Consider the following 288,358-nt stretch of genomic DNA (forward strand, 5'->3'; position numbering starts at 1 on the left):
GAATACTCCATCTATTTCCCTTCTTTCATTCATAAACATATCATTTTCATGGTCTAGGAAATATTGTTCTAAAGGATCATTAGGAGGCACGACAATAGAAGCAAGAGCAATAATTTCATCCTTACTAGGAAATTATTTATCATGGGGTTGCCTACGAAATTTAGAAAAATTAAAATCGTGAGACATATCCCCGAAACCAACAGTAACAATATCCTTTTCGCAGTCTATCTTAGCATTACCCGTATTCAAGAAGGGTCTACAAAATATAATGGGACAAAAGTTATCTTGTGGGGAACCAAGAACAATAAAATTAGTAGGGTATTTTATTTTCCCACACAAGACTTCAACATCTCTAACAATCCCAACTGGTGAAATAGTATCTCTGTTCGCAAGCTTAATAGTAACATCAATATCTTCTATCTCAGCAGGTGCAATATAATTCATAATTTCTTTATATAAGGTATAAGGTATTGCACTCACACTAGCACCCATATCACATAAGCCAGGATAACAATGATCTCCTATTTTAACAGAAACAACATGCATGCCAACAACAAGTCTATGTTTATCTCTAGTATTGGGTTTAGCAATCCTAGCAGGTTCATCACAGAAATAAATAACATGCCCATCAATATTATCGACCAAGAGATCTTTAACCATAGCAATACTAGGTTCAACTTTAATTTGCTCACGGGGTGTAGGTGTTCTATTATAACTTTTACGAACCATAGTTTAAGCTTTAGCATGATCCTTTATTCTAACAGGAAAAGGGGGTTTCTCAATATAAGCAGTAGGACGAATAGGATCAACATTATAAGTAATAATTTCTTCTTCAACTTTAATAGGTTCTACTACTTTAACTTCAATGGGAGCATGATATTTAAACCACTTCTCCTTAGGGAGATCAACATGAGTAGAAAATGATTCACAGAAAGAAGCTACTATCTCAGAGTCAAGTCCATATTTAGTGCTAGAATCACGAAAAGCATCAGTATCCATAAAAGATATTACACAATCAAACTTAAGGTTTATACCTGACTCCTTACCTTCGTCAAGTTCCCAATCTTCAGAGTTGCATTTAATTCTTTCCAATAAGTACCATTTGAATTCAATAGTCTTCATCATAAAAGAACCAGTACAAGAAGTATCGAGCATGGATCGATAATTATGAGAAAGCCGAGCATACATTTTTTGAATAATAATTTCTCTTGAGAGCTTATGATTGGGGCATGAATATAACATTGACTTAGGCCTCCCCAAGGTTGAGCGATACTTTCTCCTTCACGAGGCCAAAAATTATATTTATAATTCCGATTACGACGAACCAGATGTATAGGATAAAACTTCTGATGAAATTCCAATTTCAATCGGTTGTAGTTCCATCATCCAATATCATCACATAGCCTATACCATGTCAATGCCTTTCCCTTCAAAGATAAAGGGAATACCTTCTTCTTGAAAACATCTTCGGGCATACCTGCAAGCTTAAATAATCCACAAACTTCATCCACATGGATTAGGTGCATATCAGGGTGTAATGTTCCATTTCCCGTGTAAGGATTAGCTAGCAGTTTCGCTATCATACCCGAAGGAATTTCAAACTAAATATTTTCAGTAGGTGAAGTAGGTTGAGGAGCAACTCTTTGCTCTTCCGTTCAAGGTTAAGATACACCGAACAAGCCCCTCAAAAGATTATTTTCCATAGTAACAAGTGACAGTAAATTTCAGCACACTATATAAATGTTTTCTTACCAAATTCAACTTAACAAAGGCGCTTCACTCCCCGGCAACAACGCCATAAAAGAGTATTGATGACCCACAAGTATAGGGGATCTATCTTAGTCCTTTCGATAAGTAAGAGTGTCGAACCCAACAAGGAGTAGAAGGAAATGACAAGCGGTTTTCAGCAAGGTATTCTCTGCAAGCACTGAAATTATTGGTAATAGATAGTTGTGTGATAAGATAATACATAACAGGTAACAAGTAACAAAAGTAAAAAAGGTGGAGCAAGGTGGCCCAATCCTTTTTGTAGCAAAGGGCAAGCCTAGACAAACACTTATATAAAGCAAAGCACTCCCAAGGACACATCAGAATTATTGTCAAGCTAGTTTTCATCATGCTCATATGATTCCCGTTCGTTACTTTGATAATTTGATATGTGGGTGGACCTGTGCTTGGGTGCTGCCCTTCCTTGGACAAGCCTCCCATTTATGATTAACCCCTCTCGCAAGCATCCGCAACTACGAAAGAAGAATTAAGGTAAACCGAACCATAGCATGAAACATATGGATCCAAATTAGCCCCTTATGAAGCAACGCATAAACTAGGGTTTAAGCTTCTATCACTCTAGCAACCCATCATCTACTTATTACTTCCCAATGGCTTCCCCTAGGCCCAAATCATGGTGAAGTGTCATCTAGTCGATGTTCACATAACACCACTAGAGGAGAGACAACATACATCTCATCAAAATATCAAACGAATACCAAATTCACATGACTACTTATAACAAGACTTCTCCCATGTCCTCAGGAACAAACGTAACTACTCACAAAGCATATTCATGTTCATAATCAGAGGAGTATTAATTATCATTAAGGATCTGAATATATGATCTTCCACCGAATAAATCAACTGGCATCAACTACATGGAGTAATCAACACTACTAGCAACCCACAGGTACAAATCTGAGGTTTTGAGACAGAGATCGGATACAAGAGATGAACTAGGGTTTGAGAGGAGATGGTGTGGGTGAAGATGTTGATGGAGATTGACCCCCTCTCGATGAGAGGATCGATGGTGATGATGATGGCTTCGATTTCTCCCTCTCAGAGGTATGTTTCCCCAGTAGAACAGCTCCTTCAGAGCCCTAGATTGGTTCTGCCCAGGTTCCACCTCGAGATGGGGCGCTTCGTCCCGAAAGCTTTTCTCCTATTTTTTCCAGGGCAAAAGACACCATATAGCAGAAGTTGGGCGTCGGGGGCCTGCTAGGTGGCCCACAAGGTAGGGGGCGCGCCCAGGGGGTAGGGCGCGCCCTCCACCCATGTGGCTGGCTGGTGGACCCCCTCTGGTGATTTCTTCACCCAATATTTAATATATATTCCTAAACAGATCTCTGTGAAGTTTCAAGACTTTTGGATTGCAGAATAGGTCTCTAATATTTGCTCCTTTTCCAGCCCAAAATTCCACCTGCTAGCATTCTCCCTCTACATGTAAACCTTATAAAATAAGAGAGAAAAGACATAAGTATTGTGATATAACGTGTAATAACAGCCCATAATGCAATAAATAATGATATAAAATCATGATGCAAAATGGACGTATCAGCCGCCACCTCCAATCGTATGTTGCACTGAGTGACTTGGACAATTAGGTCTTTTCTGACCCAGCTCTGATGATTTCCTTGGTTTATACACTAGTGCAGCCCGACCCAAGATCATCTAGCTGGACGACTGACCCGCCCAATCCAGATGCCATCAAAGAGAGCTTCGAGTGCTGACGTGCCCATGCCGGACGCCTCCCCTCGCCGAGTGGTTTGCGTTTCTCTGGCGAAAGCCTCCGCAAGGGCTGCGGGGCTGAGTCCTCTGGCTCAAGGTGGCCTGGCGCCTTCGACCGTGGTGGTCCCGCCCACAGGGTCTGCCCAGGCTCCTCCGAATGGATCGGCGGTGGTTCCGGCCCCGAGGCCTGTATCCGCGTCTCCATCGGCCCCAGCTACTTCCTTCCCCCTGTACCACGTCCTTGAAGATCAGGTGGGGGTGAGCAAGGAGGCTCTGATCCAGGTGGGTTGATGTGCAACCGGCTGAAGGAGGCCTACGACGCCAGCGCGACACTGTAGACCAACGCCTGCGTAAGTACCATTGTGAGTATGGATTCCAGTCAAACTTTTCTCTTTTCTGCTTGGTAGGATTTCTGTCAGTGGGTTTGCGTAGGGCACACCCATTGGCTGTTCACAATCCAGTGGGGGCACGCCGAGTGCACCCACTGGGTGTAGTCCCCGAGGCTCCTGTCGATTAGAATCAGTCGATAGGAGTCTTTATAGCTTTTCTATGTGTTTATTTATGTCCACTTGGAGTCTAGCTAGAGCGTATCCGAGTGGACATGATCCTGTGGGGGAACGTTGATTGCACCCACTGGGTGTAGTCCCCGAGGCTACCATTGACTGGAGCAGTCGATGGTAGTCTGAAACTTATGGTCATTTTGTCCTGAGGCCATCTGCAGTTTTTTTAGCTCATCGATGCGCCACTTTCCACTGAGGGCACGCAGAGTGCACCCACCGGGTGTAGTCTCTGAGACCGCGGTCGATCGCCGGCAATCAGTGGCGGTCTTTAGAACTGTCGCTTGGCGTTCAGGATCTCGGCAACACTCGTGCGATGGTTAGATAATAGGTCAGCCGAACAAAGTAGGTCGTCTTGTGTTGTTATCCTCTATCTTCTTCATCGTCGACTCAAGAGCTGGCCAAGTGAGGGTAGATCATAGGGTACTTCAGGATCTGGTACTGATCGAGCTTGCTTCTCCTGGGGGTGCTTGACCGACCCAGTAACCAGAGTGTACTTGATCAAATTTGGTACTGGTCAAGCTTGTCCCTCTTGGGGGATACGACCGAGTGGGTAGCTCAAGGGTACTTCAGGATCTGGTATTGGTCTAGCTTGTTCCACTCTGTAGCATGTGGCCGACTCGGTAGTCAGAGGGTACTTCAGGATTTGGTACTAATTGGGCTTGGGTACGACCGATTGGGTAGCCCAAGGGTACTTCAGGATCTGGTACTGATCGGGCTTGGGTAGAACCGAGTGGGTGGCCCAAGGGTACTTCAGGATTTGGTGCTGGTCTAACTTGTTCCACTCGACAGTGTACGACCGGATGTTCTCGAGTTAATGCTTTAGTTTCTATTTTTTTGTCTCCCGACTGATTGTTTCTTGTGTGTTGAAGAGGACTTGTAAGATGGGTTCCCACTACACTGCGATGGAGAATGAGGTGACATCCCTCAATTTGAACTGGGGGCTGAGAAGCTCAAGAGCGCCCGACTGGAGAAAGAAAAGAAGTCCCTGGGAGGTAACTCATTTCCCCTATTCGGTAGTGCCATATTATTTTTCCCTTTTGATCCGAGTCATTCCGCACCGACAGATGTTCCTAGCGAGAACTCCCAACTCGTAACGAGTCTCATGACTTCTATTTCTTTAGAATCCATGAAGCTGGCTCAAGAGAACAAGGACAAGGATCTAGCATTGGCCCAGAAGGAAGCCAAGACCAAGACCAAGACCAAGCTTGCCGACAAGAAGTTGGCTTCAGTCGGCGAGTTGGAGGTCACATAGCTGACTGAAAAGAAAAATACCCTGGAAGCACATATTGAGGAGGTTTGCGAGGAGTTTACCGAGAAGCTGGCTAGTAAGCTCTTCCTCGACCGAGTGAAATCCATATGCCACCAAATCTTCCTCGATCATTCGCTCATGGACTGTCTTCTTCCAACGAGAGTATTGCTACAACAAAGAGTTGGAACTAGAGAGGCTTGAGTGGAATATGGATCCTTCCAGGTCACTCATTACCGATAAGACACCCCTTGCCATCCTTCGACTGGAAGACTGTTTGGAGAATGCATTGGGATATATCACCCGGACCCGAGGTGCCTTGGGTTGGATCGACAAGAAACTACAACCGGGCAAGGAGACTCAGATGGACCTGGAGTTGGTCATGACGAGGCTGAAAGAAGTCCCCACCCGGGTGAAAGCTTGGAAGAAGTCGGCCGCTCGGAGTGGTGCTGACGTGGCGTTGTCTCTCATCCGTGTTCATTGTAGGAACATGGACAAGGAGAAGCTGAAGGGTCTCCGAGTGATGAACAAGAAGAACCTCAAGTTTGAGGATTCCATGGAGACCTTCGCCGAAGCCGCCACATGCATCGCCGATGGGATCTACCTGGAGACATTTGTCGAGCCAGCCAGCCCTCCACCTGAGGCTTAAAACATTCGGTTTAAATTTGCCCCAGAATGCCGGGCGGATGATGTCATAGAATACTTTGTCGAGCCTTGGGCTCGTTTTGCTTTTGAAACATTAGGACGGATTGAGTCTTTGGTTTGAGAACTTTTGAGTCTCTATCTGCTTCTTGTGTTTTGTTTGGCTTAGGCGAAAGCTGGTTCGTGGTTAAGCCTCCGAGTGTGGAGCAGATCCCCACTCGGATTGTTTTATTAACTTAGGCGAAAGCTGGTTCGCGGCTAAGCCCCCGAGTGTGGAGCAGATCCTCACTCGAATTGTTTTTAACTTAGGCGAAAGCTGGTTCACAGCTAAGCCCCCGAGTGTGGAACAGATCCTCACTCAATTTTTTTTAAAACTTAGGCGAAAGATGGTTCACAGCTAAGCCCCCGAGTGTGGATCATATCCCACTCTGATTGTTTTTTATCTTAGGAAAAAGCTGGTTCGCAGCTAAGCCCCCGAGTGTGGATCAGATCCCACTCAAATAGTTTTTTAACTTAGGCGAAAGCTGGTTCGCAACAAAGCCCCCGATTGTGAATCAGATCCCACTCGGATTGTATTTTTGACTTACACGAAAGCTGGTTCGTGGCTAAGCCCCTGTGTGTTGAGCAGATCCTCACTCGGGCTGTTTTTAAAAACTTAGGCGAAAGCTGGTTCACAGCTAAGTCCTCTCCTCTCTTCACCCACTCGAGGTGTGTTAGTTTCTGAATGCAATTAGTCACCTGAGTGAAATATGACCGTAGGTCGAACTAGACGATTTATGGGGAAAAGCAAGACTTTTATTCGTCCAGGTTCATTCTGACTAACTATTACACAGGGGAAATTTATTTTAAGTGTAAAACTTGCGGAGCATATCCGCGTTCCAAGATCTGGGCTCTTCTGATTCTTTGGCAAAGTTGTAGAGTCTATATGCTTTGTTGTGTAGGAACTTAGATATGGCGCATGGCCCCTCCCAAGGGGGTGCCATCTTGTGAGGCTTATACTGATCCACTCAGAGGACCAGGTCTCCTTCCTAGAAGGCACGCCCTCTAACGTGCCTGTCGTGGTAGCGACACAAATCTTGTTGGTACAGCGTTGATCTTATAAGCGCTAGCTCACGCTCCTCCTCCAAAAGGTTGAGGCCATCCGCCTCACCTCTTTAGCATTGGCCTTCGAATAAAGATCCACTCAAGGAGAATTATGGAGCAAGTCACTTGGTAAAACTGCTTCTGACCCATGCGCCATAAAATGGGGTGCGATTGGTGGATCGATTCGGGGTCGTCCATAGGCTGCAGAGGACTGACGGTAGCTCAGTCACCCAGGCCCCTACTGCGTGAGTTAGGTCAGGCATAAGGCGAGGTTCCAATCCGTGGAGGATGAGCCGATTCGCTCGCGACTTGCCCATTCGACTACGGGTGCACCACAGAGGGGTAATCGACCCGAGTATGTTGGGTGTAGCAAAACTCCCAGAATTCGTCTGAGTCGAAGTTAGACCTGTTGACGGTGATGATGCTATGAGGGACTCTGAATCTGAAGATTATCTCTTTGATGAACTAAATGGCAGTGGTCGAGTCCAGCTTCTTTATTGGCTTAGCCTCGATCCACTTGATGAACTTGTCCACTACCACCAACAGGTGTGTGAAACCACTCGTCCCGGTCCAAAGAGGGCCAACCATGTCGAGTCCCCAGACGACGAGCGACCAAGTGAGGGGAATAGTCTTCAGAGCGGATGCTGGCTTGTGCGACTGATTCGCCTTCAACTGGCACTAGACGCATTGATCCACTATATCTCGGGCAACCTCATTGGCTCGGGGCCAATAGAACCCGGCTCTGAACGCTTTGGCGACCAGGGTCCGAGAGGATGCATGGTGTCCACATGTTACCAAGTGATCTCTTGCAAATTTGTTGCCCTTCCTCTGGTGATACGCATCATGGAGTGACTCCGGTCGTGCTTTTCTTGTACAACTGAACCCCCATGATGGTGAAGGCCTTAGATCGACGAACGATCTGACAAGCTTCATCTTCATCTTCTGGGAGCTCCTTCCGGAGCAGGTATGCTAGGTATGGCTCAGTCCACTTGGGGGTGATAACAAGAATCTCTTGGACCAGGTCGATTACCTCAGGGATGTCTACTTCAGTCGGATTGGAAGGTCTTACTGGTTGCGGAGGCTCTTCCATAAAGGGATCTTCCTTAATTGTGGGCAAGTGCAGGTGTTCCAGGAACACATTCTTGGGTACTGTCTTCCGGGTTGAACCCATCTTGGCCAAATCATGAGCTACTTGGTTTTTGAGGCGTGGCACATGATGGAGTTCCAGCCCTTCAAAGTGCTTCTCCAGTTTTCTGACGGTGTTGCAGTAGCCAGTCATCACCGAACTGCGGATATCCCACTCTTTCATGACATGTTGACCACCAGATCCGAGTCGCCATAGACCATCAGCCGGCGAAATCCCATAGAAATGGCCATTCACAGCCCATATGGGGAGCTTCATATTCGGCTTCATTGTTGGAGGAGTCAAAGTGAATCTGAAGGACATAGCACAGTTGGTCACATTTAGGAGACACCAAGACCACTCCGGACTCGGAGCCGTGGAGCATCTTGGAGCCGTCAAAGAACATCGTCCAGTGTTCAAGGACACTCGAGACGGGTTGCTCTTGCTCAATTCATTCGTCAAGGAAATCTACTAGGACTTATGACTTTATGGCTTTCTTGGCTTCAAACTTGATGTCCAGCGGAGGGAGCTCGATGGCCCACTTAGCCACTCGGCCCATGGCATCTCAGTTGTTCATGATCTTAGACAGAGGGGCATCACTTATCATTGTGACTGAGTGTTCTTGGAAGTAGTGTGCCACCTTCTTTGCAGTTAGGTAGATTCCATATACTAGCATCTAATAATGCGGATACCTTTGCTTGGAAGGGGTCAAGACTTCAGAGATGTAGTAGACTGGTCATTGGAGCTTGAAGGTTTTGCCTTGTTCTCCCCGTTCCATAGTGAGAACCGTGCTAACAACTAGGCCTGTGGCCACAATGTATAAGAGCAAAGGCTCTTTGCTGCTCGGAGCAACTAGCACCGGCTAGGTGGAAAGCTGGGCTTTAAGTTCCTAGAACGTAGCCTGCGCTTCAGGAGTCCACTTGAACCTATCAGACTTCTTCATCAATCGGTACAGTGGCAGGGCCTTTTCACCGACTCTTGAGATTAATCTGTTCAAGGCTGCCAGACAGCCTGTATGCCATGGAGACACCCTGGTTGCTTCATTTGGATGATGGCCCTGATCTTCTCAGGATTAGCATTGATCCCACGCTCGGAAATGAGGAATCCGAGTAACCTGCCTGCGGGTACGCCGTACACTTAGCTGGGTTGAGCTTGATTCCAAAAGTGCGAAAATTCACGAAGGTTTCGATGAGGTCAGTGAGGAGATCAGAACCTTTCCTGGACTTGACGATGATGTCATCCATGTAAGGCTCTACGTTCCGACTGATCTGTTTCCGTGGGCACTTTTGAATCATACGCTGAAACATGGGCTGATGGCTCATGTCCGCGTCAGTATTTCCCCGAAGAGGAAGGGATCATGGAGCATAGCTACGGTAGGTATTTCCCTCAGTTATGAAACCAAGGTTAACGAACCAGTAGTACAGCCAAGCAACACTATGTAAACGTACCTGCACACAAAGAACAAATATTTGCAACCGAGCGCGTAAGAGGGATTGTCAATCCCTCTCGGGCAAAAGATTGGTAAAGATATAAATTGGTAGATACAAATAAAATAATGGCAAATAAAATTCAGCAAGATATTTTTGGGTTTTTGATAATATAGATCTGAAAATAAAAGATGCAAATAAAGGAAAAGGCAAATAGCAATATAGATATGAGAATATATGACGAGAAAATAGACCCTGGGGCCATAGATTTCACCAGTGGCTTATCTCAAGAAAATAGCGGTGGGTAAACAAATTACAGTTGGGCAATTGATAGAACCTCAAATAATTATGACGATATCCAGGTAATGATCATTATATAGGCATCGCATCCAAGGTTAGTAGACTGACTCCTGCCTACATCTACTACTATTACTCCACACATCAATCGCTATCCAGCATGCATCTAGTGTATTAAGTTCATGGAGGAACGGGGTAATGCAATAAGAATGATGACATGATGTAGACAAGATCTATTCATGTAGGAATAGACCACATCTTGTTATCGTTAATAGCAACGAGCAATACATGTCTTGCTGCCCCTTCTGTCACTGGGAAAGAACAATGCATGGTTGAACCCATCACAAAGCACGTCTTCCCATGGCAAGAAAAATCTATCTAGTCGGCCTAACTAACCAAATGATTGGAATAAGAAATACGCGGCTATAAGTAATCATGCATATAAGAAATCAAAACTCAAATAGCTTTCATGGATAAAATAGATCTGATCATAAACAAAGTTCATCGGATCCCAACAAACACACCACAAAAGAGTTACATCAAATAGATCTCCACAAGACCGTTGTGTTGAGAATCAAAAAGAGAGAACAAGCCATCTAGGTACTGCCTACGGACCCGTAGTTCTACAATGGAATACTCACGGATCATCGGTGGCACCAATGAGGATGATGAACCCCTCTTTGATGGTGTCTAGATTGGATCTCGTGGTTCTGGAACTTGCGACGGCTAGAATTGTGTTTCGTCGACCCCCCTAGGGTTTCTGGATTTTTGGGGTATTTATAGAGAAAATAGGCGGTGCAGGAGGCCACCAAGGTGGGCACAACCCACAAGGGCGTGCCTGGGCCCCCAGGCGCGCCCAGGTGGGTGTGCCCCCCTCGGGGCACCGCTCTGGTACTTCTTTCGCCCATCTTGTGTCTTCTGGTCCAGAAAAAATCTCCAAAAAGTTTTGCTCCATTTTGACTCCGTTTGGTATCGATTTTCTAGGAAGTAAAAAACAAGCAAAAAACAACAACTGGCACTGGGCACACTGTCAATAGGTTAGTCCCAAAAAATGATATAAAGTTGCTATAAAATGACCCAAGAATGACAATATAATAGCATGGAATAGTCAAAAGTTATAGATACGTTGGAGACGTATCAACATGCCCAAGCTTGATTCCTAGTCGTCCTCGAGTAGGTAAATGTTAAAAACAGAATTTTTGATGTGGAATGTTGCCTAACATGTTCATCACGTATTCTTTTCTTTCGTAGCATGGACATATGGACTTTATATGGTTCAAAGCAATAGTCTAGTTTTGACATGAAGATTTCAATACTCAAGCATATCAACAAGCAACCATGTCTTTCAAAATATTTTTTTTGAGCAAAATGTCTTTCAAAATATCAACACTAAAGAAAGTTATCCCTATCCCATCATGCTCAATCATTAATCCATTCATGAAATACACTCACATATTAGCTACATCCAATGCTCAAGTACAATCATAGTGCTCCTTAGTTGGTGCTTTATAAGAGACGATGGAGACTCAAATAAAAAATAAAAATTGCATAAAGTAAATAGAAAGGTCCTTCACAGAGGGAAGTAGGGATTTGTAGAGGTGCCAGGGCTCAAAGAAAAAAATGAGAGATAAAATTTTTGGGTGGCATAGCTTTCCCGTCAACGAAAACGACCGAGTAATTCCCAACACTTTCCATGCTAGATATCATAGGCGGTTCCCAAACAGAAATTAAAGTTTATTCCTTTTTCCACCATTCTTTCCTTTTCCATGGCATTGGCCACCCACTGTCGCTTCATGAGCGGTACGAGCACACAAAAAGGAAATTTATTTTGAGAATTAGAGATGGCATATACAAATTTGCTTTGAACGGCACGGAAATACCGCATATAGGCAGGTATGATGGATTCATGTGGCAAAACTGGTTTAAGGGATTTTGGATGCACAAGTAGTATTTCTACTAAGTACAACTGGAGGCTAGCAAAAGATTGAGAAGCAACCAACCAAGAAATGAAAAATCACATAAGCGAGCATTAAGCAATACTAACACCAAATGATGCACCACAAGTAGGATGTAATTTCATTGCATAACTATTTACTTTTATGCTTGCATAGGGAATCACAAACCTTAACACTAATATTGTTACTAAAGCATAATTACTCACCAATATGACTCACATATCACTATCATCATAGCTCAAAACTTTACAAAGAATCAAGTTTATTTTGTCCAATGATGTTCATGAAAGTTTTAATTATATCCCTCTTGAATATCTATCACCTTCGGTCTAATTTCATATGTTGCTTTTGATAAAGTCAAACAAATCTAAGTGAAGAACATGAGCATAAAATTTTCTTCTCTCAAAATAATACAAGTGAAGCATGAGAGGATTTCTCCAAAATTTTACTAACTCTCAAATAAATCTAAGTGAAGCATGCAAGAATTTCTTCAAATTTGAACTAAACCCACGACGAGTAATTTGGAATGGAGGGAGTATAAATAAAGCACTAGAGCAATTCAATAGCTCAAAACATTTAAGTGAAGCATACAGTGCAGTTCTAACAAATCATAGCATAATTTTGGCTCTCTCAAATAGGTGTGTACATCAAGGATAGATGACGCAAATTAAAAAGTAAAACAAGCAAAGACTCATATAATACAAGACACTCCAAGCAAAACTCATGATATGTGACGAATAAAAATATAGGTCCAAGTAAAATACGGATGGTCGTTACAAGAAAGAGGATGCCACTCGGGGCATCCTCAAGCTTAGTTTCTTGTTCCTCTTTGGATAATAACTTGGGGTGCCATGGGGCATCCCCAAGATTAGGCTCTGCTTACTACTTATTTCTTCATGCATCGTGATCTCACCCAAAATTTGATAACTTCAATCACACAAAACTTAACAAAACCTTCGTGAGATCCGTGAGTATAAGAAAGCAAATCACCACTCTAAGTACTATTGCAAACCCATTCATATTTTATTTTTTCATTATATCTACTGTATTTTAACTTTACCATGGCTTATACCCCCCCCAGATACAAACCATAGATTCATCAAAATAAGCACACAACGCAAAGAAAACAGAATCTATCAAAAACAGAATAGTTTGTAGTAATCTGAAAACTTTGTATACTTCTGTAACTCCAAAAGTCTAAAAAATTAGGAAAACGTTGGCAATTTGTATACCCATATAAAGATCATTTCCTTCACGAGTCTGTTCCCCTACTCCACCGAATACGGATACGCCCCCATGAGCTTTAGCAATGTTATTGATTAATTCCATGATCAGTACTCTTTTACCTACTCCAGCCCCCCCAAATAGTCCTATTTTTCCTCCACGTCGATAAGGAGATAAAAGATCGACGACCTTAATACCTGTTTCAAAGATGGATAATTTCGTATCTAACTCGATAAAGGCAGGCGCAGATCTATGAATAGGGAACGTTGCACTACTATCTATAGGACCCAAATTGTCAACAGGCTCCCCAAGAACGTTGAAAATTCGTCCAAGAGTAGCTCCACCGACCAGAACACATCTTATGTAAAAAATTCAGAATTATAACACGCTTCTGTGATTTTAACCAATTCTGCTACTGGCGCACAAAGATTTTGTTTTTCAGCAAGATCAAATCAACTATCACCCAACATGATCCCAAAGGCTTTACTTGGCACAACCACTAATTAAAACAGGAAAAACACAACCATAACGGTAGCATAATTGTGTAAAAACTCAAGAACAGAAAGAAAAAGGAAAAAATAAATTTTATTCATTGGGTTGCCTCCCAACAAGCGCTATTGTTTTATGCTTGTAGCTAGGCATAATGCATAGATTCAAGTGTTGTCATCTTTGGTTTTCAACTCCTCAATGAAACACCTAGGATTCTATAAGGATTTAGCATACATATTTTCCATAATAATACTCCTAGGAACAAGATTGAAGAATTCACTCTTGCAATTAGGGTCTTTTATCACTTCAATAAAATTGGGATGAATACAAATCATTTTAAGACCCCCCTTGTTGCTATTAGAAGTGACACCTTATTTTTAGTTACTTGTGTAGTCTTGGAAATTGTTACGAGAGTTTTTCAATAGTTTTAATAGAAGAAAAGGTCGTGCTTAAGTTACAAAAAATTTCTTCCAACTTATCAATCCGAAAGGACTTTCTTAAATTCTTTCATTAATTACGGTTTCCTTTTCCTTTAGTAGCTTAAAAACCTCTCCCGCTTTCGACCCAAATTTATTAGCAGGATTATGCATTCTTTTATCCAAATTTTCAATTTGTTCCTCGGTAATCATCTTCTTTTCAATAGTAACTAATCTTTTCATAACATGCTCGAGAGTCAAATTTGTTTCATTAATAATGATAGGTGGTGAACCCACTTGATTTCCCATAGCATTAAAACCTTCCAAAGATGGACACATCAAGAAATTTCCACTGGTAATCGTATCAAGGACGAATTTATACCAAGTGATAATGCCCACATCAAAACTGCGAAGAAGAACAATGGTAGATTGCTTATGAATAGATCTATTGTGAGCACTGCAAATTCTATACCAAGCATCTTTTAAATTCTCCCCTCCCCTTTGTTTAAAATTAAGAACCTCATTCTTGGGAGTACACGCAATAGAGGAAGAACTAGCCATAACGATAAAGCAAGCAAGACTATGGACAAAACAAATCTGATGAGAAAACGGCAAACGAAAAAGAGGGCGAATAAAACATAAATTTTTTATGAAGTGGGGGAGATGAAAACAAGAGGCAAATGGCAATAATGTAAATTGCAAGGAGATGAGATTTGTGATTAGGAACCTGATAGATGTTGATGATGTCTTCCCGACATGATCGCTATCCAGAACGATGGATAGTAGTCGGTCTACTATTACTCCACACATTGACCGCTATCCAGCATGCATCTAGTGTATTAAGTTCATGGAGAAACGGAGTAATGCAATAAGAATGATGACTTGATGTAGACGAGATCTATTCATGTAGGAATAGCCCCCATCTTGTTATCCTTAATACCAATGATACATGCATGTCTTGCTGCCCCTTCTGTCACTGGGAAAGAACACCACACGAAAGAACCCATCACAAAGCACCTCTTCCCATGGCAAGAAAAATCGATCTAGTTGGCCTAAATAAACCAAAGATTCGAAGAAGAAATACGAGGCTATAAATAATCATGCATATAAGAGATCAAAAGAAGACCCAAATAATATTCATGGATATAGATCTGATAATAAACTCAAAGTTCATCGGATCACAACAAACACACCGCAAAAAAAAGAGTTACATCAAATAGATATCCAAGAGGCCATTGTATTGAGAATCAAAAGAGAGAGAGGAAGCCATCTAGCTACTGACTATGGACCCGTAGGTCTATGATGAACTACTCACGCATCATCGGAGAGGCACCGATGAGGATGATGAACCCCTCCATGATGGTGTCTAGATTGGATCTCATGGTTCTCGAACTTGCGGCGGCTAGAATTGTGTTTCGTCGACTCCCCTAGGGTTTCTAGAATATTTGGGTATTTATAGGGTGAAGAGGCGGTGTAGGAGGCCACCGAGGTGGGCACAACCCATCTGGGCGCGCCTGGGCCTCCAGGCGCGCCCTGGTGGATTGTGCCTTCCTCGGGGTTCCCCTCTGGTAATTCTTTGCGCCACTCGATGTCTTCTGGTCAAAAAAAAAATCTCCAAAAAGTTTCACTGCGTTTGGACTCAGTTTGGTATTGATTTTCTGCAAAGTAAAAAACAAGAAAAAAACAACAACTGGCACTGGGTACTATGTCAATAGGTTAGTCCCAGAAAATGATAAAGTTGCTATAAAATGATTGTAGAACATCCGAGAATGATAATATAATAGCATGGAACAATAAAAAATTATCAATATGTTGGAGACGTATCATACCCTGCGAACCTTCTCCGGTACCTTCTCAGAGGCTACGGACTCCTTATCGAAGTCTGAATTGTCGTCAGGTATGACCAACTTCCCCCTGCTCCTCTTCAGAGGCAGGGGAGTATGCCCTTCTTTGGCCTCGATGGAGGCCCCTGTTTTTCTGGTGTGGGGAGAGTCACTTTCCTCTTCCCCTCTTCGTCATGTCCCCCCTCGTATGTGGAGGGGGCATGGGTGTCCCCAGACTTAGTGTCCGAAGGGATCCGTGGGAGGAGACCCTCCGGGGACTCCCTCGTGTGGTTCTTCATTTTCTTGTGTTCCTTTTTCTCTGGAGCCTTATAAGGCGCCGCGGCTAGCATCTCTTCCAGCTAAGCCAACCGAGGGTCTTCGGGCAGTGGGGCAGTGCTGTTCGTCTTCTCGGCCTTCTCGAGCCAACCCTACAGGAATAGTAGAGTGAAGAATCAATCTACTACAATATGAATGTCCGACTTTAGAACAGATAAAAATGTTGTTAACTTCTTGGAGGGTGTTAGGTGTCGAGGCCGGTGTCCTCCTCATCTTCTGTTAGCCAATCCTCTTTTTGGGGTTTGAATAGGGCCCTCCACAGCTTGTCATAGCTAGTGTCAAGGAAGTGGCGCATGGTGGTGGGCTCTTTAGACTTGTATGCCCACATTGGGGTGTCCCACTGCTGGCAAGGGAGGCCGATTGAGCATTACTTAGATCACGCTGGTTAGCTTGACACCAGCCTTCTTCACGCCGAGGATGCACTTTTGCGGCAGTTCCACTTCTTCGGGAGACTCCTAGTCGGGGCTATTCTTGCTCCACGAGGTCAGCCTCATGGGTGGTCCATATCTGAACTCTGGGGTTGCCGCCCCGGCAGCGTCATGTGGTTCTGTGATATAAAACCACTCTCTCTGCCAAACCTTGACCGTGTTGCCCATCGGCCACTCTACATGAGTAAGCTTGCTAACCATGGCTCCCCCGCAGTCCACTTGTTGGCCGTCCACAATCTTCGGCTTCACATTGAATACCTTCAGCCATAAGCTGAAGTGCAAATGGATGCGGAGGAAAGCCTCACAAATGATGATGAAGGATGAAAGGTGGAGGATGGAGTTTGGGGCTAGATCGTGAAATTCTATCCCATAAAAGTACATCAACCCTTGAACAAAGGGGTGGAACAAGAAGCAAAGCCCTCGAACAAAGTGGGGGGGACAAACATCACCCTCTCACCAGGCCGCGGTGTGGGAATGGCCTGGCCTACTTCTGGGGCCCGGTAAACAACGGCGGTTGGGAGGTAGCCCGCGCGCTTCAAGTCCTGGATATCCTTATTAATGATGGTTGAGGCCTCCCACTTGCCCCCCCACGCCGGATCTAGCCATGGCCAAGAACAGGGAGCAGAGCCATGGCGGATAAATGGGTTGGAGCGCTCAAGCATTGTAGATTGGGAAGGGTTGTGGCGAGTTGAAGAAGAAGGCGTATGGGGACAATCGTGGCTACTCCCTTTTATAATTAGTCGTAATACCAAGAGTGCTATAAATGCGCCGCTCACCTTGCCTATTCCCAATAAACTCATGGCGTTATGCGCGAGTGGGATGCTATGAAATCATAGATCGAATCTCTTAAAAAATGGGACACGGTCTCTGATGTCTACTACACAACCTTCTTCTTGTAGACGTTGTTGGGCCTGCAAGTGCACAGGTTTGTAGGACAGTAGCAAATTTTCCTCAAGTGGATGACCTAAGGTTTATCAATCCGTGGGAGGTGTAGGATGAAGATGGTCTCTCTCAAGCAACCCTGCAACCAAATAACAAAGAGTCTCTTGTGTCCCCAACACACCCAATACAATGGTAAATTGTATAGGTGCACTAGTTCAGCGAAGAGATGGTGATACAAGTGCAATATGGATGGTAGATATAGGTTTTTGTAATCTGAAAATATAAAAACAGCAAGGTAACTAATGATAAAAGTGAGCGTAAACGGTATTGCAATGGTAGGAAACAAGGCATAGCATTCATACTTTCACTAGTGCAAGTTCTCTCAACAATAATAACATAACTGGATCATATAACTATCCCTCAACATGCAACAAAGAGTCACTCCAAAGCCACTAATAGCAGAGAACAAACGAAGAGATTATGGTAGGGCACGAAACCACCTCAAAGTTATCCTTTCTGTTATATCTATTCAAGAATCCGTAGTAAAATAACATGAAGCCATTCTTTCCGTTCAATCTATCATAGAGTTCATACTAGAATAACACCTTAAGACACAAATCAACCAAAACCCTAATGTCACCTAGATACTCCATTGTCACCTCAAGTATCCGTGGGCATGATTATACGATATGCATCACACAATCTCAGATTCATCTATTCAACTAACACAAAGTACTTCAAAGAGTGCCCCAAAGTTTCTACCGGAGAGTCAAGACTAAAACGTGTGCCAACCCTTATGCATAGGTTCATGGGTGGAACCCACAAGTTGATCACCAAAACATACATCAAGTGGATCACGTGATATCCCATTGTCACCAGAGATAAGCACGGCAAGACATACATCAAGTGTTCTCAAATCCTTAAAGACTCAATCCGACAAGATAACTTCAAAGGGAAAAATCAATCCATTACAAGAGAGTAGAGGGGGAGAAACATCATAAGATCCAACTATAATAGCAAACCTCGCGATACATCAAGATCGTGTCATAGAGAGAACACGAGAGAGAGAGAGATCAAACACATAGCTACTGGTACATACCCTCAGCCCCGAGGGTGAACTACTCCCTCCTCGTCATGGAGAGCGCCGAGATGATGAAGATGGCCACCGGTGAGGGATCCCCCCTCCGGCAGGGTGCCGGAACGGGCTCCCGAGAGGTTTTTGGTGGCTACAGAGGCTTGCGGCGACGGAACTCCCGATCTCTTGTGTGCTTCGATGGTTTTAGGGTATATGGGAATATATAGGTGAAAGAAGTTAGTCGGGGGAGTCTCGAGGGGCCCACAAGACAGGGGGCGGGCCCAGGGGGGTGGGCGCGCCCCCACCCTCGTGGCCACCTCGAAGCTTCCTTTACTTCAACTCCAAGTCTCCCGGATCACGTTCGTTCCAAAATCACGCTCCCGAAGGTTTCATTCCGTTTGGACTCCGTTTGATATTCCTTTTCTTCGAAATACTGAAATAGGCAATAAAACAGCAATATGGGCTGGTCCTCCGGTTAATAGGTTAGTGCCCAAAAGTAATATAAAAGTGTATAATAAATCCCATAAACATTCAAAACAGGTAATAATATATCATGAATGCTTCATAAATTATAGATACGTTGGAGACGTATCAGTCTCCACCTCGAAGAGACGTGCCTATGAAGGGGTGGCCTCAAGCTGCGTATCGAGTCTTCATGTTTATGACCAGGCGCGACCCTTCGCCAAAAGTTGTCAGTCAAAGATACTGTTCACAATCAAACGATTGGCCTTCGGGGCTAAGTAAAACATATACTTTGGACTCCAGACACGGCTCGGCATCTAGCTGAATTGGATCAAGCATCATTTGAAGTCTTCTTTGGGGGAGGATCATTCCGAATACTTGGAAGACAAGGGAACTCGCCTTCAAGACGGAGTCTGCATTCATGGGGTTATAGGAAGCCGGCATTGAAGGCTAGTTCGTGGGCTACTGAGGGAGTCCTGCACTAAGGCGGTCCTCGGGGTGCAGGCTCATCTTACGTGGGCTGGATTGTTGGGCTGCACCGTATCCGGACAAAAGACACTTGTGCCTTGGTGTGTACCCAAGTCAAGATGGAAGATCCGACGTTTCCTTGATGTAACCGACTATTTGTAAACCCTAGTACCCCTGGTGTCTATATAAACCAGGGGGTTTAGTCTGTAGAGGTTAGGAAAACAATCGCCATCCTACTAGTTAGGGTTTATATCCTCTGGTCACGAGGTAGATCAACTCTGTCCACATACTTTCCCACTGTACGACCTCCTTGCTAAACTCATCCACATACTGTCCCACTGTACGACCTCCTTGGCGCAAGTTGCGAAACTCACGCTAAAGGAAATATGCCCTAGAGGTAGTAATAAAGTTACTATTTATTTCCTTAATTCATGATAAATGTTTATTATTCGTGCTAGAATTGTATTAATCGGAAACTTAGTGCATGTGTGAATACATAGACAAAAACTATAGTCCCTAGTATGCCTCTACTTGACTAGCTCGTTAATCAAAGATGGTTATGTTTCCTAACCATAGACATGTGTTGTCATTTAATGAACGGGATCACATGATTAGGAGAATGATGTGATGGACATGACCCATCCGTTACCTTAGCATTATGATCGTGTTAGTTTCATTGCTACTGCTTTCTTCATGACTTATACAAGTTCCTCAGACTATGAGATTATGCAACCCCCGAATACCGGAGGAACACTTTGTGTGCTACCAAACATCACAATGTAAAAGGGTGATTATAAAGGTGCTCTACAGGTGTCTCCGAAGGTGTTTGTTGGCTTGGCATAGATCGATATTGGGATTTGTCACGCCGTGTTTTAGAGAGGTATCTCTGGGCCCTCTCGGTAATACTCATCACTATAAGCCTTGCAAGCATTGTGACTAATGAGTTAGTTGTGGGATGAAGTATTACAGAATGAGTAAAGATACTTGCCGGTAACAAGATTGAACTAGGTATTGAGATACCGACGATCGAATCTCGGGCAAGTAACATACCGATGACAAAGGGAACAACGTATGTTGTTATGTGGTTTGACCGATAAAGATCTTCGTAGAATATGTAGGAACCAATATGAGCATCCATGTTCCGCTATTGGTTATTGACCGGAGATGTGTCTTGGTCATGTCTATATAGTTCTCGAACCTGTAGGGTCCGCACGCTTAACGTTCGATGATGATTGGTATTGTGAGCTTATGAGTTTTGATGTACTCAAGGTAATTCAGAGTCCCGGATGTGATCACGGACATGACGAGGAGTCTGGAAATGGTCGAGACATGAAGATTGATATATTGGAAGCCTATGTTTGGACATCGGAATGGTTCCAGGTGAGTTCGGGCATATACCGGAGTACTAGGAGGTTACCGGAACCCCTCGAGAAGTATATGGGCCTTATTGGGCCATAGTGGGAGAGAGGAGGAGGCGGCCAGGTGGAGGGCGCCCCACCAAGCCCAATCCAAATTGGGTGGGGGGCCGGCCCCCCTTACCTTCCTCCCTCTCTCCCCCTTCCTTCTCTCCTAATCCAACTAGGGAGGGGGGGATCCTACTCCCGGTGGAAGTAGGACTCCTCCAGGGCGCGCCATAGAGGGCCGTGTTGGGGAACGTAGCAGAAATTCAAAAAATTTCTACGCATCACCAAGATCAATCTACGGAGATACTAGCAACGAGAGAGAGGGGAGTGCATCTTCATACCCTTGAAGATCGCGATGCGGAAGCGTTGCAAGAACGCGGATGAAGGAGTCGTACTCGTAGCGATTCAGATCGCGGTTGATTTCGATCTAAGCGCCGAACAACGGCGCCTCCGCGTTCAACACACGTGCAGCCCGGTGACGTCTCCCATGCCTTGATCCAGCATGGAGAGAGGGAGAGGTTGGGGAATACTCCGTCCAGCAGTAGCACGATGGCGTGGTGGTGGTGGAGGAGCGCGGTACTCCAGCAGGGCTTTGCCAAGCACTACGAGAGACGAGGAGGGAGAGAGGTAGGGCCGCGCCAAGAGGGAGATCAAATCATGTGTTGGGCAGCCCCTAGACCTCAACTATATATAGGGTAAGGGGAGGGGGCTGCGCCCCCTCTAGGGTTCCCACCCCAAGGGGTGCGGCAGCCCCAGATCCCATCTAGGGTGGCGGCCAAAGGGGGAGAGGGGGAGGCGCACCTGGGGTGGGCCTTAGGGCCCATCTGCCCTAGGGTTTGCCCCCTCTTCTCTTGAGGCGCCTTGGGCCTTGGTGGGAGGCGCCCCAACCCACCTAGGGGCTGGTCCCTTCCCACTATTGGCCCACGCAAGCCTCTGGGGCTGGTGGCCCCTCCCGGTGGACCCCCGGACCCTTCCGGTGGTCCTGGTACGTTACCGATAGCACCCGAAACTTTTGCGGTCACCAAAACAGGACTTCCCATATATAAATCTTTACCTCCGGACCATTCCGGAACTCCTCGTGACGTCTGGGATCTCATCCGGGACTCCAAACAACATTTGGTAACCACCTATATCTATTCCCTATAACCCTAGTTCGAACCTTAAGTGTGTAGACCCTACGGGTTCGGGAACCATATAGACATGACCGAGACAACTCTCCGGCCAATAACCAATAGCGGGATCTGGATACCCATGTTGGCTCCCACATGTTCCACGATGATCTCATCGGATGAACCACGATGTCAAGGATTCAATCAATCCCGTATACAATTCCCTTTGTCTACCGGTATAGTACTTGCCCGAGATTCGATCGTCGGTATACCGATACCTTGTTCAATCTCGTTATGGCAAGTCTCTTTACTCGTTCCGTAACACATCATCCCGTGATCAACTCCTTGATCACATTGTGCACATTATGATGATGTCCTACCGAGTGGGCCCAGAGATACCTCTCTGTCACACGGAGTGACAAATCCCAGTCTCGATTCGTGCCAACCCAACAGATACGTTTGGAGATGCCTGTAGTGTACCTTTATAGCCACCCAATTATGTTGTGACGTTTGGCACACCCAAAGCATTCCTACGGTATCCGGGAGTTGCACAATCTCATGGTCTAAGTCAATTATACTTGACATTAGAAAAGCTTTAGCATACGAACTACACGATCTTGTGCTAGGCTTAGGATTGGGTCTTGTCCATCACATCATTCTCCTAATGATGTGATCCCGTTATCAATGACATCCAATGTCCATGGTCAGGAAACCATAACCATCTATTGATCAACGAGCTAGTCAACTAGAGGCTCACTAGGGACATGTTGTGGTCTATGTATTCACACATGTATTACGGTTTCCAGTTAATACAATTATAGCATGAACAATAGACAATTATCATGAACAAGGAGATACAATAATAACCATTTTATTATTGCCTCTAGGGCATATTTCCAACAGGCCAGCCCTCCCGCTCATCCACTCCTTTATATACGGGGTAGGGGGCACCCCATAGACACACATGTTGACATTGTTTAGCCGTGTGCGGTGCCACCCTCCACAGTTACACATCTCGGTCATATCGTCGTAGTGCTTAGGCGAACCCCTGCGCCCGTAACCTCATCATCACCGTCACCATGCCGTCGTGCTGACGAAACTCTCCCTCGACCTCAACCGGATCAAGAGTACGAGGGACGTCCCCGAGCTGAACATGTGCTGATTGCGGAGGTGTCATACATTCGGTGCTAAGATCGGTCGGATCGTGAAGACGTACGACTACATCAACCGCGTTGTCATAACGCTTCCGCTTTCGGTCTACGAGGGTACGTGGACACACTCTCCCCTCTCGTTGCTATGCATCACATAGATAGATCTTGCATGATCGTAGGAAATTTTCTGTAATTACCGCATTCCCCAATAGTGGCATCCAAGCCAGGTCTATGCATAGATGTTATATGCACGAGTAGAACACAAAGTGTTGTGGGCGATAATAGTCATACTGCTTACCAACATGTCATACTTTTATTCAGTGGTATTGTTGGATGAAGCGGCTCAGACCGACATTACGCGTACGCTTACGCGAGACTGGTTCTACCGACATGCTTTGCACATAGGTGGCTGGTGAGTGTCTGTTTCTCCAAATTTAGTTGAATCGAGTGTGGCTACACCCGGTCCTTGTTGAAGGTTAAAACAGCACACTTGACAAAAAATCGTTGTGGTTTTGATGCGTAGGTAAGAACGGTTCTTGCTAGAAGCCTGTAGCAGCCATGTAAAACTTGCAACAACAAAGTAGAGGACGTCTAACTTGTTTTTGCAGGGCTTGCTGTGATGTGATATGGTCAAGCATGATTTGCTATAAATTGTTGTATGAGATGATCATATTTTGTAACAAAGTTATCGGAAACTAGCAGGATCCATATGGTTGTCGCTTTATTGTATGTAATGGAATCGCCATGTAATTGTTTTACTTTATCACTAAGTGGTAGCGATAGTCGTAGTAACAATAGGTGGCGAAACGACAATGATGCTACGATGGTGGAGATCAAGGTGTCGCGCCGGTGACGTTGGAGATCATGACGATGCTTCGGTGAGGGAGATCATGAGCACAAGATGATGATGGCCATATCATGTCACATATTTTGATTGCATGTGATGTTTATCCTTTATGCATCTTATTTTTCTTAGAACATCGGTAGCATTATAAGATGATCCCTTACTAAATTTCAAGGTACAAGTGTTCTCCCTGAGTATGCATCGTTGCTACAGTTCGTCGTGCTGAGACACCACATGATGATCGGGTGTGATAAGCTCTACGTTCACATACAATGGGTGCAAGCCAGTTTTGCACACGTAGAATACTCAGGTTAAACTTGACGAGCCCAGCATATGCAGATATGGCCTCGGAACACTGAGACCGAAAGGTCGAGCGTGAATCATATAGTAGATATGATCAACATAGTGATGTTCACCATTGAAAAGTACTACATTTCACGTGATGATCAGACATGATTTAGTTGATTTGGATCACGTGATCACTTAGATGATTAGAGGGATTTCTATCTAAGTGGGAGTTCTTAAGTAATATGATTAATTGAACTTTAATTTATCATGAACTTAGTATGATAGTATTTTGCATGTCTATGTTGTTTTAGATCAATGGTCCGTGCTACTGTTCCTTTGAATTTTAATGCATTCCTAGAGAAAGCTAAGTTGAAAGATGATGGTAGCAACTACACAGACTGGGTCTATAACTTGACGATTATCCTCATTGCTGCACAGAAGAATTAGGCCCTGGAAGCACCGCTAGGTACTAGGCCTGCTACTGATGCTATTGACGACATTAAGAACGTATGGCAGAGCAAAGCTGATGACTACTCGATAGTTCAGTGTGCCATGTTGTACGGCTTAGAATCGGGACTTCAACAACGTTGAGAGATATGAAGTCTCCAACAAGTTCTAAAGCTGTAAAATGGAGGAGAATAGTTCTGTCAGTGAACACATACTCAAAATGTCTGGGTATCATAATCACTTGACTTAGCTGGGAGTTGATCTTCTAGTTGATTGTGTCATTGACAGAGTTCTTCAATCACTCCCACCAAGCTATAAAGGCTTCGTGATGAACTATAATATGCGAGGGATGGACAAGACTATTCCCGAGCTTTTCGCGATGCTAAAGGCCGTGGAGGTAGAAATCAAAAAGGAGCATCAAGTGTTGATGGTCAATAAGACCACTAGTTTCAAGAAAAAGGGCAAAGGGAAGAAAGGGAACTTCAAGAAGAATGGCAAAAGGTTGTTTCTCAAGAGAAGAAACCCAAGTCTGGACCTAAGCCTGAAACTAAGTGCTTCTGCTGCAAAGGGACTGGTCACTAGAAGCGGAATTGCCCCAAGTATTTGGCGGACAAGAAGGATGGCAAAGTGAAAGGTATATTTGATATACATGTTATTGATGTGTACTTAACTAATGCTCGCAGTAGCACCTGGGTATTTGATACTGGTTCTGTTGCTCATATTTGCAACTCGAAACAGGGGCTACGGATTAAGCAAAGATTGGCTAAGGACGAGGTGACGATGCACGTGGGAAATGGTTCCAAAGTCGATGTGATCGCGGTCGGCATGCTACCTCTACATCTACCTTCGGGATTAGTTTTAGACCCGAATAATTGTTATTTGGTGCCAGCGTTGAGCATGAACATTATATCTGGATCTTGTCTGATGCTAGAAGGTTATTCATTTAAATCAGAGAATAATGGTTGTTCTATTTATATGTGTAATATCTTTTATGGTCATGCACCCCTACTGAGTGGTCTATTTTTATTGAATCTCGATAGTAGTGATACACATATTCATAGTGTTGAAGCCAAAAGATTGAAGTTTAATAATGACACTGCAACTTATTTGTGGCACTGCCGTTTGGTCATATCGGTATAAAGCGCATGAAGAAACTCCATACTGATGGACTTTTGGAATCACTTGATTATGAATCACTTGGCGCTTGCGAACCGTGCCTTATGGGCAAGATGACTAAAACTCCGTTCTCCGAAACAACAGAACGAGCTACTGACTTGTTGGAAATAATACATACCGATGTATGCGGTCCAATGAATATTGATGCTCGTGGTGGGTATCATTAATTTCTTACCTTCACAGATGATTTGAGCAGATATGGTTATATCTACTTAATGAAGCATAAGTCTGAAACATTTGAAAAGTTCAAAGAATTTTAGACTGAAGTGGAAAATTGTCGTAACAAGAAAATAAAGTTTCTATGACCTGATCATGGAGGAGAATATTTGAGTTACGATTTTGGTCTTCATTTGAAATAACATGGGATAGTTTCACAATTAACGCCACCTGGAACACCACAGCGAGATGGTGTGTCCGAACGTCGTAACCGTACTTTATTAGATATGGTGCAATCTATGATTGTCGGTGTACAAACCGGCGGATCTCGTGTAGGGGGTCCCGAACTGTGCGTCTAGGTGGATGGTAACAGGAGACAAGGGACACGATGTTTTTACCCAGGTTCGGGCCCTCACGATAGAGGTAAAACCCTACTCCTGCTTGATTGATATTGATGATATGGGTAGTACAAAAGTATATCTACCACGAGATCACGGAGGCTAAACCCTAGAAGCTAGCCTATGGTATGATTGTTGTTCGTCCTATGGACTAAAAACCCTCCGGTTTATATAGACACCGGAGAGGGCTAGGGTTACACAGAGTCGGTTACAATGGTAGGAGATGTACATATCCGTATCGCCAAGCTTGCCTTCCACGCCAAGGAAAGTCCCATCCGGACACGGGACGAAGTCTTCAATCTTGTATCTTCATAGTCTTGGAGTCCGGCCAATGATGATAGTTCGGCTATCCGGACACCCCCTAGTCCAGGACTCCCTCAGTAGCCCCTGAACCAGGCTTCAATGACGATGAGTCCGGCGCGCATATTGTCTTCGGCATTGCAAGGCGGGTTCCTCCTCCGAATAATTCATAGAAGATTTTGAACACCAGGATAGTGTCCGGCTCTGCAAAATAAATTCGACATACCACCGTAGAGAGAATAGTATTTACACAAGTTCAATCTGCTGACGTATTTCGTGGCATGACGTCACGCCAAGGCCAAGCCTTTTTCGAATTATTTTTATTGTTCCACCTCAGCGCGTTTAGCGAAGCGGTTTCCTTGACACGTCTTGTCAAAGCAGAGATCGTGTCCCCTTATTCTGGGATTCTCATCAATATGGGCATGGGTAACCCAACCGCTCCATTGATTGCGGCGCTTGGGAGATAAGCGAGTTTTACTGGGCTGGTGGGGACGCATAGTTTCGTCCGCTCATATATAAAAGGATAAGGATCCACCTTTTTACCTACGCCTTCTTCCTCCTTTGCTTATCCATCTCCGCACACTCGAGCTCCAGCGCCCAAGTCTGCACATCTCGCCTCAACCTTCTCCAACCATGTCCGGAGCGGGAGGCAAGTGGATGGCCTCCTCCATCACGGAGGGGCACATCAAGAGGCTGCGCAAGGCCGGATATTTGTCCAGCGATATCACGCACCGGCTCCCTGACGAGGGGCAACTCGTTCCCACCCTCGGGCCCCATGAGAGGGTGGTATTCCTTCCCCATTTCCTCTACGGACTGGGTTTCCCACTCCACCCATTTGTCCGGGGACTCATGTTCTACTACGGCCTGGATTTCCATGATCTGGCCCCGAATTTCATCCTCAACATCTCGGCGTTCATCGTTGTGTGCGAGGCCTTCCTCTGCGTCCAGCCCCACTTTGGCTTATGGCTGAGGACTTTTAATGTCAAGCCGAAGGTGGTGGGCGGCTGCCAAGTGGAGTGCGGAGGCGCCATGGTGGGCAAGATGCCCAACATTACATGGCTCGAGGGCGCCTTCGTGGAAACCATCAAAGGGTGGCAATCGGGGTGGTTCTACATCACCGAGCCACGTGACCCTAAATGGGCAGCGGCCTCCGAATTCAGATCTAGCATCCCCACACGGCTCACCTCCTGGAAAGAGAAGAGCCTGACGTGGGGTGATTCGGAGCAGCTGACCGGACTTCAATCCTGTGTCCAAACCCTGGTGAAAAAGAAGCTCAAGCTTGTCAACGTAATCCAGGTCATGCTCATCCACCGGATTCTCTCGTGCCAACAGCGGGCTTTCAATTTGTGGGAGTTTGATCCGGCACGGCACCCAACCTTGAGCAGGCTCTTCGACACTACGTACGAAGACGCCTGGAGGGTGCTGTTCAATGGCGCCGAAGCTCCCCCATCCGCTACCGAAGATCGCGGATTCAGCTCGCAGCGTAAAGCCGGCGAGGTAAGCTGTTTTATACTTTACGGGACATTTGCTTTCCATAGTTTGAATCCATATGGGATCTAAGACTCTCATTACCTTTGACAGGCTTGGTCGGAGACGTCCGGACAGGTTAACTGTCCGGCTCCTCTTCCAGAAGACCCAGCGGACGCCCGTTTGACGGGACTGCTGGTTCCGGCGCCTTACGTGGTGCCGGAGAAGAAGGCCAAGAAGAAGGCCACGGGAACTCGGAGGGGTTCCCGGCGCCAGGTGTTATCGGACTCATCGTCCGATGACTCCGAGGCGGACTCCTCCCACGAGGACGAGGAGGAGAAGAAAGAGGCCTCTCCCCCAGTGGGGGAAGAGAAGAAAAGGAAGGCTTCCCCAACAGGGGAGGCCGAAGGGTCCAAGAAGGGAAGGACCCTCCCTCCGGACTATTCCACCAACGCTGACGATGGCGAAGAGGAGTGGCCTTCGAGGGCCAAGCCCCTGGCGAGATCATAAGTGTCCGAATCCCCAAAATAGCTTATGATTTTCCTTTCGTTGCATAGTGTCTTCTAATGCCGAACACAATCATGCAGCCCGCCCAAGGATGATCTCCCCGCTTCGTCAAGCGGGTCCCTGGGTCCGTCGGATGTGAAGAGCACTTCACTTCCGACTGCCTCCTCCCCTCGTGACATAGAAGACGCCGAGGCGGGGTCCCAGAAGGGGACCGGCCAGGAGGAGGATGCCCCGGAGGTGCCGCAGGGCAACCTCCCAGGCTTTGGGCCGGACTCCTTGCCGGAACCTTTTGTGGTTCCAGAGTCCGGCGGGCGGCCCCTTCATAAGAAGGGCGAGAGGGCGACGCCGGTGACCTCCGTCCAACCAGAGGCGCCGGATAACTTGCTGGAGGCGCTCAACGGTGCTTCCATCAAGGAGGAACACCGCACTGTTATGAGTGCGGTGATTCAGAAAGTTCAGTCCGCCAAGAGCGGGCTGACCGAAGCCTGCCGCAGCCTTCTAACAGGCTTTGAGGTAAGGATTTTAAGATATGCAAAATAGTACCGCATAGACAGTAGCCCCTGATGCTCAGTTCGGTGTTCGGAAAGAAAAGCCGAACTGAGGATCTAAAAAGATATACGCAGGAGTCTAATAAAATATGTCAATACGGGAATGCAGGCTGCGCTACTGACCTCTGCCGCACTGACTGCGGAGGTCACTGCCTTGAAGCAGAGCCTCGAGCGGTCTAAGAGCGAGCTCGGCCGTGCCAAGAAGCAGCTCGAGGACAAGGAAGGTAAGTAGCACCTTATTAAAGTTGTACCTTATAAAAAAAGGATTTGGTTGCAAAAAATGACAGGAATAACATGGGTATTGTAGGGGCCGCGAACGAGGTGGCGACCCTGAAGGAGGCGGTGTCCACGGCCGAATGCAATGCGGCCACGGAACGCACCGAGCGAGAGAAGCAGGAGGCATGGGTGGTGGAGGTGCAGCAAGAGCTCCAGGATCTCATGGAAAAACACGAGAATTTGGAGCGTGACTCGAAGACTTGAGAGTCCGAGCTTGCATCCGCTCTTGAGAGCGCCAAAGCCGGTAAGGCCGAAGCCCAAAAGGCCCGCCAGGAAATCGAGGCGGTGAAGAAGATAGGGGCGGGTAAGGCATTCTTCATGCAAAGCAAGCATGTAAAAGTGAATTACCTGTTACTTACCCGAATTCGGAGCTCTCCAGGAGCGTTCGCAGATCTGCCCTGCAGCGTGTCCGATGCTGCCGCATTCTACAGGGCCGAGGAGGGGAGCTCGATGGAGAAGGTGTTCTGGTCTCAGTATGCTGAGGCCGGACATCCGGTGCCCCTGAGCGACCAGCTGAAACAGCTGGTCGAGCTCCACAAGGTGGCCGAACAGGCCATGAAGGGCCTCATAGTTCGGCTTTGGCCCAAAGAGGCCATGCCTGGGAGCTACTTCGGTCTGGTGCGGCGGCTGGTGGACGCCTATCCGTGGGTTGACGTCATCAAGCACTCCGCCTGTATTGAAGGTGCCCGTCGGGCCCTTGCCCGTGCTAAGGTGCACTGGGGCAAGATGGATGCCGAGAAGCTTGTGACGGACGCACCACCGCCGGGCAAGGAGTATCGCATGCCCGAGATGTATTATAAGGGTGTCCTGAAGGGTGCCCGCATTATTGCGAGTGAGTGCTCCAAAGATGTAATTTTTGAGTAGACTCGCATTTTGTTATCCAGTGCGCTGAAAACTTTGTTCATATGCGCTAAGCAACGCTTGTTAATTTAAAATATTACCTTCTGTGCAGCCATTTATCAAATCTGAGAGATGGCAAGTCGTCGGCTTCGGCCCCCATGCCACGAGTGCTGGGGTGTTCGGGATAAACTTGAGCGCTCTTGTTCCCATTTTTGGGTCCTTCTAGGGAGGCGCTCAACACAACGAACGAGGCAACCGGACTTATAATGCTTGAACACTCTCACTTAGCCATAGAATTCTATAATTTTAAATTTTGGTGAAGCCCCTAGTATTCGGAAGGCTGAATTCGGGGCGCTATCCACGCCTTGGGCCGGACAAAGCCGGCTCCTCGCTCTAAGCGGCATAAGTCTTTAGGGACTCGAAAAGACCTCTCAAACAGCGACCAGCTCTCGCCTTATCATGACGGTCAGTTTTAGCTTTCTCCACTGAGGTGCTCAACCCAGCTCAACTGGGGCACAATCGCAGTGGTTCTCCCAGCGCTACCTTAGCCGATATAACAGAACGTAAGGTACCAAAACATGGGAGCCGGGCAAACCCAACTATTGACCCAAGACATGATTCGGAGCTGATGCATATAATGCTATAAGTTCGGGGTGCCGCACTTGTGAAAGTGTTCGGACTTATCACACCATATTTTGGGGAACTTAAGCCCCTGGTGTATTTTGCCGTACCAAAGCGTACGGGTGCAACATGTCATAAGTGAACATATATAAAAAGGAATGCAATGATAGGCAAAAAGCGATGCATTGTTTATTCAAAAGATACTGCAATAAAGGCAGAATGATACAAATAGTGCGATAAGCAAGGGGTGGGACTATTTAACATGTCCCCCTCCAGGGGTAGGCTACGGAATGGTATGCAAAACAGGTATGATGCTCGTAATGGAGACCACCTGGACACTCATCATAGCTTTTCTGCGTCCCTGGCTGTTGCATTGTTAGTTCGGTAGATCCACTGCCGGACAGGGCTTCTGAAAAACGGAGTCCTGAGAGTAAGAAAGAGAAAAAAAAAAGGAATGACCAATTTGGGAGCCCCTGGTGTGGTTGATCCGCACTTTGGGCCTGCCGTGGTCGTGCCCCTCCCCCTATGCCATGGTATCTCCAGAGCATGGTGATGTACGCGTGGTACTGGTCTCCCGATGTCACGAGGGCTAGGGTTGGGGCCGCATTGCTACGCGTGCTCGGAACGTGCCAAGTGGTCATGTTGTAGGTTACTCCGGGCGCGCTTGACGGTGTTCGGTCGATTAATGACCGGACTTGAGAATTGCCTTAAGAGGCTACTCTACACTTCCGCTGCGAGAGCCGCTGTATGCTCCTCCGTTCAGAGAGAGCGTTCGGTGTTTCCGTTGACTGTGATGACTCCTCGAGGGCCTGGCATCTTGAGCTTGAGGTATGCGTAGTACGGCACCGCGTTGAACTTTGCAAATGCGGTTCGTCCGAGCAGTGCATGATAGCCGCTGCGGAACGGGACTATGTCGAAGAATAACTCCTCGCTTCGGAAGTTATCCGGGGATCCGAAGACCACTTCGAGTGTAACTGAGCCTGTATAATTGGCCTCTACACCTGGTATGACGCCTTTGAAGGTCTTCTTTGTGGGTTTGATCCTTGAGGGATCTATGCCCATCTTGCGCACTGTATCCTGATAAAGCAGGTTCAGGCTGCTGCCGCCGTCCATCAGGACTCTAGTGAGGTGAAATCCATCGACGATTGGGTCTAAAACCAATGCGGCGAATCCGCCATGGCGGATACTGGTTGGGTGGTCCCTTCGATCAAAAGTGATTGGGCAGGAGGACCACGGATTGAACTTTGGGGCGACTGGCTCCATCGCGTATACGTCCCTGAGCGCACGCTTCCGCTCCCTTTTGGGTATGTGGGTTGCGTATATCATGTTCACCGTCCACACTTGTGGGGGGAATCCCTTCTGTCCTCTATTGTTCGGCGGCCGTGTCTCCTCCTCGTCATCGCTATGCAGCCCCTTGTCGTTGCCTTCGGCAATTAACTTCCCTGCCTATTTGAACAACCAACAATCTCTGCTGGTGTGATTAGCTGGCTTTTTGGGGGTGCCATGTATCTGGCACGAGCGATCGAGTATCCGGTCCAAGTTGGACGGGCCTGGAGTAGTTCTTTTGAATGGCTTTTTCTGCTGACTGGGTTTAGAGCCTCTGAATCCGGTGTTGACTGCCGTATCTTCAGTATTATCGCCGTTAATGCGACATTTGTGCTTATTGCGATGTGACCTGCCATTGCTGTCTTTGGTATCCGAACTACCAGAGTTTTTGGTTAGGTTGTTACTGCGAGCTAGCCAGCTGTCTTCTCCCGCACAGAAGCGGGTCATGAGCGATGTGAGGGCTGCCATTGATTTCGGCTTTTCCTGTCCTAGGTGCCGGGCAAGCCATTCGTCGCGAATGTTGTGTTTGAAGGCTGCAAGGGCCTCTGCATCCGGACAGTCGATGATTTGATTTTTCTTGGTTAAGAATCGTGTCCAGAATTGTCTGGCCGATTTGTCTGGCTGCTGAATTATGTGGCTTAGGTCATCGGCGTCTGGTGGTCGCACATATGTGCCCTGGAAGTTATCGAGGAATGCAGCTTCCAGGTCCTCCCAACACCCAATTGATTCGGCTGGTAGGCTATTGAGCCAATGCCGAGCTGGGCCTTTAAGCTTGAGTGGGAGGTATTTGATGGCGTGAAGATCATCACCACAGGCCATGTGGATATGAAGGAGATAGTCTTCGATCCAAATCGCAGGATCTGTTGTGCCATCGTAGGATTCAATGTTCACGGGTTTGAACCCTTCGGGGATTTGATGATCCATTACATCATCTGTGAAGCATAGTGGGTGTGCGGCGCCTCTGTATTGGGCTATGTCATGACACAGCTCGAACGAGCTTTGTCTACTGTGTTGCCGGGGTTGCTGTATCCGGCGTGGCGGTTGTCGTCGCGTATTATAGGGCGCCCACGCGATCCATAGATCGATCTTGTTTGCCTTGCCTTATCCTCCAATATGTCTCGCAAGTCCGGCACATTCCCCCGTGGCTTTGTACTTTTCGAGCGACGCCGGAGTGCGGCTTTAGTGGAGGGCCTAGAGGCCTCTCTGTCGCGGCCACGACGTGGCCGATCGGCCATATTGTGCGCTGGTGATTGTGCTTCCTCCTCTAATCGGGGTAGCAGCTTGCGTTTGGGGTAACTTTTGGAGGGGTGCTCGAGTTCATACTCTTCGGCCGCAAGGACTTCAGTCCATCTGTGGGCTAGCAAGTCTTGGTCAACTCTACGCTGTTGCTGCTTTTTCTTGAGGCTGCTTGCCGTGGCCATAAGCCTGCATTTGAAACGCTCTTGTTGGACGGGATCCTCAGGCGCAACAAATTCGTCGTCGTCGAGGCTTCCCTCGTCTGCGAAGGGAGGCATGTAATTATCGTCCTCTACCTCTTCGTTTGCCGCTCTCTCGTGAGGGATGGCTTCTCCGTCCTCCTGTGCTGAATCTTGCTGGAGGGGTTTGTCCTCGGCACTATCTGGGGTGTTATTATCTCCGGTGCCAGAATCTCCATTCTTGCTATGGCGGGATTTGGAGTGGCGCCGCTGACGCCGGCGCTTAGGCTGCTTTTTGGAGGGGTCATCTTCCGCTGTTCCATCGCCATTCCCATCCTTTGAGATGTCCACCATGTATATGTCATATGACGAGGTGGCTTTCCAGTGCCCAGTGGGCATTGGTTCTTGGTCGTCTCCGGCATCGTCGTCCATACCGTCGATGTCTTCGGAGTCGAAGTCTAGCATGTCGGTTATGTCATCAACAGTGGCTACGAAGTGGGTGGTGGGTGGGCTTTGAATTTCTTTGTCGTCCGCATCCCAACCGTCCTGGCCATAATCCGTCCAAGGCTCTCCTAATAAAGAGAGACACTTTAGCGAATTCAGGATGTCGCCGAAAGGCGAGTGCTGAAAGATGTCCGTAGCGGTGAACTCCATGATCGGCGCCCAATCGGATTCGATTGGCGGGGACGTGGAAGGTTCGGGGTCCGGAGAGGATTCCGGCACCTTGGAGTCACGAGCTTCATGAGGGACAGGGTCGGTATTCGGCTCTATCGCTGTAGAGGTAGCAGCCCCCGAGGCGGTGTCCAACCACCCATCCTCGATTGGCACCGTCGGCTCCGAACTAAGGGTCGGAGCGGACTCTTGTGCGGCCTCCAGGGTACTATCCGGCAGCAGAGCTAAATCATGCCCATCGTGACAGTGCGGCACGCCTGGCTGTGGCTCAAATCCGTCGAAGATCAAGTCTCCGTGGATGTCGGCCGTGTAGTTCAAACTTCCGAATCTGACCTGATGGCCAGGGGCGTAGCTTTCGATCTGCTCCAGATGGGCAAGTGAATTCGCCCGCAGTGCGAAGCCGCCGAATACGAAGATCTGTCCAGGGAGAAAAGTCTCACCCTGGACCGCGTTGTTGTTGATGATCGAAGGAGCCATCGGGCCTATAGGCGACGACACAGAGGAACTCTCAATGAAAACACCAATGTCGGTGTCAAAACCGGCAGATCTCGGGTAGGGGGTCCCGAACTGTGCGTCTAGGCGGATGGTAACAGGAGACAAGGGACACGATGTTTTTACCCAGGTTCGAGCCCTCACGGTGGAGGTAAAACCCTACTCCTGCTTGATTGATATTGATGATATGGATAGTACAAAAGTAGATCTACCACGAGATCAACGAGGCTAAACCCTAGAAGCTAGCCTATGGTATGATTGTTGTTCGTCCTACGAACTAAAAACCCTCCGGTTTATATAGACACCGGAGAGGGCTAGGGTTACACAGAGTCGGTTACAATGGTAGGAGATCTACATATCCGTATCGCCAAGCTTGCCTTCCACGCCAAGGAAAGTCCCATCCGGACACGGGACGAAGTCTTCAATCTTGTATCTTCATAGTCTTGGAGTCCGGCCAATGATGATAGTTCGGCTATCCGGACACCCCCTAGTCCAGGACTCCGTCAATGATGTCTCTTACTGATTTACCGCTATCGTTTTGGGGTTATGCTCTAGAGACGGCTGCATTCACTTTAAATAGGGCACCATCAAAATCCGTTGAGATGAAGCCTTATGAACTGTGGTTTGGCAAGAAACCAAAGTTGTCGTTTCTTAAATTTTGGGGATGCGATGCTTATGTGAAAAAGCTTCAACCTGATAAGCTCGAACCGAAATCGGAGAAGGTGTCTTCATAGGATACCCAAAGGAAACTGTCACCTTCTATCACAGATCCGAAGGCAAAATCTCTGTTGCTAAGAATGGATCCTTTCTAGAGAAGGAGTTTCTCTCGAAAAAAGTGAGTGGGAGGAAAGTAGAACTTGATGAGGTAATTGTACCTGCTCCCTTATTGGAAAATAGTTCATCATTTCCTGTGATTCCTACACCAATTAGTGAGGAAGCTAATGATGATGATCATGAAGCTTCAAATCAAGTTACTACCGAACCTCATAGGTCTTCCAGAGTAAGATCCGCACCAGAGTGGTACGGTAATCCTATTCCAAAAGTCATGTTACTAGACCATGATGAACCTATGTACTATGAGGAAGCGATGATGAGCCCAGATTCCACAAAATGTCTTGAGGCCATGAAATCTGAGATGGGATCCATGTATATTATAACAAAGTGTGGACTTTGGTGGACTTGCCCGATGATCGGCAAGCCATAGAAAATAAATGGATCTTTAAGAAGAAGACTGACGCAGACGGTAATGTTACTGTTTACCAAGCTCGACTTGTTGTGAAAGGTTTTCGACAAGTTCAAGGAGTTGACTACGATGAGACTTTCTCACCCGTAGCAATGTTGAAATCTGTCCGAATAATGTTAGCAATTGCTGCATTTTATGATTATGAAATTTGGCAAATGGATGTCAAAACTGCATTCCTGAATGGATTTCTGGAAGAACAGTTTTATATGATGCAACCGAAAGGTTTTGTCGATCCAAAGGGTGCTAGCAAAGTGTGCAAGCTCCAGCGATCCATTTATGGACTGGTGCAAGCCTCTCGTAGTTGGAATAAACATTTTGATAGTGTGATCAAAGCATATGGTTTTATACAGACTTTTGGAGAATCCTGTATTGACAAGAAAGTGAGTGGGAGCTCTATAGCATTTCTGACCTTATATGTAGATGACATATTGTTGATTGGAAATGATATAGAATTTCTGAATAGCATAAAGGGATACCTGAATAAGAGTTTTTCTATGAAAGACCTTGGAGAAGCTGCTTACATATTGGGCATCAAGATATATAGAGATAGATCAAGACGCTTAATTGGACTTTCAAAATGGATCAGTCAAAGAAAGGATTCTTGCCTGTGTTACAAGGTGTGAAGTTGAGTCAGACTCAAAGCCCGACCACCGCAGAAGATAGAGAGAAAATGAAAGTCATTCCCTATGCTTCAGCCATAGGTTCTATCATGTATGCAATGCTGCATACCAGACCTGATATATGTCTTGCTATAAGCATAGCAGACAGGTACCAAAGTAATCCCGGAGTGGAGCACTTGACAGCGCTCAAGAACATCCTGAAATACCTGAAAAGGACTAAGGATATGTTTCTCGTTTATGGAGGTGAAAAAGATCTCGTTGTAAATGGTTACATCGATGCAAGCGTTGACACTCATCCGGATGACTCAAAGTTGCAAACCGGATACATATTTTTATTAAATGGAGGAGCTGTCAGTTGGTGCAGTTCCAAGCAGAGCATCATGGCGGGATCTACGTGTGAAGCGGAGTACACTGCTGCTTCGAAAGCAGCGAATGAAGGAGTTTGGATGAAGGAGTTCATATCCGATCTAGGTGTCATACCTATCGGGTCCAATGAAAAATCTTTTGTGACAATACTGGTGCAATTGCCTTGGCAAAGGAATACAGATTTCACAAGGGAACGAAGCACATCAAGAGACGCTTCGATTCCATCTGTCATCAAGTGTCAGAAGGGGACATATTGATTTGCACAATACACACGGATCTAAATGTTGCAGACCCGTTAACTAAGCCTCTCTGATGAGCAAAACATGATCAACACCAAAGCTCCATGGGTTTTAGAATCATTACTACGTAATCTAGATTATTGAATCTAGTGCAAGTGGGAGATTGAAGGAAATATGCCCTAGAGGCAATAATATAGTTATTATTTATTTCCTTAATTCATGATAAATGTTTATTATTCATGCTAAAATTGTATTAACCGTAAACTTAGTACATATGTGAATACATAGACAAAAACTATAGTCCCTAGTATGCCTCTACTTGACTAGCTCATTAATGAAAGATGGTTATGTTTCCTAACCATAGACATGTGTTGTAATTTGATGAATGGGATCACATCATTAGGAGAATGATGTGATGGACATGACCCATCCGTTAGCTTAGCATTATGATCGTGTTAGTTTCGTTGCTACTCCTTTCTTCATGACTCATACAAGTTCCTCAAAGTATGAGATTATGCAACTCCTGAATACCGGAGGAACACTTTGTGTGCTACCAAATGTCACAACATAAAAGGGTGATTATAAAGGTGCTCTACAGGTGTCTCCGAAGGTGTTTGTTGGGTTGTCATAGGTCGAGATTAGGATTTGTCACTCCGTGCTTCGGAGAGGTATCTTTGGGACCTCTCGGTAATTCTCATCACTATAAGCCTTGCAAGCATTGTGACTAATGAGTTAGTTGTGGGATGAAGTATTACAGAATGAGTAAAGAGACTTGCCGGTAACGAGATTGAACTAGGTATTGAGATACCGACGATCGAATCTCGGGCAAGTAACATACCGATGACAAAAGGGAACAACGTATGTTGTTATGCGGTTTGACCGATAAAGATCTTCTTAGAATATGTAGGAACCAATATGAGCATGCAGGTTCAGCTATTGGTTATTTACCGAAATGTGTCTCGGTCATGTCTACATAGTTCTTGAACCCGTAGGGTCCGCATGCTTAACGTTCGATGACGATTGGTATTATGAGTTTATGTGTTTTGATGTACCGAAGGTGGTTCGGAGTCCCGGATGTGATCACGGAGATGACGATGAGTCTCGAAATGGTCGAGACATGAATATTGATATATTGGAAGGCTATGTTTGGACATCGGAATGGTTCCTGGTGAGTTCGGGCATATACCGGAGTATCGGGAGGTTACCGGAACCCCCCGGGAAGTATATGGGCGTTATTGGGCCATAGTGGGAGAGAGGAGGAGGCGACCAGGTGGAGGGCTGATGTCTACTACACAACCTTCTTCTTGTAGACGTTGTTGGGCCTCCAAGTGCAGAGGTTTGTAGGACTGTAGCAAATTTCCCTCAAGTGGATGACCTAAGGTTTATCAATCCGTGGGAGGCGTAGGATGAAGATGGTCTCTCTAAAGCAACCCTGCAACCAATTAACAAAGAGTCTTTGTGTCCCCAAAACACCCAATACAATGGTAAATTGTATTGGTGCACTAGTTCAGCGAAGAGATTGTGATAAAAGTGCAATATAGATGGTAGATATAGGTTTTTGTAATCTGAAAATATAAAAACAGCAAGGTAACTAATGATAAAAGAGTGCCCCAAAGTTTCTACCGGAGAGTCAAGATGAAAACATGTGCCAACCCCTATGCATATGTTCATGGGCGGAACCCGCAAGTTAATCACCAAAACACACATCAAGTGGATCACGAGATATCCCATTGTCACCACAGATAAGCATGACAAGACATACATCAAGTGTTCTCAAATCCTTAAAGACTCAATCCGATAAGATAACTTCAAAGGAAAACTCAATCCATTACAAGAGAGTAGAGGGGGAGAAACATCATAAGATCCAACTATAATAGCAAAGCTCGCGATACATCAAGATCGTGCCATAGAGAGAACACGAGAGAGAGAGAGAGAGATCAAACATATAGCTACTAGTACATACCCTCAGCCCCGAGGGTGAACTACTCCCTCCTCGTCATGGAGAGCACCGGGATGATGAAGATGGCCACCGGTGAGGGATCCCCCTCCGGCAGGGTGCCGGAACGGGCTCCTGAGATGTTTTTGGTGGCTACAGAGTCTTGCGGCGGCGGAACTCCCGATCTATTGTTCTTTTTTGATATTTTTAGGGTATATTGGAATATATAGGCGAAAGAAGTCGATCGGGGGAGTCTCGAGGGACCCACGAGACAGGGGGGTGCACCCAGTAGGGGGGGGGCGCCACCACCCTCGTGGACACCTCGAAGCTTCCTTCACTTCAACTCCAAGTCTCCTGGATCGCTTCCGCTCCAAAAATAATGCTCCCGAAGGTTTTATTCCGTTTGGACTCCGTTTGATATTCCTTTTCTTCGAAACACTGAAATAGGCAAGAAAACAACAATATGGGGTGGGCCTCCGGTTAATAGGTTAGTCCCAAAAATGATATAAAAGTGTATAATAAAGCCCATAAACATTCAAAACAGATAATATAATAGCATGAATGCTTCATAAATTATAGATACGTTGGAGACGTATCAGCATCCCCAAGCTTAATTCCTGCTCGTCCTCGAGTAGGTAAATGATAAAAGAAATAATTTATGAAGTGTGAATGCTAGCAGGTGCACAAGTTTGATCAATGATAATTTCAATCACCTTCTCAAGATCAAGTAACAAGCTATTCACATGTTAAAGCATAGACCATAAACTTTCTTGAAAACTAGCAAACTTCATTCTCAGTCCTCAAACAATTGCAATTCATCTTATTTTCAGGGAGGGTCTATGTCAGAGCTTTGATTTAGCAAACTCCACATACTCAATTATCATATGGTCTTCTACAATTGCTAACACTCACGCAATACTTTTGGTTATGGAGTTTTAATCGGACACTGAGAAAGATAGGGGCTTATAATTTCGCCTCCCTATGTATTCATCTTTGGGTGATGTCAACAATAATAGTTCGTGCTAACTTACATCCAATTGGATATATATATATTAGGATCTTTCCAACACGAGGTGCTTGCCAAAGGATAAAATGAAAAAGGGAAAGGTGAAGATCACCTTGACTCTTGCATAAAGTAAAAGACATAAAGTAAAAGATAGGCCCTTCGAAGAGGGAAGCAGAGGTTGTTTTGCGCTTTTATGGTTGGATGCACAAAATCTTAATGCAAAAGAATGTCACTTTATATTGCCACTTGTATATGGACCTTTATTATGTAGTCCATCGCTTTTATTGCTTCCATAACAAGATCGTATAAGCTTATTTTCTTCACACTAATAGATCATACATATTTAGAGAGCAATTTTTATTGCATGCACCGATGACAACTTACTTGAAGGATCTTACTCAATCCATAGGTAGGTATGGTGGACTCTCATAGCAAAAACTAGGTTTAAGGATATTTGGAAGCACAAGTAGTATCTCTACTTGGTGCAAGGAATTTTGGCTAGCATAAGGGGGAAAGGCAAGCTCAACATGTTTGAATGATCCATGACAATATACTTTAACTGAGATGTGAGAAAACATAACACATTACGTTGTCTTCTTTGTCCAACATCGACTCTTTAGCATGTCATACTTAATGAGTGCTCACAATTATAAAAGATTTCCAAGATAGTATATTTATATGTGAAATCTCTCTTCCTTCAACATTCTTTCATGAATTGTTCAAATGACCATGGGATAAATTTACAACCTCTACTTCTTAGATGTGCAGTCATTACTCCCCATGGGATAAGCAAATGAAACATATATAATTTCAGATTTATGACATTCAACTCATTCAACCATTTACTCATAGGATATAAGTGAAGCACACGAGTAAATGGCAAACTACTCCAACAAGATATCAATGAAGATCAATGAGTAGCTAAATAATTATGTAACTATGTGAAGACTCTCTCTCATTAAAGGATTTCACATCTTGGTATTGTATTCAAACAGAAAGCAAAACAAAATAAAATGACATTGCAAGGATAGCACAACTCATGTGAAGAAGCAAAAACTTAGGTTCGACTGATACTAACCGATAGTTGTTGAAGAAGAATGGTGGGATGCCTACGGGGCATCCCCAAGCTTACATGCTTGAGACTTCTTGAAATATTATCTTGGGGTGCCTTGGGCATCCCCAAGCTTGAACTTTTGTGTCTCCTTAATTCCTCTCATATCATGGTTTCTCTATTTCTCAAAAACTTCATCTACATAAAACTCAACAAGAACTTGTGAGATAAGTTAGTATAAACCAATGCAAAACCTTATCATTTTCTACTGTAACAAATCACTAAAATTATTATTCAACATTGCATACTAAATGTCTCTGCATATTTAATACTCCTATCCTCAAATAGAATAATGATTCATCATACTTCCCTCACTCCAAAAATTAGGCTCTTGTTTGTCCTTGAATATTACCTTGGGGTGCCTTGGGCATCCCCAAGCTTAGGCTCCTGCCACTCCTTATTCCATAGTCCATCGAATCCTTAACCAAAACTTGAAAACTTCACAACACAAAACTCAACAGAAAACTCGTAAGCTCCGTTAGTATAAGAAAATAAAACCACCACTTAGGTACTGTAATGAACTCATTCTAAATTCATATTGGTGCAATATCTACTGTATTCCGACTTCTCTATGGTTCATACCCTCCGATACTACTCATAGATTTATAAAAATAAGCAAACAACACATAGAAGACAGAATTTGTCAAAAACAGAACGGTCTGTAGTAATCTGTATAAGTTACTTCTAGAACTCCAAAAATCCTACCAAATTAGGAAGTCTTAAGCAGTTTGTGTACCAATCCATAGCAAAGAGAATCAGATCAGAAGCACGTTTCTGAGAATTATCAAAACTAATTTACTGGATGCAAAAGTTTCTGATTTTCAGCAGGATCAACACAACTATCACCGTAAGCTATCCTAAAGGTCTTACTTGGCACTTTATTGAAACAAAAGCTAGAAAACATGATTACTACAGTAGCATAATCATGTGAACACACAAAAATAGTAAGGATAATGTGACGCCCCTGATTCAATCGTACACTAATCATACACACAAACGTGTACGATCAAGATCAGGGACTCACGGGAAGATATCACAACACAACTCTAAAAATAGAATAAGTCATACAAGCATCATAATACAAGCCAGGGGCCTCGAGGGCTCGAATACAAGTGCTTGATCATAGACGAGTCAGCGGAAGCAACAATATCTGAGTATAGACATAAGTAAACAAGTTTGCCTTAAGAAGGCGAGCCAAACTGGGATACAGATCGGAAGAGGCGCAGGCCACCTGCCTGGGATCCTCCTAAACTATTCCTGGTGGTCGTCAGCAGCCTGCACGTAGTAGTAGGCACCTCCGTTGTACTAGGAGTCGTTGTCGACAGTGGCATCAAGCTCCTGGGCACCAGCATCTGGTTGCGACAACTAGGTAGGATGGAAAGGGGAAAAAGAGGGAGAAAAGCAACCGTGAGTACTCATCCAAAGTACTCGCAAGCAAGGATCTACACTACATATGCATGGGTATATGTGTAAAGAGGCAATATCGGTGGACTGAACTGCAGAATGCCAGAATAAGAGGGGGATAGCTAGTCCTATCGAAGACTACGCTTCTGGCAGCCTCTGTCTTGCAGCATGTAGAAGAGAGTAGATTGAAGTCCTCCAAGTAGCATCGCATAGCATAATCCTACTCGGCGATCCTCCCCTCGTCGCCCTGTGGGAAAGCGATCACCAGGTTGTCTCAGGAACATGTCTGGGTGTGTCTTATTAAGTATCCAGTTCTAGTTACCATAAGGTCAAGGTACAACTCCGGGTCATCCTTTTACCGAGGGACACGGCTATTCGAATAGATAAACTTCCCTGCAGCGGTGCACCACATAACCCAACACGCTCGATCCCATTTGGTCGGACACACTTTCTTGGGTCATGCCCGACCTTGGAAGATCAACACGTCGCAACCCCACCTAGGCACAATAGAGAGGTCAGCACGCCGGTCTAAATCCTATGCGCGCAGGGGTCTAGGCCCATCGCCCATTGAGGGAGTCCTGGACTAGGGGGTGTCCGGATAGCCGAACTATCATCATCGGCCGGACTCAAAGACTATGATGATAAAAGATTGAAGACTTCGTCCCGTGTCCAGATGGGACTTTCCTTGGCGTGGAAGGCAAGCTTGGCAATACGGATATGTAGATCTACTACCATTGTAACCGACTCTGTGTAACCCTAGCCCTCTCCGGTGTCTATATAAACCGGAGAGTTTTAGTCCATAGGACGAACAACAATCATACCATAGGCTAGCTTCTAGGGTTTAGCCCCTTTGATCTCGTGGTAGATCCACTCTTGTACTACCCATATCATCAATATCAATCAAGCAGGAGTAGGGTTTTACCTCCATCGAGAGGGCCCGAACCTGGGTAAAAACATCGTGTCCCTTGTCTCCTGTTACCATCCGCCTAGACGCACAGTTCGGGACCCCCTACCCGAGATCCGCCGGTTTTGACACCGACATTGGTGCTTTCATTGAGAGTTCCTCTGTGTCGTCACCTATAGGCCCGATGGCTCCTTCGATCATCAACCACAACGCGGTCCAGGGTGAGACTTTTCTCCCCGGGCAGATCTTCGTATTCGGCGGCTTTGCACTGCGGGCCAAATCGCTTGGCCATCTGGAGAAGGTTGAAAGCTACGCCCCTGGCCATCAGGTCAGATTTGGAAGTTTGAACTTCACGGCCGACGTCCTCGGGGACTTGATCTTCGACGGATTCGAGCCACAGCCGTGCGTGCCGCACTGTCACGATGGGCATGATCTAGCTCTGCTGCTGGACAGTGCCTTGGAGGCCGCACAAGAGTCCGCTCCGACCCTTAACTCGGAGCCGACTGCGCCGATCGAGGATGGGTGGATAGACACCGCCTCGGGGGCTGCTACCTCTGCGGCGATGGAGCCGAATACCAACCCTGTCCCTTGTAAAACTTGTGACTCCGAGGTGCCGGACTCCTCGTCGGACTCCGAACCTCCCGCGCCCCTACCAATCGTATCCGATTGGGCGCCAATCATGGAATTCACCGCTGCGGACATCTTTCAGCACTCGCCTTTTGGCGACATCCTGAATTCGCTAAAGTATCTCTCGTTATCAGGAGAGCCCTGGCCGGATCACGGTCAGGACGGTTGGGATGCGGACGACGAAGAAATTCAAAGCCCACCCACCACCCACTTCGTAGCCACTGTCGACGACCTAAACGACATGCTAGACTTCGACTCCGAAGACATCAACGGTATGGACGACGATGCCGGAGACGACCAAGAACCAGCACCTACCGGGCACTGGAAAGCCACCTCGTCATACGACATTTACATGGTGGACATCCCAAAGGATGGGAATGGCGAGGAAACAGCGGAGGAAGACCCCTCCAAGAAACAGCCTAAGCGCCGGTGTCAGCGGCGCCGCTCTAAATCCCGCCACAGCAAGAATGGAGATTCCGGCACCGGAGATAATAACACCCCAGATAGTGCCGAAGACAACCCCCTCCAGCAAGATTCATCACAGGAGGACGGAGAAGCCAGCCCTCACGATGGAGTGGCAGACGAAGAGGTAGAGGATGATAATTACATGCCTCCCTCCGGAGACGAGGCAAGCCTCGACGACGACGAATTCGTCGTGCCTGAGGATCCCATCGAACAAGAACGTTTTAAACACAGGCTTATGGCCACGTCAAGCAGCCTCAAGAAAAAGCAGCAACTGCTTAGAGCTGATCAAGATCTGCTAGCCGACAAATGGACTGAAGTCCTTGCGGCCGAAGAGCACGAACTCGAACGCCCCTCCAAAAGCTACCCCAAACGCAAGCTACTCCCTCGACTAGAGGAGGAAGCATATAAACCTACATCACCAACGCACAATACGTCCGACCGACCACCTCTTGGCCGTGACAGAGAGGCCTCTAGGACTTCCACTAAAGCCGTATCCCAGCATCGCTCGAAATGTACAAAGCCACGGGGGAATGCGCCAGACTTGCGAGATATATTGGAGGATAAGGCAAGACAATCAAGATCGATCTATGGATCATGTGGGCGCCCCACGACACGCGACGACAACCGTCATGCCGGATATAGCAAGTCCGGCCGGGCCGAAAACAGTAGACAAAGCTCGTTTGAGCTACATCGTGATATAGCCCAATACAGAGGCGCCGCACACCCACTATGCTTCACAGATGAAGTAATGGATCGTCAAATCCTCGAAGGGTTTAAACCCGTGAATTTTGAATCCTATGATGGCACAACAGACCCCGCGGTTTGGATCAAAGACTATATCCTTCATATCCACATGGCCCGCGGTGATGATCTTCACACCATCAAATACCTCCCACTCAAGCTTAAAGGGCCAGCTCGGCATTGGCTTAACAGCTTGCCAGCAGAATCAATTGGGTGTTGGGAGGACCTGGAAGCCGCATTCCTTGATAACTTCCAAGGCACGTATGTGCGACCACCATACGCAGATGACCTAAGCCATATAATTCAGCAGCCAGACGAATCGGCCAGACAATTCTGGACACGGTTCCTAACCAAGAAAAATCAAATCGTCGACTGTCCGGATGCGGAGGCCCTCGCGGCCTTCAAACATAACATCCGTGACGAGTGGCTTGCTCGGCACCTGGGACAGGAAAAGACAAAATCCATGGCAGCCCTCACATCACTCATGACCTGCTTTTGCGCGGGAGAGGACAGCTGGCTAGCCCGCAGCAACAACCTCAACAAAAATTCTGGCAGTCCGGATACCAAGGACCGCAACAGCAGGTCGCGTCGCAACAAGCACAAACGCCGCATTAACGTCGACAATACTGAGGATACGGCAGTCAATGCCGGATTCAGAGGCTCCAAACCCGGTCAGCGGAAAAAGCCATTCAAAAGAACTACTCCAGGTCCGTCCAATTTGGACCGAATACTCGACCGCTCGTGCCAGCTAATCACACCAACAAGGATTGTTGGGTATTCAAGCAGGCAGGCAAGCTAATTGCCGAAAACAATGACAAGGGGCTGCATAGCGATGACGAGGAAGAGACCCGACCGCCAAACAATAGAGGACAGAAGGGTTTCCCCCCACAAGTGCGGACGGTGAACATGATATACGCAACCCACATACCCAAAAGGGAGCGGAAGCGTGCACTCAGGGACGTATACGCGATGGAGCCAGTCGCCCCAAAGTTCAACCCATGGTCCTCCTGCCCGATCACTTTTGATCGAAGGGACCACCCCACCAGCATCCGCCATGGTGGATTCGCCGCATTGGTTCTAGACCCAATCGTCGATGGATTTCACCTCACCAGAGTCCTGATGGACGGCGGCAGCAGCTTGAACCTACTTTATTAGGACACAGTGCGCAAGATGGGCATAGACCCCTCAAGGATTAATCCCACAAAGACGACCTTCAAAGGCGTCATACCAGGTGTAGAGGCCAATTGTACAGGCTCAGTTACACTGGAAGTGGTCTTCGGATCCCCGGATAACTTCCGAAGCGAGGAGTTAATCTTTGACATAGTTCCGTTCCGCAGCGGCTATCATGCTCTGCTCGGACGGACCGCGTTTGCAAAGTTCAACGAGGTGCCGCACTACGCATACCTCAAGCTCAAGATGACAGGCCCTCGAGGAGTCATCACGGTCAACGGAAACACTGAACGCTCTCTCCGAACGGAGGAGCATACAACGGATCTCGCGGCAGAAGTACAGATTAGCCTCTTAAGGCAATTCTTGAGTCCGGCCGTTAAGCGACCGGACACTACTAAACGCGCCCGGAGTAACCTACAACAAGACCACCTGGCACGTTCCGAGCACGCGTAGCAATGCGGCCCCAACCCCAGCTCTTGCAAAATTACAAGATCGGTACTTCGCGTACATCATTACGCTCTGGAGATACCATGGACATAGGGGGAGGGGCACGACCACGACAGGCCCAGAGTGCGGCTCAACCACACCAGGGGCTCCCAAGCGTGTCATCCTTTTTCTTTCCTTTTTTTTCTTCTTTCTTCTTATCCACAGGACTCCATTTACCAGAGGCCCTGTCCGGCAGTAGACCTGCCGAACTCACGATGCAACAGACAGGGAAGGAGCAAGGCTACGACGAGTATCCAGGTGGTCTCCATTACGAGCATTAAATCTATTTTATACACCATTCCGCAGCCTACTCCTGGAGGGGGACATGTTTAATAGTCCCACCCCTTACTTATCGCACTATTTGTATCGTTCTGCATGCATGACAGTATCTCTTGAATAAACAATGCATCGCCTTTTTGCCTATAATTGCATTCCTTTCTTATACATATGTTCATTTATGACATGTTGCATCCGTACACTTTGGTACGGCTAAATACACCAGGGGCTTAAGTTCCCCACATTATGGTGTGATAAGTCCGAACACTTTCACAAGTGCGGCACCCCGAACTTATAGCATTATATGCATCGGCTCCGAATCATGTCTTGGGTCAATAGTTGGGTTTGCCCGGCTCCCATGTTTTGGTACCTTACGTTCCGTTATATCGGCTAAGGTAGCACTGGGAGAACCACTGCGATTGCGCCCCAGTTGAGCTGGGCGAGCGCCTCAGTGGAGAAAGCTAAAACTGACCGTCATGATGAGGCGAGAGCCGGTCGCTGTTCGAGAGATTTTTTCGAGTCCCTAAAGACTTATGCCGCTTAGAGCAAGGAACCGGCTTTGTCCAACCCAGGCGTGGATAGCGCCCCGAATTCGGTCTTCCGAACACTAGGGGCTTCGCCAAAATTTAAAATTATAGAATTCTATGGCTAAGTGAGAGTGTTCAAGCATTATAAGTCCGGTTGCCTCGTTAACTAAGTTGAGCGCCTCCCTAGATGGACCCAAAAATGGGAACAAGAGTGCTCAAGTTTATCCCGAACACCCCAGCACTTGTGGCATGGGGGCTGAAGCTGATGACTTGCCATCTCTCAGATTTGATAAACGGCCGCACAGAAGGTAATATTTTAAATTAACAAGCGTTGCTTAGCGTATATGAACAAAGTTTTCAGCGCACAGGATAACAAAATGCGAGTCTACTCAAATATTACATCTTTGGAGCACTCACCCGCAATCATGCGGGCACCCTTCAGGACACCCTTATAATACATCTCGGGCGTGCTATACTCTTTGCCCATCGGTGGCGCGTCCGTCACAAGCTTCTCAGCGTCCATCCTGCCCCAGTGCACCTTGGCACGGGCAGGGGCCCGACGGGCACCTTCAATGCAGGCGAAGTGCTTGATGACTTCAACCCACGGACAAGCATCCACCAGCCGCCGCACCAGGCCGAAGTAGCACCTAGGCATGGCCTCCTTGGGCCACAGCCGAACTATGAGGCCCTTCATGGCCTGTTCGGCCACCTTGTGGAGCTCGACCAGCTGCTTCAGCTGGTCGCTAAGGGGCACCAGATGTCCGGCCTCAGCATACTGAGACCAGAACACCTTCTCCGTCGAGCTCCCCTCCTCGGCTCTGTAGAAAGCGGCAGCATCGGACACGCTACAGGGCAGATCTGCGAATGCTCCTGGAGAGCTCCGAATTCGGGTAAGTAATAGGTAATTAACATTTACATGCTTGCTTTGCATGAAAAATGCCTTACCCGCCGCTATTTTCTTCAATGCCTCGATTTCCTGGAGGGCCTTGTGGGCTTCGGCCTTAGCGGCTTTGGCACTCTCAAGAGCCGACGCAAGCTCGGACTCTCGAGTCTTCGAGTCACACTCCAAACTCTCGTGTTTTTCCACGAGAGCCTGGAGCTCTTGTTGTACCTCCGTCACCCGCGTCTCCTGCTTCTCTCGCCCAGCACATTCCGCAGCCGCATTGCCTTCGGCCGCGGACACCGCCTCCTTCAGGGTCGCCACCTCATTCGTAGCACCTGGAGTACCCACGTTATCCTTGTCATTCCTCTTGCAACCAAATCCTTCTCTGTAAGGTACAACTTTAATAAGGTGTTACTCACCTTCCTTGTCCTCGAGCTGCTTCTTGGCATGGCCGAGCTCGTTCTCGGACCGCTCGAGGCTCTGCTTCAAAGTATTGACCTTCGCAGTCAGTGCGGCAGAGGTCAGCAGCGCAGCCTGCATTCCCATATTGACATATTTTTTAAGACTCCTGCGTATAACTTTTTTGATCCTCAGTACGGCTTTTCTTTCCGAACACCAAACCGAGCATTAGGGGCTACTGTCTATGCGGTACTATTTTACATATCTTAAAATTCTTACCTCAAAGCCTGTCAGAAGGCTGCGGCAGGCTTCGGTCAGCCCGCTTTTGGCGAGCTGAACCTTCTGAATCACCGCACTCATAACAGTGCGGTGTTCCTCTTTGATGGAAGCCCTGTTGAGCGCCTCCAGCAAGTTATCCGGCGCCTCCAGTTGGACGGAGGCTGCTGGCGTCACAGTCTTGCCCTTCTTACGAAGGGGCCGCCCGCCGGACTCCGGAACCACTGCAGGTTCCAGTGCGGAGTCCGGTCCAATGTCCGGGAGGTTGCCTTGCGGCACCACCGGGACCTCCTCCTCCTGGTGGGTCCCTTTCTGGGATCCCACCTCAGCGTTGTCGGCGTCACGGGGAGAGAAGGCGGTCGGAAGTGAAGTGCTATCCACATCCGACGGGCCCAAGGACCCGCTCGTCGAAGTGGGAAGATCGTCCTTGGGCGGACTACAGGGTTGTATGCGGCATTAGAAAGACACCATGTGACAAAAAGAAAAATTATGAGTTATTCAGGGGTCCGGATACTTACGATCTTGCCAGGGGCTTGGCCCTTGAGGGCCACTCCACGTCGTCGTCGCCAACGTTGGCGGAACAATCCGGGGGAAGGGTCCTTCCCTTCTTGGACCCTTCGGCCTCCCCCGCAGGGGAGGCCTTCCTCTTCCTCTCTCCCCCCGCTGGGGGAGAGGCCTCTTTCTTCTCCTCCTCGTCCTCGTGGGAGGAGTCCGCCTCAAAGTCATCAGACGATGAATCCGATACCACCTGACCCCGGGAACTCCTTCGGGTTCCCGTGGCCTTCTTCTTGGCCTTCTTCTCCGGCACTACGTAAAGCGCCGGGGCCAGCAGCCCTGTTAGATGGGCATCCGCTGGGTCTTCTGGAAGGGGAGCCGGTCAGTTAACCTGTCCGGACGTCGCTTGCCAGGCCTGTTAAAGGTGTTGGGAGTTTAGATCCCGCATAAAATCAAACTATGAAAAGCAAGTGTCCCGTAAAGGATAACATGGCTTACCTCGCCAGCCGGACGCTGCGAGCTGAATCCGCGATCTTCGGTAGCGGATGCGGGAGCTTCGGCGCCCTTGAACAGCACCCTCCAGGCATCTTCGTATGTAGTGTCGAAGAGCCCGCTCAAGGTCCGGTGCTGTGCCGGATCAAACTCCCACAAATTGAAGTCCCGCTGTTGGCAAGGGAGAATCTAGCGGACGAGCATGACCTGGATCACGTTGATTGGAGACAGGATTTGGAGACAGGATTGGAGTCCGGTCAGCTCTTCCGAACTACCCTACAGCAGGCCCTTCTCCTTCCAGGAAGTGAGCCGCATGGGGATGCCAGATCTGAATTCGGGGACCGCTGCCCACTTAGGGTCACGCGGCTCGGTGATGTAGAACCACCCTGATTGCCACCCTTTGATGGTTTCCACGAAGGCGCCCTCGAGCCAAGTGACGTTGGGCATCTTGCCCACCATGGCGCCTCCGCACTCCGGTTGGCTGCCCTTCACAACCTTCGGCTTGACATTGAAGGTCTTGAGCCACAAGCCAAAGTGGGGCTAGATGCAGAGGAAGGCCTCGCACACGATGATAAACGCCGAGATGTTAAGGATGAAATTCAGGGCCAGATCATGGAAATCCGGGCCATAGTAGAACATGAGCCCCCGGACAAAGGGGTGGAGTGGGAAGGCCAGTCCGCGAAGGAAATGGGGAAGGAATACCACCCTCTCATGGGGCTCGGGGGTGGGGATGAGCTGCCCCTCATCGGGGAGCCGGCGCACAATATCGCTGGACAAATATCCGGCGCTGCGCAGCTTCTTGATGTGCCCCTCTGTGACGGAGGAGGCAATCCACTTGCCTCCCGCTCCGGACATGGTCGGAGAAGGTTGAGGTGAGATGTGCGGACTTGGGCGCTGGAGCTCGAGTGCGCGGAGATGGATAAGCAAAGGAGGAAGAAGGCGTAGGTAAAGAGGTGGATCCTTATCCCCTTATATATGGGCGGACGAAACTATGCGTCCCCACCGGCCTGGTAAAACTCGCTTATTTCCCAAGCGCCACAATCAATGGCGTGGTTGGGTTACCCACGTCCGTATTGATGGGAATCCCGGAATAAGGGGAACATGATCTCTGCTTCGACAAGACGTGCCAAGGAAACTGCTTCGCTAAACGCGCTGAGGTGGTATAATAAAAACGATTCGAGTAAAAGCTTGGTTGTGGTGTGACGTCATGCCACAAAATACGTCAGTAGATTGAACTTGTGTAAATATTATTCTCTCTACGGTGGTATGTGGAATTTATTTTGCAGAGCCGGACACTATCCTGGTGTTCACAATCTTCTATGAATTATTCGGAGGAGGAACCCGCCTTGCAATGCCGAAGACAATATGCGCGCCGGACTCATCGTCATTGAAGCCTGGTTCAGGGGCTACTGAGGGAGTCCTGGACTAGGGGGTCTCCGGATAGCTGAACTATCATTGTCAGCCGGACTCCAAGACTATGAAGATACAAGATTGAAGACTTCATCCCGTGTCCGGATGGGACTTTCCTTGGCGTGGAAGGCAAGCTTGGCAATACGGATATGTAGATCTCCTACCATTGTAACCGACTCAGTGTAACCCTAGCCCTCTCCGGTGTCTATATAAACCGGAGGGTTTTAGTCCATAGGACGAACAACAATCATACCATAGGCTAGCCTCTAGGGTTTAGCCTCCTTGATCTCGTGGTAGATCCACTCTTGTACTACCCATATCATCAATATCAATCAAGAAAAAGTAGGGTTTTACCTCCATCAAGAGGGCCCGAACCTGGGTAAAAACATCGTGTCCCTTGTCTCCTGTTACCATCCACCTAGACGCACAGTTCGGGACCCCCTACCCGAGATCCGCCGGTTTTGACACCGACACGAATTGCACACCTGCATGTTGCGTACGCGGTCGGAAGAAGACCTGCAGGCTTACGGTCCAATCCGGCGCGCGCCGCTCAGTCGCTGATGTCACGAAGGCTTCGGCTGATACCACGAAGTCGAGTGCCCATAACTGTTCCCGCATAGTTGGTTAGTGCGTATAGGCCAGTGGCTAGACTCAGATCAAATACCAAGATCTCGTTAAGCGTGTTATTATGGAGTACCGCGGACGCCGACCAGGGCCAGGCCCACCTCTCTCGTAGGTGGTCTCAACCTGCCCTGTCACTTCGCCACAAAGTAATAGTCGGGGGCCGTCGGGAACCCAGGCCCACCTCTACCGGGATGGAGCCACCTGTCCTTCCAGCCCCCACATCGGAATCAATTGCGGGTACTCAACGAGCCAATCCGACTTTAGTCACTACCTGAATAGTATGTATGTATAGTATATACCCGTGATCACCTCCCGAGTGATCACGGCCCGATAGTATAGCACGGCAGACTAACAAGAATGTAGGGCCACTAATGGTATGCTAGCATCCTATACTAAGCATTTAGGATTGCAGGTAAGGTATCAACAGATGTAGCAACAATGACAGGCTATGCAACAGAATAGGATTAATCGAAACAGTAACATGCCTGGTTACTCTAATGCAAGCAGTAGAGGGAAGAATAGGCGATATCTAGTGATCGAGGGGGGGGGGGGGCTTGCCTGGTTACTCTGGCAAGGAGGGGTCGTCAACTCCGTAGTCGAACTGGGGGTCGCCGGCAGTCTCGGGGTCTACCGGAAAGAAGTAAAAGAGGGGCAACACAGTAAAAAATAGAGCAATCAAAGCATCACAAAGCGTAACATGGCAATACACAGTGCTAGGTGTGCCCTAACACGGCAGTAGGTGGTATCGGCGAAAGGGGGAAACATCCGGGAAAGTATCCCCGGTGTTTAGCATTTTCGGTCAGATGAACCGGAGGTGACATGTTGCAGGTTCACTATTCTAGGAACGCGTGGCGGACAAACGGGCTGTGTATCCGGATTCGTCTCGTCGTTCTTAGCAACTTTCATATACAAAGTTTTTCCATCCGAGCTACGGTTTATTTATATTAATTTTAAAAGATTTAATCTTTTTAGAATTTATTTAATTATTCTAAATCAACATTATCCAGAATAGTGTATGCCTACGTCATCATGACTGGGTGAAACTAATGTGTGGGGTCCGATGTCAGCAGTCAACAGGGCGTTGACTGGGTCAAACTAATGTGTGGGGTCTGCATGTCATTGACTCAACAGGCTAATCAGGGTTTAATTAAGTTAACTAGTGATTAGATTAATTTAATCAGGATTAATTAAGTTAATTAATTATTTATTTAATTATTTAATTAATTATTTAATTATTTAATTATTTAATTATTTAATTATTAGTTATTATTTATTTTAATATCATTATTTCTTTTAAACTCTTTTTATTCTTCTTTTTTTAAATCGTTCTGGGGCGGGGCCCGATGTCAGTGGTTGTTCTAGGGGGAATAGCACCTAATTAGTTTAAGAAATGAACTAGGGCAGGGCCCGCTTGGTAGTGACAGTGAGGGGAAGGTTAGCGCTAAACTAACTGGGGTTATCCCCTCAAAGTCAACAGAGGGGGCCAGCTGGGCTCTCACGTGTACAAGGCGTCTGCGGCCTCGCTCGGTAGCGGCAGGAGGCGGGAAGCAGGGGGCGGCCCAAGACGACGGCGGCCCTAGTGGGCGCAGCCAGGCGCCGCGGGACGGAGGCGATGGTGGCCGGGCGTAGGGGGCTCCCGGGACAGCGCTCCCGGCCGGTGAGCGGAGCAACGACGATGACGATAGTGGAGCACGACAATGGTTGGCATGGGCGGCGCGGGATGGAGCCGAGCGTGAGGGGAGAGGGCACGGCCACGATAGAGAGAGGAGGGAGGGGGAGCTCACAGGGGAGGAGTAGGGCACAGGCAGTGGTGGGTGGGGAGGTAGACGGGGACGTGATTCGGCGAGGCGGCGACGAGGAGGAGGACGACGAGGCGGAGACCCTTCGGGTGGCGCTGTCCTGGTGCGGCGGCGGTGGTCGATCCAACAAGGGGCGCTGTCGAGTGCCCGATCCGATCTGGATCGGGGGGAAGCAGAGAGCGACTGGGGGAGGAGTGTGGGGTTGTTGATCTAGGGTTTCGGGGAGGCAGAAATCACATATTTGACCTGAGGCCCAACTCAAATCACAAACTGACCTGCTTTCAAAAAAATTCACTCTGCTGACCCTTTAGTGTGGCGCCCGACAGCTGGGCGCCTCACACTACTATGCAGCGCCTCTGCCTTAGGCGTTGCACCTCCTGCCAGCGTGGCAGCCCTCGTCCAGCTGCGGCCCCACAAACAGCACTGCAGCGCCTAAGACTTAGGCGCCACACATGTAATGTGCAGCGCCTAGCTCGTGGGCGCTACACAGTCTGTGTTCTACTTGGGCTGGCCCCACCCTCTCTCCCCTCCCACCCCCACCCCACACACCCCACCCCACCCAAACCCTTAGGCTTGCGGCCCTCCTCTCTTCCCCTCTCCCCCCTCTCAAATCCTTCTCAAATCTTGCAAATCCGGAGTATTTGACCGTGGATTTCAAAGCCAACCCCTCCCTTAAGGTAATCTCCTCCGATCCCCTCGTTTTCATCCATAGGAATTGTCACATTTTCTCAAATCTTTCTAGTGTGGGGGAAACCCTAGTTTTGACTTGGATTTGCAAATTTGTGTTGAATGATGTTATGTTTCTTTGCTAACTTGGGTTGGTTAAGCTTCCATAGTATGCTAGGGTTAGGGTTATGTGTGTTTGATGTTGGTGTTAGGGTTATGCTATGTTTATGGTTGTTATATATGTTAGGGCATATGTGTGCAAATATTTTTCTTAAGTATTTACTTGATATATGTGTGTTTTTGATTATTGTAGGGATGGGGAGAACATGTGTTTATGTTCATCATGTGGATAGAGAGGCCTTTTTGAAAGGCAATGTTGAGACGGACCCGGATGAGCTTGACATGGTGTTTGAGAGTAGTACTAGCTATGCGGAGCTTTTGGAACAAGTGAGGAAAGATTTGAATTGGATGGACCCAAGTGACGTTGTTGAGTTCGAGGGAAGGCATAATGTTGGTTTTGGAATGCACATCCGTTGGAAGACAATGCGTGTGAACTCCGAGCAACGTTGGGTTGCATACAAGGAGACGGTTGCTGAATCTCTAGACAAGGCTCTTGAGTTATTTGTCTCCAAGAAGGTTGAGTCTACTTTGAATTTAGACTTGAATCGAAACCCCTCCCCATTGGTTGCTAGCACTCCCCCACCCATGAACCAAGATCAAATGAGTGAACCTCTATTCACGCAACAAGATTGGCCAACATTGAGCCCGACTCCATACAACCAAAATGAAGGTTTTGAAGAGGAGAATGATGAGTACGAGGAGGATGACAACGAAGTTGACCTCCATGACAACAATGTGGGTGATCTCGACCAATATCATGTGCAAGAGACAATGGACCAATCCATCCCTTTTTCCCGTGCATATGCATCAGACTCGGATGACGATGGTCCCGATGAAGAAGTTGATGAGGAGGGGTTCACGCCGAAGGAGGCCGAAGCATTCAAGAAGGTATTCGGGCGGGATCACAAGACATCATTGTTCAAGGATCTTAGTCTCGCGGATGAAGCCATTGTGGATGGTGGAAAATGCATATCTCTTGGAGCTAGGCCAAGTTCTCACCGTGATTTGGAAGACGGCAAGAACGGGATATATCCCGGTTGTGAGTTTCAATCCTTCTTGGAATTGAAGATGTGGCTCGACAACTACTCGGTTACACATTATCGTCCACATAAAGTGGCCAACTCGGATGTTAATGTGCGTTACACGGTCAAATGTGAAGTGCCAACATGTCCATGGATTGTGCGTGCAAGGCCATGGAAAGGAGGTCCCACTTGGCGCATAGTGAGTTGTCTACCAACTCACATGTGCCGGCACAAGAATGCGGATGGCAAGCTTGTGTACCAACAACACCGACAACTCACGTCCGAGTTCATTGCTTACAGGCTGTCCAACCAAATATCCACACTTCCAATAATGAGCATCAAGAGTGTCATTGACCTTGTGAAAGCCATCTTTCATTACAAGGTGAAGTACGGCAAGGCATGGAAGGTGAAGCAAGCCGCATTCAAGATGTTGTATGGCAATTGGGAGGAAGCATACAACCGACTCCCTAGGTTGTTGTTAGCTATGGCCGCCACAAACCCAGGCATGGTTCACGTGGTTGAGCCTCATGGGCATCAAACTTTGATTCATAACGGGAGGACCGTACGAGTATTTTGCCGTGCATTTTGGGCCTTTGAGCAATGCGTGAGGGCTTTTGAGCATTGTCGGCCCGTCATCGCCATTGATGGCACGTTCTTGACCGGACAATACAAGGGTACTTTATTGGTTGCAATAGCAAGTGATGCCAATAACCGGGTGTTGCCTTTGGCTTTCGCTTTGGTTGAGGTGGAGAACAATGATAACTGGGAGTGGTTCTTGTGTCAACTGAGAACAAGGGTATTACCGGCTGAAAGGGAAATTTGTGTCATATCGGATCGCCATGCTGGAATTCTAAATGCGGTGGTGATTGACATTCCCGGACATAGAAAGTTGCATCATCGATGGTGCATGAGGCACTTTTGTGCAAACTTCTATAGGGCATGTGGTATCAAGGAGTTGGCCGATGATCTTCAGGATTGTTGTCTCGCTTTCACCAACAAGCGGTTTTCCACATTGTTCAATGCATTGCTCAGACACAAGAAACTTGACCCCGGCGGTCAGGAGTTTCTCAATAAGAACATTGCCGAAAGGAATATGTGGGCACGTGCTTTCAATGAAGATGGCCGGAGGTACGGTCAAATGACAAGCAATATGGCCGAATGCTTCAATAAGGTGCTCAAGGGTGTACGTGCATTACCCGTGACAACAATAGTTTAATACACATTTGACAAGATGAATGAATACTTTTTGAAGCACTCAATGGAGACTGATAAGCAGATTGCTGGTGAGAACAAGGATAAGCACAAGTACAATTTCCCACCAAAGGTTGAAGAATGGTTGGAATTTCAATCACAAAAGGCAGACTCCGAAGAAGCTGTACTATATGACGACAACGAGTGGAAGTATGAGGTGAAAGATCCCGGAGGAACCACAAACGATGGCCGCCAACACGGAGGCCGGGCTTTCAAGGTCTCCCTAACACGGTATGATTGCGGCTGCATGAGGCCATCTTTGCTTCATCTCCCATGCTCGCACTTGTTAAATGCATCCCGGGTTAGGAATGTGGATGTCAATCACCCTCTTACCGTGAGGGAGTCCGAGTTCTCAATCATGACGAAAAAGAATACATGGACTCCATGGTTCCAGCCATACTTGGACCAATTACAATGGCCGGAGTATCATGGAGTTCAACTATGGCCGGACCCGGAATTGAAGGTCGTTAGCCGGGGAAGACGTAAGACAAAGCGTCTTAGAGGTGACATGGACGGATGGGGCGGTGGTGGCGGTGGAGAATACGGCACCGGCCAATTCCAAGAGCCTCGTGAGGAATCCCGTTGTGGGGGCTGCAGTAATGGGGGACACAACACAAGAACTTGTCCCAAACCAAGAAAGAGATCAAAGAAAAATGGTTCAAGCACAAGCCAAGCAAATGATAGCCAACCAAGTGAACCAAGGGGTAGCCAACCAAGTCAAACAAGTGGTGGAGTGCCAAACCACTCTAATCAAACAAGCCAACGAGGAACTAGGCAACAAAGAGGGAGTCAACTTGGTCTTAGAAGAGGCCGTGGTGGTGGTAGAGGCCGTGGTGATGGTCTTGGCCGTGGTGAAGGTCTTGGCCGTGGTGATGGTTTTGGCCGTGGTGGTGGTAGAGGCCGTGGTGATGGTCTTGGTTGTGGTGATGGTCTTGGCCGTGGTGGTGGTAGAGGTCGTGGTGATGGTCTTGGCCGTGGTGCTGGTAGAGGCCGTGGTGGTGGTGGTGGTAGAGGCCGTGGTGGTGGTGGTAGAGGCCGTGGTGGTGGTGGTGTAGGCCGTTGTGCTGGTGGAGGCCATGGTGGTGATCTTGGCCTTGGCGGCGGCCGTAGTGGAGGAATGTTCTCTTGGCTCAATGGATCATTGCCGTATGTGACTTACTATGATCTTGTTCTTTTGGCTCAATGCTTGTGTTGTCATTTTGTATTGTGTGACTAACTATTATTTTGCCATTTTCATAGGTATGGAAACAATGAAGGGGGTGGAGGACACGGAGGGGGAAGGTGAGACCCCTTGGTGGTGCGAGGAGGGAGAAGAATAAGAAGAAGAAGAGAGGAAGAAGAAGAAACTACATGGAGACCCTATGTGTGTATGACTATGTGTGTATGACTATGTGAGGGGACTAATATTTCCGTGTATGACTATGTGAGACCCTATGTGTGTATGACTATGTGATTTGGACAAGTATATGTGCTATGTGTGTATGAGTATGTGATTTGGACTAGTATTTCTGTGTTTTGGATGTGATTATGTGGCGTCTTTATGAATTACAAAACAAAAAAAAATAGTAGGTATTTGAAAACAGCAGTTAGTGCAGCGCCCAAGGTCAAGGCGCTGCACTGTGTAGTGTGGCGCCCAAAGGGTAGGCGCTGCACTGTGCAAAACCTACTGGAATGCTCCTGGTGCTCTCTGGACTGGCATGTCCAGGTGTGCAGCGCCCAAGGGAAAGGCGCCACACAGTACAGTGCAGCGCCTAACGGTTGGGCGCTGCAGTGTTGCTATAAGCAAAACTGCAGAAACAGATGCCATTCTGGGAGGCTGCAGCAGCACTCACATAACTAGAACATCAATAAAAGTACTATAAACTGGACATGCTAAGCAAAGAGAACTAATAACTTGAACATCACATCATTTAAGACAATTCAAGTTTGCTTCAAGTTTGCAAACACAAATACCATAACATAACCTCACAAGTTAATCAACCTCACAAGTTCACAAGTTCATCATATAACATAACCTCACAAGTTCATCAACCTAACACAAAGCACTAATGCCTTCCACGCGTGTTCCTAGTGCCACGCTTGCAGGTAATCTTCTTCTTCTTAGGAGCACGAGGCTCCTCTTCGTGCACTTCCTCCTCCGCCCGCGGCTCCGCCTCCGCCTCCTCCTCCGCCTCATCATCCAAGCTAGCCATCCGCGAGGTCCCTACGACCACCTGTGGGTTGCCTCTGTTGTCATAGTCGTTGGGCGTGTACCGGCGTCTGGGCTGCCTAGGCTTGAACACATATGCGGACCGAGCTTGAGCGTCCACCAAAAACATGTCATCATCAAGCTCATGGCCCTATCACACAACGAAACAATATGGTCAAGGCCGGTGTCGTAATCAAGTGAGAATCACATCTAAAGGCTTAGGCATACCTCTTGGGTGAGCGCACCCTCATCATCCATATAAGCATAAGAGGAACTCACATCGTCCCCCTCATGGTGAGATGCGGGGTCTGATGGTGTACCAGACCTAGAGGCAGGTGGTGATTCATATTCAGGATCACGGCAACCGAGAATGTTTGATAACCGCCTTAACTTCTTGGCCTGACGCTGTAACATGAACAAGTGTGTAACATATCAAACTTCGCAACATAGACTAGCTCTCATAGTGAATGCGATATGTACCTTGAGGAATGCTCGTAGTGAACCATCATCATTGCCAGTTCCAACCGGTGTCTTCTCCAGAGTAGACTGGCTCTCATCACCCGCTTTCTTGATCTCAGTGCGCTAAGGATGAGAAAGAATAAATGTGTTAGCCATTCAAACATGTGTAATACGGTCAACGGGAAAGTATAGAACGGAACACTTTACCACATAGTTAATCACCGGAACAGCAGGCACTCCTTGCCCTTTCCTGACATCTCTGTTGTACTTCCCCTTTGCTAGATCCTCATAGTTTACTGGTTCTTCAAGAATATCCTCATTATATGTCGGAGGCAATATCTCAACTCGAGTAGTTCCAATAAACCATCGTACGTAGTTATCAAAAGCTTGTTGGCTGTGCTCACGAAGCGGGGCGCGTGCAGTGCTACGAGCTTGCTCCACAGAAAGCTGGAAGTGGGTAACATACAAAGCATGATGCTTGTCCCAGTCCTTTATCTTCTGCTGCCTTCTCCTGTCCAACCTGCGTGGTATAAAACCAAGCATTAGCACAATCAAAAGGAGTCCCGATGCTTAGACAATACGCAGACATGCTCTCTTACCTATGAAGTGCTTTGTCCGTGTCCACCCAGTCCGGCGGGTGAGGTTGGAACAGACCAAACTGATGATAAACGCGATGCGGCAAAGGAAACTCAACCGCCCAGTTGCATATCAGTGGGCACCGCATAAGCCAGAGATCCTTATCCCGCAAGAACATCGGGTTGAGGCGGAACTCCTCGGTGTACCCCAAACTCTCACCCGCGCCATATGGCTGCCATTCCACCTATGAAACAGGGCAACAATGCAAATTTGATGACTATGTTTCAAGCAAGCATGAGAAAGGACTGAAGTAATGACCTCCTTACCTGCTCAGCCGTAATCGTGTCCAACTCGGCAATGTACTTTTGGTACATGAGATTGACATCGTTCGTCATCTCGGAAACAATATCCCACTTGTAAGCCCACGTGGAGCGCCGTAATTCGTCATGTTCATCTGCATACCAAGGATCAAACCTGACGCTCTTCGGGCGTCCAACAGGCAGACGCTCCCAGCTCCATATAGAAAGTAGAAGCAGATTACCACCAATGCCTGCACTATCTGTGATCCTGCAACACGCATCGTCCAGCTACATATGAAAGAAAAAAACAATGTTAACTTGACAGCAAGCTTGCATTGCTAATGAAGAAATGAGTTGATCACAAAATAGACCAACTACCTATCGGTACAAGTAGGCAAGAGTCGCTGAACCCCAGCTCCATTTGCTATCGAAGACGGTCAACGCCTTCAGCCACATCCATGGAGCGTTCTTGCCAGTGGAGTCAGGAAACGAAGTCCTCGACACAACGTACCACATATACACACGAGCATGTGTCTGGATCACATCATCAGTGGTATCCGGAGGGCACGTCGCAAAGTTATTTTGAATCCACGTGAAAGCAGCTCCGGCTGCTTTCCTTTCCCTCTTCTTCTTCTCTTCTCCCTCCTCTACATCAGCCTCAGCCTCGGTAGGAGCCATACCGATGAGAGCAATCATCTGCTCGTGCCACCCATCAAAATCGGTGCTCATACAGAGAGGCCTCCCGTCGATAGCAAGACCCGTGATCAACGAGACATCCTCAAGCGTCACGGTCATCTCCCCAGTCCGAAGATGGAAACTGTGGGTCTCCGGCCTCCATCGATCAACAAGAGCGGACACCAGTGGAGCGTTCAGATTCGGCGTGGACCGGCTGACCAACAGAATCCACGGGAGTAGTCCTTCCTGCTTGATGTACGGTGTGTACCGCTTGTCGTAAGGCATGGCAGGACCAGAGACCCTGTGATACCGAATCTTCAGAGGTTCAAGCTTCTGCAAAAAAAAGTAATGACAAATCTTAGGGCATGTAAATATCAACTAAAGGCAAATTTGCAAAAGATTTACAGTACTGATTATTACCTTGTCCTTCTCGCGCATCATGTAGGACCGGTGTTGCACGTCGTAGACATCGTCCCGAAGCCAAACCATCCTTACAATTTCAAACAATAAACATACATGAGTTCATCTTCATCTCAAATATACACTAAACATATAACATGTGTTCAACTAAAAGAATCTCAACATCTCCTTCTCACACAATGAATATGTCATATGTGTTCAAAGAAACTAAACATCTAATATTTCAAATAAACTAAACATCTAATATTTCAAATAAACTCAACATCTAATATATATCTAAACAAACATCTCATATATGTCTACAAAAATCAACATCTCATAGTTATCTATAAAAATAGGCATCTCATATATATCTAAAAAAACTAAACAATCTAGGGTTTCACTAATAAGAATCATATATTGTGAACTAATAAATAACACTACGGTACTACCAATAGGAATACACATCCTAAATTGAGCAAATCAAACAAATCAAGGGTTCCATCAAATCTTGGACAAATCTCTAAAATGACAACAAATTTACGGAGCAAAAGAAAGAGAACGGAAGAGTTTACCTAGTAGGATGGATTGGGGATCGAATCCACGGATCAAATCTTCAGATCGGAGAGGGATGAGGGGGGGCATTAGATGGGGGCGCTGCCGCTGCTCTCTGTCCAGAGAGCGGAGAGATGAAGAAACTGCCTGGTCGGGCTGGGGCGGCCGCGCTTAAGTCACTGTGCAGCGCCTAAGGTATAGGCGCTGCACGTCACAGTGTGGCGCCTATCCCTTAGGCGCTGCACAGGTGCGTGTGGGGCCGCAGCTGGACCAGGGCTGCCATGATGGCAGGAAGTGTGGCGCCTAAGTGATGGGCGCTGCACAGTAGGGTTCGGCGCCCAGCTGTCGGGCGTCACACCGAAGGGTCAGCAGAGTGAAATTTTTTCGTGACCAGGTCAGTTTGTGATTTGATTTCTGCCTCAGGTCAAATATATGATTTCTGCCTTTCGGGGATGGGGGATATGGAGAGTGCGGGGTGGGCCTCCTGGTGGACTGGGTGGCCAGTTGGGCCATCCGGCCCAAGGAGAGGGGGGCTTTGCCCTTTTTTTGTCCTTTTACTTTTTCTTTATTTATTATTTTCTGTTCTATTTTAGTTACACATATTTTAGTTTTTATAAAAATACAAAACAAACTCCTAAAGTATTGTTATAATATAGGCCACTACCTCAAAAAGTTTGGCGTAGTAATAATTACTTGATACATTTTTATTATTTAAAATGTATTTATATTTGTATTGAGCCACAATTTTCTTTACTTTAGTAGTGCATCTAAATACTTTATAAAGGTCTGGTCTCTCCACCAACATGGTCTATGGATTATTTGACACATTCGGAACAATTTAGTTTTGACTTATGAAAACTTTAATGGTTTTAACTTAAATTCAAATTTTGAATTTGAATCGTTTCAAACTAACACGAGATTATCAACAGTAACCGAGGTGACGTGGCATCTTTAACGTGGGATTACTATAGCCTAATTATCCGGGCGTCATAATTCTCCTCCACTACAAGAAATCTCGTCTCGAGATTTAAGCGATGGAGTAAGGGGGGAAGGTGTTGGTAGCGAAAAACCTAACGAGTCTTCTCGGTCTTGGATGCCCTTTCGAAGAGGTCGATCCCTTTCATTGATGTCTTCATTTCTCTGCTTCAAGTCACTATGATCAAGTCGTCATCCTTTCTTCGGGATCCCCATCGTCCTACGAACGCGACCAAGGGGAAAAACTCCGGAAGAATGCATCTCCACAAAGCTGGGTATCTGACGGTGAACTCAATGGGAAATACACAAGGTACCCCATGAGTTGTATTTCAGTGAATTTGTTGAGTGCAATATACGATTGTACCAAAGTTTCAAACGGGTAGGCAATCATTCGATGACTAGACAGAAGCTGGAATGGGGTTTTGAACAACGAGAATAACATGGTGTTTGATTCCAAGATGATTAATGGTATAGCATTTAGCTCGTGAATCACATACGAAGTCAGGTGCAAAGGATACATTAGAATCCGGGTTGTAAAGAAGAGTCAGGTTTCGATCCAGTGGACCTGTGGGTTATGGGCCCACCATGTGGGTTGAAAGTAGGAAGAGTGGTGACATCTTGCACAGCCGCGATAGGGAGGCATGTCAGTGAATAGCTTGTCAGCTATGACGGCAACAAAGTCGGTACCAAGGACAGGGAACGAAAAGAGCAATTTTCCTACTTGTTGAACGAGGCGAACCAATTGGCAAAGTTATCACCCATCGGTGGTTACCGGAATGCCATCAACAATAGTAACAGGATCTTACAAACAGAGTGGTACATCAAGGTGCCTACCTAAACAGGGAATTATCTCTGCTTATTTAAGTCAGATTCAGGAAAGGTTAAACAAAAGAATGGAAAGGAAAACGCGATTATCAGATTAAACAGAACAATGGAAAGGAAAATTGTGATTACACACAATTATTAGGAGTATATCCTTCCCATGTACAAGCAGAACATGGCATACAGGGTAGGAGAGCAAGTACCCAACCATTCAGATAAGAGGCAAGGACTAATCAAGATGTTATCCATACAACAGTGTTTGGATAACTGACCAAGAAACATTTAGCATCGCGCCGCCAATGTTCTTGTTGAAGAGCGCGGTATCATAGTCATGCTTTGAGGTAGCAATGATATGGTGTTTCAATCAAGGGCCAGACTTTGGATACACAAATGATCCATCAGGAGCAACTTACAAAATAAGTCTTACAATTTCCTCCAGGAAGAATGTATATCCTTGCAAAAGAAATTATAATGATAGTTCCTCCAACTAGGGGGTGCTAGGCATGACATCATATTACCGGGTCATCAAAGGACCAACATCATAACTCGTGGAAAGTTGTCCCAACCATCATACCTGACCGAGATTCAGATCCGATTGGTGTCATGATACCTCAGACTCAGGATGTCCGAGAAGAAAAGGTGCAACACAAATCGATGAAATGACATTGCAAGCTTCTCGGGAAATGAACTATGGGAGCGGGTTCCTGAAACAATAGTTCATAATTAAACCAAGGAGGGGATGAGAAGGTGGCTGATGGGCTCAGCGACAATTCATCGAGAATTCCAAACAGATGGATTTCCACACCAATGTGAACAATAATATGACATTTGTCATATCAAATGATATAATGATGTATGCTCGACGAAAAACATACACAATTAAACATTGGTTGAAAGGTGCACCCGAAATATGGGCTTAGGGAGCATCATCAAGTTAGAATGGTGATCCAATAACCAACATTCTAAGAACGAATAGTTGACAATTAACTTCAAAGCAATAGGGTTGCTAGAAGTTTTCAATTCACACATCATAATTTAATTGTCGGTATTCCGGTTAGAAACAACACGGGGACCAAGGAAAGAACGAATATGGCATGAAGTACCACCTGTATCAAGAATTCTTAAGAGGTGATGAAATTCTCACGACATTCTTGACATAAAAAGATGGTAATACCCCAAGGTAAAGGACAACAAATGCTGGATAGCAGGGATCTCAAGGTATACACAAAACACGAACATGTTTGTGTTGAACGGAAGGCAATAAGGTGGTCGATGATAACACAAATCATCGAGGGAAAGGATGGTATTTCTCATCATGAATTCAATTGATATCCAGGAAGGAGTCAAGATGTTGATAATAATCATGACAAATTTTGTCGAGAGATTTCAAGATGTAACCGATCGGCGATGACATCAAGTGAAATGAATGGTGAAGTGAAAGCTTATTGGAACCAAGGGTACAACAGAAACTCGAAACCAAGCTCATTGTTCAAGGCGAAATGATATGATGAGGAAGATCGACGTAAGATTAGCTCACCTTCAAAAATTTGTGCCCCGGGAAGAAGAACCATGCAGCACAGTTAAAATTAGCACGATAATGATGTAGCCGATAAGGCTAGAAATGACATGATGGAGTATTAAACTTCTCAACAACAAAGTACTAAGAGTATTGAATCACAACGTTGATTCGATTCACTAACCAGTGTTCTCGGTTGACGACAACCCAGAACCCTTGGAGTGACTATGACGGGGAAAGGCACTAATTCATCAGAAATTCATAAGATGTAGTGCAGTGGGTTGATATCCTCGAGATACCAAGGGGTAATACTCGAAGGTGGATGAAAATAGAGGTTGGGCAGGCGTATTGATCTGCAAAAGGCAAGTACTTTAACTTGTCCAAAAAATAGAATCGAGCAAAAAATATGATCGGAACCATGATTGCAAATGTTCAATTCACAGATACCAGCTGATATTGTATCAAGGAAATAGTTATTATTACAAGGAGCTTCCATGATAGGATCTTCATCGTGTCCCTGGGCATGAACACAAAGTTCAAGGTCGACTCCCACTTCTCCAATGCATAACCTTTCATTCACTTCTCATTTTTTGAAGAAGTTGTAATTTTTAAATTTTTATGTAGCAAAACACCAGAAGAGTAAGACTCGTGATAGCTCTTGGGTTTACCCCAGATTGGGAAGGCATAGGTTCAACCCTTAGGGGCATCCTGGGAACATAGACCACAAGCTTCAATAGTAAATAACACAAGCTCGATAGTAGAGCATGGGTGACAAAAGGATAGGATACAATTTACTGAAGGCATTATGTATTAGGGAAAGATCTTCTCGAGGTTTTTGTATACAAAGGACACTGTTGGATGATATTACAACAATGGATCCGACGGTCCATAGCGGAGCTGATGTGAGTATCGATACACAAGGAAAGGAAGAAACAATGCGAAGGCATTGGATTATAGAAGCAACTGACTAATTCAAAGCTCACATGAAAAGGAATTATGATTTCCAAATCAAAGGATCAGAAGCAAACGCTCTTATTAAGGATGGATAAGTTGAGTATGCTCAGGGGTAAAATCATCAACAATTTGATTGGTCGAGATCCAACTCATGTTTAAAATGATGTCTGGGCCGGAAGGATGAATTGTAGGATCTGATTGAGGATTGCGAGCATTCGCAACATATTGAATCAACGGACTCAAAATGAAAATGACAAGGGAGGCCAATAAGATTACGAGATTTATGGTATTAACCATAACACAAGCAAGCAAGAATTTCAAGAGCAATAGGTTGCTTAGGGTTTTCGGAAGATCGAAGGGCATTTTGGAGACTTGTGTGAAATACGTGAATCAACTGGGGATGAGCGGATACTCAGTAATTGCGAGAATTATCCGTAGGGGTACTCAGGTGACAAAGAACAGCAAGACTGTAAGTTCAAAGGATTCTCGGAACAACAGAGAGAATTTCGGGGTATCTTGTAATAACAAGATCAACTAGGAAACATTGTATGAACGGCGAGTATACGTGGTTATCCGTAGGGGTTTATCGATGAAAGGGAATTGCAAAAGCGACGCCATAAAGTCTCGAGAGAACATCGGAGAGTATCTTCGGAATCCTTCGGTGCACCAAGCAATCATCTGGAGTGAGGGGCTCTCTGGGAGGAAGTAGTAACAAGAACCTAGAGTCAGATTTAGTAAAAGTATTTTTTAACCTGAATAGAAGAGAGATCAGAGTCCCAGAGTATAGACGAGGAATAAAAGATCCTACTACCACCCAATGGCGACATGAGCCTGTAAGCCGCACAGCCATGTTAGTAAAAACTTTTTCAACGACTAGACTCAACTTCGGCCAAGGAGTTTGGAAGGAGGATTCCTACAGGCAGTCGGCTCTGATACCAACTTGTGATGCCCCCGATTCAATCATACACTAATCATACACGCAAACGTGTACGATCAAGATTAGGGACTCACGGGAAGATATCACAACACAACTCTAAAAATAGAATAAGTCATGCAAGCATCATAATACAAGCTAGGGGCCTCGAGGGCTCGAATACAAGTGCTCGATCATAGACGAGTCAGTCGAAGCAACAATATCTGAGTACAGACATAAGTAAACAAGTTTGCCTTAAGAAGGCTAGCACAAACTGGGATACAAATCGAAAGAGGCGCATGCCTCCTACCTGGGATCCTCCTAAACTACTCCTAATTGTCGTAGCGGCCTGCATGTAGTAGTAGGCACCTTCAGTGTAGTAGGAGTCATCGTCGACGGTGGCGTCAAGCTCCTGGGCTCCAGCATCTCCTTGCGACAACCAGGTAGAATGGAAAGGGGAAAAAGAGGGAGAAAAGCAACCGTGAGTACTCATCCAAAGTACTCGCAAGCAAGGATCTACACTACATATGCATGGGTATATGTGTAAAGATGCAATATCTGTTGACTAAACTACAGAATGCCAGAATAAGAGGGGGATAGCTAGTCCTATCAAAGACTACGCTTCTGGCAGCCTCCGTCTTGCAGCATGTAGAAGAGAGTAGATTGAAGTCCTCCAAGTAGCATCGCATAGCATAATCCTACCCGGCGATCCTCCCCTCGTCGCCCTGTGGGAAAGCGATCACCGGGTTGTCTCAAGAACTTGTCTAGGTGTGTTTTATTAAGTATCCGGTTCTAGTTGTCATAAGGTCAAGGTATAACTCCGGGTCGTCCTTTTACCGAGGGACACGGCTATTCGAATAGATAAACTTCCCTGCAGGGGTGCACCACATAACCCAACACGCTCGATCCCATTTGGCCGGACATACTTTCCTGGGTCATGCCCGGCCTCGGAAGATCAACACATCGCAGCCCCACTTAGGCACAACAGAGAGGTCAGCACGCCGATCTAAATCCTATGCACGCAGGGGTCTGGGCCCATCTCCCATTGCATACGCGGCCGGAAGCAGACCTAGCCCCCTTAATGCAAGAGCAGGCTTACAGTCCAATCCGGCGCTCGCCGCTCAGTCGCTGACATCACGAAGGCTTCGGCTGATACGACGACGCCGAGTGCCCATAGCTGTTCCCACGTAGTTGGTTAGTGCGTATAGGCCAGTGGCCAGACTCAGATCAAATACCAAGATCTCGTTAAGTGTGTTATTATGGAGTACCGCGGATGCCTACCAGGGCCAGGCCCACCTCACTCGTAGGTGGTCTCAACCTGCCCTGTCGCTCCGCCACAAAGTAACAGTCGGGGGCCGTCGGGAACCCAGGCCCACCTCTACCGGGATGGAGCCACATGTCCTTCCTTCCCCCACTACGGAATCAGTTGCGGGTACTCGACGAGCCAACCCGACTTTAGTCACTAGCTGAATAGTATGTATGTATAGTATATACCCGTGATCACCTCCCGAGTGATCACGACCCGATAGTATAGCATGGCAGACTGACAAGAATGTAGGGCCACTAATGTTAAACTAGCATCCTATACTAAGCATTTAGGATTGGAGGTAAGGTATCAACAGATGTAGCAACAATGACAGGCTATGCAATAGAATAGGATTAATCAAAATAGTAACATGCTACACTACTCTAATGCAAGCAGTAGAGGAAAGAATAGGCGATATCTGGTGGTCAAGGGGGCGGGGGGCTTGCCTGGTTGCTCTGGCAAGGAGGGGTCGTCAACTCCGTAGTCGAATTGGGGGTCGACGACAGTCTCGGGGTCTACCAGAAAGAAGTAACGGAGGGGGAACACAATAAATAATTGAGAAATCAAAGCATCACAAAGCGTAACATGGCAATATGCGGTGCTAGGTGTGCCCTAACGCGGCAGTAGGTGGTACCGGCGAAAGGGGGAAACATCCGGGAAAGTATCCCCGGTGTTTCGCATTTTCGGTCAGATGAACCGGAGGTGAAATGTTGCAGATTCACTATGCTAGGGACGCATGGCGGATGAACGGGCTGTGTATCTGGATTCGTCTCGTCGTTCTCAACAACTTTCATGTACAAAGTTTTTCCATCCGAGCTACGGTTTATTTATATTAATTTTAAAAGATTTAATCATTTTTAGAATTTATTTAATTATTCTATTTCAACATTATCCAGAATAGTGTATGCTGACGTCATCATAACGTCAGCAGTCAACAGGGCGTTGACTAGGTCAAACTAATGTGTGGGGTCCGCATGTCATTGACTCAACAGGCTAATCAGGGTTTAATTAAGTTAACTAGTGACTAGATTAATTTAATCAGGATTAACTAAGTTAATTAATTCTTTAATTAATTAATTAATATTTTATTTATTATTATTTATTTTAATATCATTATTTATTTTTAACTTTTTTTATTCTCCTTTTTTTTAAATCATTCTGGGGCGGGGCCCGATGTCAATGGTTGTTCTAGGGGGAAATAGCACCTAATTAGTTTAAGAAATTAACTGGGGCAGGGCCCGCTTGGCAGTGACAGTGAGGGGAAGGTTAGCGCTAAACTAACTGGGGTTATCCCCTCCAAGTCAATAGAGGGGGCCAGCTGGGCTCGTGTGGGCACAAGGAGTCGGCGGCCTCGCTCGGTAGCGGCAGGAGGCGGGAAGCAGGGGGTGGCCCTAGACGACGGCGGCCCTGGCGGGCGCAGCCAGGCGCCGCGGGACGGAGGCGATGGTGGCCGGGCATAGGCGGCTCCCGGGGCAGCGCTCGCGGCCGGTGAGCGGAGCAACGACGACGGCGGCAGTGGAGCACGACAGCGGTTGGCGTGGGCGGCTGCGAGGCGGCGCGGGATGGAGCCGAGTGTGAGGGGAGAGGGCGCTGCCACGGCAGAGAGAGGAGGGAGGGGGAGCTCACAGTTGAGGAGTAGGGCACGGGAAGTGGTGCGTGGGAAGGTAGACGGGGACACGATTCGGGTGGCGTTGTCCTCGCGCGGCGGCGGTGGTCGATGCAGCGAGGGGCGCCGTCGAGTGCCCGATCTGATCTGGATCGGGGGGAAGAAGAGAGCGAGTGGGGGAGGAGTGTGGGGTTGTTGGGCTAGGGTTTCGGGGGTGGGGGATATGGAGAGTGCGGGGTGTGCCTCCTGGTGGCCTGGGCGGCCAGTTGGGCCATCCGGCCCAAGGCGAGGGGTGGCTTTGCCCCTTTTTATTGTCCTTTTACTTTTTCTTTATTTATTATTTTCTGTTCTTTTAGTTACACCTATTTTAGTTTTTATAAAAATACAAAACAAACTCCTAAAGTATTGTTATAATATAGGCCACTACCTCAAAAGTTTGGCGTAGTAATAATAACTTGATACATTTTTATTATTTAAAATGTATTTATATTTGTTTTTAGCCACAATTTTCTTTACTTTAGTGCATCTAAATACTTTTTAAAGGTGTGGTCTCTCCACCAACATGGTCTATGGATTATTTGACACATTAGGAACAATTTAGTTTTGACTTATGAAAATTTAATGGTTTTAACTTAAATTCAAATTTTGAATTTGAATCGTTTCAAACTAACACGAGATTATCAATAGTAGCCGAGGTGACATGGCATCATTAACGTGGGATTACTGTATCCTAATTATCTGGGCGTCACAGATAAATATTGGGTTGTCTCCCAACAAGCATTTTTCTTTAATGCCTTTCTAGCTAGGCATGATGATGACAATGATGCTCACACAAAAGATAAGAATTGAAACATAACGGGAGCATCATGAAGCATATGACTAGCACATTTAAGCCTAACCCACTTCCTATGCATAGGGATCTTGTGAGCAAACAACTTATGGGAACAATAATCAACTAGCATAGGAAGGTAAAACAAGCATAGCTTCAAGATTTTCAACACATAGATAGGAAACTTGATATTATTGCAATTCCTACAAGCATATGCTCCTCCCTCATAATAATTTTCAGTAGCATCATGAATGAATTCAACAATATAACCAGCACCTAAAGCATTCTTTTCATGATCTACAAGCATAGAAAATTTACTACTCTCCACATAAGCAAAATTCTTCTTATTCAGAATAGTGGGAGTATCATAAGAGACTTGCATACTATAACTTGTTTCCACATTAAAAGAGTAATGTTCAGAAAAAGGGTAATCATAATCATGACAAGTTTTATAAATATAATCATCACTACTTTTTATAGCATAAGTTTCATCGCAATAATCATCATAAATAGCAACTTTGTTCTCATCATAATCGATTGAAACCTCTTCCAAGATAGTGGAATCATCACTAAATAAAGTCACGACCTCTCCAAATCCACTTTCATATTCATCATAGGTAAGAGGCACTTTTTGGAGTAGGGTCCAAGTCTCTTGGATCACGTTCAGTGAGAAAATCACGTTCCTGAAGGTTTCATTCCGTTTGGACTCTGTTTGATATTTCGTTTCTTCGAAACACTGAAATAGGCAAAAAACAATAATTCTGGGCTGGGCCTCCGGTTAATAGGTTAGTCCCAAAAATAATATAAAAGTGGAAAATAAAGCCCAATATAGTCCAAAACAATAGATAAAGTAGCATGGAGCAATCAAAAATTATAGATACGTTGGAGACGTATGAGGTATCCCCAAGCTTAATTCCTGCTCGTCCTCGAGTAGATAAATGATAAAAAGAGAATTTTTGATGAGGAGTGATACTTTGGCATAATATCAATGTAAATCTTCTTAATTGTGATATGAATATTCAGATCTGAAAGATTCAAGACAAAAGTTTATATTGACACAAAAATAATAATACTTCAAGCATACTAATCAAAGCAATCATGTCTTCTCAAAATAGCATGGCAAAAGAAAGTTCATCCCTACAAAATCATATAGTTAGGCTATGCTTCATTTTCGTCACACAAAGATGTTCCCAACTTCTATACCCCCGATGACAAGCCAAGCAATTGTTTCATACTCAAATAATCTCAAACTTTTTCAACCTTCACGCAATACATGAGCGTGAGCCATGGATATAGCACTATGGGTGGAATAGAATATGATGATGGGGATTTTGGGGAGAAGACAAAAAAGGAGAAAGTCTCACATTGACGAGGCTAATCAACGGGCTATGGAGATGCCCATCAATTGATGTCAACATGAGGAGTAGGGATTGCCATGCAACGGATGCACTAGAGCTATGAATGCTCAACAAAAAAAAACTAGTGGGTGTGCATCCAACTTGCTTGCTCATGAAGACCTAGGGCATTTGAGGAAGCCCATCGTAGGAATATACAAGCCAAGTTCTATAATGAAAAATTCCCACTAGTATAAAAAGACAACTTATGAGACTCACTACATGAAGAACAAGGTGCTACTTTGAAGCACAATATATGAGACTCACTACATGAAGGACAAGGTGCTACTTTGAAGCACAAGTGTGGAAAAAGAGATAGTAGCATTGCCCTTTTTTCTTTTCTTTTTTTCTTTTCTCTTTTTTTGGGCCTTTCTTTTTTTTCGTTTGGCCTTTCTTCTTTTTTTTTCTTTTTTTTTCTTTTTGGGCAATGATCTAATAATGATGATCATCACACTTCTATTGATTACAACATAAGGATTACAACTCGAAACTTAGAACAAGATATGACTCTATATGCATGCCTCCGGCGGTGTACCGGGATGGTGCAATGAATCAAGAGTGACATGTATGAAAAATAATGCATGGTGGCCTTGCCACAAATACGATGTCAACTACATGATCATGCAATGGCAATATGGAAAAAGTAATGTATGTCATGATGATGATGGTGGAAGTTGCATGGCAATATATCTCGGAATGGCTATGGAAATGCCATGATAGGTAGGTATGGTGGCTGTTTTGAGGAAGATATAAGGAGGTTTATGTGTGATAGAGCGTACCGTATCACGGGGTTTGGATGCACCGGCGAAGTTTGCACCAACTCTCAAGGTGAGAAAGGGCAATGCACGGTACCGAAGAGGCTAGCAAAGGCTGAAAGGTGAGAGTGCGTATAATCCATGGACTCAACATTAGTAAAAAGAACTCATATACTTATTGCAAAAATTTAGAAGCCATCAAAAATCAAGTACTACGCACATGCTCCTAGGGGGATAGATTGGTAGGAAAATACCATCGCTCGTCCCCGACCGCCACTCATAAGGATGCACAAGCCAGGTACACTTCATGTTTCAAATATGTTACACAACTTTAACCATACGTGCATGCTACGGGACTTGCAAACTTCAACACAAGCATTTCTCAAATTCATAATTACTCAACTAGCACGACTTTGATATTATCACCTCCATATCTCAAAACAATTATCAAGCATCAAACTTATCTTAGTATTCAATTCACTCAAAAGAAAGTTTTACATATCTTGAATACCAAGTATATTAACATTTAAGCAAATTACCATGCTATTAACGACTCTCAAAATAATTTAAGTGAAGCATGAGAGATCAATAGTTTCTTTAAAACAAATCCACCACCGTGCTCTAAAAGATATAAGTGAAGCACTAGAGCAAAAATTATCACGCTCAAAAGATATAAGTGAAGTACTATGAGCAAAAACTATCAAGCTCAAAAGATATAAGTGAAGCACATAGAGTATTCTAACAAATTCCAATTCATGAATGGCTCTCTCAAAAGGTGTGTACAGCAAGGATTATTATGGTAGACTAACAAGCAAAGAGACAAATAATACAAGACGCTTCAAGCAAAACACATATCATGTGGTGAATAAAAATATAGCTCCAAGTAAATTACCGATGGAAGTGGACGAAAGAGGGGATGCCTTCTGGGGCATCCCCAAGCTTTGACTTTTTGGTGTCCTTGGATTACCTTGGGGGTGCCATGGGCATCCCCAAGCTTAGGCTCTTGCCACTCCTTGTTCCATAATCCATCAAAAGAATTCACCCAAAACTTGAAAACTTCACAACACAAAACTCAACAGAAATATCGTGAGCTCCGTTAGAGAAAGAGAACAAAGAACTACTTACGGTACTGTAATGAACTCATTATTTATTTATATTGCCGTTAAACCTACTTTATTACAACTTCTCTATGGATTATAAACTATTTTACTAGCCATAGATTCATCAAAATAAGCAAACAACACACGTAAAACAGAATCTGTCAAAAACAGAACAGTCTGTAGAAATCTGTAACTAACGCAAACTTCTGGACCTCTCAAAATTCTACCAAAATAGGAAGTCCTGGAAAATTTGTTTATTGAACAGAAGCAAAAACAATCAACGCAAAAGCATGTTCCTGTGATTTAACAAAATTATATTCGTGCGCGCAAAGTTTCTGTTTTTCAGCAGAATCAAATCAACTATCATCGTAGGTTATCCTATAGGTTCTACTTGGCACAAACACTAATTAAAAGACAAAACTACATCCAAACAGAAGCTAGATGTATTATTTATTCCCAAACAGAAGCAAAAACAAAAAAGACAAAATAAAATTTGGTTGCCTCCCAACAAGCGCTATCGTTTAACGCCCCTAGGTAGGCATTGATAATTTTAGCGATGCTCACATCAAAGACAAGAATTAAAGCACAAAGAGAGCATCATGAAACACGTGACAATCACATCTAAGTGTAACATACTTCCTATCCATTGGCATCTTATAGGCAAACAAATTATGATAGCAAGCAAACACTAGCATATGCAAGGAAGCGGAAAGAAACAATAGCAATCTTAACATAACGAGAGGTAATTTATTATCATGAAAAATTTTACGGCCATATTTTCCTCTCTCATAATAGTTACATGTAGGACCATTAGAAAATTCAACAATATAGCTATCACATAACATATTCTCAACACGATCCACATGCATGTGAAGTTGACACTCTTCCAAAATAGTGGGATTATCATTAACTAAAGTCATGACCTCTCCAAACCCACTTTCATAAAACAATTCATAAGATTGAACATTCTCCAAATATGTGGGATCTAAAGTTGACACTATTCCAAACCCACTTTTAATATCATTGCAAACAATATTATCAATATCATATTCATCATGGGGATTAAATAAATTTTCAAGATCATAAGAAAAATCACCCAATCGTGATCATTGCAACAAATAGTAGACATAGCAAAACTAGCATCCCCAAGCTTAGGGTTTTGCATATTTTTAGCACCATTGACATCAAGAGAATTTATAATAAAATCATTGCAATCATGCTTTTCATCAAAGCAATTATCAAGTATGGGTGCAGTAGCAATGATCTCATGTTTAACATAAGGAACTATAGCAAGTTCATCTTCATAAATATTGGCATCATGGCCACAAGAATAGCAAGCATCATGTTCATCAAGGGATATTTCAACAAAATCATTGGAATCATCATTATCTATAGATTCATGCATATCATTATTTTGTTCCAAAGCAACAGTCATTCTTTCAATAAACTCTTGGACATAGACATTATGAGCAAGGTTTTCATTGCAATATTTAAGTACGACGGAATTTTCAGATTTGTTGAGAGTAAAATCATACTTTTCAATCAAAGAAGCAACTTCATGAGCACCCTTAAAAACGACAAATTCTTCAATTTGTTCGATATCATAGTAACTATAAACACCCTTTGCATAAGAAGATAAGATTTCATTATCATTGAACTCACATAGGTAGGGAAGGTGTTTTTTAGGGTTCTTAGAGCAACAAGTAAAATCACACATTTCACAAAGATTCCAAGCATAGCATAGCAAACTATTTATATGATACCGTAAGAGTCTCCCCTTTTCACACAAACGATGACGCACAAAATGAGCATGCTCATCTAAAGATTTCCCATCAACTAGGCTAGTTGGGGTTTCAGCACGAGCACATAAGGATCGAAGATGATCCAAGTAGAACACTTTAAGTGGACCCATATCAATAGATTTTCAGCAAGCGAAGATGCAAGCATATAGAAGGCACAAGGAAACACAAACAAAGATACATACGGGAAGAAGGCGAACGAAAAAGAGAGGGTGAATAAAACGGCAAGGGTGAAGTGGGGGAGAGGAAAACGAGAGGCAAATGGCAAATAATTTAATGCGAGAGATAGGGATTGCGATGGGTACTTGGTATGGTTGACTTGCTTGCGTGAGCCTCCCCGGCACCGGCGCCAGAAATTCTTCTTGCTACCTCTTGAGCACTGCGTTGGATTTCCCCGAAGAGGAGAGGATGATGCAGCAAAGTGGCGTAGGTACTTCCCTCAGTTTTTGAGGACCAAGGTATCAATCCAGTAGGAGACCACGCACAAGTCCCTCGTACCTACACAAAACGATAGCTACTCGCAACCAACGCGATTAGGGGTTGTCAATCCCTTCACGGTCACTTACGAGAGTGAGATCTGATAGAGATGATAAATAATATTTTTTGTATTTTTGATAGATAGATGCAAAGTGAAAATTAAAAGGCAAAGTAAAAACAAAGCAAGTAAATAAAGCGATAGAGATTGATATGATGAGAATAGACCCGGGGGCCATAGGTTTCACTAGTGGCTTCTCTCAAGAGCATAGATATTCTACGGTGGGTGAACAAATTACTGTTGAGCAATTGACAGAATTGAGCATAGTTATGATCATATCTATGTAATGATCATGTATATAGGCATCACGTCCGAGACAAGTAAATCAAAACGATTCTGCATCTACTACTATTACTCCACTCATCGACCGCTATCCAGCATGCATCTAGAGTATTAAGTTAAAAACAGAGTAACGCCTTAAGCAAGATGACATGATGTAGAGGGATAAATTCATGCAATATGATAAAAACCCCATCTTGCTATCCTCGATGGCAATAATACAATACGTGCCTTGCAACCCTTTCTGTCACTTGGTAAGGACACCGCAAGATTAAACCCAAAGCTAAGCACTTCTCCCATTGCAAGAACTACCAATCTAGTTGGCCAAACCAAAAAGGATAATTCAAAGAGACTTGCAAAGATAACTCAATCATACATAAAAGAATTCAGAGAAGATTCAAATATTTCCATAGATAATACTGGATCATAAACCCACAATGCATCGGTCTCAACAAACACACCGCAAAAAGAAGATTACATCGAATAGATCTCCATGAGAGAGGGGGAGAACATTGTATTGAGATCCAAAAAGAGAGAAGAAGCCATCTAGCTACTAGCTATGGACCCAAAGGTCTGAAGTAAACTACTCACACATTATCAAAGGGGCTATGGTGTTGATGTAGAAGCCCTCCATGGTGGATGCCCTCTTCGGCGGAGCTCCGGAACAGGCCCCAAGATGGGATCTCGTCGATACAGAAGGTTGAGGCGGTGGAATTAGGTTTTTGGCTCCTGTTCTGATCGTTTGGGGATACATAGGTATATATAGGTGGAAGGAGTACGTCGGTGGAGCAGCAGGGGGCCCATGAGGTAAGGGGGCGCGCCTAGGGGGGGCGCCCTCCACCCTTGTGACCGCCTCTGGCACTTCTTGGAGTAGGGTCCAAGTCTCCTGGATCACGTTCGGTGAGAAAATCACGTTCCCGAAGGTTTCATTCCGTTTGGACTCCGTTTGATATTCCGTTTCTTGGAAACACTAAAATAGGCAAAAAAAATAGCAATGCTGGGCTGGGCCTCCGGTTAATAGGTTAGTCCCAAAAATAATATAAAAGTGGAAAATAAAGCCCAATATAGTCTGAAACAGTAGATAAAGTAGCATGGAGCAATCAAAAATTATAGATACGTTGGGGACGTATCACATGCTCATTGCAAAGTTCACAAGTACGGCCGAGATATTTTAAATTTTCAGCACTAACATTAAGCCTTTCTTGCAACCCTTTAGTTTCTAAATACTTATGCCTCTTGCAATATCTATTTTCCCTATTTGGTGTGTACTTGCAAACCCAATCTACTCCACAAAAATTGACATGCTTATAAGAGACATTTTCATCATAACTAGTGCAATCATCATTAGTACTATGGACATTCAAAGAGTTCATACTAACAAAATTGCAATCATGCTCATCATTCAAAGATGAAGTACCAAGCACTTTAATGCATTCTTCTAGCAGTTGAGCACAATTTTCCTTTCCATCATTCTCACGAAAGATATTAAAAAGATGAAGCATATGAGACAAACTCAATTCCATTTTTTGTAGTTTTCTTTTATAAACTAAACTAGTGATAAAACAGGAAACAAAAAGATTCGATTGCAAGATCTAAAGATATACCTTCAAGCACTCACCTACCCGGCAACGACGCCAGAAAAGAGCTTGATGTCTACTACACAACCTTCTTCTTGTAGACGTTGTTGGGCCTCCAAGTGCAGAGGTTTGTAGGATAGTAGCAAATTTCCCTCAAGTGTATGACCTAAGGTTTATCAATCCGTGGGAGGCGTAGGATGAAGATGGTCTCTCTCAAGAAACCCTACAACCAAATAACAAAGAGTCTCTTGTGTCCCCAACACACCCAATACAATGGCAAATTGTATAGGTGCACTAGTTCGGCGAAGAGATGGTGATACAAGTGCAATATGGATGGTAGATATAGGTTTTTGTAATCTGAAAATATAAAAACAGCAAGGTAACTAATGATAAAAGTGAGCGTAAACGATAATAACATAATTGGATAATATAACTATCCCTCAACATGCAACAAAGAGTCACTCCAAATCCACTAATAGCGGAGAACAAACGAAGAGATTATGATAGGGTACGAAACCACCTCAAAGTTATCCTTTCTGATCTATCTATTCAAGAGTCCGTAGTAAAATAACACAAAGCTATTCTTTCCGTTCGATCTATCATAGAGTTCATACTAGAATAACACCTTAAGACAAAAATCAACCAAAACCCTAATGTCACCTAGATACTCCATTGTCACCTCAAGTATCCGTGGGCATGATTATACGATATGCATCACACAATCTCAGATTCATCTATTCAACCTACACAAAAGTACTTCAAAGAGTGCCTCAAAGTTTTAAGTCAAGACGAAAACATGTGCCAAGCCCTATGCATAGGTTCATGGCCGGAACCCACAAGTTGATCACCAAAACATACATCAAATGGATCACGTGATATCCCATTGTCACCATAGATAAGCACGACAAGACATACATCAAGTGTTCTCAAATCCTTGAAGACTCAATCCGATAAGATAACTTCAAAGGGAAAACTCAATCCATTACAAGAGAGTAGAGGGGGATAAACATCATAAGATCCAACTATAATAGCAAAGCTCGCGATACATCAAGATCGTGCAACAGAGAGAACACGAGAGAGAGAGAGAGAGAGAGAGAGATCAAACACATAGCTACTTGTACATCCCTCAGCCCTGAGGGTGAACTACTCCCTTCTCGTCAATGAGAGCGCCAGGATGATGAAGATGGCCACCGGTGAGGGATCCCCCCTCCGGCAGGGTGCCAGAACAGGCTCCCGAGAGGCTTTTGGTTGCTATAGAGGCTTGTGGCGACGGAACTCCCGATCTATTGTTCTTTTTCGATGTTTTTAGGGTATATGGGAATATATAGGTGTAAGTGCATCTAGTGCCACCCCTAGTTGGTTTTGGAGTATTGACGACAAAGTTGGTTGAGGGACTAATGCGTTTGTGAGAATTGCAGGATAACGCAGGTAGTGTCCCTCATTGATTCGGTTTACCTACCGGAGATGACCACTAAAAATGTATGAAGACATTGAAGACAATGGTGGTATGAGAAGATATTCATATTAAAGTCTATGACATGAGAAGACATTGTGTGAAGACTATGGAGCGCGAAGACTGTGTGGTTTCGCTGTTTCCTTTTCTTCTTTGTTGAGTCATAGGAACCACCGTACTGTTAAGTGGGGTCCAAGTGAACTAAGTCAGAGTGACTGAAGTGATGCTCAACTCAAATCCTATGTCTTCGAGCGAAGACAATGAGCGCAAACCTTATCCAGAGCTGGATGAGTCAGCTTTGCTTGTAGCCCAAGTAAAGTTGCCGCGTGTGTTTGAAATCTGACCGTTGGAACACGTGTCAGTTCCTTAGTGACCCAGGGTCATTTTGGACAATTCAGGTCGTGTTGCCTAGTGGCTATAAATAGCCCACCCCCTACACCATAAATTGGTGGCTTCTCAAAGTTTGTGCACTGCTTTTGTCGTTTGAGAGCAACCCACCTCGAAGCATTTGAGAGAGAGAAATCCTTGCGAGGACAAAGCCCAAACACCCAGAGACAAAGAGTGTTAGGCATCACTGAAGTCTTTCTGTCTGTGTGACCTGAAGACTTATTACACTTGAGGACTGTGAATCCTCCAGCCGGTTAGGCGTCGCATTCTGAGCACCCAAGAGTCATTGTGGATTGCCGGTGAACGAAGTCTGTGAAGGTTTGGAAGTCTCCCTTGAAGACTTACCAGAGTGATTGGGCGAGGACTGGGTGTCCTTAGCTCAAGGGGAATAAGGTGAAGACACGGTCTTCTGAGTTAAATCTCAGCCTCCCTAACCAGACGTACAGTTGTCACAGCAACTAGAACTGGTCCAACAAATCCTGTGTCTTCAACAAGCAACCGGTTCTATCCCTTCCCAACCTTACTTAAGTTTGTCTTCGTGAAGTCATTGCCTGTATGTGTATCTGTTTGACTTCATTGCTTGACTACTACTGTTGATTGGCTTCATACTATCTTCCATTCTGATCCTAGTGCCTAGCTGCTATTAGTCCTGTACTTTTACATCATTGCATACCTGACTATGGCTTGCTTAGGGTAGTTTATCTTCCGCTGCATATCAATTAGGTCATTTCTGTTGTTTGTCTTTGAAACATCCAAGTTTTGAAGACTTTCATAAAAATCGCCTATTCACCCCCCCTCTAGTCGGTACTAGCACTTTCAGTAGGCGAAGGAAGTCGGTCGGGAGAGTCTCGAGGGGCCCACGAGACAGGGGGGCGCACCCAGTAGGGGGTGCACCCCCCACCCTTGTGGCCACCTCGAAGCTTCCTTGACTTCAACTCCAAGTCTCCTGGATCGCTTCCGTTCCAGAAATAACGCTCTCGAAGGTTTCATTCCGTTTGGACTTCGTTTGATATTCCTTTTCTTCGAAACACTGAAATAGGCAAGAAAATAACAATATGGACTGAGCCTCCGGTTAATAGGTTAGTCCCAAAAATGATATAAAAGTGTATAATAAAGCACATAAACATTCAAAACAAATAATATAATAGCATGAATGCTTCATAAATTATAGATACGTTGGAGACGTATCAAAGGAGCCCCCCAAGCCCAATCCGAATTGGGTGGGGGTGGCGGCCCCCCCTTTCCTCCCTCCCTCTCTCCCCCTTCCTTCTCTCCTAATCAAACTAGGGAAGGGGGGGAATCCTACTCCCGGTGGGAGTAGGACTCCTCTAGGGCGCGCCATAGAGGGCCGGCCCTCCCTCCTCCTCCACTCCTTTATATACGGGGGAGGGGGCACCCCATAGACACACAAGTTGACATTGTTTAGCCGTGTGTGGTGCCCCCCTCCACAGTTACACACCTCGGTCATATCATCTTAGTGCTTAGGCGAAGCCCTGCGTCGATAACTTCATCATCACCGTCACCATGCCGTCGTGCTGACGGAACTCTCCCTCGGCCTCAACTGGATCAAGAGTATGAGGGACGTCCCCGAGCTGAACGTGTGCTGATTTCGGAGGTGCCATACGTTTGGTGCTAAGATCAATCGGATCGTGAAGACGTACAACTACATCAACCGCGTTGTCATAACACTTCCGCTTTCGGTCTACGAGGGTACATGGACACACTCTCCCCTCTTGTTGCGATGCATCACAAAGATAGATCTTGCGTGATCATAGGATTTTTTTTGTAATAACTGCATTCCCCAATGCACACTTCTTCATGCTGATTGCTCCTGCTGAAATATGGGCGATGCGGAAAGCCTACTGAAACTAATCCCATGTAACAATATCAATGGGGTAAGTGGTGGTGAAGTTCTCCCACCAAGATGTTGCGGGTCCATCAAGCTGATGTGCATCAAAGCACACTCTCTCCGCATCTGTGCATCATGCAGTGGTTAGCTCTCTTCCAATCTTGCAGAGCCAATCATCTGCAACAATCGGCTTGGTGCTGCTAGAGAACAACGGCAGATTTAACCTCAGAAAACGGGCTAGGTTGTCAACAGTGGTGGTGGCGATCGATTGTTTTTGTTGTTGTTGTTGTTGTTTCCTTTGTTGTAGTTCTAAACTAGCATCTGCATCAAGGCATTCTGCTGCTGGATCAACTGAGTGAGCTCCGGTGGGAACACGAATCCATTGTGACATCTTGGAGGCATCTGATGGGTTAGAAGGGGAGAGAAAAGAGAATAGAATAAGGTCTAAGAGAGATTCACTACCCATATGCTCATGAGACAAACACAATCAATTCACTTCCTTCAATAACACACAAGGTTCACTCAACCGATCTAAACTATGATTACAAACTCGATCGATGCTAACTACTTGGAAGAATACTACTAGTAACATGGTGGTCGTCTAGAAATTTTAATCAAAGGAAGACTCCATGATATCTGCTCCAGCTTCGTCAACGTAGTCGTCATCACTGTCATCATTTGCATCACTATCCGTGTCGGTGTCGTCCAAGATGATGTAGTCCTCCGAACGGATCTCCTTTGTTGTTTCTTGCTTATGACTCTCCAGAGGTAGTCTTAGCTTCCTCTTCAGATCTTCATACTTCTCCATTAGTACGGCAATTTCTTCCTCATATCCATCGCGTGTAAGCTTGAGTTCCTCTTCTAGCTCATTGTTCTTCTTCATCAGCTTCTTGATCTTCTTCATGTTGAAGCATAGTTGATTCTCTTGTCGACGAATGTGATCACACATCTCCTGAATGTAAGCTGCAATTGATCCATCCTTCCTGGTACGAATCATCTCCCATTCTTCCTCTCGGTGTCCGCATATTTGATAGGTACTGTTTTTCAGCTCCTTGTGATACACCTCACATATGCGTCCAAAGGTGATATGGGCAGCCATGCTCTTTCCTAAATTCCAGCTTGGTGCATCCAGGTAGAAATCATTAGGCTCCGTTGTTGGTGCGAATGTCCTCCCAGGTACCCCGGACTTTGATCTTCCAGCGCTCCTCTTCCGGTACAGTTGCAGAGAAAGTCCCAGTGAATTATAACAGAGTTCAATCACACAATACTCGAGGAATTATAACAGAGTTCAATCACACACTTATTACATCGAGTCCTCATAAAGAGTATGATTACACAAAAATAATATGGCTGAAGGCCATCTAAACTAAATAACTCTAGAAGCTTTGAGGGTAAATGAGTCCATCAACTCCAACGGCATAGCTAAGTGCAAGACAACGACCTATCGCACCTTATTCGTCGTCTGAGTAGTCTGCAACATGAGACCTTGCAACCATTTAGGTCAGCACATTGAATATGCTGGCAGAGTTACACTGTAAAGCAATGAATGCAAGAACTATATCTACATGCAATATTTGGCTGGTCGAGGCTCTATGTTTATGATTTATGCCGAATGCTAGTTTTTCCCTACAACAAAGGAATTAATTTAATTAACTACTCCCAAGATGTTCTAATATTTGAGAAGGTTCCCCCAACTCAAAATCCCAATTAAACAAGTATCATCATTAAACCCAATTCAATTAATTAAAGAGTGATGAGATCAACAATAATATCCAATTCCAGATACTCAAGATGTCCATAACTGGGGACACGGCTGACGATGATTAGTTTATACACTCTGCAGAGGTTGCGCACTTTTCCCCGCAAGACTCGGCCGCATCCATGATCGAAAGATCGAGACATAGCCTTTCTGAAGCATTAACTCTCTGCTCCGGGCAGATTGGTACACCTACTTTCCCTCTACATCTGCTAGTCCACCTCTTCGAGAGCTCATACAACTTACTCAACTATGCCAGAGCCCATAATGGCTTGTGGCTGCACACGAAAGTTTATAGTCATGAAATATCGTATGATCCGTTTGAGCCTGTGTGGCAAACCGAGGAAAAATCACACGGGTACCCCGGGATTTCCTTTAGTGGACAACACTGTGTTCCCCAGGTGCCCAAACCAATCCACCCAGATGTGTATTAAAGTTGCCACCTTCATGCTTCTCCAGTAGTACGGCAATTTCTTCCTCATATACATCGCGCGTAAACTTGAGTTCCTCTTCTATCTCGTTGTTCTTCTTCATCAGCTTCTTGATCTTCTTCATGTTGAAGCATAGTTGGTTCTCTTGTCGACGAATGTGATGACCCATCTCCTGAATGTAAACTTCAATTGATCCATACTTCCTGGTGCGTATCATCCCCCATTCTTCGTTTGGGCGTCCGCATATTTGATAGATAGTGTTTTCCATCTCCTTGTGATACACCTCACATATGCGTCCAAAGGTGATATGGGCGGCCATGCTCTTTCCTAAACTCCAGCTTGGTGCATCCAGTTAGAAATCATTAGGCTCCTGTTGGTGCAAATGTCCTCCCAGGTACCCAAACTTTGATCTTCCAGTGGTCCTATTCCGGTACAGTTTCAGAGAAAGTCCCAGTGAAGCTTGGTAGTCTGATGTTCAGGTACTTGGTGACTTCCTTCAAGTGTCGTCCGCAAAGGGGTGTCATCATCCGGTTGAGTGAACTTGTTCCTGGGGTCCGGCATCTATAGATTAGAAATAGAGGAGAATTAGACATGAGCAAAGAAGAGAAATCTTGTGTTTTATTCTAGTGGTTGCGTCCTATAGCCAGCGTGTGCTCTGATACCATCTTGTAACGACCACGATCCCAATGGACCGAAGTCTCTGTGCTTAAGTGTCATCCCTGGATCGGTAATGCTGACACACACAGTACTCGTGGAATTATAAAAGAGTCCAATCACACATTTATTACATCGAGTGCTCATAAAGAGTATGATTACACAAAAATAATATGGCTGAAGGCCATCTAAACTAAATAATTACCGAAGCTTCGAGGGTAAATGAGTCCATCAACTCCAACAGCATAGCTGAGTGCAAGACAACGACCTATGGCACCTTATTCGTCATCTGAGTAGTCTGCAACATGAGACATTGCAGTCATGTAGGTCAGCACATTGAATATGCTGGCAGAGTTACACTGTAAAGCAATGAATGCAAGAACCATATCTACATGCAATATTTGGCTGGTGGAGGCTCTATGTTTATGATTTTGCATAAAGCTAGTTTTTACCTACAACAAATGAATAAATTTAACTAACTACTCCCAAGTTGTTCCAATATTTGAGAAGGTTCCCCCAACTCAAAATCCCAATTAAACAAGTATCATCATTAAACCCAATTCAATTAATTAAAGAGTGATGAGATCAACAATAATATCCAATTCCAGATACTCAAGATGTCCATAACCGGGGACATGGCTAACCATGATTAGTTTATACACTCTGCAGAGGTTGCGCACTTTTTCCCACAAGACTCGACCACATCCATGATCGGAAGATCAAGACATAGCCTTTCTGAAGCATTAACTTCCTACTCCGGGCAGACCAGTACACCTACTTTCCCTCTACATCTGCTAGTCCACCTCTTCGAGAGCTCATACAACTTACTCAACTATGCCAGAGCCCATAATGGCTTGTAGCTGCACACGGAAGTTTGTAGTCATGAAATATCATATGATCCCTTTGAGTCTGGGTGTCAAACCGAGGAAAAATCACACGGGTACCCCAGAATTTCCCTTAATGGACAACACTGGGTTCCCCGGGTGCCCCAACCAATCCACCCAAATGTGTATTAAAGTTTCCACCTTAATGTTATCCAAGATTAACAACTCTCATAACTTCCATGTGATTCCTGATCCAATCTCTGTCTACGAGCATGGCTAAGCATTAATAAAGAATAACGTATATTCCCAGGGTGACCAAAAGGTACTAGGTTCCTACCTCAAGTACTACAACCAAACCACATGTTCCCATTCCTACTCATGCAAATATTTAAGGGGTAATACTAATGCATAGTGAAAACTGGGTATAAAAGAGTATGATCAAAGTGTGACATGCCATGCTGACTATCCGCAAACTCTAGAGATTCGTAGTAACAAGCTTCACACTCTGGGTAATCTAGTGTAGACAAACAGTAGCATACATAAGCAATCACTTAAACTAAACAACAAGAAAAACGAGAAAAGATCCAAATCAGACACGAAACAAGCAAACGGCTAAACTAAACAAAAACAAAACCTAACAGCATTATTATCATGTGGATTAGATCTTAACAGTAGGTACATGTGAATAGCTACGATTTGCAAAAAGAAACAACTCAAACGGAGAAACGAAACTCAAGATACAAACGAAACAAGATCATTACTAATCTGGACTAAACTCAAAATTTAAATAGTCAAAATCATGTTCAAGTTGGTTAACTGGAAAGAAGAGATTGTTATGAAAATTTAAGCGCTGGTTTCATCTAATTTGGACTAACGAGCAAAAAGTTATAGTAGTTTTAAGATCAGGGGCTAAATCACGATAAAACTATTTGCGGATAGGTCCCTGGCCAGAAATGAAACTAAAAAGAAAAAAATCTACCGCACAAATGTTCGTTAACGGAACTAAACAAACGAAAACCGTTCGTTAAACCGAACGAACGAGTGAATGTTTACTAATTAAACTAAACGAAAAATAAACCGATCTAACCCTAAAAACAAAAAAATGTAAATAAAAACCGTTCGAATCGGGCGGTTCTTATCGGTTCACCGGAGTTGACCAGCCGGCGGCGGCGTGGATCGCAACGGGCACGGCGGTGCCAGGTGGTGGCGTGCGGCGGCACGGGCGACGGCGCGGGGCTGCGGCGGCGGAGCTGTAAGGGGTGGGGGCGGCGCGGCGGCGGAGGCGAGCTGCTGCGGCGGCGGCTGCGCTCGGGGGCGGCAGTGATGGTGCGAGCGAGGTGAGGAGAGGAGGGCGGCGGCGGCGGGGGGGGGGGTTATAAAGGGGGCCTTGGGGGTCGTGGCTAGCGGCAGGGCGACGGGGTCCGACCCGAACTCCTCCTCCTCGCCGGAGTCCGGCTCCCACACGGCGCGGAAGGCGGGGAAGCTGACGGGCCGGTTGCGCTGCGGCCCAGTTCGGTCTAGACGAAACTTTTAAAAAAAAATATTTTTCGCCGTAGAGAAAAATCCTAATAAAATATAAAAAATTCTAAAAATTCCAGAAACAATTTTCACCGTCCAAACATAATATTTAGGACAAGATGAACATTTTTCTGGACTAAAATGCAATCTTCAAAAATGCAAGTTTTCTCTAATTCAAATAAAACAGCAATTAAAATACAAAAAAATTGATTTTAAAATTTCTTCTCCAATATTTCTCTTCTGTTGAAGAAGTCATATTATCTTCTCTCATTTATTGGAAATAATTGGAGAAAAAGAATAAAATCAAATTGATCTTGTTTTCAAATTTGAAATAAATTCAAATATGAATTTTGTGAAACCTCCAACTCTCTCGTGGGGTCCTTGAGTTGCTTAAGATTTCTAGGATCACAACAAAAATGCAAATAAAATATGATATGCATATGATGATCTATGTATAACATCCAAATTGAAAATTGGGATGTTACAAACCTAACCCCCCTTAAGATGAATCTCGCTCTCGAGATTCAGGTTGGTCAGCAAAGAGGTTTAGGTGGTCCTTGCGAAGATCTTCTACTCGCTCCCAGGTGGCTTCCTCTTCGGTATGGTGACTCCACTGAACTTTGCTAAACTTGATAACCTTGCTGCGAGTAACTCGGCTAGAAAACTCGAGAATCTTGACTAGCTTCTCTTTATAGGTCAGATCACTATCCAACTGAATTGCTTCTAGTGGCATTGTATCCCTCAGAGAATATTGGCCATCTCTATGTGGCAGTTCTTCAACTGGGAAACATGAAACACATCATGAACTCCTGACAAACCTTCAGGCAATTCCAACTTGTACGCAACTTCTCCCATGCGTTCCAAAACTCGGTATGGTCCCAAAAAAGTGGTGCTAGCTTTCCCTTGACGCCAAAACATTTAACTCCTCGAAGTGGGGACACCCGAAGATATGCTCTCTCTCCAACTTCGTAGACTATCTCATTGCGTTTAGTATCTGCATAACTCTTCTGCCTGGATTGGGCTACCTTAAGTCTGTCTTGAATCAACTTAACCTTCTCTTCAGACTCTTTGATTACGGCTGGTCCGAATAACTGTCGATCTCCAACTTCATCCCATGATAACGGTGTCCTTGACCTCCTTCTGTACAAAGCTTCGAAAGGGCCATCTTCAAACTAGCATGATAACTGTTGTTATAGGAGAACTCTGCATAGGGCAAATTGTCATCCCAACTAGATCCATAATCTAGCGCACAAGCTCTCAACATGTCCTACAGAATCTGATTGGCTCTCTCGGTCTGTCCATCTGTTTGTGGATGAAAGGCAGTACTGAACTATAGCATGATACCCAAAATTTCATGCAACTGATTCCAAAACATTGAAGTAAATGTTGGGGAATGTAGTAATTTCAAAAATTTCCTACGCACACGCAAGATCATGGTGATGCATAGCAACGAGAGAGGAGAGTGTTGTCCATGTACCCTCGTAGACTGTAAGCGGAAGCGTCATGACAACACGGTTGATGTAGTCGTACGTCTTCACGATCCGACCGATCCAAGGACCAAACGTTCAGCTCGATGACGATCCCCGGACTCCGATCCAGCAGGGTGTCGGGGATGAGTTCCGTCAGCACAATGGCGTGGTGACGATGATGATGTTCTACCGACGCAGGGCTTCGCCTAAGCACCACAATGATATGACCGAGGTGGAATATGATGGAGGGGGGCACCGCACACGGCTAAGGAATGATCACGAAGATCAACTTGTGTGTCATGGGGTGCCCCTGCCCCCGTATATAAAGGAGCAAGGGAGGAGGAGGCCGGCCTAGGAGGGGGCGCACCAAGTGTGGAGTCCTACTAGGACTCCCTAGTCCTAGTAGGATTCCACCTCCCATATGGAATAGGAAAAGAGGAAGGGAAAAGGAGAAGGAAGGAAGGGGGCGCCCCCCCTTCCCTAGTCCAATTCGGACCAGACCAAGGGGATGGGTGCGGCCACCCTTGAGGCCCTTTTCCTTCTTTCCCGTATGGCCCAATAAGGCCCAATACGTATTCCCGTAACTCTCCGGTACTCCGAAAAATACCCGAATCACTCGGAACCTTTCCGATGTCCGAATATAGTCGTCCAATATATCGATCTTTACGTCTCGACCATTTTGAGACTCCTCGTCATGTCCACGATCTCATCCGGGACTCCGAACTCCTTCGGTACATCAAAACTCATAAACTCATAATAAAACTGTCATCGAAACCTTAAGCGTGCGGACCCTACGGGTTCGAGAACTATGTAGATATGACCTAGAACTATTCTCGGTCAATAACCAATAGCGGGACCTAGATGCCCATATTGGCTCCTACATATTCTCCGAAGATCTTTATCGGTCAAACCGCATAACAACATACGTTGTTCCCTTTGTCATCGGTATGTTACTTGCCTGAGATTCGACCGTCGGTATCCAATACCTAGTTCAATCTCGTTACCGGCAAGTCTCTTTACTTGTTACGTAATGCATCATCCCGCAACTAACTCATTAGTCACATTGCTTGCAAGGCTTATAGTGATGTGCATTACCGAGAGGGCCTAGAGATACCTCTCCGACAATCGGAGTGACAAAACCTAATCTCGAAATACGCCAACCCAACATGTATCTTTGGAGACACCTGTAGTACTCCTTTATAATCACCCAGTTACGTTGTGACGTTTGGTAGCACCCAAAGTGTTCCTCCGGTAAACGGGAGTTGCATAATCTCATAGTTACAGGAACATGTATAAGTCATGAAGAAAGCAATAGCAACATACTAAACGATCAAGTGCTAGGCTAACGGAATGGGTCATATCAATCACATCATTCTCCTAATGATGTGGTCCCATTAATCAAATGACAACTCTTTTGTCCATGGCTAGGAAACATAACCATCTTTGGTAAATGAGCTAGTCAAGTAGAGGCATACTAGTGACATTATGTTTGTCTATGTATTCACACATGTATTATGTTTCCGGTTAATACAATTCTAGCATGAATAATAAACATTTATCATAAAATAAGGAAATAAATAATAACTTTATTATTGCCTCTAGGGCATATTTCCTTCAGTCTCCCACTTGCACTAGAGTCAATAATCTAGTTCACATCATCATGTGATTCAACACCAATGTTCACATCTGTATGTGATTAACACCCATAGTTCACATCGTCATGTGACCAACACCCAAAGGGTTTACTAGAGTCAACAATATAATTCACATCACTATGTGATTAACACCCAAAGAGTACTAAGGTGTGATCATGTTTTGCTCGTGAGAGAAGCTTAGTCAACGGGTCTGTCATATTCAGAGCCATATGTATCCAGATTGAGACTTAGAGTCATCTGGATCGGTGTAAAAGCTTGCACTGATGTAACTCTTTACGATGGGCTCTTTTATCACCTCCATAATCGAGAAACATTTCCTTAGTCCTCACTAAGGATATTCTTGACCAATGTCCAGTGATCTACTCCTAGATCACTATTGTACTCCCTTGCCAAATTTAGAGCAAGGTATACAATAGGTCTGGTACATAGCATAGCATACTTTATAGAACCTATGACTGAGGCATAGGGAATGACTTTCATTCTCTTTTCTATTTTCTGCCGTGGTCGGGATTTGAGTCTTACTCAATTTTCACACCTTTGCAACATAGGCAAAAGCTCTTTCTTTGACTGTTCCATTTTGAACTACTTCAAAATCTTGACAAGGTATGTATTTATTGAAAAACTTATCAAGCGTCTTGATCTATCTCAATAGATCTTGATGCTCAATATGTAAGTAGCTTTACTGAGGTCTTTCTTTTAAAGAACTCCTTTCAAATACTCCTTTATGCTTTCCAGAAAAATTCTACATCATTTCTGATCAATAATATGTCACTCACATATATTTATCAGAAAGGAGGTAGTGCTCCCACTCACTTTATTGTAAATACAGGCTTTACAGCGAGTCTGTATAAAACTATATGCTTTGATCAACTTATCAAAGCGTATATTCCAACTCTGAGATGCTTGCACCAGTCCATAGATGGATTGCTGGAGCTTGATATTTTGTTAGCACCTTTTGGATCAACAAAACCTTATGGTTGCATCATATACAACTCTTCTTCCAGAAATCCATTCAAGAATGTAGGTTTGACATCCATTTGCCAGATTTCATAATCATAAAATGCGACAATTGCTAACATGATTCGGACAGACTTAAGCATCGCTACAGTTGAGAAAATCTCATTGTAGTCAACACTTTGAACTTGTTGAAAACCTTTTGCGACAAGTCGAGCTTTGTAGACAGTTACATTACCATCAGCGTCAGTCTTCTTCTTAAAGATCCATTTATTCTCAATGGCTTGCCGATCATCGGGCAAGTCAACCAAAGTCCATACTTTGTTCTCATACATGGATCTCATCTCAGATTTCATGGCCTCTAGCCATTTTGCGGAATCTGGGCTCATCATCGCTTCCTCATAGTTCGTAGGTTCATCATGGTCAAGTAACATGACTTCCAGAATAGGATTACCGTACCACTCTAGTGCGGATCTTACTCTGGTAGATCTACGAGGTTCAGTAGAAACTTGATCTCAAGTTTCATGATCAATATCATTAGCTTCCTCACTAATTGGTGTAGTTATCACAGGAACCGGTTCTTGTGATGAACTACTTTCCAATAAGGGAGCAGGTACAGTTACGTCGTCAAGTTCTACTTTCCTCCCACTCACTTCTTTCGAGAGGAACTCCTTCTCTAGAAAGGATCCATTTTTAGCAACGAATATCTTGCCTTCGGATCTGTGATAGAAGGTGTACCCAACAATTTCGTTTGGGTATTCTATGAAGACGCACTTCTCCGATTTGGGTTCGAGCTTATCAGGATGAAACTTTTTCACATAAGCATCGCAGCTCCAAACTTTAAGAAACGATAACTTGGGTTTCTTGCTAAACCACAGTTCATATGGTGTCGTCTCAACGGATTTAGATGGTGCCCTTTTAACGTGAATGCAGCTGTCTCTAATGCATAACCCCAAAACAATATTGGTAAATCAGTAAGAGACATCATAGATCGCACCATATCCAATAAAGTGCGGTTACGACGTTCGGACACACCATAACGTTGTGGTGTTCCAGGTGGTGTGAGCTGTGAAACTATTCCACATTGTTTTAATTGAGGACCAAACTCGTAACTCAAATATTTGTCTCCACGATCAGATCGTAGAAATTTTATTTTCTTGTTACGATGATTTTCCACTTCACTCTGAAATTCTTTGAACTTTTCAAATGTGTCAGACTTGTGTTTCATTAAGTAGATATACCCATATCTGCTTAAATCATCTGTGAAGGTGAGAAAATAATGATACTTGCCACGAGCCTTCATACTCATTGGTCTGCGTACATCAGTATGTATTATTTCCAACAAGTCAGTAGCTCGTTCCATTGTTCCGAAGAACGGAGTTTTAGTCATCTTGCCCAAAAGGCACGGTTCGCAAGCATCAAATGATTCGTAACCAAGTGATTCCGAAAATCCATCTTTATGGAGTTTCTTCATGCGCTTTACACCGATATGACCCAAACGGCAGTGCCACAAATAAGTTGCACTATCATTATTAACTTTGCATCTTTTGGCATCAATATTATGAATATGTGTATTACTACGATCGAGATCCAACAAACTATTTTCATTGGGTGTATGACCATTTAAGGTTTTATTCATGTAAACAGAACAACAATTATTCTCTGATTTTAAATGAATGACCGTATTGCAATAAACATGATCAAATCATATTCATGCTCAACACAAACGCCAAATAACATTTATTTAGGTTTAACACTAATCCCAAAAGTATAGGGAGTGTGTGATGATGATCATATCAATCTTGGAACTACTTCCAACACTCACCGTCACTTCCCCTTTCAACTAGTCTATGTTTATTCTGTAACTCCTGTTTCGAGTTACTAAATTTTTAGCAACCGAACAAGTAGCAAATACTCAGGGGCTGCTATAAACACTAGTAAGGTACACATCAATAACCTGTACATCAAAATATACCCTTGTTCAATTTGCCATCCTTCTTATCCACCAAATATTTGGAGTAGTTCCACTTCCAGTGACCATTTCCTTTGCAGTAGAAGCACTCAGTTTCAGGCTTATGTCCAGCTTTGGGCTTCTTCACAGGAGTGACAACTTGCTTGTCTTTCCACTTGAAGTTCCCTTTCTTTCCCTTTGCCCTTCTCTTGAAACTAGCGGTCTTGTCAATCATCAACACTTGATGCTCTTTCTTGATTTCTACCTTCGTTGATTTCAACATCATGAAGAGCTTGGGAATCGTTTTCATCATCCCTTGCATACTATAGTTCATCACGAAGTTCTAGTAACTTAGTGATGGTGACTAGAGAATTCAGTCAATCACTATTTTATCTAGAAGATTTACTCCCACTTGATTCAAGCAATTGTAGTACCCAGACAATCTGAGCACATGCTCACTAGTTGAGCGATTCTCCTCCATCTTTTAGCTATAGAACTTGTTGGAGACTTCATATCTCTCAACTCGGGTATTTGCTTGAAATATTAACTTCAATTCCTGGATCATCTCATATGGTCCATGACGTTCAAAACGTCTTTGAAGTACCGATTCTAAGCCGTTAAGCATGGTGCACTAAACTATCAAGTAGTCATCATATTGAGCTAGCCAAACGTTCATAACGTCTGCATCTGCTCCTCCAATAGGTTTATCACCTAGCGGTGCATCAAGGATATAATTCTTCTGTGCAGCAATGAGGATAAACCTCAGATCACGGATCCAATCCGCATCATTGCTACTAACATCTTTCAACACAATTTTCTCTAGGAACATATCAAAATAAACATATGAAAGCAACAATGCAAGCTATTGATCTACAACATAATTTGCAAAATACTACCAGGACTAAGTTCATGATAAATTTAAGTTCAATTAATCATATTACTAAAGAACTCCCACTTAGATAGACATCCCTCTAATCCTCTAAGTGATTACGTGATCCATATCAACTACACCATGTCCAATCATCACGTGAGATGGAGTAGTTTCAACGGTGAACATCAATATGTTGATCATATCTACTATATGATTCACGCTCGACCTTTCGGTCTCCGTGTTCCGAGGCCATATCTATTATATGCTAGGCTCGTCAATTTTAACCTGAGTATTCCGCATGTGCAACTATTTTGCACCCGTTGTATTTGAACGTAGAGCCTATCACACCCGATCATCACGTGGTGTCTCAGCACGAAGAACTTTCGCAACGGTGCATACTCAAGGAGAACACTTCTTGATAATTAGTGAGAGATCATCTTAAAATGCTACCGTCAAACTAAGAAAAATAAGATGTATAAAAGATAAACATCCTATGCAATCAAAATATGTGACATGATATGGCCATGATCATCTTGCGCCTTTGATCTCCATCTCCAAAGTACTGTCATGATCTCTATCGTCACCGGCACGACACCATGATCTTCATCATCTTGATCTATATCAATGTGTCGTCACATGGTCGTCTCGCCAACAATTGCTCTTGCAACTATTGCTATCGTATAGCGATAAAGTAAAGCAATTATTTGGCACTTACATCTTATGCAACAAAGAGACAACCATAGGGCTTCTGCCAGTTGCCGATAACTTCAACAAAACATGATCATCTCATACAACAACTTATATCTCATCACGTCTTGACCATATCACATCATAACATGCCCTGCAAAAACAAGTTAGACGTCCTCTACTTTGTTGTTGCAACTTTTACATGGCTGCTACGGGCTGAGCAAGAACCGTTCTTACCTACGCATCAAAACCACAACGATAGTTCGTCAAGTTGGTGCTGTTTTAACCTTTGCAAGGACCGGGCATAGCCACACTCGGTTCAACTAAAGTTGGAGAAACTGACACCCGCTAGTCACCTGTGTGCAAAGCACGGCGGTAAAACTAGTCTCGCGTAAGCGTACGCGTAATTTCGATCCGGGCCGCTTCATCCAACAATACTACTGAACCAAAGTATGACATGCTGGTAAGCAGTATGACTTGTATCGCCCACAACTCAATTGTGTTCTACTCGTGCAAATAACATCAACGCATAAAACCTAGGCTCGGATGCCACTGTTGGGGAACATAGTAATTTCAAAAAATTCCTACGCACACGCAAGATCATGGTGATGCATAGCAACAAGAGGGGAGAGTGTTGTCCATGTACCCTCATAGACCGTAAGCGGAAGTGTTATGACAATGCGGTTGATGTAGTCGTACGTCTTCACGATCCGACCGATCCAAGTACCGAACGTATAGCACCTCCGAGTTCAGCACACGTTCAGCTCGATGACGATCCCCGGACTCCGATCCAGCAGGGTGTCGGGGATGAGTTCCGTCAGCACAACGGCGTGGTGATGATGATGATGTTCTACCGACGCAGGGCTTCGCCTAAGCACCACAACGATATGACCGAGGTGGAATATGGTGGAGGGGGCACCGCACACGGCTAAGGAACGATCACGAAGATCAACTTGTGTATCATGGGGTGCCCCCTGCCCCCGTATATAAAGGAGCAAGGGAGGAGGAGGCCGGCCTAGGAGGGGGCGCACCAAGTGTGGAGTCCTACTAGGACTCCCTAGTCCTAGTAGGATTCCACCTCCCATATGGAATAGGAAAAGAGGAAGGGAAAAGGAGAAGGAAGGAAGGGGGCGCCCCCCCTTCCCTAGTCTAATTCGGACCAGACCAAGGGGACGGGTGCGGCCACCCTTGAGGCCCTTTTCCTTCTTTCCCGTATGGCCCAATAAGGCCCAATACGTATTCCCGTAACTCTCCGGTACTCCGAAAAATATCCGAATCACTTGGAACCTTTCCGATGTCCGAATATAGTCGTCCAATATATCGATCTTTATGTCTCGACCATTTCGAGACTCCCCGTCATGTCCCCGATCTCATCCGGGACTCCGAACTCCTTCGGTACATCAAAACTCATAAACTCATAATAAAACTATCATCAAAACCTTAAGCGTGCGGACCCTACGGGTTCGAGAACTATGTAGACATGACCTAGAACTATTCTCGGTCAATAACCAATAGTGGGACCTGGATGCCCATATTGGCTCCTACATATTCTACGAAGATCTTTATCGGTCAAACCGCATAACAACATACGTTGTTCCCTTTGTCATCGGTATGTTACTTGCCCGAGATTCGATCATCGGTATCCAATACCTAGTTCAATCTCGCTACCGGCAAGTCTCTTTACTCGTTACGTAATGCATCATCCCGCAACTAACTCATTAGTCACATTGCTTGCAAGGCTTATAGTGATGTGCATTATCGAGAGGGCCCAGAGATACCTCTCCGACAATCGGAGTGACAAAACCTAATCTCGAAATACACCAACCCAACATGTACCTTTGGAGACACCTGTAGTACTCCTTTATAATCACCCAGCTGCGTTGTGACGTTTGGTAGCACCCAAAGTGTTCCTCCGGTAAACGGAAGTTGCATAATCTCATAGTTACAGGAACATGTATAAGTCATGAAGAAAGCAATAGCAACATACTAAACGATCAAGTGCTAGGCTAACGGAATGGGTCATGTCAATCACATCATTCTCCTAATGATGTGATCCCATTAATCAAATGACAACTCTTTTGTCCATGGCTAGGAAACATAACCATCTTTGATAAATGAGCTAGTCAAGTAGAGGCATACTAGTGACATTATGTTTGTCTATGTATTCACACATGTATTATGTTTCCGGTTAATACAATTCTAGCATGAATAATAAACATTTATCATAAAATAAGGAAATAAATAATAACTTTATTATTGCCTCTAGGGCATATTTCCTTCAGTAAACTGTGTTCCTCTATCTGACACAATGGTCCTCGGAACTCCATGCAGACATACGATCCTGGTCATGTATATCTTCGCCAATTTAGCACTCGTATAAGTTGTCTTCACTGGGATGAAATGGGCTACTTTCGTCAGACGATTGACTACAACCCAGATAGAGTCATAGCATGAATGAGTCCTGGGTAATCCAGTGATAAAATCCATGACAAGTTTATCCCACTTCCATTCGGGTATCGACAATGGCTGTAGCAATCCTGTTGGCTTCTGATGCTCAGCCTTAACTCTCTGACATACATCACATACTGCTACATACTCGGCAATATCCTTCTTAATTCCTGTCCACCAGAAACTTTCCTAGTGTTACCTGGGTGAATCGAATAAGGCGAATCATGAGCCTCCTGAAGAATCAACTTCCTGATCTAAGGGTCATTAGGCACATAAATATGATCCTCAAACCATAAAGTGTCGTGCTCATCCTCACGAAATCCTTTAGTCTTTCCTTTAGTCATCCTTTCTTCTATCTCAGCAATCTCCTGATCCGTCTTCTGGGCTTCTCTAACCTTACCCAACAAAGTGAACTGAATTTCCAATGTGGCAACATAACCTCTCGGAACTATCTCCAAGCGTAGCTCTCGAAAGTCATCTGCTAACTCCTTAGTTAATCCTCCGGTTATGAGTGTGTTAACATAACTCTTGCGGCTCAACGCATCTGCTACAACATTGGCCTTTCCTGGATGATAATGCAATCTCATGTCATAATCCTTTATAAGCTCCAACCAATTCCTTTGCGTGAGGTTTAACTCCTTCTGCGTGAAGATGTACTTCAAACTCTTATGATCCGTGTATACATCACAACGGTTCCCGATGAGAAAGTGTCTCCATGTCTTGAGCGCATGCACTACGGCTGCTAACTCCAAATCATGCGTAGCATAATTCAACTCATGAGGTCGAAGCTGTCGTGAGGCATATGAAACAACTCTTCCTTCCTACATAAGCACTCCTCCAAGTCCTCGACGTGATGCGTCGCAATATACTTGGAAATCCTTGCGTTGGTTTGGGAGAATCAGCACTGGGGCTATAACCAAATGTTTCTTGAACTCCTGAAAACTGGCCTCACAATCCTCAGTCCATTTGAACTTGGTGTCCTTCTTCAATAACTTCGTCATGGGCTTTGCAATCTTGGAAAAATTCTCTATAAATCTCCGGTAATAACCTGCGAGTCCAAGAAAACTCCTGATCTCTCCCACTGAGGTGGGTGCCAACCATTTAGTGACAGAAGCAACCTTGGTAGGGTCTACTGCTATTCCTTCTCCGGATATAACATGTCCGAGAAATCCAAGTTCCTTCAAACAAAACTCGCATTTGCTTAACTCCGCATACAACTGATGTTCTTTGAGCTTCTCAAGAACCAACGCAAATGCTCCTTATGTTCCTCTTTGTTCTTCGACTAGACCAAAATGTCATCAATGAACACCACGACCAACTTATCCAAAAACTCCATGAACACCTTGTTCATCATACTCATGAAATAGGCAGGGGCAGTAGTCAAACCAAATGACATAACTATATACTCATATAGCCCATACCTCGTGGTAAAAGATGTCTTGGGTATATCCTGCTCTCGGATCTTCAACTGGTGATAACCTGATCGAAGATTGATCTTGGAGAAAACTTTAGCTCCTTGCAACCGGTCAAACAAATCATTGATCATTGGAAGAGGGTATTTATTCTTAATCGTCACCTCATTCAGCGCACGATAATCAACAACCATCCTCAAGGACCCATCCTTCTTCTCCACTAGAAGCACTAGGGCTCCCCAAGGTGATGAACTTGGTCGAATGTAACATTTCTCCAGTAACTCCTTTATCTGTTTCTTGAATTCCTCCAGATCCTTTGCGGGCATCCGATATGGTCTCTTGGATATTGGTCCGGTGCGTGGCAATAACTCAATCAAGAACTCAATGTCTCAGTCTGGTGGCATGCCTGGTAACTCCTTCGGAAATACGTCGGGATAATCCTTTACCATTGGTACATCCTCCTGTACAACTCCTGATAAGGAATTCAGCTGAGTCTTCTCGGTGCATGCCTAGATACATACTTGATCCTCTTTCCTTCCGGGGTGGTGAGAAGAATTGATTTACTGGCGCAATCGATGTTTCCCTCAAACTTGGATAGCCAGTCCATACCTAGTATCGCATCCAATCCTTGTGACTCCAGAACAATCAGATCGATGGGAAAACATGTCTACCTATGGCTACTGGCAACTGATAGTATCCCCTACTAGCCATATACTCAGCTCCTGGGGAACTTACTAACATAGGTGACTTAAGGGCTACTGTTGGAAACTTATACTTATCCACAAATCCCCTTGATATGAATGAATGCAATGCACCAGTATCGAAAAGAACAAGTGATGTAAATGCATTAATGAAAAACTTACCGACAACTGCGTCGGGATGATCCTCAATCTCCTCCACACTAACGTGGTTCACCTGACCTTTGGTGAAGGGGTTGGGCTTCTTTGCAGAACCTCCATTGCCATTTCCATTATTGGCTTCAGGACAATCATTGGAATAGTTTCCGGTCTTCTGGCACTTAAAACAAGTAATGTGGCTCAGATCCCTCTTGGTTGGTGTTCAGGTGTTGGTGCGGTTCTGACTGCTGCTTCATCCATTCCCATTGCCATTTTTGGGGCCACTGTGGTTGTGCGAACTTCCTCCATTGTGCATGTGTCCTCCATGGTTATGAGTATGTCCTCCCGAGTACGGGGAGTAGCGGGGCTTTTGCTGAGCTCCAGAAGTGTGCCTCCCATGTCCATACTTCTCTTGCGATTGTCAATTTGTTGCTGCTTGCCTTCTATCATGAGGGCATGTGTACCAACTCCTGGTAGTTGTTGAAAGTTGCCACCATCAACTGCATACTCAGCTCATCATTGAGTCCCTCAAGAAACTTCTCCTGCTTTGCGGCATCTGTGGCCACATCATCTGGGGTATAGCGTGCTAACTTGCTAAACTCATCCACACACTGTCCCACTGTATGACCTCCTTGGTGCAAGTTGGTGAAACTCACGCTTCTTCATGCTCATTGCTCCTGCTGAAACATGGGCGGTGCGGAAAGCCTGCTGAAACTGATCCCATGTACCTGTATCAATGGGGTAAGTGGTGGTGAAGTTCTCCCACCAAGATGTTGCGGGTCCTTCGAGCTGATGTGCGGTAAAGCACTCTCTCTGCATCTGTGCATCCTGCAGTGGTCAGCTCTCTTCCAATCTTGCGGAGCCAGTCATCTGCAACAATCGGCTCGGTGCTGCTAGAGAACACCGGCAGATTTAACCTCAGAAAACGGGCTAGGTTATTGATGTCTACTACACAACCTTCTTCTTGTAGACGTTGTTGGGCCTCCAAGTGCAGAGGTTTGTAGAACAGTAGCAAATTTCTCTCAAGTGGATGACCTAAGATTTATCAATCCATGGGAGGCGTAGGATGAAGATGGTCTCTCTCAAACAACCCTGCAACCAAATAACAAAGAATCTCTTGTGTCCCCAACACACCCAATACAATGGTAAATTGTATAGGTGCACTAGTTCAGCGAAGAGATGGTGATACAAGTGCAATATGGATGGTAGATATGAGTATTTGTAATCTGAAATTATAAAAACAGCAAGGTAACTAATGATAAAAGTGAGCGTAAACGGTATTGCAATGCTAGGAAACAAGGCCTAGGGTTCATACTTTCACTAGTGCAAGTTCTCTCAACAATAATAACATAACTAGATCATATAACCATCCCTCAACATGCAATAAAGAGTCACTCCAAAGTCACTAATAGCGGAGAACAAACGAAGAGATTATTGTAGGGTACGAAACCACCTCAAAGTTATCCTTTCTGATCGATCTATTCAAGAGTCCGTAGTAAAATAACACGAAGCTATTCTTTCTGTTCGATTTATCATAGAGTTCGTACTAGAATAACACTTTAAGACACAAATCAACTAAAACCCTAGTGTCACCTAGATACTCCAATGTCACCTCAAGTATCCGTGGGCATGATTATACGATATGCATCACACAATCTCAGATTCATCTATTCAACCAACACAAATAACTTCAAAGAGTGCCCCAAAGTTTCTACCGGAGAGTTAAGACGAAAACGTGTGCCAACCCTTATGCACAAGTTCATTGAACCCGCAAGTTGATCACCAAAACATACATCAAGTAGATCACGTGAATATCCCATTGTCACCACATATAAGCACGGCAAGAAATACATCAAGTGTTCTCAAATCCTTAAAGACTCAATCTGACAAGATAACTTCAAGGGGAAAACTCAATTCATCACAAGAGAGTTGAGGGGGAGAAACATCATAAGATCCAACTATGTGTTTGATATTCCTTTTCTTCTAAACACTGAAATAGGCAAGAAAACAGCAATTTGGGCTGGGCCTCCGGTTAGTCGGTTAGTCCCAAAAATGATATATAAGTGTAAAGTAAAGCCCATAAACATCCGAAACAGGTAATATAATAGCATGGAACAATCAAAAATTATAGATACGTTGGAGACGTATCAGTTGTCAACAGGGGTGGTGGCGGTGGGTTGTTATTGTTGTTGTTGTTGTTGTTGTTGTTGTTGTTGTTGTTGCCATGGTTCTGGTTCTGAACTAGCATCTGCATCAAGGCATTCTGCTGCTGGATCAACTGAGTGAGCTCCAGTGGGAACACGAATCCATTGTCACGTCTCGGAGGCATCTGATGGGTTAGAAGGGGTGAGAAAACAGAATAGAATAAGGTCTAAGAGAGATTCACTACCCATATGCTCATGAGACAAAAACAATCAATTCACTTCATTCAATAACACACAAGGTTCACACAAACGATCTAAACTATGATCACAAACTCGATCGATGCTAACTACTTGGAAGAATACTACTAGTAACATGGTGGTCGTCTAGAAATTTTGATCAGAGGAAGACTCCACGATATGTGCTCTAGCTTCATCAACGTAGTCGTCATCACTTTCATCATTTGCATCACTATCCGTGTCGGTGTCGTCCAAGATGATGTAGTCCTCCGAACGGATCTCCTTTGTTGTTTCTCGCTTATGACTGTCCACTGGTAGTTCAAGCTTCCTCTTCAGATCTTCATGCTTCTCCAGTAGTACGGCAATTTCTTCCTCATATACATCGCGCGTAAACTTGAGTTCCTCTTCTAGCTCGTTGTTCTTCTTCATCAGCTTCTTGATCTTCTTCATGTTGAAGCATAGTTGGTTCTCTTGTCGACGAATGTGATCACCCATCTCCTGAATGTAAGCTGCAATTGATCCATACTTCCTGGTGCGTATCATCTCCCATTCTTCGTCTCGGCGTCCGCATATTTGATAGATAGTGTTTTCCATCTCCTTGCGATACACCTCACATATGCGTCCAAAGGTGATATGGGCGGCCATGCTCTTTCCTAAACTCCAGCTTGGTGCATCCAGTTAGAAATCATTAGGCTCCTGTTGGTGGAAATGTCCTCCCAGGTACCCAAACTTTGATCTTCCAGTGGTCCTATTCTGGTACAGTTTCAGTGAAAGTCCCAGTGAAGCTTGGTAGTCTGATGTTCAGGTACTTGGTGACTTCCTTCAAGTGTCATCCGAAAGGGGTGTCGTCATCTGGCTGAGTGAACTTGTTCCTGGGGTCCGGCATCTATAGATTAGAAATAGAGGAGAATTAGAAATGAGCAAAGAAGAGAAATCTTGTGTTTTATTCTAGTGGTTGCGTCCTATAGCCAGTGTGTGCTCTGATACCATCTTGTAATGACCATGATCCCAATGGACCGAAGTCTCTGTGCTTAAGTGTCATCCCTGGATCGGTAATGCTGACACACACAGTACTCGTGGAATTATAAAAGAGTCCAATCACACATTTATTACATCGAGTGCTCATAAAGAGTATGATTACACAAAAATAATATGGCTGAAGGCCATCTAAACTAAATAATTACCGAAGCTTCGAGGGTAAATGAGTCCATCAACTCCAACAGCATAGCTGAGTGCAAGACAATGACCTATCGCACCTTATTCGTCATCTGAGTAGTCTGCAACATGAGACATTGCAGCCATGTAGGTCAGCACATTGAATATGCTGGCAGAGTTACACTGTAAAGCAATGAATGCAAGAACTATATCTACATGCAATATTTGGCTGGTGGAGGCTCTATGTTTATGATTTTGCATAAAGCTAGTTTTTACCTACAACAAATGAATAAATTTAACTAACTACTCCCAAGTTGTTCCAATATTTGAGAAGGTTCCCCCAACTCAAAATCCCAATTAAACAAGTATCATCATTAAACCCAATTCAATTAATTAAAGAGTGATGAGATCAACAATAATATCCAATTCCAGATACTCAAGATGTCCATAACCGGGGACATGGCTAACCATGATTAGTTTATACACTCTGCAGAGGTTGCGCACTTTTTCCCACAAGACTCGACCACATCCATGATCGGAAGATCGAGACATAGCCTTTCTGAAGCATTAACTCCCTACTCCGGGCAGACCGGTACACCTACTTTCCCTCTACATCTGCTAGTCCACCTCTTCGAGAGCTCATACAACTTACTCAACTATGCCAGAGCCCATAATGGCTTGTGGCTGCACACGGAAGTTTGTAGTCATGAAATATCATATGATCCCTTTGAGCCTGGGTGTCAAACCGAGGAAAAATCACACGGGTACCCCAGAATTTCCCTTAATGGACAACACTGGGTTCCCCGGGTGCCCCAACCAATCCACCCAAATGTGTATTAAAGTTTCCACCTTAATGTTATCCAAGATTAACAACTCTCATAACTTCCATGTGATTCACGATCCAATCCCCGTCTATGAGCATGGCTAAGCATTAATAAAGCATAACGTATATTCCCGGGGTGACCAAAAGGTATTAGGCTCCTACCTCAAGTACTACAACCAAACCACATGTTCCCAATCGTAATGCAAATATTTGAGGGGTAATACTAATGCATAGTAAAAACTGGGTATAGAAGAGTATGTTCAAAGTGTAACTTGCCTTGCTGACGATCTGCAAACTCTAGAGATTCATAGTAACAAGCTTCGCACTCCAGGTAATCTAGCGTAGACAAACAGTAGCATACATAAGCAATCACTCAAATGAAACAATGAGAAAACAAGAAAAGGTCCAAATCAAACACGAAACAAGCAAACGGCTAAACTAAACAGAAAGCAAATCCTAACAACATTATTATCATGTTGACTAGATCTTAACAGTAGGTACATGTGATTAGCTACAACTTGCAAAAAGAAACAACTCAAATGGAGAAACGGAACTCAAGATACAAATGAAACAAGATCGTTACTAATCTAGAATAAACTCAGATTTTAAATAGTCAAAATCATGTTCAAGTTGGTTAACTAGAAAGAAGAGATCATTACAAAGATTCAGGCACTGGTTTTATCTAATTTGGACAAACATGGAAAAAGTTACGCTAGTTTTAAGATCAGGGGCTAAATCGCGATAAAACTATTCACGGATAGGTCCTTGGCCGAAAATAAAACTAAAAGAAAAAATCTATCGTACGAACGTTTGTTAATAGAACTAAACGAACGAAAACCGTTCGTTAAACCGAACGAATGAGTGAACGTTTACTAATTAAACTAAAACAAAAACTAAACCGATCTTACCCTAAAAACAAAAAAATTAAATAAGAACCGCTCGAACCGGGCGGTTCTTACCGGTTCACCGGAGTTGACCGGTCGGCGGCAGCGTGGATCGGTACGGGCGCGGTGGCGGCGCGCGGTGGCGTGCGGCGGCACAGGGCTGCGGCGGCGGCGCTAGGCGACGGCGGCATGGTCGTGGACGGCGGTGGCAGCAGCAGCGCGGGGCGGCGGCGGCAGGCGGCGGCGCGACGGCAAAGCTGAGCTGCGGCGGCGGCTGTGCTCGGGGGTGGCAGTGGTGGTGCGTGCGAGGTGGGGAGAGGAGGGTGGCGACGACGGGAGTTTTAAAGGGGGCGGGTCGTGGCTTGGGGCAGGGGCGACGGGGTCCGACCCGGACTCCTCCTCCTTGACGGAGTCCGGCTCCCGCACGACGGGGAAGGCGGCGGCACTGACAGGCCGGCTAGGCTGCGACCCAGTTCGGTCCGGAAGAAACTTTTTTTAAAATAATTTTCACCGCAGAGAAATGTCCTAATAAAATATAAAAAAATCTAAAAATTCCAGAAACAATTTTCACCGTCCAAACCTAATATTTAGTTTTGTAAGCACATTTTTATATTTTATTAGTAAACGTTTTCTCTAATGCAAGTTTGCGACAAGATGAACATTTTTCTGGCTAGGTTGCGACAAGATGAACATTTTTCTGGACTAAAATGCAATCTTCAAAAATGCAAGTTTTCTCTAATTCAAATAAAACAGCAATTAAAATACAAAAAATAATAATTTGATTTTAAAATTTCTTCTCCAATATTTCTCTTCTGTTGAAGAAATCATATTATCTTCTCTCATTTATTTTTATTTATTGGGAATAATTGGAGAGAAAAATAATAAAATCAAATTGATCTTGTTTTCAACTTTGAAATAAATTCAAATATGAATTTTGTGAAACCTCCAACTCTCTTCTGGGGTACTTGAGTTGCTTAAGATTTCTAGGATCACAACAAAAATGCAAATAAAATATGATATGCATATGATGATCTATGTATAACATCCATATTGAAAATTGGGATGTTACGGCATCGCTTGAAGCTTTGTAAGCACCACTTGACTTGTTGTGGAGCTGCTCTTTTTCCTTGAGTAACATCTCATGAGCGAAAATCTTTCCAATGACTTCCGTGGGCTTGAGATCTTTGTAATTTGTCATCATCTGTATTAATGCGCACACGTGTCGTACTTTCCATCCAAGGCTCTAAGGATCTTATTGATGATGAATTTGCCGGTCATCTTTTCGCTTCCTAAACCGGCAATATCATTTGTGATAAGAGCAAGCCTAGGGTACATTTCGGCAACTCCTTCACCATTGCTCATCTTGGACTTGTCAAGTTGACTTTGAAGCACATCCAACTTGGATTCCTTGGTGGACTCTGTACCTTCATGCATATCAACCAAAGTATCCCAAATTCCTTTGCATTCACGAAGCGGCTAATCTTGTTGAACTCCTCAGCGCACAAACCGCTGAGGATAAAGTCACATGCTTAAGAGTTCTATTGCAACATCTGCAACTCTTCCATGGTTGCTTCACGATTCGGTTCTTTTCCATCCTCAAAGAATTCACCTTGCAATCCAACACAAACAATAACACTAACGGCGGGTTTATGACCAAGAGTACGCATTTTTATATTATGCTTCCAACTAGCAAAGTTTGTACCATCAAAATATGGACCTCTACAGTGGTACCTTCCCTCACTAGACGCCATATTCTCCAAGGTTGTGAAACCAATCAATAGAGACCAAAGCTCTAATACCACTTATAGGATCAGAAGTATGTCTAGAGGGGGGTGATTAGACTACTTGACCAAATAATACTTATCCTTTTCCCAATTTTAGTTGTAAGCAAGTTTTAGCAATTCCACCAAGTCAAGCAACACCCTACACATGCAAGTCTAAGAGTTGAGCAGTGGAAAGTAAAGACTTTGTATATGAATGTAAGGAAGGGGATCAGAGAAATCAAACACAATGAATACATGGTATTTTTGGTGTGGTTCTGATAGGTGGTGCTATGTACATCCACATTGATGCAAACTTCAACAAACTAAGGGTAACGACTACGTGAGTCCACAGAGGGCTCCACGCACAAAGGGTTCATGAAGAAGCAACCTTGTTTATTCCACCATGTCTTACACCCACGTAGGACTAGCCTCACTCGAGGTTGATCTTCACGAAGTTGGCGATATCCTTGCCCTTACAAACTCCTTGGTTGAACTACACATGATCTAGCAGGATCCCAAGTGACACCTAACCAATCTAGGAGACACCACTCTCCAAAAGGTAATAGATGTTGTTATTGATGATGAAATCCTTCCTCATGTTCTTCAAAAGATAGTCTCCTCAACACTCAATCACTCTCTCACATATTTGGCTCGGGTAGGAGAAGGATTGGAGTGGAAAGTAACTTGGGGAGGCTAGAAATCAAGGTTCAAATGGTTGGACCGGAATCCCTTGATCTCAACACAAGTGTAGGTGGTTCTCTCTCTCTCTCTCAGAAAATGGATATGCAAAGTGTAGTTTCACCCTGGTTGCTCTCACTGAGAGTGAGTGGTGGTGGAGGGGTATATATAGCTATCACCAAAAATCCAACCGGTACAAACTTTATGCACAACTCGGTGACACCAAAAAGAATTTATGGTGAGACCAAACAATGTTAAAGATTTGAACATTAGGCTTTTCGGTGAGACCGTGAATCCACTTGATGAGACCGATTTGCGATGACCTAAGCAAATACCATGTTTCGGTAGTTCCGGACAGTTAAATTAGATAGTTTCAAAGTGAACTCAATGTGTTACAGAAACTTGGTCACTACACTTCGGTGGGACCGAATGCCACCTCGGTTGTATCGAGTTTCTAGGGTTTGGATTATGGCTCTGTCTTGGCTAACTCGGTGGGTCCTGGTGTAACTGTTTCAGTGGGACCAAGTTTGACTTAGGGTTTGATAGATGAAGAATGAGAATGTGGTTGAGGGTTTTTGGAGCAATATCTTCAAGCACTTTGAGCAATTGAGTCATGATCAAAACCTCATCCCCTTTTAATAGTATTGGCTCCTTCCTATGGACTCGATGTGATCTTAGATCATTTAACCAAAAACGTATAGTCTGCACGCTTTTGCCAGTGTGTTTACTTAGCATTTTGAGGAGTCTACATCCACATGTCCTTACCATGCCAACATTGAACTTTCCTGAAATTTATCTTCGAATAGGCATTAGGTCAATTACATATATGTTGTTATTGATTACCAAAACCACCTGGTGTTAGTGTATAAAACTTGGGTATTTTATAACCTGACTTATGCACAGACATTAGCAACTTCCTTCCCGGCCAAGGCATGCCGGAGACTACCAAGACCAAGATTCAAGGCCTAGTTGCAAAAGACGGTTGGAGAAGACCAAGACAAAATATGAAATACTACCCTTGCCGGCAAGGTCGAGCCAGCAAGGTGAAAGCCCGGTAAGCTCTCGCTAAGCTGTCAGCGCTCCACCTCATCGAGCAGCTAGTCGCTAATCGGTGAGGTGTCAAGCCCACAGGCAGTTAGGTGAGGGTTCTCGGGCAAGTGTTAGCATGTTGAAAGGAGAATTACCTTTAATGACACTCGTCCAGAAGGCGTGTCAGTTAAGTAGGAGGTAGTTGGCCCAGCGGTGCGGAAGCCTTTCCGGGATTCCTCCCCCACATGACACCTAACGGAGAATTTATTGCTTTTGGCCTAGATCAGCAGAGTTAGGTATGATAACACTATTTGCTATCTAATCAATATATAATTACAGCTTTGCCATTGTGGTAACCCCTTGAGCTATAAAAGGAGGACCAAGACAACCTTTACAGAGGATCATACGATCTACGACTGAACCCTTGTAAAAATTGCATGCATAGCTGCTCTCTCCTTGCACCTTGGCGGGGAAAAGCGCTCCTTGTACTTGTGTTCGTCCACACCCAATATACAATGTAGGAGTAGGGTTTTACACCTCACGGTGGCTCGAACGTAAGTAAAAATCCTTGCATCTTCTGTTGATTCTTCCCTTTGTGCATGTGCAATCCATTAGCTGAATCACAAATGTGGCACCCCGGCTCAGAGAAAACCGGAACACCCCGTATTCCAACCCAGAGATCAAGGAGAAGTCTTCTGTAATACGGCACTGCTTAGCATAGAACAAACCAGCTTTTTATTATTACACGAATGTGAATACAAGGTCTCTGATATTACAATGAATAACATCGGCACGGCGACACTACGCCATCCTCAGTTGCTCTATGCTTTCAAGCCGCAGAACAACTCGAAGCAGCAGAATAACTCTAGCAACGGAACAACGGCGACAGTGGCGAACTCCACTCCGCAGGGACTCTGGCTGGAACGCTTATCCTAGCTCGCAAACAAGGACTCAACGGCAAACAAGCAATCAAATACGGAATGACCTGCAAGCTAGCATGACACGCCAGGTCAGTACATTGAATGTACTTGCAAGCTCACAATAAACCAGAAGCATTCAAGACAAACAACAGCATGGCAATTACAGGTTAAACAGGGATTAACATGATATCCTCATAGCAATATAGCATGAACAATATGAACATGATACAGCTAACACAACATGAACATATTAATCCAGCAATACTAGCATGCAACATGAGGACACCATATGCACCACTTATACTGCTCGGGTTACCTCATAACCAACTCATGCATCACTTACCAACCTCGAACATCACACGATCATCTCAGGATCAAGTCAAGCTTGGTATAAACAATACCGTAGTAATCATTAAACGACCACACGGAGCTTGACATTTACCCATGATTCTCGTACAACATCACGAATATACAACAACTCGGTATCCTCGATACCATCGTGATCCTTACGGCGATCACCACCCGACCAACACTTGGCCCGTGATCCTTACGGCGATCACAACCCGACCAACACTTGGCCCGTGATCCTTACGGCGATCACAACCCGACCAACACTTGGCCAACTTATCTCACTGTTATTAAGCATATTATTCTTATTACTGTTGACTCATTGTGTGACCTACTTTCTACCTGGGCCCTTATCCGCGGGCGTGGCTATCGGTAGATTTAATATACACTCTGAAGAGGTTAGTACACTGTACCCACACTACAGACCATGGCCTCGCATTCCCATTCGGGTGGACCAACGACGTTCCGACAAAACCGATCTACTGCCATGACACTCTCCCGGCCACTCCGACTCACTCCTCACTGAGCTAAGTCATGGGTGGCCTCGTGCCTACCTCCAGACACAACGGCCACCGTCGTGGCCCAAAACATAAACGGTCCCACACGGGGATACACCAGCTATAACAACTACGGGCACACAACGTTATGCTCCGGCTACCTGATCAGGGTAGAACGCGCCCATAACCTTCCCTCATTGGAGGCACCAGCAAGAGGCACAACAATAGACGCAGTTAGGACCGTCCCATACCGGTAAGCGTGGTTGCACTGGTCAGCATCGATTCAGCGGCACCATGACTCAGCCAACATTTGTTCATGTTCAATTTAATCTGGTTAACTTGAATGCAAATATGCTGAGCCATGATAAAATGACATCATGCCAACTATAATACATGAACATGATATCAACATCATCATGAGAGTATCACATAACTATCCATCATATCAATAATAAATCATATCAACTGAGCATGGCATACTGACTAGCATGACTATCTCCAACATCAACATGTACTACTAGCAAGCATAAACATATGACAGGTAATACTAGCAGGTATAACATGACCACAGAGTACAAAATAACATAGCACAAAAGTGAACATGCAAATCTAGACATCACCAAAACAACGATAACAATCTTTTCAACAAGCAAACTTTTACTAGAGATTAAAATTGAAAACCATGGCTACTGCATGACTATCATGCAAGTGGGTATTGTGGCTTTCCTGGGGATGAAGAAGGCACCAGGGAGAAGTGCGGTGAAGCCGCGGAAAGATTTGCCAGAAATAGTTCTCTCTCGGAGGGGCTGTTTACATGCAAGGGCAAAAAGGTCATTTTCACAATGTCAAACTATAGTGAAAATGAAACCAACAGAACGGGCTCGACGAGACGAAGAAATGAGCTATGGAATCACCTCATTTGGAGTTGCGAGCAAAAAGTTATAGCCCGACGAAGTTTAGGGACAAATATGTAAAAATAACTCTACAAACAGGCCCCTGAGCTGAAAAACAGAAAACGCATTTCAGACAATACGCTTACAGAACTGGAAAACACATTCTTAGCTGAAAGGGAAAGAAAGTGCGCTTTCCAGCTGGGAAGACGTATTCCGAGGAATACGCCTCCACTTATCCAGCGTGGCAAGGCGGGGCCGGGCGGCTTAGACGCTTACAAGTGGGGTCCGTCGTATCCATCTCTCTCCTCCTGGCTCCTCCTTCCTCCTCCCGACGCGCGCTAAGGCAGAGGCAAGGCCGGCCGCCCCGATGAAGATCGCCAGCGACTCCAGCCAATGTAGGCGCCGTTCGACCTACCCACGTGCTCAGGGCGACGAGGCCGACCCGCTCCAGGACAGAACGGACCTCGAGGAGGGCGGGGTTGAGAGCAGCATGCACTCCGGCGGAGGGGGCTTCGGGTGTAGATGGGACTCGAGGCTATAGCGGCTCCGACGAGGGGAAAAGGGCTGGGGATGGTCGCCGGAGTCCTAGCGGTCTAATGGTGGAGGAAGGAGCGAGGGAGGGGCTCAGACTCGGGCTAATCTAGCCGGGGCACCACGGCGGCCATGGTGACGATGGTGGGTAGGGAGGGGCTCTGGAGCTCGAGCGAGTGGTTGGGGAGGGCTAGTGGAGGGTGGAGAGGCCAGAGGTGAGCTCGGGAGGCTCGGGGGATGGCCTTTTATAGGCGGGGCAAGGGAGGCCGAGCTGGCACCGCCGGCGACGCGTGTCCGGCACCGCGGACGCGTGTGCTCATGCATGGGCTCGGGGGAAGGCAACGGCGACGCACAGGGAGGAGCTCACGGGGCAGAGGAGGCCAAGGGGGCGCAGGGAGGAAGACAACGGCGACGGGAAGATCCAAAACTCCACTGTGCTCTCGTGTTCACGCGGCGGCGAGCATCGGTGAGCAAGCAGACGGAAGGGAAGAGGGGACCAGGCTAATGGCGCGACGAGGCGGAGCTACTGGACATGCGGGGACGAGCCAAATCCAGCTGGAGCAACAATGCCAAGGCCAACAGTGGCTAGACCACCGTTTTGGCTGTCTGCACTCGTGGTCACCACTGGCATAACGCGCTCTGGAGATTTTACTGAGGTCAAGCCATGTATACCGCGTAGTCCTTCGTAGGGTGGTTTCAACTGAGGTGGTAAATGGGTGAAAACGGCTATGGTTAAATGGTTATCAACTGCTGAAGTTTACTGCATTAAACTTAGCCATGCACTGGTGATCAACAGGGAACTGCTTGATGCCAAATAAGTTGCCTGGGGTGTTTAGGCTAGGAAGGACTATGATCCTGGGGAGTTTGAAGGTAAATGGATCAAGTTTTACTATAGTTGCTTTGCAACTGCCAAAATGGTCCAGAATTGAAGATCAGCAAGATGCACTCACATGGAGTTGGGGAATGGGATGTAACTTGGCAAATCCTCACGATATGAACATATGAAGATGCTGAAAAAAGATCATGCTAAATGGACAAGCCAAAATAGCACTTGCTTCACAAACATCATTTGTGTCCAGAAACTTGGAATAATTATAGTGGTCAAATGGCTCAATGAACTGATGCCAAATTGGGTGGAGAGATGGTTTTTGGGTGTAAGAGTGATCCGGTAATTTATCAGGATTTTTGAAGCAATATAATATATACTTGCTTCACAACCTGAAAATATTGCTAGAATCAAAGATTTGCTCTTGTGCTCACATAGATGATTGGATAGGGCTGAAAATGGTTGGAGGGGGTTAATATGAGCACATTACGGAGTGTGCAAAAGCTCAACACATTTGGATACTCCTAGCTAGTACTTCCTTCACAAAGCCTTCTGTCAGACAGAAACATTGAAAATTCACTGAGGAAGATTGGCTAGGTAAATAAATTTGAACTTGTGCATAAGGCAATTATTTGGATATATAAACATTCCCAAAAAGGTTGGGAGTCAATAGGAGAAATATAAATGACACTTCCTTCACAAAGTGCCATTCAGGGCAGAATAGGAAATGAATTATTGGAGGATTATTTTTGAACATGGCAATGAAAGGTTTTGCCATATTTGATCAAGATATGACCCAAACAATTTATGATAATTATTTGGGAATTTTATGAGTGAGGGAAATATAGGTTGCTTCACAACCTAGGGCAATTTGAGTTATTCCTTTGATAGAAAAGGAATATTCCCAATAAAAAGAATATTGGGATTTGGGCTAGGATGGAAATGACAGGGTCTGGGGAAAGATTTGGATATGACAAGCCACTCTGGAAGCAAAGAAGAGGTCATCTTCTTCAGTTTCCAGACCACAAAGCCACGGAAAAGAAAAACTGACACAAAAACCACGGAGAAACAAAAGAAAAAGAAAGGGCCAAAAATCAGGCTGTCACAAACCTTACCCCCTTAAATAAATCTCGTCCTCGAGATTTGGTTGCTTAGGGAACAAGTATGAATATTCTGACTTAAGGAAACCGTTCCCAACTCGGGTATCCTTTTTTCCTTTATTGTTGTTCCCATTAAATCTTTATCTGACAGGCCCTGGGGTGGTTTGCTTTACTGTATCCACATTCTGACAGATCTTACCTGGCTAGCTCATGCTTATATAGGCTCCAATTTCTTTTTAGATTTGCTGAATAGCTAAGTGTGATTTAATTATCATGACTGAAATATATGCCCGTCTCACAAATCCAAAAGTGATTTCTGCTGGGTGTGCCACCCGGCACTGACAACCTTCCATGTAATGATGATCAGAATTTTCTGATGAAAACTCAAGCTCTGACTCATTGCATTGGGTTTCTCCATTAAATGCAGGTCCTTTGGGTTCCAAACAGTGAGTTAAAACATAACCGTTTCCTGACAGATTCCGACTCATCGCAGTAGTTTCTGAATCATTTTAACCGGTTCCATTGTCGTCAGTATCGGATCTGTACCAAATATTTGATTGTCTCATGTCACGGCCAGCATAAAGGGCTTGGCTTGTATGATAATATCTACAGACTTGACTGACGGTTGTTCTGACGGAAAAGTTGTGTTCATGACAGGCTATCCATGATGGTTCATATAAGTGAGGACTCAGGCTTCCAGACTATTATTCCTCATGCGATCACTCATGCTGTAGGCATATCCATGCGGATCAATACTGACTTAGATTGTCCGGGGATCTCCACCATGGGGGTCGTGCAACAATTTTCATACCTGCATCACTGGTCTTGCTCCTTCATTATTGTTTTCTTGGTCCGGATCTTTGGCTGAAAGAGCTGGGCCATATTGCTTCTTCGTATGACCATAGGTACTGTCGGTGCAATTTTTCAGCAATTGAAGTTTATCCTCATTTTTCTGATAAGGTAACCCATTAAATGGCAGGTTCAACACCTCTCAAATTCTGATCGTTCGGAAATGATCATCCGAAACCCTTGCAAGAAGTCGGCAAATAAATCAGTAGCCACCAGAATGGCCTTTACAACTCAGATCTGGGACATTACTGAAATAACTACACCACGGCTCAGGACGGCCGAAAAGCAGCTTAGAGCATGAGACTGGGTCATTAAGAAGAAGGTGGCAGCTCCCTGAAATAGCCAAAAAGCAGGTATAGGGCTACTGTCACAAAAAGAAACTCAACAGTTGTACGAGACGGCCAAAAAGCAGCTCAGACTCGTGACAGTCGTCGAAGAGAGAAACAAAAATTGGCATCCACCCCGGATAGCTAGAAATAGCTCAGATCACAGGCATGGTGCCGTCATCGGAGGAAAAAGGGAACAAGGGCTCATCAGGATCATTTTCCAGATTCACAGGTACTTGTACTAAGCTCATTGATGTCGTCAATCCTTATAATCCTTTGTCACACTGCGGTGTATACTGGCTTTCTTCTATTAACCATCCACACGTGGTTGTCAGATCCTCATTCGAGTGACTTGTAAGGCCTTGATGGTATGATCATTGCATATATATGAGGACCTGATTCCGAGACAGACGTGTATTCTGACTGATTCTTGATTCTGACCAAAATGTTGCGGATCTGATTCTTGGGATTCACTGCCATATGCTGTCAATTCACAGTGTACTACCTTGTACCAATGTCTTACTGAGGAATATTTGCTGGCTTGTGCTCAAAACTTTCATCGGACAGCTTGCTGAAGAAGACAGGGTATCGTGCTTCAGAAGCTTACCCCCTTAAAGACTTTGTTGGGGAAAGACTCAGTATGGTATGCTGGAAGCTTTTGCGGTTTCTTACTGAAGAGGGCAGAGTACCTTGCACGAGAAATCATCCATATATCATACTGAGGAAGATAGATGAATCTTGCCTTGGAAGCTTCTCTGGTATCTTGCAAGGGAAAAGTGGGTTGCTTACACCAGAAACTTCTTACTGTGATATGCGAACCGATTTCCACATGTACATACCATCTTAATATTTCGGATGTTGATTTCTTGCATGAAACGGGGTTTTGCAGGACTATTCTCCTTTCTAAGTATATGCCATATTTTTGCTTGCTTCCAGGTACATCGAGTTCTAAAATCATCCTCAATGAAAAATAAAACTTGTATCTGAGCCATACCTTTGATAATATTCTGTCGACCTTGCAAACAATTTATCTTCTTGCTGATTTAATCATTTTGTTTTGATGAGTGTAGGCTAATGCAAACTTGATACTGACAGTCCATCCAGGATTTCTTTTGCATCCAGACAAGACATTCCCAATGCCACTACAGTCAGATGATAATTCCATTTTGTTTAGCTGAGTTTCCAAATATATGCATTCCTTGCTGACTCTTCGGGTCCGGTGTCGGCTGACGAGCAACTTTAATAGGGGAAAAATTTGTAACACCGAAGGCCCAAAGAAAGGAACAACAGAAACAAAAGCACACAAGCATTCTACTAATATTATTAATCAAGCAATCATCACATATTACTGCTAGTCACACAATAATATGCATGCACACCTAACCACACAAATCTCGCGGAAACTCCGGTATTGCGGTCTAATATGCTGTGACGATGTGCACGAGGACGAACAAATGTGTGGAAGAATTGGTGTAAACAGCGCTACACCAAGTGCTAGCTTAGCCAGGTGGCAACGTGAACTAGCTCGGAGGCGAGGACGTACTCGGTAATCATGTAGTGGGACACGAAGGTTGCAGCCAAATCATTATCAAGCGGACGGAAAAAGATCCGTACTCGTCCAAGAAATAGGATAGCAGGGAAACCTGAGGCTGCTGACATTGCCCTTTCTTCATAACTAAGATCATTAAGGGTTGCCAACACGATAAAAGAACGATCTGGGATAGAAACATGTCCATCACCGAAACGATAGGCGGGACTGAAGGAAAGGCGTCGGTGTGATACCGGAGCACCATTTTTGCAAACAGTGTCGGAATCACTTGGCATCACTCTGCTGGGACAGAAATGACACCAAACACCGAAGAAAAAGGGAACTGGAGAAATACAAAGGTTGAGCTGTAGTGGATCCGAACCGATGCCAGCTACACTCACCAGATAAACCATTAGTTACAAATAATAATCTATATGCATGCTATGCAACAAACAAATGCAGCAATCAAGTGCAACAAACCAACTGGGGTCTATACTACCACTTTCTAACGTTCGCGTGGTCTAGGGCGTCCTACAGCCAGACCTGCTCTGATACCAAGCGTTGTGGCACCCCGGCTCAGAGAAAACCGGAACGCCCCGTATTCCAACCCAGAGATCAAGGAGAAGTCTTCTGGAATACGGCACTGCTTAGCATAGAACAAACCAGCTTTTTATTATTACACGAATGTGAATACAAGGTCTCCGATATTACAATGAATAACATCGGCACGGCAGCACTATGCCATCCTCAGTTGCTCTATACAAGCCGCAGAACAACTTGAAGCACCGGAATAACTCTAGCAGCGGAACAACGGCGACGGTGGTGAACTCCACTCTGCAGGGACTCTGGCTGGAACGCTTATCCTAGCTCGCAAACAAGGACTCCACGGCAAACAAGCAATCAAATCCGGAATGACCTGCAAGCTGGCATGACACGCCAGGTCAGTACATTGAATGCACTTGCAAGCTCACAATAAACCAGAAGCAATCAAGACAAACAACAGCATGGCAATTACAGGTTAAACAGGGATTAACATGATATCCTCATAGCAATATAGCATGAACAACATGAACATATTAATCAAACAATACTACCATGCAACATGAGGACACCATATGCACCACTTATACTGCTCGGGTTACCTCGTAACCAACTCATGCATCACTTACCAACCTTGAACATCACACGATCATCTTAGGATCAAGTCAAGCTTGGTATAAACAATACCGTAGTAATCATTAAATGACCACAAGGAGCTTGAACTTTACCCACGATTCTCGTACAACATCACGAATATACAACAACTCGGTATCCTCGATACCATCGTGATCCTTACGGCGATCACCACTCGACCAACACTTGGCCCGTGATCCTTACGGCGATCACAACCCGACCAACACTTGGCTCGTGATCCTTACGGCGATCACAACCCGACCAACACTTGGCCAACTTGTCTCACTGTTATTAAGCATATTATTCTTATTACTGTTGACTCATGGTGTGACCTACTTTTGACCTGGGCCCTTATCCGCGGGCGCGGCTATCGGTAGATTTAATATACACTCCGCAGAGGTTAGTACACTGTACCCACACTACAGAACCATGGCCTCGCACTCCCATTCGGGTGGACCAACAGTGTTCCGACAAAACCGATCTACTGCCATGACACTCTCCCGGACACTCCGACTCACTCCTCACTGAGCTAAGTCATGGGTGGCCCCGTGCCTACCTCCATACACAACGACCACCGTCGTGGCCCAAAACATAAACGATCCCACACGGGGATCCGCCGGCTATAACAACTATGGGCACACAAGGTTATGCTCCGCCTACCTGATCAGGGTAGCACGCGCCCATAACCTTCCCTCGTTGGAGGCACCGGCGAGAGGCACAACAATAGACCCAGTTAGGATCGTCCCATACCGGTAAGCGTGGTTGCACTGGTCAGCATCGATTCAGCGGCACCATGACTCAGCCAACAGTTGTTCAAGTTCAATTTAATCCGGTTAACTTGAATGCAAATATGCTGAGCCATGATAAAATAACATGATGCCAACTATAATACATGAACATGATATCAAAATCATCATGAGAGTATCACATAATTGTCCATCATATCAACAATAAATCATATCCACTAAGCATGGCATACTGACTAGCATGACCATCTCCAACATCAACATGTACTACTAGCAAGCATAAACATATGATAGGTAATACTAGCAGGTATAACATGATCACAGAGTACAAAATAACATAGCACAAAGGTGAACATGCAAATCTAGACATCACCGAAACAACGATAACCACCTTTTCAACAAGCAAATTTTTAATAGAGATTCAAGTTGAAAACCACGGCTACTGCATGACTATCATGCAAGTGGGTATTGTGGCTTGCCTGGGGATGAAGAAGGCACCGGGGAGAAGTGCGGTGAAGCCGCGGAAAGATTTGCCGAAAACAATTCTCTCTCGGAGGGGCTGTTTACGTGCAAGGGCAAAAAGGTCATTTTCATAGTGTCAAACTATAGTGAAAATGAAACCAACAGAACGGTCTCGACGAGACGAAGAAATGGGGTTTGGAATCACCTCATTTGGGGTTGCGAGCAAAAAGTTATAGCCCAACGAAATTCAGGGACCAATCTGTAAAAATTTCTCTACAAACAGGCCCCTGAGCTGAAAAACAGAAAACGCATTTCAGAAAATACGCTTACAGAAGAGGAAAACGCATTCATGGGTGAAAGGGAAAGAAAGTCCGCTTTCCTGCTGGGAAGACGTATTACGAGGAATACGCCTCCACTTATCCAGCGTGGCAAGGCGGGGCCGGGCGGCTTAGACGCTTACAGGTAGGGTCCGCCTTATCCATCTCTCTCCTCTTGGCTCCTCCTTCCGCCTCCCAACGCGCGCTAAGGCAGAGGCGAGGCCGGCCGCCCCGATGACAATCGCCGGTGACTCCGGCCACCGTAGGCGGCGCTCGACCTACCCACGTGCTCAGGGCGACGAGGCCGACCCGCTCCAGGACAGAACGGACCTCGAGGAGGGCGGGGTTGAGAGCAGCAAGCACTCCGGCGGAGGGGGCTTCGGGTGTAGATGGGACTCGAGGCTATAGTGGCTCCGGCGAGGGGAAAATGGCTGGCGATGGTTGCCGGAGTCCTGGTGGTCTAATGGTGGAGGAAGGAGCGAGGGAGGGGCTCGGACTCGGGCTAATCTAGCCGGGGCACCGCGGCGGCCATGGTGATGATGGCGGGAAGGGAGGGGCTCTAGAGCTTGAGCGAGTGGTTGGGGAGGGCTAGTGGAGGGTGGAGAGGCCAGAGGTGACCTCGGGAGGCTTGGGGGATGGCCTTTTATAGGCGGGGCAAGGGAGGCCGAGCTGGCACCGCCGGCGCCGCGGACGCGTGTGCTCACGCATGGGCTCGGGGGGAGGCGACGGCAACGCACAGGAAGGAGCTCACGGGGCAGAGGAGGCCAAGGGGGCGCTGGGAGGAAGACCACGGCGATTGGAAGATCCAAAACTCCACTGTGCTCTCGTCTTCACGCGCCGCCGAGCATCGGTGAACAAGCGGACGGAGGGGGAGAGGGGTCCAGGCGAATGGCGACGACGAGGCGGAGCTACTGGACATGCGGGGACGAGCCAAATCCAGCTGGAGCAACGATGCCGAGGCCAACAGTGGCTAGACCACCATTTTGGCGGTCTGCACTCGTGGTCACCACTGGCATAGCGCGCTCTGGAGATTATACTGAGGTCAAACCATGTCTACTGCGTAGTCCTTCGTAGGGTGGTTTCAACTGAGGTGGTAAATGGCTAAAAACGGCTATGGTTAAATGCTTATAAAGTGTTGAAGTTTACTGCAGTAAACTTAGCCATGCACTGGTGATCAACAGGGAACTCCTTGAGGCCAAATAAGTTGTGTGGGGTGTTTAGGCTAGGACGGACTATGATCCTGGGGAGTTTGAGGGTAAATGGAGCAAGTTTTACTATAGTTGCTTTGCAACTGTCAATATGGTCCAGAATTGAAGATCAGCAAGATGCACTCACATGGAGTGGTGGAATGGGATGCAACTTGGAAAATCCTCATGATATGAACATATGAAGATGCTGTAAAAATATCATGCTAAATGGACAAGCCAAAATAGCACTTGCTTCACAAACATCATTTCTTTCCGGAAACTTGGAATAAGTATGGTGGTCAAATGGCTCAATGAAATGATTCCAAATTGGGTGGAGAGATGTTTTATGGGTGTAGGAATGATCTGGTAATTTATCAGGATTTTTCAAGCAGTATAATGTATACTTGCTTCACAACCTGAAAATATTGCCAGAATCGAAGATTTGCTCTTGTGCTCACATATTTGATTGGATAGGGATGAAAATAGGTGGAGGGGGTTAATATGAGCACATTAAGGAGTGTGCAAAAGCTCAACCCATTTGGATACTCCTAGCTAGTACTTCCTTCACAAAGCCTTCTGTCAGACAGAAACTTTGAAAATTCACTAAGGAAGATTGGCTAGGAAAATAAATTTGAACTTGTCCATGAGGCAATTATTTGGATATATAAACATGCCCAAGAAGGTTGGGAGTCAATAGGAGAAATATAAATGACACTTCCTTCACAAAGTGCCATTCAGGGCAGAATAGGAAATGAATTATTGGAGAATTATTTTTGAACATGGCAATGAAAAGTTTTGCCATATTTGATCAAGATATGACCCAAAAAAATTATGAGAATTATTTGGGAATTTTAGGAGTGAGGGAAATATAGGTTGCTTCACAACCTAGGGAAATTTCAGTTATTCCTTTGATAGAAAAGGAATATTCCCAATAAAAAGAATATTGGGATTTGGGCTAGGATGGAAATGACAGGGTCTAGGGAAAGATTTGGATATGACAAGCCACTCTGGAAGCAAAGAAGAGGTCATCTTCTTCAGTTTCCAGACCACAAAGCCACAGAAAAGAAAAACTTAGGCAAAAACATCGGAGAAACAAAAGAAAAAGAAAGGGCCAAAAATCAGTCTGTCACAACAAAGGGGCTAGATGGCCCCATAGATGGTCATACCCCCACACATGGGGATTAGCTAGTAGCACTTTCACCTAAACTTTTTCGGAGTATAATGAAATAACCATTTTAGTCATTTAGGATTGAAGATGATATGCCACTCTATTAATGTATTTTTAGAAATGTTGCAAATCATATAGGCCCATAGTGTTCAAAAGTACATCAAGGCACTAATATGTTCTCTTCATTTGCAGATACAAAGAGGTCTCGACGTACAAAATGTGCCATAATATAACAATCCCATTGAATGCCCTGATCTCTGATATGTCTCGAGCATATCTGTAATTTTTTTGTTTCATGCTATTATATTATCAATCTTACATACTTTATAAGCAATTTTATATCATTTTTAGGAACTAACATATTAACCTAGTGCCCAGTTCCAGTTCCTGTTTTTGCCGAAAATCAATACCAAACGAATACCAAACACGATGAAACTTTATGGTGATTTTTTCTGGACCATAAGGGACCCTAAAAGCATCGGGAGGTGGCCAAAAGATGTGCGAGAGGGCCACAAACTCAGACAGCACGCCCCTGGGGGGTGCCACCTGAGCTTGTGGGCCCATCGTAACTCCATTTGACCTAATTCCACTTCTATAAATAAATTCCATAAACACCAGAGCGACACCCGAAGCAACTATTCCACTGATACAAGTCTCTGTTCTTCCACGATCTCATCTAGATGCCTTTTCTGGTACTCTGCCGGAGGGGGATCCATCACGGAGGGCATCTACATCAACCTTGCTACACCTCCGATGATGGGTGAGTAGTTTAACACAGACCTACGGGTCCATAGTGATTAGCTAGATGGCTTCTTCTCTCTTTAATCTTCAATACAATGTTCTCCTCAGAGTTCTATTCGATGTAATCTTCGTTTGCAGTGTATTTGTTAGGATCTGATGAATTGTGGGTTTATGATTAGATTATTCATTGAAAGTAATTTAGTATTTTCTGAACATATTATGCATGATTATTATAGCTTTGTATTCCTCTATGATTTATCTGTTTGGTTTGGCCAGCTAGATTGATATATCTTCAGCGGGACAGGTGCTTTGTAGTGGATTCAATCTTGCGGTGTCCTCACCTTGTGACAGAAGCGGTAGCGAGACATGTATTGTATTGTTGCTACTAAGGGTAAAACGACGGGGTTTAATCATATTGCTTGGTTTTATTTTCTATATTATGTCATCATACTTCATGCATTACTTTGTTTATTATGAACTTAATACGTAGAGAGGTAAGCATAGAAGTGCTCTCGAAGTGGAGTAATAGTAGTAGATGCAGGCAGGAGTCGGTCTACTTGTCAAATACATAATGCCTATATACATGGTCATTGCCATGAATAACATCATAACTATGTGTTTTTCTGTCAGTTGCCCAACAATAATTTGTCTACCCACTGCAGGCTATCTATACGAGAGAGAAGCCTCTCGTGAAAACTATGGCCCCCGGGTCTACTTCGATCATATTACAAAAATCAAAAATACCTTGCTGCAATTTTCTTTCTTTTATTTTACTTTGCAATTTATCTACCTACTACTATCAGATTTAATCCTTGCCATTAATGAGTACAAGGGGATTGACAACCCTCTTGCCCACGTTGGGTGCAAGTATTTACTCTTGTGCGTCTATAGATACTATTCACTACGTGTTTGTGTGGTTCTCATATTGGTTTGATAACCTTGGTTCTCACTGAGGGAAATACTATCCACTACTATATTGCTTCACCCTTCCTTTTCAGGGAAAATCTCAAAGCAGCTCACAAGTAGCAATCTCCATCTCACAAAAATTACTTTAACCGACTATCGAGGCACTAAATCAGAGATTAAACTCGCCAGTTTTTTTGTTGTGGAAGCAAATGTGCTCAAGGTAATGAGGTTAGTTGTAACTTTAGTGCATGTAAATGGTTGGTTTGCTGATCAGATTAGGCGTCTACAACTGAATGAAAAAGGCTCCGCAGAAGATGAATTTCATTTTGTAAGTTTAGGTGACATATTAATCGGAAGTCATTCTTTCAAGCACATACATGACTTCTAGTGCTTGGTCCCTTTGGGAAAATATTGAAATGGAGAAACTATTTTTAATATCATTTTTAAGCTTATGTTCATGTTGATCAACACAGACTCTAAAGTTGCATGAGAGAGTTTTGCGAAACCCTAGTTTCATTTGTAATATCAGTTTGGACATTGTAATCTTTGAATTTGAGTATTGCAATACCGGAATTCGAACCTTGCAATATTTCTACCATTTGTGATACAATCATTTAAATGGCATTGAGTTCTTCTTTCTTTTAAATGTCCTCCTGCAATACATATGTGCAGCATTGTCCGACTTTGAAAGGCCCTTTCTATCCTCTTCAACATTCTCCATAAGATCGGTTACCATTGTAAGGAAAAAATTGTGAATCAAAGATTCTTTTTATTCTAAAATGTTTATGGACATTGATACTCAGTCGCCAGGTGCTCAAGGAAAAGCATAGTAAAAATGCTGTACTGCTCTCTCAGATGATCTTGAGGTTCTTCAAGAAATAGTAATTCCCTCACATTTTATTTTCTTCAGATAGTATATTAGTCCATACATTGTATATCTAGTTACATCATGCAGAAATTATTGCTATTGTTATTTTACACAGATATGATTATTAAAAGTAATTAAGGTTTGGAAAAAAAATTAATCATAGAGAAAATTCAAGCACATGAAACTTAGCATCTCACCGCGCATGTAACTAATCACTTGTACTCCCTCTATCCATCTATACAGGGCCTAATGCATTTTTTGAGGCTAACTTTGACGACATTTTAGAGCAATAATATATGACATGCAAGTTGCACAAAGCATATCATCAAAATTCGTATGTGTAAGGAGCTTCCAATGATACAATTTTCATACTCACTAGTAGAAAAACACCTATTAGTCTCGGTTCGTAAGGGCCTTTAGTCCCGGTTCATGAACCGGGACTAATGGGCCGTTACTAATGCCTCCACCCATTAGTCCCGGTTCAAACACGAACCGAGACAGATGTGCCTCCACGTGGCCGGTCCGCCGAGCCCAGTCAGGGGGGCCTTTGGTCCCGGTTGGTGGCACCAACCGGGACCAAAATCCCATGTTTTTTTAGAAAAGTGGCTGCTTTAGGGGTTTTGTGGGTTATTTTTATGTTGTTATTAGCTAGCTAATAGAGAGAAGTGTCCTCTCTTATATCTTCGTTCTTGGTTTATCAGCGCTGCTGCTATGTTCATTTCACCCGCTGATATAACATGCTCATGCATGCTCGCATCATACATCATCATATATAATAACAAGTCCTACTAATCATGCATCATCATACAACTTCTACTCGTTATTAATAATAAGTCATACGATCATCATCCTCATAGTCATCGAACCCAACCCTACATAATTGTTCTTAACACATGATCATCAGTATCAGGTAGGACCTAAACACCCTTAAGGTAAAATAGCATAAAACAATATAGACCCTGACTCTCCATTATGAAGAATGGAGATCATCCTGTCTCCAATTCTTGCCCTTCGCTGCTTTTTGCTTCCAAGAAGCTCCTTACGACTGTCCATACATTTTTTTCATTCTTTGATTGTAATGTCTCCACTTCTTTTAGAAACCCGGTATGGACAGTTGAGATTCGTAGGACGACCTGGTTGTATGTTCAAAACATGAATGCTACCATGCGTATACATCAGATGAGGCACACAATCATTCGGGATTATCTGTTGAAAAACATAGTAATAACTTAGTAGTTAGCAATGATGTACTAGTTTTAGAAGTGTGCAAAAAGATGCACGGATGTTGTAATAGTAAAAAATAATCTTACCAGGGTATCTCCATGGTAGTTACCGTAGTTCAACACGTGCACTAGTGGCACGTATTGACCATAATGTTGAGGAGTTTGATTGTAGATATTGTAATTCTCAAGATCAGTACAAAATGCAACCAGATGATTTTTCTCCTGATAAGTTAATTCGGAGCCTTCGGTGTAGTAGGTTCTGTCTACCATCTTCCGCACATTCTTTGAAGAATGAAAATAAGCTGTCAGCGGAGATAAGTTGTCAATTATTTTGAAATAAACAATATAAATTACTTAATAACTATGTTAAGCTCACATGGGGGAAGAACTGGAGATGTATCCACAAGGACCCAAATCGAAGGTCTCTCTTGCTCGATTTTAGGATCACCAAGATCCATGGTGACAAGCATACCCTCATCAAGACCATACATCTTGCAAAGTGCTTCCCAATTTTTGCAACCAAAATGGGTTACACTTTGAGCATTGTACAACTTTACTTGAAAATCCACACCATGATGGGTACTTAGGATAATTTTTTTGGTTTCGAAACTTTCATGGTCTTCAAAACCCATCCTCTCCAAGACATAGCGTCTTGCAAAGCATGGATAAGCTATTCGAATTGGAAAAGATAAAAAATACACGTTAAAATAGTTGAAGTCGTGCTTAATTACGAAAAAACTATTGTCATCATTGTGTACCATATGAACATCGCAGGTCTCCACGAGCTTAATGCTGAAGCGCCGATCTTCGTCCAGCTCAATGAACCTGTCGCAGATACCTCAGTCGTCGTGGCACCAGTCGCACTCCCCCAGGCGGTTTTCATCGTCTGATGAGTACGACATTTCCGGCCTATGTTCATAATTCAAATATTAAACTAGATCATTATTATTAATCACGGTCGACTATCAATGATCGATGTACGTAGCTCCTCCTTTCATTCCCGAGTGCATTATTATACCAAATTGTCTAACACACGGGAATTAAGGAGAACTTATCCAATATGAGCATTCTATAAGCAAAACCAAATCATAAAATAAGCAAAACCAAATCATAAAATAAAGTATAGTATTCAAATTAGCATGCATTCAATAATTATAAGCAAAAGTACATCATCTCTTGGTGTCCGTACATCGTCGAATATTATCACTAATACAACTAGAACCGTAGCGCCCGACGGGTATCGACGCGGGCGGTGGACACCCAAAGATAAGGAACCATCACAGGATCATAGCTCCAGTGAGATCCCTGAAGAACCTGCCAGGTATTGTCGAACCTGCCCTCCAATGCAACCATGTAGCGACGGACGTGCTCGCCCTCCTCGCTGACACGGTGACGTACCACCTCCGCGGTGTCCGGAAGCCTCACCACCGTCACTGGCCCACGCGACCGCCACCAAACAAGGATTGGGTCAACAACGGGCTGCCTCCTCACCAACCTACGTCCCCCGGAAGGTAGCACCTCCCAATACCAGCCCGGCGGAGCCCAGTCCCGAACATGGCCCTGATCAAGCAGGCCTCCACCGCCTAGTCGACGACGACGGGGATGCGGGATAGGCATCACCGACGTCGATTCGGGAACTACTTCTATATATAGTTAAATAAAGTAGTTTTATTAATTAAATTAACTATCTAGTTCAACTACTAAGCACTTACTATAAATAAATAAAGTAGTACTTACTAAAAACAAACTACTTCTATATATAGTAAAATAAATTAGTTTATTAAATCAACTAGCTAGTTCAACTATATATAAACTACTTATTTTTTCCCTTTTTCTAAATACTATGAACAAAAAAATCATTAAAATTCTATGAACAAAATTAATTACACAATCTAAATATCACCAAAAAAAGCTATTAACAATAATATCACCAAACATGCATATTCAATAATAATATCACCAAAAAAATCTATTAACAGAAAAAAAAATCTAACATAATATGAACAAATTAATTATTACACATCTAATCTAACAAAAAAAATCTATGAACTACATATCTAAATTACTACACATCTAATCTAACAAAAAAATCTATGAACTACAAAAAAATCTAAAAAAAATCTAACAAAAATAAAAAAAAGTTGCTCACGGCCGGCGACGGCGACGGCGAAGGTGATGGCGTGGTGCGGAGCGGGGCGGCGACGGCGTCGAGGCGGCGCGGGCCGGGGCGGCGATGTCGATCGGGGCGGGGGGGCGGCGGCGACGGCGCGCGGGGCGGGGCGGGGCGGGACGGCGCTGGGCGGCGACGGCGTTGGGGCGTGGCGGGGCGGGGCGGCGACGGCGAGGCGGCGGCAGGGGACGCGGCGACGGGAGTGGAGGACGAGAGATCGAAGTCGGGAGCGCTAAGTGCTGTATATATAGCAAACGCTTTGGTCCCGGTTCGTGAAGTCAACCGGGACTAATGCCCCCCTTTAGACCCGGTTGGAGCCGCCAACCGGGACCAATGGCCTCTTTTCAGCAGCCCAAAGGGCGGGAAACAAAGACCATTGGTCCCGGTTGGAGCCTCCAACCGGGACTAAAGAGTGGCATTGGTCCCGGTTAGGGCCACCAACCGGGACTAAAGGGCGGCATTAGTCCCGGTTGAAGCCACCAACCAGTACCAATGGACCTGTCTAATTACTTTTTTATTTTCTGCAGTCATTTTTTAGTTGATTCTTTCTGCAGCTATTTTTTTAGTCCCACCTCGCCAAGCGAGAGGCACTCACAGCTGTTTATAAGCCCTGAGTGCAGAGACGATGAAGAAGAGGCTCAATGCTCACCTGCACGTTGGTTAGCTTCAAGCCTTGAGGAATACGGTAGACTGCACAGAGCTATGTGCAGTGCAGTTGACACTATTCCGAAAGGCTTGAAGCAAATTAACGAGCATTGCGCCTCTTTTTTATTTTTAATGACTTATTACAACTCAGAAATAAAAAGAAAAAAATAAATGTAGGAGAAAAGAAAAAAATATATAAAAAACCACTCAGAAATAAATAGAAGAAAAAATAGTTTTGATTAACTTTACTCAAAAAATGAGCATAGATGCTTATTTTTAATGACTTATTACAACTCAAAAATAAAAAGAAAAGAATAAATGTAGCAAAAAAGAAAAAAAACTATATAAAAAACCACTCAGAAATAAATAGAAAAAAAATAGTTTTGATTAACTTTTTTAAAAAATGAGCATAGATGCTTATTTTTAATGACTTATTACAACTCAGAAATAAAAACAAAAGAATAAATGTAGCAGAAAAGAAAAAAACTATATAAAAAACCACTCAGAAATAAATAGAAGAAAAAATAGTTGTGATTAACTTTACTAAAAAATGAGCATAGATGCTTATTTTTAATGACTTATTACAACTCAGAAAAAAAGAAAAAAAATAAATATAGCAGAAAAGAAAAAAACTATATAAAAAACTACTCAGAAATAAATACAAGAAAAAATAGTTGTGATTAACTTTACTAAAAAGAAAAAAACTATATAAAAAACTACTCAGAAATGAACATAGATGCGCTTATAGAGAAAATTCAACCTAAATTCATAATAAATTTCTACTAACTTCAGAGAAATTCAGTATGAATTTAGGTTAAATTCCCTGTATAAGGGCATCTATTTTCATTTTGAGAGGAGCTCAACAAGGCAGAGAAGGAGGGGCTTATAAACTGGTCTGAGCCGCCTTCGGTTGGCGAGGTGGGACTAAACTCTGGCCGCAACGAGGACCAACCCTTTAGTCCGGGTTGGTGGCCTGAACCGGGACTAAAGGGCAGCCTTTGGTCCCGGTTCAAGCCACCAACCGGGACCAATGGTGTTGGGCCAGGAGCGAGGCCCATTCGTCCCGGTTCGTCCCACCAACCGGGACCAATAGGTCCAGACGAACCGGGACCAAGGGCCCACGTGACCCGGCCGGCCCCCGGGGCTCACGAACCGGGTCTGATGCCCCCATTGGTCCCGGTTCTGGATTGAACCGGGACTAATGGGCTGGGCCGGCCTGGACCATTGGCCCGTTTTCTACTAGTGACTATAAATCTCATATACTATTAATATTATCAACAACCAAAGGCAATCTCGAAAACCACATTAGGCCCTATATATATGCATAGAGGGAGTATATAAAAGATATGTCCATCTATGTTCTGAGTATTTCTTTTCTGGCCACCATTGTATTGCTAAACATTCACACTGTGAGAATTGTTATAAATGTGGAACTTTCTTCTGTACTAGTACTACTGCCTTCGTCATCTCTAAGGTTGCAATCCGCTGTTCAAATCTCGACTCCAAATTGTTAAGGGATAATTAATTTGGTGCCCTTAGTTGTGTTCCACTCGACAGGTTTACCCCTAGTTTCCGAAAACACTTGTTCCTGCCCAAACCACTTTGCTCCTCTTATGCTTTTGCCCTTTGACTGTTTGACCATCACTTTTAAAACTTCATAAAAAAATTCATACTAACTCAGAAAAATTCAAATAAGATATCAAAATGTTCAGAAAAACATCACCTATATGTGCATGTCATTTGCATTCATGAAAAAAGTGTTGGCCAGTCCCCATCTCAGTTTTAGCTCATATGATCTTAGCATGAACAGTAAAATCTAAAAAAAATCTAAAACTTCTAGAAAAAATTGGTGGCAAACTTTGACCAATGTTTTGAGTGCTTGCCAAGTTTCATAACAGAATGACATTCGTAGAGGTCGTGGCAAAAAAAATTTGGAGCATTGCTTTTTATTTTTATTTTTGCCACGACTTCCATGAATGTCATTCCCTTATGAAAATTGGCAAGCACTCAAAGCATTGGTCAAAGTTTGCCACCAAGTTTTTTTTAGAATTTTCTAAAAAAATGAGATTTTACTATTCACTCTAAGATCATATGAGCTAAAACTGAGGTGGGGACTGGCCAACACTTTTTTCATGAATGCAAATGACATGCACATATAGGTGATGCTTTTCTGAACATTTTGATATCTTATTTGAATTTTTCTGAGTTAGTATGAATTTTTTGTGAAGTTTTCAAAGTGATGGTTAAACGGTCAAAGGGCAAAAGCATAAGAGGAACAATGTGGTTTGGGCAGGAACAAGTGTTTTCGGAAACTAGGGGTAAACCTGCCGAGTGTGACACAACTAGGGGCATAAAATCAATTATCCCAATTGTTAAATACCTTCCTCTTGTTAATAAGGCTCAAATATCAAGAGTACCATATCACTCGTCATGTCGTACGCATACTGGTATCGTACTAGTTGTGAATATATTTTATATGGTGTTATTATGATATTATCTGTAAGTGTTGAACATTAAAGATTTCATAAACTAAACATTATTTTTAAATAGTTCTATATATAAATATACATAGTACTTTTAGTTTTAAATTGCACATCAACCAAAAATGATGCCATTTTTAATTATTTCTCTGTTTGTTTGCATGTAGATACCCTTCATATTAGCTATCTATGTTCAGTGATGTTCTATTTACATTATAGTGAATTGATATCGATAATTTTCATGCTACAATATGTACCTTTCTTGAATCTATTGGAATCCAGTCATATGGTCGTTTTACTTTCAAAATTGGATTAAAACCTAGTTGGATACAATATTTAGTTTACATTGATATAAACCTCTAATAGAATGTTCTATATGTCTATCATAAGTTTCGTCTCCTAAAAAAATGTGTTAGTTTCATCACGCGCAACTAATATTACTGTACAAATTGTAACCTAATATAAGCCTTCATACTCATATCAATGTATTTCAAAAATAACAATATTCAGACATGTAAGAGTTAAGTACATGAACACATTCGTATTCAGTAATTGAAACCGATGCAACAAATGTTCACTAAGCAAATAACATTCATAGAAAATATGAAATGGTGACAAACAGGTACCCACTGGAGAACCACTAATTCCGTCTGCAACCACGTCAACGACCACTATCAAGAGCACCTCCTCTGGCTCGGCCATCGGCAACACCGACATGACTGGCACCATCGACAACACCTAACCCCCTTTCATCCACAACAGCAAGGCCACCATCTCTGACGCTGGCGACGCTAACTCCACGCCCGCGGCCTTGACCGCGACCATACCCACGGCCACGGCCTCACTGACCAATGCGATCAGGACCATACACTAATGCAAAGAAGTCGTTGAGGTTGTCTTCCTACTGCGACCAGATCTCTTCCGGAATCTCGGCCAGTGCCTAGGCATCCTCGTCTTCTTCGGCATGAAGACGGCAAATCTCCTGCAACACCACGTGCAAGTCCACCTAAAACTTCGAAAGATAATTCTCTGGCTCAACTTTGTGTCCACCATTGTCCGAGGGTGTTTTGAGGGAATGGACAATGGTTTAGAGAAGAATCGATTATGCAGCGACGAACTACCCCATGAACTACTCTAATTATATACAAGCCCTCCTTAACTAGAAGAGGTAGGCGGACCGGTCAAACATCTCGTCTTCCCATAATGCATTGGATTCCAAACCATCATTTATATCGAATCCGTTCGTTGCTAATAAACTTACTCTTAAAAATGTATAGTCAAAATTTAATTGCTACTTTATCTCTTGTTACGTATTGTTTATTTTCTTGCAGTGACATGCAGTTTGACCAACTCCAGAATAACAAAGAAATTGTTTCTCATCGTTATTATGACTATTCAATTTGAAAATGTTTTCTACTTCTAGTGCTAAATTTAATTTGTACTTTTTGTTTAAGTAATTGTATATTGTTCTCTCATATGATATATTCTTTGATTCCATTGTTCATACTACATATCTCACAGGAGAAGTTATATTTTAATTCAAATCAATTATTGTTCCTAGGCCACATACTATCTTAATTTAGTTATCAAAATGTTTTCATAAATAAATAAATTTCTATCATGTTGTAACAAACACTCTTGAAATATATATCAAATCACTTTTCTTTTAAGTTTATATATGGATATGTTTCAATCTATCTTTTTATACCCATATCATTTTGAAATACATCTACATGAAGTTTGATCATACATATGCTATACTTTGATCAACATATATTTATTACATGCTCAAATTTATACTACTTAAATAACAGTTCATTTTACTGTTATTATTTATTTGTAACTTTTTTATCAAGCATCTATTGTTTGTATTTGCAGAGCCAACATTTTTGGTTTGACCTTTAGGGCTTAGTGTTTAGGTTTAAGGTTTAAAGGTTAGTTTTACGGTTCAGGCCTTAGCGCTTAGATTTAGGGTTTAGGAATTAGGAATTAGTTATTATAATTTACATGTTAGTTATCAAAATCTTTTCATAAATAAATTAATTTATATGTTGTTCTAACATACACTCTTGAAATAAATATGAAATCACTTTTGTTTATAGTGTAAATATCGACATCTTTTGATCTATGTTTTTACCCTAAAATCATTTTGAGATACAATTACACCCAATTAGATTATATATGTTTTACTTTGACCAATGTATATTACATGCTCAAGTATACTCCTTAAATAACAATTGTTTTTACTAATATTATTTATTTATAACTTTGTTATCACAGAACAAGCATCTTGGCTTTGGCCTTTAAGGCTTAGAGTTTAGGGTTTAAGATCTATGGCAGGTTTTATGATTAGGTTTTAGGGCTTAGGTTTAGTGTTCAGGGTTTAGGGTCTAGGGCTTATGCTTAGGTTTATGGATTAATGTATATAATATTTAGGGTTGATTTATCAAATATGGTGTTTTGGGCTTAAGTTTTGAGGTTAAGGTTTAGGTTTAGCGTTTACATCACGGAGATATTCAAGATCAGCAATATTATTTAGCCCTTAATGAGTAGAATATTCAGATTAGAAGGTACCCGGAGCTGTTATTCCGTTTTTATTGTTCTGTTTTAGAATTTGCATTCACTTTTAGGGTTCTTATTTATTCTAGTTCATTAACCTATGATATAATTCTAAATAATTGTTGTTGAACATTCTTTTAGACACAATCATTGTTCGTTCATAAATTTGTAGCTACAGGTCAATTAGTGATCAACTCTTACTATAGTAGTATTCTTATTTACAGATTAACTTTTTGAATACAGTTCTTTAAGATTAAATTCGTGACCTAAATTGACATTTTGTACATGAATAAATGTCCAGGAATTGACTTGGTTCACAATGTTCGCAATCTTAATGTCCGAAGCAATATGTGATGAAGCCATGTACCTAGGGTAGGGTCATGGACCTGTCCAAAGTACCCTCCCCAAGGACATCTCTAGAAGAAACTACCTTTCAGTCGACCTGGAAGGGTTTCACTCGACGGACTCGAAGACACTCGACCATGAAGCCACTCACTCGACCACCAGGAGATCTAGAGTCACTCTGCACACAAACGGTCTGTCATTAAGTAGTCTTTATGGTCATTGAGGGAGTCCTGGACTAGGGGATGTCCGGACAGCCGGACTATCATTGTCCGCCGGACTCCAAGACTACGAAGATACAAGATTGAAGACTCCGTGCCGTGTCCGGATGGGACTTTCCTTGGCGTGGAGGGAAAGCTTGGCGATACAGATATGTAGATCTCCTACCTTTGTAACCGACTCTGTGTAACCCTAGCCTCCTCCCGTGTCTATATAAACCGGAGGGCTGTAGTCCGTAGGGGAAAACATACATTACAACAATCATACGATAGGCTAGCTTTAGGGTTTAGCCTCCTTGATCTCGTGGTAGATCCACTCTTGTACTACCCATATCATCAATATTAATCAAGCAGGACGTAGGGTTTTACCTCCATCGAGAGGGCCCGAACCTGGGTAAAACATCGTGTCCCTTGTCTCCTATTACCATCCGCCTAGACGCACAGTTCGGGACCCCCTACCCGAGATCCGCCGGTTTTAACACCGACATTGGTGCTTTCATTGAGAGTTCCTCTGTGTCGTCACCGATAGGAAGGATGCCTTCACCCGTCTTCAAAGACGGTATTTTCGCCAAAGGGGCCTTGGCCGCCGGCCAATCTATCCGGCTAGGCGGTTTTCTCATGACCGCCTGTCCGGCCACTCCTTCGACAATGACTTCCCAAGTCGTCAAAAGCAATCTCCGCGCCAGCTCGGAATTCGCCGAGCGGGTGGATCCAATAGACCTCTCGTTTGTCAACGAGCTCTTGGATCGCATCGCCGCCCTGGAAGTCGCTACAGACTACAATCAGATTGGGCTTAAAACCGATCTGAGAGAGATTAACTCTCCCCAGGTCACCCACCACGTCGCAGTGGTAGAGGAACAATGCGGCGACTCTTCGCCTATATCGAAAACTAGTCACGTCCAGATTCCCGAACCCTCCATGCAGGATTCCCGCGGAGGGACGGACTTCGATCGAGCATTGAACTCAAAATCATGCATCGTTCCGGACTCGCTGGATCGTGTCCAGCAAATGAAGCTTCCGAACTCGGAAACTCCCCGGTCGTTAAGCCCCAAGATGGGTAGGGATCCGGATTTTATTCCACCCACCCGCCCAGACATATGCGATCTATCTCTAATACGGCAAGAGCCCGCTGAAACAGTACATCACTACTGGGCCAGATTCCTCCTGGTTATGGACAGGATAAAGGACTGCCGAGAGGAAAACGCAATCTCAATCTTTTGCAATAATTGCACGGACAAGGGAATATTGAACGCCATCGGCCTTCGTAAAATTACACGCTTCACCGATCTGGCATCCATAGTACGAAAATACTGTGCGATGGAGAGTTTCCGGAAAACCGAAAATCAGTTTTGGGACAATCTGGCTCCAAATACAACCCTAGTCCGCAACAAAAGGGTGCATCGTACTGAGGCACCAGATGTAAAAACCAAAAAGCAAAAACCCCTTAAAGGGCACGGAACCGTACTGGAAGGATGGCTCGCCGGACAATTACAGATCCGAAGAAGTCACGTTCCAAGTGGCCCCGTTCAACAGCGGATATCACGCTATATTAGGACGAGAGGCATTCACAATTTTTCAAGTCGTACCCCATTACGGGTATATGAAGCTCAAAATGCCTGGGCCCAGCGGAATAATCACTCTCGCTAGTGATCCGGACATAGCACTCCGCGCCGAAAACAAGACAGCCGCACTAGCCCTGGAGGCACTATCCGAAGCCCTAGCGACAGAAGAACTCACCGCGCTGCGCTCTATGATGAACAGGGACGATGTGATACTCGATAAAAGATCCAAGTCCACCTCCTTCAAACCAGCAGATGAAATAATAAAATTCCAGGTCCATCCAACGGACCCAACAAAGACGGCCTCCATTGGGGCACAATTGAACCCCGAAGTAGACGCCGCACTGGGCGAATTCCTTCGGGAAAATTGGGACATTTTCGCCTGGCATCCTTCGGATATGCCCGGAATCCCACGCAGGTTGGCAGAACACAGCCTAAACATCCTAAAAGAATTTAAGCCAGTCAAACAGGCTCTTCGACGATTTTCTGAACCCAAAAGACAGGTAATGGGAGAAGAGCTAGCCAAACTATTGGAAGCCGGATTCATCAGAGATATCAAACATCCGGATTGGCTAGCAAATCTGGTAATGGTACCAAAGAAGGACAAATCCTGGCGCCTATGTGTCAATTTTAAAGACCTCAATAAGGCTTGCCCAAAGGATCCCTTCCCTCTCCCCCGCATCGACCAAATCATCGATGCTACCGCAGGGCACGATTCGTTGTGCTTCCTCGATGCATACTCCGGCTACCATCAAATCAAGATGGCGGAAGCAGATCAAGCCGCAACGGCATTCATCACTCCATATGGACCATTCTGCTTCAACACGATGCCCTTCGGACTTAAAAACGCCGGCGCAACATATCAGCGCATGATTCAAACATGTCTGGCCACCCAGATCGGCAAAACAGTAGAGGCATACGTAGACGACGTAGTCGTCAAAACCAAACACGTCGAAACTCTAGTAGACGACTTGAGGCTCACATTCGACAACCTCAGAGCATATGACATCAAGCTGAATCCGGAAAAATGCGTTTTCGGCGTGCCAGCCGGAAAGCTACTGGGCTTCATCGTATCCGGTAGAGGAATTGAAGCAAACCCAGCCAAGATCCGAGCTCTGTCACAACTGGATATCCCAAAAGACCTCAAGCAAATACAAAAATTAACTGGATGCGTGGCGGCTCTAAGCCGCTTTATCTCCCGTCTAGGAGAAAAGGCATTGCCCCTCTATCGCCTCCTCAGGCGCACCGAACACTTCGAGTGGACGGATGCTGCCACTGCCGGACTCGAAGAAATAAAGGCCATACTGGCAACAAATCTGGTCCTGGCTGCGCCCAACCTGGGCGAACCAATGTTGTTATACATCGCAGCAACGCATCAAGTTGTAAGCGCGGTACTCGTCGTCGAACGAGAGACAGAAGGGCATAAATTCCCTCTTCAAAAACCAGTGTATTACGTATCCACTGTGTTAACCCCCTGCAAGTCCCGTTACCCACACTATCAGAAGATAGCGTATGCGGTGTTCATGGCATCCCGGAAGCTTTGACACTACTTTCAAGAGTGTTCGATAACAGTGGCCTCCGAAGTACCACTCAATGACATCATAAATAACCGTGACGCAACGGGCAGGATTGCAAAATGGGCCATTGAGGTCTTACCATTCGATATAACTTACAAACCTCGGCGAGCTATAAAGTCACAAGTTTTGGCTGACTTTGTAGCTGAATGGACCGAGGCCGAACTCCCTAAAGAGTACGGCGCATACTCCAATTGGATTATGCATTTTGACGGCTCTAAAATGTTGGCCGGACTGGGGGCTGGCGTTGTATTGATGTCCCCAACCGGGGACACAGTCCAGTATGTACTTCAAATAATGTACACGGACTCCAACAATGCAGCCGAATACGAGGCCCTGTTACATGGTCTCCGGATGGCAGTCTCCATGGGCATTCAACGCCTAGAGGTGCGCAGGGATTCAAACCTTGCAATATCCCAAATAAATGGAGACTTTGATGCCAAGGATCCGAAAATGGCAGCATATCGCAACGCTGTCCTAAAAATGTCAGCTCGGTTTGAAGGACTCGAATTCCATCACATAGCCCGAGATAACAACCAAGCAGCCGACGTACTGGCACGCATCGGTGCGAAACGTGACGCCGTCCCTCCAAATATCTTCCTGGAACGGCTCTTCAAGCCATCCGTACTATGGGAAGAGGAGCCCGGAAGTGACAAACCGGGAAAAACCGCGCCAACCGGCGATTCAGCCGATGACATAACACCTTCAGCCCACGACATAATGGCAGTAATCGCCCCGTGGACAGAACCATTCCTAGCCTACTTGCTTAGGCAGGAACTTCCCGAAGACCAAAACAAGGCCCGCTGCATAGTCCGGCGATCTAAAACCTACAAGGTCCATGAGGGAGAACTTTATAAGAAAAGTACAACCGGAGTCCTTCAAAGGTGTATCTCCGAAGAGGAAGGGCGAAACCTCCTGGCTGAAATTCATGCCGGACTAGGCGGACACCACGTAGCAGCCCGGGCCCTTGTAGGAAAGGCATTCCGTACAGGATTTTATTGGCCGACGGCCCGGGCAGATGCCCAGGACTTAGTCCAGAGATGCATCGGTTCTCAGCTCTTTGCTAATCAGAGCCATATGCCGCCCACCGCCCTCAAAACTATACCCATTACCTGGCCGTTCGCGGTCTGGGGCCTTGATATGGTTGGACCCCTTAAAGGGGGAACCCACAAGCAAAGGTACCTATTGGTCATGGTGGATAAATTCACCAAATGGATAGAGGCCAAACCGGTCAAAATGGCAGAGTTCGGACTAGTGATAGACTTTATATCCGGGGTAGTACACCGTTACGGAGTCCCCCACAGCATCACCACCGACAACGGCACGAACTTCACAGCCGACGAGGTTAAGTCATGGTGCAAAAATATGGGCATCAAGCTCGACTACGCTTCAGTCTATCACCCTCAAACCAACGGTCAAGTGGAATGAGCAAATGGTCTAATAATGAGCGGCATTAAACCCAGACTAGTGCGGTCACTTACTAAATCTGACACGCACTGGGTTGAGGAGCTCGACTCCGTACTCTGGGGGCTGCGGACAACGCCTAACCGTACTACCGGATTCACACCATTTTTTATGGTATACGGCGTAGAGGCAGTCCTGCCCTGCGACATTATTCATGACTCACCTCGAGTGCGCATGTATGAAGAAAGAGAGGCCGAGCTGGATCGGCAGGACAGCTTGGACACATTGGAGGAAGAACGCGACGTCGCCAAGGCTCGTTCCGCATTCTATCAGCAGCAGGCCCGAAGATATCAAAGCAGAGAAGTACGGGCCAAGACTTACAACGTTGGCGAACTAGTTCTACGCCTGCCGGACAAGAAAAAGGACAAGCTCAAGCCCAAATGGGAGGGGGCCTTCATTATTGATCAAGTCCTGACCGGCGGAGCGTACCGTCTACGAAATGCGTCGGATAACCGACTCGAGCCGAACCCATGGAACGCAGCCCGCCTCCGAAGATTCTATGCCTAGCGCCAGACTAAGAGTTCGTCCCCTTCCTCTGTTCAAATTTTTACACTTCGGCTGTCTTTTGTTTCTCTTTCTTCTCCTAACCTTTTTACCAAAAAGCCCCTCAGGGCCTACCTCCGCATTGTTCGCATACACTTGATGTGCCATCCACACTCATTATACCTGGGGGCTTCTTTTCCAGAAGCTCAATTATAAGGGCTTCATGCCCAGCACATGTGTCAAGCTTCCACATGTGCCTTTTACTCACCATTATATGCATCGATATGACTTAAGTTTTGGCCAAGCTGGGTTGCCTGGCTCCTGTGCTTACCCCTACGTTCCCGATTGTTCGGCTAGGAGGTAAAGGGAGCACCTCTGTGATTGTTACTGTCGGGTCAGTCGGATGTGTACCTCAGACTGGGTGAAGCCGAAAGCTAGCGTTCTTAAGGGAATATTCGGTCGGTGACTTGAAAGATGATTTTTTACCTATTTATTTATCTGCCCCCAGATGTTTTCCTGCTCTTTTCGCAGTCCGGACATGCACTTTAGGGCATGCCTCCCAGGGAAAGGAACCCTTAACAGAACTATTCTCCCTGGAAGATGTTTCTTACTAACCATGTAATATAACATAACTAGTTGGGCACTTGTCTGATAAAGCACTAATGACCCCTACGCCTGGTCTCCATGCATACCCCGGTTGTTTCTTAACCAAGTAGGTATTTGGACACACTCCGGACTCTAGGGTCCCGAGGTCGAAGCGAAAAGGTCGGCAAAGACAAACGATCTACAATCCGGCTAGAAGGCATTTCACATGTCATTTTAAAATACATTGTCAAATTTACTGATTGTATTCCTCCTCAATCCCGTCTAACAGGCTGTCTAACTTACAGTCCCGTTGGGAAAATTTAGCAGCCAACTCTACCTGGCTGTATACTGAACTCATAGGGATCTCCTTCCCATTGGGCCCCACCGGTCAAACTTCGGCCATGTGGTTGGGATCCGCCTTCTTGTAACGCGTCTTCACCATGGCCCAAGCCTCCCTGGCACCTTGACGGCAAGCCGAAATCTTCCACAAACGGAAGCGCTGCCGCACTCCCTGGAGCTTCTCCGCAAGCTCCCCAAGGCCCTCGGGTAGGGAGAGGGCTGGCCATAAAGCCTGGACGACGCCGCTTATTGCCTGCCGAACTCGTTCGAGCAGTTGCAACAGCTCGGGAAGTTGATCACCCGTTGATATGGGCATCTCCTCCGTAGGGCGACCTGTGAGTATACCTACAAGACATATTATGTCAATTTACTTCCTCGCCGAACTCTTCTTTTCAAAGGAGTCCGCTCAAGCACTTACTATAAATGCCGCGACGAAGCCGCTCATTCTCCTTAACGGAGCCAGACAGCCCGGCTCGAGCGCCTTTCAGCTCTTCTCCGAGCTTGGCATTGGCATCCTGGAGCTTGTTCCTTTCTTGCTGCACCCTATTCAGCACCCTCTCACCGGCCTTCAGCTGGCGCAGTAATTCTTGCATGTCCGGATCTTGTCCGGCGGCACCTGCAAAGTCATTATTAGACTCGCGCGCACGCCGCACAGCGCTTATATTTATTAATAAAAATGTGTTACCAGGAGGGGTCTCTGCGTTTCCTCCTGTGGCAGCAAGTGCGGCCTCAAGTTGGGCCTTGCATTCTTGCAGCTCCTGAGACAGCTGGGCATTCTTCTCGGTAAGAGCCTGCGTTTCAAATGATCCTTAAATCAGTTAACATAACTACTTTAAGTCTCGGGGGCTACTGGCATATATAACCATTAAATTCCCTTACCCGTATGTCTTTTACATACTGATCCATGGCTCGGGTAAAACCGTCTTGAGCAGCACGGAGGTGCGTGTCCCCTGCGTTAAAGGCGTCCAATGCCTCAGGGGAGAAGCACGCTTCACGAAATACTGTCCGGCGGCGCCTGTGGTTCATGGCGCTCTCCACCTCAGACTTGGTGGCGGACAGTCTGTCAGCATCCTCCGTTGGAGGAGTATCCGGCCCGCGCCTTGCGCTTGCCTCCCCCTCCAGGCCGGGCGTTGGAGCCTGGCTGGTATAGGTCGGATCGGCAACCTCTACGCCCGCAGTCCGGCGGGCGCTTTTTCTCCTACAAAGATCATGAGCACTCAGACGCTTCCTAGGAACGTTGCTCTGAAAATTTAAATATGAGCTATACCTTTGCGGCGATGTTTTAGTCCGTGCCGCGCTCCTTTTCCGCCTGCTGGTCCGAACTGACCTTTGTTGGTCAGCCGCCGCGGGCTCGGCTTCCCGCCTTGAAGGCGCTTCCTGTAAAACACCATCGTTCGCGAAGGTCAGAAATGGGCAAGGAAGAGATAATGGTGTCCGAACCTCGGTCACAGTCACCTGGGAAGCCGGATACAGTCCGGGGTAGTCCGCCATAATGGTGACTAAAGCGTTATCCATGCTGAGTTGATGGAACACCCCGTCGATCAGCTCCACCTGAATATCCGGGTCCTCTTCGGAGGCCGGATCCCGGGATCTTTCTGGATCCTCGGGTTGTGGAGCGGGACTTACCATGTCCTCCACAGTCCGGCGCAGATCCTGCGCCGAAGACGTAATGTAAGAAGCCTAAACTTCGAAAGCACGGGTTGAGCCCTTAAAAGTGTTTGCTTACCCAGCCTCTAGGGTTGTTCATGGAAAACCCATTCAAAGGGTTCGTTCGAAGGAAGTCCTCCTTCTCCCCCTTGTACAGGCCGGACAGGATCTGCACCAGATCCTCGGTCGAATCCGGCCCTTCGCGGCCATGACGGGTGGCGTCATCTTCCCCGTTGAAATCCCACATGGGGTGGCCTCTGTATTGCAATGGCTGTACCCCCCGCATGATGCATGTCACCATGACTCCGATCATGGTCAACCCGGAATGGGCCAGTAATCTTATTCGGCCCATCAAGTAATGGATGCTCTTGTCTTCCTCCAATCGGGGGCTCCGTGGGCGCCAGCTGAGGCGTTTCTTCAGAGGAGCAGCGCTAAACTCCGGGAGGCCAATTCGGATTGGGTCCGGCAGCGGAGCGTCTTCTATGTAAAACCACTCTAAAGGCCAGTCTTCGGACGCCTTCTTAGGAGTACCGGATGGGTATCCGGTCCCGGCAATGCGCCATATTTCGGCGCCGCCTACTTGATATATAGATCCCTCGTGAGAACGGGGTACGAGGCAGAACAGCCTCTTCCACAGTGCAAAATGGGGCTCGATGCCCAGGAAAAGCTCGCAAAGAGCTACGTAGCCCGTGATATGCAGGATAGAGGCGGGCGTAAGGTGATGGAGTTGGAGTCCGTAGAACTCCAGGAGCCCGCGGAGAAACAGATGTATTGGGAATCCGAGTCCCCATATCAGATAGGGGACGAAGCATACCCGCTCCCCTTTGTTGGGACTTGGGGTAGGCTCCGCTTGCTTCCCACCTTGGTAGGTGGCCAGCCCGGCTCGAACCAGGACCATGAAGGCCGGAGGGAGATATCCCCCCGCTTGGAGCTTCACTAGCTCGTGTGTGGAACAGAGCACCTCCTCCAATCTCCTGGCGGTGGGCTGGGAGCGCGAGAAGAGGAGCCGCGTCGACGGTCCATGATGGAATGGATTTTTAGATCAAGGGCGCTCCGATGAAGTATTCGCGGAAGGAAGATGGTGTGGTTTGGATCTGGATTTTTGCCTCTTTTGTAGGCGGATGACTCGCACGACTAGGGGGTGAAACATAAAAGACACCCTGGCTTTTTGCATTCGTGCGATGCGTGGAAGAAGGCCATTATTGGACGTAGAAGCCAAGAAACACAGTATTTATGATGAAGCCGGACACTGTTCGGCAGGTACATGGAACTTGAAGGGAGAACCCGCCTTGCAACGCCGAAGACTATATACGCGCTGGACTTATCGTCATTGAAGCCTGGTTCGGGGGCTACTGAGGGAGTCCTGGACTAGGGGGTGTCCGGACAGCCGGACTATCATCATCCGCCGGACTCCAAGACTACGAAGATACAAGATTGAAGACTCCGTCCCGTGTCCGGATGGGACTTTCCTTGGCGTGGAGGGCAAGCTTGGCGATACGGATATGTAGATCTCCTACCTTTGTAACCGACTCTGTGTAACCCTAGCCTCCTCCGGTGTCTATATAAACCGGAGGGCTGTAGTCCGTAGGGGACAACATACATTACAACAATCATACCATAGGCTAGCTTTAGGGTTTAGCCTCCTTGATCTCGTGGTAGATCCACTCTTGTACTACTCATATCATCAATATTAATCAAGCAGGACGTAGGGTTTTACCTCCATCGAGAGGGCCCGAACCTGGGTAAAACATCGTGTCCCTTGTTTCCTGTTACCATCCGCCTAGACACACAGTTCGGGACCCCCTACCCGAGATCCGCCGGTTTTGACACCGACATTGGTGCTTTCATTGAGAGTTCCTCTATGTCGTCACCGATAGGAAGGATGCCTTCACCCGTCTTCAAAGACGGTATTTTTGCCAAAGGGGCCTTGGCCGCAGGCCAATCTATCTGGCTAGGCGGTTTTCTCATGACCGCCTGTCCGGCCACTGCTTCGACAATGACTTCCCAAGTCGTCAAAAGCAATCTCCGCGCCAGCTCGGAATTCGCTGAGCGGCTGGATCCAATAGAGCTCTTGTCTGTCAACGAGCTCTTGCATCGCATCGCCGCCCTGGGAGTCGCTACAGACTACAATCAGATTGGGCTTAAAACCGATCTGAGAGAGATTAACTCTCCCCAGGTCACCCACCACGTCGCAGTGGTAGAGGAACAATGCGGCGACTCTTCGCCTATATTGAAAACTAGTCATGTCCGGATTCCCAAACCCTCCATGCCGGATTCCCGCGGAGGGACGGACTTCGATCGAGCATTGAACTCAAAATCATGCATCATTCCGGACTCGCTGGATCGTGTCCAGCAAACCAAGCTCCCGAACTCGGAAACTCCCCGTCCGTTAAGCCCCAAGATGGGTAGGGATCCGGATTTTATTCCACTCACCCGCCCAGACATATGTGATCTATCTCTAATACGACAAGAGCCCGCTAACTTGTTATATGCAGTGCCAATTACTGTACCCGCGGTCTAAGATACAATTCATCCTAATTCAAATCTCCAACACAAAAATTGCTCTAGGATGAAAAAAATGGAACAAAGAACAACATTAACAATGAAATCTTCGACCATTCATATCTTTTAAGACTTTTAATCCGCAAGGAAAGAAGATAATCATGTTTAGATAACAACATCATGCTTCCCAAATGAATCTGCCCCTTATCGTACCTATATATGCTGCATGTGTTCTTTTTTTTAGAAAAGGAGGATGACCTCTGGCCTCTGCATCTGGGCGATGCATACGGCCACTTTATTAACTATTCTCATAAGACCTTACAAAGTCATACAACAGCAAGACTAAAGCCACCGTCTAAGCAACAGCTGTCGCTATACCTATCGAATTGATGAAGGGGCGCAGATAGTCTGGGCCTAATACCAAATAGACATCGCAGCCAAACCTAAACATCTAAGACCTAAGGTCCCATCCAGGACGCCTGTCGGGTATGGCGCACCTACCAGTCCGGCGCACTCCTCAACCAGGACGCCTGCCGGGTATGAGGCCGCCGCAGCCACCTGCCACCAATCCATCTTCAGAGTTGTACTGTTGCATGTACCGTGTTAGGTCTCTCTGCCATCGACGCCCGACAGCGTCGTCCTCCTACGTGAGTCCATCCTCCCACAGCGAACTCCGAATCTGCACTGCGCCACGCTGTCAAGATCCATCGCCATCAGTGTATAGGATGAAGCACCGCTCCAGCAAAGAATCTGTCCTCTGGTCCCTTGATCACGTGTGTACCTCCAAGAATGACGCCCCCAAGGGAGGAACGACACCAGAGCGCCGCCGTCATTCGATCATCCGATCTAGGGTTTCCCCCAGAGGTAGCAGAGAGTGGCCTTGAACTTCTCCACGGCGATGCCTTCAAGAAGGGAACGGCACAGATAGAGCCGCCACCGCCGGCCTTAGCAGACGCCGAAGGCAAGTTTTCACCCAGATCAGTTCGAAGGGATCCAACTCTCGTGCACGGGCCGCGGTCACCACCAGCACCACCAGGCAGAACCCTGGAGCACCGGCAGATCAGCGAGCCACCGGCACCACCGCATCCAGATCGTCGGCCATGCCGGGCCGCCGCCATCCCCCGCGTCGTCCGGGTCAGAGATGGAGCCGCCGACCGTGCACGTGGACCATCGCCGCCTGCACACGCCAGGGCGCCGCTGAGAGCCCAGCGCCCATCACCGATTGCCAAGGGCCGCTGTCGCGCGTCCCGAGCGGACTCCCACACACACCCCTCCTATAAGCCACCCCCTCCTCAGTGTAAATGGTTCGCACCCCTGTAACTCATACGCATATAATCCAGTCGACCGCCTCCGGGCTCCGAGACGTAGGGCTATTACTTCCTCCGAGAAGGGCCTGAACTTGTAAATCTCTTGCGTATACAACTACTCCATAGCTAGGATCTTGCCTCTCCATACCTACCCCCTTATTCTACTGTCAGGCTTAAAACCACGACAGTTGGCGCCCACCGTGGGGCGGGTATCTTAGCGACCTATTGAAGAAGTTGCAATCGTTCCGATCTCCTTCATCATGGTTTCAGGCGGAGTTTTGGTTGAGGGCCGCGAGATCCGTCTCGGTGCGCTCACGTTCATCGCCGACGACTCTGCTTGGCTTCAGGAGGCTCCACTCGACATCGACGCGCTCCCTGTCCGCGGGGCGACGCACTTTCGCGCGCGTGTCCACGGTGTCCTCCTACGGCAACCATCGACCCCGTATCGATCGACCCCTGTGTCGTCCTCTCTCCCTGTCTCCCGCCAGCGCAAGCGCTCCGGAGGGTCGAGGCTTCAGCGGTGGGTGAGGCACGCGGTGGCCCGCCAGTCGGCCACCCCTCAAGTCACGGCGATCGAACCCAACGAATCTCTCTACGGCCTGTTCGACCTGTCAACTGGCTCCATACAGACTGCATCCGAGTGCGACAGCGGTGATCCAGTGGCGAGGTCCTGATGGTCAATGGACCGCACAGTCCTCCCGGCTTCCCCCGCGCTGACGGAGGGGACGGCGGAGGCGACCCAACGTAGGTCCACGAAGAGTATCAACCCGAGCCACTCACTTTGCTGCAAAGGGAAGATCTTCGCCGCCGGAACATGGATGCGCTGCATACTCCTATCGTTGGAGAAACCCCCGAGGCTCGTGCCTTAGAGGACGCACATTTGGCCAACTTGGCTCAGTGCACTCGACTGGAGAACCTCCAGCGAGCACTCGACGAGCGTGCGCGGCAGCGGGTACCAGACTCCAGTCGACGTCAACTCTTTCCACCACTGACTCAGGTATATCGAACTCTGATTCAGAGTCTAGCGGCTGCAGCCCGTATAGCAGAGTCAATTCAGCCCTCCCAGTCAGAGGCTGGCAGAGGCTTGATGCAGATCAGAGATTTGCTCCGGGAAGTAGGAGATTAGAATTCACTGGATCACAGTCGCGAAACAGGATTCACAGCAGATCTGTCGCTGCGAATACAGTCCAATCGGCCCATAGCCCGAGATCACCCCCGAGGCGTGAGGGACGTGGAGGTCGGCGTGATCAGTATGATGACTGATTCTATCGCGATGACCGACGTCGAGTGCCTACTCCTCCCCCAAGGTGTGGGTCATACGCTCCTCGATAACAAGATGACAGACGCCAGCACAGTGTGGGGCGAAGGGTTCCAGTCGACCCCAAAGAACCAGGCTTTGATGCGAGATCCATTATTGTTCAAGGTTTGGTCGATCGGAACAGAGCTCACCGAGAAGGCCATGACAGAGATGTGCCCACCAGCAGTAGAGTTCACATCTCAGGACCAGAGTGTTTTAGCAGAGCCATCAGGGCCGCGGTGATTCCTCCCAACTTTAGGTTGGCGACTGGAGTCAGCAAGTTCACCGGCGAGTCCAAGCCCGATACTTGGCTTGAGGACTACCAAGTGGCTGTTCAGATTGGTGGCGGCAATGATGAGGTGGCCATGAAACACCTACCACTTATGTTGGAAGGCTCGGCCAGAGCATGGCTGAATCAGTTAGCACCTAGCAGCATTTACACTTGGGAAGATCTTGCCCGAGTGTTTGTCAGAACATTTAAAGGAACTTGCAAGCGACCAGCAAGGTTGATAGAGGAGCAGGTTTGTGTGCAAAAGTCGAATGAGACTCTGAGGGATTACATCCAGAGGTGGATCACATTGCATCACATAGTGGAAAATGTATCTGATCACTAGGTAGTCTGTGCCTTCAAGGAAGGCGTTAAGAACAGGGAGTTAAGTTTGAAGTTCGGTCGGACCGGAGACATGACTCTGAGTCGAATGATGGAGATTGCCACCAAATATGCCAATGGTGAAGAAGAGGATCGGCTCCGGAGTGGCAAGTACAAGCCGACCGCTCATGAAACAGGGAGAGGGAACTCCAGTCGGAAGCAAAAGCGGAAAGCCGAGCCACCTGCTCCTGGAGAAGCCTTGGCCGTGACTCAAGGAAAGTTCAAAGGGAAGCCTAAAGGGTCTTGGAACCCTAAGAAGGTGAAGGACAAGGAAGGAAATGACGTGATGGATTTGCCGTGCCACATCCACACGAAGAAAGATGAGGAGGGTAACTTCATTTACCCGAAACATACCACTCGGCAGTGTCGGCTCTTGATCCAGCAATTTCAGGGGAAACAACCCAAAGATAAGGAAAAGGAGTCGAACAAAGTTGAGGACAAAGAGGACAATGATGAAGGATACCCCCATGTCAATTCCACCTGATGATTTTTGCTGATGTTGAAAGCAAAAGTCGATTGAAAGTTATCAACCGTGAGGTGAATATGGTTGTGCCGGTGACACCCAGTTATCTGAAATGGTCTCAGACCGCCATCACATTTGACTAGTCTGATCATCCGACACACATAGCCACCCCTGGGAGGCAAGCTTTGGTGGTCGACCCAGTCGTCGAAGGCACTCGACTGACTAAGGTTCTGATGGATGGTGGCAGCGGCCTGAATATATTGTATGCGGAGACGCTAAAACGGACGGGCATTCCGATGTCCACACTCAGTACCAGCAACATGAGTTTCCACGGAGTCATTCCTGGGAAGAAGGCTGAGTCACTCGGCCAAATATCTCTTGATGTGGTTTTCGGCGATTCAAAGCATTTCCGCAAAGAAAAGTTGACATTTGAAGTTGTGGATTTCCAGAGTGCTTATCACGCTATTTTAGGCAGGCCAGCTTATGCACACATCATGGCTCGACCATCTTACTGAAGGAAATATGCCCTAGAGGCAATAATAAAGTTATTATTTATTTCCTTATTTCATGATAAATGTTTAATATTCATGCTAGAATTGTATTAACCGGAAATGTAATACATGTGTGAATACATAGACAAACATAGTGTCACTAGTATGCCTCTACTTGACTAGCTCGTGAATCAAAGATGGTTAAGTTTCATAGCCATAGACATGAGTTGTCATTTGATTAACGAGATCACATCATTAGGAGAATGATGTGATTGACTTGACCCATTCCGTTAGCTTAGCACTTGATCGTTTAGTATGTTGCTATTGCTTTCTTCATGACTTATACATGTTCCTATGACTATGAGATTATGCAACTCCCGTTTACCGGAGGAACACTTTGTGTGCTACCAAACGTCACAACGTAACTGGGTGATTATAAAGGAGCTCTACAGGTGTCTCTGAAGGTACATGTTGGGTTGGCGTATTTCGAGATTAGGATTTGTCACTCTGATTGTCGGAGAGGTATCTCTGGGCCCTCTCGGTAATGCACATCACTATAAGCCTTGCAAGCAATGTAGCTAATGAGTTAGTTATAGAATGATGCATTACGTAACGAGTAAAGAGACTTGCCGGTAACGAGATTGAACTAGGTATTGGATACCGACGATCGAATCTCGGGCAAGTAACATACCGATGACAAAGGGAACAACGTATGTTGTTATGCGGTTTGATCGATAAAGATCTTCGTAGAATACGTAGGAGCCAATATGAGCATCTAGGTTCCGCTATTGGTTATTGACCGAGAATAGTTCTAGGTCATGTCTACATAGTCCTCGAACACGTAGGGTCCGCATGCTTAAGGTTTCGATGACAGTTTTATTATGAGTTTATGAGTTTTGATGTACCGAATGAGTTCGCAGTCCCAAATGAGATTGGGGACATGACGAGGAGACTCAAAATGGTCGAGACATAAAGATCGATATATTGGACGACTATATTCGGACCTCGGAAAGGTTCCGAGTGATTCGGGTATTTTTCGGAGTACCGGAGAGTTACAGGAATTCGCCGAGAGAAATATTGGGCCTTATTGGGCCATACGAGAAAGAGAGAGGGGCTACCTAGGGCAAGCTGCGTGCCTCCCAAGGCCTAGTCCGAATTGGACTAGGGGGAGGGGCCGCACCCCCTCCTTCCTTCCCTTCTCTCTTCCCTTTCCTTCTCTCCTACTCCTACTACATGGAAGGGCTCCTAGTTCTACTAGTAAAGGGGGAATCCTACTCCCGGTGGGAGTAGGACTCCCCTAGGGCGCGCCATAGAGAGGGCTGGCCCTCCCCCTCCTCCACTCCTTTATATACGGGGCAGGGGGCACCCCATAGACACACAAGTTGATCTTCAAGATCGTTCCTGCGCCGGTAGAACATCATCATCATCACCACGCCGTCGTGCTGACGGAACTCATCCCCAACACTTTGCTGGATCGGAGTCCGGGGATCGTCATCGAGCTGAACGTGTGCTGAACTCGGAGGTGCCGTACGTTCGGTACTTGGATCGGTCGGATCGTGAAGACGTACGACTACATCAACCGCGTTGTCATAATGCTTCCGCTTACGGTCTACGAGGGTACGTGGACAATATTCTCCCTTCTCGTTGCTATGCATCACCTTGATCTTGCGTGTGCGTAGGAATTTTTTTGAAATTACTACGTTCCCCAATAGTGGCATCCGAGCCTAGGTTTTATGCGTTGATGTTATTTGCACGAGTAGAACACGAGTGAGTTGTGGGCGATACAAGTCATACTGCTTACCAGCATGTCATACTTTGGCTCAGCGGTATTGTGAGATGAAGCGGCCCGGACCGACATTACGTGTACGCTTACGCGAGACTAGTTTCACCCTTACGAGCACTCGTGCTTAAAGGTGACTGGAGGGTGTCTATCTCACTCACTTTAGTTGAACCGAGTGTGGCTACGCCCGGTCCTTGCGAAGGTTAAAACAACACTAACTTGACGAACTATCGTTGTGGTTTTGATGCGTAGGTAATAACGGTTCTTGCTTAGCCCGTAGCAGCAACATAAAATTTGCAACAACAAAGTAGAGGACGTCTAACTTGTTTTTGCAGGGCATGTTGTGATGTGACATGGTCAAGACGTGATGCTATATTTTATTGTATGACATGATCATGTTTTGTAACCGAAGTTATCGGCAACTGGCAGGAGCCATATGGTTGTCCCTTTATTGTATGAAATGCAAACGCCCTGTAATTGCTTTACTTTATCACTAAGCGGTAGCGATAGTCGTAGAAGCAATACATGGCGTAACGACAACGATGCTACGATGGAGATCAAGGTGTCGCGTCGGTGACGATGGTGATCACGACGGTGCTTCGGAGATGGAGATCACAAGCACAAGATGATGATGGCCATATCATATCACTTATATTGATTGCATGTGATGTTTATCCTTTATGCATCTTATCTTGCTTTGATTGACGGTAGCATTTTAAGATGATCTCTCACTAAAATTATCAAGAAGTGTTCTCCCTGAGTATGCACCGTTGTGAAAGTTCTTCGTGCTGAGACACCACGTGATGATCGGGTGTGATAGGCTCTACGTTCAAATACAACGGGTGCAAAACAGTTGCACACGCGGAATACTCAGGTTAAACTTGACGAGCCTAGCATATAACAGATATGGCGTCGGAACACGGAGACCGAAAGGTCGAGCGTGAATCATATAGTAGATATGATCAACATATTGATGTTCACCGTTGAAACTACTCCATCTCACGTGACGATCGGACATGGTGTAGTTGATATGGATCACGTAATCACTTAGAGGATTAGAGGGATGTCTATCTAAGTGGGAGTTCTTAAGTAATATGATTAATTGAACTTAAATTTATCATGAACTTAGTCCTAGAAGTATTTTGCAAATTATGTTGTAGATCAATAGCTTGCATTGTTGCTTTCATATGTTTATTTTGATATGTTCCTAGAGAAAATTGTGTTGAAAGATGTTAGTAGCAATGATGCGGATTGGATCCGTGATCTGAGGTTTATCCTCATTGCTGCACAGAAGAATTATGTCCTTGATGCACCGCTAGGTGACAGACCTATTGCAGGAGCAGATGCAGACGTTATGAACGTTTGGCTAGCTCAATATGATAACTACTTGATAGTTTAGTGCACCATGCTTAACGGCTTAGAATCGGGACTTCAAAGACGTTTTGAACGTCATGGACCATATGAGATGTTCCAGGAGTTGAAGTTAATATTTCCAGCAAATACCCGAGTTGAGAGATATGAAGTCTCCAACAAGTTCTATAGCTAAAAGATGGAGGAGAATCGCTCAACTAGTGAGCATGTGCTCAGATTGTCTGGGTACTTCAATCGCTTGAATCAAGTGGGAGTTAATCTTCCAGATAAGATAGTGATTGACAGAATTCTCTAGTCACTATCACTAAAGTTACTAGAACTTCGTGATGAACTATAGTATGCAAGGGATGACAAAAACGATTCCCGAGCTCTTCGTGATGTTGAAATCGACGAAGGTAGAAATCAAGAAAGAGCATCTAGTGTTGATGATTGACAAGACCACTAGTTTCAAGAAAAGGGCAAAGGGAAAGAAAGGGAAACTTCAAGTAGAATGGCAAACAAGTTGTCACTCCCATGAAGAAGACCAAAGCTGGACCAAAGCCGGAAACTGAGTGCTTACACTGCAACAGAAATGGTCACTGGAAGCGGAAATGCCCTGAATATTTGGTGGATAAGAAGGATGGCAAAGTGAACAAGGGTATATATGATATACAGGTTATTGATGTGTGCCTTGCTAGTGTTTATAGTAGCCCCTGAGTATTTGATACTTGTTCGGTTGCTAAGATTACTAACTCGAAACAGGAGTTACAGAATAAACAGAGACTAGTTGAAGGGAAGTGACGATGGGTGTTGGATGTAGTTCCAAGATTGATATGATCATCATCGCACACTCCCTATACTTTCGGGATTAGTGTTAAACCTAAATAAATGTTATTTAGCGTTTGCGTTGAGCATGAATATGATTTGATCATGTTTATTGCAATACGGTTATTCATTTAAAGTCAGAGAATAATTGTTGTTCTGTTTACATGAATAAAACCTTCAATGGTCATACACCCAATGAAAATAGTTTGTTGGACCTCGATCATAGTGATACACATATTCATAATATTGATGCCAAAAGATGCAAAGTTAATAATGATAGTGCAACTTATTTGTGGCACTGCCGTTTGGGTCATATCGGTGTAAAGCGCATGAAGAAACTCCATAAAGATGGATTTTCGGAATTACCTGGTTATGAATCATTTGATCCTTGCGAACCGTGCCTTTGGGCGAGATGACTAAAACTCCGTTCTTCGGAACAATGGAACGAGCAACAAACTTGTTGGAAATAATACATAATGATGTATGCGTGACCAATGAGTATTAAGGCTCATGGTGGGTATCGTTATTTTCTGACCTTCACAGATGATTTGAGCAGATATGGGTATATCTACTTGATGAAACATAAATCTGAAATTGTTGAAAGGTTCAAAGAATTTCAGAGTGAAGTGGAAAAATCATCGTAACAAGAAAATAAAGTTTCAATGATGTGATCGCAGAGACAAATATTTGAGTTACGAGTTTGGTCTTCAATTAAAACAATGTGGAATAGTTTCACAGCTCACGCCACCTGGAACATCACAATGTTATGGTGTGTCCGAACGTCGTAACCGCACTTTATTGGATATGGTGCGATCTATGATGTCTCTTACTGATTACCACTATTGTTTTGGGGTTATGCATTAGAGACAGCTGCATTCACGTTAAAAGGGCACCATCTAAATCCGTTGAGACGACACCATATGAACTGTGGTTTAGCAAGAAACCCAAGTTGTCATTTCTTAAAGTTTGGGGCTGCAATGCTTATGTGAAAAAGTTTCATCCTGATAAGCTCAAACCCAAATTGGAGAAGTACATATTCATAGAATACCCAAAGGAAACTGTTGGGTACACCTTCTATCACAGATCCGAAGGCAAGATATTCGTTGCTAAAAATGGATCCTTTCTAGAGAAGGAGTTACTCTCGAAAGAAGTGAGTGGGAGGAAAGTAGAACTTGATGAGGTAACTGTACCTGCTCCCTTATTGGAAAGTAGTTCATCACAAGAACCGGTTCCTGTGACAACTACACCAATTAGCGAGGAAGCTAATGATATTGATCATGGAACTTCAGATCAAGTTTCTACTGAACCTCGTAGGTCTACCAGAGTAAGATCCGCACCAAAGTGGTACGGTAATACTGTTCTAGAAGTCATGTTACTAGACCATGATGAACCTAGGAACTATGAGGAAGCGATGATGAGCCCAGATTCCGCGAAATGGCTTGAGGCCATAAAATCTGAGATATGATCCATGTATGAGAACAAAGTATGGACTTTGATTGACTTGCTCGATGATCAGCAAGCCATGTTAAATAAATGGATCTTCAAGAGGAAGACGGACACTGATAGTAGTGTTACTATCCACTAAGCTCGAGTTGTTGCAAAAGGTTTTCAACAAGTTCAAGGGGTTGAATATGATGAGATTTTCTCACTCGTATCGATGCTTAAGTCTATCCGAATCATGTTAGCAATTGCCACATTTTATGAACTCTGGCAAATGGATGTCAAAACTGCATTCCTTAATGGATTTATTAAAGAAGAGTTGTATATGATGCAATCAGAAGGTTTTGCCAATCCTAAATATGCTAACAAAGTGTGCAAGCTCCAGCAATCCATCAATGGACTGGTGGAAGCATCTCGAAGTTGGAATATACGCTTTGATGAGTGGATCAAAGCATATGGCTTTATACAGACTTTTGGAAAGGCCTGTATTTACAAGAAAGTGAGTGGGAGCACTACAGCCTTTCTGAGTGGATCAAAGTATATGTAAATGACATATTATTAATTGGAAATGATGTAGAATTTTCTAGAAAGCATAAAGGAATGTTTGAAAGGAGTTTTTCAAAGAAAGACCTCGGTGGAACTGCTTACACATTGAGCATCAAGATCTATATAGATAGATCAAGACGCTTGATAAGTTTTTTCAATGAGTACATACCTTGATAAAATTTTGAAGTAGTTCAAAATGGAACAGTCAAAGAAGGAGTTCTTGCCTGTGTCGCAAGGTGTGAAAGTGAGTAAGACTCAAATCCCGACCACGGCAGAAAATAGAAAAGAGAATGAAAAGTCATTCCCTATGCCTCAGTCATAGGTTCTATAAAGTATGCTATGCTGTGTACCAGACCTATTGTATACCTTGCTCTGAGTTTGGCAAAGGAATACAATTTTGATCTAATAGTAGATCATTGGACAGCGGTCAAGAATATCCTTAGTGAGGACTAAGGAAATATTTCTCGATAATGGAAGTGATAAAAGAGCTCATCGTAAAAGGTTACAACTATGCAAGCTTTTACACCAATCCAGATGTCACTAAGTCTCAATTTGGATACATATTGAAAGTGGGAGCAATTAGCTAGAGTAGCTCCGTGCAGAGCATTGTAGACATAGAATATTTGCAAAATACATACGGCTCTCAATGTGACAGACCCGTTGACTAAGCTTCTCTCACGAGAAAAACATGATCACACCTCAGTACTCTTTGGGTGTTAATCACATAGCTATGTGAACTAGATTATTGACTCTAGTAAACCCTTTGGTTGTTAGTCACATGATGATATGAACTATGGGTGTTAATCATATACAGATATGAATATTAGTGTTAAATCACATGGCGATGTGAACTAGATTATTGACTCTAGTGCAAGTGGGAGACTGAAGGAAATATGCCCTAGGGGCAACAATAAAGTTATTATTTATTTCCTTATTTCATGATAAATGTTAATTATTCATGCTAGAATTGTATTAACCAGAAACGTAATACATGTGTGAATACATAGACAAACATAGTGTCACTAGTATGCCTCTACTTGACTAGCTCGTGAATCAAAGATGGTTAAGTTTCCTAGCCATAGACATGAGTTGTCATTTGATTGACGAGATCACATCATTAGGAGAATGATGTGATTGACTTGACCCATTCCGTTAGCTTAGCACTTGATCGTTTAGTATGTTGCTATTGCTTTCTTCATGACTTATACATGTTCCTATGACTATGAGATTATGCAACTCCCGTTTACCGGAGGAACACTTTGTGTGCTATCAAACGTCACAACGTAACTGGGTGATTATAAAGGAGCTCTACAGGTGTCTCTGAAGGTACATGTTGGGTTGGCGTATTTCGAGATTAGGATTTGTCACTCTGATTGTCGGAGAGGTATCTCTGGGTCCTCTCGGTAATGCACATCACTATAAGCCTTGCAAGCAATGTAGCTAATGAGTTAGTTACAGAATGATGCATTACGTAACGAGTAAAGAGACTTGCCGGTAACGAGATTGAACTAGGTATTGGATACCGATGATTGAATCTCGGGCAAGTAACATACCGATGACAAAGGGAACAACGTATGTTGTTATGCGGTTTGACCGATAAAGATCTTCGTAGAATATGTAGGAGCCAATATGAGCATCTAGGTTCCGCTATTGGTTATTGACCGAGAATAGTTGTAGGTCATGTCTACATAGTTCTCGAACCTGTAGGGTCCGCACGCTTAAGGTTTCGATGACAGTTTTAATATGAGTTTATGAGTTTTGATGTACCGAAGGAGTTCAGAGTCCCGGATGAGATTGGGGACATGACGAGGAGTCTCGAAATGGTCGAGACGTAAAGATCGATATATTGGACGACTATATTCGGACCTCGGAAAGGTTCCGAGTGATTCGGGTATTTTTCGGAGTACCGGAGAGTTAGGGAATTCGCCGGGAGAAGTATTGCGCCTTATTGGGCCATACGGGAAAGAGAGAGGGGCTGCCTAGGGCAGGCTGCGCGCCCCCCCAAGGCCTAGTACAAATTGGACTAGGGGGAGGGGCTGCACCCCCTCCTTCCTTCCCTTCTCTCTTCCCTTTCCTTCTCTCCTACTCCTACTACATGGAAGGGCTCCTAGTTCTACTAGGAAAGGGGGGATCCTACTCCCGGTGGGAGTAGGACTCCCCTAGGGCGTTCCATAGAGAGGGCCGGCCCTCCCCCTCCTCCACTCCTTTATATACGGGGGCAGCGGGCACCCCATAGACACACAAGTTGATCTTCAAGATCGTTCCTTAGCCGTGTGCGGTGCCCCCCTCCACCATATTCCACCTCGGTCATATCGTTGCGGAGTTTAGGCGAAGCCCTGCGCCAGTAGAACATCATCATCATCACCACGCCATCATGCTGACGGAACTCATCCCCGACACTTTGCTGGATCGGAGTCCGGGGATCGTCATCGAGCTGAACATGTGCTGAACTCGGAGGTGCCGTACGTTCGGTACTTGGATCGGTCGGATCGTGAAGACGTACGACTACATCAACCGTGTTGTCATAACGCTTCCGCTTATGGTCTACGAGGGTATGTGGACAATATTCTCCCTTCTCGTTGCTATGCATCATCATGATCCTGCGTGTGCGTAGGAAATTTTTTGAAATTAATATGTTCCCCAACAGTTACGTGTACCTCAAATTGAAGATGCCTGGTCCCAAGGGTGTGATCACCATTACTGGCAATCGGAAAAAGGTAGAAGAGTGCTTTCAGAAGGGCTCAAAGATCGCCGATGCTCAGATAACAGTGGTAGAGCTGCAGGAATACCAGAAAACTGCAGATCCGAGTGATTTATTGCGGGCCAAGAAGCCCGCCACAGTGTCAGTGTTCCAGTCGTCTGGTGAGACGAAGCCCGTTCACATTCACCGGACTGACCCCAGTGCTGCTCCGACTCATATCTCCACAACACTCGACTCTAAATAGGAAGAAGCGCTCATCCAGTTCCTCCGTGAGAACTGGGACATCTTCGCATGAAAGCCTGCTGACATGTCGGGTGTTCCCAGGGGGCTGGCTGAGCATCATCTACGAGTCGACTCAAAAGTGAAACCTGTCAAAGAATATCTTCGACGGTCCGCCCTCCAGAAGAGAAAGGCCATCGGCAAGGAGGTGGCTCGGCTCCTGGCAGCAGAGTTTATACGAGAGATTTACCACTCCGAGTGGCTCGCCAATGTTGTCATGGTCCCCAAGAAGGACAAGTCACTTCGCATGTGCATTAATTTCAAACATATCAATCGGGCCTACCCGAAAGATCATTTTCCTCTCCCCCGTATCGACCAAATAGTCGACTCGACTGCGGGATTTGAGCGCCTGTCTTTTTTAGACGCCTATTCCGGTTACCATCAGATCCGTCTGTATGGACCCGACGAGATCAAAACAACTTTCATCACTCCATTTGGGTGCTTCTGCTATGTCACCATGCCATTCGGCCTCAAGAATGCCGGAGCCACGTTCATGAGGATGATTCAGAAGTGTTTACTCACTCAAATCAGTCGGAATGTGGAAGCATACATGGATGATATTGTGGTCAAATCATGGAAGGGTTCCGACCTGTTGACTCACCTTGCTGAAACATTTGCCAATCTCAGGAGGTATGATATCAAGCTTAATCCATCAAAGTGTACATTCGGAGTTCCTGGCGGAAAGTTACTCGGTTTTCTCGTTTCCGAACGAGGAATCAACGCCAACCCAGAAAAAGTTGGCACTATACTCCGAATGAAACGTCATGTGCATGTGCACGATGTACAGAAGCTTACTGGATGCTTGGCCGCTTTAAGTCGATTCATCTCTCGTCTTGGTGAAAAGGCATTGCCTCTTTACCGACTGATGAAGAAGTCAGACAAGTTCGAGTGGAGTCTAGAAGCTGATGCAGCGTTTGCAGAGCTAAAAGCTCTGCTCTCCACCCAGCCGGTGCTTGCTGCCCCAATCAGCAAAGAGCCTTTGCTGCTTTACATTGCAGCCAAAGGACAAGTCGTCAGTACAGTACTTACGATCGAGCGGGAAGAAGAAGGGAAAGCCTTCAAAGTTCAGCGCCCAGTATATTATCTTTCCGAAGTGTTGACCCCATCGAAGCAGAGATACCCTCATTATCAGAAGCTTGTATATGGGATTTATATGACCACGAAGAAGGTTGCTCATTATTTCTCTGATCATTCCATTACAGTCGTCAGCGACGCCCCATTATCAGAGATTCTGCACAACAGAGATGCAACTGGTCGAGTGGCAAAATGGGCGATTGAACTCCTTCCCCTTGATATCATGTTTGAGGCAAATAAAGCCATCAAGTCCCAAGCTGTAGTAGATTTCATCGCCGAGTGGATTGAACAGCAGCTACCGACTCAAGTTCACTCGGAGCACTGGACCATGTTCTTTGATAGTTCTAAGATGCTGAATGGTTCCGGTGCTGGGGTGGTGTTGGTTTCCCCCCGAGGAGATAAGCTCAGATATGTGCTCCAGATCCACTTTGATTCCTCCAACAATGAAGCAGAATACAAAGCACTTTTGTATGGGTTGCGTATGGGCATTTCACTCGGCGTCCGTCGCCTTATGGTTTATGGTGACTCAGATTTGGTGTTCAATCAGGTGATGAAGGAGTGGGACCTCAGAAGCCCAGCCATGACTGGTTACTGCAATGCAGTGAGAAAGCTTGAGAAGAAATTTGAAGGGTTAGAGCTCCATCATATACCCCGACTTAAAAATCAAGCGGCTGATGATTTGGCAAAGATAGGTTCCAAGAGAGAAGCCATTCCCAGTAATGTGTTTTTGGAACACATCCATACTCCATCAGTTCAAGAGGATCCTTTCACCGAAGAAGCTCCACAGCCAAAAAGTGTCACAGATCTGACTGAAGTTGAAGTTCCAGCGGTGGTCGACCTGATCATGGAAGCTTTGGTCATCACTCCCGACTGGACAGGGCTATACATCGCGTATATCCTAAGGAAAGAGCTCCCAGAGAATGAAGAAGAGGCTCGACAGATCGTCTGTCGATCCAAAGCCTTTACCGTGATAAAGGGACAGTTGTACAGAGAAAGCGCGACTGGAGTCGGTCAGAAATGTATAACGCCAGAAGAAGGTCGGATAATCCTTGATGATATCCACTCGGGGACCTGTGGTCATCATGCGTCCTCTCGAACCATTGTGGCTAAAGCATACCGAGCAGGATTTTACTGGCCAAGAGCAAATGAAATGGCACAGGAGATAGTCGACAAGTGTGAAGGATGTCAGTTTTACTCCAATCTATCGCACAAACCCGCCTCAGCCTTGAAGACCATCCCACTAGTCTGGCCCTTCGCTGTTTGGGGGTTAGATATGATTGGACCACTGAGAACTGGCAGGAGCAGCTTCACTCACTTGCTAGTAGCAGTCGACAAGTTTACCATTGAAGCTAAGCCTATCAAGAATCTGGATGCTGGCACTGCTATCAGCTTCATCAGAGAGTTGGTTTTTAGATATGGAGTTCCACATAGCATCATCACTGATAATGGGTCAAACTTCGATTTCGACGAATTCAGAGCCTTTTGCGCCTCTCGGGGCACACGAGTCGACTACGCTTCAGTCGCTCACCCCCAGTCGAATGGTCAAGCAGAAAGAGCAAATGATCTAATTCTCAAAGGACTGAAACCCCGGTTGATGCGCGATCTTAAGCATGCAGCAGGAGCGTGGGTCGACGAACTTCCTTCAGTTCTTTGGGGATTGAGGACCACTCCTAACTAGTCGACTGGGCGAACTCCATTCTTTTTTGTTTATGGAGCTGAAGCAGTCTTGCCGAGTGACCTGCTTCACAATGCACCCCGAGTCGAACTCTACACTGAAGATGAAGCAGAGCAAGCCCAGCAAGACGTAGTTGACCTTCTAGAAGAAGAAAGAGAGATGTCCATGGTCCGATCGACTATCTATCAGCAGGACTTGCGTCGATTTCATGCCAGAAACGTGAAGAGTTGAGCCTTCCAAGAAGGAGATTTGGTTCTCCGAGTGGATCAACAGAAGCCACACAAGCTCGCTCCTACTTGGGAAGGTCCCTTTATCGTCACCAAAGTCCTCCACAATGGAGTGTACCGTCTTTACAATGTCGGTCACTAGATTGATGAGCCTCGAGCTTGGAACGCGGAGCTGCTCCGCCCCTTTTATACTTAAGTATTCACTCGGATGAGATGTAATAAAAGTACTTTTGTAGTTTATTTATCAAAGACAAGAGTGTTATAATTTTCCCCAGTGATTGTTGTTACTTTTGTTTACATGAGAAATCCCGCAGTGGGTGGCTTAGCTACGAATCCGTTTCGCCTAAGTTTGTAAAAAAAATCCTTGCCGAGTGCTGAGCCAGCCTCCCACTCGGAGGCTTAGCTACGAATCCGTTTTGCCTAAGTACTTTAAAATCCTACCAAGTGATGAGCCAGTCTCTCACTCGGAGGCTTAGCTGCAGTCCAGTACTCGCCTAAGTGTTTAAAATCCTACCAAGTGGTGAGCCAGCCTCACACTCGGAGGCTTAGCTGCAGTCCAAGTACTCGCCTAAGTGTTTGAAATCCTACCGAGTGATGAGCCAGTATCTCACTCGGAGGCTTAGCTGCAGTCCAGTACTCGCCTAAGTATTTAATACAGTGTGCGCTCCGCAAGGAGGACGAGGTGCAGGTCGACTGCTACCTTCTCCTTCCGAGCTACGCCACAAATACAACGTGCGCTCTGCAAGGACGATGAGGTGCAGGTCGACTGCTACCTTCTCCTTCGGAGCTACGCCGCAAAAAATCCTACCGAGTGGAGAGCAAACCTCCCACTTGGGGGCTTAGCTGCAGCTCAGTGCTCGCCTAAGTATCTGAAAATCCTACCGAGTGGAGAGCAAACCTCCCACTCGGGGGCTTAGCTGCGGCCCAGTGCTCGCCTAAGTATCTGAAAATCCTACCGAGTGGAGAGCAAACCTCCCACTCGGGGGCTTAGCTGCAGCTCAGTGCTCACCTAAGTATCTGACAATCCTACCGAGTGGAGAGCAAATCTCCCACTCTGAGGCTTAGCTGCAGCCCAGTGCTCACCTAAGTGTCTGACAATCCTACCGAGTGGAGAGCAAACCTCCCACTCGGGGGCTTAGCTGCAGTCCGGTGCTCGCCTAAGTATCTAAAAATCCTACCGAGTGGAGAGCAAACCTCCCACTCGGCGGCTTAGCTGCAGCTTAGTGCTCACCTAAGTGTTTGAAAATCCTACCGAGTGGAGAGCAAACCTCCCACTCGGAGGCTTAGCTGCAGCCCAGTGCTCTCCTAAGTGTCTGAAAATCCTACCGAGTGGAGAGCAAACCTCCCACTCGGGGGCTTAGCTGCAGTCTGGTGCTCGCCTAAGTATCTGAAAATCCTACCGAGTGGAGAGCAAACCTCCCACTCTGGGGCTTAGCTGCAACTCAGTGCTCGCCTAAGTATCTGAAAATCCTACCGAGTGGAGAGCAAACCTCCCACTCGGGGGCTTAGCTGCAGTCCGGTGCTCGCCTAAGTATCTGGAAATCCTACCGAGTGGAGAGCAAACCTCCCACTCGGGGGCTTAGCTGCAGCGCAGTGCTCGCCTAAGTATCTGAAAATCCTACCAAGTGGAGAGCAAACCTCCCACTCGGAGGCTTAGCTGCAGCCCAGTGCTCGCCTAAGTGTCTGAAAATCCTACCGAGTGGAGAGCAAACCCCCCACTCGGGGGCTTAGCTGCAGCCCAGTGCTCGCCTAAGTATCTGAAAATCCTACCGAGTGGAGAGCAAACCTCCCACTCGGGGGCTTAGCTGCAGCCCAGTGCTCGCCCAAGTATCTGTAAATCCCACTGAGTGGAGAGCAATCCTCCCACTCGGGGGCTTAGCTGCAGCCCAGTGCTCGCCTAAGTACTTAATCTATTCCGCTCTACAAGGATGACGAGGCGCAGGTCGATCGTAACCTTCTCCCTCTAAGATACGCCACAAATACAATGTGCACTCCATTTGTGCTCCATCCTTACCTGCAAAAGGCGGTGAAGTGCAGGTCGACTGGGCTTTCCACCTCAGAGCTGCGTCTCAAGCATTAAAATATATTCCGAGTGAAGAAGAAAGTTTGCTCGAAGGCAAATGCAAGCATATTCAACGATAAGCAAAGTTTAGATAACGGATTCAAAGGTACTCAGGCGTCAAGCCTGCAGAAGTTTATCGGTTACAAAAACCACTCGGCATTCCGAGGCAAATTTAAGGTGAAGCATAGAAGTTTTTTACTCCTCAGGTGGAGGACTGGAAGGCGCAATAAACTGTTCAAGGTCGATTCCATCTGCAATCCGAGTGGCAGCAACAATTAAGGTCTCCATGAAAGATTGGAAGTCATGCTTCTTGGTATTATCCACCCTGATGGACGCCAGCTTGTCCTCTCGAGCATCCTTGCAGTGAACACGTACCAGGGACAGAGCAACATCAGCACCACACCTGGCGGAAGACTTCTTCCATTCCTGCACTCGACCTGGAACGTCATTCAGTCGAGTCATTAAAGACTCGAGGTCATTTTGAAGCGTCTCTCTTGGCCAGAGTGTCGTGTCGATCCGCGACACCGCAACCTTCAGTCGAGCGAGGTAGTACACCACACCAGAAATGCGAGATTCCAGTCGGAACACGTTCATAGCAGCCTCGTCCTTCATAGGAGAGTTGATGGGATCCAAGTTTTTCTCCAGCCGACTGGTCTCCTCCTCGAAGTTTTGACAGAATTCTGTAAGCACAGTTTGAGGTTAAACCAACAGTCCAACAATGAGTCGACGATAACGAGTCAGTCGGATAAAAGAGATTACCTTCAAGCATGAGGAATAACTTCTTGGCGAGTCCTTCCAGATAAGCCTCCAGATCATTTTTCTTCCCCATCAGTTCGCTGGCCTTGTCACTCAGAGCTATCTTGTCATTCTTCAGTCGGCTGACCTCCTTGTTGGCCGCGTCGAGAGCAGCTTTCAGACTGGTGTTTTCCTCTTCGAGTTTACTGACTGAAGCCAGCTTTTCTTCTGCCAATGTCTTGTCCGAAGCCGCTTTATGCGCCTCAGCGAGGTCAAGGTCCTTCTTCTTCAGAGCCTCCTTCAGTTTATCTGCAAAGTGACAATGAGATCAGAATCAGGAATGGACAAAAAAAAGACAATCGTCAAGATTCTCACCAAACATACCTTTTGCCTCCTCCTTCGCCTTCATGAAGTTCTCCTGGACAAGCTTCAAGTCAAGTTCGAGCTGGATATGTTTGTTCTCCAACTCAGTATAACGAGCCACGAGCTCGCAAGATTTCTGCGAAAGATTAGTCGACAGACATCAAAGATAGGTCACTTCCGAGTGACTAAGAGAAAAATCGTAGCATTTCTAAGACTAGAGCCGACTCAAAATATTCAAGTGTAGTCTCGGGGACTACACCCAGTGGGTGCACTCAGCATGCCCCCACTGGTTCTACCGACTCGGTTCGATCAGTCGAACGAAAGAGACAGAAAGTTATGATCCTAAACCATAGCTAACTGATAGCAGTCAGCCACAAAAAAAAGATGTTCTTCAGACCATAGTCGACTGCCAGCAGTCGACCATGGTGTCGGGGACTACACCCAGTGGGTGCACTCAGCGTGCCCCCACTGGTTCCAAGATTCCACTCGACCAGATCGAGTGGAGAACTTAGAGTGAACAAATTCAAAGTATAGAGACTACAGTCGACTGCCAGCAGTCCACCATAGTATCGGGGACTACACCCAGTGGGTGCACACAGCGTGCCCCCACCAATTCAAACAGTCAATTGACACACCTAGTGGGTGTATAGATACTAAGATCTTCAGAAAGAAGAGTTTTCAGGTACCATATCCTAACAGAACAAGCGGACACCAACTAACCTGAACATTACTCTAAAGAGCTGAGCTTGCATCATAAGCTACTTGGCTGGCGTCTCGGATTGCCTTCACTTGCTCCATCATGACCCCCGCCTGGCGTATAGCCTCCTTAGCAGCACTTGCTTGGTCCTCTGGGACGTGGTATGTGGCGAAAAGGGAAGGCGGATCAGCACTCGACGATGAAGGACGAGCACTCGTAAGTGGCACAGCAAAGGACACGGTAGTCCGAGTGACGTTGCCTCCCTCCGGAACCAGCGTCTCAGGTGCTGATACAACCTGAGCAGTCTTACCAGCAAGCGCCTTCTTGTTCCTCCTTTGCCTCAGTGGCTCCTCATCATCATCATCAGGGAGATCAATGACATGAGGTGGGGCTACAGGAAAGATTCAAAGTTAAAAATGAAGATCCCATCGACCAAAAGCGAAACTACAGAGATTGTACCAGGGTTGGAAGTGGCAGCATCTTCCATTTCTTGGTCCTCTTTCCTGACTGAGGTTTCAGAGGTAGCAGCACTGCAGATTCCAGAAATCAGTCGGTTAGCCAACGAGTCAATCAAGAGTTTATTCGTGCCAAACAAGAAAACACAAGTACTGCTATTACTCGGAAATAGTGGGAATCACCATCCTCATCTTCGGCAGTGCCTTCGTCGGCTTCGATGATGTCACTCGGAGTTGCTTCGGCGCTTTCTCAGTCGGCACCAGAGAGGTCGTCCGAAGGCGTTTCATCGACTGTCCAATAGGCACAGTCGCTTTGCCACGCTCGACTGCGGGGTCATGGGCGAGCTTGGGTCGCCTTTCAGTGCAGGGAGGGACGACTTCCTCCTCCTCTTCCTCCTCCTCCACCTCTTCATCAGAGTCGTCGTCTTCTTCATCCTCCTCACCATCAGATTGCCACTCTTCCTGACTTTCACCTCTGCTTCCCTCCTCCTCCTCGATCTGTTCTTGCGCCCCGTTGGGCATCGAATACATCTCAATAGTAACCTGGAAGACAACAAACAAGACAAAAGTCAGTCGACCGATGTTAAGCATACAGGTTGGAGAAAGTAGGATCACAGTCGAAGATATATAATTAGGACCTTGTCTGGCTCGTACGATTGGTCAAGTGGAGGGATCCTCCTGGCTCCTCGGGGGTTGTCTTTGTTTCCTGTGATGGCAGTCATCCACCTCTCCAGTGTGGCATTCTCGACCTCCTATGGATGGACCCGAGTGGTGTCTTCAGTGCCAGAATACATCCACATCGGATGGTCTCGATATTGAAGTGGATGTATGCGTCATCGAAGGAAAACCTCCAGTAGATCCATGCCAGTCACCCCATCACGGATGAGCTGGACTACACGCTCGACCAACACCTTAACCTGAGCCTTCTCCTCCGGGACCACCTTCAGAGAGGACGGCTTGCTCACTCGATCCATGGAGAAAGGAGGGAGTCCAGTCGACTGCCCTGGCGTCGGCTGGTCTTGGCAGTAGAACCAGGTCGACTACCACCCTCGGACCGACTCAGGAAGGACCATGGCTAGAAAAGCACTTTTACCCCTCATTTGAACCCCAAGACCCCCACACATCTGAATCACTTGGGTTTTCTCGTCACTCGGATTGGCCTTTTTCACCGTCTGGGAGCGAGAGGTTAAAATGTGTTTGAAAAGGCCCCAATGGGGTCGACAACCCAAGAAATTCTCACACAAGGACACGAAAGCTGCGAGATATACTATGGAGTTGGGGTGTGAAGTGGTGGAGTTGTGCCCCAATGAAGTTCAGAAATCCCCGAAAGAAAGGGTGGGGCGGCAAAGAAAATCCGCGGTCAACATGGGTGGCCAAGAGGACACACTCACCCTCCCGAGGCTGCGGCTGTCACTCCTTCCCCGAGAGCCTCGCTGGTCCATGGGGGATCAGCCCTTCGTTGGCCAGGTCGTCGAGATCCTTCTGGCGGATGGTCGAGCGGATCCAGTCGCCCTAGATCCAGCCCTGCGGCAGACCGGCCCGCGACGGGGATCCACCCTGACTGGTCGCCCTTCCCTTCGCCTTCGCCGTCGCCTTCTTCGCCTGCTCCAAAGCCAACGTCTTCTCCTTCACCATCGTCGCCGGCGAAGCACACACAGAGCAGCAGCGCTGGGATGGTGGCGAGCGCAGCAGATGAATCTGAGGAAGAGGGAGAGGAAAATGAGGGCGCATTGTTCAAAAACCCCCGTCGGGCGCCTTATATGGGGTTACTTCCGAGTGACTAACTGGTAGGCCCAGACGATCCTGTCAAATCCCGCAACAATCGCGCGCACGATACGTGGCGAAAAAGGTGGCGCAAAGATCGAGGCGTTCCTGCCTTATCCCATCCGAGTACCGCGGCCTCCTCCGCCTTGCGCGCTTCCTGAAATTCAGATCCCGCTAAATCCGCGAACAGCAGAGCAACTTGTCAGACTGAAGATTTCCTCCGATCCGTCGATCGGAGAACGACAGTACAGAAAAGTCACTCGACAGATACAAAGAATGGATCAAGGCGACTGAAAAAGAAGTTGGTGCCGTCACCTAAAGTCATTGGTCCAGAACAAGACATACTCATAGCACAAAAAACAGATCGGAAGAATTCTCAACTCCTTCCTCACTCAAACCTCGATCCATTAGGGGGCTAATGATGAAGCCATGTACCTAGGATAGGGTCATGGACATTTCCAAAGTACCCTCCCCAAGGACATCCCTAGAAGAAACTACCTTTTCAGTCGACCTGGAAGGATTCCACTCGACGGACTCGAAGACACTCGACCATGAAGCCACTCACTCGACCACCAGGAGATCTAGAGTCACTCTGCACACAAACGGTCTGTCATTAAGTAGTCTTTATGGTCATGATAGCACTTTATGTATGGCGTTACCAGTAACGTCAGGCCTTAATGCACTTTAAACCCTGCATAACTGAGGGCCAGAGGGATCTGGCGAACTCTATATAAGCCACCCCCCTCCTCAGTGTAAAGGGTTCGCGCCCCTGTAACTCATACGCATATAATCCAGTCGACCGCCTCCGGGCTCCGAGACGTAGGGCTATTACTTCCTCCGAGAAGGGCCTGAACTCGTAAATCTCTTGCGTATACAACTACTCCATAGCTAGGATCTTGCCTCTCCATACCTACCCCCTATTCTACTGTCAGGCTTAGAACCACGACAATATGTGAAATAATATTACTATGTAGAAGAACAACAGAAATTTAAAAACATAAAGATGATTAACAATATCAAATTTCTATTATGTTCTAATTCAATCTAGTCCAACCATTCATTTATCAGAATTCTATAAACACGCCTAAGTATGAAGCTATACAAATAAGTCAAAAACAAATATTAGGTTCACCTTAAGTTTCATTACATGTAATGTGTTCGTAAACAGTCTGAACATAAAGTTTCAGTGACTCTAACTTGTTATATGTAGTGCCAATGACTGTACCCGCGGTCTAAGATACAATTCATCCTAATTCAAATCTCCAACACAAAAATTGCTCTGGGATGAAAAAAATGGAACAAAGAACAACATTAACAATGAAATCTTCGACCATTCATATCTTTGAAGACTTTTAATCCGCAAGGAAAGAAGATAATCATGTTTAGATAACAACATCATGCTTCCCAAATGAATCTGCCCCTTATCCTACCTATATATGCTGCATGTGTTCTTTTTTTTAGAAAAGGAGGATGACCTCCGGCCTCTGCATCTGGGCGATGCATACGGCCACTTTATTAACAATTCTCATAAGACCTTACAAAGTCATACAACAGCAAGACTAAAGTCACCGTCTAAGCAACAGCTGTCGCTATACCTATCGAATTGATGAAGGGGCGTAGATAGTCTAGGCCTAATACCAAACAGACATCGCGGCCAAACCTAAACATCTAAGACCTAAGGTCCCAACCAGGACGCCTATCGGGTATGGGGCACCTACCAGTCCGGCACACTCCTCAACCAGGACGCCTGCCGGGTATGAGGTCGCCGCAGCCACCTACCACCAATCCATCTTTAGAGTTGTACTGTTGCATGTACCGTGTCAGGTCTCTCTGCCAACGACACCCGACAGCGTCGTCCTCCTACATGAGTCCATCCTCCCACAGCGAACTCTGAATCTGCACTGCGCCACACCGTCAAGATCCGTCGCCATCAGTGTGTAGGATGAAGCACCGCTCCAGTAAAGAATCTGTCCTCTGGTCCCTCGATCATGTGTGTACCTCCAAGAATGACGCCCCCAAGGGAGGAACGACACCAGAGCGTCGCCGTCATTCGATCATCCGATCTAGGGTTTCCCCCAGAGGTAGCAGAGGGTGGCCTTGAACTTCTCCACGGCGATGCCTTCAAGAAGGGAACGGCGCAGATAGCGCCGCCACTGCCGGCCTTAGCAGACGCCGAAGGCAAGTTTCACTCAGATCGGTTCGAAGGGATCCAAATCTCGTGCACGGGCCGCCGTCACCACCAGCACCACCAGGCAAAACCCTGGAGCACCGGCAGATCAGCGAGCCACTGGCACCACCGCATCCAGATCGTCGGCCATGCCGGGCCGCCGCCATCCCCCGCGTCGTCCGGGTCAGAGACGGAGCCGCCGACCGCGCACATGGACCATCGCCGCCTGCACACGCCAGAGCGCCGCCGAGAGCCCAGCGCCCATCACCGATTCCCGAGGGCCGCTGTCGCGCGCCCCGAGCAGACTCCCACACACACCAGGGGAAACTGTCGTCGCCCCCAAGCCTGCGCCGGCGCGCCCCGCCTCCAGCGCGCCGCCAACCACCGCCGCGATCCGCCCAAATCAGATCCAGCGAGCCGTGGGAGAAGAGATCCCGCCGCCGCCCCCGCCGACCGGGCTTTGCCCGGCGGCGCGCCCCGGCGGCAGCGAGGAGGAGAGGTCGGGGGAGGGACGAGGATGCGGCGGCGCTAGGGTTCCCCCCCGGTTGCCGCGCAGGGACGACACGGGAGGAGTCGGGAGGACGTGGTGTTATTTCTTTAAAAATGGGAGAGATTTTCACTTCCCGGCCTCTGCACCAACCAGGGATGCATGTGTTCTTATTTTCCAGAGCTCAATATGCAAGGACCGATCCAAAGTAGGCTTAACCATGGATGTTTCGTGAAAAAGGAAGATTAGAAGAAACAAGATCTAAGAAGGACAAGAAAAGAAAGGTTTAATGAATAATGGTATAATTTCTACTTCATATTTATGAAGAAGAAATATGCTGATAATCTCTATCTTTTTTTTGAACAAAGCAAGGCACCAACAGGCGCCCAATTTCATTTCAGCTCATAAGTGAAGTACATCAGTGAGTACAGCAGCGAGAAGATAGACAGCAAGGAGAAGTACAGCCAGAGGGGTAGAGCTGAAAGAGAAAGCAAAGATAGGTTGAGGAAACACCCAACCAGATGATCAACGGCTAATTTAGAAAGCACAGAGCAAGATCATTCCATCAGTCACAAAAGTAGATGTAACAGCCCATCTGCAGCCATAGGAGAATGTGAAGAAGTGCTGATGCTCTGAAGAGAAGCAGAAGATTGGGAACTGTCCTTATTCCTTATCCAAAGTGGCAAATGCAAGAGAACAGCTCACAGATTGTTGCCTCCACTTGCTGGTATTGAACAGAATGAGAGTACACCATCAGTAAAATAGTCTGGCAGCAAACTTGTTGAACCTGCATTTCACACACTTATGACCATAGCCCATCTTGTACAGAATGCAAGCCTGCAAGAAACATTAAAAGGGAAAGAGGCCAGCGCTTTCTGCAAAAGACAAAGAGAAAATCCTGCCCGAAGGCGAATGTGAGCTAATAACAGTGAATAGTATGTAGATTTATGCCTTGAATCTGAAAGTGAGAAAGAAGAGAAATCATGGGGCAAGACTGATGGGAATGAGCATGAGCAAAGCAAGAGATTTGAGAGCTAGCATTAGATCTAAAAACCTGCTGAGCAAGATTGTGAGCAATACCATTTATCTCCCTAGAAATGTGAAACACTTGAGCATTCAAATTAGATGTGTCTTTGAAAAAATGAGCAAGATCATTCCTAATATTCCAAGGAGTGGCTGAAATATTTCTTACGGCAGCAAAAGAGGCTAAAGACAAACAATCCATAAGGAAAGTGGAGTTAGCAAGATTAAGTCTCAAAGCTAGATGTGCAGCACAGGAGAGAGCCACAGCTTCAGCCTGCAAAGGAGTAGAGGTAGGAGGGGCCGAAGCCTAAACCTGAACATTAAGCTCGCCCTGATCCGAAGGTATGGAAATAAAACACCTATACCTGTACCCACTTGCCCTTGAGCGAGACCTGGGATTTTTGTTGATCTAAACGCTGCATCAGAGAAGATTTTAGTCCCAGGAACTAACAAGTCAGACTTCAGCGTTTTGCCCTGCAAAGGAAGAACATGAGTTTCCTGAACATCATTGAAGTGAGGTTTCTTAGTAGGGGGACAAGAAGGATCAACCAGTGGCTCATAGTCCAGAGCTGCAGCAGCAATATTAACTTGATAAGGAAGATGATTTTTCCTATCAAAAAGAAAATCATTTCTAGATTTCCAAAGGCACCACAAAAAATTTAAAACATTCTTAATGGAAGCATGAAGATGTCCCATTCGAGTAAGCACAATGAGAATGGAATGCATAGTATGGTGCCCTTGGGTGAGAACATCCGAGCGAAGGAACCAGGGCGAAGAAAACCAAGCTGCTCTCGCAAAGTTGCAAAGGAAAAAAACATGAAATTCATCTTCCTGCTGGCCACATCTACAACAAGTCTGAGCAATATGAATAGAAAAGCGGCCAGCCCTCATACCCGTAGGCAAAGCCCTTCGAAGAAGTCTCCAAGCAAAAGTTTGAACTCGAGGGAGCAGATTTTTTGTTTCCAAATGAACTTAAGAAAATCTTTCAAGTCCAAAGGAATATCTAGATGAGCATTTCTTGGAATACTGTGAAGCTCCTGCAAGCAAAATTTGTAAGCAGATTTTGAAGAGCAAATACCATTTGGGGTAAGATCCCAACACAACAAATCTGGACCATCATCATCTAAAATTTGAGTATTAACAATGTGAGAGGCTAAAGGTTGCTGAAAAAGAGAAAATATGAGCGAATGATTCCAGCTTTTCAAACCAGGAAGCCAAAGATCTTTCACATGAGACGGGTAAACAAAACCAGCTTGTTGTGGAACAAGATGATCATAAATAGAATACCAAAGATTACACCAAGGCATGCTCCACAAAGAAATGTTACCCTGAGTGAGTTGATAAAAAGCATGATCTCTTAGTTTAGGCAACATATTCAAGATAGAGGCCCAGAAAGCAGATTTAGGTGGGGTAGTAGTGGCTCTCCAAATTGAAGTATCAGGAAAGTACTTAGCCTTTAACACAAGGTACAAATGAGAAGAAGGAGCATTGGCTAACCTCCAAGCAGCTGTGAGGATGAGACTTTCATTAATGGCTTTTAGATTCCTGATGCCCAAACCACCTTCTCCCTTAGAACTACAAATATCCTTCCATGCCCTAAGGCAGAGACTTTTCTTTGAGTCAGTCTCTCTAACACCTGTCCACCAGAAATTTCTAATAACAGCCGTGAGCTTAGCAATGAATTTCTTAGAAAATAAGATGTTTGCCATGTAATAGACTGGAATAGCTGAAAAAACTGATCGAATCAATTCAAGCCTAGCAGCATGAGAGAGCATATTAGCTTTGTAAGAGGGAAGCTTATGTAAAAATTTATCTAACACAAAGTTGTAAGCAGCCACTCTATTTTTAGCAGGAAGAATAAGTGGATGACCAAGATGAGTGAAATTAGCATCAAGATTAGAAACAGGAAATGCTTGCTTAATGCTTTGAATCGTAGCTTGAGAAACATGCGAGCTAAAAAGAATTGCAGATTTGCCCCAGTTGGGAGTTTGACCAGAGAGCTCGCAAAATTGATGAATAAGATTAGCCATAGTCTGAGCTTCTCGAAGAGTAGCCTGTCCACAAACCAATAAGTCATCTGCAAATAGAAGAGAATGAACAAAGGGGCAGTTTGGACCAAGAGAAATACCCTGCAAATGGTTAGCCTGAAGAGCCTCATTAAGCGATATCGAAAGTTCATTAATGGCAATAACGAACAAGTAAGGAGACATGGGACAGCCCTGCCTAATCCCTCGAAAACTTTTGAACTTATGAGAAGGTTGTCCATTGATTAGCACAGAGAACGTGGGAGAAGAGATGCATGCATGAACTAAATTAATGAAATGACCATGCAGCCCTTTACGAGCAAGCACAGAAACAATAAAGTCCCATTCTAGTCTATCAAAAGCTTTAGCAAGATCAATTTTAAGCATGAAGGCATCCTGTTTCCAAGATTTGAGGGAGAAAGAATGAGCAATTTCCTGGGCAATGATAATATTATCACTAATTCTCCTACCCTCGATAAAAGCTTGTTGAGCAGGATTTATATAACTAGGAAGGTGAGGCTTAATCCTGTTGGCAAGAGATTTGGCAATGATCTTATAAACAACATTACAAAGACTAATAGGTCGGTAGTCCATAGGCACTTGAGGAACAAGCTTTTTAGGAATGAGAGCAATGTTGGTGTCATTAATGTGCGGAGGAAGAATTCCAGTTAAATAAAAGTTAATAACAAGCCGAGTTACCTCATCTCCAATCCAGTCCCAAGTAGCTAAATAGAACTCAACATTAAAACCATCCGGTCCTGGAGAAGCATTGAGTTTCATATCCTTAAGAATCTGTAAAATCTCATGATTGTCAGGAAGAGCATAAGTAGGATCCAAAGAGCCGCCGGGCCATTGAGTGGAAAGGTAAGGTCTACTCACAATATTATTCGGAGAAGAGAAAATGTAGCGAAAATAGTTAATAAAGGTATTCATAATAGCGGTAGGATTGAAATGAATCATATTATTCTCATCCTTAACGGAACAAATGGTATTTCTCTTCCTACGCTTGACAACAGCTTGGTGGAAAAATTTAGTGTTACGGTCACCAGCCACAGCGCACTTATTCTTACTACGTTGCTTATAGAATTGATTAAGTTTAGAAAGAGTGTGCTCATATGTAGCAGTGAGACAAGTTTCTAACTTGTGATCCTGCTGCTGGAAAGGAAGTTGCTGAAGTTGATTGATGCTAGCTTCCAGATCCAAAAGCTCATTTTGAAGAGGCTTTTTCTTCTTACACCACCTTTTTAAAGATCCTGCAAAAGAAGAAGACTTTGCTGCAAAAGAAGATGAGGAAGTAGCATTCTAGGCAGATTTAGCAAATGCATGAAAATCTTTTTCCATCAACCACCAATTTTCAAATTTGAAAGTTTGTCGAGGCTTGACAAAATTACCTTCAGTAGACACTAGAATGGGGGCATGATCACTCAGGATAATAGGCAAATTAAGAACTTTGGTAGTAGGATAGTGCGTGCACCAATCCGAGTTAACTAAACAACGATCGAGGCATCTATAAATAGGATTGGAAGTGTGTTGTCTACCACGCCAAGTATAGGCAGGACCACTATAACCTATATCAAACAAGCCACAATTTTTCACAAGAGAACGAAAAGCATGCATACGATAGTAATTCACATTGCCATTACAACCATCAATATCATACAAGATGTCATTCAAATCCCCCATACACATCATGGGCATGCCTAGATTATCTACTACTACTATTAAACAATCGAGTTGTGGCAGAAACATTACATCTCAGCCATACATCCGCCATCTCTCAATGGACCAGATTGTCTCAATGTTGTATCACATCATTTACCAAAATCAATTACCAATAACATTTACCAAAATCAATTACCAATAATTGCCATGATCTATGCCATCGTAATTACGCAAAACTTACCAACCTGAGCCTATTTTAATCATAATCAATTAGCAATAATCAATCATAATCAATTAACAATAATTACCATGATCTAATAATTACGCAATAATTACCGCGATCTCGCTCCGACTGGAGACCTCCACCTTGGGCCGTCCGGTCCTCGCTCAAACCTCTCGATTCGAATTTCTGAGGCAGCCCTCCTCATGCCGCCGTCGACCTCCTTGCTCCAACCCCTATCTGTGTTGTACACGTACATATCTCTTCTCTACTACTATTAAACAAGCAAACATTTTCTTTCTTAAAGATACCCGTTAAGTGTACATCGATTAATTATCATCGTTTGATCATCTAAATTAATGAAAGCTAACAGATCAGACTAATCTGATGAGATATCAAAGGGTGCAATTAGCAATTACTGAAGGCGGACCACTCCACCGGCGGACGAAATTTTTCTACGCCTGCTTCGGCAACTTCCGCTCAAGCATCCAACCAAATCTTTGATAATTACTACTCCTATACCATATATAATTGCCATCTAATTATTATTAACCTTTTTTGTTGTCGGAGCATCTAATTATTAGTATCAACTAAAAGAGGAAGCCACTCAACCTAATTGATCTCTTCCTACCCCGCGTTGATGCTATCGGCGTCGAAACATGCCCCTTCATCCCTCCATGTGCCCTCTCTATCTACGTCATCGTCCCTTCCTTTTATACCTCGGCTGAAAACATATCTTCTCTAATCCCTCGCACTATCCGCCATTGCCTCTGCAACGCAACACACACCACCTCTGTCGCCGCCGTATGGGACACCGGAGTTGCTGCGACCTTCGATTCGACGCGCTACCAGATCAGGGTGGAGACGGTCTGTGCCGGTCTGACCAGCCTGGCAGTCCTATTTTCTGTGACTAGAACGCCTGCGCTCCAGACCGGGCCGGATCGAGCGGATCGAGCGGACAGGCAAGTGGCGACGACGATCGGCGGCAGGAGACCATGACGAGCACGCACGACGGTAGGAGGCCACGACGACTGTCCCGGCGGCGCATGGCAGCAGGAGGCCATGGATGGCGCCTGCAGGAGACGTCTACGACGTGGACACCGACAACAGCGAGGACGACGAAGGAGCCATCGTGACGGCCAGTCGCGGCAACTCTGGTGCGCTCCTGCACTCGCTGACGTTGTCCATGGGCTCTGGGTCCCTCTCCACCTGCGTCAGCATGCAACAGGCGCCCGCACGCGCCCATTCCTAAGGCGCTGCCGGCGGCGAGTACATCGGACAGAAACAGGAGGATTCACACAACTTCGATGCATTGACTGTATAACCTCTTATTTTCGTGGATGTCTCCTGCGCGCACGCAGATGCATTGACTGTATGGATGGAGCGAGATTTGGTTTTTCTTCAGTTTTCTATAGGGACATGCAACATGAGACCTGACGACCTTTTCACGTGCATGGAATCATTTTCTGTGGACGAAGCGAGCACGGCGGCGACGACAAGTTCAATTTCATCGTCAGAGAATTAAGGACGAAGTGGGCACCCGAGCTAGTTGTTTGCAGAGCAGAAGAACCGTCGTTGGGATCTGCCATACCTTGCTCGGAATACATCGAGAGTATCGCTCCTCTCCAGACAATGCCGAACATTTTCACGGTTCTTTCTTCTACTTCCTTACAAGCATTCCTGTTTTTACAACTTGGGTTTGTAAGGACGTGTGTTGCTTAATACTCAATAATCCTAGGCCTTTTTGCAGAAAATAAATAAATTGAATGAAGTCTTTTTTTGTTCACCTTCTCAACTACAACGAGACTGAAGATGCCGACTGAAGATGCCTACGCTTTATAACAATTGATTAAACATATAAAAAACTGAGATAATTAGGTGCCGGTGCTCTATGCATACGATGATTCATTTAAATGATAGGTCGATTTGTAATATCTTTATTAGTATTAGAATATCTTTTCTACGGGAATTCTTATTTTTGTCGGTAACCAAGGTGGGCAAAAGCGGACCTGTATTATTTTCATTACCATTTATTTAAAAAACAGAAGGTGAAACAATCAAGCATCATCGTTGACCGGAGTGGAGATCTGAGTCTGACCAACACCTGCCTACCTCCGCCAAACCATCACTTCCAGACACACCAATGTGGCCTCACCCACCAGACGCGGATCCAACCTGCGCGAGAAGAAGCAGATAGCCGCCAATGGGCGTCCTGACGGGCACCACTGGGGCTAAACCTTCCTGGGACTGCGCCCCCACAGACAACATAGGTGCTGCCACGACCCTCCCACATGGAGCCGTGCAACCACCACCGCCACCCATCATTGTCTAGGGGTGGCACTGTTGCTGAGAGGGACGTCTCCCTATGAGCAGCACGCGACACATACATCGGATCGCCACGCTCCACCGATCACCTGAGACCTGTGCCAAAATAACAGCCTGCGAAAAAGGATGCCCTGCCTCCACCTTCCCTGGGGCACAGGTGGCTTTGTCGGCGCCCCCTCCGACAGCGGTGAAGCGAGGGAGGAGGGGTGGTCTTGCGGTGCAGGTAGGGTTTTTTCCATATCACCCGAGTAGAATAACGCGAATATAATATTAGTCGAGACGTGCGTTGCACGTGCACACTTACTAGTCATACACAAAAGAAGAAACTTGGTCCCAGATGACACTAGTCTGCCATATATGCAAATCAAACAAAAGTTTACCCCCGAATCTACCTGAACTACTTTATCTAATATATAGTGGAAAGCAGCACTATGAACAGAGATTTTAAGATCATCGGTCCACATTAACCAAAGACCTCCTGAAGTACCTCTAGAAGGAACAACAAAACCATTAGTAACATCAAACCTGTTAACAAGATCAATAGAACGAACTTTGGAGGACTTGATTTCCGAAACAAAAGTTATCTGAGCCTTCGTGGACCGCATCAAATTAGCCAGGTATAGCATCCGCTCATTGCCGAGGCCCCTGCCCATACCTCGACAATTCCAAGCAATGGCCCTCATGGCGGAGCTAGCATCAGCACAGGCCCCAGAGCAGCCAAGAGCGGACAGGAAGAAAAGCAACAACCGGTACTTGGATCTTGAGGCCACCGAACGGATCTGGGAGGAAGAGGACTAAAGGAAAGGAATCCAGAGAGAAAAGAGATGGGATGGGGTGAATCAGGCTACGAAAGACGGGGGATCCAAGAGGCGACAACTGAGATGGGCAGGATTAGAAGAATCAGGGGATCAGCACCGAGCCGCCAAGATGAAGCACGGGCCAGCAATCAGGAAAGGGATAAAAAGAGGATCAAGGGGAAGATAAGGAAATAAAGAGATTAGATCAGAGGAGAGGGGGGAGGAAGGGCAGCATCCGCCAATCACCAGATACTCACCGGAAGTCGCCACCGCTTTTCACCTTTCATGCTCTGGATTTGAGAACAGAGGCGGAGCTTGTGGATGAGGGACATGCTATTGAAATAACAGGAGAAAAGATGGGAGAGCAAATAGATCAGAGGAGAATCAAGAAGGACGTAGAGGAAAGGATCAAGGGGAATGGAGAATCGGCACAACGCCAGTCGCCGGACATCCGCCGGAGTTCGCCACGGGGGCAGAGTCGTGGGGCTGTTTTCCTTTCTTGCTTCTTGAATTTCCGCCCGGTTCCTCCCATGGGCATCTCTATCTATTTCAACCAACCTTCCGATAGAAGTCCACTTGCATTGCTGATAATCTGTATCTATTGTAAGATGCGAACTAGAAAGTGAGAGATAGCAACGAAGAAGAACATCGGAAGAAGAGCTAGCTATCTGTACTACGAATGGATCGTTTACTTGGGACTTGTATATGTCCAGATACACTTACCGTATATACCTCACACCAAGAGTTATCTAGCCCCACCGAAAAACAGATATACACAGCATTACGTATTATACAACATAAAAAGACTATATACACAAAAATATGTATGAATCTTGGCGCACAGCCCACAAAGTGGGTGCCGTAAATCCTCTCCCTCGCAAACATGCAAGGATCCGTTTGCAATCTCAACAACTCCACAAATCGCACATGATTCCACCCTTTTCTGTTTTCTCCACCAAATGGCGTGAAAAAGAAGGGCCTTGAGGGCATCGCGCTCGCTCACCACGAGAGAAGCAGCTGCACAGCCGAATATTTGCTATTTTGCTTGTTCCGGGTCACTGCTCGGCCGTGGCGTGACTGGCTAGCTAGCCAAAGCCAAGCGAGGAGAAAAAGGCAGCACCACGAAATGTTCTCTGCAACTTCTTTACGGTTTGCCCGGCCGGGGCCCAGGCACTTTCACGACAAATCCAACACGTGTGAAATGGCGTATATAGTATAGTCGACACAGCACTCACAGTGACGGACATCACTAGACCTTCGGGAAAAAGAAAGAACTCAGACCATCACATCGCATCCATGCACACCACTTTCCTTCTTTCTTCCTCGAATATCTGCAGCAGTAGATTAATAACGAGCCAACAGTAACAGAGGTACGCATGATCACGGGTAATTGATGGCTTCATTAGTCAAAGATCGTCTACCTCCACCTAAGTAAAGTTAGCTTCTCTCTGGCAGGGCAGGCAGGTTCTACACTGTTCAAATGCACAAGCGTGCGTGCAACTTTTTCAACTCGTCGATCGTGCGTGTCACTATGTGTGTTCCAACATTATTCCGTAAGTCTATGGCTTAAGCAATCACCTATTATTGCATGCCTTCTAGCAATAAGTAGTACTACAAGTAACTACTGGTGCATTTTGCACGCATGAGGCATTCTTCATTCTTCGGGGGAAATGGTTAGGGATAAAGTGATGTGCATGCTGTGCCGGCCAACCTTGCTAAGCACGTCCCCATATGATTAGTGTGCCTTTTTCCAGACTTCCAGGCGTGTATCTCAGGTATTAGAGCATCTTTAGCCGCGCCCCAACAGACACCCCTCCCCCGACATTTTTTTAGCGTCGGCGCCCAAAAATCGGCCCAGTCGTGCCCCCAGGAGCCCGTTTTTCATCGGTTTGGGTCGAAACTGGCGCCGGCGGACCCAGGCCGAACCCGGCGTGCTGGGGGCGCCCCGGTGCACCGGGCAATCGTTTTTGACGCGAAAGAATGGCGGGCCCGTCGAGTCAGCGACCCCGCGCCTCGTCGTCCTCATCGTCTCGGTTTCCCGTGGGGAATCAATGCCAAGGCTGCCGCCGGTCAGCCTTCCATTGATTCCTCACGGGCGGCGCGGTGAGGCGACGCGGCCCCTCCCGCCACGCGTACACACGACGCCGCCCCCCGGCCGCTATATAAGCCCCCCCTGCCTCGCCGTCGAACGCACCCCACCATCAGCCCTCCTCTCTCCCCATGCACGCACAGCTGCCGCCGCCTCTGAACTCTCTTTCCCCCCTTCTTCGACGAAGACGATGTGCGAAAGGTTCCCCGGCGATGGGGCGGCGGCCAATGGCTTCAGTCACCACTCTCTCCACGAGTGGGAAACCCATCTCCTCCACCAAGTGAACAATCCGGCGGCTCCTGACGTCCGCGCGTCGGGGCGGTGGCGGCTCAGCGCCGGGGGCGTCCCCGTTCCCCCGCTGCCCGACGTCGAGCACCCCACTACTTCCAGGCCGAGATTGACCGCGTGCGGGTGCCTCCACCAACAACGCGCCACTGGTGAGGGGGCGCAACAACAGCGACGGCCGCCGCCTGTGGTAGGGCGCCCCCGGCAGCAAGCTACAGGACGTCCTCGAGTACCTCGAGGGCGGCAACGACCCGCCGCTGACGTACCCGGCTGCCCCCGCTGGAGTTGCGGTCCATGGATGCCAAGGAGGATGCTGGGCGGGTCCTCCTCCTGCTCCTCCCACTCCTCCGGGTCACCGGCGCTCTTAAGCGTCAAGGCCGAGCCCGTGGAAACGCCGTTGGGCCGGCGCAACCGCGGCATCGTCATCAACGAGGGCGGCGGCGGTTCCTCGGGCGGCGGCGACGGTTCCTCCCGCCTCGTCAGGCCGAAGACAGAGCCGGTGCTCGGCCCCGTCAAGCGCGAGCACAACGACGAGGCCGCCATGAAGTGGGCGCGGGAGGACTGGGCGCGGACGAAGAGGGAGCGCCAGCGCCGCGCCCTCGAGGAGATCGCCGCTCGACGGCGTGGCCGCGACGAGGGAGGCGTCGTCGTCCTCGACGACAGCGACAACGAGGTGCCGCCGCCGGCTAAACCAATCCGCCAAGAGTACCCTGGATAGGAGTCGACCAGGGACGGCCGCGTGAAGGATGAGAAGAAGGACGGCTTCGGCGTGTTCTACGAGTTTTTCGGCCAGTAGGCGCGGCCTTTTTTCCTTCCTTTTTGTATTGTTATGTTTCTACATGTAAAAAAGCTGTGAACCGCCTTCGCCGAATGTATGTCATGTTTGCTGAAATTTGTCTAATTATGTTTTAAAAAAACTTGAAAAAGACCGTCTGGGACCGACCTGGGGCGGCGGCTGGGAAGCCGATTATTCCCACGCCGAAAATACCGCCGGTTCACCTTCAAACGGCGCTTTTTTCTAGCCCTTCAGAGGCCGAACAGCTAGTGATGCTCTTAGAGCGACCGAAGAATCAAGGCCTAAGGATCGATGCGATTTGGTTTGCTTTAAAGATGCTATAATTTGAGACGTCCCCGGGTTTATTAATTAATTAGGCTGATGGCCTGCAGGTACTGGTGGTCAATTGATTCTGGAGTTGCGTGCTTAATTTGGAACCTAAAGAACATGGAGATCTCTTGATTCCTGATTATTTTGGAACCTAAATATTCTTGCAAGGCTCGTGGTATTTTGAATACCTTTACTTGTTCGAGTCCTTTGCCGCTTATCAGCTTCTATGGGGGAGAAAGGCGAACATTGGGCCTTGTGTAAAAAACAAGTGTAATCCTTCAAATGTTTCTTTTGTAGGGCATCGGTTTTTTTTTTTGGTGGACGCAAATTTGTTTCCGCCGCTCCAAGTAAAAAGAATATTTATATATGGTAGTTTTGTGTGTGATCATACATGTTTTATCACAATTTTAAACATTCTATTTTTTGCGGGGAAAACATTCAATGTTATGAAATTTTGAACTGATGCGGATTGGCTGGCCAAGCACTCAGGACTTGTCATGCCAAGTGTTGTGTTCTATCTTAAATGCTACTCCCTCCGTCCTAAATTACTCGTCGCTGAAATGGATGTATCTAAAACTAAAATACATCCAGATACATCCATACGTGCGACAAGTAATTCGGAGCGGAGGGAGTACTAGCTACTCCGTAAATAAATTACTAGTAAGAAAGTGCCAAAGCGTGCGTGCATAATTGACTTAATAAGCAGAAGATTGTACGTTTTACTATGAGTACTGAAATTGTTGAAAATAATATAATACTAGTTAGACCCGAATCACCACTAGCTACTCCGTTTTTGTGCTCATGGATGCTGGCCTGAAGATTCGGGTCTCGCAGTCGCAGTACACAAGTACTGCCGACTCATGGTGGCCTCTCCAATTGTCTGTCCATTTGCAAGGATACGAAGTATAGTTGGGAATATATATAGCTAGCTGGCACTACAGTCCCTCGGTACCTCGTGTGACGTGTGACGTCTGTGCACTGCATTAATGTGAAACTTTTCGTCGATTGCGCGTACACACACGCGTACAGATGCGCTCGCGTCTGTCTCTTGTAATCTCAAGAAGAATATGCTTAGCAATTGGGTTTATGGCATAGCATCGTATCGCTGAAGCCTGAAGGGCTGTCATCACAGTTTCTCCGGACGGCTCGCAAACACCTTTCCTTTGTCGTGATCACGCACTAGCTAGCCATATCTATTTCCATGTGACACTACGTGCCCTAGTTACCATCCAGGTTTGTCTCGCCAAAGTGCCCCAACCTTAGCAATCTGATTATCTAGCAACTGTAGCAAGCTAGCTAGCCAGTGTGCGAGCTTTTTCGCCAACCTTTTTAATCTTGCATGCAATGTACGTACTTCCTCCGTTCCAAAATAGATGACCCAACTTTGTACTAAGGTTAGTACAAAGTTGGATCATCTATTTTGGAACGGAGGGAGTACGATTTATTGGTTGCAACTCCCATATTTGGCACATTGTTCGATCGAAAGAAATTTTAGCTTCTAACAGAAGTCAGCTACACAAGGATTTAGGAACCTACTGTTATACTGGCTAGCTCTTCAATACTCCCTCCGTTCCTAAATAATTGTCTTTTTAGAGATTTCAACAAGTGACTACATACGGAGCAAAATGAGTGAATCTACACTCTAAAAGATGTCTACATACATCCGTATGTTGTAGTCCATTTGAGATGGCTAGAAAGACAATTATTTAGGAACGGAGGGAGTAGATATTAAGATCCGATCGCGAATGGGCCAAAAGTGGATTTTTTTTTTGAAACGGAGGCAAATGCTTTGCCTCATCCATTAATTAAGATAGAAAAGAGTTTGTTACAAGACACCCAACAAACACGGCATGCGGATTACTCGCGTAAAATAAAGGACCCTAGCTTCTTTGCGCCGGCGATGACCCAAAGGTTGGCCTCTGTAGAAATGAAGGAGAGCAAATTGGCGGTGGAGCACTCTTATGCTTAAACACTCTTGCGTTACGCTCGTTCCAAATCGTCCATGAGACGAGCATAGTGAGGGAGGCCTTGGCTTGGCGGTTCGGCGTACCATCGGCGCAGGTGCTAGCCCACCACTCGTCCACCGAGTCGAACAGGGGCCAAGCGGAAGTGTCAAGCCCATGCATGAGGAATTTCTCAATGACCAAAGACCAAAGACGCCGGGTGTAGCGGCAGCACCGTGCTGCAAAGAGGGCAGAGATCGCAATTAGGCCACCCACGCTTTACCAATCTATCCGCCGTCCAAACTCTGTCTTGAAGGGCCAACCAAGCAAAAAAATTGACTTTGGGGTGGTGCCCAAACCTTCCAAACCATTTTGTCCATGGGAGAAAGGACCGTCCCTAGGAACTGCGCCCTATACGCGGAGGCCGCCGAGTATTGCCCACAGGTAGTGTGTTTCCAAAGGATATCATCTTCGTTGAGCTCGTCAAGATGGACCTCATTTAATATCATCCATAGAGCGAAGAATTGCGTGATGTGCTCAATAGAGACGTTGGTGGGGGGGGGGGGGGGGGCGGTTGATCTTGAGAATCCAAGTGTTGTGCTTCATGGCCTCCCTCACCTTCCAATTCTTTCTCTTGGAGGCTTCATAGATGGGCGGGGCAATGTCTTTAGGCATTCTCCCAAAGAGCCAAGGAGAGTCCCAAAAGGGGGTCCTCGCACCGTTACCAACGGTGATGGTGGTGGAAGCATAGAAAAAGTTGAGGTCCTCCTCATTACATGGGTTTCCCATTCCCACCCACATTTTGGTGGGCTCCTTCCGTTCGTACCACGGCCATCCCAAACGAAGAGCCCTCATAAACTTGTCAGTGTTGAGGACCCCGAGAGCTCCGTACTCAAGGGGCCGGCAAACATTCTCTCAATTCACCTTGCATTTGGCCCCCGTTGTCTTGTCCGAACCGGACCAAAGGAAAGCTCTCTCGAGCTTGTTGACGCTGTGAAGGATGGTTGGTGGGATGACCAACTGGGTGGCGGGGTAGACTAGTTGGGAAGTGATCACGGACTTGAGAAGGGTCGTACGTCCAATTGTGGTGATGTTCTGGCCATCATACGTTGATAACTTGCTTGCAACTTTGTCCATGAGAAATTGGAGATCCACCAACTTTAGCTTCCAAACGGAGAGGGGGAGCCCCAAGTATCGCAGTGGGAAAGAGGTCCGTGCAGCCGGCAAACTCTGAGTTAAGCGTCCCAAATCAAGGTGGAAAAGTGGATTTTCATTATTGAGTGCCATGGCAATGCCCCAACATCATTGTTGTCCACGGAAGGATGAAAAAGAAGCAAAAAGGCAACATCACAGTTCGATCTAGCATAGCTATCGAGCAATGCATGATTTGTTTCTAAATATGCAACGCATGCTGAAGCCATTTGCCTCCCTCAGGCCCTCCCTCTTTTTTAAAGCCGGCCCAGCAAAAAGTTGCACCTAGCATTTACACACACACACAACAAAAAAAAGTTGATCAACAGCAGCCTAGGCATGTGAGAAATCGGGCAGAAGTCAGTTTTGATGGGTGGCATTATTTCTTTTGAGCAATCAGATCATATGGCCACTTTTGGGTGGCTTTTCTTTTCAGCATTACATGTCACTTTGCTAAGGTTTGAAACAGACTAAAAGTTGATAGAATTTTAGATGGGCCCGTGAGCTTAGCTTTGTCCATACGCAGAGACACTGAAACACATTCCAGTTGCATGATCAAATCGGCTAGACATATACTCCCTCCATTTCTAAATATAAGCCTTTTAGAGACTTCAATACAAACTATATATATACGGACATATATAGACATATTTTAGAGTGTATATTCACTTATTTTGCTATGTAGTCCTTTATTGAAATCTCCAATAAAGACTTATATTTAGGAAGGGAGGGACTATATATACTAGTGATCTTCCTTGGTACAACAAGAATTAATTAAGTCAGTGCTGCCAAATTAGCATGTAACATACAATATCACAGTGTATAAGGCTGCATCACAAAGGCGCCAAAAAAAGTACGTGGTGCGCTATTCTATATAAGCACGTCTCGGCATATACATTGCATGATGCAGCTGGAATCCATGGATTTGCCGGAACCAAATCAAATCTACCTGATCACTTGGTATTTTAATCAGCGAGAGCGTATGGAACAAAAGAAGCTAGATATCGCAATCTAGATCGACAGAGTTGATTAAGCAAACACTCGCTCGTGACACATAAGTTAGTGCCGTCCAGGAGAAATTTATGCCCAACACCGTCCATGTTTTTGGGTGTCTGTCATGTCCATGTTTCATTCGTAAACGCGTACCAGGTACTAGCTAGAAAGATACAGCCACAGGTACTTACCTAGCAAGAACAGAAATTTGTGCTAGCTAGCTGCATCAACTAAGCAGTATGTTAATTTATTCGTTGGATTTGTCCTAGCTACCGTTCGAAGCAACAAGATCACACATATCTGACCATTGGATTTGCGAGCTAGGTAGAAACACTACCGTACCGGCCGGCCGGCTGACCTGTGATACATGCAGACTGATTTGTGGCAATGTGTCATTTTACAGAGTAAAATTTAAACCCCAGAGACACAATTAATCATCCAGCCGACCTGACTTTGGCACTGCACCAAAAAATCCTCAGACCGGCCAAATTAATTGTCGGCTAAACGATCGCGTCTTTCCGTATCACTCCCAATCATCAAATCTAGTCACCACCCATTAAGCTTTTGCTTTTGCTTGGCAGCTAGCTAGGTGCATATGTACATTTGCCCTCTTCGATTTGCAATTGCTTTTGTCACAGTACTGCATGCAACTGGACAGGTAGCACATTAATCATTACAAACCATAGGATATTGTGTACTTTCAACAGCAACAACCACATATCAGTTGCAACCAGAAAATTGAAAGTGACATTTCCGAGAGGCAGGTACGGCGCCGACGTGTGAAACCGGCAAACCAAACTACAAAAGGGACTAATTGATTTATTAAACTGCGCTTAGCAAATGTACTGGCTTTGAAGGAGGAAGCTTCCATGCGTCTTACGCCAACAAAACGTCATGCATCTACACGTACGTATAATCTTAACCATAGCAAATACTGCGAAGCAACCGAGAGAAGTCGATCGATCGATCGATTGATGTAACGTAACGTTTTTAAGTAATGGCCGCCACGTATGATTGACTATGAATCGACTGTGCCCTTTGGGTTCTTTCTCTCTGTCCTTGTCTCCACCGATCCTCTTGAAAAAGCGCTCGCCCGGGAAGAATCTCAGCTGGCGCACTGACATGTGCTTGACTAGGCACGTAGTAAGTACACAAACACACACATGGTCTTTCCCTCCTTGGTAGCTCAGTTTTGCACCCAACGCATGCATGTGCTTGGACGCTTGGTACGTAATAAAGTTAAATGAATCAGCTAAGATATGCATACAATTTCGTTGAGCACGTACAGAGACATAGTGTCTCTGCACGTCGCCGGAAGCGGCATCCACGCAGACATGTGCAGCCACGAGCATGCAATGCATATGCACCGCGAACCGGAGACCCACGGTGAAAGGTAACGATGAGTTAATGACCCATTCTTTTTGGAAGAACATATACGTCCTTAATTGCGTAGGTAGGCCATAGATTAGTCTTCACAAGGTAACTAATAAAGCTTCATCACGCCACATACATCCCTCGAAACAAACTTTCACCCCGCTTTATATATAAAGCAACAACCTAACATAATAGACGGCCGAATGATACAAGGTGATGAAGTAGCCCTCATACAATGCCGATCCCAAGATAATCAGATTACACAGTAAATACGCTATCGAGAGAGAGCATAGAGAGATCAGAGTACAACGCCATGCAACACACCTAACCTCCACGACAACGATTGGGGTGGATAATGGCGCGAACGTCGCCGCTACCGAGTCCACCATGGACAAGGGTCTTCACCCAGAACCCTGACACGAAAAGGAGAACCACGACAACATCTTTAGGAAGAGAGTGCCACCCGCGAGCGTCGCCGTCGTCGGCGTCAAAGTGCGAAGCTTTCACTCGGCAGCTCCACCGTGTCACCACGAGGCCTCCAGGACACACGCGATGAGGATGGATCCCCAGATCTGGATCGGGGCGCCACCACTGCCAAAGACAGAAAACACGCTCGGGCTACCCGCTGCTACACCTCTTACCGCCCACACAACCAACAGGGAAAACCGCCATGGTGCCCCGACGGAGAGCCAACCATGCAGACCGCCATCCTGAGCCGCCACCCCGACATCCATGTTCGAGGCAACGCCCACTGCTCACATCATGAAGCACCCACCAAAGTAGGAAGAGTAAAAAAGGTTCCTCAAAAAAGAGAGTAAAAAAGGTAACTCCTTGGAGTCCTAGCCCGGCATTAGCCATGGAGTCTGGGTCAGCGCCTTCACCGTAGGAGGCAACCACGCCTGCGTCCATTGCCAATCTCAGTGGACCGGAGGATACACAACCCCGCGGCTACTGACGGTCGTCGCTGATCTCGCTCGCATGACACCATGCCTGTGGCCTCTGGCACCGATTTGCACAACCAAGGAGCGATGTCCCGACCACCACCATCGACCATTGTACCAGTGTGGAGAGGGATCCCATCGCTCACGAGCACCAACCAGACTGAGCCCACCATCGTCTACCAAGAGCCAGAGCTCCAACCCGTCCCGGGTCAACATGGCAGTCGGGTCAGGTTTGGTCGGGTTGACCTCTCCCAAACCCATGCCCGATTCTCTAGTCGGGTCCATCACCCGCCCATGACACTACGCATGGGTCAAAGTTCAGACCCATGCCCGAACCCGTCGGGTAACCCGGCCCACTCAGGCACCCATCGGGTCCGTGTTAATGTTAAAATAATTTTAATTTTGCTCTTTCCAAGCGTTTTTAAGTTAAATTAATTTCGTTTTTTTCCGAATGGAAAGGGGCAAAAAATATCTTTGCAAGGTTACCGGAATGGAACACACGAACAAACTCTGCATCGAGGTGGTTCTGGTTCTTATTTTTATTCGAAATGGAGGTTAACCCCCGGCCTCTGCATCAGAATGATGCATACGTCCATATTATTAATAAGCAAAGGTTGAACAAAGTCTTCAGGTCTGAAAAGAAATAAATGCTCACATAGAGCAAAAACACACAAAAACAGGATAGCCACAACCGGCAGGCAAAAGAGAAGATAGGAAGCTTAACTCCTATCCTATTACATGACCGCCATCCAAACCGGTTAAAAATAGCCCGTTCTACCGTCTCCCACCGGATAGACCCAGTAACCATACGCTCCCTGGCATCCGTCGGAGTGAGTAGCAACCACATACGGATCACCGAAGTGGCCCAGAAAATAACCTGCAAGAAACGAATATTTGTTGTTCTGTTAAAAACCAAATCATTTCCGCAGTTCCATAATGCCCATAATAAAGCACACACTCTTACACGGATATGTCTCGCCGTTTCTGAATCTATTCCATCTAACCACGTCCCAAATAACGTGTTGATAGAATTCGGAGGAGTAATATTAAATGCTATGTGGACAGACCGCCATCAATTTTTTGCCATTGGGCAGTCAAGAAAGAGGTGTTTGATGGACTCATCATGAGCACAGAAGCAACATCTTCTAGAACCTGTCCAGTTGTGTTTTGCCAAATTGTCCTTAGTTAGAATGACTTGTTTATGGACAAATAATACGTCTCCAACGTATTTATAATTTTTGATTGTTCCATGCTATTATATTACCCCTTTTTGGATATTTATGGGCTTTATTTTACACATTTATATCATTTTTGGGACTAACCAACTAACCGGAGGCCCAGCCCATATTGCTGTTTTTTTACCTATTTCAGTATTTTGAAGAAAAGGAATATCAAACGGAATGAAACCTTCGGGAGCGTGATTTTTGGAACGAACGTGATCTAGGGGACTTGGAGTGCAAGTCAAGAAGCAGCCGAGGCCCCCACGAGATAGGAGCCCCCCCCCCCCCCCTGTAGAGCGCGCCCCCTGTCTCGTGGGCCCTTCGGGCGGCCGCCGACGTACTTCTTCCTCCTATATATACCTACGTACCCCGAAAACATCCAGGGGCACCATAAAACACAATTTTCACCACCGTAACCTTCTGTATCCGCGAGATCCCATCTTGGAGCCTTCGCCAACACTCTGCCGGAGGGGGAATCGACCACAGAGGGCTTCTACATCAACATCCTTGCCCCTCCGATGAGCTGTGAGTAGTTTACCACAAACCTACGGGTCCATAGTTATTAGCTAGATGGTTTCTTCTCTCTTTTTGGATCTCAATACAATGTTCTCCCCCTCTCTTGTGGTGTGTTTGTCGAGATCCGATGAATTGTGGGTTTATGATCAAGTTTATCTATAAATAATATTTGAATCTTCTCTGAATTCTTTTATGTATGATTGAGTTATCTTTGCAAGTCTCTTCAAATTATCAGTTTGGTTTGGCCTACTAGATTGATCTTTCTTGCCATGGGAGAAGTGCTTAGCTTTGGGTTCAATCTTGCGGTGTCCTTACGCAGTGACAGAAAGGGTTGCAAGGCACGTATTGTATTGTGGCCATCGAGGATAACAAGATGGGGTTTATATCATACTACTTGAGTTTATCCCTCTACATCATGTTATCTTGCTTAATGTGTTACTCTGTTCTTATGAACTTAATACTCTAGATGCAGGCAGGAGTCGGTCGATGTGTGGAGTAATAGTAGTAGATGAAGGAAGGAGTTGGTCTACTTGTTATGGACGTGATGCCTATATACAAGATCATGCCTAGATAATCTCATAACTATGCGCTTTTCTATCAATTGCTCGATAGTAATTTGTTCACCCACCGTAATACTTATGCTATCTTGAGAGAAGCCACTAGTGAAACCTATGGCCCTCGGGTCTATCTCTTATCGTATTTGCTTTCAATCTACTTTTATTTGCATCTTTACTTTTTGCATCTATATTATAAAATACCAAAAATATATTTATCTTAGCATACTATCTTTATTAGATCTCACTTTCGCAAGTGGCCGTGAAGGGATTGACAACCCCTTTATTGCGTTGGTTGCGTGTTCTCAGTTTGTTTGTGTAGGTGCGTGGGACTTTTGAGGAGCCTCCTACTGGATTGATACCTTGGTTCTCAAAAACTGAGGGAAATACTTACGCTACTATTGTTGCATCACCCTCTCCTCTTCGAGGAAAACCAACGCAAGCTCAAGACGTAGCAAGAAGGATTTTTGGTGCCGTTACCGGGGAGGTCTTCGCTCAAGTCAATACATATCAAGTACCCATCACAAACCCATCTCCCTCGCATTTACATTATTTGCCATTTGCCTCTTGTTTTCCTCTCCCCCACTTCACCCTTGCCGTTTTATTCGCCCTCTCTTTCCCAATCTTCTCCTTTCTTTTTTGCTTGCCTTTTTCTGTTTGCTTGTGTGTTGGATTACTTGTTGCCATGGCGCAAGATAATACGAAATTGTGTGATTTCTCGAATACCAATAATAATGATTTCCTTAGTACTCCGATTGCTCGTCTTAATGATGTTGAGTCTTGTGAAATCAATACTGCTTTGTTGAATCTTGTTATGAAAGATCAATTCGCCGGCCTTCCTAGTGAAGATGCCGCTACTCATCTAAACAATTTTGTTGATTTGTGTGATATGCAAAAGAAGAAAGATACGGATAACAATATTGTTAAATTGAAGTTATTTCCGTTTTCGCTTAGAGAACGTGCTAAAGTTTGGTTTTCGTATTTGCCTAAAAATAGTATTGATTCTTGGAACAAGTGCAAAGATGCTTTTATCTCTAAGTATTTTCCTCCCGCTAAGATCATCACTCTTAGGAACGATATTATGAATTTTAGACAACTTGATCATGAGCATGTTGCCCAATCTTGGGAAAGAATGAAATTGATGCTTCGCAATTGCCCTACTCATGGTTTGAATTTATGGATGATCATACAAAATTTTTATGCCGGTTTGAACTTTGCTTCTAGAAACCTTTTAGATTCGGCCGCGGGAGGCACGTTTATATCACGTTAGGAGATGCTACAAAACTTCTTGATAATATTATGGCTAATTATTCTCAATGGCACACCGAAAGATCTTCTAGTAAAAAAGTGCATGCAATAGAGGAAATCAATTTTTTGAGTGGAAAGATGGATGAACTTATGAAGATGTTTGCTACTAAAAATACTCCTCTTGATCCCAATGATATGCATTTGTCTTATTTGATTGAGAATAATAATGAATCTATGGATGTGAATTTTGTTGGTAGGAAAAGTTTTGGAAATAACGCTTATAGAGGAAACTTTAATGCTAGATCGTTCCCTAGTAATTCCTCTAATAATTATGGAAATTCCTACAATAATTCTTATCATAATTTTAATAAGATGCCCTCTGATTTTGAGAATAGTGTGAAAGAATTTATGATTTCTCAAAAGAATTTAATGCTTTGCTTGAAGAAAAATTGCTCAAAGTTGATGATTTGGCTAGGAACGTTGATAGACTTTCGCTTGATGTTGATTCTCTTAAACTTAGATCTTCTCCTCCTAAGCATGATATCAATGAGTCTCACAAAGTAATGAGAATTTCCATTGATGAGTGTAAGGAAAGAACCGCTAGATTGTGTTCTAAGAAAGAAAGCTTTATAAAAGCGTGGTCTTCTAGTTTCCATGAAAATAATGATGAGGATTTTAAAGTTATTGATGTGTCTCCTATTAGATCTATGTTTTGCAATATGAATTTTGATGATTATGGGACTGATGATGAATCAACTTTTCCTAGAAGGCATCCCAAGAATTCGGAGTCTTTAGATCTTAATACTAAAATTGGTAAAATGAGATTGGAGAATCCTCAACTTCTAATAACATTGAACCTACTATCTTGGATTTCAAGGAATTTGATTATGATAATTGCTCTTTAAAAGGTTGTATTTCCTTATTGCAATCCGTTTTTAATTCTCCTCATGCTTATAGTCAAAATAAAGCTTTTACCAAACATATTGTTGATGCCTTGATGCAATCTTATGATGAAAAACTTAATTTGGAAGTTTCTATACCTAGAAAACTTAATGATGAGTGGGAACCTACTATAAAGATTAGAATTAAAGATTATGAGTGTTTTGCTTTGTGTGATTTGGGTGCTAGTGTTTCCACGATTCCGAAAATTTTATGTGATATTCTAGGTTTCCATGATCTTGATGATTGCTCTTTAAATTTGCACCTTGCGGATCCACCATTAAAAAACCAATGGGAAGGATCAATGATGTTCTTATTGTTGCAAATAGAAATTTGGTTCCCGTGGATTTTATCGTTCTTGATATATATTGCAATCTTTCTTGCCCTATTATTCTTGGTAGGCCTTTCCTTAGAACGATTGGTGCGATTATTGATATGAAGGAAGGGAATATTAGATTCCTATTCCCATTAAAGAAAGGCATGGAGCACTTTCCAAGAAAGAAAGTCAAATTACCTTATGAATCCATCATGCGGGCTACTTATGAATTTAGTGCCAAAGATGGCACCCGTTAGATCTATCTTCGCTTTTATGCCTAGCTAGGGGCGTTAAACGATAGCGCTAGTTGGGAGGCAACCCAATTTTCTTTATGTTCTTTGTTTTTGCTCCTGTTTAGTAAAACATCTTGCATCTACCTTCTTCTTAGATGTGTTTTTATCTTTTAATTAGTGTTTGTGCCGAGTAGAACCTATAGGATAACCTACGATGATAGTTGATTTGATTCTGCTGAAAAACAGAAACTTTGCACGCACGAATATAATTTTGTTAAATCACAGGAACGTGCTTTTGCGTTGATTCTTTTTGATGCTATTCAATAAACAAATTGTTCAGGACTTCCTATTTTGGTAGGATTTTTAGAGTTCCATAAATTGGTGTTAGTTACAGATTGCTACAGACTGTTCTATTTTTGACAGATTCTGTTTTTCGTGTGTTGTTTGCTTATTTTGATGCATCTATGACTAGTAAAATAGTTTATGAACCATAGAGAAGTTGGAATACAGTAGGTTTAACACCAAAATAAATAAAGAATGAGTTCATTGCAGTACCTTATGTGGTGGTTTTGTTTTCTTTCACTAACGGAGCTTATAAGATTTCCTGTTGAGTTTTGTGTTGTGAAGTTTTCAAGTTTTGGGTAAAGCTTTTATGGACTATGGAATAAGGAGTGGCAAGAGCCTAAGCTTGGGGATGCCCATGGCACCCCAAGATATTAAAGGATAGCCAAAAGCCTAAGCTTGGGGATGCCCCGGGAAGGCATCCCCTCTTTTGTCTTCGTTCATTGGTAACGTTACTTGGAGCAATATTTTTATTCGCCACATGGTATGTGTTTTGCTTGGAGCGTCATGTATTATATTAGTCTCTGCTTTTTAGTTTATCATAATGATCTTTGCTGTACACACCTTTTGTGAGAAGCCTATTTGATTAAAATTTGCTAGAATACTCTATGTGCTTCACTTATATCTTTTGAGCTTAATAGTTTTTGCTCTAGTGCTTCACTTATATTTTTTAGAGCACGGTGGTGTCTTAATTTTGAAGAAATTTCTAGTCTCTCATGCCTCACTTATATCTTTTTGAGAGTCTTTTAGAACATCATGGTATTTGATATGGTTACAAAGTTGGTCTTAGAATGATGAGCATCCAAGTTGAGTATAATAAAAACTATCATAGAAAAAGAATTGGATGCTATGATCAATTTGATGCTTGATAATTGTTTTGAGATATAAAGGTAGTAATGTTAGGGTCATGCTAGTGGGTAATTATGAAATTGAGAAATACTTTTGTTGAAGTTGGCAAGTCCCGTAGCATGCACGTATGGTAAAAGTTGTGTGACAAATTTGTTGCATGAGGTGCTCTTTTGATTGTCTTCCTTATGAGTGGCAGTCGGAGACGAGCGATGGTTTTTTCCTACCAATCTATCCCTCTTGGGGCATGCATAGTAGTACTTTGCTTCGAGGGCTAAGTAGGCTTTTGCAATAAGTATATGAGTTCTTTTGACTAATGTGAGTCCATGGATATATGCACACTCATCCTTTCACTTTGCTAGCCTTTATTATTACCGCGCAACTCTCGCCGGTATCATGAACCCTTTATTTACCTTCCTCAAAATAGCCACCATACCTACCTATGATGGCATTTCCATAGCCATTCCGAGATATATTGCCATGCAACTTTCCACCGTTCCGTTTATTATGACATGTTCCATCATTGTCATATTGCTCTTTGCATGGTCATGTAGTTGACATCGTATTTGTGGCAAGGCCACTTTCATAATTTTCATACATGTCGCTCTTGGTTCATTGCATATCCCGGTACACCGCCGGAGGCATTCATATAGAGTCATATCTTGTTCCAGCTTTGAGTTGTAATTCTTGAGTTGTAAATCCATAAAAGTGTGATGATCTTCATTATTAGAGCATTGTCCTAGTGAGGAAAGGATGATGAAGGCTATGATTCCCCCACAAGTCGGGATCAGACTTCGGACTTTACAAAAAAATGAGAAAAGAAAAAAAAGGCCAAAAAAAGGCCAAAGAAAAAAAGAAAAGAAAAGAAAAAATAAAATGAGAGAAAAAAAGAAGGGACAATGCTACTATCTCTTTTTCCACACTTGTGCTTTAAAATAGCACCATGATCTTCGTGATAGAGAGTCTCCTATGTTGTCACTTTCATATACTAGTGGAAATTTTTCATTATAGAACTTGGCTTGTATATTCCAATGATGGGCTTCCTCAAAATGTCCTAGGTCTTCGTGAGCAAGCAAGTTGGATGCACACCCACTTAGTTTCTTTTGTTGAGCTTTCATATATTTATAGCTCTAGTGCATCTGTTGCATGGAAATCCCTACTCACTCACATTGATATCTATTAATGGGCATCTCTATATAGCCCATTAATACGCCTAGTTGATGTGAGACTATCTTCTCCCTTTTTGTACTCACAACCACCACCATATACCACCATAGTGCTATGTCCATGGCATACGCTCATGTATTGCGTAAGAGTTGAAAAAGCTGAAGCGCGTTAAAAAGTATGAAACAATTGCTCGGCTCATCATCGGGGTTGTGCATGATGGGAGTATTTTGTGTAATGAAAATGAAGCATGGCCTAACTATATGATTTTGTAGGGATAAGCTTTCTTTGGCTATGCTATTTTGATAGGAAATGATTATTTGTTAGTATGCTTCGAAGCATTATTATTTTTATGTTTTATAAGCTTTTATTTTGTATCACATGGTTCAGAACATTCATGCCACAATCAAGACAATTACATTGAGAATTATGCTAGGTAGCATTCCACATCAAAAATTTCTTTTTTATCATTTACCTACTCGAGGACGAGCAGGAATTAAGCTTGGGGATGCTTGATAAGTCTCCAACGTATCTATAATTTTTGATTGTTCCATGCTATTATATTACCCCCTTTTGGATGTTTATGGGCATTATTTTACACATTTATATCATTTTTGGGACTAACCTACTAACCGGAGGTCCAGCCCATATTGCTGTTTTTTTGCCTATTTCAGTATTTCGAAGAAAAGGAATATCAAACGGAGTCCAAACGGAATGAAACCTTCGGGAGCGTGATTTTTGGAACGAACGTGATCCAGGGGACTTGGAGTGCAAGTCAAGAAGCAGCCGAGGCCCCCAAGAGATAGGAGGCCGCGCCCCCTGTAGGGCGCGCCCCCTGTCTCGTGGGCCCTTCGGGCGGCCACCGACGTACTTATTCCTCCTATATATACCTACGTACCCCGAAAACATCCAGGGGCACCACGAAACACAATTTCCACCAACGTAACCTTCTGTATCCGCAAGATCCCATCTTGGAGCCTTCGCCGGCACTCTGCCGGAGGGGGAATCAACCATGGAGGGCTTCTACATCAACATCCTTGCCCCTCCGATGAGCTGTGAGTAGTTTACCACAGACCTACGAGTCCATAGTTATTAGATAGATGGCTTCTTCTCTCTTTTTGGATCTCAATACAATGTTCTCCCCCTCTCTTGTGGAGATCTATTCAATGTAAACTCTTTTTGCAGTGTGTTTGTCGAGATCCGATGAATTGTGGGTTTATGATCAAGTTTATCTATGAATAACATTTGAATCTTCTCTGAATTCTTTTATGTATGATTGAGTTATCTTTGCAAGTCTCTTAGAATTATCAGTTTGGTTTGGCCTACTAGATTGATCTTTCTTGCCATGGGAGAAGTGCTTAGCTTTGGGTTCAATCTTGCGGTGTCCTTACCCAGTGACAGAAAGGGTTGCAAGGCACGTATTGTATTGTGGCCATCGAGGATAACAAGATGGGGTTTATATCATATTGCTTGAGTTTATCCCTCTACATCATGTCATCTTGCTTAATGCGTTACTCTGTTCTTATGAACTTAATACTCTAGATGCAGGCAGGACTCGGTCGATGTGTGGAGTAATAGTAGTAGATGCAGGCAGGAGTCGGTCTACTTGTTATGGACGTGATGCCTATATACATGATCATGCCTAGATAATCTCATAACTATGCGCTTTTCTATCAATTGCTCGATAGTAATTTGTTCACCCACCGTAATACTTATGCTATCTTGAGAGAAGCCACTAGTGAAACCTATGGCCCTCGGGTCTATCTCTTATCGTATTTGCTTTCAATCTACTTTTATTTGCATCTTTACTTTTTGCATCTATATTATAAAATACCAAAAATATATTTATCTTATCATACTATCTTTATTAGATCTCACTTTCGCAAGTGGCCGTGAAGGGATTGACAACCCCTTTATTGCGTTGGTTGCGAGTTCTCAGTTTGTTTGTGTAGGTGCGTGGGACTTTTGAGGAGCCTCCTACTGGATTGATACCTTGGTTCTCAAAAACTGAGGGAAATACTTACGCTACTATTGCTGCATCACCCTCTCCTCTTCGAGGAAAACCAATGCAAGCTCAAGACGTAGCAACAAACCACATAAACACTTTAATTTTTAAAGGCACTTTAATTCTCCAAACATGCTTTGAGCGAGGAATAGGGTCAGTGTTTATAATATCCAAATACATGGACTTAACTGAAAACTCTCCATTCTTAGTTAGTTTCCAGTGCAATTGATCTGGCTATTGAGAGCGGTGAACATCCATCAATCTTCTCACAAGATGGAGCCAAACTTCCCAACGGTTTCCCGCTAAAGTCCTCCTTAATTGAATATTGAGAGGGTTGGACTGTAATACTGTTGCAACGTAAGCATCTCTTCACTGAACAATATTATAGAGAGAAGGATATTGGAGTGCAAGGGGTGTCTCCCCTAACCAATGTTCCTCCCAGAATCTCGTGGTAATACCATTTCCAACTATGAATTTTGTCATGTTGAAGAAAACTGATCACTCTCATCTGTCCCTTTCAAAATGGTTTGTCGTTCGGTCTGACCGTCACCTAGGATAAGGTGGTTCTTATATAGGCATCCATCCTTTCTCACTGTGCTTCCACTTTCGAGGCGGTACTAATACCACAGATGATACCTTCGCTACTACTACTCGGCAGGTTAATTTACACCATCTAGGTGGGGAACACAAGCAGTGCGTTGGATGCATGGCCGAGCCGTTTTGATGCACGGAGAAGCCGGTAAAGTACGCATTGTGCAACTAACCTCATGGAACATAGTTTTGGGTTCTTTGCGGCTCTTGTCTATACAAAAGAAATCTCCGTTCTTATAGGGAAATACCCTTTGGTTCTTTGGTGTATAATACACCTAATTTGGGAAAATTAATAACTTATAGAAGTCAAAAAAGTTTAGAACTTTTTTAGTATAAACTTGACTTCCTTTTACACTAGTAGTATATAAATTTTCATGAATAAAAATCACCATTGATTTTAGGGAAAAAAACAAAAAATATTGGTATTATAGGTCACCATACAAATTATTTTTGGCTGAATTTTTTGTTGATTTAAATGAAGTCAACGGGGTTTATTCTTTTTTGGCATTTTTTACAAGTACAATCAAAGGTCAAATTTATTTCAAAAATAATTTCAACATTTTTCAAAAAAATTATTTATTTATTATATTTTTTACATATAAGTTGTATAAACAGCCATAGACCAAGGACATGTTTGGTTGCCCGCATTAGGCCCAACCAGGCCGAGTTGGGCAAAGAAAAGTGTGTTTGGTTGGATACGCGGTGGGCTGGCTCACATGGGCACGAACCTTAAAGCCCAGAGCCTGGCTTGCTGGAAACCTCGAATCGGTTTCCGGGGCGAGCCAAGCTCAGTGCAGCGCAAGCTCGCACTTGCCGCGGCAACCCGTAAACGAGTGGGGATGGTGGGAGATGCAAATTGGGAGCGGCGGCACGATGCCAAATCTAGCCTCACCCTCCCTCCCCCCCCCCCCAAATTACTCGGTCACCACTACCTCTAGGACGGCCACTTCCTCTAGCATCACCACTAGCGACGGTGACTCGGATTTGCGCAAGCAGTGGTGGGCGCGGTAGCAGCACTATCCGATAAAAGGAAGTGGTGCTCCCCTTCCTGTTGGCCACTGTCGGGTCGTCCTTGTTGGGGAACGTTGCCATGGAAAACAAAAACAAAATCTACGCACACGCAATGATCTATCCATGGAGATGCATAGCAACGGGGGGAGTGTGTAAGTGCATCTAGTGCCACCCCTAGTTGGTTTTGGAGTATTGACGACAAACCTGGTTGATCGACTAATGTGTTTGTGAGAATTGTAGGATAACATAGGTAGTAGTCCCTCATTGATTTGGTTTACCTACCAGAGATGACCCCTAAAAATGTGTGAAGACATTGAAGACAATGGTGTTCTGTGAAGCTATTCACGTTGAAGACTATGACATGAGAAGACATTGAGTCAAGACTATGGAGCGCGAAGATTTAGTTGTTTTGTTGTGTCCTTTTCTTCTTTGTTGAGTCATAGGAACCACCGCACTATTAAGTGGGGTCCAAGTGAACAAAGTCAGAGTGACTGAAGTGATGCTCAACCAAATCCTATGTCTTCGAGCGAAGACAATGAGAGCAAATCTTATCCATAGTCGGATGAGTCAGCTTTACTTGTAGCCCAAGTCAAGTTGTCGCGTGCATTTGAAATATGACCGTTGTGACACATGTCAGTTCTTTAGTGACCCAGGGTCATTTCAGACAAATCAGATCGGGTTGCCCAGTGGCTATAAATAGCAAACCCCCTACACCATAAATTGGTGGCTGCTTAGAGTTAGTACACGGCTTTTGTCGTTTGAGAGCAACCCACCGCCGAAGCTTTTGAGAGAGAATCCTTGCGAGGACAAAGCCCAAACCACCCAGAGCCCAAAGAGTGTTTGGCATCACTGAAGACTTTCTGTCCGCGTGATCTGAAGACTTGTTACACTTGAGGACTGTGAATCCTCCAGCCGGTTAGGCGTCACGTTCTGAGCATCCGAGAGTCATTGTGGATTGCCGGTGAATGGAGTCTGTGAAGGTTCGGAAGTCTACCTTGAAGACTTACCAGAGTGATTGGGCGGGGACTAGGTGTCCTTAGCTCAAGGGGAATAAGGTGAAGACGCAGTCTTCTGAGTTGAATCTCAGCCTCCCTAACCAGACGTACAGTTGTAACAGCAACTGGAACTGGTCGAACAAATCCCTGTCCTCCTGATGCTACTGGTTCTATCTCTCACTTCTCTCTACTTTCAGTTTGTCTTCGTGAAGTCATTGCCTGCTTGCATTATCTGTTTGACTTCACTGTGTGACTACCTGTTCTGATTGGCTTCATACTATCTTCCATCCTGATATTTACTACCTTGCTGCTATTAGTCTTCGTGCTTTCACTTTATTGAATACTTGACTATGGCTTGTCTAGTGTAGTCTACCTTCCGCTGCATACGAATAGTGTCGTTTCTATTGTGTGTCTTCGAAACTCCCATGTTTTGAAGACTTTAATAAAAATCGCCTATTCACCCCCCCTCTAGTCGATAACTAGCCCTTTCAATTGGTATCAGAGCAAGGTATTCCCTTGTTCTGTGTGATTCGGTTTAACCACCTGGAGTTTTAGCTATGTCGACTGTAGGGATAATCAAAGTCTCCGCTGTGTGCCCCATCTTTGATGGCACTGAATATCCCTACTAGAAGAATAGGATGCACATGCATCTTGAAGCCATTGATGTCGATCTATGGTATGTTTCAAGAATGGTGTTCCCAAGACTGGTGAAGGTGTCACCCCTGCTGACGTCAAGAAGTTCATTCAACTGGACTCCACCGCCAAGAACATCATCTGTGGTCATCTGACCAAAGGACAGTATGGCCGTTGATACGTCTCCAACGTATCTATAATTGTTGATTGCTCCATGCTACTTTATCTACTGTTTTGGACTATATTGGGCTTTATTTTCCACTTTTATATTATTTTTGGGACTAACCTATTAACCGGAGGCCCAGCCTAGAATTGTTGTTTTTTGCCTATTTCAGTGTTTCGAAGAAACGGAATATCAAACGGAGTCCAAACGGAATGAAACCTTCGGAAACGTGATTTTCTCACCGAACGTGATCCAGGAGACTTGGACCCTACTCCAAGAAGTAACAGAGGCGGTCACGAGGGTGGGGGGCGCCCCCCTAGGGCGCGCCCCCTGCCTCCTGGCCCCCCTGTTGCTCCACCGACGTACTCCTTCCTCCTATATATACCTATGTACCCCCAAACGATCAAAAGAGGAGCCAAAATCCTAATTCCACCGCCGCAACCTTCTGTATCCATGAGATCCCATCTTGGGGCATGGTCCGGAGCTCCGCCGGAGGGGGCATCCACCATGGAGTGCTTCTACATCAACACCATAGCCCCTCCGATGAAGTGTGAGTAGTTTACTTCAGACCTTCGGGTCCATAGCTAGTAGCTAGATGGCTTTTTCTCTCTTTTTGGATCTCAATACAATGTTCTCCCCCTCTCTCATGGAGATCTATTCGATGTAATCTTCTTTTTGCGGTGTGTTTGTTGAGATCGATGAATTGTGGGTTTATGATCCAGCTTATCTATGAATAATATTTGAATCTTTTCTGAATTCTTTTATGTATGATTGAGTTATCTTTGCAAGTCTCTTTGAATTATCCGTTTGGTTTGGCCAACTAGATTGGTAGTTCTTGCAATGGGAGAAGTGCTTAGCTTTGGGTTCAATCTTGCGGTGTCCTTTCCCAGTGACAGAAGGGGCATCAAGGCACGTATTGTATTGTTGCCATTGAGGATAACAAGATGGATTTTTTATCATATTGCATGAATTTATCCCTCTACATCATGTCATCTTGCTTAAGGCGTTACTCTGTTTTTAACTTAATACTCTAGATGCATGCTGGATAGTGGTCGATGAGTGGAGTAATAGTAGTAGATGCAGAATTGTTTCGGTCTATTTGTCTTGGACTTGATGCCTATATACATGATCATACCTAGATATACTCATAACTATGCTCAGTTCTGTCAATTGCTCAACAGTAATTTGTTCACCGACCGTAGAATATCTATGCTCTTGAGAGAAGCCACTAGTGAAACCTATATATGGCCCCCGGGTCTACTCTCATCATATCAATCTCCATTACTTTATTACTTGCTTTGTTTTTACTTTGCCTTTTACTTTTCACTTTGCATCTATATACCAAAAATACCAAAAATATTATTTAGCATCTCTATCAGATCTCACTCTCGTAAGTGACCGTGAAGGGATTGACAACCCCTAATCACGTTGGTTGCGAGGAGCTATCGTTTTGTGTAGGTACGAGGGACTTGTGCGTGGCCTCCTACTGGATTGATACCTTGGTTCTCAAAAACCGAGGGAAATACTTACGCTACTTTGCTGCATCATCCTCTCCTCTTCGGGGAAATCCAACGCAGTGCTCAAGAGGTAGCAGCCGTGTGAGTGCTCTGGAAACGTTGAAGCTAGTCTGGGACTGGCTCTCCAAGGTCAATGAAGGCGTCTCAACTCAGCGATATCAACGGATCAGTACTCTCCACAACCTCTTCAACCGCTTCAAGAGACACGACAATGAGAATGTCCAACTCACATTTGATCGCCCCACTGATATCACAAATGAGCTCCAAGCACTCGGCGCCACTGAGATTATGATGCATGAGATAGTGAAGATACTACTGAGATCTCTTGACAGCTCATTTGACACCTTAGCCCTGATGATACAAGAACGCCCTGACTTCAAGTCTCTCGATCCGTTTGACATACTTGAGAGGCTCAACACACATGAGTACCAGCTATCTGAGAAACGAGATATTTATGGCCCCCACTATGGCCGAACTCGCGCTTTGATGGCAGAGGCTGCTGCTTCCTCATCTGAAGAAAAATCTGACTGCAGTTCTGGTGATCCTGAAGACATTGGAAAGGAGCTTGCTATGCTTGTGAAGAAGTTCCAGAAATTCACCAAGAAGAAAGGCTTCAGAAAGTCTTCACGATCCAGCTCAAGGAATGATGAAGCTTCTGCCTATGACCACAAGAAGAGAACCTGCCACAAGTGCAAGAAACCTGGTCACTACATCTCTGAGTGTCCACACTAGTGCAGAACCGGGCAATAGCACCGGTTCGTAAGGCCCTTTAGTGCCGGTTCCAAAACCAGCACTAAAGTGTGGTCACTAAAGGCCCCCCCCTTTAGTACCGGTTCAGCATGAACCGGTGCTAAAGGGCAACCACGTGGCACGAGCCAGCTCCGGGGGCCTGGAGCCCTTTAGTACCGGTTGGTAAGACCAACCGGTACTATAAGGTTTGGGGTTTTTTTTAGTTTTATGATTTCTTTTTCATTTAATTTTGTGTTTCCATTTTAATTCTTTTTCGTTTGCTGGTATTTTACGATACTACACATTGTGTTACTATTCATCACCCGGGTGCAGAATAAGTTATTCTTCACCCAAGGTAATATTACGATCATTTCACAAATAAATTATGTTTCAAATACAAATAGTTACAGCCATATTGATTCACTGCGTAAAAATTGGCATAAAAAAGATCAGAAGACAAGAAAAATTACATTTTATGTACATTTTACAATATGTTTTTACATTTGTAATTTACGTAACATAAAATATTTTTACGGCAATTATATATTTTTCTTACGTTCTCTTTTTGCATCTGAAATAAGATAAAATTTAAGAAACGTAAAATTACGGTGCATTAATGTTAAAATAGAGAGGGGTGAAGAATAACTATTTCTCACCTAGGGTGACGAATATATATATATATATATATATATATATATATATATATATATATATATATATATATATATATATATATATATATATATATATATAACTATTCTGCTAATATTAGCAGAATAACTATTCTGCACATCACTTCGACACTGCACGCTCAACAGAAGTGCACTACATCATTTTGACGACGAGCACTGCAATAGAGACTAGTGAACTTCTCGTCGGAAAAAACTGCACGCGTTAGTTTTTTGGTACTGTTTTCGCTCTAATTTTTTAACCGTTTATTGGAATAAGGCGTGTAATATATCATTGAAAAGCTATGGATTAGGCGCAACTTCGACATGTTGAACACTTTTCGAGATTCCACACGGTTTAAGAGCAGTTTTGAAAATAGTGCGGCGGATGACGAGTGGCAGCGAGCGTTTTTTCGCGTTTTTTTCTAAACCGCTTGTCGGAACGAAGCAAATGATACGCCGTTGGATAGATATCGTCGAGGCACATCTTTTCCATATATAAATCTTTCTCTAATTCATTACGGTTTAAGAGCAGTTTCAAATTTACTAAATCACGGAACTCTGTTTTTCAAAAAAATTTGAGATTTTTGGTACTATTTTAGCTCCAGTTTTCTAACCGTTTGTCGAAATGAGACATATGATACGCCGTTGGAAAGCTACGGACCAGGCGCAACTTTCATATGTTGAAATGGTTTTGAGATTCCTTACAATTTTTAGTTAATTTTGAAAATCGTGCGGCTGACTTCGAGAGGCAGCGGCTGTTTTTTCGCGAAATTTTTACGAACCGCTGGTCAGGATAATTCAAATCATACGCCGTTGGAAAGATATCGACGAGACGCAACTTTTTCATGTAGAACACTCTCTCTAATTCATTACGGTTTAAGAGCAGTTTTCAAATTACCGAAATGCGGGCACTCTGTTTTTCGCGACACCAAAATCGACGTGGGTACTTCTCCGACTGAAAACCGCACTGCATCGGACGAAAAATCGCACTGCATCGGACGGGTAAAACAACTGCATGATTTCTTTTTTGTGGGACGTAAATTTTTGAAGACGAGGAAGAAAACCACACTGCTTTTAGACTGAAAACCGCACTGCATCAGACGGGCTAGCGGACTGCATGATTTCTTTTTTGTGGGACGCAAACTTTTGAAGACAAGGAAGAAAACCGCACTGCTTTTAGACTGAAAACTCGCACTTCATCGGACAGACAAGTGCACTTTATGATTTCTTTTTTGTGGGACATAAATTTTTCCCAAACGAGGTAGCAAACCGCACTGCTTCAGACTAAAAACCACAGTACATGAGAAGGGCAAGTGCACTGCACCGTTTCTTTTGTCAGACATAATTTTTCTGATGCGAGGAAGTGAAGTGCGCTTCACATCGTGCGTAAGTTAACCGCAAAATTATGGAGAAGTGAACCGCGTTACTTTTTGTTCTTGTTTCGGTAACGCTTTTTTATTTGCACTTACGAGATGAACATCATCAGACGGCCGTCCGCACTGCTTCATATGGAGAACCGCACTACAATAGACGCTTCATATGGAAAACCGCAATGCCATAGACGGGCAAGCGAACTTAATTGTTTTTATGCATTTTATTTTAAATGGAGTGGACAAAAAAGTCCTTCATAGTGGACATTTTTTAAGACCAAAGTGCACCACATTTGCATATTTTTTAAAATGTGTTTTGTTCTAAATGGGATGTACTGAATAGTCCTTCGTAGTGGACTTCTTTTAGTCCAAAGTGCACCGCATTTGCATGTTTTTTAAATACATTTTGTTTTAAATGGGGTGTACCGAAAAATCCTTCATAGTGGACTTTAGTGCTAAATGAAGTGTACTGAAGAGTCCTTCGTAGCAGACTTTTTTTTAAACCAAAAAGTGCACTGCATTTGCATTTTTTTAAATGCATTTTGTTTTAAATGGAGTGTATTGAAAAATCCTTCGTGCTGGAATTTTTTGGTAAGACCAAAGTGCACTGCATTTGCATTTTTTTTAAATGCACTTTGGTATAAATGTAGTAGAATAGTTCTTCCTAGTGGACCTTTTTTTAGACCAAAGTGCACCGCATGATCGAAAAGAATGAACCACAAGACCATGCTTTTTATGGACAACAATATTTTAAACACAAATCATGTATGTGTTCACCGTACATGGCAACCGAGTTAATGTATTCAAACACAAACAAAATTGCACGCGCCCAAACGACAATGCTTTTGCCCACAACCGCTACCCTTTTGTGCCGGACTGAACTTTTGTTCACTAGTATAGTAGAAGTGTTAGTTTCCTTATAGGATGCAAATATGTACAACTCTCTCTTGAAGGATGAGGAGGTGGGGAGACGCCGGGCGGGAGGAGGAGGAGGCGGGGCTGCGCCGGCCGGGAGGTGGAGGCGGGGCGGCACCGGCCGGGGGTAGGAGGAGGCGGGGTTGGAGGTGGAGGTTGTGCGACGGCGGGGCAGGAGGTGGTGGTCGCGGGGAGTGGAGGGGCACGGGAAGGGAGGGGAGTTGGTGCTCGAACAAGATAAGGTGGTTTGTTTGTAGCTACATCGGTACGTGGGGTGTTAGCAGAATAACGCGGGTGTTAGCAGAATAAGGGTCTTAAGGGTGTTATCATAATAGACCCATCCTATATATAGGGTGGGTCTATTATGATAACACCCATAAGAGTCTTATTCTGCACACCAAATCGCTTATTCTGCTAACACCCCAAACGCACTCCCCACGTGCCTCCCACCCCACCTCCGGCACGAAACCTACCTCCTGCCCCGATCCAAACCCCCACCTCCCTGCACCTTCTTCCCCGGCCACGCACAACTACTCGCCGCGTCCACCTTCTCTCTTTCTGGCCGGCGTGCATGCCACCAGCGCCGCCCCCGCGGGCTTCCTTCCCCACGGCCGCGAGCTTCCCCTCCCCTTCCCCACTCCGCCCGTTCGAGCTCCCCCAACCTGTCCCCTCCCCTGACACCTTCTTCCTACGCCGCCGCCCACAACCCAGCGCCGTCCCGCCCCCCACGTGCCATCGGGATCCCGCGCCGCCGCCACGAAAACACCAGATCGGGCCTCCCCCAGGTGCAGCCGCCCTCCCACCTCCCACCTTTATTCCCCGTGAGCCATCCCCGCACCCTCCCGATCCCCGCCCCTCCCACCACCAACCTTCGGCCAGCCTCTGCCCCATACTGCACTGCCCCACCATCCTCCTCGTGCGCCGCGTAGGAGCGCCACCTCACCCGCGCCGCCCCCACCATCCTCCTCCTGCTCCCAACCCACTTCCCTCTCTGGTAGCTCAATCCAAATCGGGATCGAGTGCATCTCCCTCGTCGGCGAGCTCGCTCTGCCTCGTAGGCTCCTGTGCGGCAACATCTAGAGGAGCACGAGGGCCGAGCGATTTGGTTGCTCCTCCCCGTGCAGTTCGCCTTCACCACCGCTCACTCGACTGCCGCTCCTCCTCCAATCTCCCTTCCCCAGCGACTATCCCAAGATGTTGTTGTCTCCTCCCTTCCTCTCTTATCTCCACAGTCGGTGAGTTCCCCTGTCCCTTCTTGCCACTCCATCCTACTCCCTCTAGCACTGGCGCAGAGCTCCTAACAGCATGTGCTTTGAAAAAGCTTGAGATGCAGCTCGCCGACGTGTGCTCGATGCCACCCGTTCCTGGCAGTGTCCACAAAGCCGTTCTGTTTGCACGGGAAAGCGGTTCTGCAACTCGTCCCTGCAGTTCCTGGTCGTGGATCCATTTTCTTAACCTTTTTTAATGTGATGTATCGGCGTATTTTGCATCAAAGTTTACTGCTCGGGGGTGCACTTCAGTCCGATGGAGGGGCACGTGCAGCTCTGTTATTTTATTTTTGACCTGTTGTGCTTTGTTTGTTTTTGTGTAAAAAGAAGTCACGCTCGGGCCGCACTGCAGTCCGATGGCGGGGCGCGTTCAGTGCTCTGTTGCTTCAGTGGGAGAAAAGGGAGTCCTAGTGTCGCCTCTAAACTCTTTTGGTGATGCGGTTATGTCCACCTACACGCACAACCCAAAAAAAGTGTCGAGTGGACTATACGGTTGGTTGTTCCTGGGTTCAATTCACTAATGTGAGTGTGGCTGTGTAAATGAATGGATATGTATGTGTTTGAAGCTCACTTTGTCCTCTCATGCAATTCACTATAAAACTCCCTTGTGGTTCACTTGGTAATCCGAAACAAAAACACCTCGGAAAGCAGCTCACTTCTCATTACATGTGGTTCACTTGCTCAGTCCCTGCGATCCACTCGCCCGGTCTACACACGTAAAAAAATATTGAATTTGGAAAAAGCTCAAGCAGTTCACTTTCGGTAGTGTCGCGGCCCGTTTATGGTAGTCTCGAGGTTCACTTTTCATTGTATTGTGGTTCGCCAACACTCGACATGAAGTGCACTCCACCTCGTTTGGGAAAATTTGCATCCCACAAAAAAAAATCATGCAGTGCACTTGTCTGTCAGATGAAGTACAGTATTTTATCTGAAGCAGTGCGTTCTTCTTTCCCCGTTCGAGAAAAAATAGGTCTAAACAAAAAGAAACCATGCAGTGCACTTGCCCATCTAATGAAGTGCGGTATTTCATCAGAAGCGGTGCGTTCTTCTTTCCTCGTCCGAGGAAAAATACGTCTAAACAAAAAGAAACCACGCAGTGAACTTGTCCATCTGATGCAGTGCGGTATTTCGTCTGAAATAGTGCGTTCTTCTGTCCGATGCAGTACATACGACGATTTTGGTCTCGCGAAGAACAGTGTCCGCTTTTCGGTAAAATCAAAACTGCTCTTAAAGCGTAAGGAATTAGAGAGAGTGTTCTACATGAAAAAATTGCGTCTCGTCGATATCTTTCCAACGCCGTATCGTTTGAATCATTCCGACCAGCGGTTTGCAAAAATTTCGCGAAAAACGGCCGCTGCCACTCGTCATCCGCCGCACGATTTTCAAAATTAACTTAAAACCGTAAGGAATCTCAAAAATATTTCAACATACGAAAGTTGCGCCTCATTCATAGCTTTCCAACGGCGTATCACATGCCTCGTTTCGACAAACGGTTCAAATACTAGAGCGAAAACAGTACCGAAAATTTGAAAAAATTTGAAAAACAGAATTCCGCAATTTAGTAAATTTGAAACTGCCCTTAAACCGTAACGAATTAGAGAAAGATTTATATATAGAAAAGATGCGCCTCGACGATATCTATCCAACGGTGTATCATTTGATTCATTCCGACAAGCGGTTTAGAAAAAAACATGAAAAAAGCTCGCTGCCACTCGTCATCCGCCGCACCATTTTTAAAACTGCTCTTGAACCGTGTGGAATCTTGAAAAGTGTTGAACATGTCGAAGTTGCGCCTAATCCATAGCTTTTCAACGGTGTATTACACGCCTTATTCCGATAAACGGTTAAAAAACTAGAGCGAAAACAGTACCGAAGAAACACCGCGTGCAGTTTTTTTCGACACGAAGTTCACTCGTGCGAGTACTGTAGCACACTTGGTTCAAACAATGACGTGCACTTGCATTGAGAGTGCAGTGCGGAAGTGGTGTGCAGAATAGTTATTCTGCTAATATATATAAATAGAATTTCTAGTAGAACCAACCATGCATATATATATCATCAATGTCTCACAAACCACCATATTAAGTAATTCACACATACACACATGTATAGCTATATATGATTTCTCCTACATATGCATGTTGCCTTTGGAGCCAGTGGCATTAGCCTAATTGGTGCCTTCGGATCACGATGACAATTGGAAGTGGTTTTCATGGGGGCGGTAGCGGGTAATAGTATTCTCCCTTCGGATTTATGACCTGGTCGAGCAAAAATCCCGCTATTTCCTCTTGAAGTGCTTCTATGCGCTCCGTTTCTAGGAGCTTCTTCCGCACCTCTTTGAACTGTTAAGAAGGAGATCAATATGCATGTGTATTAGTTGTGTGACTAGATATCGATAATGGTGTAAAAATTGTGAATAGTGTTCTGACAAGCGTACCCATTCCTGTCTTTGAGATCTGCTCCTTTAGGACGCCATCATGCGAATGTTCTCGCAAACGCAGAATGCACACAGATCAGTCCCCTGCGCCTGCTTCAGGGCCTTTACGAGAATGGAATTTGATTAGATAATAATTAATCAAGCATGATAATTAAAGAGATGGCAGCTAGCTAGCTAGTACTACTTAATTACTTACCTTGGGTTGAAACCATTTAAGCTTTTTTTTCCATTCGCCTTCCGTGACGCTGATGAACCTTGCCCAAGCCCTGCCCGCCGACAAAGAAAATGAATAAAGGGGTTATTAAATAGTTCATATCATGAAATGACGAACTAAATAGGCCGAGATATATAGTTAATAATGATTGAAATTACCTGTTGACTATCCCAAACAAGATGTTATAGTCAGTTTTTTCTTTGAGTAGTGAGTCCAGTACTTCAACTGTTCTGGTGTCAACTTTAATGATACACAAGACACAGTGAAATCTGCATGCACACACGTTTGCATGTCTTAATTAAGCGGGTATATGTAAGCAAAAACATGTAGCTAGCTAGTAGGCAAAAACAGAGAATTTGTAGTACAAGACAGTGACTCACTGGAAGTTGTAAGGAAGTAGTATATTTTCATTGTATTTGAGGCGCTTCAAGAACTCTAGCATGTTGTCCTCTACGTTCTTTTGATGATGTGGATTTATTAGCCATGTGTATTCATTAACAGTGTTTGGGTCAATGAACCCAATGCCAAAGCGTCCACCTTTTCTCATTTCATACATATTCATCCTGCATAATACCAAAGAAAAGAATATAGTGAGGATAATTACAGGTAATGATTGATCAAAATGATCACTACAGCTAGCTTGAGACTTAAATTACAGAAAGAAATCACTTACAGATAATAGCAACTGACGATAGATTTGTTGAGTGCGTCTTGATTGTATAACTGAAACAGTTCAGAATACTCAACAGACAGAGCTTTCTCATGGAAGTAATGCTCCTCCTTGACATTCACCATGAGGGACAATCGATCTGAAATCTTGGTAATGTTCATGTACCATTGATGCAATTCATACATTCTCGTTGGGAGGTTCTTGACCTTGTCTGGCTCGACCAAAGGTTGGCTCGATCTCGAGGAGTTGTCCAACAGTGATGTTGAGAACTTCATCCTGCATTATATGCTCCTCCGTTATTACCACATTGCCCACCTCGGGAACGTGCACTGTTTGCCCACAATAATATTGGGCGCGCGTACTGTCATGTGTTGTTGGCACAACAAGCGAGGGGATCGATTGCGCCGCCTGTTCTCCCAGCTGGGGAATGGTTTTCCCGCATTTTTTGACAGCTGCTTCTTGTTTGCTCGATCCCGAGCCAGCCTCCTTACGTAGACGTTCTCGATTTAACTTCCTGATGTGACGCTCATAGTCTGTGTCAACAGGCTTGGGAGCTGGTGGTTGAGCCATATGAATGAAGTGGTCAATCGTTTCCTCAGGCACTTTCTCCCTTGGCGGCGGTGGCGGTTTCGGTGCAAAATGGGCTTCCACCTCGGCCTTCGATATGGCTGCGATTTCCTCCTTGGACCTGTCATAAGCCCTCTGCGGAAGAGGCGTGAGACTTGGACCATATTTATATCGCTTGCCTCCGCCTGTACTTCCTGTACTACCTCGACTCGTACCGCTACGCACCATAGCTGCGGGGTGTCTCTTCTGCGATTGCTGAGGCGGCGGAGACGGCTGACGGGGCTGAGTTGGATGAGGAGGAGTGGCCTGAAGCTGTGCCGTACTTGGAGGAGGAGTGGCCTGAGGTTGTGCCGGACTTGGAGGAGGAGTGGACGTCTGATGCTGTGGTGGACTTGGAGGAGGAGGAGTGGCCTGACACTTTGCCGGACTTGGAGGAGGAGTGGCCTGACACTTTCCGGACTTGGTGGACTTGCAAGAGCTGGAGTCTGCTGACTCGGTGGTGGACTTCGACGAGGAGTCGGCTGACGCGGTGTCGGTGGCCTTCGCAAGATGATGCAATCCTTTTTCCATAGGATGATACGATGTTTGGCCTCTCCGAGAAAGCGCTCGCCGTCACCTCCAGGAATGTCAAGCTGTAGCTCCGAATATGGTGGGTCCACCACCTCATCAACCAAGACACGAGCATAGCCCGCTGGAATCGGGTTGCAATGGAAGGTTGCCTCGGGGGGATTTGTAAAAGCAACACCGTCTGCCACCTTCATGGATATGTTCTTCATTTTGACGTGTAGCTCGCAGTTAGTGTTCTCCGTGATGTCATCCATGGGGTATCTACCCAGCATTGCGTCGTCCGGGACGGAACCCACGCTGCTTCTCGGCATGGATGGGCCGGTGCTATCCAATGCTGGATCATCCGCTAGCTGCTGCAGCTGCTGAGACCCCCTTTGCTGGGTAAGTGAGTCGATCTGCTCCTGCTGCCGCTGGAATTTGACTGCCAATTCCACTTGACTTGCTTCTAGGCCTTGAAGGCGTTCATAGTCCCGCTTCCTCTGCTCCTCCTCCATCTTCCTCTTCTTCTCCTCCGCAATCTTCTTTCTCGCATGGGTTCTGTAGTCGGTGTTCCATTCTGAAAACCCCTCATACCACGGAATAGCGCCCTTGCCTCGTGTTCTTCCCGGGTGTTCAGGATTTCCCAGGGCACGCGTAAGCTCGTCGTTCTCTCTGTTGGGCTGGAACACCCCCGATCGTGCCTCTTCTGTTGCAACAAGTATCGCATCGTCGGCTCCCTTCAGACTTGCCCTCGTCGAAACATTGCCTGTCTCCGGGTCCAACTCCCCCCATGCGCATAGAACCAAGTCCTGACCCTAGGGGGCCAGCTCTTAGTAACCGGAGTGATACCTGCGTCCTCCATCTCTTTCTCAGACTTATCCCAGTTAGGCATTGCCACCGCATAGCCACCTGGCCCCAGCTTATGGGACTTATCCTTTTTTTGGCATTCTTCTTGTTTATTCTCGACCGTTCCTTAGCTAATTCCGAATCCTTGAATTTCACGAAATCGTCCCAATGAACACGTTGGTTCTCTAGTGTTCCCTCGAATATTGGAGTCTTCCTTCCTCCCTTGACGTACTTGTTCCATTCATGATTCTTGTGGTTCTTGAATGCAACCGCCATCTTCCTAAGAGCAATGTCCTTGACTTTCTGCACATCTGCTTCTGTGAAATGATCTGGTAGGGTGAAATGTTCCATGAGAGTATCCCAAAGCAGATCTTTTTGATTCTTGTCGACAAAAGTAACATCTGGACGTGGCTTTGCTGGCTCTCTCCATTCTTGAAGTTTGATCGGGAGTTGGTCCTTCACAAGAATTCCGCACTGACGAACGAACTTGTCCGCAATCTTCTTAGGCGCTAATGGTTCGCCAGTAGGGCTGCATGCCTCGATATTGTACTTTACGCCCTGCTTCAACTTTTTGTTCGGGCCTCGTTTCGTCCTTTTGCCTGAACATTTGCTCGATCCGGATGGCTGAAAGAACAAAGATCGATTCGTTAATATATCTTCAAGTCCTTTAAAACATGCGATGATCACCAGATGCCTGCTTATATAAATATATATACCTCGCCGGTCTTTGTTGTTTCAGGATCAACATGTTCTTCGTCATCGTCATAATCGTAGTTCATGACTTCATCAATTCGGTCGTCGCGATCGAATATCATATCACCCTCTCCGGTGTTGTTTAGAAATTCGGAGCCGTCATAATCTTCTTCATTCTGATCATCATCTGGCCCGCGTATCATATCTAACATGGTCTGTTCTCCCCCTCTGTCGTATTGTCTGCCATAGCTTTTATTTAACTAATCCAAAAGAAATATAAAACAATTTAGTATTCAAATTACATCGTCTCGAATAATAGATATAATCTCGAATACATTGTCTAGAATAATAGATATAATCTTGAATACATCGTCTCGAATAATATATAATATTGAATAGTACATCACTGGCTAGGTAGCTAATAAAGATCAAATACTACAGAAGAATCTAGGACACTTGCGGTTCCTGCGGCGCGGGCGGTGGACACCCAAAGAGAAGGAACCCTCACAGGATCATAGCTGAAGTGAGATCCCCGAAGAAACTGCCAGGTATTGGAGAACCTGCCGCCCTCTAACGCAACCATGTAGCGATGGATGTGCTCGTCCTCCTCCCTGACACGGTGACGTACCACCTCCGGCGGGGCCGGGTCCCTTCGCACCGAAACTGGCCCACGCGAACGCCACCAAACGAGATCAGGGTCGACGACGGGACCTGGGGCTGGGTTCCTCATCAAGCGGCGCGCCCCTCCAGGCAGCACCTCCCAGTGCCAGCCCGGCGGAGCCCAGTCCCGGACATGGGTCGGCTGGACGTCGTCGCGGACAGGTCGACGGCGAGGATGCGGGCCGGGCATTGTCGAGAACAAATACTAGCTATATGCCCGCAAAAAGTAACATTTTTTTAATGATTGGATTTTGATAACTAAAATTTCTAACATTTCTATATAACACTAATTATGCTATCATTGCATATGTCAAAAATCTATATACTATTTCATACTAATTAAGCATCTAACACTAAAAACAGAAAACACAACTTCTATACATCCATTAAAAAACTGAAAAACAACATTATATAAAAAATTTCCATACTAATTAAACACTAATTATATCCATCTAACATGCATTCATACATATATAATAGTGAAAAAATAATAATCTAAATAATCTAAACTAATTAAACATACAAAATACGTATATACTAATATATACATGCATTAATTCATACATATGTACGTGTGTGTGTGTGTGTGTGTGTTCATCATGCATGCGTGTGTGTGTGTATGGGCTCGGGGAGGGGCGGCGCCCATGGTGGCCGCCGGGGGCGAGGGAGAGGGGTTAGAGGGGGAGAGCTCACAGCGGGGCGACGGCGACGGCAAGGCGACGGCGAGGCGACGGCCGGGGGCGGTGACGGGCCGGGGCGTGACACGGGGGCGGAGACGCGGGGACGACGCGACGGGGACGGGCCCGGGGGCGGCGACGGCGACGGAGACAAGGGCGGCGACGGGGACGGGGACGGGGGCGGCGACGGCGACGGAGACGACGGAAACAGAGGAACAAACAGAGGGAAAATGAAATTTTCATACCTGTTGTATATATAGAAGGCACCTTTAGTACCGGTTGGAGCCACCAACCGGTACTAAAGGCCTGTTTTGGCCAGGCCAAGCGGCGGGAACCGCACCCCTTTAGTACCGGGTCGTGGCACCAACCGGTACTAAAGGCCCCCCTTTAGTACCGGTTGGAGCCACCAACCGGTACTAATGGCCGTGCGCTGCCACCCGCGGTGCGCTATGTTTAGTCCCACCTCGCCGAGCGAAGGGCAGCCGCACTGGTTTATAAACCCAGCCGCGGCTACCCTTTCGAACTCCTCTATATATAACTGGGGCAGCAAGTACAGGTCATCTTCAATAGAGGTGTCATGCATGGTACGTGTCTACAACCAGCTGGCGAAACTCCTGGTTTGTTCACGTGTAATCCAGTCATCAGACCGCTCCGGGTGTTTGGAGCGTAGCAAATTCTTGTGTTCATCCATATACGGAGCCACCAAGGTGGAATTCTGTAGAACTGTGTAGTGTGCATCAGTGAGAGAATGTCCGTCCATAGATATTATTTGTTTCCCTCCTAGCGTGCCTTTTCCATCCAGTCTGCCCTTATGCCGGATTCAGGAACACCAATCGGCTTAAGGTCAGCAATAAAGTCAATACGAAACTCAATGACCTCCTCATTTTAATGGCCCTTGGAGATGCTTCCTTCTGGCCTAGCACGGTTATGAACATATTTCTTTAATACTCCCATGAACCTCTCAAAGGGGAACATATTGTGTAGAAATACAGGACCCAAAACGTTAATCTCTTCGCATAGGTGAACTAGGACGTGCGTCATGATGTTGAAGAAGGATGGTGGGAACACCAACTCGAAACTGACAAGACATTGCACCAAATCATTCTGTAACCTTGGTATGATTTCTGGATCGATTACCTTCTGAGAGATTGCATTGAGAAATGCACATAGCTTCACAATGGCTAATCGAACGTTTTCCGGTAGAAGCCCCCTCAATGAAACCAGAAGCAGTTGCGTCATAATCACGTGGCAGTCATGAGACTTTAGGTTCTGTAACTTTTTCTCTGCCATGTTGATTATTCCCTTTATATTCGACGAGAAGCCAGACGGTACCTTAATACTGAGCAGGCATTCAAAGAAGATTTCCTTCTCTTCTTTGGTAAGAGCGTAGCTTGCATGACCCTGATGTATGCCGTCTTCTCCGTGCATACGTTGCTGGTCCTCCCGTGCCTCAGGTGTATCTTTTGTCTTCCCATACACGCCCAAGAAGCCAAGCAGGGTCACGCAAAGATTCTTCGTCACGTGCATCACGTCGATTGCGGAGCGGACCTCTAGGTCTTTCCAATATGGCAGGTCCCAAAATATAGATTTCTTCTTCCACATGGGTGCGCGTCCGTCAGCGTCCTTCGGAACAGGTTGTCCGCCAGGACCCTTTCCAAATATCACCTTCAAATCCTTGAGCATATCATGTACATCAGCACCAGTACAGTGGCGAGGCTTCGTCCGGTGATCCGCCTCACCTTTGAAATGCTTGCCTTTCTTTCTTACGGGATGCCTGCTCAGAAGAAATCGACGATGTCCCAGGTACACATTCTTCTTACAACTATTCAAATATATATTGTCGGTACCATCCAAACAGTGTGTGCATCCGCGGTATCCCTTGTTTGTCTATCCTGAAAGGTTACTGAGAGCAGGCCAATCATTGATGGTCACGAACAGCAACGCCTTTAGGTCAAATTCTTCCCCCATGGGCTCATCCCACGCACGTACACCTGTTCCATTCCACAGTTGTAAGAGTTCTTCAACTAATGGCCTTAGGTACACATCAATGTCGTTGCCGGGTTGCTTAGGGCCTTGGATGAGCACTGGCATCATAATGAACTTCCGCTTCATGCACAACCAAGGAGGAAGGTTATACAAACATAGAGTCACAGGCCAGGTGCTATGGTTGCTGCTCTGCTCCCCAAAAGGATTAATGCTATCTGTGCTTAGACCAAACCATACGCTCATTGCGTCATCTGCAAACTCCTTCCCATACTTTCTTTCGATTTTTCTCCACTGCGACCCGTCAGCGGGTACTCTCAACTTTCCGTCTTTCTTACGGTCTTCTCTGTGCCATCGCATCGCCTTGGCATGCTCTTTCTTTTGGAACAAACGTTTCAACTGTGGTATTATAGGAGAATACCACATCACCTTGGCAGGAATCTTCTTCCTGGGGCGCTCGCCCTCGACATCACCATGCTCATCGCGGCTGATCTTATAGCGCAATGCACCACATACCGGGCAAGCGTTCAAATCCTCGTACTCACCGCGGTAGAGGATGCAATCATTAGGGTATGCATGTATCTTCTGCACCTCTAACCCTAGAGGGCAGACAGCCTTCTTTGCTTCGTACGTACTCTCGGGCAATTCGTTGTCCTTTGGAAGCATATCCTTTATCATTACCAGCAACCTTCCAAATCCCTTGTCAGATACACCATTCTCTGCCTTCCATTGCAGCAATTCCAGTGTGGTGCCCAGCTTTTTCTTGTCACCTACGCAATTCGGGTACAACAATTTTTTGTGATCCTCTAACATGCGCTGCAACTTCTTCTTCTCCAAATCACTTGCGCAGTTTCTCTTTGCATCGGCAATGGCCCGACCTAGATCATCAACGGGCTCATCTGATGCCTCTTCTTCAGCTTCTTCCCGCATTGCCGGCTCAGCTTCTTCCCGCATTACCGGCTCAGCTTCTTCCCCCATTGTTGTATCATCGTATTCAGGGAACCCATGGCCAGGATAGCTGTCGTCGTCCTCTTCTTCTTCATTGTCTTCCATCATAACCCCTCTTTCTCCGTGCTTGGTCCAAACATTATAGTGGGGCATGAAACCGGACTCAAACAGGTGGACGTGAATGGTTCTTGACGTAGAGTAATTGCAACCATTCTTACAGCCAGCACATGGACAAGGCATAAAACCATCCGCCCGCTTGTTTGCCTCAGCCGCAAGCAGAAAAGTATGCACGCCCTCAACGAACTGGGGAGAGCATCGGTCATCGTACATCCATTGCCGGCTCATCTTCATTACACAACACCGAATAGACCAAATTAATACAAGTTCATACATAAAGTTCATACAAAACTTAAATGCAACAAACAAATAACTCTCTAGCTAAAGCATTTAAATGCAACAACAAATGCGATCAAGATCGCAACTTAGGTAACAATTGATCCAACAACATAATGATACCAAGCCTCACTATTGATGGCATATTTTCTAATCTTTCTAATCTTCAAGCGCATTTTCTCCATCTTGATCTTGTGATCATCGACGACATCGGCAACATGCAACTCCAATTCCATCTTCTCCCCCTCAATTCTTTTCAATTTTTCTTTCATGTACTCATTTTCTCTTTCAACTAAATTTAACCTCTCGACAATAGGGTCGGTTGGAATTTCCGGTTCACATACCTCCTAGATAAAAATATCTATGTCAACTTTATGGGCATAATTTGTCATAAACACAAAATGCAACAAATAGTTTTAAAAGAGAATATTCCACATCTGAATCATAACAAGGACGAGGGCCGACGGGGACGGATATCAAAACCATGGCACTATGTATAACAGACAACGTACGGGTAAGATAATTATTATACGAGTAACTATATATCCAAATCACACAAACATCAATTTTTTATATAAAATTTCATGAACAAGAGGCTCACCACAAGGTGGTGCCAGCGACGGGACGGTGCGGGCGATCGACGGTGGTTACGACGGAGATTTAGAAGGCACTAAGTAAACCACACCTACATATGCAAACTAAGTGTTATTTTTGACCTCAAATTGCATATAAATCAAATACTAGCACATATATGTATTTCCTCCCAAATTACTAAACTCACAAATTAATAACTATATAAAGCATTGCAAGAGCTAATCTAGCAATGAGAGATGAAAGGACAAAGTTGCTAACCTTTGTGATCATTTGAATGGATGGGGGCCTTCAAATCTTGACAAATTTTGGGCAAAATGTGTGATGAGCTCGAGAGGAAGAGGGGAAGAACAGAGAGGAGAGGGGAAAGGGGAAGAACAGAGCGAGCTCGGGTGGACGAAGGGTTTATGTAGGACGACCTTTAGTACCGGTTCGTGCCAAGAACCGGTACTAAAGGTGCTGGAGGGGGCCCAGACTGACAACATCCTGCCACCACTCTCATTAGTACCGGTTCGTGGCACGAACCGGTGCTAAAGGTTAGTCACGAACCAGTACTAATGAGAGCGGCCCGGCTAGCCGTTGGAACCGGCACTAATGTATACATTTGTGCCAGCTCTAATACAAACCGGCACTAATGTGCTTCACGTTTGACCCTTTTTCTACTAGTGCCATAGTGGTACAATGAGAAGAAGAATAATAAGAAGAGCAAATAATATGATTCTGATGACAAGAAGAAGAAGAAATCCTCCAAGTCTTCTTCCAAGTCTTCATCACACAAGAAGAGCTCATCTCGCAAGGCTCGTGCTTTTGTTGGCAAGGAAATGGATTCATAGGAGGAGTCTGCTTCTGAGGAGGCGAAGGTTGAGTCTGAGGAAGACTCTGACTCTGGTGTTGTGAGTCTGGCTCTAGCTACAGCCTATGTCGCCAAGTCCATCTTTACCACTGAAGACAATGGCTCCGTCACCAACGCTGATGATAATGACAAGGACGACTCGCCTCCCACCTACTGCTTCATGGCACATGGTGCCAAGGTAAAATCATGCGATGCTTACTTTCAAACATCAAGTGAAGATGACTCTGATGGTGAATCCAAACCTAGTTACAAAACACTTGCTAAAATTGCAACTGAAGAAGAGAAAGCTATGGAACATACTCAAAAACTGTTAGACAAAAGCGATGACCTGTTGGACGCGGAAATGACCAAGTCTCAGTCCTTAATTGAAGACATTAAAAATCTTCATGTTAAGTACCAGGAACTTGAAGGTCGACCTGAATCGCTCTCAACTTCTCATGAAAAGCTTTCCTATGATTATCTTCAAAGGAAGCAGGAACTTGAGAAATTGAGATCGGCTCATGAGGATCTTCAAAAGGAGAACGAGTCACTTCGCGCTCAACAGATCAGTCCCGCTCGGGAAGGATTTGAACCACCATGTCTAAAATGCATTGAGCGTGATAACGTTGCCTCTGTTGCTGAATGTTCTACTGCTACTACTATTGCAATATCTTCAACTGCTGATGTGGTAACTAACCCCTCTACTGACGATACCACTACTATTGCTGATGAGAATGCCATGTTGAAGACACTGCTTGAGACAGGGACGTACAAAAGTCTCAAAGGGCATCAGACATTATGTGATGTCCTCAAAAAGCAGATTCTGAACCGAAACCCTAGGAAAGAGGGTGTTGGGTTCGAGAGGAAAATGAATGTTGATGGGTCGTACTGGAAGCCTGAGCAGTACCCCAAAACCACATGGGTTGCTTCAAAGGAACCTTCAGTAGATCCATCCACCTTGTCTGGTTTCACTTGTGCTAACCCCATTATCATTGATGAATCCTTTGATGCAAACTATAAACTGTTTAAGAATCAGAATGGTGAAGTGTTTGCCAGGTATATTGGTACTAACTACAGGAATGGGCCACCTATGAAGAAGATATGGGTACCCAAAAGCTGTCTTGAGAATCTTCCAGTGAATGTCATCATGACACCTCCTGTGAAGAAGACAAACCCCATACCAAAGGCTTCATATGGTCCAAAAGCTTCATACAGACCGAGGACTCATCTGAGTCACCCTAACGTCAATGTTTTGCAGGGAAATCATACTCAGACCCATGAATATGAGCGTGTTTCCTCAAATCGCTATGTTCATAGAACTAAGAACTTTTCTGCTTATTCCTATGAGTATTATTCATCTCCTGTAAAGCTATTTACTAGGGCTCCAAAGCCGAAATTCCCAGATGCTGCACTTAGACTCATTGCTTCTAAGCCACACCTGAAAATGTGGGTGATTAAGAAAACTTAACTCTCTTTTGCAGGGAAAGGTCTCCAGCCGGAAATCTAAGGCGTCCAAAACTAATGCTGGGGACCTTAAACATCTTGTGGGGCGCAAGATAAAATGCCCAAATGGTCTTACTATGTATTTCGTTCTGGGATTCCTTGACACTCATCCTATCTATTCTAACCAAGATCTGAATTTTCATGTTCCACTTGTTTGTCAAATGTTTATGCTTCACAACTCGCTTGGTGAAGCCTATCCCCCAAACTGCACTGTAGGCTATGACACCTCGTGCTTCAGAATGGATTATGGACAATGGATGCACTAACCACATGAGGCGATCGAAGTCTTCTGATGGATTCAACGCTACGTCCATCAGACAAGAATCACATCACATTTACTGACACTGGTAAAAGCAAGGTATTGGGTCTAGGTAAAGTTGCAATATCAAGGGATCAGCACATGGATAAAGTGATGCTTGTTGAATCCCTTGGTTTCAACTTAATGTCTGTCTCAATGCTTTGTGACTTAAACATGATTGTGCTATTTGGAAAATATCGATGCCTTGTGCTAATGGAATCTGACACGTCTCTAGTCTTTGAAGGGTATCGGAAAGATGATCTGTATATGGTAGATTTCTCAGCAGGACCACAGATGGCCGTATGTCTTCTAGCAAAAGCTTGAGAATGCTGGCTTTGGCATCGAAGGCTAGGACAAGCTGGCATGAAGAACTTGCACACTCTCGTGAAGAAGAAGCATGTCGTGGGCATCGAAGCCGTCAAGTTCAAGAAGGATCATCTGTGTGGTGCCTGCGAAGCTGGAAAGATGACCAGGGCCAAGCATCCTTCAAAGACAATCATGACTACATCTCAACCCTTTGAGCTGCTACACATGGACTTATTCGGCCCTACTCACTACTCTACTCTCAATGCTACTGCTTGCCTCTATGGCTTTATCGTTGTTGATGATTACTCTAGATATACTTGGGTGCATATAATCCTCTACAAGACTGAAGTTCAGGATGTCTTCAGACGCTTTGCCAATCATGCCATGACGATCTATGCACTACTAGGAAAAGGCCTACTAATGGCGCACCAGTTTTGCCTACTAATGGCGCATTACTGGTGCGCCATTAGTATCACGCCACTAGTATTTTTTACTAATGGCGCACCACTGGTGTGCCGTTAGTATCTGGTATACTAATGGCGCACCACGCAGTGCGCCATTAGTATTGTTCACAGTGCGCCACTAGTGTCTGCTATACTAATGGCGCACCACATGGTAGTGCGCCATTAGTAACAATTTTTTTTAAAAAAAATCGTTTTTTCTTAATCTCAGGTCACTATTTCACATATGAGATATCCAACACATATATATACAACAAGCATCCATATAAAAATCATATCCAACACACAAGTTTCATCGTATATACATACATAGCCAACACATAGTTCCATTGTTACATATTACAAAAGTTTCACATTGTTCATCCAACACCGTTATCCATCAATTCACAAAAGTTTCACATTGATACAAAATAAAAACACAAATGGAAAAGAAGCACTCCATCCATGCAAGCTTCCGTGAATTAAATCAAATCTGCAAAATGATAAACAAGAAGTTAGAAGAAGAAGAAGAAGAAGAGAAGAAGAAGACTAGAAGAATACTAGAAGAAGAAGAACACTAGAAGAAGAATAAGAAGAAGAATAAGAAGAATAAGAAGAAGACTATAAGATTTATTATGTAAACTTGATCATTTTGTGCTAACATAAGTAATTTTGGAGCTAACCTATAGGAAACTAAGCATATAAGCTCTCTAAGTTAGCATATTAGAACCAACTTAGGTAAAATGAAGCTAACCTATGTCATTTTGGAAAAGAAGAAGAATAAGAAGAATAAGAAGAAGACTACAAGCTTATTATGTAAACTTGATCATTTTGTGCTAACATAAGTAATTTTGGAGCTAACATATAGGAAACTAAGCATATAAGCTCTAAGTTAGCATATTAGAGCCAACTTAGGTAAAATGAAGCTAACCTATGTCATTTTGGAAAAGAAGAAGAATAAGAAGAAGACTATAAGCTTATTATGTAACTTGATCATTTTGTGCTAACATAAGTTATTTTGGAGCTAACCTATAGGAAACTAAGCATATAAGCTCTAAGTTAGCATACTAGAGCCAACTTAGGTAAAATGAAGCTAACCTATAGGAAACTAAGCATATTAGAGATAACATAGGTAACTAAGTATATATATATATATATATATATATATATCATTTTGGAGATCTGACATACCTGACATAGTTCAGTTCTCATTGTTCTTCTCCTTCTCCTTCCTCAGCCTGATGCGCCAAGAGCGGCGAGGCGGTGGAGGCAGTGGGATGTAGTCTTCTACCACAATTGGCGTGGTCATGTCGCCCAGCTGTGGGATCGCCGGCGCCACCAGCGGTGCGTGGTCATTTTCAGGCACCACCACCATCGCGAGGCCACCTTCAGGCAGGACGGGCACGACCATCGCTAGGTCATCCTCAGCCACCTCCATCTCTTGCCCATGGTCAGCCACCACCATCTCTTGCCCATGGTCAGCCACCACCATCTCTTGCCCTTGGTCAGCCACCACCAGTGCTAGGTCATCCTCAGCCTGATTCCCATTATCATCCTGCAGCTCCTCATCCCCACTCTACTCCTCTTCTCCCGCACTCCAGTCCAGATCATCCTTCTTGTTGTCTATGCTACTGCTAGAATCGCTGCTACTTTCGCTAAAGCCAGAATCGGTGTTGCTTTTGCTACAGCCATAGTCGCTGCTGCTTTGGCTGTAGCCAGTGTCGCTGCTGCTGCTCCCATTGCCTGTCGAAATGCAACAATGACCGTTAACAGTCGATGTGAGACAAAGCCAAATGTAGAGGAATAAGAAGAGGCAGAACGTACTGGCATCATCATCGTCAGCGTAGCGCATGCGACACATAGTCGCGTTGAACACCTTCACGATGAGCATGGTGGCGTCGTCGTCGTACCTGAAGAGAAGGAAGTACCCCAGCCGCAGGTCGTAGGCACGGTAGAACTTCTCCCACCCACGATACAAGTACATGTGGCCCTCCTTGATCACCAACTCCACATCCCACTGCTTGCGAAACCCGCTGCCGGTCTGTCGCAGCTTCACATTATTTGGCGGATCTTCACCCAGCATGTTCATAAAACTGTCAGGCAGCCTCTGCAGTTTGGGAAAATGAGTGATGTAGCAAACAACAGATATCATAATGATATGGGTGAAGGGGAGATCTCTCATTTTATATACCTGCGTCATGGATGATACTGAAGTCCCAAGTATGATACTGAAGAACTCAGAAGAATCCAACTCGTACTGCGGTGTGGCAGAGCGGCGGTGGCTGCTTCCCCCCATCTCTGATAAGCAGCAGAAGAGACCAATTAGTACCCTTACAACAGATCATAAAACATGCATGATAACAGGCTGTACTGATCACCGTGTGGTTTGAGTGAAACCTATGTCTGTCACTTTAATTCTTGTTGGGGTTTATCCCCTATACCTCCTAATCCCTGTCCACTTAACTAAGTACTAAGATACCCCGGCCCATGCATTAGTCGCAAGTACCCCATATGTCCTATTTTTAGCAAAGTCATGCTAAAATTCACGGAAAATTTCAACATGATCTTTGCTGAAAATAGGACATATGGAGTACCCGAATTTGCCGGAACGGAAGTTAATCGACATTCCGGTAAACTCAAGGGCCTCTCGGGGTACCTGCAAATTCATCACGACACAATGGTCGGAGACAAAACCCAGCAACTTTACACGTCTTTCACAGATTTGTTTGCAAGTTCTGATATGTAATAAAGATGAGCCTCCAATGCTGATTTGTTTGCATTGTTTTAGGAGTATAAACTAAGTATGCAAACTGGATATACACTGAATTTAAATAAATTTACAGAAAAATACCATGTGCTTGTGGGTGTGGTGTCCTATTTGTAGAAAAATACCATGTGTGAGTGGAGTGCAGTGTTCTGCAGAAGCAGGTGTTCAGTTGGGTTTCTGCTACTGAAACTTGCCAATTGCAAAGAGTACTGATATTGTAAAACTACTGTAAATCTACTCCTCTATACAAATCTTAAAAGCAGGTCTACTTTACCTAAAATTCACCTAAGAGCTACTGCAAGCAGGTCTACTTGCTTTTGGTGTGTTCTTGCACAACCTGTTTCTCTGCAATGCCACATAAGCATGTGTACTAAACCTCTGTCTAATAAGTATTGAGGCAAACAAATATTGCTCCCAACTGAACATTTTCAGTTAACTGTAGCAACAAGTATTGGAACACTGTGCTCAAAAAGTTCAGTTAACAGTATTGACTACAACTCATTGAAACAAAAAGGGCAGATAATCCTTTTAACCATTCTGTGAGTTTTGAATGAGCTAGTTACTTGGCTGCTGCTATGTCCTAGTACTATGCAAAAGTACTACTCATTTGATACGACGATGATAGCACTCCGGGTCATGGTTAGGAGTAGGCTTGGGACATGGACCTGATTTAGCATTTAGTAACATCATCAATTCTGATGCCAAACTAGTTTAATCCCTAGGAATTAGTTGTTAACATAATCACCCAGGGCCCCAACATTAGGCAATAATGAGCTTCTTTTGCATAGTTTTCTATGCGAAAGCGATGCTAAAGGAAAGATTTTATTTTGTTTGCGCTAAACAAGGCCTACTAATGAAGCTCCAACTACGAAGAAGAATCAGACCCTATCCACCAAGATATATTGGCGTATGAGACTGCCATAATCTTGATGAAGTATCTTTGTGCAAAGAACAGGCACAAATTGAAGTGAGCATCTGAAACCATGAGGCCGGCTAAAAGTTTTTGAGCACATCTCCAAGCTACTACTAGAGTTTATCACTTGAATCCATGGACCGTCCAGCAAAGCAAGGCAACCAAGAACAAGACATGGCACAAATCCTCGAAGATATATTATTGGCATAGTATAAAACTGTCATGATCTTGATGAAGTACACTGCAGATGTATCATGTTGATACTACTATATATCAACAAATCTGCGAGTTGATGATTACACACATAAAACTTGCAATGATGAAGGAAGCACTCATGTCAAATACTAGCAGTGACTAAAAACTGAGAATTTGATGTCAGTGCATAATTTTATCCCTCCCCTGCCTTCCATCTACTCTGCATCTGATGCATACTACCAGTTGTGACAACATATTCAGAAAGTGCATTCTGCAGGGTGCGGCCACAGCGAGGCAGGACGTGGGTGGCGCACGACCACGCGAGGGGCGGCCGGCGCGGTGAGCACGAGCCCGCAGGGAAGTGGTGGGCGGCACAAACGGCGACTAAACAAGGGGAAAAGAGGGGGAATCGATGGAGACGCTCACCGCGGAGCTGGGGAAGGAGATGGAGAGGCCGACGGTGGTCGGAGTAGCGCGGATCGACGCCGAGAAGCAGTGGTCGGTGATGAGGAAGAAGAGGTCGATGCGCTCGATCCTTGATGACCCGACTCCAATCCGTGGACGCCGCTCCGGTGGCCGCGGTGACGTGGACGTGGGGCCTCCTCTCCTGGTGGACGTGGGGCGGCGCCGAGGCTCCAAGTCTCCGGCGGCTCCGAGGGTTAGGGAGGGAGGCGGCGCTCGCGGGGGAGGCGGTGCTCGGAGGGAGGCGGCGCTCGAGGGGGAGGAAGGGAAGAGGGAGGCGGCGGGGGCGTGTGGGCGGTTGAGGCAGACGGAGGCGGCGGACGTCGGGGGCGCGTGGGCGGCTGTGGAGGCGGCGTAGTTTGGGGTCGATCGAGTGGGGAATCTGGCGAGGAAGGGAGGGAGGCCACAGTGCGAGGGCAATAGGTGGAGTGGGGGGAGGGTTCTAATTGCGCACCTCCCCCAAGTGCGCCATAAGTATGACTATTCTAATGGCGCACCTCACCTCGGTGCGCCATTAGAATTTTGTTTTAATTACTAGTCCGACTGGTCAGGTTATATTCCACCTAACCCTATCTAAATTAGAACCCACCCACTAGCTTGACTGGTTAGCACGCAGCACACACACTAGGAGGTCCTGGGTTCGATTCCCAGGCTCCTCAATTTTTGTTTTTATGCATTTAAAATGCTGTTTGATATTTATTTGTGTTTAAATATGTTCAAACTTGTTTAAATCATAACAGTAATATTTTTTATAAAAACAGTAATAATTTTTTAAAAAATATGTTCAAATTTGTTATTTGAAAATATTTATGAATATGAAAAAATATTTATATGGGGGGAGGGTGCGGGGGGTCGGCGGCGGCGGTGGAGTGGGGGAGGGTGCGGGCCGGGGGTCGGCGGCGGCGGCCGGTGGAGCGGGGGAGGGTGCGGTGGCTGCCAAATGGATTGACTCCATCGGTGCTCGCGCCCAGCACGATGTTCCTTGGATCCTTTCCAAATTCTGGGTGTTCGAAGTTCAACGCTTGCCACTGGCTCGCATCCTTTGGGTGACTCAGCATCTTGTCTTTTTTATTTATCTCCGGATCATTTGCGTCATCTTCTCGCTTCTTCTCCTCCATATCCGCGTGCCAACGCAGGAGCTTTGCTACCTTAGGGTCCGCGAAATACCGCTGCAGACAAGGAGTGATCGGAAAGTACCACACCACTTTTCGAGGAGCTTTCTTCCTCTTCTTGTATCGACTGACGCCGCACACCGGACATATGGTAGACTCCGCGTGCTCGTCCCAATAAATGATGCAATTGTTCATGCACACATGGTATTTCACGTGCGGTAAATCTAGAGGACACACGATTTTCTTCGCCTCCTCGAAACTGGTCGGGCACTTGTTCCCCTTGGGAAGACGTTCGTGCTAGAATGACATGTTCTCGTTGAAGCATGCGTCGGTCATTTTGTGTTTTACCTTCATCTCCAAAGCCATGAGCGTTACTTTCAGGAGGGTATCCTCGGGCTTGCATCCTTCATACAATGGAGTAACCGCGTCTATCTCCAGTTGATCCAGCTTGGCTTTCTCTCGGGCGGCAGCTCTTGCGTTATCCGTTTGCTTGAGAAGCAGCTCTTGAATATGAGGGTCTTGCACCCAGCCCATCGATGGTCCATCGTCGTCTGCTCTGCCGGCATCTTCATCTTCATGATCATGCCCTTCGTCTGCTCCGACATCTTCCTCATCATCTTGTCCGACATCTTCTACATGATGACTGTGTACAGCATCACCGTCGTGATCATGTCCTGGAGATTCTTCGTCTTCTCGCCCGCCCTAGCCGTGGTGGTTGTCTTGCTGCCCTTCCTCATTTCTTGCCCGGCCCCCATGGACGACTTCATAGTCATCTTCATCACCTTGCTACCGATAGCCATCCATGAAACCACGCAAGAGCAGGTGGTCCCGCACCTGCCCGGAATCCGGGTCCGTAATAAGGCTCTTCAGCTTGCATCTTCGACACGGACATCTTATCTCCGTCTCGTTCTTTTGAAGCATCTCGGCCTTCGCAGAGCTCAAAAACCTATTCACGATGCCTTTGGTCATCGTGCGGACCATGGTCGCCTGCGGGGTAGAGCAAAACGATATTTTAGAACCAAGAAAAAATTAGTAACCCTGGTACTAATGGCGCACCATATGCAAATGCGCCATTAGTAACCCTGGTTACTAATGGTGCACCTGCTTCTGGTGTGCCATTAGAAGTTTTGCAAAAAAATTAAAAAAAAGTATATATTCTAATGGCACACCGTGGCATAGTGCGCCATTACTAGTTTAAACTAGTAATGGCGCACTGAACCACGGTGCGCCATTAGTAGTTTTGCAAAAAAAGAATAAAAGATAAACAACAGTAGTGGCGCACCATGTTCCTGGTGCGCCATTAGTGTCTTCCACACTAATGGCGCACCACATGACAGGTGCGCCATTAGTGTCCATCCCATCTATAGCCCTTTTCCTAGTAGTGATGGCATCAAGATCAAGCACATCAGAAGCGACAACGTCACTGAGTTCAAGAACACCGGCCTCGACCTCTATCTGGATACTCTGGGTATCAATCATGAGTTCTCTGCTCCTTACACACCTCAGCAGAATGGCATCACAGAGCGCAAGAACAGAACTCTTATTGAGATGGCTCGAACGATGCTTGATGAGTACAAGACTCCATGGAAGTTCTGGCCCGAAGCCATTGACACTGGTTGCCACATCATCAACCATGTTTATCTTCACAAGCTTCTGAAGAAAACATCCTATGAACTCCTAACTGGTAAGAAGCCAAATGTAAGCTACTTCAGAGTATTTGGTGCTAGGTGTTGGATCAAGGATCCACATCACACGTCAAAATTTGCACCGAAAGCACATGAAGGTTTTATGCTTGGTTATGGAAAGGATTCACACTCCTACAGAGTCTTCAACCTCTTTCACTATAAAGTGGTTGAAACTGTGGATGTGCGGTTCAATGAGACTAACAGCTCGCAAAGAGAGCACCTGCCAAATGTGCTAGATGAAGTACCTCCAAGTGAATCAATCAAGCAGATGGGAATTGGAGATATCATACCTTCTGAGAATCACACTGAAGAAGAGCTTATCATTTCTGCACCTAATCAACCTGAAGACAATGCTCAGACTGAAGACAATCCCCCAAATGATGACATTGATCAGCAAGAGCAAAATCTTCGTCCTGTTCATCCTCGTGTTGCAAATGAAGTTCAGATTGAGAATATAATTGACAGCTTGAATGCACCTGGTCCACTCACTCGTTCAAAAGCAACTCAAAGAGCAACACATCTAACCAATTTCTGTGGGCGTTTTGCATTCGTCTCAATCTCTGAACCCAAGAAAGTCGATGAAGCCTTCATGGAACCTGAATGGATTCAAACTATGCAACAAGAGCTTCAACAGTTCGAGCTGAATAATGTGTGGGAATTGGTCAAGCGTCCTGATCCTCGGAAGCACAATATCATTGGCACCAAATGGATATATCACAACAAGCAAGATGAGCATGGACAAGTCGTCAGAAACAAGGCTCATCTCGTTACACAAGGTTACACTCAAGTGGAAGGAATTAACTTCGATAAAACATTTGCTCCGATGGCAAGGCTTGAAGCCATTCTCATACTGCTAACCTATGCAAATCATCACAACATCCTTCTGTATCAAATGGATGTGAAGAGTGCTTTTCTCAATAGAAAGATAGAAGAAGAAATATATGTCGCACAACCTCCTGGCTTTGAAGATCCAAAACATCCTGATATGGTATACAAGCTCAACAAGGCACTGTATGGCCTCAAACAAGCCCCTCGTGCTTGGTATGATACGCTCAAAGACTTCTTGAAGAGCAAAGGCTTCAAACCTGGTTCACTAGATCCTACTCTCTTCACGAAGACATATGATGGTGAACTGTTTGTGTGCCAAATCTATGTGGATGACATTATCTTCGGCTGCACCAACAAGAAATACAGTGATGAGTTTGGTCACATGATGCAAGAGCAATATCAGATGTCCATGATGGGCGAGCTGAAATTCTTTATGGGTCTCCAAATCCGTCAGCAATGCAACGGCATCTTCATATCTCAAGAAAATACCTCAAAGATTGCCTAAAGAAGTTTGGAATGCAAGACTGCAAAGGATACACGATGCCAATGCCAACCAAAAGTCATCTGGGTCCCGACGACAATGGTAAAGAGTTTGATCAAAAGGTATACCGCTCCATGATTGGTTCTTTGCTTTATTTATGTGCATCTAGGCTAGATATAATGCTTAGTGTTTGCATGTGTGCCCGATTCCAAGCGGCACCAAAGGAATCGCATCACTTAACTGTGAAGTGAATTCTTCGATATTTGGCTTACACCCCAACATTAGGATTATGGTATCCAAAGGGCCCAGAGTTTGATCTAGTTGGATTCTCAGATGATGATTATGCTGGTGACAAGGTTGATCGCAAGTCCACATCAGGCACATGTCACTTTCTGGGACGATCTCTTGTCTGTTGGTCTTCAAGGAAGCAGAACTATGTATCTCTCTCCACTGTTGAATCTGAATACATTGCTGCTGGATCTTGCTATGCTCAGCTTCTCTGGATAAAGCAAACTCTCAAGTACTATGGTATTCATTGAAGAATGTGCCTCTCTACTGCGACAATGAGAGTGCCATCAAGATAGCCAACAACCCAGTTCAGCACTTGAAGACAAAGCACATTGAAATTCGTCATCACTTTCTCAGAGATCATGTTATGAAGGAAGATATTGATATCATTCATGTCAAGACAGAAGAGCAATTGGCTGATATCTTCACAAAGCCCTAGGATAAGAAAAGGTTTTGCAAGTTGTGGTGTGAGCTAAATATCTTGGAATCCTCAAATGTCCTGTGATTAGGCACACATCCTAACACTTATGCATTTTGATGACTTAGATGTGCAACACACAAAGTAATGTATATCTTCAATCACTGAAGACATACACTGTAAGTGTGAATACATTAATGCGGAATTTGAGTTCGGTGCGCCACGATAATTGTGCATCGTGTCTGGGTCTAATACTTCCTATACGGTTGGTAACGCCACCACCAAACTTTTGTTTGAAGTGTTTCTCTAGGCGTCATATTTGCGAAGCCTTCATCTTGTTGATTTGGTCTTATACTAGTTATATACATATTTGTGTTTTGTCCTCTACAACATTCACTTATAGCTATGACTTCGTGCTGAATCTTTTGATCTAAGTGAATGTGATCGGACCCTAAACTATCTATGCTTCTACCTCAACTCTATCTGTCCAAATCATATGCATTCTATTGAAAACTGTCGATTGTCTTCACTGAGACCTTGTCAGCTGAAGACAATCTGACAAACATTTATATCTGTTTTTAATGCTATATCCTTTTTGCCTGAAAGCCGGAGAATTCGGACGACCACTCCGACAATCCAGGCGTGCGTGGGAACATGGAACAACTTCCAAGGTGTTGCATGCTTGCCACGTGCCCTTCAGATATGAACCGCTAGGGGCACCTATGTAATTGCGATGTGCCGTCCCTTTCCTTATAAATACCCATCACATCTTGGTCAAAAATTCTTCTTCCACCTCGCCACCGCTCGCAAACCCTAGCGCCTCCGCTAGCTCTCAACGACACCGGTGATGAAGCGCTTAGCTACCGCGACTTCTCCGACGCCGTCCCCACGCCGGCCGCGGACCTCGTCCTCTCTGCCATCGCCGTAGGTGTCCTCCATCGCCAAGTTAGGGCATAGAAGATCGAACTGCTCGGCCTCCAACTTCGCTCCGTCTAGCAGTTCTTCATGTGGTAATTAAAATTCACTTTTTACCGTCTTTTCAATCTGATGGATTCATCCTTCTTTACCAAAAGTAGTTTCTAGATCTCCAAAGTTGAATCTATCTCTTTCTCCATCTCATACTATGCCTAGTCTGTTCACTTATGCTTCTCTACAAGTTAGATTCCTCACTTGTACTTATTCTTGGATTCATACAAATCTGGAACCAACTCTCATCAAATAAGTGAATGTCTTCGCGTTATGAGGTCAATGTCTTCAAACTGATTTATCTTCAAAATCTTCTGAGAATGCATATGACCTCTTCCCCTTCCCTCGCACCTCTAATGCTGTCACAGGTACATGTCCGTGGGAGAATCCCTTGGTTCTCATAGTCTGCATTCGTTTGCAGAATTCTTACAGAGTCACATCAATTCTCCTGAAGCTAGTTCTTGTCTGACCAGCCGTCGGAAGCCCTTGCAAGTACTGAAGCCTTTCAGATTAAGCTTCATGGCCACTGACAAATCAGCACAGAAGGGTGGCAGACAGCACCGTGGGAACACTTCCAAAGATTTGCCTCCAGATTTGCACGAGCTGTACAAAACAGACCCGGAGCAAACCTATGGAGGACGCAAGAATCAAATCCAATGGACTCGAAGATATTGGGCAGAGGAATGGTTCAAGTGCCGATTCGTCACAGAAGAGCATGCAGAGAAGAATGCCATCAAGCAACCCTGGGGTGATATACTATACAAAAATCTTCCTCCCAGGACCCAGGCTGAAGCTATTGAGCAAGGTTTCTATCCATGCATGGTGCGCGGACCACAACCAGAGAATGCTCACCCTACTTCTCTGCTGTGGTGCCATGAAGACAATCTATTCAAGCGCAACTACCAGTTCGCCAAAGACTCAGCTGTAAAGAACAAGAAGGAATTCGGACTTGACTTGAACCCAGGTCAATTTGCTCCTCGGGAAGATGGGACCCGTGAAGCCAATGAAAACAGGATCGTCCCCTTCTACAACCTTGCAGGCCTCATCACACACATTGTCATCCAAGGTGCAAAAGTGGATCATTCTGGTGATGATGCTGACACTGATGATGCACCAGCTCCTCCTCCTAAGCCACAGAAGCAAAACAAAGCTAAGGCTTCAAAATCAACTGAGGCACCAAAAGCTTCTCGAGTGAAGTCATTGGCAACTGCCCCTCCTGCTCCAAGTAACACTTCTGAAGATCTCTCTCGCATCTCGAAGAAGAAAGAGAAGACTCAGAAGAAAGATGTTCAAAGTTCTGGTCAAGCCCTAACACCTGCTGCCGTTCTGAGGAATGAGACTGAAGCCATTGATCTGTCAACAGACGATGAGTGCGGTGATGATGCTCTTGAGCAACTGATTAAGAGCAAGCAAGAGGCGGAGATCTTCAATGATCTGCCCCTCTTCGATGTGAACATTCTTGACAACTTCACTGATGAGTGCTTTGACAACCCAAATCTCAGCTTTGACGATCTTTAGCTCCCGATTGGCATCAGCGTCGCCTTCCAAGGCGCAATTGCTCTTGAGCTGGCTCTGGCTCAGAGAATTGTTGAATTGAAGAACAAGATTGACTATGAGAAAGAGCAGTTCAAGAAGCATGTGGCCAAGCTCAGCGTGGCTGATGTTCAAAACTTCAAGGTGATGCTGCATGACCTCAAGGAGGCGTTTCGCAAGAAGCACGAAGAAGCCAAAGGTTCAAGAGAGCGCATGAAGAATCTAGTTGCCAAGTGTGTTCAAGCTTACAATGAAGCTGAGAAGCGCAAGGCGCTTGGGCGTCCTGGCATCGACCCCAAGCTGGCTGCCAAGAAGAAGAAGAAGCCTATTGTGCCCCAAACTGAAGCACCAAGGCGGGAAGAACCTCACATTGTCTTCCCTGCCAGCATGACAGGCTCGAAGCCTAAGGTCCCCACAGTGGCTTCAGAACAGAAGACATGGGTCCTTGAGTGGATGACAGGCAATGTCCATCATGAAGCCAAAGCTCTTGACCTCATTGAGCTTACTGGCCTATCCACTCCAGGTGAAATCTATGAACCTGGTTGTCAGCTTCACCGCAATGTGTTGGAAAGTATCTTTTAGAAGCCAGAGCCCAACATGAGCCAAATGTTGAGCATGATGAAGCCACTGCCACAGGATGCTGAATATCCCAAGGAATTCTTTGTTGAAGACCTAGAGTATCTACCCCGCACCATCTATCACATTATCAGGCAAACTCTATGGCCCATCAAAGGACATTCTTCCTCAGCAAAACTCAAAGGCGCAATGAATACATTGGTCTTCTATATTTTCAATGGCATCAGCTTCAATGCTCAGGATTTCTTCATTCACCAATTTGCTGCATCTGGCTCAGATATATTTGGTATGAAATTCTATGCTCCTTGGATTATGCGACTGATCAAGCTTCACTCTGCTATTGACTATCAGCCCTCTGCGTGCAATCATCTCATATTTCTGCCAGAGGTTGATATGTCCGTCGAAGCCATCTACCCAGAGCATGCCAAGGAAGCACTATATCTTCACAATGCAGATGATCAGAGTTTCTCTCAGCGTGTTGAAGGTGTTCAGGCTGCTTCTCATGTTTATCCGCTGGCCGACAACACTCGCCGTGCACGCACTGAAGCAACAGAAAGCACTATTGCTCCAAGGCATCGGAAGCGATCTCGAGGGCTCAATGACCGAGAGCTTCTCGTGGCCTTGCATCAGAAACATGACAAGCATCACTACTGGCTAAAGCGTCAAATGCAAAGCCTCTTGGTGGATGTCAATCGCATTCGCAACCTTGCCACCAAGAATGACCTTGTTACTCATGAAACCTGTCGGAGGTCTTGGAAGAGTCTGGCATTGCTCAGTGCTGAAGCTGATCTTCAAGACGATGGCTTCACCGAGAGATTCAAGTTCGACTCCACTCCTCCCAGGAATGTTATCTTGCGTCGAACCCCGTCTCTTGAAGATTCAGAGTACTCCTCCTCCGCAGCAACTATAAATGCCAGAGTCCTTGATGACGCCGATGATGCCACTTCACCACCTCCAAGCTCGGTGCGTATCGACACTGCATCAAGTTCTTCTGCACCACCAAACCTCAACGACGACCCTACTGCTTCACCTACTCCTCATGGGAATGAGTAGAAACTATGTCTTCAAACCTTTTTGGTCCTCACTGACAAAAGGGGGAGAAGCATATGTTGATAGTCTTCAAGCAGGTCCATATGGGTGGTTGCTATACTTTTGCCTAGTGCTTACAACTCTCGCTTTTGATACATTTGGTTCTTTGAGTTGTAACACTTAAACTTGATGGTCATCTGCTACTTTTTCTGCTATTCTGTGATGCAACGATAAATTCCGCATGTGCGATGATAAATCCTGCATGAAGTCATTTCGCAGACGTCCATTTTTCATTATGCATGTCATTATTCCTGTATATTTGTTCATGCATGATGTATTGTCTTCATATGGTGAAGAGGATCTCCACAAGTACAACCTGCCATGTGCATTTGCATTCCAACGCAAAACATTTATATGCACATCTTCAGGGGGAGCCTTTTTGCCACCTATGAAGACAATATCTTAATCCTTTAAAATTTCACATACTTTTATCCCCGTTGAAAACTTCAACCAGTTTGTCATCAATCACCAAAAAGGAGGGAGATTGTAAGTGCATCTAGTGCCACCCCTAGTTGGTTTTGGAGTATTGACGACAAACCTGGTTAAGGCACTAATGTGTTTGTGAGAATTGCAGGATAACAGAGGTAGTAGACCCTCAATGATTCGGTTTACCTACCGGAGATGACCCCTAAAAATGTGTGAAGACATTGAAGACAATGGTGGTCTGTGAAGCTATTCACGTTGAAGACTATGACATGATAAGACATTGAGTGAAGACTATGGAGCGCGAAGACTTAGTTGTTTCGTTGTTTCCTTTTCTTCTTTGTTGAGTCATAGGAACCACCGCACTGTTAAGTGGGGTCCAAGTGAACAAAGTCAGAGTGACTGAAGTGATGCTCAACCACATCCTATGTCTTCGAGCGAAGACAATGAGAGCAAATCTTATCCAGAGTCGGATGAGTCAGCTTTACTTGTAGCCCAAGTCAAGTTGTCGCGTGCGTTTGAAATCTGACCGTTGTGACACGTGTCAGTTCCTTAGTGACCCAGGGTCATTTCGGACAAATCAGGTCGGGTTGCCCAGTGGCTATAAATAGCCCACCCCCTACACCATAAATTGGTGGCTGCTCAGAGTTAGTACACGACTTTTGTCGTTTGAGAGCAACCCACTGCCGAAGCTTTCGAGAGAGAATCCTTGCGAGGACAAAGCCCAAACCAACCAGAGCCGAAAGAGTGTTTGGCATCACTAAAGTCTTTTTATCCGCGTGATCTGAAGACTTGTTACACTTGAGGACTGTGAATCCTCCAGCTGGTTAGCCGTCACGTTTTGAGCATCCAAGAGTCATTGTGGATTGCCGGTGAAGGAGTCTGTGAAGGTTCGGAAGTCTACCTTGAAGACTTACCAGAGTGATTGGGCGGGGAATAAGGTGAAGACGCGGTCTTCTGAGTTGAATCTCAGCCTCCCTAACTAGATGTACAGTTGTCACAGCAACTGGAACTGGTCGAACAAATCCCTGTCCTCCTGAAGCTACTGGTTCTATCTCTCACTTCTCTCTACATACAGTTTGTCTTCGTGAAGTCATTGCCTTCTTGCATTATCTATTTGACTTCACTGTGTGACTACCTGTTCTGATTGGCTTCATACTATCTTCCATCCTAATCTTTACTACCTTGCTGCTATTAGTCTTCGTGCTTTCACTTCATTGAATACTTGACTACGGCTTGTCTAGTGTAGTCTACCTTCCACTGCATACGAATAGTGTCGTTTCTATTGTGTGTCTTCGAAACTCTCATGTTTTGAAGACTTTCATAAAAATCGCCTATTCACCCCCCCTCTAGTCGATAACTAGCCCTTTCAGAGTGTGTCACCGATCAAGTACCGAACGCACGGCACCTCCGTGTTCTGCACACGTTTAGCTCAGTGACGTCCCTTGTCTTCTTGATCTAGCAAGACATCAAGGAAGTAGATGAGTTCCGTCAGCACGACGGCGTGGTGACGGTGATGGTGAAGTGATCTCCGCAGGACTTCGCCTAAGCACTAGAAAAATATGACCAGGGTGTAAACAATGGAGGGGGCACCGCACACGGCTAACAATTGATCTATTGTGTGCTAGGCACCCCCTCCCACATATATATAGGTGGGAGGGAGGGAGGAGAAGCCAAAGGATACGCCCAAGTAGGAGGAATCCTACTTGCGCGTCCCTCCCAAGCCGCGCCCTTTCCTGCTCCACACTTTCCTTTCCCTCCCCTCTTTCCTTCTCCTCCTCATAGGGACAGCTTCTATAGGGGTGCACCATCCTCTTGTGGGCTGGTGTGTTGCCTCACTTGGCCCATAAGGCCCATATCTTTGCCGGGGTGCCCGAAACTCCTTTCCGGTGACCTGATATGTACCTGGTACCCTCCGAAACGCTTCCGGTATTCGAATACCATCATCCTATATATCAATCTTTACCTCTCGACCATTTCAAGACTCCTCGTCATGTCCGTGATCTCATCCGGGACTCCGAACAACATTCGGTCACCAAATCATATAACTCATATAACACTATATCGTCAACGAACGTTAAGCGTGCGGACCCTACGGGTTCGAGAACTATGTAGACATGACCAATACACCTCTTTGGTCAATAACCAATAGAGGAACCTGGATGCCCATACTGGTTCCTACATATTCTACAAAGATATTTATCGGTCGAACCGTTATGACAACATACGTAATTCCCTTTGTCCATCGGTATGTTACTTGCCCGAGATTCAATCGTCGTTATCTTCATACCTAGTTCAATCTCGTTACTGTCAAGTCTCTTTACTTGTTCCATAATACATCACCTCGTGACTAACTCCTTAGTCGTTTGCTTGCAAGCTTATGTATTACCGAGAGGGCCAAGAGATACCTCTCCGATACTCAGAGTGACAAATCCTAATCTCGATCTATGCCAACTCAACAAACACCTTCAGAGATACCTGTAGATCATCTTTATGATCTCCCACTTACGTCGTGACGTTTGATAGCACACAAGGTATTCCTACAGTATCCGGGAGTTGCATAATCTCATAGTCGAAGGAATATGTATTTGACATGAAGAAAGCAATAGCAATAAACTGAACGATCATTATGCTAAGCTAACGGATGGGTCTTGTCCATCACATCATTCTCCTAATGATGTGATCCCATTATCAAATGACAACACATGTCTATGGTTAGGAAACCTTAACCATCTTTGATCAACGAGCTAGTCTAGTAGAGGCTTACTAGGGACATGGTATTTGTTTTATGTATTCACACATGTATTTAGGTTTCCGATCAATACAATTCTAGCATGAATAATAAAGCTTTATCATCAATAAGGAAATATAAAATAACAACTTTATTATTGCCTCTAGGGCATATTTCCTTCAGTCCTTGACTCAGCCATGGCCCCCCTTCATCATCCGCGTCTCTGATGCCAGTAAGCAACGCCCCCCTCTCCCCTGTGTTAGGTTGGTTGTTAGTATCGATTTCCCCATTGCTCAACATACCCTCGATGTTGACTAGGTTATGGACGCACAGATGAGGCTAGTAGTTCAGGCAGCAGCACTAATAGCTGTGATTCAGGCATGGCTCATGTTCATATGCACAAGAGAGCTATTCATCATGGTGAGAGACATGTCATCAGTTATGCTCCAATGCTTATGCGGGAGTAGGAGAGGATCGCCAATCTGAACTACATCTACAACTGCAACGACACAGAGGCCCTGTGGATGCTTCGAATGAAAAGAGCACCATTTGCCAGACTTGTCCAGACCGTCAGGAGTAGGGGGCTGCTACAAGATAGCATCCACGCCAGTGTGGAAGAGAAAGTGGCCATGTTCCTCCATGTGTTGGCCATAACCAGAGGTTCAGAGTTATATACAACACATTCAGGAGATCAATGGAGACCATATCAAGGTACTTCAAGCAAGTGCTCTATGTTGTTGGGGAGCTTAGAGGAGAGATGATCAAGTCACCAACCGGCTGGACTCCTACCAAGATTTGCACTAGCACAAGATGGTATCCATACTTCAAGGTGAGCACTGACGATATGTACTTCATGTCTTGATATGCTTGAATTGTTAAAGGTGAGCACTAACACAATCATCATTATCCATTTCAAGATTGCAATGGGGCAATAGATGGTACTCATGTCACTGCCAAAGGGCCTGAGGTCACAATCTGCAGCATATAGGGGGAGGAAGCACTACACAAGGCAGAATGTGCTTGTTGTTGTTGACTTCGATCTGAAGTTCACCTATGTGTTGGCTGGCTGGGAAGGGTTAGCACATGATGCTAACATTCTCAATGACAACATGAGTCGTCCCGATGGCATCAACATCCCCGATGGCAAGTTCTACCTACGAGATGGTGACTATGCATGTCGGCCAGGTATTCTTCCACCCTTCAGGAAAACTAGGTACCATCTGAACGAGTTCGCTGGTAGAAACTATCCTAGGACTCCACAGGAACTATTCAATCTCAGACACTCCAGCCTTAGAGTTACTGTTGAGAGGGCCTTTGGAGCTCTAAAGAACAAGTTTAAGATCTTAGATCAAAAGCCATCCACGCTTTCCCCACTCAGGTTAAGCTTGCTCTTACTTGTTGCATTATGTATAACTGGATCCTGCAATGGGGTTGTGATGAACTGGTGCCTAAGGAGAAAAATGTGACGCTTGACGATGTTGTCAGCTCCAGTCATGGTGTGGAGGCATTTGACAACGAAGCCTGGAAGAACAAAAGAATGGAGTGGGCACAGGCAATGTGGGATAATAGATGTCCGACAAGGGTCTGAAGAAGAGGAAGAGGAAGAGCAGCAGAAGAAGAAGAGGAAGAGCAACAGCAGGAGAAGAGGAAGAGGAAGAACTACTAATAGCAGTAGAAGAGGAAGAGGAAGAACTGCCAGCAGCGGCAAAAGAGGAAGACGACGAGGATGGACTTGCATCTAGTTAGCATCGACGATGAACTTTCCCCTATTCAGCCATATGGCTCTTAATAATGTGTACTGCCATTTGATAGTAGTTAGGATGAACCGTAATTTGTTTCGTAGCTAGGACTGAAGTTGTTCAGATCGTGTGTGGTAAGGTCACCGCTAGTGAGAAGTATGACAGCACATTATTCAGGTTGCAACCAAACAGCGTGTCATATGTGCGCCTAATGCGATGCGGCGAACCAAACGGCATGTGAAAATTAGTCCCTGATGCAGCTAACCTATATGCGGACAACCAAACTATGTGCAAATGGTGGTTTATAGGCTTTTTTTCCGCAGTCAGGCCCATCTGAGAATCACATGCAATGTAGCCAAAATCGATGCGGCCAACCAAACACGACCCAAATGTCCATGCCCCGTTTCCTTTTACATATAAGGTGTATATACACCCATAGACCAAATGTTCCTGAAATGACGTTTACTTTTTGGGTGTATATACACCTGACATGGAAAAATAAATTTAGAAGTTTTTTATAGAGAAGAAAGAAAAAGATGGTGACGCTTATACGCTGCACGCGTTGCTGTCAGCTACTGCCCCACCGAGCAACCCCCTCCCTATTGTTGTCTCTTTCATCCCCTCTTAAATGCCACGTTTTGGTATCTGCGACACTTAAATGCGACGGTTGAAAACCGTTGAGATCGGGCTAGGGTAGGCATGCAGTGGCAGTCCATGGGCAGGCAGTGACAGCGCTACAGTCCAGAGGTCGTCAGAGACCCATTCCGTGGGCAACGACAGTAGCTGCGCCGTCCGGTATGCCGCCTAGGTTAGTAGCCTGTGCCCCACGCGGACCCAGCCCCGCCGCCCTCACACGTCTACACGTCGGGATGCCTCCACTCACAGTAGGCATGTGTGAACCTCGACGAGCCAAGTGCAAACGCTGCCGCTGGCTGCAAGCTCGTGCCAAGTGCGTGCCCTTTCCAACCGCCGACCGACCACGACCCCCCACCACTGAACCCCGATCGAGCGTCCCGGGCCACTAACCAGGAGCATGGGCGCGCACTTGCCGTCTCTCCCGCCGCGCGCGCGCACGAAAGCGAACGCTCTTTCGACGACGTGTAGCCGTCTCGGCATGGCGCGCGCGCTCCCGATCTGTCGCGGAGGCGGACGCGCGCGCTCCGCGCGCCGACCCGCAGCACTTTGCGAGCCGATCGGGTGCCGCGCGTACCTAGGTAGCACTACTCTACTACTACTACCACGTGCGTTAGATGCATGGGCGCGCGGCCGCGTGCCGTCCGTTCACAACCTGATCGAGCCAAAATACGTATACCTACTTAGCTTAGAGTACTTCCTACGTTCAACAGCACTAGCAACCTTTGCATGTGGCTCCCTACGTCCGTCCACGCTGCGGGCGGCGGTGCGCCGTGCCCCATGCATATATTCATGCATCCATGCATGATGCATGTGCGGACTGACACACGTAGCCGCGCGGAGACGTACAACGCATGGTAATTATCGATCCGGCCGGTACTTGCTCTCCTTTTTGACCCGGCCATGCATGGACTAGGGTCCTTCCCGGCCTGCTCACTGTCTAGGATCCGGGCTACACGAAGGCTCGCTTCACATGCATGCGAATGCGACCACGACCCTCGAGCTCGGCCGGAATGTTTTCGCTTGGACTCGTGCTGGGACACGAGAATATTCGCAGGCTTTCGGGTACAGATGCAAGTGCATCAAGTCAATCAACTTGCAAAGCAGATCGTACGACCCTCTTTTGGGGATCCCTAAACAATGGGCCCCCGGACTTGCGCTCCATACAAGTGTCTCCCCGCTCCTGGTTTCCCGCCTCGGTTACCGTTATGTCCTTCGAATAAACTACTTCAGATGAGGTTCATTACCTCGATCATACATGCACAAATCGAGAGCTTGGTGGCCCAACTGCCCACGACAAGTGTTCGACCATTGTCTCCATGTACTATCGGCTCAAAAAATATGTCTCAATGTACAACTACTCCCTCTGTTTTTATTTACTTTGCATATTAGAGTTGACTGAAGTCAAACTCGTTGAAGTTTGACCAAATTTATAGAAAAAAAATACAAACATTTACTATAGCAAATCTATATAATACGAAAGTACATTCAATAGTAAATCTAATGGTCTTGATTTTTTATTGTATAAGTTAATATTTCTGTTTATAAATTTGGTCAAAGTTTATAAAGCTACGCGGACAAAATAAAAACGGAGGGAGTATGTTTTTTGATTACTTTGTTTGAAGAACTGTAAGGTTAGTCAGAAAGGTGAGCTTCTTCTTCCTCAAGAAATTCTGCGTGTTGCTTTTGCCTCTCTCATTGGCCGGCTGCCTCACAAAGCTAGCTAGCTACCCCCACCATGCACGATGTGTCGTCTAGGTCGCTCCTCTCTCTCTCTCTCTCTCTCTCCCGCGACCGAACGAGACGGCATTGTTATTGTCGTCATGTTAATTGGCAAGATACGGGACGTCAAAGATAAATTAGATACGGCATTATATATCAGTTTTCAAACCCCGGACAGATCAGCAATACGTGCATAGACCAACATTACGGCGACAATTGTTGCTTCGGTGAATATACTAAACTTCAAGATCTGGCTGGAGAAGTGAACCGAGTACCTTCCTCGTCACCTACCTGGGGGTATCATGCATGCGCTACGTACCGACACAACACGTACTCCACTAGTTGTATTCAGTTCCTGTCATGAGTCATCACGTACGTGTGGACGGTGACGGGTAGCTAACTGTATTTGACGGTGCTGCTCCACGTCTCGAGGTCCCAAGACTCGTTCGTTCAGTGTGTGTGTTTTGTCAGTGGGTGTTTTCTCTACGCTTCAGAAAGATATCTTTGTCTTTTTTTTTTATATCTAGCTAAGCTAGCTACGTAGTGTGAGAGAAGGAAGAGATTGCCAACTGACTAAAGCTTCATCGTTCAAATAAATACAATGCGATGCATGGGTAGTTTGGGACAAACAAAACAAATGAATTGTGTATGATGTCATGGATTACCTCTCTTGCTGTAAACGTTTCGTTTTCTCTTCTTCTTTCTGATTAGGGCAGTTTATATATAATCATGGAGAATATTTCAAGATGCCCGTTTGAACGAAGAACTAGGCCACTTTCTCATTCCCGCGCGGCGATTTGCCTACATGGCGATGGCTTGTGAGGTTGGCGAACATGCGTACGGCGGCTTTGACCGCCCGGCCGGCGTAGAACATAGGGTGAGAATAGTTTACATCAAAAGCACATCCAGGACCATGAAGCGTGCATGCATGCACTGATAGCACGTTCCCTTGCAGCCTAGGATCTTGCCGGCAACTGAGAGGAGGTGCGCAAGCGCAAGGCATGCGCTGTCAAGAATCTTGCCCACAAGGAATATACACCCACTATACTTGTTTTCCGTGCTGCTTCGATCCAAGTTGACAAGAAAAACACACTAGATCGATACTACTTGTAGGCCAAGAAAAAAAAGAATGCGATATTGGCGTGCGTGCCCGCTGCAAGCCAGCTGTTCTCTCCAGTGCGTGTCGATGTTCACCAGATCTCTCCGGTGCGTGTCGATCGACGACGACGCATGCATGCATGGAATCACTCGACCGTGCAGCTCCAGTTGCTGCCTAGCTGTTCTCATCAACGCATGGGTGTCAGGGCCTGTCCCTGCCACCTTGCTCATGATCAACGACAAAGATTTTCTGTTCCAAAAATCAAATTTTGTTACGATACGGTCAGCCGGTCTTGGCAGCTGTACATGTATGCACGTATATACAGTATGAAACTGACGATCCTCCGAGCTGTGCTGTTAGTCTATTCATGTGTGCTTTCGTTGTTTCAGGGAAAGAACTTGTAAGAAGCAAACCAAGAGGTAAAGTTCTCACTAGTACTCCCTTCAGTCCTTTTTACTCTACGTATTAGATTTGTGTGTGTGTGACTATATATATAATATAATACAAAACTATATTTCACAATGAATCTAACAATATTGATTTGGCATTGTGAATGTTGATACTTTTCTCTACAAGTTTAGTCACGGTATGGATACTTTGATTTCAGATAAAACTTATATGCAGACAAAAAAGAACCGGACGAAGTACATTTGCAAGCAAGCATATGGTAGGATTCATGTGGAGTAAGTCAGTAAATTTGGACGACTTTAGAGAGTCCTCTCCGAGCGGTGCAATACAAAAGGGTACGTGTGGACCTCCCCGGCCTTGTGACCAACTAGAGGAAATGCCGACATATAAGGTAGTCACATGCGATTATAATAAAGCACGCCTCCCTGGCTCCAAAGTCTACGTATTAGATTGCTATGTGTCTTCTTCTATGAATTAAGATGACCAATGAATGCGTTGAGCAGAACATAGTAATGTTTGGCTGGGATTTCGGTGGGTGAAGCACGTCAAAGCGACAAATCCGTGTGCCGCCCGCCACTTTGAGCATTTTCTTTCTTTCAGTAACCGCCACATTTGTACGTTTTTCTTAACTGTCGATTTAATTGAGCTTCTCCGTTATTTTTCTAAAACAATGGGCATCTTGTCTGGTTTTCATTAAAAAAACCCGCTCCAACCCGCTTCTGTGTTTAGCCAACACAATTCATATGTACTGTATAAAATGGTAGCAATAGATTCTATACATGTTTGAGTAGATGAGTGTGTATGACTAGTTTTGGAACAACAAAACTATAATAATCAAATCCCTTTTTGGAGTTGTGTTTGCCACTTGTTCGCTTTTGTTGTTATAGGAAGGACTACTGAAGCTGAAGCATGCTGCAGAGCTAAGGATTGGAGCCGAAAGCGTCAAGAGTAATGTTGTCAACATGCCATGTCTTTGCCAAGAATCTATCGAGGATCTATATTTGGCTATAGAGAGTAGAGATGACGGGTTTGTTGGGGAACGTTGCAGAAAATTAAAATTTTTTCCTACGGTTTCACCAAGATCCATCTATGAGTTCATCTAAGCAACGAGTCAAGGGAGTGAGTTTGCATCTACATACCACTTGTAGATCGAGTGCGGAAGCGTTCAAGGGGATGGTGATGATGGAGTCGTACTCGTCGTGATTCGGATCACCGATGACCAAGTGCTGAACGGACAGCACCTCCGCGTTCAACACACGTACGGTACGGGCGACGTCTCCTTCGTCTTGATCCAGCAAGGAGGAAGGAGAGGATGAGGAAGACAGCTCCAACGGCAGCACGACGGCGTGGTGTAGTTGGTGCAGCAGTACTCCGACAGGGCTTCGCCAAGCACGTACGGAGGAGGAGAGGTGTTGGGGAAGGGGAGGGGCTGCGCCTTGAGTTGTGGTGTGGCTGCCCTCCCCTCACCCCTCTATTTACAGGGGAAGGGGCAAGGGGGGCCGGCCCTCTAGGGGAAACCCTAGAGGGGGGCGGCGGCCAAAGGGAGAGGGGAAAGAGGGGAGGCTTGCCCCCCAAGCTAGGGGGGCGCCCCCTTTAGGGTTCCCCCCCATGCCTTAGCCGCATGGGCCTAGGTGGGGAGGCGCGCCCAGCCCACCAGGGGCTGGTCCCTCTCCCACACAGCCCATGTGCCCCCCCGGGAGGGGTGTCCCCTCCCGATGGACCCCCGGAACCCTTCCGGTGGCCCCGGTACAATACCGGTATGCCCCCGAAACTTTCCGGAGTCCGTTTAACAACTTTCCATATATAAATCTTTACCTCCGGACCATTCCGGAACTCCTCGTGACGTCCGGGATCTCATCCGGGACTCCGAACAACATTCGGTAATCACATACAAGTCTTCCTAATAACCCTAGCGTCACCGAACCTTAAGTGTGTAGACCCTACGGGTTCGGGAGACATGCAGACATGACCGAGATGCTCTCAGGTCAATAACCAACAGCGGGATCTGGATACCCATGTTGGCTCCCACATGCTCCTCGATGTTGTCATCGGATGAACCACGATGTCAAGGGTTCAAGCAACCCCGTATACTATTCCCTTTATCAGACGGTATGTTACTTGCCCGAGACTCGATCGTCGGTATCCCAATACCTCGTTCAGTCTCGTTACCGGCAAGTCACTTTACTCGTACCGTAATGCATGATCCCGTGACCAGACACTTGGCCACCTTGAGCTCATTATGATGATGCACTACCGAGTGGGCCCAGTGATACCTCTCCGTAACACGGAGTGACAAATCCCAGTCTCGATCCGTGTCAACCCAACAGACACTTTCGGAGATACCTGTAATGCACCTTTATAGTCACCCAGTTACGTTGTGACGTTTGGTACACCCAAAGCACTCCTACGGTATCCGGGAGTTACACGATCTCATGGTCTAAGGAAGAGATACTTGACATTGGAAAAGCTCTAGCAAACGAACTAACCGACCTTTGTGCTATGCTTAGGATTGGGTCTTGTCCATCACATCATTCTCCTAATGATGTGATCCCGTTATCAACGACATCCAATGTCCATAGCCAGGAAACCATGACTATCTGTTGATCACAACGAGCTAGTCAACTAGAGGCTCACTAGGGACATATTGTGGTCTATGTATTCACACGTGTATTACGATTTCCGGATAATACAGTTATAGCATGAATAAAAGACTATTATCATGAACAAAGAAATATAATAATAACACTTTTATTATTGCCTCTAGGGCATATTTCCAACAGTCTCCCACTTGCACTAGAGTCAATAATCTAGTTACATTGTGATGAATCGAACACCCATAGAGTTCTGGTGTTGATCATGTTTCGCTCGCGAGAGAGGTTTAGTCAACGGATCTGCGACATTCAGATCTGTATGTACTTTGCAAATTTCTATGTCTCCATCTTGAACATTCTCACGGATGGAGTTGAAACGACGCTTGATGTGCCTGGTCTTCTTGTGAAATCTGGGCTCCTTCGCAAGGGCAATAGCTCCAGTATTGTCACAGAAAAGTTTGATCGGCCCCGACGCATTGGGTATGACTCCTAGGTCGGTGATGAACTCCTTCACCCAAATAGCTTCATGCGCTGCCTCCGAGGCTGCCATGTACTCCGCTTCACATGTAGATCCCGCCACGACGCTCTGCTTGCAGCTGCACCAGCTTACTGCTCCACCATTCAACATATACACGTATCCGGTTTGTGACTTAGAGTCATCCAGATCTGTGTCAAAGCTAGCGTCGACGTAACCCTTTACGACGAGCTCTTCGTCACCTCCATAAACGAGAAACATGTCCTTTGTCCTTTTCAGGTACTTCAGGATATTCTTGACCGCTGTCCAGTGTTCCTTGCCGGGATTACTTTGGTACCTTCCTACCAAACTTACGGCAAGGTTTACATCAGGTCTGGTACACAGCATGGCATACATAATAGATCCTATGGCTGAAGCATAGGGGATGACACTCATCTCTTCTATATCTTTTGCCGTGGTCGGGCATTGAGCCGAGCTCAATCTCACACCTTGCAATACAGGCAAGAACCCCTTCTTGGACTGATCCATTTTGAACTTCTTCAAAATTTTATCAAGGTATGTGCTTTGTGAAAGACCTATGAGGCGTCTCGATCTATTTCTATAGATCTTGATGCCTAATATATAAGCAGCTTCTCCAAGGTCCTTCATTGAAAAACACTTATTCAAGTAGGCCTTAATGCTGTCCAAGAATTCTATATCATTTCCCATCAAAAGTATGTCATCTACATATAATATGAGAAATGCTACAGAGCTCCCACTCACTTTCTTGTAAACGCAGGCTTCTCCATAAGTCTGCATAAACCCAAACGCTTTGATCATCTCATCAAAGCGAATGTTCCAACTCCGAGATGCTTGCACCAGCCCATAAATGGATCGCTGGAGCTTGCATACTTTGTTAGCGTTCTTAGGATCGACGAAACCTTCTGGCTGCATCATATACAGCTCTTCCTTAAGATAACCGTTAAGGAATGCCGTTTTGACGTCCATCTGCCATATCTCATAATCATAGTATGCGGCAATTGCTAACATGATTCGGACGGACTTAAGCTTCGCTACGGGAGAGAAAGTCTCATCGTAGTCAATCCCTTGAACTTGCCGATAACCCTTAGCGACAAGTCGAGCTTTATAGATGGTGACATTACCATCCGCGTCCGTCTTCTTCTTAAAGATCCATTTGTTTTCTATCGCTCGCCGATCATCGGGCAAGTCAGTCAAAGTCCATACTTTGTTTTCATACATGGATTCTATCTCGGATTTCATGGCTCCAAGCCATTTGTTGGAATCTGGGCCCGCCATCGCTTCTTCATAGTTCGAAGGTTCACCGTTGTCTAACAACATGATTTCCAGGACAGGGTTGCCGTACCACTCTGGTGCGGAACGTGTCCTTGTGGACCTACGAAGTTCAGTAGCAACTTGATCCGAAGTACCTTGATCATCATTATTTTTCTCTTCAGTTGGTGTAGGCATCACAGGAACATTTTCCTGGGCTGCACTACTTTCCCGTTCAAGAGGTAGTACTTCATCGAGTTCTACTTTCCTCCCACTTACTTCTTTCGAGAGAAACTCTTTTTCCAGAAAGGATCCGTTCTTGGCAACAAAGATCTTGCCCTCGGATCTTAAGTAGAAGGTATACCCAATGGTTTCCTTAGGGTATCCTATGAAGACGCATTTTTCCGACTTGGGTTCGAGCTTTTCAGGTTGAAGTTTCTTGACATAAGCATCGCATCCCCAAACTTTTAGAAACGACAGCTTAGGTTTCTTCCCAAACCATAATTCATACGGTGTCGTCTCAACGGATTTAGACGGTGCCCTATTTAAAGTGAATGTAGCTGTCTCTAGAGCGTATCCCCAAAATGATAGTGGTAAATCGGTAAGAGACATCATAGACCGCACCATATCTAATAGAGTGCGATTACGACGTTCGGACACACCGTTACGCTGAGGTGTTCCAGGCGGCGTTAGTTGTGAAACGATTCCACATTTCCTTAAGTGTGTACCAAATTCGTGACTTAAGTATTCTCCTCCACGATCTGATCGTAGGAATTTTATCTTTCGGTCACGTTGATTCTCTACCTCATTCTGAAATTCCTTGAACTTTTCAAAGGTCTCAGACTTGTGTTTCATTAAGTAGACATACCCATATCTACTCAAGTCATCAGTGAGAGTGAGAACATAACGATATCCTCCGCGAGCCTCAACGCTCATTGGACCGCACACATCGGTATGTATGATTTCCAACAAGTTGGTTGCTCGCTCCATTGTTCCGGAGAACGGAGTCTTGGTCATCTTGCCCATGAGGCATGGTTCGCATGTGTCAAACGATTCATAATCGAGAGACTCCAAAAGTCCATCAGCATGGAGTTTCTTCATGCGCTTGACACCAATGTGACCAAGGCGGCAGTGCCACAAGTATGTGGGACTATCGTTATCAACTTTACATCTTTTGGTATTCACACTATGAATATGTGTAACATTACGCTCGAGATTCATTATGAATAAACCATTGACCATAGGGGCATGACCATAAAACATATCTCTCATATAAATAGAACAACCATTATTCTCGGATTTAAATGAGTAGCCATCTCGTATCAAACGAGATCCAGATACAATGTTCATGCTCAAACTTGGCACAAAATAACAATTATTAAGGTTTATAACTAATCCCGTAGGTAAATGTAGAGGTAGCGTGCCGACTGCGATCACATCGACCTTGGAACCGTTCCCGACGCGCATCGTCACCTCGTCCTTCGCCAGTCTCCGCTTATTCCGCAGCTCCTGCTGTGAGTTACAAATATGAGCAACGGCACCGGTATCAAATACCCAGGAGTTACTACGAGTACTGGTAAGGTACACATCAATTACATGTATATCAAATATACCTTTAGTGTTGCCGGCCTTCTTATCCGCTAAGTATTTGGGGCAGTTCCGCTTCCAGTGACCCTTCCCCTTGCAATAAAAGCACTCAGTCTCAGGCTTGGGTCCATTCTTTGACTTCTTCCCGGCAACTGGCTTACCGGGCGCGGCAACCTCCTTGCCGTCCTTCTTGAAGTTCTTCTTACCCTTGCCCTTCTTGAACTTAGTGGTCTTATTGACCATCAACACTTGATGTTCTTTCTTGATTTCAACCTCTGCTGACTTCAGCATAGAAAATACTTCAGGAATGGTCTTTACCATCCCCTGCATATTGTAGTTCATCACAAAGCTCTTGTAGCTTGGTGGGAGCGACTGAAGGATTCTGTCAATGACTGCCTCATCAGGGAGGTTAATATTCAGCTGGGTCATACGGTTGTGCAACCCAGACATCTTGAGTATGTGCTCACTGACAGAACTATTTTCCTCCATCTTACAACTATAGAACTTGTCGGAGATGTCATATCTCTCGACCCGGGCGTGAGCTTGGAAAACTAGTTTCAGCTCCTCGAACATCTCATATGCTCCGTGATGCTCAAAACGCTTTTGGAGCCCCGGTTCTAAGCTGTAAAGCATGCCGCACTGAACGAGGGAGTAATCATCAGCACGAGACTGCCAAGCATTCATAATGTCTTGGTTCTCTGGGACGGGAGCGTCACCTAGCGGTCCTTCTAGGACATATTGTTTCCTGGCAGCTATGAGGATGATCCTCAGGTTCCGGACCCAGTCCGTATAGTTGCTGCCATCATCTTTCAGCTTGGTTTTCTCTAGGAACGCGTTGAAGTTCAAGTTGACATGAGCGTTGGCCATTTGATCTACAAGACATATTTGCAAAAGGTTTTAGACTAAGTTCATGATAATTAAGTTCATCTAATCAAATTATTGAATGAACTCCCACTCAGATTTGACATCCCTCTAGTCATCTAAGTGTTACACGATCCGAGTCGACTAGGCCGTGTCCGATCATCACGTGAGACGGACTAGTCATCGTCGGTGAACATTCTCATGTTGATCGTATCTTCCATACGACTCGTGTTCGACCTTTCGGTCTCCGTGTTCCGAGGCCATGTCTGTACATGCTAGGCTCGTCAAGTTAACCCTAAGTGTTTTGCATGTGTAAAACTGTCTTACACCCGTTGTATGTGAACGTAAGGATCTATCACACCCGATCATCACGTGGTGCTTCGAAACGACGAACTTTAGCAACGGTGCACAGTTAGGGGAGAACACTTCTTGAAATTGTTGTAAGGGATCATCTTATTTACTACCGTCGTTCTAAGTAAACAAGATGCATAAAACATAATAAACATCACATGCAATTATATAAAGTAGTGACATGATATGGCCAATATCATATAGCTCCTTTGATCTTCATCTTCGGGGCTCCATGATCATCTTGTCACCGGCATGACACCATGATCTCCATCATCATGATCTCCATCATCGTGTCTTCATGAAGTTGTCACGCCAACGACTACTTCTACTTCTATGACTAACGCGTTTAGCAATAAAGTAAAGTAGTTTACATGGCGTTCTTCAATGACACGCAGGTCATACAAAAATAAAGACAACTCCTATGGCTCCTGCCGGTTGTCATACTCATCGACATGCAAGTCGTGATTCCTATTACAAGAACATGATCTCATACATCACAATATATCATTCATCATTCATCACAACTTCTGGCCATATCACATCACATGACAATTGCTGCAAAAACAAGTTAGACGTCCTCTAATTGTTGTTGCATCTTTTACGTGGCTGCAATTGGGTTCTAGCAAGAACGTTTTCTTACCTACGAATAACCACAACGTGATCTTGTCAACTTCTATTTACCCTTCATAAGGACCCTTTTCATCGAATCCACTTCAACTAAAGTGGGAGAGACAGACACCCGCCAGCCACCTTATGCAACTAGTGCATGTTAGTCGGTGGAACCGGTCTCACGTAAGCGTACGTGTAAGGTTGGTCCGGGCCGCTTCATCCCACAATACCGCTGAAGCAAGATAAGACTAGTAGCGGCAAGCAAGTTGACAAGATCTACGCCCACAACAAAATTGTGTTCTACTCGTGCAAAGAGAACTACGCATAGACCTAGGCTCATGATGCCACTGTTGGGGAACGTTGCAGAAAATTAAAATTTTTCCTACGGTTTCACCAAGATCCATCTATGAGTTCATCTAAGCAACGAGTCAAGGGAGTGAGTTTGCATCTACATACCACTTGTAGATCGAGTGCGGAAGCGTTCAAGGGGATGGTGATGATGGAGTCGTACTCGACGTGATTCGGATCACCGATGACCAAGTGCTGAACGGACAGCACCTCCGCGTTCAACACACGTACGGTACGGGCGACGTCTCCTCCGTCTTGATCCAGCAAGGAGGAAGGAGAGGTTGAGGAAGACAGCTCCAACGGCAGCACGACGGCGTGGTGTTGTTGGTGCAGCAGTACTCCGACAGGGCTTCGCCAAGCACGTACGGAGGAGGAGAGGTGTTGGGGAGGGGAGGGGCTGCGCCTTGGCTTGTGGTGTGGCTGCCCTCCCCTCACCCCTCTATTTATAGGGGAAGGGGCAAGGGGGGCCGGCCCTCTAGGGGAAACCCTAGAGGGGGGCGGCGGCCAAAGGGAGAGGGGAAAGAGGGGAGGCTTGCCCCCCCAAGCTAGGGGGGCGCCCCCTTTAGGGTTTCCCCCTCCCATGCCTTAGCCGCATGGGCCTAGGTGGGGAGGCGCGCCCAGCCCACCAGGGGCTGGCTCCCTCTCCCACACAGCCCATGTGCCCCCCCCCCGGGAGGGGTGGCCCCTCCCGGTGGACCCCCGGAACCCTTCCGGTGGCCCCGGTACAATACCGGTATGCCCCCGAAACTTTCCGGAGTCCGTTTAACAACTTTCCATATATAAATCTTTACCTCCGGACCATTCCGGAACTCCTCGTGACGTCCGGGATCTCATCCGGGACTCTGAACAACACTCGGTAATCACATACAAGTCTTCCTATTAACCCTAGCGTCACCGAACCTTAAGTGTGTAGACCCTACGGGTTCGGGAGACATGCAGACATGACCGAGATGCTCTCAGGTCAATAACCAACAGCGGGATCTGGATACCCATGTTGGCTCCCACATGCTCCTCGATGTTGTCATCGGATGAACCACGATGTCAAGGGTTCAAGCAACCCCGTATACTATTCCCTTTATCAGACGGTATGTTACTTGCCCGAGACTCGATCGTCGGTATCCCAATACCTCGTTCAGTCTCGTTACCGGCAAGTCACTTTACTCGTACCGTAATGCATGATCCCGTGACCAGACACTTGGCCACCTTGAGCTCATTATGATGATGCACTACCGAGTGGGCCCAGTGATACCTCTCCGTAACACGGAGTGACAAATCCCAGTCTCGATCCGTGTCAACCCAACAGACACTTTCGGAGATACCTGTAATGCACCTTTATAGTCACCCAGTTACGTTGTGACGTTTGGTACACCCAAAGCACTCCTACGGTATCCGGGAGTTACACGATCTCATGGTCTAAGGAAGAGATACTTGACATTGGAAAAGCTCTAGCAAACGAACTAATCGACCTTTGTGCTATGCTTAGGATTGGGTCTTGTCCATCATATCATTCTCCTAATGATGTGATCCCATTATCAACGACATCCAATGTCCATAGCCAGGAAACCATGACTATCTGTTGATCACAACGAGCTAGTCAACTAGAGGTTCACTAGGGACATATTGTGGTCTATGTATTCACACGTGTATTATGATTTCCGGATAATACAGTTATAGCATGAATAAAAGACTATTATCATGAACAAAGAAATATAATAATAACACTTTTATTATTGCCTCTAGGGCATATTTCCAACAGGGTTAGCTCGCTTTTTGTTTTTTCTCATGTGCTAGCCTCTTATGTTGGTCTGTAAAACCATGTAACCGTTCCTTATTTTGGTTGCGCTCTGCATTGTGGGGTCTCTTCGATTTTGCGGATTTGTAAAACATAGGAATAGAAAGAAAAAAGAAAAAAAATGAGTGGCATGTCATCTTGGATTCTACAAGAATAGTATGAGTGTTTGATTGTGCACAAGAAAACATCAAATGGTTGGAGCGAATGAAAATTTTCCTATGAAATTATTACAAATGAATTCTAAGGAAAATTTCTATGGGTTGTAATCATACAAATCAAACAAGGCGTGCAAGAAAAACAAATCTTAGGATTAGAATCCTTCTAAACTCCTTTAGAAATCCTTTTAATAAAAAAACTTGATAGGGTTACACTACATGAATCAGGTAATTTGTTGTCAGCCTTTTGTCGGGACAGACGACAAAGACCAAACTGTGTTTTTGCCATGTAGTACATGTGTCAAAGACTACTAGGTTTTTGCCATGTAGTACAGTGTCAGATTGCGGGCATGTACTGCATCAGTTTTTTTGGTAATGTTCGCTTTCTTTCCTTTTTCTCTTCATATATCCAATAAATTGTATACTTCTAGTATCAAAAGTAATGGAAAGGGGAAAGGTTGGTTGAAAAAATATAGCATGAAAATAAATTTAGTTTCCATTTTCTCATTCATTCAATCAATTTGTAGTCCATTACTGTGTTTTTCATACTTCAAATTGTTAGCACTTAGTTTTGAGTATTAATGTTAAAATATGGTACCAGTAACTTTTGTAGCGTTCCTATACCAGACATGGAATTCCCAATTTTTGATTATGACTTTCTCACGGGAGTAAATTGTGTTGCAATATTTGCAGGTGCAAACAAGAAAATGGTACGTCTATGCTTTAATCGGCTTAAGTGCAAATAAGAAAATGATTCGTCCATGCCATACCTGGCTGAGATTTTGTTAAGGCACAATCGATTCCGAAAAGTGATCTTCATTTTACTAAAAAGTGCATTTTTCTCACTTCCGAAAAAGGTACATGATGCACTTTCCATGAAATAAAGTTGCACTTTTCAATGTCAATTGGGACTCGACAAAATCTGAAGGGATTGAATTTTGCAAAATCAGTACAAATAACTTAGGGCATTGAGTGGTCACTTAGAAATAAATTTTCACATTCAACTCGAAACCATGATATGTAGATGCCAACAAGAAGTATGAAATCAAGGCATACACTCGCACGTGGTAAAATCAAATTCATAATACCTTGAGTTTCTGCTACAAGACCAGGGTTGAAGTCGTGCTACGTACCCTGGACTTGGCTCCTCGACCATGAGGAAGGTTCCACTATACGTTATTTACCTTATAATGTATAATGTGCATAGTAAGTTACCCAAGCCTCCGTCGACCGCTATGCGACATCGCCATATTTGGCATAGAAGTGACGTGACATTATCAGCAAAAACAAGTAGTAGAAGAAAAGGTCATGCAATTTTTGTATTCCCTTCGTTCCTAAATACAAGTCTTTTTAAACATTTTAAATGGATTATAACATACGGATGTATGTAGACATATTTTAAAGTGTAGATTCACTCACTTTACTACGTATATAGTCACTTGTTGGAATCTCTAAACAGACTTATATTTGAAAACGGAGGGAGTATTTCAAGATAAACATATCGCCTCACTATTACTCTTGGAGTAACATGAAGCGCAAAATACTTGGAGTATACATATTCTTCTTTGCCCGAGGTATTCGCCAAGCATCAAAATGTTGCACTTCCGCATCAGAAATTCGGAGAGGTGGGCCAGCCCTTACGCCCTATATATAGACCCGGATTCCACCGCCCCAACCATCAAACCACCTTCCTCTCCCTCCTCCACTCCCCCCGAACCATCGCCATCACATCTTCTCCTTCTCTTCGTCCGTTGCTCCCGTTGAAGCCCACGCACCTTGTTGCTTTCTCCCACCGCTTCTTCGGTCTCCCTCCCTGTGTCGGTCCGTGCTCTCGTCATGACGAACCACGCCGCCTTTGCTGCCGAGGACGCGGTCACCGCCGTGGCGGCGCCGGCGCAGCCGGGTCGCCATTTCGCGTCGTTCCCGCCGCGGAGAGCGCGCGACTGCAGGAAGGCCGCTCTGGGCCGCATGGACCTCGCCACCTCGGGGGTGCTGATGGCCGGGTCTCTGCTGGACTCGATGAAGGCCTCCTCGCCCCGCCACGCCATGTCCCCCGCCGGCGCCGACCACGAGGAGTGGATCGTAAGTTTCTTTCTTTCACATGCACCCATGGCTGCTGCTTGCTCTCTTTCTCACCCTCCCTCCCTCTCTTCAACTAATTATTGACGAATCTTTGCCTGGATCGCAGGAGAAGCACCCGTCAGCATTGGAGTGGTTCGAGGGCGTGCTCGCGGCGGCTGAGGGGAAGCAGATCGTCATGTTCCTCGACTACGACGGCACCCTTTCGCCGATCGTCGAGGACCCCGACCGCGCCGTCATGACCGAGGAGGTCAGTCTCCTTCCTCCCTCGTTCCGTATCTTCTGCATCCTTTCCGCGACGCGATCGAAGCAGAGCATGCTCTGTTTACAGAGGTTTCCTCCGCAGTGTCCTGTTCTCATTTTTCTCTTTGATTGACGCAGATGAGGGAGGCGGTGAGGGGCGTCGCCCAGCATTTCCCGACCGCCATCGTGAGTGGGAGATGCAGAGACAAGGTACATTCCAGCGCCAACATATCCTCTAGTGCTACTTTCTTGGTTCCTTGCTGCTGCTGCTGCTGCAGCCGTTGCATTTTTTTTGTTGCTTTCTTGGTGCTGTAAAAGAAGCCGGATTGTTTTTTTCTCCCTCTCCTCCGGGGGGCCCTAGCCTTGCACCTCACACCACGGCTCCACCAGCGTGCACCGTAAACGGAATCTTCCAGGTTCCATTTTGTTATATTTGGCCGTGATTTTCACCGTCCACATGACATGGCATGCATGCCGCATTTGGTTTTATGAGCGTTAGCGATAGCGATAGCGATTGTTTTTATGAGCGTTTCCTCGCAGTACTACTTCCGCCCACAGAAAGGCCGGGACCCTTTTGCTCATTCCTGTATGTTTTGCCTACGCACGAAAAAAAAAAGATCACTGTATTTGTATTTATGGTCATGTGTTGCGGTGCAAAATATACTCAGGTGTTCAACTTTGTGAAACTGGAGGAGCTGTACTACGCCGGGAGCCACGGCATGGACATCAAGGGCCCCACCAAAGTGTCCAACCACAAGGCAAAGGTTAGTTAAGTTAGTCGACATCTCCCTTTCTCCGAATTTTCTTCTTGACTTATTCTCTCTCTCTGTCTACAGTCCTCGTGAAAGAGACTTTTCTTGGCCCTAATTTTTTTGTTTGCTGTAATTAAGTCGCTTGTGAGCTGCGTGATTGAGTGGTTGTTCGGTTTGTCTACGCAGGCTGACGAGGTTCTGTGCCAGCCGGCGACCGAGTTCTTGCCTGTCATTCAGGAGGTAGGCATGCACGACCTGACCCTGTGTTTCACCAGTGAGAGATTAATTTAACTACGTACTGTACCTGAGAAATAATATTCCTAATCAACGAGTACTAATCTTGGTGTACTTTTTTTCTCGCCATCGAGTCCACTACACTGCTACTAGTACACCTAGCTACTAATAGAATACTAGCTAGAATGTAAACGATTTGCTGACAAGTGTGGTCCGGATGGATTAATTTGCAGGTGTATGAGACGCTGACGGCGAAGATGGAGTCCATCCCGGGGGCCATGGTGGAGAACAACAAGTTCTGCCTCTCGGTGCACTTCCGCTGCGTCGAGGAGGCGGAGTGGGACGTTCTGGGCAGGGAGGTGAGGGCGGTGCTGCACGACTACCCGAAACTCTGCCTCACCAAGGGGAGAAAGGTTCTCGAGATCCGGCCCTCCATCGAGTGGGACAAGGGATACGCCCTCAAGTTCTTGCTCAAGTCTCTCGGTGAGTTCTTGCACGGCACATCACAATTGTCGTAACGGTGGCGGTTTCTTTAATGGAAATCGACGGCGCAGCCCGTTGATTTGTTTAGAAAAAGAAAAAACACATCACATAGTAAATGCATAAGTGTTGATGCTGCTTCATATTCCCCCTGTTCGGAATTACTTGTCGCAGAAATGGATGTATCTAGACGTATTTTAGTTCTACATACATCCATCTTCGAGACAAGTAATTTCGAACGAAGGGAGTACACGTCTTGTTAGTTACTTGCTTCATAAATATTCACACTAGGTTTTTGGATGGTTTTTTCCTTTGCAGGCTATGCGGGGCGCGGCGACGTTTTCCCGATATACATCGGGGATGACCGCACGGACGAGGATGCATTCAAGGTATAGTACGCGCTGCACCTGTCCTCTCTTTTGAGCTGATGCGCTCTATCGATCTAGTCCGATGAACTGAGCCCTTTTTTGCAAAAAATAAAAAAAATCAAAATAGGTGCTGCGCAACATGGGACAAGGCATCGGGATCCTCGTGACCAAGTTTCCAAAGGACACAAGCGCGTCCTACTCTCTGCGTGAGCCTGCTGAGGTATACAATACTCCACTATATGTATGTATATATGCATTGATATGGAATGTATATTAGCTGCATGCCTATTTTTGTGCAGTCATTTTATGCTTTCTAAAGTTAGCACGGCTAGATAGCTACCTACCTAAAGCAACTACTATATATTGTGGTCACTGTTGCATTAGTAGGGCTAGCTAGCAGTTAGGTGTATGAAATGTTCGGCATGGCGCTTTTCTTCTACTCCCTCCGTTCCCAAATAATTGTTTTTCTAGCCATCTCAAATGGACTACAACATACGGATGTACGTAGACATGTTTTAGAGTGTAGATTCACTCATTTTGCTCCGTATGTAGTCACTTGTTGAAATCTCTAGAAAGACAATTATTTAGGAACGGAGGGAGTAGTAAACATGGGGTTTTGAGTTTGACATGAAATTTGTTTTCATATGTGTAACCAGGCTTGGTCATGTTATGCAGGTAAAGGAGTTCCTGCGCAAGCTGGTGAAGAGCAACGGGACAAAGAAGGGGTAATTCATTGATCAACAGCCCTCTAGCTCTAACTCAACATGGAGATCGAGCAACCTATATAGCTAGTGCATCAAGTCTAGCTTGTTCCTTCTTGGACTTGGTGGTGTCTTTGGCGTTTGATTTTAGTAGAACAATGCATGCATGCGTGTTGGGATCGATGTATAAGATCCAGATCGAGCAGTGCTAGGCCTTGGCTTTGAAGGTTTCTATTACTGTATCCTTCTCGCAAGGTCTTGTAATTAGCCTTCCGTTATTAGCTATGACAGAAATGGGAGTGACAAAGTAGCCCTCCCTTTTCTCACCCCGCACTATAAAAATGTTCTCGCTTGCTTCCTTCCTCGTTAGCTTGTGATGATGTGATCTCTGTTGACAAGTAGCTATGCTAGTTGTCACTGCTGTTGGTGGGAAAAGAAAATACGGCATGCGATTAAGGGAGAACTTAAACAACATGGCATGCGATCGAGTCTCTGTTGCGAAGTGCACAGTGCATGCATATGGGTATGCACAGACGGATTTGCCAACAGTTCGTAAACGCATGGACCGTTCGTGTATGCATGTGTGAGAAGTCAGAACTACCAAGGCCGGCCGGCCGGCCTGCTTGCTTGCCCCTGTACGGCCAAGCCTGCGCCTTCAGATCAATGCATGGCATGGCACTGCATGCTGGTAGCGTAGTAAATTCCGCAGACCGATTACCGAGAAGACGGATCGAGTAGTGCATGCGATGCCATTGCTACTCCTCCTTCTCGATCCAGGAAGAGAGATCTGGCTGGTCTGTGGGCTGGGAAAGCTGCCGCTTGCTTCTGCGCGCTGCTGCTGCTATGCATGCATGGACGGATCGACGCGTCATCAATGGGGTGGCGCCAAAACGTTGCCCTCGAAAAGGGCCTGTCTGCTGGATCAGCAGTGGCCGGGTACTCCTACTTGGATCGCACCATTTCTCCACGGGTTCCCATGGGTAGAAACGGCAAGGATCCCACATGGTGGGCGACGACTGAGCTCTCATCGATCGAGCTCTGTGTCTGGGCCTCTCTGCTTCTGCTTGGACCACGCATGCATATGCATGGCGACGAGGCCGGCCGGTAGCTTTCCTGGCTCGTTGAGTTAATGCGCGCGCGTCGAGCACGACGAAGATCGCAGCGGAAACAATGCGCCGATGCCGATGCCGATGCCGATGCCGATGCCGATGCCGACATGCAGCTACCACCGCTCCGTCCCACGGCAGGGGCTAGCTAGCTCCTCCCTCTGTGGAGTCTGGAGTCGCCTTTTCCGGGGCCGCACATGTTCCCCCCTGACGGCCAACGGACCGAGGCCCCGGCCGGCCGGCCTCCCCCTGCCCTGCACGCAGCAGTAGCTAGCGTACGTCTCATTAACTTCGGCGTATCGGCCGGTGCAGCCTGCGCTCGAGCAGTCCCTGCGCCCATGCTTCCATCGATCTCGGTCGGTCGCAGCATCGAATCACGTGTCACGACCAAGAATACTCTACTACTCCTACTACTTGGCTCACACATGCATGCATGATGATGCATCGCCTTCACCTACCTGGCTGTGATTAAACATCCACCCCCTTTGTTTAACTGATCTCGCAACCAAACATACTATATTTTGACGTCGATCGATCGGCACTGATTCGATCCTCGGTTGATCGATCTCCGCCTTGCAAGTTGCGACGGCAGACAGCGCAAGCACCGATTATTATGTGCTCCAGTTCTTTACGGTCGGAGTAGAAACAGTAAGGGAACACCAAATCTTCTCGAATATGGCCTACACACACCCATCGGAGACAGTAAGCTACTCCCTTTTAATTATTCTCCCGCCCTTTTGGCCCAAACGAGCTAGCGAGACGTCGACATGGGCATCACCACATTCATATATGGAGATTCTCCTTCCATACGCATGCTTGAGAATTTCTCCTTCCGATTTCGTCGAAATTTCTCGCCCAGACGTAACTTGGACGCGTACGTACAGCAGCCGGTGCTGATGCTGATGCCTTTTGCCGTTGCATGTGATGGGGTGAATCGGCATCAGAGAACCAACATGAATAGGAAACAATAAAGCGATCGATCAAAGGCATGGTGTGGGGGTAGCTAGCCAAGCTAAGAGCATTACTAATAGAACCCTCAAACCCTCAAACATTTGTAGCAGTTTTAAGGATTGAGAAGTGCCAGTTTTTGACACTTTTAAGGGTTGAAAAACAGGGGCAAAGACTAGAACCCTCAAACCCAACCCGTAAACTGCTTTAAGGGTTGGATTTGAGGGTTCTAGTCTTTGCCTCAACCCCAACCTTTAAAACTGTCATTTCATATATCACACATTTCATCATATGACATATCACAAATTCCATCACAATTGACATAAAACAGTAATCATTCTAGTTATTATTACAACACCGAATAAAAACAATAATCATTCAAATTATTACAACAATGTTTGAGCAAAGTTTGACATGGTGTAGAAATTTCAGAATTTGCCATGTTTTACATTTGTCGTGTTTTTAGATAAGAGCAATCCTACATTTGCCTTGTGACCTGGGACCCAAAATTTGCCATGGCAAAAAGATTATAGTTGTGTAAAAAAAGCATGATAACTCAAAAATGAGAACTGAACTTACTGCCCAAAAATTCAGTTATGTATCAAGGTGGCAAAATGTTCGTGTGTTCTGTAAAATAGCATGGCACATTTATCTAAGAGTTTGTTCTGTTCATATTTATCTTGAGATTGGCATGGCAATTTGATAGCATCTAACCTTTTTGTATGGCAAAACTGAAGAAAAACATCAACTTATACCTGAGGAAAATCTAAAGCCAGTGACAGTTCAGTGGCCACGCTGCTGCTCCCCATCATCAAGCACAGCCCACGCTGCAACTCCACTTTGAGGAATACTTGGCATGCCGGTGCACAGGCTCACCGAGAGCGCAATTTCGCCGCTACTCCCAACATCAAGCATCTCTCCCACCCATCCTCTTCCGCAAATCGCTCGAGGCCGCCGCGGTGCTGTGCTTCACGCCGCACTCGAGGCCGCCGCCATGCCCGCGCTCGAAGCCTCCGCCATTGGTGCCCGCTCCTCGCACTTCAGCTGCCGTTGCTAGGTGCCTGCCGAGGTCCTCCCGCCGAGGCCGTTGCGGGACCTGCGGGACTCCTCGACGCGCGGCAACCGGTGATGCACGCGGCGGATGCGGTAGTCGTCGGGTGGAGTCGCGCGGCTGCCGCAGGACCTGCCACTCTTCGTCGCTGCCGCAGCGCTGCGGAGCTCCTCGTCTCGCGGTCGCCGCCGAAACGCATGGGGGGTGGGGGATAGAAAGTGGGCGGCGGGGCGGTGCGGGGAGGCGGAGGGGCGGCCGGGGATGGAGCGCCGGGGCGCGGCGGGGCGGAGCGCCGGGACGGGGCGGAGCGCCGGGACGGGGCGGGGAGGCGGCCGGGGCAGGCCGGGGAGGCGGAGGGGCGGCCGGGGCGGTGCGCGACGGGGCGCGGCGCGGCGGGAGGGGAGGCGGGCAGGGTGGCCGGAGGCACGGCGGCGGCTGGATCTGGGGAGGGAGCTGAAAACTCCCTCCCGCGCGAACGAGAGGAGGAAACCGGGTCGGGGAGGGGTTGGGCTGCCAACCCCTGTTTCTACAGGCTGGGAAGGAGTATAGGGGTTGAGCCTCTAAAAAAATTTAAGGGTTTAAGGGTTAAGGGGTTCTATTCTTGCGATTTTTTCGTCTCAACCCGTAAAAAAACAGTTATTTTTAAGGGTTTGAGGGTTTAGGGGTACTACTAGTAATGCTCTAACCAGTTACGAAGCACCGATACGGCCAGAACTGGTGTATCGGCGTACTGCACGCCACCGATACTCGGATACGCAGGATACGGCTCCGATACGTGTATCCTAAGAGTATCCCGATTTTTGACTTGAAAAGAAAGAAAATAATTCCGATACGCACTGTGGAGACGGCAGGATACGGGCTGGACACGGCAAGGACGTCGCCAGCCCCGAGCCCAATAAGAAGCCCACAAACCTAACCCTAACATTTGCTCTGTACTCTCTGTATCGGACGGGGGACTGCAGGAGCGCACAGCCGCCGCTGCCTGAGTGGCTCGCCGCCGCCGTCTCGACTGACTCTGACTGGAGTGTTCTCCGCCGCCGTCGCAAGAGCTGCTTCTTGTGTGCTTGGCTGACTGGTTCCCGTGTGCTGGCCTGACCGCTTGTTGTGTGCTCGTCTGATTCCCCCCGAGCCCCGAGTGATGTGTGCTTGCTTCTTGGTATTGCTTGCTTGCTGATGTGTGATGCTACTGCCCACTGCTAGGGAAGCTGCTTGGTATCTACTCCAAGTTGCATGTTATGTCTCTATCAATAACCACAATCAATACTATATATGCTGCCCGTTTAGAAACAAATCCACATTCTCAGGGCATATTTGTATAGAACAACAATGCAATTTTTTATCCCTATGTGTAGCTAAAATAGTGGTTTTAGAAATTTAGCATGAAGATGTGTTTTGATCTCACACATTTTATTATGTTTGTTTTTACTACATGTCATTTTATTAATTATTTATATATACTCGCCGTATCGCCGTATTGATGTTTCTAGAAATTGCCGTATCCCATGTCGCCGTACCCGTATCGCCGTATCAGTGTCGCCGTATCGGTGCTTCATAGCTAACCAGGCACAACCACCCGTGCCTCTGGACCAGAAGCAAGCATCGCCTAGCCGGCCACACAAGCGTAGCACAAGCCCTCTTTATGGCAGCCTAGCTTGTACTCGAAATGCTCCATCCATGCCTTAACGTGCAAGAACACAGCACTAGCGGACAACGGCGCCACTATGTGTAAAGCGGTTTTAGCAAGTGCCCCATTGCTGAAACTGGTCAGGCAGGCCACGAGTTGGACTCCACTTGACTGTTCATGCATTTGGACACCGTAAAGTTTATATTCTTGGTCCCCAGAAACTGCACTTTCGTGAAAATGTCGTCGTAGCCGCGAGTGACCGAAAATCGGTGCCTTGTCAGTGGCACATGAGTCCGGTGTAACGAGCATTTCCCTCGGTACATATGAGGATGTCCATTTGATTTTTCTGCATGCACCTACCAATGGTTTACAAGTGGGGGACCTGACCTAATTGGTTGCCACCTTTGGTCGATCGTCGTGCCATGCGTGGAAAGACACATGGTGACCCATGCTTTGGCGCCCAAAAGAACAATTAACTGCGTGCCCTAGCTAGGCTTGCATGCATAAACAAGGAACCGACACACACTTGCCGGGTTGGAATAATTGGAGGCACAAGAGAGGGAACGCTTGGGAGCCAACCACTTAACCTCAAATCTGTGGGAAAAGCAAGGTCGCTTTCCCCTGATATAACAAATGATTGGTGTACATGCGTGACGGATCGATCTATCTAGGCTGCAAACGCATAAGATATTGCTGAACTGAGCGCCACTCGTGGTGAATCGGTGAATCTTCCTCTTCTTTATGTGTCTGGATGGAACCCTAATATTTAAGCATGTCACGAATCAGGGCTACAAGGGGCGATCACATGCTGGTCACATTCGCGAGGCAGTGAGTGTTAAAAGGAGCTCTTTTCCTCTTCTTAGGTCCAAAGCGATGACAAGACCGTGCACATGATCGCCAAGTTGCACCAGTACTGGCTTTGCTAGATAGATGGATAGCTTTATGTTTTTATCGATCGCTGCGTGCGTGGTGCAAGGTGGTGCGTGGTGGTCCTGTCCTGGGTACGTAGCTAGCTCGAGCGCGCGCGGCGGCCGCCGTGGTCTCGTGCGTGCGTGGGTTCGCCGGCGGGTCACGGGGCCAGCGAGTGGCCACGGCGGAAAGGGCAAAATATACGGAGGAAAGACGAGTAAAGCGGGGAGAAAACTAGTGTGCCATCTTCATTTTTTCAGAAAGGAGACGGGCAAAGCGAAGAGGCTATGCGTGCATGGCCGCCGGGTGGCTGGCCGCTATGCATACGCATGGCTGTACGTATCAGCGTCACAGGATTGAGCAAGATTGCACGCGAGATCCGGCAGCGTTTAGTACGTAAATTATTGGTGCTTTGCACCTTGCTTGCTGGAGGTGACTGTAGCTGGAACTGAACTTCTTGGCACACAGTATTGTATCGACAGCCCAGCTAAAAAAAGGTATGGTATCAACGACGAGATTTATTGCAATAGAATTTAACCAACAACTTACATAATAGTAAATGAATTGGACGCGCAAAACGCGCGACCGTTACCCCTAATCGATGCAACGCGATGTCGCAAGGCTCTCCACGTAACCGCAACCGTTCACGCTGGAACGATCAAAGGCACGGTCACACGTCATCCCGCTGTCCGCTGAACCCATCAAGTTTTCCTTTACTTTTTCTGATAAAAACACACCCTTTTATTATTTAAACTTCCACAATGTCGTCAATACAAAATATGTGGATGGGCTACTAGCCCCGTGGCCAGAGCACGGTGGGGTCTCATAGCCGACGCGTGTCCAAGCCACGGCTCGAGCGTTGTATATCACATTCCCCTCTTAGTTAAAAAGCCTAACTAACCAAACATGGCGTCCTATAGGAAGGGATGTTGACACCCTCGCCAAATTGTATGCTTCAAAATTATTGGCGCTTTGCACTTTGCTTGCTGGAGGTGAACTGTGTCTGGAACTGAACTTCTTGGTACACAATATCATATCAGCAGCCCAGCTAAAAAAAGGTATGGTATCAACGACAAGATTTCTTGCAATACAATTTAACCAGCAACTTACATAGTAGTAAATGAATTGGACACGCATAACGCGCGACCGTCACCCCTAATCGTGGCAATGCGATGTCGCAAGGCTCTCCATGCAACCGCAACCGTTCGCGCTGGAACGATCAAGACACGGCCACACGTCATTCCGCTGAACCCCATAAAGTTTTCCTTTTATTTTAATGATAAAAACACACCCTTTATTTAAACTTCCACAACATCGTTAATACAAAATATGTGCATGGGCTACTAGCCCCGTGGCCGGAGCGCGGTGGCGTCTCATAGCCGACGCGTGTTCAAGCCTTGGCTCGAGCGTTGTATATCACATTCCCCTCTTAGTTAAAAAGCCTAACTAACCAAACATGGCGTCCTGCAGGAAGGGATGCCGACACCCTCGCCAAATTGTATGCTTCAAAATTATTGGCGCTTTGCACTTTGCTTGCTGCAGGTGAACTGTGTCTGCAACTGAACTTCTTGGCACACAATGTCATATCAGCAGCACAGCTAAAAAAAGGTATGGTAGCAACTTACATAGTAGTAAATGAATTGGACGCGCATGACGTGCGACCGTTACCCCCAATCACCGCAATGCGATGTCGCAAGGCTCTCCATGCAACCGCAACCGTTCGTGCTGGAACGATCAAGGCACGGCCACACGTCATCCTGTTGGGGAACGTAGTATTTTAATTTTTTTGCCTACGATCACGCAAGATCTATCTAGGAGAAGCATAGCAACGAGCGGGAAGAGTGTGTCCACGTACCCTTGTAGACCGAAAGCGGAAGCGTTTAGTGACGCGGTTGATGTAGTCGAACGTCTTCATGATCCGACCGATCCAAGCACCGAACGTACGGCACCTCCGAGTTCTGCACACGTTCAGCTCGATGATGTCCCTCGAACTCTTGGTCCAGCAAAGTGTTGAGGGAGAGTTCCGTCAGCACAACGGCGTGGTGACGGTGATGGTGAAGTAATCCACGCAGGGCTTCGCCTAAGCACTACGTGAATATGACCGGAGGCGTAAACTGTAGAGGGGGACGCCGCACACGGCTAACAATGTTTTTTGTGTGTTCTAGGGGCCCCTCCCCACATATAGATAGGTGGGAGGGGGAGGAATCCTACTTGGGGGGCCTTGTCCAATTCGGCCTCCCCCTTCCAAAAGTGTTGGAGGGGGAAGGAAAGAGAGGGGGGAGAGAAGGGAAGGGGAGGCCGAATCCTCCTCTTTCCTTTCTCTCCTCCCCTCCTTCCTTCTCCTCCTATTTGGCATATATGGGGCGCACCAGCCCACTAGGGGTTGGTCTGTCCCACCCTTGGCCCAATAAGGCCCATATCTTGAAGGAAATATGCCCTAGAGGCAATAATAAAGTTATTATTTATTTCCTTATTTCATGATAAATGTTTATTATTCATGCTAGAATTGTATTAATCAGAAACTTAGTACATGTGTGAATGCATAGACAAAACAAAGTGTCCCCAGTATGCCTCTACTTGAGTAGCTCGTTTATCAAAGATGGTTATGTTTCCTAACCATAGACATGTGTTGTCATTTGATGAACGGGATCACATCATTCTCCTCGTTACCGACAAGTCTCTTTGATGGACAAGACCCATTTATTAGCTTACCATTATGATCGTTACAGTTTCATTGCTACTGCTTTCTTCATGACTTATACATGTTCCTCAAACTATGAGATTATGCAACTCTCGAATAGCGGAGGAACACCTTGTGTTCTATCAAACGTCACAATGTAACTGGGTGATTATAAAGGTGCTCTACAGGTGTCTCTGATGGTACTTGTTGAGTTGGCATAGATCGAGATTAGGATTTGTCACTCCGATTGTTGGAGGGGTATCTCTGGGCCCTGTCGGTAATGCACATCACTATAAGCCTTGCAAGCAATGTGACTAATGAGTTAGTTGCAGGATGATCCATTACAGAACAAGTAAAGAGACTTGCCGGTAATGAGATTGAACTAGGTATTGAGATACCGACGATCGAATCTCGGGCAAGTAACATACCGATGACAAAGGGAACACCGTATATCATTATGCGGTTCGACCGATAAAGATCTTCGTAGAATATGTGGGAGCCAATATGAACATCCAGGTTCCGCTATTGATTATTGACCGGAGACGTGTCTCAGTCATTTCTACATAGTTCTCGAACCGGTAGGGTCCGCACGCTTAACGTTCGATGACGATCGGTATTATGAGTTTATGTGTTTTGACGTAGCGAAGATAGTTCGGAGTCACGGATGTGATCACGGACATGACGAGGAGTCTCTAAATGGTCGAGACATAAAGATTGATAAATTGGATGACTATATTCGGACACCGGATGAGTTTTGGGGGTCACCAGATAATTATCTGTGTGCCGTGGGGTTATCAGAACCCCCGGGGGGGACTAATGGGCCAACATGGGCCTTGTGTGTGTGAGAGAGGAGGGAGCCATAGGGCTGGCCGCACGGCCCCCCCCCCTTGAGGAGTCCGAATTGGACAAGGAGGGGGGGCGCCCCCTCTTCCCTCCCTCTCTCTCCCTCTCCTTCCTTCCCCCTTCCTCCTCCTAGTTGGACTAGGAAAGGGGGGGGGGGGTCCTACTCCTACTAGGAGGACTCCCCCCTCCTTGGCGCGCCCCAAGGGCCGGCTGGCCTCCCACTTGTTCCTTTATATACGGGGGCAGGGGCACCCTAGAACACAACAACAAACATTGTCTTAGCCGTGTGCGGTGCCCCCCTCCACCATAATCCACCTCGGTCATATCATTGCAGTGCTTAGGCGAAGCTCTGCATCGGTAGCTTCATCATCGCCGTCATCACGCTGTCGTGCTGACGAAGCTCTCCCTCGCCACTCAACTGGATCGAGAGTTCGAGCGACATCGCCGTGCCGAACGTGTGCAGATCACGGAGGTGCCGTACTTTCGGTACTAGGATCGATCAGATCGTGAAGACGTACGACTACATCAATCGCATTGTCATAACGCTTTCGCTTACGGTCTACGAGGGTACATGGACTACACTCTCCCCTCTCGTTGCTATGCATCACCATGATCTTGCGTGTGCGCAGGAAATTTTTGAAATTACTGCGTTCCCCAACAGTGGAATTCGAGCCAGGTCTATGCGTAGATGTTATATGAACAAGTAGAACACAAGTGAGTTGTGGGCGATAATAGTCATACTGCTTACCAGCATGTCATACTTTGATTCGGCGATATTGTTGGATGAAGCTGCCCGGACCGACATTACATGTACACTTACGTGAGACTGGTTCTACCGACGTGCTTTGCACACAGGTGGCTGGCGGGTGTCAGTTTCTCCAACTTTAGTTGAATCGAGTGTGGCTACGCCCGGTCCTTGTTGAAGGTTAAAACATCACATACTTGATGAAAAATCGTTGTGGTTTTGATGCGTAGGTAAGAATGGTTCTTGCTCAGCCCATAGCAGCCACGTAATACTTGCAACAACAAAGTAGAGGACGTCTAACTTGTTTTTGCAAGGCATGTTTTGTAACGGAGTTATCGGCAACTGGCAGGAGCCATGTGGTTGTCGCTTTATTGTATGAAATGCAAACGCCATGTAATTGCTTTACTTTATCACTAAGCAGTAGCAATAGTCGTAGAAGCAATAGCTGGAGAGACGACAACGATGCTACGATGGAGATCAACGTGTCGCGCCGGTGATGATGGTGATCATGACAGTGCTTTGGAGATGGAGATCAAAGGCACAAGATGATGATGGCCATATCATATCACTTATATTTATTGCATGTGATGTTTATCCTTTATGCATCTTATTTTGCTTAGTTCAGCGGTAGCATTATAAGATGATCTCTCACTAAATTTCAAGGTACAAGTGTTCTCCCTGAGTATGCACCATTGCGAAAGTTCGTCATGCCGAGACACCATGTGATGATCGGGTGTGATAAGCTCTATGCTCACATACAGTGGGTGCAAGCCAGTTTTGCACACGCAGAATACTCGGGTTAAACTTGACGAGCCTAGCATATGCAGATATGGCCTCGGAACACTAAGACCGAAAGGTCGAGCATGAATCATATAGTAGATATGATCAACATAGTGATGTTCACCATTGAAAACTACTCCATCTCACGTGATGACCGGGCATGGTTTAGTTGATTTGGATCACGTGATCACTTAGATGATTAGAGGGATGTCTATCTAAGTGGGAGTTCTTAAGTAATATGATTAACTGAACTTTAATTTATCATGAACTTAGTCCTGATAGTATTTACATAACTACGTTGTAGATCAATAGCTCGTGATGCAGCGCCCCGTTTATTTTTGATATGTTCCTAGAGAAAAATAAGTTGAAAGATGATAGTAGCAATGACGCGGACTTGGTCCGTGATCTGAGGATTATCCTCATCGCTGCATAAAGAATTGTGTCCTTGATGCACCGCTAGGTGACAGACCTATTGCAGGAGCAGATGCAGACGTTATGAACGTTTGACAAAGCTCAGTATGATGACTACTTGATAGCTTAGTGCATCATGTTTTACGACTTAGAACCGGGACTTCAAAAAAATGTGTTGAACGCCACGGAGCATATAAGATGTTCCAAGAGTTGAAATTGGTATTTCATACTCATTCCCGTGTCAAGAGGTATGATACCTCTGACAAAATACTTTGCATACAAGATGAAGGAGAATAGCTTAGCTAGTGAGCATGTGCTCAGAATGTCTGAGTACTACAATCACTTGAATCAAGTGGGAGTTAATCTTCCAGATAAGATAGTGATTGACAGAGTTCTCTAGTCACTGTCACCAAGTTACTGGAACTTCGTGATGAACTATAATATGCAAGGGATGGCGAAAGTAATTCCCGAGCTCTTCGCGATGCTGAAATCGGCGAAGGTAGAAATCAATAAAAAGCATCAAGTGTTGATGGTTGACAAGACCACTAGTTTCAAGTAAAAGGGCAAGGTAAAGAAAGGGAACTTCACGACGAGTGACAAGCATGTTGTCACTCCCATGAAGAAGCCCAGAGCTAGACCCAAGCCTGAAACTGAGTGCTTCTACTACAAAGGAAATGGTCACTGGAAGTGGAACTGCCCCAAATAATTGGCAGATAAGAAGGATGGCTAAGTGAACAAAAGTATATTTGATATACATGTTATTGATGTGTACTTTACTAGTGTTTATATCAACCCTCAGTATGTGATACTGGTTTTGTTGCTAAGAGTAGTAACTTGAAACAGGAGTTGCAAAATGAATAGAGACTAGTTAAGGGCGAGGTGACAGTGTGTGTTGGAAGTAATTCCAAGGTTGATAAGATCACCATCGCACACTCCCTTTACCTTCGGGACTAGTGTTGAACCTAAAATAAATGTTATTTGGTGTTTTCGTTGAGCATAAATATGATTGGATCATGTTTATTGCAATATGATTATTCATTTAAGTCAAATAATAATTGTTGTTCTATTTACATGAATAAAACCTTCTATGGTCATACACTCAATATAAGTGGTTTATTGAATCTCGATCGTAGTGATACACATATTCATAATATTGAAGCCAAAAGATGCAAAGTTAATAATGATAGTGCAACTTATTTGTGGCACTGCCGTTTAGGTCATATTGGTGTAAAGCGCATGAAGAAACTCCATGTTGATGGGCTTTTGGAATCACTTGATTATGAATCACTTGATGCTTGCGAACCATGCCTCATGGGCAAGATGACTAAGACTCCGTTCTCCGGAACAATGGAGCAAGCAACTGACTTATCAAAAATAATACATACTGATGTATGCAGTCTGATGAGTGTTGAGGCTCGCGGCGGGTATCGTTATTTTCTGACCTTCACAGATGATTTGAGAAGATATGAGTATATCTACTTGATGAAACATAAGTCTAAAACATTTGAAAAGTTCAGAGAATTTCAAAGTGAAGTGGAAAATCATCGTAAAAAGGAAATAAAGTTTCTATGATCTGATCACGGAGACGAATATTTGAGTTACGAGTTTGGTCTTCATTTGAAACAATGTGGAATAGTTTCGCAACTCACGCCACCTGGAACACCACAACGTAATGGTGTGTCCGAATGTTATAACCGTACTTTATTAGATATGGTGTGATTTATGATGTCTCTTACCGATTTACCATTATCGTTTTGGGGTTATGCATTAGAGACAACTGCATTCACGTTAAATAGGGCACCATCTAAATCTGTTGAGACGACACCATATGAACTGTGGTTTGGCAAGAAATCTTAGCTGTCGTTTCTTAAAGTTTGGGGCGGCGATGCTTATGTGAAAAAGTTTCAACCTAATAAGCTCGAACCCAAATCGGAGAAGTGCATCTTCATAGGATACCCAAACGAAATTGTTGGGTACACCTTCTATCAAAGATGAAAGATCCGAAGGCAAAATATTCGTTGCTAGGAATGGATCCTTTCTGGAGAAGGTGTTTCTCTCGAAAGAAGTGAGTGGGAGGAAAGTAGAATGAATTGGAAAGTAGTTCATAAAAAGAATCAGTTCCAGTGGTTCCTACACCAATTAGTGAGGAAGCTAATGATGATGATCATGAAACTTTGGATCAAGTTACTACCGAACCTTGTAGGTCAATCAGAGCATGTTCCGCACCACAGTGGTACTGTAATCCCGTTCTATAAGTCATGTTACTACATTATGACGAACCTACGAACTATGAGGAAGCGATGATTAGCCCAGATTCCGCGAAATGGCTTGAGTCCATGAAATCTGAGATGGGACCCACGTATGAGAACAAAGTGTGGACTTTGATTGACTTGCCCGATGATCGACGAGCCATTGAGATTAAATGGATCTTCAAGAGGAAGACGGATGCTGATAATAGTGTTACTATCTACAAAGCTAGAATTGTCGCAAAATGTTTTCGACAAGTTCAAGGCATTGACTATGATGAGAGTTTCTCACTCGTATATATGCTTAAAGTCTTTCCGAATCATGTTAGCAAATTGCCACATTTTATGAAATCTGGCAAATGGATAAACAAAATTGCATTCCTTAATGGATTTATTAAAGAAGAGTTGTATATGATGCAACTAGAAGGTTTTATCAATCCTAAAGGTGCTAACAAAATATGCAAGCTCGAGCGATCCAACTATGGACTGGTGCAAGCATCTCGGAGTTGGAATATAAGCTTTGATAAGTTGATCAAAGCATATAGTTTTATACAGACTTGCGGTGAAGCCTGTATTTACAAGAAAGTGAGTGGGAGCACTACAGCCTTTCTGATAAGTATATGTGAATGACATATTGTCGAGTTTTTTCAAAGAAAGACCTCGGTGAAGCTGCTTACATATTGATCATCAAGATATAGAGATAGATCAAGACGCTTGATAAGTTTTTTCAATGAGTACATACCTTGACAAATTTTTGAAGTAGTTCAAAATGGAACAGTCAAAGAAGGAGTTCTTGCCTGTATTGCAAGGTGTGAAATTGAGTAAGACTCAAAGCCCGACCACGATAGAAGATAGAACGAGAATGAAAGTCATTCCCTATGCCTCGGCCATAGGTTCTATAAAGTATGCCATGCCGTGTACCAGATCTATTGTATTCCCTACACTGAGTTTGGTAAGGGAGTACAATAGTGATCTAGGAGTAGATCACTGGACAGCGGTCAAAATTATCCTTAGTGGAATAAGGATATTTTCTCGATTATGGAGGTGACAAAAGGTTCATCGTAAAGGGTTACGTCGATGCAAGTTTTAACACTGATCCAGATGACTCTAAGTCTCAATCTGGATAAACATTGAAAGTGGGAGCAATTAGATAGAGTAGCTCCGTGCAGAGCATTGTTGACATAGAGATTTGCAAAATACATACAGGTCTGAATATGGCAGACCCGTTGACTAAACTTCTCTCATAAGCAAAACATGATCACACCTTAGTACTCTTTGGGTGTTAATTACATGGCGATGTGAACTAAGATTACTGACTCTAGTAAACCCTTTGAGTGTTGGTCACATGACAATGTGAACTATGGGTGTTAATCACATGGTGATGTGAACTATTGGTGTTAAATCACATGGCGATGTGAACTAGATTATTGACTCTAGTGCAAGCGGGAGACTGAAGGAAATATGCCCTAGAGCCAATAATACAGTTATTATTTATTTCCTTATTTCATGATAAATGTTTATTATTCATGCTAGAATTGTATTAACCGGAAACTTAGTACATGTGTGAATACATAGACAAAACAAAGTGTCCCTGGTATGCCTCTACTTGACTAGCTCGTTTATCAAAGATGGTTATGTTTCCTAACCATAGACATGTGTTGTCATTTGATGAACGGGATCACATCATTAGGAGAATGATGTGATGGACAAGACCCATTCGTTAGCTTAGCATTATGATCGTTACAGTTTCATTGCTACTGCTTTCTTCATGACTTATACATGTTCCTCAGACTATGAGATTATACAACTCTCGAATACCGGAGGAACACCTGGTGTGCTATCAAACGTCACAACATAATTGGGTGATTATAAAGGTGATCTACAGGTGTCTCTGATGGTACTTGTTGAGTTGGCATAGATCAAGATTAGGATTTGTCACTCCGATTGTCGGAGAGGTATCTCTGGGCCCTCTCGGTAATGCACATCACTATAAGCCTTGCAATCAATGTGACTAATGAGTTAGTTGCGGGATGACGCATTACAAAACGAGTAAAGAGACTTGCCGGTGACGAGATTGAACTAGGTATTGAGATACCGACGATCGAATCTCGGGCAAGTAACATACCGATGACAAAGGGAACAACGTATATCGTTATGCGGTTTGACCGATAAAAATCTTCGTAGAATATGTGGGAGCCAATCACTACAACAAAAACTGCCAGTAGAGACGTCGAATTTCATACCTAGGGACGTGTTATTTCACCTCTAGGCAACTGTAGAGTCGTTTTAGTAAAGCGTCTTTGGAGCGTCTTTCCACGGACCGTCTCAAACCATGTAGACACGCTTGTGAAGCGTCTTTACATGACATGGGACGCTATATAGAAACGTTCAACATCGTGTCTACACAGGTAGAGACATTATGATAGACACGCTCATATCACGTCTCTACTCACATAGACACATTTCATTTGCGTCTCGATACCATTGAGGCGCTTCTGTAAATACGTTCATCATGGGCCCGGTACTTGTACACGTTGTGTAGAAACGCTATATTTATCTTTAAATATACATAAGCGACTCAATACAAAGGGAATATTTAACTTTAAATATGGTTTGATTTATTTTGAATTTGTACTTCCTCATTTCAAATGATCATTTTATCATGACATGGCTGGACATGCAGATTAATCAAATAACATCATCATATGAAGGCACGATTCCACGCCATAGATTGCATTTGCAAACTTCACGTTATCAAAATTGACAAGCTGAGTTCCCCTAAAAAAAGGCAAGCTGAGTAGAATAATCAGCCCGAACAGATACTTACACCGAATTTCACAACTGAATATTAACAGATATTCATACAGAACATGCAAATAAATAAGAAAATATCCTATAGTCTAGAACTATGGTTCTCAATTAAGCTAAAATATAACATAAGCCACAATACTTGTTCATTCACAGACTGGTTCATCAACTGATCCTAGCTCCTTCAGTGCACTCCCTTTTCAAATCCTCAACTACCCAATTACTCCTGGCTCCCTTAATGCACTCTCTTTTCAAATCCTCAACCGCCCTGAAAATGAAAATGAACAATGTTTTAGGCAAGTGCAAGATAAGATGTTCTTTGATAAATTATAAGAAGTGTATCATACAAATGCTTTGTTTGAATGGTTGGCATAGTTTTTTCTACCTAAAAGCCACAAAGATTTTGATAACTACAGTATCTTAAATGTGGATATTGGAGCACACTCGATGCTTGTATGGAAACATACTTACATGTGAGCAAGGCCAAGCAAAAACATAACCAACATCTCCTACTGTTTGGAATTTTTCATATGGTCTAACCAGTTCACATCACATAGATTTGTAGAGCCACAGACAGAGACTGCACCATACTGCTCTCCAAGCATGTCTCCTTCAACCACATACGTTCTATCTTTGCCCCCTAAAATTCCATTGGTCACGAGTTTGTTTTTGCTTCTCAAATTGATTGAAAAAAACAGGACTTCAGTTTAATCCCATTTTTGCAAGAAATGAAACATTTGTTATTCATAAAACTGGGAAGATTTCACTTTACGCAAAGAAGGCCAATTTCATAGAGAATTAGACCAACTACAATTATACAACCGTTTGGATACCTAGCATATATGTACCTGCTTAGTGACTTGGTGAAGACCACCTAACTTGGCTGCATTGCTATTTTCATATGAGCATTCTGCAATTAAATAGGAAGAGGTGTGAATGGAGACACATAATCAGCTCAAGAATGATAATTTCCAAGAGTTCCGATATCATGTACTAGGAATGCACCAAGTAGCCTTATTCTACACATACTTTCGGTCTCATTAGATTAAAGTTTTGTTACAACATAATAATTTATTTTGAAAGCTAAACATGCATGCATGATGCAAACAAATGAAGTACTCGTCATGTAAACTAGAAGTGTATCCATGTTTTGCTGTGCCGGCCAATAGTGATGAGTGATCTTGCGATGTTGTTTCCATCATATATTCATTGTACTATAATGTACAAATGCTAAACATGCCAGGCCTGGAACAATTTAAGTTCATTTATGTGATTATAAATTATCAGATGTAACAGTGACCATAAATCAATGGATTATGACATGTTTAATCATAGAATATCAATTGCTAGCCAACATTTGGAAGTTAAAAAAACATTAATCATGAGCCAAATAAACAGGGAAGTGGACTTCATGAATTTTTTCATCAAACTGCGTGAGCAAAATAGCTTGTCATGTAACCTTACACCTCCAATCCATGATTCCTTTGAAATGCTCTCCCCTGAAATGGACAAAGAGATAGTAAATGATTTGCATGCTTTATCAAAGGTAACACCTGTTGGGCATGAAAAACATGACCATTTTTCAGTGTCAGGAATGGCAACATCATTCGACATTTATGTTTCTCCTTGAGATAGCAAGGCTAGTAGGACGTTGAAGTAGCTAAATAATGGAAGGTGAATGAAATCAAACCCTGTGCTATAGGCAGAATTAAACTACAAGATAATATTATCAATGGCAAATGATAGCCATTATTAGATAAGAACTGCCAGATAGCAGAAATAAGAAAATCCTCTTTGCAATCAGGAGAAGCAGAGCCAAATCAGCAGAGTAACACCTATGTACCTCTGTTATACTTCTGAATATTTATAGTGAGCATTTCATTAAGCAAATAATTAGCATATTTGAATATTATAACTGATATAGTTGGTTTCCAACTATCAAATATTTTCTCCCGATTCCTTTTTTTGTTGTTGAACTAGATGTACTATTCATGCAATCATGCTCATAACAAAAGATACATTATTGTTCTATTCTCTAATTCACTAAGGTAATGAAGAAATTTCAAGTAAAATATGTTCTGTGATCTATTATTTTTTTTATTTTCCGGGTGAAACATAACATGCTATGTGATTGTTGAATGCATGGATGCAATCAAAACATGGATGCGCCATTTTCGTGTCCCCTGTCTATCAGATTTTACTTGGTTGTGTGATGTGAAAATTCTGAAGATGTTATCAGTTTTCTACTAACTTCGAATCTTAATTCCATTTGTTTGAATGCAGGGGCACATGTGCGGCTGTGGGCTGTGGCTAGACCAATTTGTACTACTTGCTAGAAAGCAGCAACTACAAACAGACAAGGGAGGCGGCTAGACAGACCTGTATGATCGCATCACTTGAGATCAAGTAGAGTGAGTCCAATAAATAGCACTCGGGCTTGAAACGACAGAGGTGGAATCCTGCGCTGGTAGCTCCAAGGCAACAACGCCGATGGTCACCAATTCCCACCTGATGTCTAGAGTTTTGCCGCGAGGGCCACGCGCGAGGACGGATGGCAAAACGGTGACAGGGAGCGGAGCCAAAGGTGGTCGCCGGCGCCCGGCGCCAACACTGCCGCCCCGCAAAGCCGTCATTACCATGCAACAGGTTGTACGCCAGACATGACGAGCGCCGTCCAGGCTGATAGTTGTTCATCTCTCCCCATGATCTGTAAACAACAAGCAATCCAACTAAGAAGCAATCAAACCGAGCGAACATGCAAACTGTATGTACGCCCAATGTTCAGAAGATTTTTCTATTGATGTGACTCCTACCAGGCTACCACGGACCAGAGCACCTTCAGTTTGCAGAGTTGAACAACTAAAATTTACAGCAATTAAGTAGGAAATCAATTTACTACATAAGTATGAGATACTAGAAGAATTTGAAGATTTTCCGTACCATAGCTTGAGCGATCAGATCACAATGGGCAGGGGAACGACGAATCTGGGGTGGCTACCCTAGGCGGCACAGATGTACTTCCGTGCTTGCTCTGCATATTCCACCTATAGGTTGAAGACGAAGTTGTACGTCGCAGCAGATGCTTCCTCCGATCTGCCGCCCAACCGCCGCCACCCCTGGGGCAACCGCCGGCCGGTCTCTGTCCCCCAACCTCCGCCGCATCCAATCGCTCGCCGCCCACCGAGTCTCCCTCAGTCCGCCACCAAACGAATCGATCGCCGCTCCTGTGTGGAGGCGATGCACATCACCGGCCAGGGAGGGATCCCATTAGATGGATTTGGAGGTTGAAGGAGATAAGTGGGGAGATGGCGGGGCGTGGGTGAGAGAGAATATACACGGGGAGATATTTTTTGGCGGCAAAAAAGAAGAATAGGAGCGCCAAGGGCCAAAATAATTTCCTCCAAACGAAATGCAGGAAAACTTAATTTTAATCATTTAGGAAAATGACATTTTTTCTTCTACATACTGACATAATTTTCGTGTTGTGGATATTGATATATTTTTCTAAAACATGGTCAAACATACATTCGTTCGACTTTTGAAAAAACAAATACACCTCAAATAAAGGAACGAATGGGCCGGTGGTCATACACTTGCTCTGTTATTATTATTTGCACATATGTCATTAAGAAGCACACATCAGGACCCGCGTCGCTCCACACGGCGATGAACCTAGCCACCATAAATAACCGCCTCCTCCATCGTCTTTCCCCCTCACCGCTGCCATGGTGCGCCGCCGGGAAAAGCCTGTCTGGCAGCGGCAGCGGCGGGCTTCTTCTTGAGGGAGTGGGCGTCCCCGGAAGTGGTGTGACTCTTCGAACCTGTAAGCTCGGAAACCGGGTCACACTAGTGTCGGGTCTCATCGTGAGGAATAACCCCAATATCATCCCCTAGTTTAGCTTGGATTTATCAGACGATGGTCGTGTCTTGGTGTCACATCCTCCTCCCATGGGGGCTTTTTCTTTGGAGCTAGATATTGGCAAGCGGGCTCAGTGGAAGACGCCGGTGTTGGTGTCGAGACTTTCTCTGGCAACGATGATGAGGGGAGCAATATTGAAGACGTGGAAATGGTTGGGGCGTAGTCGGCTCTTCTCCGACGGCTTGGTTGTTGCTGCGAAGTCGAAGTTGTGATGGTGGGGTCTCGATGGCATACAATGTCGGAATCAGGTGATTCGTTCAATGGTCATATGCGGCACTAGTTGTACCTAGTTCTTCTTCATGATTCTCCGTGAGAGTCGGAGTTGCGATGTCTAGTCATAGGTGACTGAGTTCTGGTGTAGATCTTCATACATCTTCACATGGCCTGTACAGTGTGGAGTGGGTCGACGATCACCTACGGCGGATTTGAAGTTTTGCTCAGAGTTCAGGAATGGCGAGGACACCTCTAGGGGAATAGTGATGACGATGACACATACGTGCTGTCTCAACGAGGCTCTCTTTGGAGTAGTGTGTGGTGGAGTATCTTCTGTGTGTCGCTCAACGATTGTGTTTGCTTTTCCCGGTTCTTCATAATTAACCGGGCTATTTTGTTCTCGCTTGGTTTTCTTCAATTAACTGAGCAACTTTTTCAATGACTGCAGGAATCCTATCGTTTCAAGAAAAAAACATATTATTGCTCATATATTGTCAGCGATTGTTTTATAAAGAAAAAATAATAATGATACCAAAATATAATTATAAGGTTCTGATGTACAATGTCGACCATGCGGAGGAAGGGCATGGTGGCGCAATGAGCTCACTAAAATTGGCGCGACTTGGTGTGAGCGCGGTGATGAACACGAGACGAGCGGCTACATGAAATAAAGTTTTGTTTCTTCTTGTGCTAGAAGAGAGCACATCCTTCCCACAGGTAACCATGCGTGGTGTGCGGGTTTGCACACGTAGCAACTACCTGAAATTTTGAAAAAAAATTGTGTCTTCTTCTTATTTTTATTTTACTTATTTTCTTTTTTATTTTCCACTTCTTTTTCATTAATTCAACAATATTTAGAATTTATTTTTTCTATAAATCTTTCTAACTGTTCCTGGAATTCAAAATTTTGTTCACGTTTTCCAAAAATATATATTTACAAAATAAAAAACAGAATTTCATATTTTCTTCACAATTTTCAATAAATGTTCGAAAATATAAAAAATAATTTGCATTTTTTAAATTTTGTTCCTGTTTTCAAAACTTGTACCCTTTAAAATTCGTCATTTCAAAAATTGCTCTTGTTTTGAAGGAACGTTCAGAATATTCAAAAGGTATTTACATTTTAATGTTTTGGGGATTTCAAAATTTATTTATATTTTTCAAAAAAAATTCGAAATTTCAAGTCACATTTGTTTTAAAAAACTAGAATTTTAAATGAAATTTGCATTTTTTTATATTTGAGATTTCTTTTTTTGGCAGTTTCCGAAAATAATCAGAAATGTTTCCGAATCTCAGCGCTGCAGTGTGTTATTAATTATTTTGCACTTGGTAACATTCACCTAGAGTTATCCGCTCCATTGGCAAGCAGCGGAGTTCAGCTGCGCTAGGTTTTGAGTTCAAGTTCGCTAGGTCACTCCTGTTTTGGGATTTTTAGGTCGCGCGTTAAGCAAAATCGCATTGCGCCTGCTGGGCCGACCCAGTTGTCTTAACCATGTGCGTCTACACAGATCCTGGTTTTGAGAAGGTTCAAGCTCCGGTTTTTAAGTTCCTGAACAATTTTGTCTGGTTTTCCCTTTTTATTTGATTTTTCGTTTTTTTTCCTTTTTAGATTTTTCGTTTATTTGTTTCTTTTTTCTTTTCACTTTTTGTTTCTTTTTTCATTTTCATTTTCCTTTTTTGCCTTTTCTTTTTCAATTTGACTTTCTGTTTAATATTTCTTTCGAAAATTTCAAATTTTGTTCAAGTTTTTCAAACAATATTCTGTTATCAAAAAATGTACAGGAATTTCAAAAATATGTTCCTCTCTTAAAACTTTCTCCACAAGTTGAAAAAATGTTCAGGATCTCTAAAATATGTTTCTTTTTTTATTTTTATTGTTCACCACGTGAATTCAAGTTTTGGTCAGAAACTAAAAAAATGTTCGCATTTCAGAAAATATTCAAGAATATCAAAAAATGTTCATGATTTAATTTTTTTTCGAATTTCATGAAATCTTACATATTTCTGTATTACAAATTTTGGTCAGAAATTAAAAAATTCCGGGTTTCAGAAATTTTCAAGAACTTTAGAAAATGTTCTTGATTTCAAATCGTTCTGAATTTAATGAAATGTTCCATTTTCAAAAATTTGTTCACAAATTCAAATAAATGTTCGCGGATAATTTTTGCTCCAAATATAATGAAATGTTCCACTTTTCAAATATTTGTTAAAAGATTCAAAAAAATCGCGGTTTCAACAGCTGTTCAGAATTTCATAATTTGTTCACAAATTCATAAAAATGGTTTACGTTTTCAAAAACAATATTTTCCGTTCAATTTTTCTGCCTTTGAAAAAAAAATGTTCACATCTTGTCTGCAGTTTTTTTTCAGCAATTGAAGACATGTTGGTACTTTTTCAAAATATACATTAAGAAAAGTTCACCCCAGTAACTAATTCAGATTCGATACAATACCTACTTTCGGTTTGCTATAGTACTAGTTCCAGTTCTACATTGTTGTTTAGTTCTTTAAGCTATGCACTGCCTTAGCTGTATTGGCTTGGAGCGCGTTATAGTACACAGTTGGTCTCCCGTTCGAATCCTGGGTCGCGCACGTTTTCTTTTTCTGCTCTCTTTTTCGTCCCGTGCTAGAACTCTCTTTTTCTGCTCTCTTTTCCTTTTTCTGCTCTCTTTTTCGTCCCGCGCTAGAGCTCGATGGGCCGGCCCAGTCAGGCTCACTCTCTGTGCGTCACGCTGACAATTTGACGCAAAGGGCGTCATATAGGGTTCCCAGGTCTGGGAGGTGCGCGTGAAGAGATTTCTGTTCCGTGTTTCAACCAAAAAAATGAGTTTCGTCAAGAGAATTCTGTTTCATTTGTTGGCAGAGATGGGCAGGTCATTAGTGTTTTGTCCATTTTATTAGTTTGATTTTATTTACAGCCTACCATTACAAGATTATATGTTATTACTCTAGAAAAGATTATAGATTATTGTTAAATTCTTATCTAAGCCATAACGTCGTCTTTTAAAACGTCTCAAAAATCGTGGCTACATATCTACACATGAAAATAATAAAGAAAATGATGCACCTCTAAAGGTGAAATTTGTGACGCTATGCACATCGTCCTAAAAAGCGTCTCTACATAATAGGTACTTCCTAATGTAGAGGCGAATATAAAAGCGTCTTAGAAAAAGCGTACCTACTGACATGTTTTGTTGTAGTGAATATGAACATCCAGGTTCCTCTATTGGTTATTGACCGGAGACGTGTCTCAGTCATGTCTACATAGTTCTCGAACCCGTAGGGTCCTTACGCTTAACATTCGGTGATGATCGGTATTATGAGTTTATGTGTTTTGATGTACCAAAGATAGTTCGGAGTCCCGGATGTTAACACGGACATGAAGAGGAGTCTCGAAATGTCCGCGACATAAATATTGATATATTGGATGACTATATTCAGACACCGGGTGAGTTCCGGGGGTCACCGGATAATTATTGGAGTCGAGGGTTATCGGAACCCCCGGGGGGACTAATGGGCCAACATGGGCCTTGTGAGAGAGAGATGAGGGGGCCATAGGGCTGGCCACGCCCCCCCCCTTCAGGAGTCCGAGTGGGACAAGGAGGGGGGCGGCGCCCCCTCTTTCCCTCCCTCTCTCCCTCTCCTTCCTTCCCCCTTCCTCCTCCTAGTTGGACTAGGAAAGGGGGAGTCCTACTCCTACTAGGAGGAGGACTCCTCCCCCTCCTTGGCGCACCCCAAGGGCCGGAGGGCCTCCCCCTTGTTCCTTTATATATGGGGGGCAGGAGGCACCCTAGAACGCAACAACAGACATTGTCTTAGCCATGTGCGGTGCCCCCCTCCACCATAATCCACCTCGGTCATATCGTTGCAGTGCTTAGGCAAAGCTCTGCGCCGGTAGATTCATCATCACCGTCATCACGCCGTCATGCTGAGGAAGCTCTCCCTCGACACTTAGCTAGATCAAGAGTTCGTGGGACGTCACCGAGCCGAACGTGTGTAGATCGCGGAGGTGCCGTACTTTCGGTACTAGGTTCGGTCGGATTGTGAAGACGTATGACTACATCAACCGCGTTGTCATAACGCTTCCGCTTACGGTCTACGAGGGTACATGGACTACACTCTCCCCTCTCGTTGCTATGCATCACCATGATCTTGCGTGTGCGTAGGAAATTTTTGAAATTACTGTGTTCCCCAACATATCTTTGCCGGGGGGTGCCTGGGACCCCTTCCGGTGACCCGATACGTACCCGGTACCCCCAGAACACTTTCGGTGTCCGAATACTATCGTCCTATATATGAATATTTACCTATCGACCATTTCGAGACTCCTCGTCATGTCTGTGATGTAATCCGGGACTCCGAACAACATTCGGTTACCAAATCACATAACTCGTATAATACAAATTGTCATCGAACGTTAAGCGTGCGGACCCTACGGGTTCAAGAACTATGTAGACATGACCGAGACATTTTCTACGAAGATCTTTATCGGTCAAACTGCATAACAACATGCGTTGTTCCCTTTGTCATCGGTATGTTACTTGCCCGAGATTCGATCGTCAGTATCTCAACACCTAGTTCAATCTCGTTACCGGCAAGTCTCTTTACTCGTTCTGTAATGCACCATCCCGCAACTAACTCACTAGTCACATTGCTTGCAAGGCTTATAGTGATGATCATTACCGAGTGGGCCCAGAGATACCTCTCCGATACACGGAGTGGCAAATCCTAATCACGATCTATGCCAACTCAACAAACACCTTCGGAGACACCCGTAGAGCATCTTTATAATCACCCAGTTACGTTGTAACGTCAGATAGCACACAAGATGTTCCTCCGGTATTCGGGAGTTGCATAATCTCATAGTCTGAGGAACATGTATAAGTAATGATGAAAGCATTAGCAATAAAACTACACGATCATTATGCTAAGCTAACGGATGGGTCTTGTCCATCATATCATTCTCTAATGATGTGACCCCATTCATCAAATGACAACACATGTCTATGCTCAGGAAACTTAACCATCTTTGATTAACAAGCTAGTCTAGTAGAGGCATACTAAGGACACTTTGTTTTGTCTATGTATTCACACATGTATCAAGTTTCCGGTTGATACAATTCTAGCATGAATAATAAACATTTATCATGATATAAGGAAATATAAATAACAACTTTATTTGCCTCTAGGGCATATTTCCTTCAGTCTCCCACTTGCACTATAGTCTATAATCTAGTTTACGCCGCCATGTGATTTAACACCAATAATTCACATCTTTATGTGATTAGTTCACATCTCCATGTGACTAATACCCAAAGGGTTTACTGGAGTCAATAATCTAGTTCACATCGCTATGTGATTAACACCCAAAGAGTGATCATGTTTTGCTTTGTGAGAGAAGTTTAGTCAACGGGTCTGCCACATTCAGAGCCGTATGTATTTTGCAAATTTTCTATGTCTACAATGCTCTGCATGGAGCTACTCTAGCTAATCGCTCCCACTTTCAATATTTATCCAGATTGAGACTTAGAGTCATCCGGATCAGTGTCAAAGCTTGCGTCAATGTAACCCTTTACGACGAACTTTTTGTCACCTCCATAACCGAGAAACATGTCCTTATTCCACTAAGGATAATTTTGACCGTTGTCCAGTAATCCACTCCTGGATCACTATTGTACCCTCTTGCCAAACTCATGGTGAGGTACACAATAGGCCTGGTACACAACATAGCATACTTTATAGAACCTATGACTGAGGCATAGAGAATGACTTTTCATTCTCTTTCTATTTTCTGCCATGGTCAGGTTTTGAGTCTTTACTCAACTTCACACCTTGCAACACAGGCAAGAACTCTTTCTTTGGCTGTTCCATTTTGAACTACTTCAAAAACTTGTCAAGGTATGTACTCATTGAAAAATTTTATCAAGCGTGTTGATCTATCTCTATAGATCTTGGTGCTCAATATGTAAGCAGCTTCACCGAGGTCTTTCTTTGAAAAAAATCCTTTCAGACACTCCTTTATGCTTTCCATAAAATTCTACATCATTTCCAATCAACAATATGTCATTCACATATACTTATCAGAAAGGCTGTAGTGCTCCCACTCACTTTCTTGTAAATACAGGCTTCGCCGCAAGTCTGTATTAAACTATATGCTTTGATCAACTTATCAAAGAGTATATTCCAACTCTGAGATGCTTGCACCAGTCCATAGATGATTCACTGGAGCTTGCATATTTTGTTAGCGCCTTTAGGATTGATAAAACCTTTTGGTTGTATCATATACAACTCTTCTTTAAGAAATCCATGCAGTTTTGACATCCATTTGCAAGATTTCATAAAATGTGGTAATTGCTAACATGATTCGGATAGACTTAAGCATCGCTACGAGTGAGAAAATCTTATGTAGTCAACACCTTGAACTTCTCAAAAACTTTTTGCGACAATTCGAGCTTTGTAGATAGTAACACTACTATCAGCTTCCATCTTCCTCTTGAAGATCCATTTATTCTCAATGGCTTGCCGATCATCAGGCAAGTCAATCAAAGTCCATACTTTGTTCTCATACATGGATCCCATCTCAGATTTCATGACCTCAAGCCATTTCGTGGAATCTGGGCTCATCATCGCTTCCTCATAGTTCGTAGGTTCGTCATGGTTTATTAACATGACTTCCAGAAAGGATTACCATACCACGCTGGTGCGGACCATACTCTGGTTGACCTACGAGGTTCGATAGTAACTTGATCTGAAGTTTCATGATCATCATCATTAGCTTCCTCACTTAATTGGTGTGGGAATCACTAGAACTGATTTATGTGATGAACTACTTTCCAATTCAGGAGAAGGTACAATTACCTCATCAAGTTCTACATTCCTCCCACTCACTTCTTTCGAGAGAAACTTCTTCTCTAGAAAGGATGCATTCTTAGCAATGAATATCTTGCCTTCGGATCTATGATATAAGGTGTACCCAACAGTTTCCTTTGGGTATCCTATGAAGACGCATTTCTCCGATTTGGGTTCGAGCTTATCAGGTTGAAACTTTTTCACATAAGCATCGCAGCCCCAAACTTTAAGAAACGACAGCTTAGGTTTCTTTCCAAACCACATTTCATATGGTGTCATCTCAACGGATTTAGATGGTGCCCTATTTAACGTGAATGCAGTCCTCTCTAAAGCATAACCCCAAACGATAGCGGTAAATCAGTAAGAGACATCATATATAGATTGCACCATATCTAATAAAGTACGGTTATGACGTTTAGACACACCATTACGCTGTGGCGTTCCAGGTGGCGTGATTTGCGAAACTATTCCGCATTGTTTCAAATGAAGGCCAAACTCATAACTCAAATATTCACCTCCACGATTAGATCGTAGAAACTTTATTTTCTTGTTACGATGATTTTCCACTTCACTCTGAAATTCTTTGAACTTTTCAAATGTTTCAGACTTATGTTTCATCAAGTAGATATACTCATATGTGCTCAAATCATCTGTGAAGGTCAGAAAATAATGATACCCGCCGCGAGCCTCAACACTCATCGGACCGCATACATCAATATGTATTATTTTCAACACGTCAGTTGCTCGCTCCATTGTTCCAGAGAACGGAGCCTTAGTCATCTTGCCCATGAGGCATGATTCGCAAGCATCAAGTGATTCATAATCAAGTGATTCCAAAAGCCCATCCGCATGGAGTTTCTTCATGCGCTTTACACCAATATGACCTAAACGATAGTGCCACAAATAAGTTGCACTATCATTATTAACCTCGCATCTTTTGGCTTCTATATTATGAATATGTGTATCACTACAAGAGATTCAACAAAAATAGACCACTCATCAAGGGTGCATGACGATAAAAGATATTACTCATATAAATAGAACAACCATTATTATCTAATTTAAATGAATAACCATCTCGCATTAAACAAGATCCAGATATAATGTTCATGCTCAAGCTGGCACCAAATAATAATTATTCAGGTCTAAAACTTATCCCGATGGTAGATGTAGAGGTAGCGTGCCGACGTTGATCACATCGACTTTGGAACCATTTCCCACGAGCATCGTCACCTCGTCCTTAGCCAATCTTATTTTAATCCATAGCCCCTGTTTTGAGTTGCAACTATGAGCAATAGAACCAGTATCAAATACCCAGGCACTACTACGAGCATTAGTAAGGTACACATCAATAACATGTATATCAAATAGACCTTTCACTTTGCCATCCTTCTTATCCGCCAAATACTTGGGGCAGTTCCGCTTCCAGTGACCAGTCCCTTTGCAGTAGAAGCACTCAGTCTCAAGCTTAGGTCCAGACTTGGTCTTCTTCACTTGAGAAGCAACTTGCTTGCCAGTTTTCTTGAAGTTCCCCTTCTTCCCTTTGCCCTTTTCCTTGAAACTAGTGGTCTTGTTAACCATCAAAACTTGATGCTCCTTCTTGATTTCTACCTCCGCAGCCTTTAGCATCGCGAAGAGCTCGGGAATTGTCTTATCCATCCCTTGCACATTATAGTTCATCATGAAGCCTTTATAGCTTGGTGGCAGTCATTGAATAATTCTGTCAATGACACTATCATCAGGAAGATTAACTCCCAGCTGAGTCAAGTGGTTGTGGTACCCAGACATTCCGAGTATGTGTTAACTGACAAAACTATTCTCTGTCATTTTGCATCTATAGAACTTGTTGGAGACTTCATATCTCTCAACTCGGGCATTTGCTTGAAATATTAACTTCAACTCCTGGAACATCTCATATGCTCCATTACGTTCAAAACGTCTTTGCAGCCCCGATTCTAAGCCGTAAAGCATGGCACACTGAACTATCGAGTAGTCATCAGCTTTGCTCTGCCAGACGTTCATAATTGTTGGGGAACGTAGCAGAAATTCAAAATTTTCCTACGTGTCACCAAGATCTATCTATGGAGAAACCAGCAACGAGGGGAAGGAGAGTGCATCTACATACCCTTGTAGATCGCTAAGCGGAAGCGTTCAAGAGAACGGGGTTGAAGGAGTCGTACTCGTCGTGATCCAAATCACCGGAGATCCTAGTGCCGAACGGACGGCACCTCCGTGTTCAACACACGTACAACCCGGTGACGTCTCCCATGCCTTGATCCAGCAAGGAGAGAGGGAGAGGTTGAGGAAGACTCCATCCAGCAGCAGCACAACGGCGTGGTGGTGATGGAGGAGCGTGGCAATCCTGCAGGGCTTCGCCAAGCACCGCGGGAGAGGAGGAGTACTTGGGAGAGGGGGAGGGCTGCGCCAGAACTTGTGGTGCGGCTGCCCTCCCACCCCCCACATATATATAGGGGCAAGGGAGAGGGGGCCGGCCCCCTCAGATCCAATCTGAGGAGGGGGCGGCGGCCAAGGGGGGGAGGAGTGCCTCCCAAGTCAAGTGGAGGCCCTCCCCCCTTAGGGTTTTCCCTCCCCATGCGCATGGGCCTTGGGGGGGCTGGTGCCCCTGGCCCATTAAGGCTAGGGTGCCCCCTTACAGCCCATGCTACTGTATTGGACGTGGTGGAACAATTTCCGGACCTCCGGACCCCTCCGGAATCCTCCGGAACCTTCTGGAAGCTTCCCGGTACAATACCGAAAAAACCCGAACTTTTGCCGGAACCCGAACAACAACTTTCCATATATAAATCTTTACCTCCAGACCATTCTGGAACTCCTCGTGACGTCCGGGATCTCATCCGAGACTCCGAACAACATTCGGTAACCACATACAAACTTCCTTTATAACCCTAGCATCATCGAACCTTAAGTGTGTAGACCCTACGGGTTCGGGAGACATGTAGACATGACCGAGACGTTCTTTGGTCAATAACCAACAGCGGGATCTGGATACCCATGTTGGCTCCCACATGTTCCACTATGATCTCATCGGATGAACCACGATGTCAAGGACTCAATCGATCCCGTATACAATTCCCTTTGTCTAACGGTATTGTACTTGCCCGAGATTCGATCATCGGTATACCGATACCTTGTTCAATCTCGTTACCGGCAAGTCTCTTTACTCGTTCTGTAACACATCATCCCGTGATCAACCCCTTGGTCACATTGTGCACATTATGATGATGTCCTACCGAGTGGGCCCAGAGATACCTCTCCGTTTACACGGAGTGACAAATCCCAGTCTTGATTCGTGCCAACCCAACAGACACTTTCGGAGATACCTGTAGTGCACCTTTATAGCCACCCAGTTACGTTGTGACGTTTGGTACACCCAAAGCATTCCTACGGTATCCGGGAGTTGCACAATCTCATGGTCTAAGGAAAAGATACTTGACATTAGAAAAGCTTTAGCATAGGAACTACACGATCTCTGTGCTAGGCTTAGGATTGGGTCTTGTCCATCACATCATTCTCCTAAAGATGTGATCCCGTTATCAACAACATCCAATGTCCATGGTCAGGAAACCGTAACCATCTATTGATCAACGAGCTAGTCAACTAGAGG

General features: G+C 45.4%; 1 protein-coding gene across 1 annotated transcript; it reads left to right on the top strand.

Moving 5' to 3' along the window:
* Positions 1-254,437: 254,437 nt before the first annotated feature.
* On the top strand, positions 254,438-257,961 carry LOC123040969 (trehalose 6-phosphate phosphatase RA3). The gene is made up of 9 exons (XM_044463676.1): positions 254,438-254,827; positions 254,934-255,074; positions 255,206-255,277; positions 255,736-255,831; positions 256,006-256,059; positions 256,287-256,536; positions 256,852-256,922; positions 257,029-257,121; positions 257,577-257,961. Exons 1-9 carry the CDS (start codon positions 254,582-254,584, stop codon positions 257,628-257,630), a joined length of 1,077 nt encoding a protein of 358 aa, XP_044319611.1. The 5' UTR covers positions 254,438-254,581; the 3' UTR covers positions 257,631-257,961.
* The last annotated feature ends 30,397 nt before the right edge of the window (positions 257,962-288,358 follow it).

The sequence above is a fragment of the Triticum aestivum genome, chromosome 2B, assembly GCF_018294505.1.
Source record: "Triticum aestivum cultivar Chinese Spring chromosome 2B, IWGSC CS RefSeq v2.1, whole genome shotgun sequence".
Lineage (NCBI taxonomy): Eukaryota > Viridiplantae > Streptophyta > Magnoliopsida > Poales > Poaceae > Triticum > Triticum aestivum.

What these genes read in the sequence shown, in the direction of transcription:
- LOC123040969 (XM_044463676.1), top strand. Translation starts at nt 254,582, where the DNA reads ATGACGAACCACGCCGCCTTTGCTGCCGAGGACGCGGTCACCGCCGTG. An exon ending in GCGCCGTCATGACCGAGGAG is followed by an intron (nt 255,075 to 255,205) that starts GTCAGTCTCCTT and finishes TGATTGACGCAG; the next exon opens with ATGAGGGAGGCGGTGAGGGG. An exon ending in GTGGGAGATGCAGAGACAAG is followed by an intron (nt 255,278 to 255,735) that starts GTACATTCCAGC and finishes AAATATACTCAG; the next exon opens with GTGTTCAACTTTGTGAAACT.